This window comes from Anomaloglossus baeobatrachus, chromosome 8 (assembly GCF_048569485.1).
Source record: "Anomaloglossus baeobatrachus isolate aAnoBae1 chromosome 8, aAnoBae1.hap1, whole genome shotgun sequence".
Taxonomy (NCBI): Eukaryota; Metazoa; Chordata; class Amphibia; order Anura; family Aromobatidae; genus Anomaloglossus; species Anomaloglossus baeobatrachus.
In genome coordinates this window covers 183083046-183328101 of record NC_134360.1, presented here as the reverse complement: position 1 = coordinate 183328101, position 245056 = coordinate 183083046, and the positions used below count along the sequence as shown (strand labels likewise).

Below are 245056 nucleotides of genomic sequence, written 5' to 3'. Positions count from 1 at the left end.
AATGGGGGTAAGAGCAGGACAATTGCCCTGCACACAAACGAGGATAGGAAAATGCCTTAAAGGGCTTCTGTCACCATAGTAATTATGGTTGCATAGCAAGAAAATGAAGAAACTAAAGGCCCCGTCACACGCAACGACATATCTAACGATATATCGCCGGGGTGACGGATTCCGTGACGCACATCCGGCATCGTTAGCGACGTCGTTGCGTGTGACACCAACGAGCGACCGTTAACGATGGAAAATACTCAATAAATCGTCCATCGTTGACACGTTCACTTTCAAAAAATCGTTGATTGTTGAGGACGCAGGTTGTTCGTCGTTCCCGAGGCAGCACACATCGCTATTTGTGACACCTCAGGAACGACGAACTACAGCTTATCTGCGGCCGCCGGCAATCAGGAAGGAAGGAGGTGGGCGGGATGTTACGTCCCGCTCATCTCCACCCCTCCGCTTCTATTGGGCGGCCGCTTAGTGATGCCGCACGAACCGCCCCCTTAGAAAGGAGGTGGTTCGCCGGCAACAGCGACGTCGCTCGGCAGGTAAGTGTGACGGGTGTAAGCGATGTTGTGCGCCACGGGCAGCGATATCGCCTGTGACGCACAAACGATGGGGGCGGGTACGCTCGCTAGCGATATTGCTGCGTGTAACGCCCCCTTAACATTTTGCAGTTACTCCACAGAGATGGAGTTACCACAGGCTTCGGTGGCGAGCCTGTGATAATCCCCACAAATCTCTTTTGATCTGATCATCAGACATGTGGCTATCAGGCACAGGTGGATCAGAGATCCACTCGCACCTGGTAACCCTTTAGATCACCTGTCAAAGACTTACAGCCCAATTTAAATCCCCGTGGCTGGCACCGTGACGCGATCACGGGGTGTCAATGTGTTTCCATGGTAGTGCGGAGTCAGCAGATGATCCCTGATGAACTTCCTGTCAGCCGACAGAACGCCAGCACTCATAGGAAAGCAGCATTTCTGCACATCAGAGCGATGCTGCTCTGATTAGCAGAAGTGAACAAGCCGATTGGACTCGGATAATGTCGTCTAGGCAGACTAATAAAATAAAAAATGTAAAAAAAAGTCTTAAAAAACAAAAGTTCAAATAAACCCCCATTCTTCGCCCCATTGAAAATAACACTTAAAAAAATATACACATATTTGGTATCGACGTGTTCAGAAATACCTGATCTATCAAAATATAAAAGCAATTAATCTGATTGGTACACGGCGTGGAGAGAAAAGAAATCCAAATGCAAAAAGTCCGTATATTTGGTCTCTGCAAATTGTTTTAAAAATGCAATAACAAGTGATCAAAACGTATCATCTGCACAAAAATAGTATCATTAAAAACGTCAGCTCGAGACACAAAAAATAAGCAGTCACTGAGCCCCAGATCCCAAACAATGAGAACGCTACGGGTCTCAGAAAATGGCGGCAAAAGTTTATTATTTTTTTGGCCGAAATTTTGTTTTCACCCCTTGGATAAAAGTAAAAGTATACATGTTTGGTATCTACGAACTCGTACCAACGTGCGGCGTCACACCGACACATCAGATTTACCATATAATGAAGACGATGAATAAAAAAAAAATAAAAAAATAGTGCAATTGCAATTTTTTGGTAATTTCCCATTTTCCTGTACACTATATGTAACAGTAACACTAATGGTTTAATTCAAAACTACAACTCATCCCGCTAAAATAAGCCCTCAAATGGCAAGTTTGATGGAAAAATAAAAATGTTATGGCGCTCAGAAGAAGGGTAGGGAAAAATGAAAATCGCCCGGGGTGAAGGGGTTAACCAAGGAGGGTAAATTTCAAATCTAGGCCACAAAGGAGCCTCTTTAGGCCTTGTGCGCACTAGGCGTTTTTGCCGCGTTTTTAGCGGCGTTTTTTACCGCGTTTTTGTGCTGAAAACGCAGTGACATTGCTTCCCCAGCAATGTCAATGGGTTTTCATAAGTGCTGTCCGCACACAGCGTTTTTTTTAGCTGCGTTTTTGTGGTGACCACAAAAACGCAGCATGTCAATTATTTCTGCGTTTTCCACTGCGTTTTTCACTCATTGAATTCAATGAGATGTTAAAAACGCAATGAAAAACGCATATAGCCGCGTTTCTATGACTAAAAACGCAGCTATAAACGCAAGGGGTGGGCACTACAGTGACGTGTACAGGAAGAGGATTCCTTCTGTTGGTAAACACAGAAGCATGAATCCTCCCGGTACCGTCACCGCTGCCTCCACCTCCCGTCCGGTGCCATGTCAGCTCCGTGCGGCGCCATGTCTGGGCGGGAGGTGGAGGCAGCGGCGAAAACCAAAGTGAACAGTAGAAAAAAAAAAAATGTCATATATACTCACCTGTCCGCAGGGTCCCGGTGCCATGCCTGCTCCCAGCTCCTCCCGGTACCGCCGCTCTGGCTGTGTGCAGTCTCCCCGGGGCAGGACCTTGCTTGCAGGACCTGGCGGTGGATCACCTGATGCAGTCACCTGACGCATCAGCTGATCGCGGTGTCGCCGGCTTTTTCGCGCCCGGCCGGCTATCAGCTGATCCTGCCGTCAGGGGACTTCATCAGCTGATTACCGGCAGCTCCGGCAGCGATCGTATAGGATCAGACTCCTGTCCAATCGATCGCTCCAGGAGCTGCCGGTAATCAGCACATAAGTGAGTATTATTTTTTTTTTTTTCTACTGATGCATCAGCTGATTGTATAAACGGCTTTTATACAATCAGCTGATGTGTGATGGGATTCAGGCACTTGATCCTGACACATCATCTGATCGCTTTGCCTTCCAGCAAACCGATCAGATGATATTGGATCCGGATTGGACGGCGCGGGACCCTGACCCAGGATTACTGCGGAGGGGGGTTTATTTCAATAAAGATGGAGTCACTAATTGTGTTGTGTTTTATTTCTAATAAAAATATTTTTCTGTGTTGTGTTTTTTTTTTATCATTACTAGAAATTCATGGTGGCCATGTCTAATATTGGCGTGACACCATGAATTTCGGGCTTAGGGCTAGCTGATAATATACAGCTAGCCCTAACTCCATTATTACCCGGCTAGCCACCCGGCTTCAGGGCAGCTGGAAGAGTTGGATACAGCGCCAGAAGATGGCGCTTCTATGAAAGCGCCATTTTCTGGGGTGGCTGCGGACTGCAATTCGCAGTGGGGGTGCCCAGAAAGCATGGGCACCCTGCACTGTGGATTCCAATCCCCAGCTACCTAGTTGTACCCGGCTGGACTCAAAAATTAGGCGAAGCTCACGTCAATTTTTTTTTTATTATTTCATGAAATAATTAAAAAAAAGGGCTTCTCTATATTTTTGGTTCCCAGCCGGGTACAAATAGGCAGCTGGGGGTTGGGGGCAGCCCGTACCTGCCTGCTGTACCCGGCTAGCATACAAAAATATGGCGAAGCCCATGTCATTTTTTTTTCTTTTTGGGCAAAAAACTGCATACAGTCCTGGATGGAGGATGCTGAGCCTTGTAGTTCTGCAGCTGCTGTCTGCTCTCCTGCATACACTAGTGAATGGCGGATGCTGAGACTTGTAGTTCTGCAGCTGCTGTCTGCTCTCCTGCATACACTAGTGAATGGAGGATGCTGAGCCTTGTAGTTCTGCAGCTGCTGTCTGCTCTCCTGCATACACTAGTGAATGGAGGATGCTGAGACTTGTAGTTCTGAGCTGCTGTCTGCTCTCCTGCATACAGTCCTGGATGGAGGATGCTGAGCCTTGTAGTTCTGCAGCTGCTGTCTGCTCTCCTGCATACACTAGTGAATGGAGGATGCCGAGACTTGTAGTTCTGCAGCTGCTGTCTGCTCTCCTGCATACACTAGTGAATGGAGGATGCTGAGCCTTGTAGTTCTGCAGCTGCTGTCTGCTCTCCTGCATACACTAGTGAATGGAGGATGCTGAGACTTGTAGTTCTTCAGCTGCTGTCTGCTCTCCTGCATACACTAGTGAATGGAGGATGCGGAGACTTGTAGTTCTGCAGCTGCTGTCTGCTCTCCTGCATACACTAGTGAATGGAGGATGCCGAGACTTGTAGTTCTGCAGCTGCTGTCTGCTCTCCTGCATACACTAGTGAATGGAGGATGCCGAGACTTGTAGTTCTGCAGCTGCTGTCTGCTCTCCTGCATACACTAGTGAATGGAGGATGCCGAGACTTGTAGTTCTGCAGCTGCTGTCTGCTCTCCTGCATACACTAGTGAATGGAGGATGCTGAGACTTGTAGTTCTGCAGCTGCTGTCTGCTCTCCTGCATACACTAGTGAATGGAGGATGCTGAGACTTGTAGTTCTGCAGCTGCTGTCTGCTCTCCTGCATACACTAGTTCTGCAGCTGACTGCTCTCCTGCATACAATGAACATTTTGAAGAAGGAAATGACATCAGACCTTTTTTTTTTTTTTCATCAACAATCTTTAATGGCATTGTGCACTAATTAAAAACGCAGTGAGTAAAAACGCAGCAAAAAACGCACCAAATCGCGGCAAAAACGCATGCGTTTTTGCCGCGTGTTTTTAGCCGCGGGTGCGTTTTTTTAGACAAAAACGCACATAAAAACGCAGCGTGAAAAAAACGCCTAGTGCGCACATACCCTTAAGCAGTTGCCTTCCAAAGTTTGACATAGTTCCACCACAGACCACCACATTGTAAAAAAAAAAATTGAGAAAGGCCCCTAACCAGCCTCTTTAACAGGTTAACTCTCACAGCTAAGATTGCCCAAGATCCACCCTACTCAATGTTTGCAAAGGACCCTAAACAGCATGTTTACCTGGTTGACCCTCACAGACTTCATTGCCCAAGATACACCACACAGCACCCAATTAAAACAGAGATAGGCCACATAACCCCATTCAACAGAGCGCTCAAAAACCATAAGTGACAGGTGCCCGACTTATTGAAGTTCATACTGCTTTGCGTGGTCACACTGACGAAACATGGCCATGCTCCTCAGGAGCCAACTCTGTACTTGCAATAGGGTACCGATTCTTTGACTGTTTTAACACTTCACCTGTGTGGGTGCCAATTTTCTATGAGAGCCTCCATTACTAATCTGTAAGTGAAAAGAAATAAACACAAACACTGAAAAAAATCTTTTATTTGACATAAAATACTAAAAAAAATCCACTTTCACCCCTTTATTAACCCGAAAACACGCAGGTGTGGCGCCCCAGGACCTGGTCGCCACAACAGCATTGCCCCTCCAAAGGGTTAATGCTGAGCCTGGAGGTAATTGGGGAAATCATTGGCCAGTAGGTATCAACATCCAACGCAGTTTCTCCCTCAGGCCAGCAGAGGGAGCTCTGAACCTGGAGTTCCAGGGAGCATTCCTCAAGCCTGACCTGAGGGAAGAGTTAGTGTGGAGTTTGTTAGAGAAGTCTGGAGAGTGAAGACGCAGAGTAGTGCTGTCCTGTGGACTGGAGCTGGAATAGCTTGGCCCAGTGAAGCAGGATTGGCAGAGAGGCACAGAAGAGACTTAGACATCGGAGTCTGTGGTTGCCAGGGTGTAAAACCCTTCCTTGGTAGCCGAATCCGAAGGGCAGGAGGACTGCAGGTCTCCTGGCCCCCCAAAGCAACCTGAAGGTACAGCTGCATTGCCAGGGCCCGGTGTGGACTCCAGCAGAGAAGCATCAGAGAGGGCCTGCGCAGCCTACCACACAGGGAGAGGGACGTACCACCGGTCCCAGCAGCAAGAGGACCATTGCTAACTCAGAGTGCAGGGTCCTATGAAAGCAAAGAAAGAACAGGGAGTGGCCTCATACTCAGCAGGCCAAAAAGATTCCTCAGTTACTTCCAGGCCGGCCGGAGCCCTCTACCACCTTTAACTGTCTCCCAGGACTAACCGTTTACAGTAAAAGAGGAGAAGGTAAAGAGACTTTTGTTTGTGTCCGGTCCTTTCACCGCCCTGTCGGCCCTGCATTTCACCGCAACTACATCGACACTTACAAGCACCAACTGTTGCCCCGGGGCACCGCTCCACCTGTGAGGAGCAGGACCATCCAAGCTGCCATTCCACCAGCCTCGGAGGCTCCATACAGCAGCAGCGGCTCTATAGCCGCAAACCACAGGTGGCGTCACGAATAATACAAACTTTAATCACCCCCAAGTCACCAGCCATATGAATTGACCCCACCAGGGTACGGAGTCGGGCCCAGCCACCACTGACGTCCCCCGGACTAGTCCGGCCCGGCACCGGGTGTCCCATAGCCCTGGGGTGGGCGAGTCACAGGTCCGATGTAATCCACATTAGGAACCATGACGTTCTGCTACATCCTACAGTCACAATAGAAAGAAGTTTATACAGTGACCATATATACATAAATATCACTAAATAGTGTACTTTATTAAACCAATTAATGGAAGCAAGGACTATATAAGGGCAAAATCGCATGAACACATTTAGAGAGGAAGAGAGAAAGCGATCAAAAAAGCCCAATTATTCAAAGACCGGTTATATTAATCAAAATTGATTTTTATTGGAAATAGATATTAATATAAAAGTACTTGTTGGGACAACTCTACATGCATCAGTATTGTACAAATAACGGAACCGTGTCATAGAAAAAATACATATATAAAAATATAGATGTAGATACATACATATATAAATTCAGATGTCATATGTGGGCCAAAAAAAGATATAGTCAATAGAACTACAAAGTGTGAATTGTAGCAAATATGCTTTACAGACCACCAAGGGGGTCGCTCTTAGAGCAGCAAAAGGTACTGCAACTAGGGTACTTACAATTAAACAAAATGTTTATCGCTGATTATAGTAGAGACAAATCTATATGGAACCTATTATGGTAAAGCACAAATCAAATATATTCAATAGAACTACAAAGTGGGAATTGTAGCAAATATGCTTTACAGACCACCAGGGGTCGCTCTTGGAGCAGCAAAAGGTACTGCAACTATAGTACTTACAACTAAACAAAATGTTTATCGCTGATTATAGTAGAGACAAATCTGTATAGAACCTATTATGATAAAGCACAAATCAAATATAAAAGTATAACCATAACAACAATATATGACCCATAAGACCGGTTACCGTTGGTAGCATGTGACACCTGACACGTGTTTCGGTTTCTTCATCAGGGGGCGTGTAGGCAGATACTGACTGGGCTGCAACTGTGAGTGGTGACGTCACTGAGTTTGTATGCGGTCACAGCTGGAAATTAGCACGGTACCCAACCTATGACCGCAGGAAAACTCACGTTAGGTGGTGAACTGCTTGATCTCCTTAACAATGCTCGTCCCGATTGTCCTGGTGCGATGGCAGTTGGGGAAATATAAAGGGGATAATGACAGCTCACAGCTGCCACTAAGCCCTAGATTAGTAATGGGAAGCATCTAGGAGAGCCCCCCTATTACAAATCTAAGTAAAAAGAAATAAACACGAAAAAAATCCTTTATTTGAAATAAAATACAAAAGTATCCACCCTTTTTTTTTCAATGTATTAACCCCAAACATCCAGTTCCAACAAAATCCACACGCGGTCCTACGACGATTCCAGCTCTGCTAGATACTGAATTCACAGCATGCGGGCACTGAACATGTCCACACGAGACTGTCTGAGCCACAGCTGTGAGTGGTGATGTCACCAAGTTTATTTGCGGTCACGGCTGGAGGTTCCCATGGTAGCGAACCTGTGACCGCAGATAAACTGACCTCATTGAACTCAGTGACCTCACTTCAGGTGAACTGAGTTCAATCAGACCTGTATCTCCTGGCAGAAAACCACTTTATTTTTTTTTGCCAAGAGATGCAGATTTGATGCAGGAATATGGTGCATAAATTTCAGCACCAAATCTGCATCTCTTGGCAAAAAAATGCACAAAAACTGTTTTGACACCGTTTGGTGCGGCTTCCTGCCAGGAGATGCAAATTTGGTGCAAAAACGTCTGCACCAGATGTCTTTGTGATGCAGATCCAGCAGGGTCGCCACCCCGTAATCACCAGTGGTCAGAATCCTTGCAACTCGAGAGTCGTTGCGTGGGCACAACAGTATGTATTGGCTCATGTATGCCAAGCTTGCCAGAGTCAACGACGAGCTGTCCTCAGTCGCAGGTGTGTGGACTGGCTCCTCTGTATCCCCAGGGTAGAGATGGCACACCTGGAAAAATAGTGGTGCTTGGGAACAACATACTGCGGTACAGCCACAGACATCATTTGTTGGAAACTGTCTGTCTCCACCAGTCTGAATGGCAGCATTTCAAAGGCAAGCATTTTGGAAATGCTGTTATTCAGGACCAGGGCTTGTGGGTGGTTAGGGGGGTAATTCCTCTTTCTGTCAAAGGTTTTGGAGATGGAGAGCTGCAGACTTCCTTGGGACAGTGGGGATATAGTAGGTGATGCTGGTGGTGGAGATAGGGCTGTTGCTGCCACATCATGTTTTTGTGGGGAGGAAGGTGGCCCTGGTGATTATGGGCAAAATGCAAGATACCGACACCGCAGCTGAAGAGGCCAATACCGCAGCAGCAAAAGGAGCAGGAGTTATTTTCTGATTTCTCAGGAAACTACTCCACTGCAACTTGTGCTTGGAAGTCATATGACGCATCCTGCAGGTGGTGCTCAGGTTGAGAAGATTTTTCCCTCACTTCAGGCTCTGACGGCACATCTTGCAAACCACCACTCTCTTCTCATCAGCACATTCCTGAAATAAATGCCATGCCTGGGAGGTTTTTTGAGTTACCTTTGCTGGAAGTTACCTTTGCTTTTTCACTGGTGCGATGGGTAGTAGCAACCAACTTACTGGCTCTGGGCCGTCCACAGGGCATTTGCCCCATACTACCTTTTTTGCTGTGTTGCAGTTCGTCTGAAGGAACACCTCCTCTTTATTGGAACTGAGCTCGTCACTGTCAGGCCTTCACTCCAGGTAAGATCAAGCACCTCAACGTCATCCCCCGCATGGTCTTATAACCACTCCTCAGTGCTGCCCTCCTTCTCAGTCTGCACAATGACGAAAGCTGCAGCAGTTGGCACCTGTGTTTCATCATCCTCTGAGCTGTGCTGCGGTGATCCACAAACTGTGTCCACCAGCCCTCCCACGGACTCATCCTCTAACACATATGGTTGGCTTGCAAAACACTGTGGAAAAGGAGCGCAATAGGGTCTTACCCGACAAACAAATGGGGTATGATTCGCAGAGGTTACTCACCAAGTGTAGTTGTGAAAGTCACAACCACTATGCAGGCATATGGATTGGGTCAAAGGCAGCAGTCATCCCAGTAATGAATAGTATAGATGAAGAGATGGATGTTTAAAAACCGCGCCAAAGACCACTGGTGCAGGAGATGGATTTAACGTGACTTTATTCCATATTCAGGTCTACGCGTTTCAGGAGCGTCCGCTCCCTTCCTCAGGACAATACAGGCACAAGCAACATCAAAATCAGCAGTCAAAGAATGAACCGAAAACTTTATACCTTCCGGTGTGACGTCATTAGTACGCCCACTTGACCCAGAAAAGAAAAAAATCGGCGGGAATTACATACATTCATTGAATAAAACAGTAACATGATTTCAATGCAAAAACCGCTTTTCCTTGTCATAAACATATCTATTAAAATTGTCATTAAAAAACCAGATGAAATAAAAGAAAGGAAAAAGAAAGGAAATTGGAGTCCCGTGTGTTTGTGACAGTGAAAAAATAATATATAATTATATACTTGTGTATGGAGAACAGACCAAGCAATGAATCAGAATAGAACCTGCAAGACATCAGATTCATATGTGTGAAGAATGTGACAAGGGATTAGACCATTAAACCATACCGAACAGGTAGCGGTATATATAAAAAAACCCGCTCCTGCGACACCAAACATCAAAAATGAGTGCTATATACATCCTTCATAGAATACAAGAAGTAGAGAACTGTACTTCTCAGAGCAGGTGAGGTCGTGAAAGTTCAGACCGTGGGAAAAAATACTTATACGCATGCGGGAAAAAGGTAAGAAGCAAGATAGAATTGTGAGGTCGAGAAAGTTCAAAGCGTGGGAAAAACACAGCTGCGCATGCGGAAAGGAATGAAAAGATTTACCAGTGATAGATATACACAGGGAAATATTACTGAATAAGAAAAAATGTGCGAAAAAATCAGGAAAACAGTAAATATATATCAGAAACCAAAACTCACATTGAATTATAGAGAATAAAAAATGATGCTTACAAAGATATATAATATTAATATCTAATAAATAATTCTTGTGATCATTAAAATTACACAATCTACATAAAAATTACCAAACAATAAACAATAGTAATTTAATACAATGCTAAAATATGAGGTGAGACCTGAAGATGAACTATAAAAATGCAACAACCAGTATTTAAAACCAACAATTAAAACTGCACGTTAATCAATTTTCATAATACCCTAATGTATAAGCCTAACCAATAACGGATATATAAAAAAATTATAATAAATAAATAATTATTAATACGTATAAGGATATCTATGTATATATGATGTGTAGCACAATTTAAAAGGGATATAAACATATATATATATATATATATATATATAGATATGCACTTCCACCTCTGCGGCAGGGACATATGGAAGAGCCACGGGACCCCAGCCAGCAGAGTTATCAAAAATCATAAGTGTCTGCTGCATGACTTTTGGCTCACACTACTTGGCTGATTTTGAATGGGTTGAGTTGGAAGGAAGATAACCATGGAACTAAGGAGACGACTCTAAGCTTTCAGGTGTGGACTTGGTGGAAATGCAAAGGAATTGGAGGCACTAGTAGCCATATAAATCTAAAACCGCCTCAATATGTTCTGGCCTCACCATTCGTGCAGTGGTACTCAAGCCTAAAGGCCACTTAACACTCTGCGATATCGGTACCGATATCACTAGCGTGGGCACCCGCCCCCATCGGTTGTACGATATGGACAAATCGCTGCCCATGGCGCACAACTTCGCCCAGACCCGTCACACTACTTACCTGCCCTGTGACGTCGCTGTGACCGGCGAAACGCCTCCTTTCTAAGGTGGCGGTTCGTTCATCATCACAGCGATGTCACAGCTGCGTCACTGAACCGCCGCCCAATAGAAGCAGAGGGGCGGAGATGAGCGGGACGAACATCCCGCCCACCTCCTTCCTGCCGCATTGCGGGCGGGAGGCAGGTAAGGAGAGGTTCCTCGTTCCTGCGGTGTCACACGGAGCGATGTGTGCTGCCGCAGGAACAAGGAACAACTTCGTTACTGCTGCAGCAGCGATATTTGAGACTGGACCCCCATGTCACCGATGAGTGATTTTGCACGTTTTTGCAACGATGCAAAATCGCTCATAGGTGTCACACGCAACGGCATCGCTAAAGCGACCGGATGTGCGTCACAAATTCCGTGACCCCAACGAGATCGCTTGAGCGATGTCGCAGAGTGTAAAGCCTGCTTAAGAAATGATGAAGACCAGTCTATGGTCTGCGTGCAGAGGGGGATGGTGTATCAGTTTGGAGCGTAGCAGCCACACATCTGCCACATCCTCGCCCTGAAGCAGCTCCATCACCAGTATCATCACCATGGCCACGTACTTTATTAACGGTTCTTTCATTCATTGTCACACAAACAAGTTCAGATTAATACACGGCCTGTATACAGAGAACGATTATAACAAAACTGTTTTGTACCGCTACGCAAAGCTGCAGTATAAGGTTGCGCAGCTATTGCCACTGCAAGGCGCACTGTGAAAAACTCTGTTTTTGGCTAGATTGAGCTAATAGATTACATAGCCTGTGCACTGTTTGGTAACGCATACATGAATCTACATGATGCAACGCACTATGAGGTTGTAGAGCTATTGGCACAGCAAGGCACGCTGAAAAAAAGTTGTTTTTGCTAGATTGAGCTAATAGATTACACTGACTGTACACTGCCGTTTTGTTCTGCTACACAAAGCTGCGGGATGCAACGCTGTATTTGATTTACAATTAAATGCACTTATCACTTTCCCTTACTCCTACAGTGTAGTATCCCAACAATGTATTTTTTTTCCTAATTGTAATTATCACTGTCCCTTATTCTAACAGCGTACTCTTCCTATTCTAGTGATGGCAAAATGGTGCCATGACCCGTGATCCGGCCTTTATACAGGCTGAAATAATAATGAAGACTATAGCACACTTAAAAAAAGAAAAAAAGTATTGTGTTTTTTTTAATGCTTTAATAGTGCAACACAGAAAAAAAATCCAAAAAGTATCAATCCTATCGTTAACGTTTCGACCTATAAAAGGTGTTCGTCAAAGGATTTTATCTAATACAAAAACCAAAGGTTTTGTTCTCACCTGGTATTTACTGAGTAATGGAGTGGTTCTCCTATGGAGACCCATGAGTCTCCCAATCAACCACTGCAAGTCCTGGATTGGGAGACTCACCAGTCACCATAGGAGAACCACTCCATTACTCAGTAAATACCAATGTATATCACAAATAGGATTATAGGGACTCATGCATATGACCTCATAATTAGCATAGAGTGGTGGCTTTATAGCCATTTATACTATCTACATTTGGTAAGAAGGATTTGCTTGCTATCCATACATCCTGAGGGCGATATAAACAATTCACGTATAAGCCAAGATTTACAAATTCCCCATATGAATCTATCTATCAGCAACAATCACAGACTTTTTTCTGACGTATTAGCTTGATCAAATCTTCTTACATGAACACTTAAAGGGAACCAGTCACCACTTTTTTTTGCCCTATATGCTGCGGCCACCACCACCGGGCTCTTATATACAGCATTCTAACATGCTGTATATAAGAGCCCAGGCCACTGTGAGAACATAAAAATCACTTTATAATACTTACCTAACGGTCGCGCGGTTGGCCATATGGGCGTCTCTGTTGTCCGGTGTCGGCGCCGCCTCTTTTGGCTATTTTCATCCTCCTTCTTGTGTAGCCGTGGTGCATGACGCGTACTACGTCATCCACACTCGCCGGCATTCAGATCCTGAGCAGGCGCACTTTGATCTGCCCTGAGCAGGGCAGATCAAAGTATTGTAGTGCGCCTGCGCAGGACCGGCGAGTGTGTATGACGTTGATTCATTTGCATTGATGACCATGTGGCCCCAGCCTAACAGATCCACTTTCAATTAGCGTTAGGTCAAGAGAAGAGGGAAGAGAGGCTGCAGAGCTGCAGATGCACTGTCCACCCACTGCATTGGTGGCTCATCTTCTTATTATTCAATAGTACATTAATCTAAAACAGATTTCCCCAACTCCTGTCCTCATGGGCCACCAACAGTGCATGTTTTTAGGATTTCCTTAGCATTGCATGGGTGTTGGAATGATCACCTGTGCAGGTGATTAAATTATCACCTGTGCAATACTAAGGAAACCCTGAAAACATGCACTGTTGGTGGCCCTTGAGGACTGGAGTTTTGGACCCCTGATCTAAAACATGAACCAAGTTTGGAAGTTGAGGATGTAATCAGCATTGCAGTATCCACAGACAGAAAACGTTAGTTTCAAGTAGAAAACCTGATGACAAGTTTCCTTTAAATCCTTCTCCCCCAGACAATTTTTGGTTTAGTTTTTTCACCCCAATAGCCATAATATTTTTATGTCAATATGAGGGCTTTTTTTTGCTTGTCGAGTTGTATTTTTTAATACCTCGACTTACGAGTTTAGGGCCTGTCAAACCTTGGTTTGAGTAGTCTTATCACATGTCTCTTTATGACTACCCAATTTCCAGGGACGAGTGTATGGGTACCTTCTAAGGAGTTAAGGCCACGTCTCACTAAGCGACATCGCTAGCGACATCGCTGCTGAGTCACGGTTTTTGTGACGTAACAGCGATCTTGCTAGCGACGTTGCAGTGTGTGACATCCGACAACGACCTGGCCCCTGCTGTGAGGTCGCCGGTCGTTGCTGAATGTCCTGGACCATTTTTTGGCCGTTTCTCTCCCGCTGTGAAGCACACATCGCTGTGTTTGACAGCGGGAGCCAACGATCTGAATGTGCAGGGAGCAGGGAGCCAGCTTCTGGCAGCCTGCGGTAAGCTGGTAACCAAGGTACATATCGGGTATCCAAGCAAGGCGCTTTGCTTAGTAACCCAATGTGTACCATGCTTACGTGTGCAGGGAGCCGGCTTCTGGCAGCTGCGGATGCTGGTAACCAAGGTACTTATCGGGTATCCAAGCAAAGCGTTTGCTTAGTAACCCGATGTGTACCATGGTTACGAAGCACAGCGTCGTTACACAAGTCGCTGGTGGCTGATAGCTGATCTCTGATTGCTGTGGAGATCTGCCTGATTGACAGCTCACCAGCCACCATGTAGCGACGCACCAACGATCCCTGCCAGGTCAGATTGCTGGTGGGATCGCTGGTTGCTTCGCTTAGTGTGACGGTACCCTAAGGGTAAGTTCACAGAGTGCGTTTTTCGTGGCGTTTTTGCACGTTTTTCGGGTGCGTTTTTGGCCTCAAAACTGCATGACTTTGCTTCCCCAGCAAAGTCTATGAGTTTTCATTTTTGCTGTCCGCACACAACTTTTTTTTTTAAGCTGCGTTTTTGAGCTTAAAAAAAAAATGGATATGTCAATTCTTTCCTACGTTTTTCTGCGTTTTCCCCCCATGCAATGCATTGTAAAAACGCAGAAAAACGCAGAGATAAAAAAACGCAGCCAAAAATTTACCAAATCGCGGTAAAAACGCATGCGGTTTTTGCCGCTTTTTTTGCCGCGGGTGCGTTTTTGTGCGTTTTAGCGGCCAAAAATGCACAAAAACGCAGCGTCAAAAAAACACAGTGTGTGCAGATAGCCTTAGAGTCTGGTATGAAAGAAAACAAATGTGAGTGCAGTTTTACGGCTACAAATACAGTGGAACCTTGCTTAATCCGTTCTGGGAGTGTGCCTGTTAATCAAGTTACTCGTTCAGCAGAGCAAGATTTCCCATAGGAAATCATTGCAATGCAGACAATTCGTTCCACAATGTGTTAAATGTCCCATCCTGGTCCCCTATTCTATCATTCCACACATGCACAAACGCACACAAACATATACAAACACACACGAACACACACAAACACACAAGCACACATGCACACGCACATATTATATGCTCACCTTACCTTCCCCGTTCCATCGCCGGTCTCCTGGGACTGGTCTCCGGTGCGGGCCGTGTATCGGGTAACCATAACGACGAGGGCGGAACTTCCTGCCAGAGCGCTGACGTCAAAGGCAGAGCCGCTTGCCTCTGATTGGCCAGCGCGCTACCTTTGAGTAGCGGTGACAGGAACCAGGAAGTTCCTGCTTCGTCGCTATGGAAGCTGATGCCTGGATGCCTGGAGTGGAGTGGAGCGGCGCACTACAGGACCCAGGAGACCGGCGATGAAACGGAAGGTACACATATTATATGCTCACCTTACCCTCCGTTCCACCGCCGGCCTCATGGTACTTGTAGTTCGCCGCAATGTACCCGGGAACTACAAGAACCATGAGGCCAGCGGTGGAACGGAAGGTAAGGTGAGCATAATACTGTATGTGTGTGCGTGCGTGTGTGTTTGTGTGTGTTTGTGTGTACATGTGTGTGTTTGTGCAGACTGCAAGTGCGGGTTAGAGCGCGGTGGATGTATGGAACCGGAAGTGTGTGCGGTGAGGATTTCGCTCGTAAGCAAAGCTTTCTCGTAAAGCGGGTTACAAATTTACAGAAAGCTTTGCTTGTTAAGCGAAATTCTCGTTACTGGATTGGGTTACTCGTTAAGCGAGGTTCCACTGTACCAACAAACAAAACAATACCAGTTGTATACATGTGTTTGTTATCACTGAAGGACACCCACTAAATCCTTAAACTAGTTGGCTGGTTCAGGAAAGAGAATGTTTCTCCCATCATGAGTTTTTGTTTGCATCATGTTCTTGTAACCATCATGCCCTTATTTTGGCTATTTCCTATATATCATCCCCAACCAGGAGATCTCTCATATCTTGGCTCACAGCTTTTTCTTGCTTTTCTTTTTTAGATCTCGCATGGAGTTTTGCACAAGTTTCGCCAACTGTCATGGTGGCATTGGGCTCTGTTCAGATTGCAGATTCTGATACTCCGCCTGGTGGTTTCTCTGGTGTCTGGGAGCTACTAAAGGTACCTTCACACATAACGACTTACCTGCGATCCCGAAAACGATGCAACCTGATAGGGATCGCAGGTAAGTCGCTGGGAGATCGCAGGTGAGATGTCACACAGTGAGATCTTACCAGCGATGCAGAACAATACAGATCGCAGTAGCGACCTGTATAACGATCTCAGCAGTCACTGTGATCCTGTTACACAGTGTCAAACACAGCGATGTGTCCTGCCCAGCAGGACATCGCCTTTGAAGAAAATGGCCTGGACCATTCTGCAACGACCGGCGACCTCACAGCAGGGGCCTGATCGCTGGTAGGTGTCACACATAACGAGATCGCTAACGGGATCGCTACTGCGTCACCAAACGGTGACTCAGCTGCGATCTCGTTATGTGTGACGGTACCTTAAGGCAGACTCGGGCATCGACCTACTGTGTGCTGATTCATAGTCAGGCTAAGAAGGATGTTGTTGTGGGGAGGTCTATCACATCTGTTCCCCATCTATTTATGCTATGCTGGTTGTATCCTTCCATCCATGCCAGCTATAGTTTGTTCTATGTTGGTCTGTGAGGTGTGGTATCCCAGACTCTCTGATGAAAGCTGTGCTCATTGATTGGTGTGGGTGCAGAATTTACTCCTGTTCTTTTGTAGTTTCCTTCCCGCTCTTGTTTTTCCTCCTAAATCTCTTATTGTCTTTTCCTTTGTGTGTGCATGCGGTGTGACAGAGTTTTGGTTTTGTCTTGTCTGTCTTTATCTGTGAGTTTCATCACACTCCTGTCCCAGCCCTGCCTGGGAGGAGGGGGAGGGAGGATAGGATCAGGCTGGTCAGGAGCAGGGCCAAGAAGGAGAATCAGGCCTCTCCACCAGCAGGAGTATCTCTGAGATTAGGGATAGCATAGCTTGAGGGACAGCTTAGAAACCCCGGTTCCTCGCTATCCCATAGCCATCGCATTACATTAGGATCTGGAATTGAAGAATACACCTGTTTAACACACTATTTAGTGAATCCTATAAGGCTTGTACATCGCAACGGGGAGTCCTATTGCATCCTGCACTTTATTCGCACTGGCACTTTTATTGGTAAAGCTTCTCCTTACTATTTCCCTGCTTTAATGCTTTAATTATTTGATTGAGCCACTGCTGCACTCAGGGTTGAGGATTCTGTCAATTTGACAATAGTTTGGTGTTTATGTTTTTCCAGTGCTAATCTAGTGCTTACCCACTGGTTTCCTATTATGTCATGTAAATTACCTCATTCTCACTTTGTTATGGTTAACCTCTTGTCGGCTATTATACCTTCTATGACATGTCACTTGTTTACATGTTTATTTTTTTTAATTGACTTTTATTTCTTTTGTACCTACCTCACTCCGCTTCCTTTGTGTTTTCAAGGCTTGTACATCGCCTGTTAGGCTATCATGTTGTATCTGAAGTATCTGTGGGAAATATAATCCTGTTTTAAGTGCTAAGCCAAAAAATATCTTATGTGAAGACCTATATTTAAGAAAACAGCCTTCTGGATTTTTAACTTGAAAGTTCCATTTAGCCTTTCCACATTTTCACTGCTCTGTGGATGGTTAGGAAAGCCTGCTAATTCCAATATACTCTAAAATCTCCCAAATGATCTTTCCTATAAAATATGTACCTTTACCACTTCAGGAACCCTATTTTTACCAACCATCTCCATCACGAGTTTGTCAGCAGTAACATAGTTTTTGGTATTGAATATGCCTCAGATCAATTCTAGAAAGAAGTTAACACAACTAGCACAAACTCATATAAACCTACTCATGGTAGAACTATATAATATATCTGCAATCTTTGGAACCGGTAGCATGGAGGAGGGGTGTGTTTACACAGTGTCATTACAGTTTTTCCTACATTGCATTAGGGACACATCATACATTACTGGATGTGCCTGGCCACCTGGCTTCTGAACCCTCGTGTCATCCATACCTTGTTAACCAAAGTACACACATTTAACGGTCTTTGACAAATGTGTTAGTCCATGGGTTACTTGGGTCATCATTGAGTAAAGAGCTTGTGACAGAGAAACCTTACCTTCCTCAGTCAGTTGTCATTTTGAACTCTTTTTCCTGTTCAACCACTTGTTTCTGTTGAGATTTAAAAACATCAGAAATGAAAGGTTTCACTGAGATCCTGGTCTGCATTGGCAAACGATTCTCAACTCTAAAGGGTACTTTACACGCTGCGATATCGGTACCGATATCGCTAGCGAGCGTACCTGCCCCGTCGGTTGTTTTTCACGGACAAATCGCTGCCCGTGGCGCACAACATTGCTAACACCCGTCAGACGAACTTACCTTCCCTGCGACATCACTCTGGCCGGCGATCCGCCTCCTTTCTAAGGACGTCACATGGCAGCTGTCCAATAGCAGAGGAGGGGCGGAGATGAGTGGCCGGAACATGCCGCCCACCTCCTTCCTTCCTCATTGCCAGTGGACGCAGGTAAGGAGATGTTTGTCGTTCCTGTGGTGTCACACATAGCGATGTGTGCTGCCGCAGGAACGACAAACAATATCGTACCTGCAGCAGCAATGATATTTGGAAAAGGAGCGACGTGTTAACGAGCAATGATTTTTCACGTTTTTGTGCTTGTTGATCGTCGCTCCTTGGTGTCACACACTGCGGTGTCGCTAACGGCGCCAGATGTGCGTCACTAACGACGCGACCCCGACGATATATCGTTAGCAATGTCGCAGCGTATAAACCACCCTTAAGCCTCTTTGCTGCTTCCTTGTCAGCTGCATCTGTGCAAGCATTTCCTGTGGCCTATTTGATAGTAGGGAAGCCTCCATCTGGGCTTGTACACTTTTTGTGGTCTTTATAGGTTCTTGTATGTCATTAGGAAAGATACGTTTCCTATATACACATTTGGCAAAATTATACTTTGCTGCTCTACACTCTTCAGTGATTGAATGCCTTCATCTCTGCCTCATGTGCCAATAGGAAAGGAGGGAGTGGTTTGGCTTTTATTGCCTCATGTTGTGAACCACAGCATATTCAGTGTTGAATTGACTTTCATCTTAGTATCTTGTTCCATCTATTAAAAAGCTCTCAAAATCTGCGTTAGCAATGGGCTCATCAAGATATGTTAAAACCATGACATTTCTTGTTGCATTAGAGCAATGCAATCATGAGGTGTATGTATGTCTGCTGTCTCTTTCACTGTTAGAAAGTATCTTCCCCCCTTTTTGAATCCAGTACCTGAAGCATAGATGGATTCAAAACTGTGTCACTTGAGTTCCACATTTCTGGCATAAGAAAGGCACATTGTTTCTAGATTGTACCTAACTGAGAACACCATAAATATCATGGTAATTGTAACTTTGTAATCAAGAACCATTTCTGTGGCCTTTTCAACCAAGGGTTGACCCACAAGAATGGCTCCGATACAAGAGGTCACTACACAATTTAAACAATAATATCCATCAATGATTCTGTACCATAGATACTGTACATGTCCTTCATCCTGGTCCATTATAAGGAGAAGGTACTAATGATTCTGTCTGTCTGCGCAGTCCATTCTCAAAACATTCATACAACATGTGGTTTCTCCACACCTCCTCCTCCTAAGTCACATTTTTTCAGTGTCCTTTGTCTTCCTGCTCCCACTCTCTTAAGCAATAAGTTGCTACTTTTAGTGGTAGAACTTCCCTTCATGCTTCCCACAATGTTTAGGGTGGTGACCATGGTTTATGGTCATTCCCAGAAGACCCTTTGCTATGTTTAGCACAGAAATCTAATAGGCAGATAGACACCTGTCCAGCTATATAAACGCCGTTATTTGTATGTAATGGGGGGGTCAGTATTCCTATACTGGAGACCGATGGGTATACACCTGTACCCATATTGCACTGCAAGACAGACTCAAAGCTACTTGTTTCTCTTCAGGAGATTTCTTTGCTGGAAACCTCTGAACTCTTCTATGTTCTTTCTTTTGCAAAGGAAGCAACAGAAAATTGCCAGTACCACACAAATGGCTATGATAAACAGCCAATCATGGCCTATATCCAATGCTGAAGTCATGGGAGCACTTAATGTTGGACCTTCAGTACTTTCTCAAACTTGGTATGAGGCTACAACAACTGCTCACGCACAAACACACAACCTTCCATATCAATTATGTGACACAAGTACGTGTGAAGAACTGCAAAGGTCCCAAGACTCATTCAGAATGGCTTTACACACCGTCATTTCAGTGTTCTTGGAGTCTGGTAAACCCATCACTGCACCGCTACCAGGGGTGCCTTCATGAGTTGACTTAACAGCAGAATGATAACGCACTGTGCGCACATAGCCATAGAGTGAACCAGGTATCTCTGCGTTCCCTTATCTCAGCCTCTCACACAGCCACTCACAGAATCAGATGCCTAGGTAGACAGTAAAGCACATATAGCAGCAAAAGTAAAACAAATTTTAGATTCACTGAGACACTGTGCAGGCACCACGTCACGTGACCAGACTACAGAGTTATGGACTGAGCTACAAGAGGTAGACAGTAATACAATGGATTACTAACTGTGGTTGTTCCTGGGTCTTGGTCCGGTCAAGGGTCTGTAGTTTGGTGATGCTATTGTAGTGGCCGCATTCTCCACCAAAGAAAATATCACGGCAACTATGGGGACAAGTACCATACAGGGATCTGCTTCATGTCATAGATGAATGCCGTCGACAGACGGAATAAGGTCACACACACCAGCATAGTTCTAAGTATGTCAAGATTCCTTCCCCATTTGGTTAAAGAATGTACTACATATACAATTATCTTTTTTGGGCGTAGCAAAGAGATAAGAATACAAATCGTAAGCATCTTATTGGTTGCACTAGCATCTTACTAGTGCTTGGTTGTATTTAAATCTACATAATTGAATATTTTATTTTTAAACTAGTGTGTTGATAGGTTACATCTCACGCGTTTGATTAACATAGTGTGGGCATACTGCCATGATGTGGGAAGGGGTGTGTGCCTCCAACCTTATCTTTTAGAACTGGACATGGCATTCCTTGTCAGCAGGAGGGTTCAAAGCCATAGACACATTGTTCCTGTAGAGATATCTTGAAGGTCAGAGTGTGTGGAAACTGTATCTTCTTTAGAAACCCACTGTGTGTTTAGCACTATACCAAAGCCAAGATACCATTGTTACGATTCCAAAATGGATGCCACCGTTACAAATAATTAAAAACAATTGTATATTTGTTATTCAGTTCTGCACTAAAATTACATTTGTTATCTTGTTTGGTGAATGCAGTTAAAAAACATATAAAAACTATGCCATAATCTACCATGCATTCAAGTCAGGTGATACAAGATTACTATCTATAGCGAACTGATTGGTCAAACAAACACGTGTTCTTCCCTTTAGAGTTGGGGACTTGAGGGACATTCTCTCTTAATTTCCCTTTTTGGTGCTTTAGGATCTGTGCACACGCTGAGTATTTGATGCAGAAAGTTTTGCACCATCATTTGGCAGGAAAAATGCAGCATAAAATACGTCAATTTTTTGCCCCTTTTTTGATGCGTTTTTCACATGCATTTTTAGTGCAAATATTTCTGACTCATTAGTATGGGTGAAATCTGCAGCAAAATCCCTAAAGAATTAACATGCCCTTCAGGTTTTATGACAAATCTGCAAAGCAAAACCGCATGAAAAATGCAACATGTGCACACAGCCTAAGGCCCCCTTCACACTCACGTGCCTCCGGTACGTGCTAGGTCCGTTCCCGCATGTACCAGAGACACGGGCACACGTATACCCATTAAAATCAATGGGTATATGTGCACGCACGTGTTCAGCCATTGGCCCGTGCCTCAGTGTGGAGCAGACGTGAGCCCGTGTGCTCCATACGGTGGCATGTCTGTTTTTTTCCGGCAGCACGGGTGTCACGCGGCCCGCACACGTACCACACGGATGTAGTGTGGATGCGGTCCCATGTGACACGCGCCGGAGAAACACACCTGTCATTGTAAAAATAAAGAAAAACCACAAACTCACCTCAACCAGCCCTGCAGTCTCTGCCGCGGCTGTCACCTGCATCCGGCCCCCAGTGAATTTGAACAACGTATCTTCTTCACTGGTGGCCGGAAGCAGCGTCAGCGGGGCGTAGCCTGTGCCGGACACTGTCATTCAGCACCACAGAGAGCTCCAGAAGAATCAGGTAAGGCAGGACTTTCCGTTCTCCGTGTGTTATTATGTATAACACACAGAGAACACGCATGTGCTACAAACACGGCACTCGGGGAGCAAACCACCCCTTTAATACGTCCGTGAAAAAACGGTTCGTTTTTTTCATGTGCGTGTGAAGGGGGCCTTAGCATTTTCTTCTTGTTTCTTCCTTTCACTGTCTCTATCCTGTTATTTTTATATTAGTGTTTTTGGTGACTTCCTATGTTCCAAGTTGAGTAAGATTAGTGGGGTATAGGAGGCACTTGTGGTACGTAAGCATTTGTTGGTTGGGTCTTGGAGTTGTTGGACTCCCCCTATCATGCACTATAGTTACCTTCATATTTAAGTCGACAAAGTCCCAATTCAGAGCCAAAGACTTCTTTTTTCCTGCTGTTATATTATTTCCATTACTATGATCTGATATATATTTTCTTTTTTATTCAACACTCATTGTCACTGTCTAATTTATTGTTTTTTATGCTTTGAGTTCTTAACTCCTCATTTCATTTGTTTGTCTAAATCTTTAGTAGTTTACTCGTTCAATACTTTGAAATATAAAACTATGCCATAATTGCTGTTTTTGTTCATTTTGGCTTAGAAAATATAGATGTAAAGTGATTATGTTTTATATTTTACATAATGTTATCAGAGAAAACTACAACTCGTTATGGAAGAAAACAAGCCATCATACAGTTATGTAAAATAGAAAAATGTAAAACTTAGAGCTCCTACAATATGACAAATGTTTGTCTTTTAATTAAAATAATTTATTTTTTTGACAAAGTATTCAAGCATAAACAAAAGATATAAATCGTGTATCACTATAATTGTATCGACGTACAAAATAAAGTTAGCATGTCAATCATTCTGCACAGTGAATTATGTAAAAAACAAAAAATCTAATTTTAAATCAATTCCGGATTAAATAATTTTTTTTCATGCCTAATAAAAGTAAATAAAAAGTGAACAAAAAAGGTAAATGTTCCTGAAAATATTACCAGTAAAAGTTTAAGCTTGTCCTGCAAAAAACATGTCCTCAATACTGTTTAATCTACTACTACTACTACTACTACTACTACTACTACTACTACTACTACTGCTACTACTACTACTAATAATAATAATAATAATAATGTTATTGCTATAAGTATAGGGTGACCCAAAAAAAACCCATTATGCTGTGTGGGGGCCATCATACTATGTAAGGAAATATAGGAGAATCCTACTGCAACTGGAAAGGCTATCATACTGTGTGTGAGACTGTGGAGGCCATCATACTGTGTGGGGGACTGTGGACATCCCCATACTGTGTGGGAGATGTAGAAGCATCATACAATGTGAAGCACTCTGGGGGGGGCGTCATATTGTGTTGGGGAATATAAGAGCATAATACTGTGTGATTGACTATGCAGGTCATCATACTGTGTTGGGGATTTAGAAGCATCATACAATGTGTAGCACTCTGGGGGCCATCATATTGCGCAGGGGAATATAGGAGCATCATACCATTTGGGGGGGATATAGAAGCATCATACAATGTGGAGGACTGTGGGGGCCTCATACTTTGTAAAGGACTGTAGGGTCTATCATACTGTATGGAGGGATGTAGGCACAACATACATATGTGGAGCCCATCATACTATGTGTAGGGGTATTTTTGGGGGCATAATACTATATGGGGTCCATGCAAATAGTATTGTAGTGCGTAATAGCAGCAACACAAGGGCTTCAGTAGACTTAGAAATATTTTGTACGTGCCACAATACACGCCCCTCTCTCTGTTTTTACATTTTGAGAGGTATGAGCCAACTTTCTCCACCAAATTTTTTTTTTTTGCTGTATAAGAACAGGTGATGGCCCAATTAAGACTTTTGTTATGGGGCCCTGTGATTTCTATGTATGGCCATGGGACAGGCACAAATAAAGCTTTTGCTTGCCTACCCATTTAGTGTAATATGAGGCCAATACGGAATGTTGCCAGAAGAGGATAGTATAGTACCATAAAATATAGAACAATTCACTGTATAATAAAATAAATACTGGTCACATAAAGAAGGAGCAACATGAACCTAGACAATTTGCCCTAAGTATACAATGTGGGAATTTGTATAGAATAAATAATGAAGTAAAAGATACTGATGACATGAAAATGAATTCCCTCTTGAATGACACAAACTCCAATGTGAATTTCGGCAAACCTTTGTCAGGGGGTGGTATCAGCAACATGGAAAACCAGTATTTAAGTTAAATCAGACCAATGGACACAGTTTTTCAACTAAAATTAATTTAAGAAGTGTCTGGTCATGTAGGCAAATGTGTTCCTTATCAGCAAATCATCACACTGCATCCAGTGTCAAATTGCCTATCACGTGACTGAGGACATTAGCACACAATGTACCACTACAATGTGGCCAAAATTCAAGACAGAAAAGGCCCGGAAGACACTGGTAGACAGACAGGTTTGGATTGGCCTGCCATTTAACCGGGTGGTACCACAAAGATGCGACCGGGCCCAGAGAGGAGTTGGGCCCACTGATTCCAGGGCTATTTTTGGCTGGAGGTGTATCCCTGTTCTACATCCAGTTGAAAAGTTTTTTGCAGAGCACTGAGTCACTAGCTCCCTTCTCCACAATGCCTATACACTCCAGCGGCCTACCAATGGCCAGCAGTTGATCTCTGATGAAGAAGGGCAGTCCCTTCGAAATGCGCTGGAATTGAGCCTGATGGGCACCCTTAGCACCCCAGTGACGTCACGCGGCGGCTTCATCGCTTACACAGTTGGTAGCGCTTGTGCTCGATTGAGGCAACGCTTCCGGTTAGAACGTCCTCAACCCCTGCAGCATTCAGTAAGAGACCGGACGCTGGATCCCCATTCCCCACTGCAGCCCACCGGAACCCAGCAAGCACCATCACAGGACACCTTCACCGTGCAGGACCAGGCACTGGCAAGTACAAAACACCCTTTACTTCCCAAAGTGACTTTGGGAACACTAACCATCATCTGCAACCCAGTGTATAAGGCTAAGTTCACATTTCCGTTGTTTTGCATCAGTCACATGCGTTGCTTGAAGCATGTGACTGATGCGTTGTACAACGGATGACAACGGTGACAAAGAAAAGAATTTCTTTGTCGGACTCCGTTGTGTGCGGGGGGCGGAGTTCGGGGGCGGAGCTGAGGACATCAGTGCCGTGGTCTGCATGGCTGGGGACAGTGTGTGTGTGTGTGTCTACATGCGTGTGTACAAGCGGAGTGCGGGAGGGGGCGGAGCGCGAGGGGGCGGAGCCGAGCGGGGCCGTGGAGCTGAGGACGTCAGTGCCGCGGGGACTGCAGGGCTGGGGACAAGTGAGTGTGTGTGTGTGTGAGTGTGTGTCTGAGTGTACACATGCGGAGTGCGGGAGGGGGCGGAGCCAAGTGGTGAAGTGTCGGCCTCCTTGCACACTGTATCCAGGGTAAATATCGGGTATGAGCAAAGCACTTTTTGCTTGGTTACCCGATATTTATCTTGGATACCAGCTTAGCGCGGGCTCCCTGCACCCGTAACCACTGTAAATATCGGGTAACTAACCAAAGCGCATTGCTTGGTTACCCGATGTTTATCCTGGTTACGGGGGCGGGGAGCCAGAGAGCGCATGCGCCGCAAAATCCTATGGATCGCGCTGCTCAAAAAACGTTACATGCTGCGTTGCTCCCGCCCGGCGGTCAGTTAAAAAACGACTGACCGCGACGCAGTGGATGCAACGCAGCATCATCAGTCACAATCCGTCACTAATAGAAGCCTATGGGGAAAAACAGGATTCCTGCAAAATATTTTGCAGGATACCGTAATTCCTCAAGGCTACGGATTGTGACTGATACAAAACAACGGAAGTGTGAACTTAGCCTAAGATTTTTTTTTTTTTTTTTTTTAAGAGTACTCACATTCTTCTTTACAGAACTTGTTTATGTTACAGGTTTTTGTTTATTTTTTTATATTTATATGTATATTGTTTACAGGTTTTATTTTGCACTTCAATAACAATTTTATTCTTAGATTAAATTTGCAATTTCAATTTCACTTGCATGTATAGTTTTTGTTAAAATGCCAAAAAGTTTAAGGCACATCCTCTGTGAAGCTAAACTCCTTACTAGTGATGAGCGAGTACTAAAAAGCTCGGGTGCTCGAGGCTCGGGCCGAGCAGCCCAAGATACTCATGTACTCGGCCCGAGCACCGAGCCCAATGTTATCCTATGGGAGACCCGAGTATTTTTATGAAATGACCCCCGGCAGCATGTAGAAACCCTAAAAATGTCACAAAAGTCTCAGAAGAGTGCTCAAATGACATGGCAACAGCATGGGGAAGACCCCTTGAAGCATTTATCACTCAAAAGTCACAGCTGTGAACAATTTTGTCCGCATTTTACGCCATTTTTACGGACTCACCAGAAAACCTTCCAAAATGACACCAAAATGAATTTTCATGGCGGAAATGTTAAGGGCACATACCCAATAGTGAGATAGAGCTTTGTGTATGTTACTTTTGGAGATTACATGAAAGATTTTACATGAAAACATTCTGTGGCACTCCGATGTCCCTGAGAAGAGACGTACATGAAGGCCTCTTGAGTCTAATGTGCCCATTTTGAGGAAGTGAGTCTTTGTAGTATTTTCCTTTGCCAGGGCAGTCCAAAATTGTGAGGTTCACCAATGCCCCTGCATACAGACGTGCATGAGGGCCTGTAAACCTGAAGTGCCCATTGTAAGAAAGTGGGTCTATTGTAGTATAGCCCTTTGGCAGGGCAGCCAAAAATTGGGAGGCTCCACATTGTCCCTGGATAGAGACGTGCATGAGAGCCTGTAAACCTGAAGTGCCCATTGTAAGAAAGTGGGTCTATTGTAGTATAGCCCTTTGGCAGGGCAGCCAAAAATTGGGAGGCTCCACATTGTCCCTGGATAGAGACGTGCATGAGGGCCTGTAAACCTGAAGTGCCCATTGTAAGAAAGTGGGTCTTTTGTAGTATAGCCCTTTGGCAGGGCAGCCAAAAATTGGGAGGCTCCACATTGTCCCTGGATAGAGACGTGCATCATGGCCTGTAAACCTGAAGTGCCCATTGTAAGAAAGTGGGTCTTTTGTAGTATAGCCCTTTGGCAGGGCAGCCAAAAATTGGGAGGCTCCACATTGTCCCTGGATAGAGACGTGCATGAGGGCCTGTAAACCTGAAGTGCCCATTGTAAGAATGTGGGTCTATTGTAGTATAGCCCTTAGGCAGGGCAGCCAAAAATTGGGAGGCTCCACATTGTCCCTGGATAGAGACGTGCATGAGGGCCTCAAAACATTGTTCCCATTGCAAAGGAGTGGGTCTTCTATCGTTGTAATGTCCATTCTGAAAGAATGGGCGAAAAAATTTACCACTGGGGGTATACCTGAAACAACGGCCTAACTATTGTAACGGTCATCATGGTGGCGCATGAGGAGAAGGAGGAGCAGTCCAGCGATTATCCAAAGTCTAGAAGTGTGTACCCATGGGTGAGTGTAGGTACATGGCAAATTCCCGTTACAAACGTTAAATTCCGCTCTCATTTGCTGGTGGTGTGGTGAAGTCTGGCCCAATCCAACCCTTGTTCATCTTGATCAGAGTCAGCCTGTCAGCATTTTCAGTTGACAGGCGGTTTCGTTTATCTGTAATGATTCCACCTGCGGCACTAAAAACACGCTCTGACAAAACGCTAGCGGCAGGGCAGGCCAGGACTTCCAAGGCGTAGAGAGCCAATTCATGCCACGTGTCCAGCTTGGATACCCAATAATTGTAAGGCACAGAGGAATGTCGGAGTACAGTTGTTCGATCTGCAAGGTATTCCTTGAGCATCTGGGCAAACTTAGGATTTCTTGTGGCACTACCCCGCACCTCAGGGGCTGTGGTACGTGAGGGGCTGAGAAAACTGTCCCACATCTTAAAGACTGTTCCCCTACCTCTGGCGGATTGGACTTGTGCCCCTCTCGGCTGTACGCCTTGGTTGTCCACTGATTCCTGACCTATGCCACTAGCGTTTTGTGAGGGGAATGCTTTGCCTACTTCCGTGACTATGGCCTTCCGGAACTGCTGCATTTTGGCTGACCTCTCCGCCTCGGGAATAAGAGACATAAAGTTCTCCTTGTAGCGTGGGTCTAACAGTGTTACCAACCAGTAATGATTGTCGGCCAAGATGTTCTTAACGCGAGGGTCACGAGACAGGCAGCTTACCATAAAGTCAGCCATGTGCGCCAGACTCTTAACAGCCAGTACTTCAGTATCCTGACCAACACGATGACTGAACATGCTGTCCTCCTCCTCCTCCTCCTCCTCATCTACCCTGTCCTCTGGCCAGCCACGCTGAACCGAGGATATGACTGGTGTGCATGTCATATCCTCAATTTGGCCGGAGAGTTGCTCCATGTCTTCATCCTCCTCCTCGTCATAGTCCTCCACTGCACGTTGTGATGAGACGAGGCTCGGCTGTGTGTTATCACCCACACCCACTACTGTTTCTTGCTCCAACTCATCGCGCTCCGCCTGCAATGCATCATGTTTGTTTTTGAGCAGAGACCGTTTTAGAAGGCAGAGAAGCGGTATGGTGACGCTAATAATGGCGTCATCCCCACTCACCATCTTGGTGGAGTCCTCAAAGTTTAGGAGAATGGTACATAGGTCGGACATCCATCTCCACTCCTCAGGTGTTATGTGTGGAGTTTGACCCATTTCCCGATGGCTTAGGTGATGCAGGTACTCAACAACTGCCCTCTTCTGCTCACATATCCTGACCAACATGTGCAGAGTTGAATTCCAACGCGTGGGGACATCACACACCAGTCTGTGAGCCGGAAGATGCAAACGGCGCTGAAAGCCAGCAAGGCCTGCTGAAGCAGTAGGTGACTTTCGAAAATGTGCAGACAGGCGGCGAACTTTTACCAGAAGAATAGACAGCTCTGGGTATGACTTTAGAAACCGCTGAACCACGAGGTTGAGCACATGGGCCACGCATGGAACATGTGTCAGCTGGCCTCGCCTCAAAGCCGCCACCAGTTTCCGGCCATTGTCACACACGACCTTTCCTGGCTTTAGGTTCAGAGGTGTGAGCCAGTGATCTGCCTGCTGTTTCAGAGCTGTCCACACCTCTTCTGCATTGTGGGGTTTGTCACCTATGCAGATTAGCTTCAGCACAGCCTGTTGCCGCTTCGCCGAGGCAGTGCTGCAGTGCTTCCAGCTTGGGACTGGTGTGGAGGGTAAAGTGGATGAGGATGCATAGGAGGAGGATGAGGCTGAGGAGCATGACATTCCGGAGCTGTAGAGTGTGGGTGAAACCCTGACTGAGGTAGGGCCTGGAAACCTTGGTGTGGGAAGGAAGTGTTCCGTCCCTTGCTCAGACTGGGTCCCAGCTTCCACAATATTAACCCAGTGTGCCGTCAACGAGATGTAGCGGCCTTGCCCACAAGCACTTGTCCACGTGTCTGTGGTTAGGTGGACTTTGGCTGAAACAGCGTTGTTCAGGGCACGTGTGATGTTTTGTGACACATGGTTATGCAATGCGGGGACGGAACACCGGGAGAAATAGTGGCGGCTGGGGACCGAGTAACGTGGGACAGCTGCCGCCATTAGGTCGCGGAATGCTTCTGTCTCCACCAACCTAAAAGGCAACATTTCCAGCGCAAGCAGTCGCGAAATGTTAGCATTTAGAACTGTGGCATGTGGGGCATTGGCAGTGTATTTGCGCCTGCGTTCAAAGGTTTGCTGAATGGATAACTGAACGCTACGCTGGGACAAGGACGTGCTTGATGATGGTGTTATTTCTGCGTAGGCAACTGCAGGTGCAGGGCCGGAGGAGGCTTGTTCGCAGGCAGCATGGACAGGGGATTGGCTCGCATGCACAACAAGCGAAGACGTAGCAGTGACATCAGCAAGCACTGCTCCTCGACTCTGTTGTACCTCCCACAAAGTCGGGTGCTTGGCTGACATGTGCCTGATCATGCTGGTGGTGGTCAGGCTGCTAGTTTTGGTACCCCTGCTGATGCTGGCACGGCAGGTGTTGCAAATGGCCTTTTTAGAATCATCTGGAGCCAACTTAAAAAACTGCCAGACTCGGGAAGACCTAACATTTGTACAGGCACCTTGTGTCGTGTTGTTGTTCCGGGGAACGGTTGCCTGACTTCTGCCTGGGGCCACCACCCTGCTTCTTACTGCCTGTTGAGATGCTACACCTCCCTCCCCCTGTGCACTGCTGTCCTCGCTCTGCATATCCTCCTGCCAGGTTGGGTCAGTTACTGGATCATCCACCACGTCGTCTTCCTCTTCCGCACCCTGCTCCTCCTCCTGACTTCCTGACAATTGTGTCTCATCATCGTCCACCCCTTGTTGAGACACATTGCCAACTTCGTGAGAACGTGGCTGCTCAAATATTTGGGCATCTGTACATACGATCTCCTCATGACCCACTTCAACAGGAGCTGGCGAGAGGCCAGAATGTGCGAATGGAAACGTGAACAGCTCTTCCGAGTGTCCAAGTGTGGGATCAGTAATGTCCGTGGACGTGTACTCAGCCTTGTGGTAGGAAAGAGGATCAGGTTCTGAAATGTGCGGTGCAGTATCACGGCTACTGACACTTGACCGTGTGGAAGACAGAGTGTTTGTGGTGGTGCCAATTTGACTGGAAGCATTATCCGCTATCCAACTAACAACCTGTTGACACTGGTCTTGGTTCAAGAGCGGTGTACTGCTGCGGTCCCCAAGAATTTGGGACAGGACGTGCGAGCGAGTAGATGTGGCCCTTTGTTGTGGCGAAATTAGAGCTTGCCCATGACCTCGGCCTCTGCCTGCACCACCATCACGTCCACTTCCTTGTTCGTTGCCAACGCCCTTGCGCATTTTGCAATGCTGTGCTGATGTGTATTCACTAGACTTGTGCGTTATATCCAAGTTTGTGCAAAACGCACACAAGTGCACCTGTACGCTGCCACCGACAGGCACACACGTGCGGTTTTTAAATGCAAGCACGGACGCACTAAGAACCTAACAGGTTTTTAGGAGCGACAATTACTGAGAAGTTTGACACTATCAGGACTGTTTTAGACTGTGTACACCAGCCCCAGATATGATGAAGGCTGGTATACGGTCACCACTAGGAATGGCTATATACCCTGCCTGCCTGTATACAGCTACAATAGTCCTGAGAAGGACTCTTCTGGTCACTAGCCTGTATTCCGACCTGGCTATACCCTACCTGCCCTGCCTGTATACATCAACAATAGTCCTGAGAAGGACTCTGCTCCTGTACTCCGACCTGGCTATACCCTGCCTGCCTGTATACAACTACAATAGTCCTGAGAAGGACTTCTGGTCACACTGTTTACAGCCCTGCTACGGAAATAACTATAAAGGGCCGCAAACCTTTCCCTGAAGCAGCAACACTCTCCCTGCACTGACTGTCTGGATGGCTGTGAGCAGAGCACAGCGCGCCCGCCGGTATAAAGGCTCGGTCACGCTGTGCAGGCCGGCCAATCACTGCAATTCCACAACTAACAGGGCTGTGGCATTGCAGTGGTCTGCCAGCCAATCCCTGCATGAGGGCTGGCTCTCAAAAGAGCGCCAACATGCAGGGATGAAGACCACGAGTACAGCACGAGTATCGCGAGATTACTCGGTCCCCGCCGAGTAGCCCGAGTACAGTGATACTCGTGCGAGTACAGAGTAGTGACAAGCATACTCGCTCAACACTACTCCTTACACCAGCAGCTCAAAAACACCACTAGGTGTCGTGGTATACTTCTATCCAAAGTTTTCCATTTTGGATCAGTGCAACTGCTACAAAAACAATTGTTTAAAAGAACTGAGAGTCCTCAGTGGTTCATACCTAAGGACTCGCAGTTCTTTTAAACAATTTTTTTATCTGTAATGGCTAACACGGTACAAAGATATATTTTACCTGCTACAAAAACAAGACACTGAAATGTTTGGGCAGCAAACTGCAGAAAGAAATCATGGCCAGAAGAAGTCGTTATATGTTTTAGAGAAGGTGGAGATGAAAAGAACTAATGACACAAGAACAAATGTCACAGTATCATAATTAGTTGTATTTAATTGTGTTATTGAATCAGTACTGTAGTCACTTACAAAGTAATGAAACATAATAACATTTTGTTTGTAAAGTGACTCCCAGCATATCCTTAGGATTGTTAAAGCTATACTGGAAAGTGCAGTTTCAGTCATAGTACAATATGTCTATTACCTATGACTATTTTTTTTTATTTCTCGCATATTATACAATTTTGTAATCACTACGAAGACAGATCTGTCATCTGATTTCACAATACATACTGATTCAAATTAGACCTCATGCAGACGTCTGTGTTGCATCAGTTTTTTTTTTTTGACGGATGCAACACGTATTCATTATAATTTATGGTGCTGTTCACATGTCCGTGTTTTTTCAAAGACCATGTGTCCAATCAAAACTCACTCAGACATATTTATTTTTTTTCCATCACTATGGATGACAAGGGCCAATACAAGTCTAAAGCAGGCTTTACATGCAATGATATCGCTAAAGAGATGTCGTTGGGGTCACGGAATTCGTGACGCACATCTGACGTCATTGCGTGTGAAACGCAGGAACGACCGTTAACGATCAAAATTATTCACCTAATCATTGATCGTTGACACGTCGTTCTAATCCCAAATATCGTTGCTGTTGCAGGACGCAGGTTGTTCGTCATTCCTGCAGCAGCACACATCGCTTTGTGTGACACCGCAGGAACAAGAAACAACATCTTACCTGCAGCCGCCGGCAATGAGGAAGGAAGGAGGTGGGTGGGATGGTATGGCTGCTTATCTCCGCCCCTACGCTTCTACTGGGCGGCCGCTTAGTGACGCGCTGTGACGCCGCACGAACTGCCCCCTTAGAAAGGAGGCGGTTCGCCAGCCACAGCGACGTCGCTAGGAACGCAAGTATGTGTGAGGGGTGTTAGAGATATTGTGCGCCACGGGCAGTGATTTGCCCGTGACGCACAACCGACGGGGGCGGGTGCTTTCACCAGCGACATCACTAGCGATGTCGCTGTGTGTAAAGTGGCTATGGCTCTGGGAAAATTCTGTAGTTTTCCTACAGTTTAGTATCTGTTTATTTGTTTAACTCTATTAGCACAGTGGTATGTCTTTTTCAATACAGGTAATAGGTATGGGCAATATGAAAATCACACCTGAAACTAGATAAAAAGGGAAGAAGTTGACTCAATCTTTGAATTGAATGTCTCTGTGTGCCACACTAAGCATGGAGAAGAGAAAGAAGGGAAGAGAACTGTCTGAGAATCAAAATTATTGAAAAATATCAACAATCTCAAGGTTACCAGTCCATCTCCAGAGATATTGATGTCCCTTTGCCCACAGTGCACAACATAATCAAAAAGTTTACAACCCTTGGCACTTGTAGCTTATCTCTCTGGACGTGGACAGCAGAGAAAAATTGATGAAAGGCTGCAACGGAGGATAGTCCAGATGGTGGAAAGCAGCCCCAATCAACTTCCAAATAAATTCAAGCTGTCCTGAAGGCTCAGGGTGCATCAGTGTCAGCATGAACTATCCATTGACATTTGAATGAAATTAAGCGCTATGGCAGAAGACCCAGGAGGACTGCACTGCTCACACAGAGACATAAAAAAGCAAGACTGCAGTTTGCCAAGATGTACTTGTTGAGTAAGCCAAACTACTTCTGGGAAAGAGTCTTGCAGACAAAGACCAAGATAGCACTTTTTGGTAAAGCACATCTGTTGTGAACACATTTGGACTGGGTTCTGGGTTGGGGCTCCCTCTTGTGGCCCGTGCTGGTAGTAGAGTTGGTCTGTTTAAGAGAAGCCAGACAGCAGCTGATGATTGGAAATCAGGCTGCTCAGACTGGGCCTATATAGCTGAGTAGTGTTCTCTTGGTCTGGGCCGGTGATCAATGTTGTCTCCTGTGGTGCTGTGGACATTATGGAGCCTGCCCTATCTTCTGTTTCTACCTGAACTCCTTACAGTTACGTTTGGTCTTTGTACCTTTTGCTAGTTTATTTCAATTTTCTTGTTGTTTATTTTTGTGGTACTAAGGCTTGTCTCCTGGTTTTGCTTGTGTGGAGTTCTGGGTGGAGTTGGATCATTCCATGCTGGGAATGTCTGTGTACCCAGCCCCATATTCTGCAATGTATTTTTGTTTTGTCATGCTTAGTATTAATTTCAGTCCTTCCTCTATATTAGTGTTTTGCTTGGATTCCAGAAACACCAGAGTACTGATATAGTGGGGGAGAGGCCGTGTGGTCTCAGCTTTTTTCCTATCAGGTGTGTTGTTTTTTTTAGGGTATTGTGCGGCTGCAGACAGTGCTCTTTTCTGTCCTTTCCTATATAGATAGTTTGGGCCTCATCTTTGCTGAATCTGTTTTCTACCTGTGTACAGAGTTTATTCTTGTCTCCCCGGCTTTATATGTTTGGGGGCTATCTATAATCTTTGGGGGACTGCTCTGAGGCAGATCAGTTTTCTTTGTTTTTCTCTCTTTATTTATAATTAGCTCTCCAGCTGTGTCGAGGCGACTAGGTCATCGTAGGCACGTCCCACGGCTACTTCTAGTTGTGTTGTCAGTTACAGGTCTGCAGTCAGCTGAGTTTCCAACCACTCTGGTGATTCTCTGGGTTTTCCTAGTTTTGTGATAATTATTCTAATTTTCTGAGATAATGTAAGCCATAATCATCAACATTAACAGAAATAAACACTTCAAATAGATCACGCTGTGTGTAATGACTCTATATAATATACAGGAATAAATCACTGTGTGTAATGACTATATAATTTATGTGTTTCCCTTTTTGTATTGAATTACTGAAATAAATTACATTTTTGATGATATTCTAATCTATTGAGATGCACTTGTATCTTACAACCTTAGGCTATGTGTGCACGTTGCGTACTGTCCCTGCAGAAGTTTCTGCAGCGATTTGAACAGCACACGTGCGCTTCAAATCGCTGCAGAAACAGTCCATAATGAAAAAAAAGCCGATTCCATGCGCTCTGACTGCAGCCCCTCCCATAGACAGGGCGGGGGATGCAGGCAAAGCGCAGGAAAGTAGTGACATGTCACTTCTTAGAACGCGCGCTTCGGGCAGCAGCCGAAGCGCTGCGCTCTAAGACGCCACGTGCGCATGGCTCCTGCACAATCTCCATAGATTGTGCAGGGGACGCAGGACGCATGCAGTTACGCTGCGGTGCAGATCGCAGCATAACTGCATGCAATTACGCAACGTGCGCACATAGCTTTATAGTGAGTATAGTTGACATTAAAAGACAGATGCAAACACTTTGTATAATGTAAAAAAAGTTTGACAACAAAAATGTTACAAAATAGAAATTCATCTTTATTAGATTACACATTGTAAAATTGGAAAAAAAAAGTAAAGGCATAGTCATGAAGCAGCATGGTGTTATCGGGTATGTAGATATAAGAATGGTAAAGCTGATACCTATCCTAATCAATATGTATATAGACCCGAACAAAAAGAACGCGTGTTTTGCCATTTTTTAGCCTTCTTTTCCTTTTCTTCTTTACTGTAGTCGGATGTTTCATGATGGAGAGGGAGAAACTGACATGGCATCTGTGCCCGATGTCTTATTACAGATGTCATCAAAAATTCAAGAAACCTTTACATGGTCTAATTAGCCAAGTCAGGACTCAAACAAAAATGTGTTCCCCATCTGTGTAAAGAGAGTAGTGATCCACTGACGAAAGATTTGGAATTTTATGAGCCTAAAAACCTTCTTTATTGCAGTAGTTCTCCTCATGGGGATGTGCTACTGACAATATACAGTACATAAAGTTTTCATCTGTTCATGTAAAAGGGCCTTAAACAAGCAGTGATCAACTATTTATAGGAAGCAATTTAGCAACAACCTTTAAACTACTCCTTTTCTTACATTATCGGGATAGCCTAGGGGTTGTCCTTTTTTGGTGCTTTGTCTACATATGATGCTGCACGACCATCATGTTCATATACAGTATTTTCTATGTTCTCTTGATTCTCTGATCCATAATTATTTTTTAAAAAAAATAAACAAACAAACAATAACCACTGGTTAAACGTAAGAGAGACGTCTTTGGTAAGTTGTAATCCGATTCTCCATTTTGCAAATTTATTATTGGAACAGAACTTTGACGTTTTTGTTGAATGTTAAATTAGAACAGTTTAGTCTATGCAATTTGTAGGTGACTGATTAAATAAAAAATGAAAAGGTGTCACCACCCTGAAAAGTGTCACCATCTTTCTTCTTCTTTATGGCGCTGAAGCCGTAACATATAATGGTTATAAAATGTGTACTCCGCTGCTATGACTGTGCAATTCCCACCAGCAGTGCAATCAGAAATGTCAGGTTCCCACATAGGTAGATAAGTAGCAGGTAAAGTTCTGACTTCACCTGAAATAACAAAAAATAAATTAAAAAAAGATAAAAATATCCTTTAATGCATAGATATTTTTCAGACCCTCATGTTCCATGAGTTGTGTACACCTTTGCTTACCATGGATTTTAAAGGAGTTATCCTAACTAGGTCATCTGTTTTCAAATGAAAGTCCCCTGCCTGCAGCAGAGGAACTGCAATATACAGTACCTGTTTAAAGGGCAACCATGTTATAATTAAAGGGAACCTGTCAGCAGATTTGGGGCCTATAAACTGGGGCCACCACCAGTGGGTTCTTATATACAGCATTCCGCTGTGTAGAATGTAAAAATCACTTTATAATACTTACCTAAACGGTCGGTGCGGTGGAGTTATGTCATATGGGTGTCTCTGTTCTCCAGTGCCGGCGCTTCCTCTTTCGACTGTTTAGATAACTATTATAAAGTGATCTTTACTTTCTACACAGCGGCCTGGGCTCTTATATACAGCATGTTAGAATGCTGTATATAAGGGCCCACTGGTGGTGGCTGCAGTTTATAAGCCCCAAATCTGGTGACAGGTTCCCTTTAAATTATACAAAGTCAACCAGAGTGGAGTATTGCAAGGCCAATGATAAAGACAGATTATTTAATTCTAAAATACTTTAAGCCTTGCTTAACTTTTAAATTTAAATTTTCTTTACCCACCTACAGTGCCTTGGAAAAAAATTCATATCCTGTGAACTATTCCACATTTTTTCTTGTTACACCCATAAACTTAAATGTATATTCTTGGGATTTTGTGTGATATACTAACAAAAGTAGTATTTTTGAAGTGTACAGAAAATGATATCTGGTTTTCTAAATATTAAAAAAATATATAAATTTGAAAATTATGATGCATTTCTATTCAGCCCCCTGTGATCTGATACCCCTAAAGAGAATCCTGAGTGACCAATTGCCCCCAGAAGTCACCTAATCAGTATAATGTGTCCATCTGTGTGTACTTTGTTCCAATTTTAACTACAGCTGTTCTGTGAAGGCTTCAGAGGTTTGTTTGAGACGGATCAAACAGGGATCAAACAGAGGAAAAGCACGGGATCAAACAAAGTACGTGGGACGACGGCCGTTTCGTGCCTTACCGGTGGACCTGTCGAAGTGTCGGTAAGGCACGAAACGGCCGTCGTCCCACATGCTTTGTGCACCCCACTCCCTCACAGCCATCACCATCACCTGTAACCCAATATTGGATTAAAGGTTTTTTTACACAGCAAGCCCGGTGAGTGCCTTTCGTTTCTACAATTTTTTTTCATGAGGTCAGGTTAGTTGTGATCACAGGTGGAGGACCGTGGGAACCTCCAGCTGAGACCGCAAATCTCCTGAGGGATGTCATCGCTGAGACTCAGTCTCTGTCTGAAGTTCACAGCGGGCGGTCGTGTTCCATGATCGCGCACTCTGTCTTCAGATGTAGTAGAACTGGAAATCATCGTGGGAGCTCAGACTTGGAGGGGTGTGTTTGGGGTTAATAGTGGTGAAAGAGGGTGTTTTTTGTATTTTATTTCACATAAAGTATTTTTTCAGTGTTTGTATTTATTTACTTTCACTTACAGATGAGAAATGGGGGGGTCTCATAGACACCTGCCATTACTAATCTAGGGTTTAGTGCCAGCTGGGATTTGTGATTAACCCCTTATTACCCCTATTGGCATTGATCCACAGCAGTCAGGAAGAGCCAAGTAAAGTGCTGGGATTGTTGCATCTAATGGATGCAACAATTCTGGGCGGCTGCAGGCTGCTATTTTTAGGCTGGGGGGCCAGTAACTATGGTTCTTCCCAGCCTGAGAATACCAGCCTCCAACTGTTGAGCATCAAAATGGGGGGAGGGGGGAGCTGCACGTCATTTTATAAAATTATTTATTTAAATAATTAAAAAAAAAGCCACATGCAATTCCTTTTATTTTGATACACAGCCAAGATAAGCACACAGCTGGGAGCTGCAGCCTGTAGCCATGTTGCTTTATCTGTACTTGGTATCATAATATGAGGGGACCCTAAGCCAAATAATTTATTTATTTGATTGGAAGCAGTCAGCTGAAATGCTGCCACTCAGGATGGGGGTGCATCTGGCTGCAACCAATCACAGACACCGGTGGGCGGAGAAAGCAGTGCATATGCAATGAAGGTAATGAGCGGCCTCGGAAGTGAATGAACAGCCAGGAAGCAGTTACAACTGCGCCGGAGCCTCAGGAAGTAATGCCCGCTTGTGGTTTGCAGAACAGTATAACAATTTTATTCCGAAAGATACGTCTTTTTAAATGTATAGAGCTGAAAGATGATTATGTTAAATAAAATAGTATCACTTTTAAAGCATATTTTTTTCTAGGCTAAGCCAACTATATAATCAATACCCCTTCTTATTGAGGGGACAAACGTGGTCTCCTGTTGACCCACATAGCACAACGATGTTAGCTGTAGGAGCCATCTAAGAAAAACTCTTATCTTGCTGTATTTTTTCATCATTTTATCATCGTATTTCAGCTCATAGGAGAGCAGACCTGTCTCCACACTATACTGTACCCCCCTTTTCTATTAAAGCAGATCTGTTATCAAACTATGCTGTAACTAGAATTTGATCATTATTACCGAGACTCTTTTCTCCACGTCTGCTAATTTTTTCATTTCTACAGATAAAGAAAAGAGAAAAATATTTAAAAATTATAGTTAGTAGTAATCTAACTGTTGATATGCAGAAAAAAAGGTTAAGTGTGATGTTAATTGTTACAGTTGAAAATAGTAGTTACTTTGGAAAAAATTTGATTACCTTTTCTTGCCATGTAAGCATTGATCTCCAAGCAAATTATAGTCAAAGCCTCCCAGCCAACGAAACCACCCATGACTTTTACCATCCAACCGAGTCTATGATCTATGAACTGAAAGCCCAGGAAAAGATTTGCCACTGTAAGAGATGAGTAATATTAATAAATATTCCAGGCTGCTTCACAATCTTTTTTTGGTGTTAAGAAAATTTCAATGGTCATCCTTAAAGGGAACCCTGTCAGCAGATTCGGGACCTATAAGCTGCGGCCACCACCAGTGGGCTCTTATATACAGGATTCTAACATGCTGTATATAAGTTCCCGCTCGAGCGTCTTCTCGAGTAGCAGAGGCGCGAAGGCCAAAACCCCGCCCCGATAGAGGAGGGGCTGGAAAGAAGCTAAGGGGGACGGAAACAAGATGTCTGCGCCCGACGGAGCCGCTGGAGGAGCGGCAGTCGCAGCCGCAGTGGCACCCGTGGATGGAAATGGGCCTGCCCAGGTCTCGGCCGTGCTGGCGGGAGGTGCCGCGGCCCCCGCGCTCGCTCAGGTGATGTCGTTCTCCTTGCCCTATGCGCCCGGAGCTACCTGGCTACCGCAGTATGACGGGAAACCTGATGCTTTACAGGTCTTCCGGAAAAAGCTTAACCCGTTGCTAGAGCTGTACCCCCTGACCGATAAGCAACGTGCAGCGGTAGTGCTAGGCCAGTTAACCGGTGCGGCTGAGCAGCAGGCGGAGACCTGGGCCGAGGGGGACCGGCTCTCTGTAGCCACCATCTTTGAGAAGCTACAGATTGCCTTTGAGACCCGGACTGAAGCTGAGCTGAGGATACAGTTTTACCAGTGCCGGCAACGGGCTGTGGATAGCATTCGGGACTATGCTTTACGTCTGCAAACCGCCCTCCGCACGCTAAAGCGGGTGAATCCTATCAATGAGGCGGACAGCAACAAGATGTTAGTAGAGCAATTTGTGCAGGGGATGAGATCCCCTGAGGATCGCAAGCAACTCCGGCTGTGGGCCCTGGAACACCCTGATGTGGACTTTGCTGTGTTAAAGGAACGGGCCATTAAAGCACTACAGCCCCCAGCTTCCGAAGTCCTGGAGCCAGCCCCGTGGCCCATTGAGACAGCCCCCGTTGTGGTGGCCCCTGCCCTACCAACCTCTCCAACGCCTGCAGCCCCAAGCAGCACTATGGAGGAACTGGCAGCCCAGGTCCGTCGCATGGACGGAGACCTCGCCAAGATTCTTGCTGCACTCCAACCTTTGGCCAGATCTCAGCCTTCAGCACAGATACAGTTTGCCTACAGCCCTGAGGATGTCCCCTGGATGCAGCGGAGAAGTAATAGCAACCCGCGGAGCAGACCTCCAACCTGCTACAAGTGCCGTAAGCCTGGGCATTACATCTGGCAGTGACCGTTAAACGAGCAACCCCTGGGGCCCCGGGCCAATCCTCAGGAGTAGAACCCCGTGGCCTCCCGGACTGGCGGGACCGATATATCGGGGCCCGGCCCATCATCCCCGTGGCTGTGGACGGCGTCCCGGTGATGGCTCTCTTGGACACTGGATCACAGGTAACCACCATACCATACACATTGTACCAGCGGTATTGGGGAATGGACGAGCTGGCACCCCCAGATACTAGTATAACACTAATTGCTGCCAATGGACTCCCATTGACCCAAGTGGGGTATAAACAGGTGGCTATGACAGTAGGGCAAGCTGAAGTGCAACACCAGGGTATGATTGTGATCATGAATGAACCCAGTGATCATAACCCGAAGATAGTGCTAGGAACCAATGTGATGGAGCACTGTATGGGTGATGTGTTGGCCCTACTGCAACAGCTGGCCGCCACGGCGGCGGGGAGCCGACAGAGAGCTGTGCAGCGTGAGATCCGAGCCTTGATGTACCGCCAGCATGTAAACTCAACAGGAGGAGAAATTGGTGGAGTGAGAGTGATGGATGTTGCTCCGTTGATTGTGCCCCCTAGGAGTGAGATGATGATTTGGTGTAGGGCAGCAGTAGGGCCTCAGGGGCGTGACTACCCTGCCATGATGGAGCCCATACCCTCCGAGCACTGGCCCACTGTAATGGCCGCCCGAGGGGTGGTAGATGTGAAGAAGGGGAGAGTGCCCGTGAGGGTGCTGAACTGTGGGGAGGAAGAAGTCAGGCTTCCCCGGTATGCCACCATTGCCAAGCTGCTCACCCTGGATCCCCACACCATCCACGAAGCCAGTCCCTCAGTCTCTCCACCTACTACCAGCACTTCCCCACCTCCAGGGGAGGTAAATGAGTGGCACCAACAGCTACACGTGGGCACTGATGATACCCCTACACATCATAAAGCAGGAGTATACAGGGTGGTGCGGGAGTATGAACAGGTGTTCAGTAAACATCCACTAGACTTTGGGCAGATCAAAGGGGTCCAACACCATATCCCCACCGGTGAACATCCCCCTATCAAAGAGAGGTACAGGCCTATTCCCCCTGCACATTACCAGTGTGCCAAAGATATGTTGAGGAATATGAAGGAGGCAGGGGTTATTCGGGACAGCTGTAGTCCCTGGGCTGCTCCGTTGGTACTGGTCAAGAAGAAGGATGGTACCATGCGGATGTGTGTGGATTACCGGAAGATTAATCAGATAACCCATAAAGATGCCTACCCACTGCCCCGTATTGAAGAGTCTTTGGCCGCACTCACTGAGAACTGCAAATTACTTCTCTACCCTTGACCTTACCAGTGGGTACTGGCAAGTGGCCGTGGCCCCGGAAGACCGGGAGAAAACCGCCTTCACCACCCCGATGGGGCTATGCGAATTCAATAGTATGCCGTTCGGGCTGTGCAATGCCCCAGGAACCTTCCAACGGCTGATGGAGTGCTGTCTGGGACACCTAAACTTCGAGACCGTCCTATTGTACTCGGATGATGTGATTGTTTACTCCCAGATGTATGAAGCCCATCTGGAGCACCTGGCCGAGGTATTCGCATCCCTTGCCAAATACGGGATGAAGTTGAAGCCCTCTAAGTGTCACCTGCTGAAGCCCAGAGTGCAGTACCTGGGGCATGTGGTAAGTGCAGAAGGTGTCGCCCCCGACCCTGAGAAGATCACTGCTATCCAGGGTTGGCCGAGACCAACCACCGTGAGGGAAGTAAGGCAGTTTCTGGGTCTGGTGGGGTACTACCGGCGCTTTATCAAAGGGTACACGAAGATGGCTGCCCCCATGCAAGATCTCCTCGTGGGACAGACCAAAGGTGGTAGACCCATCGGAGCCCCACTGGTGTGGGAAGAAAAGCATGAGGAATCCTTCTGCCAGCTGAAAGCGGCCTTGACCGGAGAAGAGGTCCTAGCGTATCCTGACTATGGCTGCCCGTTCATCCTCTACACAGACGCCAGCAATGTGGGACTAGGAGCCGTCCTGTCCCAGGTCCAGGATGGGAAGGAGAAAGTGATTGCTTATGCTAGCCGGAAGCTTCGGCCAACTGAAAGGAACCCTGAGAACTACAGCTCCTTCAAGCTCGAGCTCCTGGCATTGGTATGGGCTATCACAGAGAGGTTCCGCCACTACTTGGCTGCAGCAAAATTCACCGCTTTCACGGACAACAATCCGCTGACTCACCTGGACACGGCCAAGTTGGGCGCGTTGGAGCAGCGGTGGGTGGCCCGGCTAGCCAACTATGACTTCACCATCAAGTACCGTGCTGGTCGTGTCAACATTAATGCTGATGCACTCTCCCGAATGCCCCATTTGTCAGAGGAAGGGTGCGAGGATGACGACCTCGAGGAGATCGAGTTGCCTGCATTTCACCAGCCACCAACTGAGAAAGTACAGGTACACCAACAACGGGTGGATCTGGACCCACGGCCCAGTCAAGAGTGGCAGGAAGCTCAAAACCAGGCGCCGGCTGTCCGCCTCGTCAAGACCCTGGTGGAACAAGGTGCTGTCGGAATGGACCCTGCCGCCCCAGCTGAAGCCCAGCGCTTGTGGAAGGAATGGAAACGGCTGTATCTACATCAAGGGAAGCTGTACCGTGAGCTGATCAACCCGAAGACTCATGAGAAGATCTGCAAGTTGGTTATTCCCCAAGCTGATGTGGCTACCGTTTTGCGGGCATACCATGATGGTGCTGGACACTTCGGGTGGAAAAAGCTGGAGATGCTGTTGAGAGAGCGGTTCTACTGGAGTGGGATGCGGGAGTCGGTAGAAGCCTGGTGCCGAGAGTGTGGTCCTTGCACGCTGAGGAGGAAGGACGAGACCAGCCAGAGGGCGCCCCTACACTCAATCATCACACATCAGCCGCTGGAACTGGTCGCCCTAGACCATGTCAAGCTCACCCCCAGCCGAAGTGGGTACGCCTACGCGTTGACCATCGTCGACCACTATTCAAGATTCATGGTGGTTGTCCCCGTCAAGGACCTAACTGGTCGAACTGCCGCTCGAGCGTTCCAGGCTTATTTCTGCCGACCACATGGATATCCAGAAAAGGTGCTTACTGACCAAGGCCCGGCTTTTGAAGCGGAGGTGTTCCATGAGTTCTGCCAGTTGTACGGCTGTAAGAAGATCCGGACCACCCCTTACCATGCCCAGACCAATGGCATGTGTGAGAAGATGAACCACTTGGTCCTGGGACTCCTCAAGACGTTACGCTGGAAGAGCGGAACCTGTGGCCGGAAAAGCTACCCGACTTGGTCGATATGTACAACAATATCCCGTCCAGTTCAACAAAGTGCACCCCAGCATATCTGATGAGGGCTCGCCCCGGCCGCCTGCCGGTGGACCTGGAAATGGGGTTGGAGGCCCCAGAAGCACTCCCTTCGACAGCTGAATGGGACACTCGGCGGAGAGCACAATACCAGCAGATTCAAGAATATGTCGAGAAGAACTTGAGTCGGAGTCGGGAACTGCAGGAGCAGCGCTTTAATCAAAAGGTGTCTGCTGGCCCTTTTCAGTCCGGAGATGTCGTACTGAAGCGGAAGAGGAGAACCCACAAGCTGGATGATCAATGGGAACAGAACCCGTACGTCATACAGCCCACAGGATGGGAAGATGGGAAGGCCTACCAAATCAGTCGTGACCAAGGAGGCACTTTGGCCACAGTTTCCAAGGACCATCTGAAAAGGTGCCCACCAGCCTTAAGAGCGGCGGCAGAAGTACCGGCTCCCCTACCAGCGGATAAGGTGAAAGAGGTGATCCACACTGCGATGGGAGACTTCCCAGCAGACTGGCCTACACAGAACGGCGCGGTGATTCTTCCAGTGATACTGTTCCCACAACCTGTGGATGAAGAAGTGGTGGAAGCGGTCAACCATGAGCCAGAACCATTGCCAGTGCCCAGGGATGAATCTGTGCCCAGCTCCCCTATGCCTCCGCCTGCCCCACACGATAGCCGGGAGGAGGAACCGATTGTTCCCTCTGCCCCACTGCCTAGCCACACTGACACCGGACCCCGGAGGTCCACCCGTCCCAACCTAGGTAGGCCCCCACTTAGGTACAGGGAAACCGTTCTTTAAAGGGGGAGGAGAAAAGAAAACAGGTGTGTTAAGCATGTTTGAGTTTGAAAAAGTTGCAAATGATAAAAGAAGATAAAACCGAGAAGTAACCTGATTGTCTAACTGTGATTGAGAAAACCGGCCATTGCCGGCACCGTTGTCCCCGTGGGAACCGTTTAAAAAGTTATGCATGGAGGACGTTCCATGGACAAGCCCGTGAACTTGCAGGGCAACCACAGACGCTAGTGGCTTGTAAATAAGTTGTTTTACCGTTACCGTTTCCGCAGTTACCGCCTCCGGAGAGGCAGGTTGGAGGGAGGACCCTCAGTAGAGCAGGCTGGGGCCCAGCCACCACAGGAACCGGTGGCTACCCTCTGGAGGGGAAGGACAGATCACGCTCGGGTGACTTGTGCTGGACTTGGGTCAAGGGGTGCTGCCTGGGTTTTAGGGGCAGCATCAGGGCCAGGTTGCTTGGGTGGGAGAGAGCGGAAACCGTAGCCGTAAACCGTTTTGCAACGTTTAAGAAATGTGCCTCCCGTTGTGGGATGATGTTATGATTTATATGTTGCCGTTTACCTTTTTATATTTTTTACAGAAAATAAAACCGGTGTTGGACGGGCAGCCCGCGGACGGTCTGCATTTTGCTAAGGGGGAATGTGACGCCCTGGGCAAGCCAGGGGTCACAGGTCATCACACCACCACACCCTACACCCCCAGTTAGGAACATCTAAGCTACCAAAATCCTTGTTGCCTTCCTCCAGGGGCTGATGTTCACACCAGGGGGTGGGCCAGGCGGTTGGCTCCGCCCACCGAGGAGTTCACAGCCCTGGAGGCGGGAAGAACCAGGCAGCTAGAGAAAGGAGGAGGAAGTGGAAAGAGGTGGAAGTTGAAGCCAGACTAGAGTCTGAGGAGGAGTTCAGTTAGTGAAGTGAAGTGGAAGAAAGTAGTAGTAAAGCTAAAGAGAAGAGCTGAAGTGACAGTAGTAAAAGCCTGAAGTTGGTCCGGCTGTGTGCCCGGACAGTGACAGCAAGGTCAGCAGACGGCAGTGATAGTCCGCAGGGGTGACTGCTCGGAGGTTGCTGGAAGGACCGCGGACGGGTAGTGGCCCGGCGGTCTGGAGCAGTATACGAAGAACAGTCAGCACCACGGCAGGGGCCTCTCGGACCCCGGCAAGGCTAGGAGTCGCCATAATTTGCCAAATCCGTCAGTGAAGGGGACGTCTGTCTCCAAACAACCAAGTCCCGATTGAAGGCAACAGTCCGACCGTTACAGAGAGACACCGCCACCGCCAGGGCACCAGTTTCTCAGGGCCAGCGTCTGCGGGCAAAGTAGGGCTCCTCCGGCCCATATCCAAGCCGGGGAGCGGGTTACCGGTGGGAACCCATCGCTACCAACACAGAAACATTAGTTGCAGGAAAAGGGACATCACCGTCACCTACTGGGGAAAGCAAGTGCAGCCGTCCGTGGGAACCGTCTTTCCAGCCATGTGTTTGACCGAGAACTGTGTCATCGTCTCAGGCTGAGTGAGTACCACAGTGCCGCAAGGCACAGCGCTGCCCCCGCGTCCCTGCGCCCACCAAGCCCTGCATCTCCCACCTCATCACTGGGCCCCGGGATCACCAACCCCTACCCACGGAGGGGCAACACAACAACTAGCTGCTCCATACCACCACTCCCGGGATCCCCATACAGAGCAGCGGTGGTGTCAACAAATCACCACAACCGTGGGTGGCATCACGGACAATAACCAATCCCCACACCCAACAACCCCCTTTCACTCACGGGCGAAGAGCGCCGCTCGAGTCCCCGGGATCCGGCCCATCGCTCGAGCCACCGAGCAGCAGCAGGCCGCAGAAGCCGCGGCAGCCAGACCCGAGCAGCAGTGGGAGAGCGCGGCGTCCCCTCCTCCGCCCGCGACACAGGCACACTACAGTACTTTGAGCTGCCCTGAGCAGGGCAGATCAAAATGCGCCTGCGCAGGACCTCAATGCCAGCAAGTGTGGATGACGTAGGATGCGTAATGCACCCCGGCTTCAGAAGAAGGAAGACAAAGATGGCTGAAATAGGAGGCGCCGGCACTGGAGAACAGATACGTCCATATGACCCAACTCCACCGCAGCAACTATTTAGGTAAGTATTAAAAAGTGTTTTTTATGTTCTATACAGCGGCTTGGGCTCTTATATAGAGCATGTTAGAATGCTGTATATAAGAGCCCACTGGTGGTGGCCGCAGCTTATAGGCCCCAAAATTAGTGACAGGTTCCCTCTAATTATTTGCTAAATGAAAAGATTGGACACATACCTGCCAGGACCTTCATCACCAGGGCATTGATACGATGAAACCAATTAAAAAAGAATCTCCTAAAAAAAATAAATAAAATATATATATATATATATATATATAATCTATATATATCTATATAGATATATATAGATATATATATATATATATATATATATATACACACACACATACATAGATACATGCATATATATTGTAAGTATTCTATGAGAAAAAGAAAAATATATATATATATATTGAACTCCCAGTGATGAATACTTACTGGCTGCTGTCTGGTGACGGTCGAAAAAAGGCAATTAGGGGTTGGAAAAAGGCCAAGATCATCACAATGCACCCAATAATAGCATGTATGCTGACATCCTGAGACACAAGAGAGAAAATTATTGGAACTAGAGACACAGTTCTACAAATGTTAAATCTATTGTTTAATCAATACTGCTGTGTGTTTGTATGCCGTAAACTGGTTTCTGCTTTTTGCTTTTGAATTGTGTTGTACTCTTAATTTGATATTCATTATTCGCTCATCTACATTAAAAAAAAGTTCAGTAACCTTTAAAACATACTATGGATTACTAATCTCTCACTGATTCAACGAAAATAGTGCAAAGATTAAAAGAAGTTTTTCACTACTAATGTGACCCCCTTTCATTTGTCCTAACAATTCCTAACTAACACTGTCTTAAAATACTTCTACTACCTAATCTGCTCCTGTAAACTGATCTCTCTGTGGCACGTTAATTCCTATGTTGAGGGTTTATTTTTAATTCTTCCAGTCTGGAGATCGGAATCGGAGAAACTGAGCAGGGCACGTCACTGGTGGAGATGCGGCTGCCTCTCTGAGTGACAGCAGTCTGGGCACGCATGCCCAGATCACACTTCACTCTCTCAGCCTGTTTTACAGTGCAGTGCTATCATGTGACAAGTGCTACAATGTGCTGATCATTAGATAGTATGTCACATGGCATGATCTGCACATTGCAGCGCTTGTCAGATGAAAGCACCGCAGTGTAAAGTAAGCTGTGAGGAGAGTGAAGTGTGTTCTGGGCATGTGTGCTAGACTGCTGTCACTCACAAAAAAGCAACCTTACCCCCACCTGTGATGTGCCCTGCCCAGTTTATCTGATTCACGTCTCCAAACCAAAAGGATCAAAGCCAAAACATCAACATAGGAGTATAGGAAACACAGAGAGATCAGCTTACAGGAACAGGGTAGGTAGCACAAGTATATTAAGAAAGTGTTAGTTAGGAATAGAGATGAGAGAACCCGAGGTTCGGTGCTCATACCAAACACAGACTTTACAAAAAAACCTGAGTTCGGATGCTTTACGTATGAACACCAGTCGCATGAGCATCGATGTGCTCGGGTACGCTCGGTGCAAACCCCTTGCAGTGTTTGAACGGCTCACACTGGGGGTAACAACAGCATCATTGGATGTAGTCTGCAGCAAAAATAAATAAATAAAATAAATTAAAAAAAAATGGAAAAACCCTGCCCACCTGTCCCCCGGAAGTAATCTGTGTATGCCTGCTGTATGTGGACGGAGACCCAAACTGCCCAATTAGTGACTTCCATTGGGTTTCTGGTCAAGTCCAGGTCCCACACCAAACTTTATCTAAAGACTGGATCAAGCCGCTGAATGAAAACTCTACAGGTCCACACATCTATAATTAGGAAGAATTAGGACAAATGAAAGGTGGTCACATTAGTAGTGGAAATCCTCTATAATTAACAGTTCAGCCATCAGGAAACCTGTCTTACAGAATCTTTAAGTGACAGCAACACACTACAAGGCATTACATCGGGCGTCACGGTGGCTCAGTGGTTAGCACTGCAGTCTTGCAGCACTGGGGTCCTGGGTTCAAATCCCACCAAGGACAACATCTGCAAGGAGTTTGTATGTTCTCCCAGTGTTTGTGTGGGTTTCCTCCGGGTTCTCCGGTTTCCTCCCACACTTCAAAGACATACAGATAGGGACTCTAGATTGTGAGCCCCAATGGGGACAGTATTGCCAATGTATGTAAAGCGCTGTGGAATTAATAGCGTTATATAAATGAATAAAATGATTATTATTAAATTATTATTATCATTTTAATACTTTATGATTAAAGTCTATGAGTGCTTTTGTATTCAAGCATATTGGCAGGCAATCAGCCCAAGTTAATGTCTTCATCTAATAGGCATAAAGGCCTGTATTACACTGCAATTTCTTGGCACTGCAAAATGGCATAAAAAAAAAAAAAAAGAAAAAAAAAGTTCTTCTTACCTCACCAGTCTCATTCCAAAGTGACCCGGAGCAGCAACGACATCCCAACACAGTGACTTGTGACCACTTGCAGCCAATCACTAGCTGAGACGAGTGACCTCTGCAGACAGTGAGTGGCTGAATGGTCACTTTCTGTGTGTTGGGAGCTATTAAGAATTAGAGATGATAAAGACTAGGAAAAAGAAGCGCTGATAGGGTCTTACTAGATATACAAAAGGGCAATGTGTAATGATATGCACTCACCTTATGTGGTTGTGAGGTTCACAACCACCTGAGATAACATACAGATAATGGTGGCTGCCGCAGCCCCACATGGACAAGTCTTCAAAGTAGGAGAGGAGAAGGGGTTAATGCCACACAGTCACCAAAAGGATTAAAAATTATTGATTAACTAATAATTAATTTATTCCATAAATCTACATGTTTTGAGGTATAGAACCTCTTCCTCAGGACCAAAAAAATCAACAGTTATTTTTTTGGTCCTGAGGAAGAAGTTCTATACCTCAAAACGCGTAGATTTATGGAATAAATTAATTATTAATCAATAATTTTTCTATACCTCTAAACGCGTAGGCCTATGGAATAAAATAATTATTAATCAACAATTTTACATCCTTTTGGTGACTGCGCGGTGTTAACCCCTTCTACTCTCCTGCTTTGAAGAATTAGAAATGAGCAGAGGATTGGGCAGTGGCATGAAATAGGTCAAAATGACATTTAAAAAAGGATTCTTAACGCACAATTTTGTTTTTATTATTATTATTATTATTATTATTATAAATTCCAAGGACTGAACAAAAACTCAAATTTTCTGTAATGAAAACAATGTTGCTACTTACGTGTGCCCATCCTTTAGCCTGTACAAATGATAATACAAATGACACTATTGTTGCGGCCACAGTCAAAACCATCAAAATCAGATGACTCTGCAATTTAACAATAAGGATATAAACAATTAGAAAAATTCTCACTATGAGGCATTGACGGTAATTTCAGCAGGAGACAATCATTCCTTGATATCAATAATAGCAAATACTGAAGACTAAAAACACACACCAGAAATATTGTTCACAATCCCTGTCCAAAATAGCGTAAGTGACATAGGTCGGACTTAAATCGCTTCCTACCCCTGCAATATCAGGGATCCCTGCATCAGCTGCTGCACAAATGTCCCTCTTCTGCCTGTAACTGATTATTATAAACCAAGCTAATTGGCTGGGTTTTCAGCTTTATCATGCCTTAATCATATTGATCGCAGAATATTTAAAGTGGTGGTCCGAAACTAAAATTTAGTTTAATCCTAAATATTTATCTATTTAAGGCCCGTTTCACATGTCAGTGAAAAACACTGACGTTTTTCACTGGCGTGTAAAACACGCACATGTCCCTCCGTGTGCCGTGAATCACGGCACACGTGGGTTGTCTAAGTGCAATCCGGGCTCCGTTCTCCGTGGCCCGTGATTGCACTTAGAGATTAACTCACCTGTGCCCGCTCTCGCTCTCCATGGTGCTGATCGCTCCCACGGTGCAGCATCCGGCCGGCGCTGACCCCTGCAGAAGCTGCTTCTAGGTCGGCTGTGTCGTGCATCATGAATATCTGCGACAGTAATGAGCCGGCTCAGAAGCAGCAAGCTGCACGGGCTGCAGAGGACATCGCTGGACGCCGGGTGAGTTAAAATGATTTTTATTTTAGAAGCACGTTTTTTTCTGGCACGTGTTTCACGGACCACACCACTGCGTGGTCCGTAGGACATCAGTGATGCCAGAAACAAATGGACATGTCTCCGTGCGGCAATCACGGACACGCGGGTACGCCGCACGGAGACACGTTCAGTGACAAATCACTGATGTGTGAGCAGACCCATTCATTATAATGGGTCTGCGTATGTCAGTGATTCTGGTACGTTTAAAAAAACGTACCAGAATCACTGACGTGTGAAAGGGGCCTTACTTTTAGTTTGTGGCGCCAAAATAGTTACACCATTAGTCACATGGGGTCCAAGGAACCCATTTATTCATAATGAAAAATCAATACCATATTCTAAAGAACAACATATATTAAATAAGAATTTTTACTTTATTCAGGAACTTACGATACAACATCTTAGGCCGGTGTCCACTTGCGATTGCCTCGTGTGTATCTTGCGTGACTCGTTTCGCGGTGCATCACCTGTCACAGACTCACACTCTGCTCACAGGAGCGGGTTGGCTGTATAGAGATGCATGCAACCGACCGGCGTGAGCAGAGTGTGAGTCCGTGACGGGTGATGCACCGCGAGACTCGCGCGAGATACGCGCGAGGCAATCGCAAGTGGGACACCGGCCTTAGCTAAATTTTGGACTGTGAAGAATATTGCAGAGTGACAAGATCCTAATGAGCATCTGTTAGAATTGACAGCAGACACATGGTCAGTAGAATAAGGATTAGCCCTCCCTGAACCCGACGTCAAGAATGACGCTTTGTTTCATGGTGGAGTCAAAGGCTGTGACAGTGACCGGAACCTCTGCGTCCTGACTATGAATCATTTGAGTAGCCCTTGCATGCGCTGGAATTCTCAAAAGAATCATCATCACACAGGAAGTAGTAAAAAAAACTAGCAAAAAAACCCAAACAAACAGTAATGAGGAAACTGTAGGAAATTTTTAATACAAGTATATTGGGAAAAAAAGATTATTTTATGACATTAAATGAGATAGAGATTTCTATTAAAATACATTTTACTTTTTGATGACCCCTTTAAGCAAATCAAACCGATCCCTTCCCTTGTTCCACTCTTGCTTTCCGACACAATGATAAGTTTAGGTAGAGTTGGAAATAAACTGAACTCCCTCTCCTGTGCTCGTCCTAAAATTGAGTAAAGAACTTAGCTCCCTTTTGATAGACGGGATAATGGCCTCTTCAGTAAGTAGGAGTTTGTCTTTCTCCTCCCTACACACCCTATGGCAGCAACTTTCTACTTGCTCTCCAAAATACACAAGAGGACTAATCCACTAAAAGGCAGCCATTGTGTCTGGGATAGGCAATCTAGGCCATAATTTGGGGCTCTTTCTAGACAAAATATCAAGATCCTTTGTCCCTGCACTTCCACCTTAAGGGTGCTTTACACGCTGCGACATCGCTAATGATATATCGTCAGGCTCACGGTGTTTGTGACGCACATCCGGCGCTGTTAGCGACATCAAAGCATGTACAGTTAGGTCCAGAAATATTTGGACAGTGACACAATTTTCGCGAGTTGGGCTCTGCATGCCACCACATTGGATTTGAAATGAAATCTCTACAACAGAATTCAAGTGCAGATTGTAACGTTTAATTTGAAGATTTGAACAAAAATATCTGATAGAAATTGTAGGATTTGTACACATTTCTTTACAAACACTCCACATTTTAGGAGGTCAAAAGTAATTGGACAAATAAACCAAACCCAAACAAAATATTTTTATTTTCAATATTTTGTTGCGAATCCTTTGGAGGCAATCACTGCCTTAAGTCTGGAACCCATGGACATCACCAAACGCTGGGTTTCCTCCTTCTTAATGCTTTGCCAGGCCTTTACAGCCGCAGCCTTCAGGTCTTGCTTGTTTGTGGGTCTTTCCGTCTTAAGTCTGGATTTGAGCAAGTGAAATGCATGCTCAATTGGGTTAAGATCTGGTGATTGACTTGGCCATTGCAGAATGTTCCACTTTTTTGCACTCATGAACTCCTGGGTAGCTTTGGCTGTATGCTTGAGGTCATTGTCCATCTGTACTATGAAGCGCCGTCCGATCAACTTTGCGGCATTTGGCTGAATCTGGGCTGAAAGTATATCCCGGTACACTTCAGAATTCATCCGGCTACTCTTGTCTGCTGTTATGTCATCAATAAACACAAGTGACCCAGTGCCATTGAAAGTCATGCATGCCCATGCCATCATGTTGCCTCCACCATGTTTTACAGAGGATGTGGTGTGCCTTGGATCATGTGCCGTTCCCTTTCTTCTCCAAACTTTTTTCTTCCCATCATTCTGGTACAGGTTGATCTTTGTCTCATCTGTCCATAGAATACTTTTCCAGAACTGAGCTGGCTTCATGAGGTTTTTCAGCAAATTTAACTCTGGCCTGTCTATTTTTGGAATTGATGAATGGTTTGCATCTAGATGTGAACCCTTTGTATTTACTTTCATGGAGTCTTCTCTTTACTGTTGACTTAGAGACAGATACACCTACTTCACTGAGAGTGTTCTGGACTTCAGTTGATGTTGTGAACGGGTTCTTCTTCACCAAAGAAAGTATGCGGCGATCATCCACCACTGTTGTCATCCGTGGACGCCCAGGCCTTTTTGAGTTCCCAAGCTCACCAGTCAATTCCGTTTTTCTCAGAATGTAGCCGACTGTTGATTTTGCTACTCCAAGCATGTCTGCTATCTCTCTGATGGATTTTTTTCTTTTTTTTCAGCCTCAGGATGTTCTGCTTCACCTCAATTGAGAGTTCCTTAGACCGCATGTTGTCTGGTCACAGCAACAGCTTCCAAATGCAAAACCACACACCTGTAATCAACCCCAGACCTTTTAACTACTTCATTGATTACAGGTTAACGAGGGAGACGCCTTCAGAGTTAATTGCAGCCCTTAGAGTCCCTTGTCCAATTACTTTTGGTCCCTTGAAAAAGAGGAGGCTATGCATTACAGAGCTATGATTCCTAAACCCTTTCTCCGATTTGGATGTGAAAACTCTCATATTGCAGCTGGGAGTGTGCACTTTCAGCCCATATTATATATATAATTGTATTTCTGAACATGTTTTTGTAAACAGCTAAAATAGCAAAACTTGTGTCACTGTCCAAATATTTCTGGACCTAACTGTAACACCTCTGAGCGACCTAAAACGATCGCAAAAGAGGTTAAAATCGTTGGTACTGGAGAGGTCACTCCAACACCAAAAATTGTTGACAGGTGAGTAGCGAGGTTGTTTATCGTTCTTGCGGCAGCACACATCGCTATGTGTGACACCGCAGGAACAAGGAAACTCACCACACCTGCGTCCACCAGCAATGAGGAAGGAAGGAGGTAGGCGGGATGATACGTCCCGCTCATCTCCGCCCCTCCACTTCTATTGGGCGGCCGCTTAATGACGTCGCTATGATGCCAAACGAACCACCCCCTTAGAAAGGAGGCGGTTTGCCGGTCACAGCGACGTCGTTAGGCAGGTAAGTACAGTAGTGTGACGGGTGTTAGCAATGTTGTGCGCCACGGGCAGCGATTTGCCCGTGACGCACAACCGACGGGTGGGTACGCTCGCTAGTGATATCAGTACAGATATCGCAGCATGTAAAGTTTAAATTTGGAGCCCATAACAAGTTCATCCTTAAATTACAGGAGTTCACCTTTACCAATAATGTCTTCCTATCCGAAACTTTACCACTAGCTTGGAGACACTGCTTTGGGAAATTCTTGCCTGCCAAACGTACGCAAATTTGCTCCTGGGCTAGTGGGAGGAGACTAGTACACTAAGCAGCCCAGTAAGTGACACCGCTGGAATCAGGATCTCTTACCCTACATTATGCTGCTTTTAGATTAGGTGCAAAAACCTGGTGGTAGATTCCCTTTAACCTAATAAATAAATAAATAAATAATGTAATATAATATAATAAAATAAAATAAATAAATAAATCGGCAGCTCCATCAACTGTGAATAACAGTAAAGTACAGCAATTCACAGGCGCCAGGTAGTGACGACATAGCACCGCCACAGAGTCCAAAGTGATTCTGTCTGCCCCATTATAGTGAATATCCTGTCAGGAGTTCCATCTGATTCATGTGCTTCAGGGATTTACATGGAAGCCCCAATGCAAGTTCTAAGCGTAGAGCGCAGGATAAATGTGAACCAAAACTTACTGCAAACTTTGGGAGGCAGAATAACAAATAACCTGCAGTTCAAAATTGCTGGAAATTTTTTTATGTCCTTGACTGCGGCATAAAGGATAAGACAATTTTATTTTATGTTTCAGTTTGGTCACAGCGATACCAGATTTATATTGTTTTTTATTTTTGGCAACAACCACACAACTAAAAGTGTTATTTTTATTTAAGAAAAAACAAAGGGGGTTTAAACGAATTTTGCATCATCACATTTTGAGAGCTAGAATTTTTCCATTTCTCTGTTGATAAATTAACGTGAGGACCTTTTTTTCGGTATGGGATGGCGCTTCTATTGGTACCATTTTTGGGCACAATTTTTTTTCTCTTTGCATTCCAATTTTTGGAAGCGAGAATGAATATAAAACAGCAATTCAGGAATTAATTTTGGGGGGATTCTTTTATGAATTTTACCAAACAATGAACGGTGTAAGACAGCTTTATTCTTCAGATCAGTACAGTAGTACCATAATTATGTTGTTTTTCTTTTGCTGCTTTTACACTATGAAAACAATTTCAGAAAATGTTTTATTGTTTTTGCATAGCAATATTCTGAAAGCTTTAGCATTTTTTTTTTAACTGCTAACTGTTCAGCTGTGTAGGGGCTTGGTTTTTTTTTTGCGGGACAAGATGACATTTTCAGAGATATCATTTTTATTTATGTATGACTTTGGTCTTGTTTTATTACGCTTTTTGTTTGGTGATGTGATGTTTTTTGTTTTTTTCTTTACAGTTTTCAATGTAGGGGTTAATAGTGTGACAATTTTTATATATCAGGTTGTTCTGGATTTGGCTATACGAAATATGTGTACTTTTTTGTTTATTTTTTTTCTATAAGTATAGGTATTTATTGCCAAAAGTTTTTTTCACAATTTTTTAAATTGTTTAAATTTGTATTTTTTTAAAAACATATATTTTTTTTACCTTTTTTTCACTTAAGCACTCAAAAGGAACTTTATCTTTTATTTCTCTGATAGCTGTTCAAATGCATTAGACCTATCAGTGTTACACTGACAAAACGCATTTTAGGTCCTGCTCTTGGCATAAGGGTACTTCACACACAGCGAGATCGCTACTAAGATCGCTGCTGAGTCACGTTTTTTGTGACCTCATTAGCGATCTCGCTGTGTGTGACACTGAGCAGCGATCTGGCCCCTGCTGTGAGATCGCTGCACGTTACACACAGCCCTGGTTCGTTTTTTTATTGTTGCTCTCCCGCTGATAAGCACACATCGCTGTGTGTGACAGCGAGAGAGCAACAATCCTGAATGTGCAGGGAGCAGGAGCCGGCATCTGACAGCCTGCGGTAAGCTGTAACCAAGGTAAACATCGGGTAACCAAGGTGGTTACCCGATATTTACCTTTGTTACCAGCCTCTGCAGCTCTCACGCTGCCAGTGCCGGCTCCTGCTCCCTGCACACGCTAAGCTAAGCGGTGTGCGCTGGTAACTAAGGTAAACATCGGGTAACCATACCCGATGTTTACCTTAGTTACCAGTGTCCGCAGCTTCCAGACGCCGGCTCCGTGCAAGCGCAGTGTCGCTTGCACGTCGCTGCTGGCTGGGGGCTGGTCACTGGTCGATGGTGAGATCTGTCTGTTTGACAGCTCACCAGCGACCATGTAGCGACGCAGCAGCAATCCTGACCAGGTCAGATCGCTGGTGGGATCGCTGCTGCATCGCTAAAGTGTGACGGTACCCATAGTCTAACAGGCCAATCTATATGACAGACCAGGAGGTCATTATTTAATCTCTTACTATCATGTCAAATATTAGTAGCCTGTGATCCCATCATGGGAGTGCCAATACAGTGAGAGAGGGAACACCCTTCCTCTCTTAACCTTCTAAATGCCGATAATGATAGGAGCATTTAGAAAGGTAAATAGTCAAGGTCAGAGTGGGTACCAGTCTGGCTGTTACAGCTGTCATTTAAAGGGAACCTGTCACCAGATTTGGTGACTATAAGCTGTGGCCACCACCACTGGGCTCCTACATACAGCCCTGAACAGGGCAGATTAAAGCATTGTAGTGCACCTGAGCAGAACCTCAATGCCGGCTAGTGTGGATGATGTAAGATGCGTCATCCACCTAAGCTTCAGAAGAAGGAGGACAAAGATGGCTGAAAGAGGAGGCGCCGGTACCGGAGAACTGAGCCACCCATCCAACCAGTCTACACAGTACCGACCATTTAGGTGAGTATTATAAACTGATTTTTATGTTCTACACAGCGTCCTGGGCTCTTATATACAGCATGTTAGAATGCGGTATACAAGAGCCCACTGGTGGTGGCCGCAGCTTATAGTCACCAAATCTGGTGACAGGTTCCCTTTAAGTTGAGCTTCCGGTGGCAATAATGTGGGCACAACTCTTGTGCCTGCATAAATCGCCATGACGTTACTGTTACATCCATTTGCGGGAAAATTCTGCAAAATAGGACTTTCCGATATGTCACATATGTCGGGTAAGCGGGTAATACTGTACATTTCTTCAGTTGTTTACGTTTTTTTATGACACATTCCCTTCAAGGGATTAAAATGTATCTTTAAACTATTATAGGGAATGTCTAAGAATTGTAAAGAATAGGAGGAACAAATTTTAGTACAACAGAAAAGTTAAAAAAAAAAGAAGTAGTCAGCTGGTGCAGCTCATGGCTGTCGAAGCCTAGGACTAGTAGTTGGCTTCTGAGGTCACAAACCAGTATGGCACAACATTATTCCCAGCATATACTGTAAAGGTAGACTGGCAGGAGACCACAGGAGCATCAGCTCTGGAGTGGCAGGATATTTAAGAGGTCAATGCTGTATGTCTACTTTTTTAAAACTTTTGGACAACAACTTTAATTGTCTGCTGCCAGATGACTATACAATTATGCAGAACAGAAGAGAATTACAAAAATAAACTTATAGTAAATTCTATTTGTGGCTTTTTATTACCTGGAACCAAAGTGCTTTTCCCAAAATAGGCGTCTTTGCAGCAGTCTTAATATATCGAGCAATAATCATCCCTAAACTTCCTGTAGTCATCCAAGCAATAAGCATAAGAGCCCCTGCAGAAGCAAAAGGATAGAATATCTCACAAAGAGTTCTTGTTCTCATATATGCACAATTCTTTCACACCAAAGTTCACCTACATATTGAAATTTTAATATCTGCCCAGTAGCCATGTCAAGGCATATATCATTACTGGGAACCAACACTAAACTGAAGCCTCTCTGTGAGTTACAAACCTCCATGTGTATGGGCATGTAGGAACCTGCTTATGAAGAATAAAATTACATGTGGCTAATAGGGGATGGGTGCACAGTCAGAGGGCATGACTCCATAGTCTAGACAAAAAGACTGACAGCGCTCCCAAAATGCAGTCTGAACAGGTGCAAACTGAACATGACATATAATAACAAAAAAGAAATTTGCATTCTGAAATGCTAAAGCATGCAAACATTGAATGCAAGTATATAGCTATGCATTACTGCTTAAGGAAATCTAGGAAAAATGAGATATTTAGCATACAAAAATGGCCATTTCAATATGTGCCCAGTAGCCATGTCAAGTAGTCATATGCTGTTACTGGAAACCTACACTAAACTGAAGCCTCTCTGTGGGTTACAAACCTCAATGTGTATGGGCATGTAGGAACCTGCTATAAAAAATAAAATCACCTGTGGCTAATGGGAATGTTACCCCCTTACAGCACAAAACACATTCTCCCAAAGCTCCAGACAAAAACCTCAGAGCAGAAATTAATACTACTGCAACATCATTAAATACCACAGGGCAGCTCTAAATACCTCCCCAGGAGAACCAACTATGGAACAAAGCAAATACCACAATTCAACTGCATTGTCTCCCGACCTTAGTAGCACTGTTGTACCCTTTACACCCTCCTCTATTGTCCTCCTTCTCTAGCCGCACCATTATCACCCTTCTCCCATTGATAGAATCATTGTCCCTTTCCTACTTTCTTCTTCCTACTTCCTTTCCAGTTTACATACTTGACTGCTGCAGCCAATCACTAGCATCAGCAGTCTGCCCTTCTTATGTAATAGAGTATTCAGACGTCATAGGCCGGGTAGAACCGTAACTTCTACAAATACAGTAGAGTAGCTTACATGCAGTTCAGAAAGATTGAGGCAGGGTTGTATTTGGCCTTTGTGCTGCCCTAGGCACTTTAAGTGGCCGCGCCCCTTACTGATAACGTAAAACTATGATTTTGTGCACACTACATCTGTGTAAGGCCGATCTACTCTTTAACACACTTGAAAAACTGCTAAACCCTATAAGAATGAAGATCAGCACTTGCTGCACACACCTTCAGTTTTATTTAGCTTCTTTTAAAGGGAAGGTGTCGTCAAAAAAAAAAAATTCCAATAACTGAAAAAATGTAAAGTAATAATGTTTTAATGTTTAGTTTAAATATAATTTTTTTTTAATTGAGCAAAATAAAAAAAAAATGAAAAAGTTTGATATTTTCCACTGTTAAACACTAGGGGGAGCAGCTACTGAAATCCTAGTGAATTTCCACTGTATAAAAAGCTCAGATTACAGCCTGCCGTAAAGTGGGCGGAGTCTGCTCTCCTGTGTGTGATGTCGCCTCCCTCTCCTAATCTGAGTGTTTACAACAGATAACAGAGAATGACATGTTAAGCTGGGTTTACACACTGCAACATCGCAAAGGACATCGCTGTAACGTCACCGGTTTTGTGACGTAACAGCGACCTCCCTAAGTGTCAGGTTTCCAGGTTTTCCAGTTCTCTTTTGAATGAGCTTGCCCTCAGTTAACATGGAGTTTTAAGGTTCTGTTGCCCTACTTCCTGTCCAGCTGCTTAAAAGGCCGCCTCTCAGCCCAGTCCAGTGCCTGAGTATACTGCTTGCTGTGTGCTCCTGCTTTGCTGCTGCTAATCCTGATTGCTTTTGGATCCTCCTAAAGACTACCGACCGACCGACTCTGGACCTTACCCGGTTTCTCAAGCTGTGCCCGGATTCCGTCTGCCATCTTTGGTCAGCACGTCTGCCCGGTTCTCTCTGGTTCGTAACCACTCTGGACAATCATTCCGTACGGACACTCCTGGACTTTTACCGCTTGCCCCTTGTGTCCCGGCTGCTGCGCATTTAGGCCTTCCGGGGTGATTGCCGGACAGTCCCTGTATAGGGGTTCGCTCTGGTGGTCTCCCTGGGGGAGTCCGGTGCGTGGCCCCGGGAATTCCCTCCGCTCCGTTTCGGGAAGGTATTGTGTGTATTTGTATTGCTGTGTTTGTTCCGTTGTTATCTACCGTGGTTACAGATTATAAAACATCTTGTATCAAAAACTCGTCTCTGCTGATCATTGCCCTACGCTATCGAAATCCTCAGAACATATAATAAGTATTACATTATACTCAGGCCCAAAAAAGAGGATTTCGCTGGGGCAATGACTGAGACACGAGGAGTAGATCAGCTCTTTTCTATGATTAACTCCCTGCAGCAGGAGATGGAGGTGGTGCAGACTAAACTTAGAGATATGGAGGCACAGCTGGGTCATGATCACCAGGTACTGGGTCCGGCTATACAGGACTTGCAAGTCAGAGTGGAGGCTCAGGAAGCCGGCCCCACTACGTCCGTATCAGCTGCCGGTATGCCTAGGTTACCCCCATTCCGTTTCAATGGTGACCGTGGTCAGTTTCGTGGATTTGTGAACCAATGTATACTGTTTTTTGATGTACATGCTGATTTTTACCGTTCTGACCGGTCCAAAGTGTTATGTATAATTATGTTATTAACCTCACGAGCACTGGCTTGGGCTAATCCTATGATAGAGAACCGAGACATCCGTTTAAATCACCTAGATGATTTTCTGACCGCAATGGCGCAAATGTTTGATGATCCGAATCGCCGTGCTACCGCTGAATCGGCTCTCCTTTCCTTACGTCAGGGAAAGCGTTCTGTCGTTGAATACGCCACTGAATTTAAGAGGTTAGTGGTAGACACCGACTGGGGAAACAATGCATTATTGTCTGTTTTCAGAAAGGGGTTGTCCGGTACCATCAAGGACGAGTTAGCTCGTTCCGAATCTCCAGGGGATTTTGAACTGTTTCTCCAGCACTGTGTGCGTATTGATACCCGCTTGACGGAACGTAGACAGGAAAAATGGGCGGCTGTAAACCGTGTAAACAACTTTACATTTCCTTCCAGAGAACCCGCTCTCAGGACGCCACGGGAGGCCGAGGACGTTCCTATGCAAGTGGACTCTCTGCAAAAACGAGAGACCAACGAACGTCGTGAACACCGGCTCCGTGAGCGTTTGTGTTTCTATTGCGGTCAATCGGACCATTTCTTGATCGACTGCCCGAAACGTCCGAATCGCCCAAATAAGGTATTGGCAGCCATGGCAGAGTGTGACAACACGGACGCAGAGTCCGATATCTCTGAGGCAAGTGGACACTTGGATGCGGTATTTCCCTTGACTGTAATGTCAACCTCACCGAAGGACTCGGAAGGGAAATATACCCATTGCTCGCTCCCCATTCAGATCCGGTGGGAGGGACAGCTAATACCTACCTCTGCAATGATAGACTCTGGGGCAGGGGGAAATTTCATGGACTCTTCTTTTGCCAGGAAACACGGTATCCGGACTCAGCAAAGATCCTCACCGGTTACCATGGAGACGGTAGACGGATCTCCGTTAATCTCTGGACCAGTCGATCGGGAAACCGTACCGCTAGAATGCGTCATGAAGCCAGGTCAGCAGGAGACCCTTGTTTTCATGCTAATTTCATCTCCTCATTTTCCGATTATTTTAGGTATTCCGTGGCTACGGTCTACAAATCCGGTCATCGATTGGGAAACTAAGGAAATATCCTTCCCACCGCAGAATATTCCGACCATTAGTCCAGCTGTTCCGGTTCCAGTACCACCAAATACGGAGAGCACTGTACAGGTACCTGTTTTACCCCCGGTTTACCGTGACTTCGCTGATATATGCGACAAAAGAAAAGCCGACCGACTTCCCCCGCATAGACCGTATGATTGCCCCATAGACTTACTCCCAGGGGCGGAGATTCCGTTTGGTCATGTCTACCCGTTGGCGGCACCTGAGCTAGCAGCACTAAAAGAGTATATTGATGAAAGCCTAGCCAAGGGATTTATTCGTCCGTCTACCTCCCCCGCAGGGGCACCCATCTTTTTCGTGAAAAAGAAGGAGGGGACTCTGAGACCCTGTATTGACTACCGGGAACTGAATAAAATAACCATCCGGAACCGGTATCCGTTACCGTTGATTCCTGAGCTATTGGAGAGGGTCCAACAGGCAAAAATATTCACCAAATTGGACCTCCGTGGGGCATATAATCTGCTTCGTATACGTCCCGGAGACGAGTGGAAGACCGCGTTCCGATGTCGGTACGGACATTTTGAGTACCTAGTGATGCCTTTTGGACTTTGTAACGCTCCCGCGGCATTTCAACATCTAGTTAACGATATTTTTAGGGATATCATGGACCAATTCATGGTGATCTATCTGGACGATATCCTAATCTTTTCTGATTCTCTACAGGAACACCAGGAGCACGTCAAGACCGTACTTACCCGTCTGAGGGAAAACCACCTGTACATTAAGCTGGAGAAATGCGAGTTCCACTGCTCACAAATACAATTCTTAGGTTATGTCATCTCTCCTCAGGGACTAAACATGGAATCTAGCAAGATACAAGCCATTCTGGACTGGCCGGAACCGGGAAACATCAAGGAGGTACAACGCTTTGTCGGTTTTGCCAACTTTTACCGACGCTTTATCCGTAACTTTTCTGAGATTGTCCGTCCCATCACTCTGTTAACCAAGAAAGGACAGAAGTTTGTGTGGTCCGCCCAGGCCCAGGAAGCATTCCATCGTCTCAAGGTATGTTTTACCTCAGCGCCAATATTAGTCCATCCGAATCCCGCACTTCCCTTTATCGTGGAGGTCGACGCTTCCGACTATGCATTAGGGGCCATTCTTTCTCAAAGGACCGGGGACAAGAGTCTCTTGCATCCGTGTGCCTTCTTTTCCCGCCGGTTGTCCCCTGCAGAAAGGAACTACGACATTGCGGACAAGGAATTATTGGCGATTATTTCCGCTTTCAAGGAATGGAGACACCACTTACAGGGAGCCGCGCAGCAAGTGATAGTACTCACGGATCATCGTAATCTGGAATTTCTTAAGTCTGCCAGGTGCCTGTCTCCACGGCAAGCCCGTTGGAGCCTATTTCTTAACCAATTCAATTTTGTCGTTACATACCGTCCAGGTTCACGTAATGGGAAAGCCGATGCCTTGTCCCGAATCCACGCCGTGGACTCCGTGCCTGGAACCCCGTCTCAGACCGTGTTATCGGATGCCAATTTCGTTGGAGTAATCCAGGACCAGGACTTGTGGAAGGACATCAAGCTGGCCTATGATGGTGATGTATTTCTTGCTGCCCCCCCGAATGATGTAACGCTTGTTCTTCGGAATGGTGTGTGGTTGAGAGAGCGACGCATTTATGTCCCAGAGGCCGTAAGACTTCGGGTTCTCAAGTTGGTCCATGACTCCGTGTTGGCTGGTCATAGGGGGGTACAGAAGACGCAAGAATTTCTGAGCCGTTTTTTCTGGTGGCCTACTTGCTTAAAGGATGTGAAGGACTATGTCCACTCATGTGTGGTTTGTGCCCGGTGCAAGGTCCCTCGTGTGGCTCCTACGGGACTCCTCCAACCATTACCCGTGCCATCTCGCCCTTGGGGGTCTATCTCCATGGATTTTATTGTGGAGTTGCCAGTCTCATGCGGACACAATACCATTTTAGTGGTGGTAGATCGATTGACTAAAGCTGCTCACTTCATTCCGTGTACCGGTCTTCCCTCAGCCGCAGAGACAGTGGATTTGGTTATCCAGAATGTATTCCGATTGCATGGGGTACCAGACGAGATCATCTCTGACCGGGGCGTGCAGTTCACGTCTAGATTCTGGAAGGGGTTTTGTACGGCACTCCAGATTGATGTCTGTTTGTCTTCTGCATACCATCCTCAGACAAATGGGCAAACCGAACGGACGAATCAAACCCTGGAACAATACCTTCGATGTTATGTCAGCCATCTCCAAGACGATTGGTTGAAGATGCTTCCGTTGGCGGAGTTCTCATATAACAACACTCAGAGCAGCTCCACTAAGGTAACGCCCTTTTTCGCTAACTTAGGTTACCATCCGAATGTTTTGCCTAGGTCACCGGTTGCGGTTTCGGTGCCAGCGGTGGAGGACAGATTGACAGAGCTACGACAAAATCTGGAGGTTCTGAAGGACACTGTGGCTACGGCCCAGGAGCGTTACAAGAGGTCGGCCGACACTCACCGGAAACCGGCACCCATGTACAAGGTAGGGGACTCTGTATGGTTGTCCACCAAAAACCTGAGATTGGGTGTTCCTTCGCAGAAGCTGGGACAAAAATTCATCGGTCCATTTAAGATCACCGGGATCGTGAGCCCTGTGGCCTGTCGGCTACGGTTGCCGCACCATCTAAAGGTACACCCGGTCTTTCATGTGTCTCTCCTCAAACCTGTCTCCCCTAATACGTTTCGTGGTCGTGTTGTGCCTCCTCCTCCGCCTGTGATGGTCGACGGCGAGGAGCAGTTCGTGGTTGAGGACATTATTGACTCCCGGCTCCATCGTCGTCGGCTTCAATATCTGGTACGTTGGCAGGGGTACGCCCCCGAGGACGATTCCTGGGAACCGGTGGGTAACATTCGGGCACCCCGGAAGATCGCTCAGTTTCATCGACGGTTCCCGGACAAGCCGGGCCCTGATCCGTCCTGAGGCCGTCTCTGGGGGGGGGGAGTAATGTCAGGTTTCCAGGTTTTCCAGTTCTCTTTTGAATGAGCTTGCCCTCAGTTAACATGGAGTTTTAAGGTTCTGTTGCCCTACTTCCTGTCCAGCTGCTTAAAAGGCCGCCTCTCAGCCCAGTCCAGTGCCTGAGTATACTGCTTGCTGTGTGCTCCTGCTTTGCTGCTGCTAATCCTGATTGCTTTTGGATCCTCCTAAGGGTATGTGCGCACGTTGCTTTTTACCTGCTTTTTTGCTGCTTTTTCTTCTGCGCTGTTTAATGCCAAAATGGATGTGTTCTTCTATTCAAGCAAAGTCTATGGGAATTTGGGTTTCTTGTTCACACTATGTTCAAAATGCTGCCTTTTTGTTGCAGAACTTTGGTCAAAAACTCAGATTTGCAGTGCAAAACCCAAATGGCAAAAACAATTGACATGTTGCTTCTTTGAAAAGCTGAATTTTTGACCAAAGTTCTGCCACAAAAAGGCAGCATTTTGAACAGCATAGTGTGAACAAGAAACCCAAATTCCCATAGACTTTGCTTGAATAGAAGAACACATCCATTTTGGCATTAAACAGCGCAGAAGAAAAAGCAGCAAAAAAGCAGGTAAAAAGCAGGTAAAAAGCAACGTGCGCACATACCCTAAAGACTACCGACCGACTCTGGACCTTACCCGGTTTCTCAAGCTGTGCCCGGATTCCGTCTGCCATCTTCGGTCAGCACTCTGCCCGGTTCTCTCTGGTTCGTAACCACTCTGGACAATCATTCCGTACGGACACTCCTGGACTTTTACCGCTTGCCCCTTGTGTCCCGGCTGCTGCGCATTTAGGCCTTCCGGGGTGATTGCCGGACAGTCCCTGTATAGGGGTTCGCTCTGGTGGTCTCCCTGGGGGAGTCCGGTGCGTGGCCCCGGGAATTCCCTCCGCTCCGTTTCGGGAAGGTATTGTGTGTATTTGTATTGCTGTGTTTGTTCCGTTGTTATCTACCGTGGTTACAGATTATAAAACATCTTGTATCAAAAACTCGTCTCTGCTGATCATTGCCCTACGCTATCGAAATCCTCAGAACATATAATAAGTATTACACTAAGTCTCTGAGTCGCTGGTGAGCTGTCAAACAGGCAAACCTGGCCAACAACGCAACAGCGATCCGGACCTGCAGAGCGACCTAGCTGGTTGTTGGGGACGTTGATAAGCAGCCTTTTGAAAGGGAAGTTGCTAACAAAGTCGCTGCAAAGTCTTTCACACACTGAAACTTTCTAGCGATCATGCTGCACAGCGGGAAACAAAGGACCTAGGAATGGTCCTGAACGATTTGTAGCGATCACAACTTCACAGCAGGGGCCGGGTCGCTGATGTGTTTCACACACTGCAATGTCGCTGGGGAGGTCGCTGTAACGTCACAAAACCGGTGACGTTACAGCGATGTCGTTTGAGATGTTGCAGTGTGTAAACCCAGCATAAGGCTATGTGCGCACAGTGCGTTTTTCGCGGCGTTTTTGCGCGTTTTTCGGGTGCGTTTTTGGCCTCAAAACTGCAGGACTTTGCTTCCCCAGCAAAGTCTATGAGTTTTCATTTTTGCTGTCCGCACACATCTGTTTTTTTTTACCTGCGTTTTTGAGTTAAAAAAAAAAAATGGACATGTCAGTTCTTTCCTGCGTTTTTCTGCGTTTTCCCCCATGCAATGCATTGGAAAAACGCAGCAAAACGCAGAGATCAAAAACGCAGCAAAACGCACCAAATCGCGTCAAACGCACCCGCGTTTTTTCGACGCAGATGCGTTTTTAGCGGCCAAAAACGCACAAAAACGCAGCGTCAAAAAGACGCAGTGTGCGAACCTAGCCTAAGGACACAATACACAGCCATTTTGTTGGTGACCAGAAATGTCTAAAGTGTCACCAAGGACAGCAGGAGTATCACACAGGACAGGATTAGATACATGGCCCTGCAGACAGTATCACACAGGATAGGATTAGATACACGGCTCTGCAGGAGTATCACACAGGACAGGATTAGATACATGGCCCTGCAGACAGTATCATACAGGATAGGATTAGATACACAGCTCAGCAGACCATAACACAGGCTAAGATTAGATACACAGCTCAGCACACAGTATCAAACAGGAGAGGATTAGATACACAGCAGTGCAGACCATATTACACAGCGGAGGATTAGATACATAGCTCAGCAGACAGTACCACACAGGAGAGGATTAGATACACAGCAGTGCAGACCATATCACAAAGCAGAGGATTAGATACAGCTCAGCAGACAGTATCACACGAGAGGATTAGATACACAGCTCAGCAGACAGTATCACACAGGAGAGGATTAGATACACAGCAGTGCAGACCATATTACACAGCGGAGGATTAGATACACAGCTCAGCAGACCATAACACAGGCTAAGATTAGATACACAGCTCAGCACACAGTATCACACAGGAGAGGATTAGATACACAGCAGTGCAGACCATATCACAAAGCAGAGGATTAGATACAGCTCAGCAGACAGTATCACACAGGAGAGGATTAGATACACAGCTCAGCAGACAGTATCACACAGCAGAGGATTAGATACACAGCAGTCAAGACCATATCACACAGCAGAGGATTAGATACACAGCTCAGCAGACAGTATCACACAGGAGAGGATTAGATACACAGCTGTGCAGACCATATTACACAGCGGAGGATTAGATACACAGCTCAGCAGACAGTATCACACGATAGGATTAGATACACAGCCCTGCAGACAGTATCACACAGGAGAGGATTAGATACACAGCTCAGCAGACCATAACACAGGCTAAGATTAGATACACAGCTCAGCACACAGTATCACACAGGAGAGGATTAGATACACAGCAGTGCAGACCATATCACACAGCGGAGGATTAGATACACAGCTCAGCAGACAGTATCACACAGGAGAAGATTAGATACACAGCTCAGCAGACAGTATCACACAGGAGAGGATTAGATACACAGCAGTGCAGACCATATCACAAAGCAGAGGATTAGATACAGCTCAGCAGACAGTATCACACAGGAGAGGATTAGATACACAGCTCAGCAGACAGTATCACACAGCAGAGGATTAGATACACAGCAGTGCAGACCATATCACACAGCAGAGGATTAGATACACAGCTCAGCAGACAGTATCACACAGCAGAGGATTAGATACACAGCAGTGCAGACCATATCACACAGCAGAGGATTAGATACACAGCTCAGCAGACAGTATCACACAGGAGAGGATTAGATACACAGCAGTGCAGACCATATCACAAAGCAGAGGATTAGATACAGCTCAGCAGACAGTATCACACGATAGGATTAGATACACAGCCCTGCAGACAGTATCACACAGGAGAGGATTAGATACACAGCTCAGCAGACCATAACACAGGCTAAGATTAGATACACAGCTCAGCACACAGTATCACACAGGAGAGGATTAGATACACAGCAGTGCAGACCATATCACAAAGCAGAGCATTAGATACAGCTCAGCAGACAGTATCACACAGGCTAAGATTAGATACACAGCTCAGCAGACAGTATCACACAGCAGAGGATTAGATACACAGCAGTCCAGACCATATCACACAGCGGAGGATTAGATACACAGCTCAGCAGACAGTATCACACAGGAGAAGATTAGATACACAGCTCAGCAGACAGTATCACACAGCAGAGGATTAGATACACAGCAGTCCAGACCATATCACACAGCAGAGGATTAGATACACAGCTCAGCAGACAGTATCACACAGGAGGTTTAGATACACAGCTCAGCAGACAGTATCACACAGCAGAGGATTAGATACACAGCAGTGCAGACCATATCACACAGCAGAGGATTAGATACACAGCTCAGCAGACAGTATCACACAGGAGATTAGATACACAGCTATGCAAACAGCATCACACAGGATAGGATTAGATACACAACCCTGCAGACAGTATCACCGGTACACACAGGTACTCACATGCAGTGGCGCGCACACACACACCCCACCCCTGATGGGGACCTTGTGCGCCACACACACACACACACACACACATCACCCCCTGATGGGGACCTTGTGCCACACACACATACACACACATCACCCCTGATGGGGACATTGTGCCACACACACACACACACATACGCATCACCCCTGATGGGGACCTTGTGCCACACACACACACACACACACACACACACACACACACACACACACACACACACATCACCCCTGATGGGGACCTTGTGACACACACACACACACATCACCCCTGATGGGGACCTTGTGACACACACACACACACACACACAGCAGAGCGCAGAGCCGGGTGAGCTGCGGCGGCGGCCAGAGCCAGGTGGGCTGCGGCGGCGGCCAGAGACGGGTGAGCTGCGGCGGCCAGAGCCGGGTGAGCGGCGGCCAGAGCCGGGTGAGCTGCGGCGGCGGACAGAGAGGGGGCTTGGGAGAACGGAGGGAGGTGTCATTGGAGACGGTAACAGCGGGGGGGGGGGAGGGGCGGCGTTGTGACGCCCTGGGCAAGCCAGGGGTCACAGGTCATCACACCACCACACCCTACACCCCAGTTAGGCACATCTAAGCTACCAAAATCCTTGTTGCCTTCCTCCAGAGGCTGATGTTCACACCAGGGGGTGGGCCAGGCGGTTGGCTCCGCCCACCGAGGAGTTCACAGCTCTGGAGGCGGGAAGAACCAGGCAGTTCAGTTCAGGAGGTGAAGGAATAAACATGGAGAACAGTTAAGGAAGTGAAAGTAGAAGGAAGTGAAGTGGTAGAGGAGCAAAGGAGAAAACTGGAGTAAAGGAGTAAAAGTGACAGTAAGAAAGCCTGAAGCTGGTCCGGGTGTGTGCCCCGGACTGAGACAGCAAGGTCAGCAGACGGCGGTGACTGTCTGGAGGGGTGATTGCTCGGAGGTTCCTGGAAGGACCGCGGACGTTTGGTGACCCGGCGGTCTGGAGCAGTGTACAAAGAACAGTCAGCACCAGGGCAGGGGCCTCTCGGACCCCGGCAAGGCTAGGAGTCGCCATAATTTGCCAAATCCGTCAGTGAAGGGGACGACTGTCTCCCAACAACCAAGTCCCGATTGAAGGCAACAGCTCAACCATTAAAGCAGAGACACCGCCACCGCCAGGGCACCAGTTTCTGAGGGCCAGCGCCTGCGGGCAAGGAGTAGAGCTCCTCCGGTCCAGCTTGAAGCCGGGGAGCGGGTTACCGGTGAGAACCCATCGCAACCATCAACAACTTAGGTGCAGGACAGAGGGACCGTCACCGTCACCTTCTGGGGAAAGCAAGTGCAGCCGTCCGTGAGAACCGTCTTTCCAGCCGTGTGTTTTACCGAGAACTGTGTCATCGTCTCAAGCTGAGTGAGTACCACAGTGCCGCAAGGCACAGCGCTGCCCCTGCGTCCCTGCGCCCACCAAGCCCTGCATCTCCCACCTCATCACTGGGCCCCGGGATCACCAACCCCTACCTACGGAGGGGCAATACAACAACTTGCTGCTTCACACCATCACTCACGGGGTCCCCACACCGAGCAGCGGTGGTGCTAACAAATCACCACAACCGTGGGTGGCGTCACGGACAATAGACTATATCCCAAAACCCAATCCCCTTTCACTCACGGGCGAGGAGCACCGCTCGAGAACCCCCGGGATCCGGCCCACCGCTCGAGCCACCACTGAGCAGCAGCAGCCGGACCCGAGCAGAGGGGTGAGCGCAGTGCTGACACCCTCCTCCCCGCCCGCGACAACTTGGCGTCACGAACAGGATCTTACCGCTCTGCCGTCTGGTAGAGGTGCGCCTTGTTACCGCTGGAGGTGTCCGGCAGAAAAATTTCAGAAGCCGCCATCTTTGGCGCGAAAAGTCCCCACTCGAGCGTCTTCTCGAGTAGCAGAGGCGCGAAGACCAAAACCCCGCCCCGATAGAGGAGTGGCTGAAGAGAAGCTAAGGGGGACGCGATGGCGGCTGGCTGCATGTGAGCGCAGCTATAAAAGCAGGGATGCTTTTTTCCAGGACTCTGCAGCAATACTGGGTTCCTGGAAGGCACGATTGCCAAGATGTACAACCCAACTGCCAACGAGGAAACCCCCGCGCCCGGCACGGCGACGTGGTTGAGGGACCGGACCGTCCCGCTGAGTAACCGTCTGCAGGCCCATATGCAACTCCTCCTGGAGGAGTGGGAGACCGACATGGCGGACGTGGTGGCTGCTATGTGGAGACGCGAGGTGGAAGAGGATTTGGAGGAGCGGGTAAGCGACCCACGCCCCTGTATTCCTGAGGGATCGGCCATTGGAGCTGGGGGGCCCGGCCGGCTCCCGCTCACCCTGCCTCTCTCCCCGCTACCCGTGATAGCTGCTGCCACTCCGCCATTAGGCCCGCTACCTGCCCAACCGGTAGCGATACCCTGCCCAGCCGCTCCGGCGGACCAGCTGGCTGCAGACGTCTGGGACGTCCCTGAAGAACACCAGGGGGAACCGCTAGAACCGCGGCCCCTTAACGGCATGGTGTCAGAAGTCCCAGTAGAGACTGTGCCAGACCCTGAGCCCGAGACCATGGCCTGGATGAAGGCCCGGGTGATGCAATTCCACCAGCGTCAGCAGGATCAGATCTTCCGGATGATGGAGCAGTGGACCAACGAGGTGGAGGAGCTGCTTACAACTGCCCCGATGTACAGAGGGGAAATGGATGTAGCAGAGTCGACTGGTGACCCACGTCCCTATGTCCTACCAGGACCGGCCGCTGCGGCTGAGGGGCCCGGCCTAGTCTCGGCCTATGCATCACCCTTGCCGTTACTTATGGGGCGCCTCAGTGTAAGCTCACCTGATTTGCTGCTCCGTGCTACCGCGGAAGGGGCTGAAGTGCTGGATGCTGGAGGCCAGGAGGCTGCGGCAGCTGACGGTGACCCGCCTGACGCAGGAACAAGGAATGATGACTCCGGCCCCAGCCCCGGGCCCCCTGCTGAGCTTGAGGAGGCAAGTGAGCGTGCCCGCTATGTAGGAGGTCCAGTGGTCTTCCATACCCCGCGTACCGGTGGAAATGGGTACCGGGTACCCCTGTCACAGCAGGCATGTCAGTGCTTGTTTGATATGCTGGTGGAGGAGGATGGATCCGCCGTAGCTGAGGACTCTGAGTAAGGGCAGCGGAGCACCGTTGTCCAGTCCCCGTTGGGACCACCACTGAGTTGTGTTTGTTTGAAAGTTTGAAAAATGATAAGTATAAGTGATCAACTGATGGAGTAACCTGATTGACCGTGATTTGGAAAACCGTCCGTTGCCGGCACCGTTGTCCCCGTGGGGACCGTTTAAAAAGTTTGCATGAGGAACTGCTCATGGACAAGCCCGTGAACTTGCAGGGCAACCACAAACGTTAGTGGCTTGTAAATAAGTTGTTTACCGTTACCGTTTCCGCATTGCCGCCTCCGGAGAGGCAGGTTGGAGGGAGGGCCCGCAGTAGAGCCGGCTGGGGCCCAGCCACCACAGGGACCGGTGGCTACCCTCTGGAGGGGAAGGACAGATCCCGCTCGGGTAACGTGTGCTGGACTTGGGGACAAGGGGTGCTGCCTGGGTTTTAGGGGCAGCATCAGGGCCAGGTTGCTTGGGTGGGAGAGAGCGGAAACCGTAACCGTGAACCGTTTTGCAACGTTTAAGTAAAGTGCCTCCCATTATGGGAAGAAGTAATAAAAATGTATATATGTTACCGTTATACTTTTATATATTTTTCAGAAAAATAAAACCGGTGTTGGACGGGCAGCCCGCGGACGGTCTGCATTTTGCTAAGGGGGAATGTGACGCCCTGGGCAAGCCAGGGGTCACAGGTCATCACACCACCACACCCTACACCCCAGTTAGGCACATCTAAGCTACCAAAATCCTTGTTGCCTTCTTCCAGAGGCTGATGTTCACACCAGGGGGTGGGCCAGGCGGTTGGCTCCGCCCACCGAGGAGTTCACAGCTCTGGAGGCGGGAAGAACCAGGCAGTTCAGTTCAGGAGGTGAAGGAGTAAACATGGAGAACAGTTAAGGAAGTGAAAGTAGAAGGAAGTGAAGTGGTAGAGGAGCAAAGGAGAAAACTGGAGTAAAGGAGTAAAAGTTGACAGTAAGAAAGCCTGAAGCTGGTCTGGGTGTGTGCCCCGGACTGAGACAGCAAGGTCAGCAGATGGCGGTGACTGTCTGGAGGGGTGATTGCTCGGAGGTTCCTGGAAGGACCGCGGACGGGTGGTGACCCGGCGGTCTGGAGCAGTGTACAAAGAACAGTCAGCACCAGGGCAGGGGCCTCTCGGACCCCGGCAAGGCTAGGAGTCGCCATAATTTGCCAAATCCGTCAGTGAAGGGGACGACTGTCTCCCAACAACCAAGTCCCGATTGAAGGCAACAGCTCAACCATTAAAGCAGAGACACCGCCACCGCCAGGGCACCAGTTTCTGAGGGCCAGCGCCTGTGGGCAAGGAGTAGAGCTCCTCCGGTCTAGCTTGAAGCCGGGGAGCGGGTTACCGGTGGGAACCCATCGCAACCATCAACAACTTAGGTGCAGGACAGAGGGACCGTCACCTTCTGGGGAAAGCAAGTGCAGCCGTCCGTGGGAACCGTCTTTCCAGCCATGTGTTTTACCGAGAACTGTGTCATCGTCTCAGGCTGAGTGAGTACCACAGTACCGCAAGGCACAGCGCTGCCCCCGCGTCCCTGCGCCCACCAAGCCTTGCATCTCCCACCTCATTACTGGGCCCCGGGATCACCAACCCCTACCCACGGAGGGGCAACACAACAACTTGCTGCTTCACACCATCACTCCCGGGGTCCACACACCGAGCAGCGGTGGTGCTAACAAATCACCACAACCGTGGGTGGCGTCACGGACAATAGACTATATCCCAAAAAGAACCCCCGGGATCTGGCCCACCGCTCGAGCCACCACTGAGCAGCAGCAGCCGGACCCGAGCAGAGGGGTGAGCGCAGTGCTGACACCCTCCTCCCCGCCCGCGACAGCGTCAGTACCTGGGGCAGAGCAGGGGCTGGGGAGAACGGAGGAATGGGGTGTCATCGGAGACTGTAACAAGGGGAGGGGAGGGGAGGGGCGGGGCGGCGGCCCGTACTCACACATTTCGGCGGGTGACAGGGGTAAAGTGGAGCAAACAGCACACACTGTGAGCTCCACAATAATGGCGCTGAACTCCTCCCTCTTGTGTTCTGGACAGCCCAGGGGGCGCGTCCACGTCACAGCAGACGCCCACTGTAACGTATGGCAAGGGGTCGGAGCCCGACTATCAGAGTCTATGCACAGGGGCTGCCATAAAGGAAGGAGTTACTGTCGTTACACACATGGCAAATCCAGCATGGCAGCCCCCAGTGCCTCCAGTAAAATAAGAATTACATAAAAACTAAATAAGCTGCGATTTTCATTTTGTATTAGAAATACTTGATTTCATAATCACTATTTTTAATACAAAAATAAAAAACCGCGACACCTTCCCTTTTAACAGCTTCAGGTTTTCAAAGACACTAAGTGGTTAAAACAGGTAACTGAACCATTTTTCGGGCTGCTGCCACCAAGAAGTTGCTGACTAGCACTTAATACAATTTCAATTTAAAAAAGATGCCAGTGTTTCCTAACCTGTCCTCCGCCTAAAAAACTCAAAAGATTCACAGATGTGTAAAAGCCGTGGTGTGCACATACCCTAACCGTTCACATGCCCAGTGCTTGTACACAGATTACAGTTGGCAGAACGCGGAGGTAGACAGGCTCGAACTATAGTCTGATTGTCAGAGAAATGATAACCCAGCAGGTCTAACTTTGGATTGTGGATCCTTTTTTCTCTAAGAGACGAGCGACTGCCAGAGATGTGCAGTAGCGTCTGTCTCATAGAAAACACGAGCACTCAACAAAGTAAGCGCTCAGGGAGACAGCTGCCAGTTGAGTGATGGGACACCTGTCTATAGTGTATGGGAGAGTCAGGGAGACAGCTGTCAGCCAAAATGAGGGGACACCTGTCTATAGTGTATGGGAGAGTCAGGGAGATAGCTACCAGCCGAATGATGGGACATCTGTTTACAGTGTATGGGAGATTCAGGGAGATAGCTGCCAGCTGAGTGATGGGACACCTGTCTATAGTGTATGGGGGAGTCAGGAAAGATAACTACCAGCCGAATGATGGGACAGCTGTCTATAGCGTATGGGGGCTTTGGTCAAATACTTGTTTGGCAGACGTATGGCCTCATTAAGAAAGATATTTATTTAGCCTGGCACAATGACCCTATAATGATCTACTATCAAATCTAATAAATTAAATATTGCTACATCTACACGAATACATCACCAGAACCAACCTCAATTCACGATTACATCATCAGTACCAACCTCAAATCACAATAACATTACCAGAACCAACCTCAAATCATAACATTACCAGAACCACCAGCTGTACATGACAACATCTCCAGAACCAATCTCAAATCACTACTACATCACCAAAACCACCATCTGCACACTGCTACATCACCAAAACCACCATTGGTACGAGACTGCATCACCAGAACCAAGCTTAAATCTCATCACCAGAACTAAAGCCAGCCCAACATAAAATTGTCTGGCATGAAACGGCAGCTCCTAGTATGTCTGTAACAATGGTGAGGAGATACAGGAGTTGTTACCGACCATCATCATACTCCAGACCATACAGGAACCACAGCACTGATGGTGCAGGCAGTAGCACTATTAAACATTTAAAAAATACCTTAATTTTTGGGAGATATCTTCTATGTTTTAGGTTCATTAATTCTGAGCACATTGATGTGGGTCTGGGTCTGGAGACCCCCATAAATTGCTCAAAAGACCTCTTAGAAGTGCACACCTCAGGAGACGGGACTATGACTTTCTACAGCATCCGCGCTATGCTGTGTGTCCTCTTCTAAAAGAGCTTTTCAGTTGTAGTTAGGAGTCTCCGGACCAGATACCCCACCAATCTGCTCAGAATTATTGGGATAAAACAAAAAATTCTCCCAAAAGTTTAGTTAAGGGGGCTTTACACGGTAGCGATATCGCTAGCAATTTGTAGCGATAGCGCATGCGATTGTTTGTGATCGCTGCCGTAGCGAAAAATATCGCTACGGCAGCGTCACACATACTTGCCTGGTCAGCGGCGTCGCTGTGACTGCCGAACAATCCCTCCTTCAAGGGGGAGGGACGTTCGGCAACACAGCGACGTCACCGCAACGTCACACAGCGGCCGGCCAATCAAAGCGGAGGGGCGGAGCTGAGCGTGATGTAAACATCCCGCCCACCTCTTCCTTCCGCATTGGGGTCGGCGGCAGGTAAGGAGACTTTCCTCGCTCATGCGGTGTCACACATAGCGATGTGTGCTGCCGCATGAGCGATGAATCACAACGCTAAACAACCCTTACCGATTTTTGAGTTTGGGACAACCTCTCCATGGTGAACGATTTTCACCATTTTTGAGGTCGCCTAAGGTCGCTGGTAAGTATCACACGCTGCGACATTGTTAATGACGCCGGATGTGCGTCACTAACAATGTGACCCCGACGATCAAACATTAACGATATCGTAGCGTGTAAAGCCCCCTTTACTCTTTGGAGGTGCATTTACAAGGCTGCCAATAATCGGAAACAGATTGATCTATCTAAACCGGCTGTCAGATCACCCGACGTACAAGCAAAATGTTTGTTTGTTGGGTGAAATGATTTTTCCATTTACATAAACAAACATTTATATAAGGGACGATTACGCTACAAAAATCACACACAGTTTAGCTTAAAAGGGGTTGTCTGGTCTGGAATGACAAGTCTGCAGTCCGTCTATGTGTCACTCTATGACTGCAGACCTGTGAATCCTTCCAGCACTCACGATGGTGAAGAATGCGATATGCAGACTCCCGGTCAGAAATCGTCTAGTGGGTACAGCCTCGCTTAATGCACTTGTATTGAGCGAGGTGGCATCCCCTAGACGGGTTCTAGCTTGGACTCTGCATATCGCATACTTGACCACCATTCCCGGCACAGACACCAGAGAATCCTTGTAGCGCATAGTGAGTGCACTGGGAGAATTCACAAATCTGCAGTCACAGAGTGACACACAGAGGGACTGCAGACTTGTCATTCTAGACTGGACAACCCCTTTAATATTTGCTTCTACATCTATTTTTTAAAATGCAAATGAGTGGGCTTTGGTGCACCCTTGGTGTGACCTATGCCTTGGTGCACTCTTATATTTGCATATGAAAGCCAGTCCCTTGTGTTGCTTGACAGCGCTCACTTAGTAAGAGTGGTAAAATCAGGCAGACATACAAGCTGATATTAGGCAGCACACACTTTTACTATTGGAGCGCTATCAATAAAAACAAAAGACAAATATGAGGGTGTAACGGTGCACTGAAGCAAAAACCACCCCAACGGTGCACCAGAGCAAAGACCACAACAACCGTGCACAGAAGCAAAGACCACACTAATGGTGCACCAAAGCACAGACCACACCAACTGTGCACCGACACAAAGACCACCCCAACGGTGCACCAAAGCAAAGACCACACCAACTGTGCACCGAAGCAAAAACCACACCAATGGTGCACCGACACAAAAAACACACCAATGGTGCACCAAAGCAAAGACCACACCAACTGTGCACCGAAGCAAAGACCACACTAATGGTACACCAAAGCAAAGACCACACCATCTGTGCACAGAAGCAAAGACCACACTAATAGTGCACCAAAGCAAAGACCACACCAATACTGCACCAAAATGCCCTCATTTGCATACTAAATAAATGTAGATTTTTCTGCTAATATTAAAGGGAACCTGTCAGCTGACATTGTGGTCCTGCGCAGGTGCACTTTGATCTGCCCTGAGCAGGGCAGATCAAAGTATTGTACTGCGCAGAACCTCTCAAACCACTGAGAAAATATTTATAGAGGTAGTAATTTTACTAAGAACACCACTGTTAAATCTACTCTCATAAAATCGTTTTATTAAATTTCATAAATGTTAAAAGAGAACAAATGTATTGTTCTTTTCATTAAGCATATTTAAGATCACAAAAGATATGAACATAAAGTGCAGGTGTCAGACAAACAGTACCCTCGCCCGAGGAAAGTCTCAGACAATGTTTCTGAAAGAAGATAACGTGAGAGCGTTGGTAAGTCACTGTCAGGGTAATGCTGATAGATATACACTGTGACTCTCTCCCTTGGTTATGGTTAGATCTCTTCACTAGTCAGTGAGCCTATATTTCTGCTGGAGGTGTATGTCAGCCTCACCGTCCTAGCTACCCTCTGCGGGGGCAACCACCACCAAAAATAAAGTGATTTAGAGTGAAGTACATACAAATAGAACCATAGACAACAAAGACACAACGCGTTAGATGTCCAGGGTTCTTCTGTTTGGTAGGATTTCCCTATTTAAGAAGTACTGGATAAGTTAGGTTAAAGCTCAGAGATCCACTTAGCTTGTGGACCCCCCCAGCTCTCCCGACGCGTTTCACCCCCCCTAACGCAGTACAGGGGATCATCAGGGGATATGGAATCACTCCTTGGAAAGAAGGACACAAGGTAGTTGATCCTTGTAGTTAGGTGCTTGTATCCTTTTTAATGATAATTGTTATAGTTAGATGACTATATCGTGTCTGGATAGTATTTACGGCTTTCCTTTAGTTAGTTCCTGGATTAACTGCAGTTACAGGTTGTGAACTGGTCTGTTGTAGACAGGGTGTTCGTGTCCACTCTTATTATTCAGGTCAGAAAAATAATAATAATATGTGTCCGGGTCATGTTGAGGTCCTGTTGATGGCCAGAATAAGTATTTACTATTCTAGAGGGTTAAAGGAAAAAACAGCTCCTCAGGATATGCCTGACCGCTGGTATTACCTGTATGGAATGAAAACCATATATGGAAAAGAAACCAGGTGAGGGGAACCCTTGCTGCCTGACTTCAGGGTGTATAGAGTCGTTTAGTTCTGGATGTATCCAGATATATATATCTTCCTCCTGTAAGGAGGCAAAGGGAGGGCAAGCAGAGGCTTATCATGGGACTGTAGGGATGTACAGGTTCCAGATATGTGTTTCCTAAAGGTGAGCACAACCAGCAAGGACTGTCAGTCCCGAGTGGCTACCACTCTAAATACGCTGGGAGCCCACGGTCTGAGGGATACCAAGGAAGCCGCCACGTCCGCTAGTCACTTTCCTGTCCGAACCACTGTGGTTGCCCTCCCTTTGCCTCCTTACAGGAGGAAGATATATATATCTGGATACATCCAGAGCTAAACGACTCTATACACCCTGAAGTCAGGCAGCAAGGGTTCCCCTCACCTGGTTTCTTTTCCATATATGGTTTTCATTCCATACAGGTAATACCAGCGGTAAGGCATATCCTGAGGAGCTGTTTTTCCTTTAACCCTCTAGAATAGTAAACACTTATTCCGGCCATCAACAGGACCTCAACATGACCCGGACACATATTATTATTATTTTTCTGACCTGAATAATAAGAGTGGACACGAACACCCTGTCTACAACAGACCAGCTCACAACCTGTAACTGCAGTTAATCCAGGAACTAACTAAAGGAAAGCCGTAAATACTATCCGGACACGATATAGTCATCTAACTATAACAATTATCATTAAAAAGGATACAAGCACCTAACTACAAGGATCAACTACCTTGTGTCCTTCTTTCCAAGGAGTGATTCCATATCCCCTGATGATCCCCTGTACTGTGTTAGGGGGGGTGAAACGCGTCGGGAGAGCTGGGGGGGTCCACAAGCTAAGTGGATCTCTGAGCTTTAACCTAACTTATCCAGTACTTCTTAAATAGGGAAATCCTATCAAACGGAAGAACCCTGGACATCTAACGCATTGTGTCTTTGTTGTCTATGGTTCTATTTGTATGTACTTCACTCTAAATCACTTTATTTTTGGTGGTGGTTGCCCCCGCAGAGGGTAGCTAGGACGGTGAGGCTGACATACACCTCCAGCAGAAATATAGGCTCACTGACTAGTGAAGAGATCTAACCATAACCAAGGGAGAGAGTCACAGTGTATATCTATCAGCATTACCCTGACAGTGACTTACCAACGCTCTCACGTTATCTTCTTTCAGAAACATTGTCTGAGACTTTCCTCGGGCGAGGGTACTGTTTGTCTGACACCTGCAGTTTATGTTCATATCTTTTGTGATCTTAAATATGCTTAATGAAAAGAACAATACATTTGTTCTGTTTTAACATTTATGAAATTTAATAAAACGATTTTATGAGAGTAGATTTAACAGTGGTGTTCTTACTGAGCAGAACCTCAATGCAGGCTAGTGTTGATTACGTAGGACGCGTCATGCACCCAGGCTTTTGAAGAAGGAGGACAAAGATGGCCGAAAGAGGAGGCACCGCACCCGGAGAACGGAGACACCCATCCGACCAGTCTGCACAGCACCGACCATTTAGGTGAGTATTATAAAGTGCTTTTTACAATCTACACAGCGACCTGGGCTCTTATATACAGCATGTTATGTTAGAATCCTGTATATAAGAGCCCACTGGTGGTGGCTGCAGCTTATAGGCCCCAAATCTGCAGACAGGTTCCCTTTAAAGAACCAATCCGGGCACTTTTTCCCCTAAAACCTGTGAAAATGTTAGTGTAGTGTAAGGTCTGTGATAATTCACTCACCGATCGCTATTCTCATGTCCCCGACTCCATAATGACTTTACATACATAGCTCGTCTCTGCAGACTTCCATCTTCTCTGGTCTTTTGCAGCACATCTCACCATGGTGCCCTGAAAAATAACAGTGTCATTATAATGTTCCCGAATAACAATAACCACAAATGCTGTGATATAAATAAGCCCTATGCTGTGGACTGAAAAAAATAACTGTTCCTCACTGCGCTCCCCGCAAAAGAATATTACTCCACACAATCGCTCTTAACGTACATTGCCTCCATGCTATCCTCTCCTATAAAATATTCCCACCACACCGTCCCCACTTATATACTATGACCGCCACACTGCCCCCTAATAAAATGCCACACTGCCCTCCCTTATAAACTATACCCACCACACCTTCCTCAATTATGAAATATGCACACTGTCCTCACATCATGCTGCCCCCTTCTCACAATGTCCCTCTATATATGGAGCTCACACTGCCCTTCTCCATACTGAGCCTCCCATGCTGCCACTTTTTAATGTGCTCCAAATGCTGCCCGCCCCTTTTCCGTAATGAGACCATCATGCTGCCCCACTCATCATACAGAGACCACCATGCCACCCCACTCATCATACAGAGACCTCCATGCTGCCCCACTCATCATACAGAGACCACCATGCTGTCCCACTCATCATACAGAGACCACCATGCTGTCCCACTCATCATACAGACCACCATGCTGCTCCATTCATCATACAGAGACCACCATGAAGCCCCACTCATCATACAGAGACCACCATGCCGCCCCACTCATCATAAAGAGACCTCCATGCTGTCCCACTCATCATACAGAGACCACCATGCCGCCCCACTCATCATACAGAAACCCCCATGCTGCCCCACACATCATACAGACACCACCATGCTTCCCCACTCATCATACAGAGACCACCATGCTGCCTCACTCATCATACAGAGACCACCATGCTGCCCCACTCATCATATAGAGACAAGAATGCTGCCCCACTCATCATACAGAGACCATCATGCTGCCCCACTCATCATACAGAGACCACCATGCTGCCCCACTCATCATACAGAGACCACCATGCTGCCCCACTCATCATACAGAGACCACCATGCTGCCCCACTCATCATACAGAGACCACCATGCTGCCCCACTCATCATACAGAGACCACCATGCTGCCCCACTCATCATACAGAGACCACCGTGCTGCCTCATTCCTAAAGCTGAGCCCCCCCCACACACACACACTATCTCACGTTTCACACCGAGTCCCCTACATTGCTCCACTCCATACTGAGCCCACCCATGCTGCCCTCTTTCCATACTGAGCCCATCCATGCTGCCCCCTTTCCATACTGAGCCCACCCATGCTGCCCCCTTTCCATACTGAGCCCACCCATGCTGCCCCCTTTCCATACTGAGCCCACCAATGCTGCCTCCTTTCCATACTGAGCCCACCCATGCTGCCCCCTTTCCATACTGAGCCCACCCATGCTGCCCCCTTTCCATACTGAGCCCTCACACTGCCCCTGTTCATAATGAGCTCCCAATGCTTCCCCCTCTCCATACTTAGTGAGTTGATAAACACGGCACTTCTGGGGGGGGCACAAGTAGGGTCCAAAACTGTCTCAAGTAGATGTAGAAACTGGGCACTCGATCAATACGAATAGTGTTTTTTATTGTGAAGAACTTGTAGGAGCAGCATAAGCAGATCATTGCCACATAGACAGCGGTGGACACCACGTCATACCCAGCTACGCCGCTCGCCACGCTACTATACTGTCTGAGGACCCTCTGCACGCACACTGATGAAGGTCTTTTGAACAAAACACCTGTGCTTGTGCTGGTCTTACAAGTTCTTCACAATAAAACCACTATTCACATTGATCTTGAGGGCCAAATTTACCCCTCTCCATATTGAGACCCCCAACATACTGAATCCTTACACTTTTCCCCATCGATTTTGTCCCTTGCACTATCCCTCACTCTGTAATCCCCCTCTACAGCAATAAGCTCCCTAAACCCCCCATCTACAGCAATAGGCCTCCTAATCCCCAGACTATATCCTCTGCCCGCCCCTCCCGCACAAACATCATGTTATGGCCTCTACCTGCCCCTCCCCCACACACATCACTATAGCCTCTGCCTGCCCGTCCCCCACACACCACTATAGCCTCTGCCTGCCCCTCCCCCACACACATCACTATAGCCTCTGCCTGCCCCTCCCCCACACACATCACTATGGCCTCTGCCTGCCCCTCCGCCACACACATCACTATGGCCTCTGCCTGAACCTCCCCCACACACATCACATTATAGCCTCTGCCTGCCCCTCCCCACAAACATCACGTTATGGCCTCTGCCTGCCCCTCCCCACAAACATCACTATAGACTCTGCCTGCCTCTCCCCCAAAAACATCACGTTATGGCCTCTGCCTGCCCCTCCCCCACACACATCACTATAGCCTCTGCCTGCCCCTCCCCCACACACATCACTATAGCCTCTGCCTGCCCCTCCACCACAATCCTCATTAGGAAGACCAGCACCTTCCCTATGAATCTTCTGCGAGTGATTACCTGCTCCTGCTGTCCTCCTCCTCCTCTTCCTCCTCCTCCGGTGTCCGTCCTTCTCTCGGCTGCAGTGAGTGTCCTCTCCTCCTCCGCAACATCTGAAGCATTGGACGCCACAGCATGGAGCTGATTGGCATGCGCTTCTTACCCCGGAAGTGCAGGTGACAGCACTTCCGGGGTCAATCAGCTCTCTGTGTCCGGCGCCCGGAGTTTATCTGTATTGTGTCTTAAAGGCGCAGATACAGATAATGAAGGTGCGACTCTCCCGCCCGCCCCTCTCCAAAAACACAGCGGATTTAATCGACTGTCTAACGGAGGGGGAGAGAATATGTAAAAAAAAAAAAAATTGCCAGAAGGTGCCGCTCCTCACTTTGCGCCGCCCCAGGCACCGAGCCACGGGTACCTAGTGGTAAATACGGCCCTGGATGGAGGCAGTTTTCACACTTACCATGAGTCTTTACCATTATGTGCTTGCTGTTCTCTTTGTGAGTCACATTGGAAGTGGCCAAGAGGTTAACTTTGGCGTCACTGTAGAATACACCAGGTCCATGAAATCTGATCCTTCCTGAAGAATAGATCGCAGTTAAAACAAGTTTCTCTGATGGCCAACATTTTATAAAAATGGTGCTCTATATTAGGCAAAATAAAATGTTCTAGATACACCTGCATCTGAATGTCTACATCGATATCAACATACATACATACATAGTCAGGAGTCATTAGCACAGGTTGAGAGCAAAGAGCTAGTTTTAAGTTATGGAAGGCTTCTTCGGCTGCCGTGGTCTATTTGATCATGACAGAGTCTTTCCCTTTGGTAAGGTCCGTCAGGGGAACAGCGGTAGCCGCAAAATTGGGAATGAACCGTCGGTAGTAGCCGGCTATTCCCAAAAACGCTCTCACCTGCTTCTTGTTGACTGGTTGCGGCCATTTCTGAATGGCTTGTATCTTGTCAATCTGGGGTTTAACAATTCCCCTCCCAATTACGTATCCCAAATACCGGGCTTCTTCCAGCCCGATATGACATTTCTTGGGGTTTGCTGTTAGACCCGCCTCCCGCAGGTCCTCAATTACAGCCTCTAGTTTCTGGAGGTGCGTTTCCCAGTCCAGGCTGTAAATAACTATGTCATCCAAATACGCAGAAGCATACTGCCTATGGGGCCTCAGGACTCGGTCCATCAACCTTTGAAAGGTTGCCGGTGCCCCGTGTAGTCCAAACGGCATATACACATACTGGTATAAACCTTCCGGTGTAGAAAACGCGGTTTTCTCTTTAGCGGCCTCCGTTAGCGGGATCTGCCAATAGCCCTTCGTTAAGTCTAGGGTCGTGATATACCGGGCTTTTCCAAGCCGATCTATTAATTCGTCGACCCGTGGCATAGGGTATGCATCAAATTTGGAGACCGCATTTAATCTCCTGAAGTCATTGCAGAATCTAATGGAGCCGTCTGGTTTCGGTATTAACACAATCGGACTCGACCAGGCGCTATGCGATTCCTCGATTACACCTAACTCTAACATGGTCTTCACTTCTCGGGAGACAGCTTCCCGCCGAGCCTCCGGTATTCGGTAGGGCTTTACCTGAACTGTTGCCCCAGGCTCTGTTATGATGTCATGTTTAATGAGAGTGGTCTGCCCGGGCTTTTCCGAGAAAAACTCGTGATTGTTGATTACAAACTGCTTGACGTCGGTCTTTTGCCGCTCCGACAGAGTCTCCGCCGTCCCGACATCCGGTATGGTCTGCTTGCAGACCGGAAGGGCCAGACCTGCTGACAGAGCTGGACGGTCCTTCCAGGGTTTTATCAGATTCACGTGATAAATCTGTTCAGGCTTCCTTTTACCAGCCTGGTACACTTTGTAGTTTACCTCACCCACCCGTTCCTTAATTTCAAAGGGGCCTTGCCACTTTGCCAGAAATTTGCTTTCTGCCGTGGGGACCAGGATCAACACCCTATCTCCGGGTGCAAAAGTACGGATCTTGGCTCCCCTATCATAAATCCTTTTCTGTGCTCCTTGAGCCTGTATCATATGCTCTTTAACGATGGGCATCACCGCCGCAATGCGGTCCTGCATTTGGGTTACATGGTCTATTACGCTTTTGAACGGGGTGACCTGTCCCTCCCAGGTTTCTTTAGCGACATCTAACAGTCCACGGGGACGTCGGGCGTACAGAAGCTCGAAAGGAGAGAACCCGGTGGAAGACTGGGGCACCTCCCGGATGGCAAAAAGCAAATACGGGAGTAAGTAGTCCCAGTTCTTCCCGTCCTTGTCTATCGCCTTACGGAGCATCTGTTTCAAAGTTTTGTTAAACCGTTCGACCAGTCCGTCCGTTTGAGGGTGATACACGGAGGTGCGTAACTGTGCTATTTGTAACAGCCTGCAGAGTTCTTTCATTACTTTAGACATAAAGGGGGTTCCTTGGTCTGTGAGTATTTGTTTTGGGACACCAACCCGACTAAACACATGGACCAGCTCCTTGGCAATGGTCTTGGTGGCCGTGTTACGCAAAGGGATGGCCTCGGGGTAACGAGTGGCATAATCCAAGATGACAAGGATGTGCTGGTGTCCTCGTGCAGACTTGGGGAGGGGTCCAACTAAATCCATCCCAATTCTCTCAAATGGGATCTGGATGATAGGCAGAGGTACTAAGGGGCTACAGAAACGGGGCCTAGGCGCAGAGATTTGGCAGTCGGGACAAGACTCGCAATAGGTGCGAATATCGTGATGCATGCCGGGCCAAACAAAACAGTGTAATATCCTTTCGGTAGTTTTCTGGACCCCCAGGTGTCCCCCCATCATGTGTCCGTGTGCCAGGTCCAGCACTCTCCGCCTGTAGGCTCTCGGCACAACCAATCGTTGTACTGTGTCATCCCCCTTCTTCTCTATCTGATAGAGAAAGTCATTCTCCAGTGCCATGTAGGGGTAAGACAGCCTAGTACCTGCATCCACCTGCACCCCGTTTATCATTTTAACATTTTTTATAGCCTGAGAAAGGGTAGGATCTCTCATTTGCTCACTTTGGAAGTCATCTTTCTGGACTTCCAAATTCAGCCAAGAGGAAGGGGGACAGCCACCCGTGTCCGCCTCTGCCCCGGGTTCATCGGAATCACCCGCCAGAACTGAAAAGGGGAACTGGGGGTTGTTTTCAGCGGATTCCTCCTCTGAACCCTCTTGTGGGGCATCCTCTGGTGGCTCCGGGCCCACACAAGGTGTGGGAGAAGGATCATCCGTGCGGCTACCCTGGGGTACTAATTGGTTCTCCCACAACTGCCAGAAGTGGGGAAAATCCCTGCCCAAAATAATATCATGCAATAGTGCTGGTACTAGTCCCACCTTATGATGCACAGACCCATAGGGCGTAGTAATGCAGGAGACCGTTGTGAGGTACGAGCAGGTGTCTCCATGCACACATGTCACAGAAAATGTATCTGACGGTCCCATCGGGACTGCTACCAGACTGGCCTTTACCAGAGTCACCACACTTCCCGAGTCTAATAGTGCAACAACAGTATTGCCATCAATGGACACTTCACACAGGTGTTTTTTCATATCGCCTTGACATGCAGCAACACACACTACCCGTGCAACCATAGCCCTGCGTTTTTCAAAGTCCGTGACATCAAACTGCATCGGTTCTGCAGTTACTGGACAGTTTGCAGCAATGTGGCCCACCTCCCTGCAGCGGAAACACCTCACGGGCCCCTTGCTAAGACCATAGTTTGGCACCTTAGCCCTCACAGGGCCAGCAGTCCTGTTTTCCTCCTCCACTGCCTTAGGATATTTTCCTCCTCCCCATGACCCTGGAACAGTCTTACCAGATCCTCGTCGAGAAGGGGAAGAGCGAGGATGTGTAGCATCGTCCATAAGTCCTTCTGCCAAGGAATAACGCTCCACTAGATCCACTAGCTGATCCGCTGTCGTGGGGTTTCCATGGCTTACCCACCTCTTCAGAGATGGCGGTAGAGCTCTTAGGTATTTATCAAGAACGATTCTTTGTACCATCTCTGGCGCCATCAAAACCTCGGGCTGTAGCCATTTCTTGGTCAAGTGAATGAGGTCAAACATCTGTGACCGCGGTGGTTTATCGGGCAGATAAGTCCATTGATGAACTCTCTGTGCTCGCACGGCCGTCGTCACTCCCAGCCGGGCAAGGATCTCGGCTTTTAGTTTATCAAAGTCATGCGCTGCTTCAGGCTCAAGATCAAAGTAGGCTTTTTGGGCCTCACCTGCCAGAAACGGTGCAAGCAAGTCGGCCCAACGCTCCTTTGGCCACTTTTCCCGCTCCGCCGTCCGTTCAAACGTGGTCAGGTAAGCTTCCACATCGTCCTCTGTGGTTAATTTCTGCCAGCACCGACTCACATGAATCACCCTCTGGTCAGCCTCCGCATTACTCTCCGGTACGGTCGCCAGACGCTGCGCCACCTGCTGCAAAAGTTGGCGGTCTTTAACCGTCGATTCCACCAGTTCCTTCAACTGTGCCGACATCAAGCGATTAGCCTCCTGCTGCACAGCTGCGGATTGTACCAGCGCTTTCACCACGTCATCCATTATGATGCGCTGTAACGTGCTGCCCGCATTCTCCACCACAATGTGATAACACGCTCCGGGATCGCCTTTGCTGGGTTCAAAGGGCACGTATTCACCTCAGGCAGACAGCCGAATTCAAGGTGTAACTGACGCTTGGTCAGGTTTATTGCAGTGAAGCATAAACAAAAAGAAAAAAAACACCAACAAAATAAATCCTTGCCTGTCCGGCGCTAACTATACACGGTGTTATCCTAACTACCAACTGGAGGGCTTCTCCCTTCCAGCTAAACCATACAAACATCAGGCACTGCTCCTCACAAGTGTCTCCTACACAGACAGGCTTACTGTGTTCCCAGATGGAGACCCTCCCCCAACTTCCCAGATTCCTTTTACCTCCGTCCTTCACCTCCCATTAATCCATTAGTAGCCAGGTGATCCTGGCCAGGCTAAGTCACATAGGACCGATACCGGGGTGAGATATACCTGCCCTCATCCACTAATCCCACATGAGTCTCACAATATATATATATATATATATATATATATATATATATATATATATATATATATATATATATATATATATATATATATATAAATGGTTTGCTCGCACCACCGTATGTTTGGTTTTTGTTCCAAGTGTGATACAATGTTTTTTCAATAGGTACTGTATTATTTTATGGGGCCGTAACACATGTCTGATTTTTTTTCTTTACTATATTGAGAGAAGGGCTGCACACCAGTGACAGTGCAAGGGGAATAACTGTAAAGCAGAAACTGCTGTATGAATACTAGCATGAAAAATACAATAGCTATATGTGAAAATGAAAATATGACAAGGGAATCTGCATAACTGCCATGAACTTAAGAATAAAGAGAAAATTAGCTATTGAATTGATCAATACAAAAGAGCCCCAACACCTCGTCATGGTATTCTCTTACATTGGGGTCCCTAGCTAATGTGTGTCCTCTTGCAGATAAAAGGTTTTTTTAGGGTTTTTGCACCCAGTTCAGACTTAGGCGGGCTTTACACGTTGCGACATCGCTAGCATCGGCTAGCGGTGCCGAGTGCGATAGTACCCACCCCCGTTGCACATGCGATATGTGGTGATTGCTGCCGTAATGAACATTATCTGCTGCTCGGCGACGTCGCTGTGACTGCCAAACAATCCCTCCTTCAAGGGGGAGGTACATTCGGCATCACAGCGACATCATCGCGACGTAAGTAATCGGCTGGCCAAAGACACGGTGGTTGGATCCAAAGATCTCAAATTTGGACTCATCAGACCAAAGCACAGAATTCCACTGGTCTAATGTCCATTCCTTGTGTTCTTTAGCACAAACAAGTCTCTTCTTGTTGTTGCCTGTCCTTAGCAGTGGTTTCCTAGCACTATTTTACCATGAAGGCCTGCTGCACAAAGTCTCCTCTTAACAGTTGTTCTAGAGATGAGAAGGTGTGTCCAAACTTTTGGTCTGTACTGTACACACACGTAAGAGGTTGCCGGATCACCCTACTCCTATGATGTACATAGAATGTATATTAAAGCTGATATTTTATTGCTGCTGCTAATGTGTATGGCTGGAGATGTAGCAAAGCCGGAGCAGTGCAGCGATCGGTGTCCTCTAGTGACTGACAGTTTTAAGTGTTTTATTGCATTTTACTGTATTTTAGTGTATAATGTGGATCTCCATGTAATTTGTCATGTGTGACTAATGCATAGCTATTATGTATAATATAAAGCCTAGGAATGTTAACAGATAGCATGCTTATCTTACTCAAATATCTAAGTAGGATATAATATAGATAGAGTTTAAGTAAGGCTGCTTTCACACTACGTTTTTTTAACATGCGTCATGAACGCTTTTTTGCTGTAAAAGCGAATCCTGCTTTTACAGCAAAAAAACGCATGCAAGCACATGTGTTATTTTTCAGGATCCTGTCACTTTAAGGGCGGCTTTGCACGTTGCGACATTGCACGTGCGATGTCGATGGGGTCAAATCGAAAGTGACGCTCATCCGGCGTCGCAGTCGATATCGCAATGTGCAAATCCTTTTTGATACGATGAACGAGCGCAAAAGCGTCGTTATCGTATCATCGCTGCAGCCTCCAACATTTCCATAATGCCGGTGGAGCGACAGGTGCGATGTTGTTCCTCGCTCCTGCGGCAGCACACATCGCTGTGTGTAAAGCCGCAGGAGCGAGGAACTTCACCTTACCTGCCGCCGGCTGCAATGAGAAGGACGGAGGTGGGCGGGATGTTTACATCCTGCTCATCTCCGCCCCTCCACTTCAATTGGCCGCCTGCCGTGTGACATCGCTGTGACGCCGCACGACCCGCCCCCTTAGGAAGGAGGCGGGTCGCCGGCCAGAGGGACGTCGCACGGCAGGTATGTGCGTGTGAAACTGCCGTAGCGATAATAATCGCTACGACAGCTTTCACTAGATATTGCACGTGCGACGGGGGCGGGACTATCGCTGCAGCATCGCAGCGTGCAAAGCCCGCCTAAGTTTATGGGTGGGCATTGGAGTCATGTGATCGGGAGTCAGTGGAACTGAACGTGATAGACTGGGAGCCGGCATCTGACAGCTGCGGAGGCTCGTAACCAACGTAAACATTGGGTAACTTGCATGGATACCCGATATTTACCTTGGTTACAAGCATCCGCAGCTGCTAGGAGCCGGGCTGCCTGCTCCCTGCACACGTAACCAACGTAAACATAGGGTAACTAAGAGAAGCGCTTTGCTTGGTTACCCAATATTTACCTTGGTTACGAGTGTCCGCAGCTCTCAGGCGGGGGAGAGAGGGAGGGAGAGAGAGACAGAGAGGGAGGGGGCGACAGGGAGGGGGAGAGAGACAGAGAGGGAGGGGGAGAGAGGGAGGGGGAGAGAGACAGAGGGAGGGGGAGAGAGGGAGAGGGAGGGGGAGAGAGGGGGGTAGAGGGAGGGGGAGAGGGAGACTGATCACGCAAGGCTGGTTTCTGTGTATGCTCAGTAGAGCAAGCAGGATCCTGTCTATCAGCATGTCAGCGTTTGCATACAGTATAGTCAGGATCCAGCAATTTGCAGTATTTGGACGCAGCTCAAAAACGCTACAAGTAGCGTTTTTGAAAAATGTTGAAAAACTGCAAGCCGCTGGATCCTCACTATAACGCACACAAACGCATGTGAACGCATGTTGACGCGAGTCCATTGCAAATGCATTGAAATGAAAACGCATTTGCACTGGATCCATTTTTGCGTTAAAAAAAACCGTTCAGGACGCATGTGTGACGCCCTGGACAAGCCAGGGGTCACAGGTAATGACATCACCACACCCTACACCCCGGTTAGGCACATCAAAGCTAGACCCAGAAATCCTTGTTGCCTTCCTCCAGGGGCTGATGTTCACACCAGGGGGTGGGCCAGGCAGTTGGCCCCGCCCACCGAGGAGATCACAGTCCTGGAGGCGGGAAAAGAGAGCAGATTAGTGTTGGATGTGAGAGTGTGAAGAGTAAAGTGGTAGTAGAGCAACGATCTGAGAGCGTCCGGGTGTGTGCCCCGGACAGAGACAGCAAGGTTAGCAGATGGCGGTGACCGTCTGCAGGAGTGGCCTATCGGAGTTGCCGTAAGGGCCGTGGACGGGTGGTGGCCCGTCGGTACCGGACCGGTACACAAGGAGAAGCCAGCACCATTGGCAGGGGCCTTTCGGATCCCGGCAAGGCTAGGAGTCGCCGTGAATTTGCCAAATCCGTCAGTGAAGGGGACCTCCGGGTTTCCAAACAACTAAGTCCCGATTGAAGGCAACAGTCCAACCGTATGAGAGAGACACCGCCACCGCCATGGCACCAGTTTCTCAGGGCCAGCGCCTGCGGGCAAAGAGGGGCTCCTCTGGCCCATATCCAAGCCGGCGAGCGGGTTACCAGTGGGAACCCATTGGAACCAACAGAAGTACTAGGTGCAGGAAAAGAGACAGTCACCGTTAACTACCGGGGAAAAGCAACAGCAGCCGTCTGTGGGAACCGTCCCTCCAGCCGTATGTTTTACCGAGAACTGTGTCATCATCTCAGGCTGAGTGAGTACCACCGTGCCGTGTGGCACAGCGCTGCCCCCGCGACCCTGCACCTCACCAGGCCCCGCACCCGGCCTGCCATCACCCATCCTCCACCCCATCACTGGGCCCCGGGACAACCAACCCCTACCCACGGAGGGGAGAACTAACAACTCAGCTGCTCCCTGTCACCGCTCCCGGGATCCCCATACAGAGCAGCGGTGGTGTTACCAAAAATCACCACAACCGTGGGTGGCATCACGGACAATATTCCCCAAAACCAAACCACCCCTTTTCACTCACGGGCGAGGAGCTCCGCTCGAGTCCCCGGGATCCGGCCCACCGCTCGAGCCACCACCGAGCAGCAGCTGCCGCAGCAGCAACGGCGGCCGAACCCGAGCAGTGGGAGAGCACAGCGTCCCCTCCTCCTCCCGCGACACATGTTAAAAAAACGTAGTGTGAAAGCAGCCTAACAGGAAGAGTGTTATGTGCAGGAGCAACAGGCCCAGAGATAGATACTTTAGTAACCCTGGAAACTTAGAGCACAGAGGGAGAAGCGACAGAGAGGGATATAGTCAGACAGTCAAGGAAGGAAGTTCTACAGAGACGTTCTTGAGGTGTGTCAAAAATAGCAGTTGCACTCAAGTAAAGGGAAGGAGAAAAAACAAGAATGTTGATGGTGAACATTGGAATATGAATATGTGCTGCCCCAGCAGCAGATCGAACCGCTCGGATCCGTGGGCAATGTCCGTTCGTGTCTCAAGGGTCTCCGGACCTGGGGGCTTGGGGCCACACTCTAAAGTAAGAGGGAGTATTTGCAGGGGAGTTATAGTTCGTGACACCACCCGTGGTGTGCGGTAATTGGGAGTACCACCGCTGCCGCTGTTAGGAGTACCCGGGGTGATGGAATAGGGCAGCAAGGTGTCGGTACCCTCCACGGGTAGGGGTATGCCCCGGGGCTCTGGAAGATGATGCTGGGTGTCGTGACGCGGAGATTACTCATGTACTCACTCAGCCAATAAGCAGACGCTGACAACTGGGTACACCAAGTCTCTAGGTGCCGCTGCCTCTCATGGGAAGCTCGTCCGGGTCCCGTCCCCTGCAGTGCTGCCTGGTGATCCGTGACCTGCCTCCTGGTACAAAGTTTAGATTTACTGTAGTGGCCCGGTAGTCTGGAACTTGACGTCCCCGCTCCCCACTGTGGCTAAGTGTGGGAGCCTGCTCTCAGGGCTCACACTTGGGATTTCAGTGGGCTGTGTATGTGGAAGGCCCTATCCCCCTCATTGCGCTAGTGCCCAGATTCTGGAGCTCGTGGGAACAGTCAATAAAGGCTCCGCTCTCCTCAGGTTAATTGCCGGGTTGCCTGAAGCTTCTCCCCGACCTAGAGTCCGTGTACCCCGCCGTGCCTTCTGTCCCGGACCGGTGATATTACCATGCTGCCGACCATTCACTCAACAGGTCCAGGCACTTTGCCTCAATGCCCTGTGACCGGGGGTCCGACTCCTCTAGGTCCAGACCACCGCTTGCAACCTAGACAGCTACTATGGGGAGCTACCGCTCCCTGCTTCCTCCACTTCACTCCCTTCTCACTTCACTTCCTTCACTTCACTTTACTGACACTCTCCTGACCCTCCCTTCGTGACCCCTAGGTGGGTGACCCTATTCTGCTCAAGCCACCCACTGGTGTGTCTGGTGGGTGTGGTGTAGGGTGTTCCTAGGATTTGATTTGCTGTTGGAGGCAGCACTGTAAGATGGGGACTCAGAACCATGAGGGATTTGAATACTGCACTAAGGGAAAAGAGCGTGCAGTACCCTGTGATGATCTGATAGTCCAGGGGCGTCACAAATACGCATTACTGCCAAGAAAACATGAAAACATATTTTTAACAAATATAAGTTACTTAGCAAATAAAGGTGGCCAAATTTACTTGTGCCTAGTCACCCCGTCAAGGTGTAACTCATCTGGGTCCTACTCTAATTGCTATGCCTCTCTTGTCCAAACAGACATGAGAGTTACACCTTGACGTGGTATCTTAGCACAGGTAAATTTGGCCACCTTTATTTGCTAAGTAACTCATATTTTTTTTAAAAAAAAGGTTTTCAAGTTTTCTTGGCAGTAATACAGATTCCTATTCTAATATTCACCATCTACATTCTTGTTTTTTCTCCTTTCCTGTACTTGAGTGCAACTGCTATTTTGGATATTGTAGGTCATGTTCAGTATGCACCAGTTCAGATTATGAGATTAGGAAGTGCTGGCAATTTTTCTAGTTCCTAAGATGTGGACGTGTCCTGGTGTGGGGTCCGTCAGGGAAGGTCTTCTCCATTGTGTCCTAAGGCTCACCTTAGGCTGGGCAACATAGACACCATCCAAGGTGGTGAATGATACGGGAAGCCGAAAAAGATAAGAAACAGGAAAAAAAGTTAAAGTTTGGACTCAGTTGCTGAAATGCTAATTGTCATGGCCGTCTCTCTGCATATAGAAACTTGTGACAGGATCTAGGCCACAGTCTCACACCGTCATCTGAGACTCCTTATATCAAATGCATTTCCTTTTCATTTGATGCTTCTAGGGTTAATGTCGATTTTCCTTTCCAGCAGCTTCTGATTCCTGGCCTCAGGTGGTTCCGGTTGGTGACCACTCCCTTCCCATATATATGGTCACATCTCGCAGTTGAGGGCGCCAGTTATTATGATTCATTCTGAAGTTAGGCCTCGAGGTGGAAGAAGCTGTTGGAGCCCTTGTGTAAAGCGGTGTAGGCTGCAGTCCTGGTGTCTGACTGCTGCCATGAAGCAGGGCTTCCTAGGGTTTCAGGTTTCCTGCTTGATGACAGGTGCAGAACCTGTATATAACTTGCTAGGAGTGCAGGATGCAGCTGCAAGGGAGTGCAGGAGGTGTCCCATCATCCGCCTCTCTAGTACCAGGGCTCACTGTTATATTGTCCCCGGTGTACCCCTTGTTAGTTGTGGTGAACCCTTTGTTTGTTGTGTGTCTCTCCGTGTGCCAGACCTTCCACAAGCACACAAAAGGACAAAAGTAATTTGGATGCAATAGTGTTTTAATGACAGACTATCTGCAAAAAAGAAACACAAATACCTCAACCAGAAATAGTGCAAAAGCCAACATTTCGGCCAAGATTGGCCTTTATCAAGGTTTTGAGTATCCTATACTGATGAGTAAGAAGAATTGGGAGTCTACAAGAAAGTATCTGAAAGGAGGCGTCGGTTTTTATAGGTATATTGCAATACCCAAGGAGGCACGTAGGATAGGTAGAGGGAAAGATGAGATGCCTTAGCAGCAGGAGGAAAAGGGACTGGGTCCCAGGGGTCAGTGGTGGCAGCAGGATAAGGCAGCGGGTCCCTCTACCTATCCTACGTGCCTCCTTGGGTATTGCAATACACCTATAAAAACCGCCGCCTCTTTCAAGATACGCTCTTGTAGACGTCCAATTCGTCTTACTCACCAGGATAGGATACGCAAAACCTTGATAAAGGCCAATTTTGGCCGAAACGTTGGCTTTTGCACTATTGCTGGTTGAGGCGTTTGTGTTTCTTTTTTCAATAAAACACTATTGCATCCACTTTTGTCCTTTTGTGTGATTGGGATTTACCTAACTATAGTCTCTTTTCCCTGAAGCACCTCCTACTTCATAGCAGTAGAGCCCGGCCTTATCCCTATATTTTAACAGACCTTCCAGAATTCTGAGTGGGACACTAATACCCACCCGAGGGCTAGATAGGAAAAGTACCCAAGCAGAACAGCTACAGCAGAACAGGATTGTGTGACCATGTCTGTCCAGAAGATTGCAAGTCAAATAAAGTGTCTGTTGTTGTGTTGCCAAGAATTTCTCAGTGTGATGTGTTAACCTGCTATGTCTCCAACAGTGACCAGCAGTGGGGTGGCTGACGTACCCCAAAAGACTCAAGTGTTACACCCTCCCAGCACATGTTCAAACTAATGTAGGGGAGTGGAGCCCTGTCCGCCATCACCTGGCTCACTCCTACACAGAACTGTTGTAAGAGAACACAGTATTGATCGGTAGAGCGAGTGCTCCTTTGTATAGATAAGTAGTGTTATATATTTGCCGGCTGAATTATGGTTTGGCAAATTGTTTGGCTGGCATCATGTGATCTAGTTTGTCTTAAAAAAAAAATCTTCCTTAATATAAGATCATTAAAAGACATATTAAAAAGAAATAATCAACAACAGCATAGTAGTGGTGGGAACTATACCTACGTGATTTGCATAAATGTTCTAAATAATGTTTTAATTACATTTAAACAACGATTAAGGTGTTATCAATAATAAAAGTATTAACAAGGACTTGATGATCATATGATCATCATCTGTCTTCATATTACTCCTTATATACCTGATAAAATATACTCTCTGAATTATGAAGTTACAGACAGTAATAATTAGTCTACACGCCAACCACATTTGATAGGTTTATCAGCATGGAAGAGGAAAACATTATCACACATAAGGAACTAGCATATACTGCAGCCTCAGATTTACTCACCGTTATCAGAGGATCCATAAGCCATTAATATAAAGTACATATCAGAACTGTTACTGGAACGGGACTGTTGGATTGGAGGTTGTGTTGAGATTTGATTTCTTGACGTAAAAGAACACTGTATCACACCATTGTTGAATGAGCTCATCCTGACATCTACATTGCTCTGTCAAATAGGAAAAAGAAAATTTTACTAGGATGTATGCAATATGAAGAAAAAATGTGGATAAAACATTGGGAACAACAACTGAAGAGAATTATTATCTCTGAAAGACACCATACAAATTAGACTAATTTGTACCGAACCCATCAATAACAAAAGGCTAATGCCGGCGTCACACGGGACGATCTATCGTGCGATCGCACAAGCGATCGTACCCGCCCCCGTCGTTTGTGCGTCACGGGCAATTAGTTGCCCGTGACGCACAAAGACGTTAAACCCCCGTCACACGCACTTACCTCCCGGGCGACGTCGCTGTGGGCGGCGAACATCCTTTGCCTGTAGGGGGAGGGACGTTCGGCGTCACATCGTCATCACACGGCAGCCGGCCAATAGAAGCGGAGGGGAGGAGATGAGCGGGACGTAACATCCCGCCCACCTCCTTCCTTCCGCATTGCTGGCGTGACGCAGGTAAGCTGTGTTCGTTGTTCCCGAGGTGTCACACGGAGCGACGTGTGCTGCCACGGGATCAATGAACAACCGGAGCACAGAAGTAGGAACGACATTTTGAAAATGAACGACGTGTCAACGAGCAACGATAAGGTGAGTATTTTTGCTCGTTACAGTCATTCGGAGGTATCACACAGTACGATCTCTCTGACGATGCCAGATGTGCGTCACTAACGACGTGACCCCGACGACATATCGCCCGATATATCGTACCGTGTGATTCCGGCATTAACTAGTTTCACACATCCGTCTTTTCGCCGGATTGGCGGTTACGGCGCACTCCAGTACAGTGTATGCAGTACAATGACAGCGCGACAAGCTCGCGTCACATGCTGTCATGTGACCCGGAATTTGCAGCGCTGCCATTGTACTGTATCACACAGTGCGCCGGAACCGCCAATCCGGCGAAAAGACGGGTGTGTGAAACTAGCCTTAGCTGACAGTCTAATGTACTGTATATGATTGCAGGGAGAGAAAAGGATCAGGTATGTAATTTTTTGGAGTGCACATCCCTTTGTTCTCTAAGAGATACTGCACCAGAGAGTTCTGGTAGAGAACCGCTCAAAGAGAACACAGTATTGATCGATATAGTGCATTTTATTTGTATAGGACAGTAGAGTTAGATAACTGCCGGCTGAATGATGGTTTGGCTGTTTGTTTGGCTGGCAGCTATAAGTGCATCTCAACTAATTAGAATGTCATCAAAAAGTTAATTTATTTCAGTAGTTCAATACAAAAAAGGGAAACGCATATATTATAGAGTCATTACAGACAGAGTGATCTATTTCAAGTGTTTATTTCTGTTAATGTTGATGATTATGGCTTACAGCCAATGAAAACCCAAGCCATTATCTCAGAAAATTAGAATAATTACCACAAAACACCTGCAAAGGCTTCCTAAGTGTTTAAAAGGCTACACAATCATGGGGAAGACTGCTGACTTGACAGATGTCCAGAAGGCAGTCATTGACACACTCCACAAAGAGGGTAAGCCACAAAAGGTCATTGCTAAAGAAGCTGGCTGTTCACAGAGTGCTGTATCCAAGCATAATAATGGAAAGTTTAGTGGAAGGACAAAGTGTGGTAGAAAAAGGTGCACAATCAATCGGTGTCACAAACCACCGGGGGGGTCACTCAGAAATCCCCCGCGCTGGCTACCAGTACGTCACAATCGGGGGGTAACAAGTGGGGGTCACCCCTCCTTTATACCTCCCGACCGACAGACAGAGCACGTGACGCGCTCTCTAGCGCCCCTCTTATAGTCAGGCCAATTATGGAATTGCCCGACAATAAGCAAGGAGGCGCTATACTACTTATGCCGATTATTGAAGGGTCCCCGGTGAGAGTAGGGTATATATTCCCCCGACCTCCGCGGGCGGAATATATAAAACCTCCCCGAATCTCACTGGCCTCCCCACAATAATCCTTGGCACAACTCGCTGCCACCAACCGCTTCACGGTAACTATTAGCCGAACACACAGACGTGGGATTCAAGATCGAGATAACAGAACAGCCCAAGATTAATTATATAATTTAATCAGCCTAAAGCACACTAGAAACTACAATATATACAATAGGGAATCTACAGAATATACATAGGTCAGAGTACAGTTACAGATAAAGCATGGTTTACAAACAGGTATGCAATTCAATCAGTTACCTTGTGCGTCTGGCCACAGGGGGGCGCTGTAGACCAGGTTTCTAGGAACTCCCACAGATGTTTCCTTGCACGTTGACCCCCAGCGAAAGAACACTGGAAAATGGCCGAAGTAGGGTTATCAACCTGGGCAAATCCAGGTCCCCTCCTACCTTCGTGACCTCAGAGGGAGCACTGCTCCACCCCTGGCTGGAGTTATGGACAAAATCCACAACATGGAATATGGCCATAACTTTGCCTGGGAGCGTCGTAGGCGGACGCCGACGCTCTCATTGTGACAGCTATGAATTTAGCTACAGAATGAGAGGACTCATGACTTGTCTACTAGTTCCCCATTGGCTGATATCACGCCTGGGGTATTTCCCAAGCTCCCGCTCCCATAAAAAGGGTGTGCCAGCATCGTCCGCATGCGGAGACACCATTTTTATGGTTGCCATATTTATCGGAAATATGGCTTGCGAGATATGAACCATTTTTTACTGGAGTCGTTCTGTCTGGATACTTCCAAGCTTGCTAATTAGATAGCAGCTCCTACCACAGGGTCACGGCAGGGAGTCCTCCTGTGTCCATTGTTCCCACATCATCTCATCTCCATATCACAGGAGATGGCCATGGAGGTGTAACACCTTCACAGATGCTGGACATTGAGAACAAGAAGGGAGGGGGGGCACTGCCAGGGAGTGATGAGCGATTATGACTGGAAGTCATAATTCATCTTCATATCCCGGGATTTGCCTCACACCTCCCCCCTTTTGAGGGCGCTAGGGGGCAGCACACTCCGGTGTTCCCCCCGTGCGCCCGTCCGCGACCTCTCCTTGTCGGGACAGCCCGTCTGCGTTACCGTGGTCACGGCCCCTTTTGTGGCGAATGGTGAAGTTGTATTGCTGGAGCGCAAGGCTCCATCGCAACAATCGCCCATTCGTCCCAGAGACGGTGTGCAACCAGCTGAGGGGATTGTGGTCCGTCTCCACGATGAAGTGGCGCCCGTATAGATAGGGTTGCAGACGCTGCAGGGCCCACACTATGGCCAGGCACTCCTTCTCCATCGTGGAATAGGCCACTTCCCTTGGTAACAGCTTCCTGCTCAGGTACAAGACTGGGTGCTCTTGGCTCGCAGAGTCCACCTGGCTGAGCACCGCACCGAGGCCGAAGTCACTGGCGTCGGTCTGTACTACAAACGGCCGCGTGAAGTCGGCTGCCTGTAGCACGGGCGGGCTGGACAGGGCGTCCTTTAGGGCCTGGAAGGCTGTCTCGCAGTCCATTGTCCAATCGACTGCAGAGGGCAGCTTCTTCTTGGTGAGGTCCGTCAAGGGCTTTGCCAGGCTACTATAGCGTGGAACAAACCTCCTATAGTACCCAGCGGTCCCCAAGAAGGACATCACCTGCTTCTTGGTCCTGGGGGTGGGCCAGGATGCGATGGCCTCCACTTTCTCAGGCTCGGGCTTCAGTGTTCTCCCGCCTACCCGGTGACCGAGGTACTGGACCTCGCTCATGGCCAGCTGACACTTTCCCGGCTTGATGGTCAAACCTGCCCGGTGGATCCGCCTGAGCACCTGTGCTAGATGCTCTAGGTGGTCCTCCCAGGTGGGACTGAAGACGGCAATGTCATCTAGGTACGCGGCCGCGTACCCTTCAAGTCCCTTGAGCAGGGTGTTGACCATCCGCTGGAAAGTGGCAGGGGCATTCCTCATCCCGAATGGCATCACCGTGGACTCGTATAGTCCAAATGGGGTAATAAAGGCAGAGCGTTCCCTGGCCTTGCGAGTCAGGGGGATCTGCCAATATCCCCGGCTCAGGTCCATGATGGTCAGGTACTGAGCCCCGGCCAACTGATCGAGCAGGTCATCGATGCGTGGCATTGGGTACGCATCGGCGACCGTGACAGCATTGAGCCCCCTGTAGTCCACGCAGAACCGAGTGGTTCGGTCCTTCTTAGGGACGAGGACTACAGGCGAGGCCCAAGCGCTGTTGGATGCCTGGATCACCCCCAGCTTCAGCATCTCGTCAATCTCCTGGCGCATGTGTTGCTGCACCTCCAGGGAGACCCGATATGCTGAACGCCGGATCGGGGGATGATCCCCAGTGTCCACGTGATGGACAGCCAAGTCAGTCCTTCCGGGCTGGTTGGTAAACAACCCCCGGAAGGGGAGGAGGGTGGCCCACAGCTGTGACCGTTGGTCCTCCAAGAGCTGGTGGCCAACCTCCACATCCTCAATGGATCCGCCGGCCCTAACCTGGGCTAGCATATCCAAGAGGGTTTCCGCTTCTCCCTCCTCGGGCAGGTTGCACACGGGGAGCGCACACGCCTCCCGCTCATGATGTGCCTTCATCATGTTCACATGGAAGGGCTTCCGCCTTCCACGGGCAGGGTCCAGGGTGACCAGGTACGTCACAGGGTTGAGCTGCTGGTACACGAGGTATGGGCCTTCCCAGGCTGCCTGAAGCTTGTCCTGTGGTACGGGGACCAGTACCCACACCTTTTGACCCACTTGGTAGGTCCTCTCACAAGCGTTCTGGTCGTACCAACGCTTCTGATCGGCCTGGGCTTGAGCCATATTGTCGTGTACCAGTTGCGTCAAGGCCTGCATTTTGTCCCGGAAGCGCATGACATACTCGATAACCGACACTCCAGGGGTGGCCAAATCCCCTTCCCAAGCCTCTTTCACCAGAGCCAGGGGGCCCCGCACACGTCGCCCGTACAGGAGCTCAAACGGTGAGAATCCTGTTGAGGCCTGTGGAACCTCCCGGTAAGCAAATAACAGGTGTGGGAGATACCGCTCCCAGTCACGCCCATGGGAGTCGACCAACATCTTAAGCATCTGCTTTAAGGTGCCATTGAACCGCTCGCACAGGCCATTAGTCTGTGGATGGTACGGGCTGGCCACCAGATGTCGCACCTGGACTTGCTTACAGAGGGCCTCCATCAGCTGGGACATGAATTGAGTCCCCCGGTCAGTGAGCATTTCCTGGGGAAAACCCACTCGGGAGAAAATCTCCAGCAATGCGGTGGCCACCTTGTCAGCCCGAATGGACGACAAGGCCACTGCTTCTGGGTACCGGGTGGCATAGTCCACTACCGTCAGTATGAAGCGTTTCCCGGAGCTGCTGGGGATGGCCAGCGGGCCGACCAGATCCACAGCCACCCTCCTGAAAGGCTCATCGATGATGGGCAGAGATACCAGTGGGGCTTTGGGGCGTGGCCCCGCCTTCCCCACTCTCTGACAGGTTTCACACGAACGGCAGTAGGCAGCCACATCGGCCCCCATTTTTGGCCAGTAGAAATGCTGGTTTAACCTGGCCTTGGTCTTAGCGATCCCTAGGTGTCCGGCCATCGGAATCTCATGTGCGATCTGCAACAACTCCGTCCGGAACGGATAGGGTACCACCAACTGTCGGTCCCTGGGCCACGCCTCCGGTGAACCCTGCTGGACCGTGGCCCGGTACAGCCGTCCTTGGTCCCAGACCACTCGCTCCGGGTCCGAGTCCGAGGGAGGCTGTGCCGCCTGCTCCTTTAGAGCTTTCAGGCTGTCGTCAGCTTCTAACGCTGCCTGAAACCCCTGACTAGATGTGGCCAGAATCGACGAGACTGTCACATCTTCGGTCAGTACCCCGGGACCTGTGTCCTGGCCTCCACCTGACTCGGCTGCCACTTGGTCAGAAGGGGAAGAGCTATCGGACCTCCGGGAGGCCCCTTGGCTTCCAGCACTCCCACTGCGGGTGACAGCGGCCACAGCCGCTGCGACCGTGGGTCGTGCCTGCTCCTCCTCCGTTCCTGACCAAGTCGCCGGTTCAGGCAGACCTACCTGGCTTCCTGACACCCCGGTTGTGGGGGAACCATGCACCGAGATCTTACCTGGGAGCACTTCCGCTCCTGGACCGGCCCCAATCTCACCTGCCTGTTCCCCTCCTGCAGCAACAGAACCCCGCTGTGAAATCTCTGGGGACCCCACATTTGCTGTGGTAGCCCCCACCCCACACACTGGTCCTCCCCCTGCAGCACCCTGCTCTCTGCTTATCCCTGCAGAGGGCAGCAGATCCCAGCTCACAGGCTGATTAGTTGTAGAGGCATTGTCACACCTTTCTCTGACCCCCTCCCCTGTCACAGCTGCAGCTGTGTGTGTGTCTATGGTGTCTGTGCAAGCAGAAATATCAGAGTTCACTCCCTCCTCCCTTACATCATTCATAGATAACACATTAACATTGTTAGGAGTCATGTCAGTACGGGCTGAAGGTTCAGCCCTTGGGGGGGGCCCAAACTGGGAGGTTATCTGCCCCAAATCTGTCCCAAGTAGCACGTTTGCAGGGATCCGATCAGTTACCCCCACCTCTCTCACCCCTCGCCCTGCGCCCCAGTCCACATAAATGTCAGCAACAGGCAGCGCCGGGTCAATGCCTCCAATCCCGGAGACAGCGAGGGTTTTTCCAGGGATCAAGTCTTGGGGGGACACCATCTCAGGCCGCACCAGAGTCACCTCCGAGGCGCTGTCTCGCAGTCCTATGGTCACAGACCGGCCGACGGTGACAGGTTGGAAGCTGTCCAGGGACCTACCACCACCCCCACCCACACAATACACCTTGGGCGGCCCTTGGGACGGGGACGGAGCCGGGGCCTTGGGACGCTGAGGGCACATGGCCTTGAAGTGTCCAGGTAAGTTGCACTGGTGGCACCGTCTTGGTTCTGCCACGGGCCTGGAGAGGGGAGTTGAGGGGGACACCCCCTGCAGTCTAGGGGCAGGTGGGGCAGTCGCAGAGTTCATCTTACCCCCTCTCCAGGTGCTGCTGGTGGCTGCTCTCCTGGCCTCAGGAGCCCGATTGTTGGTGTAGTCATCGGCCAGGGCAGCTGTAGCCGTGGACCCCTTTGGCTTCTGGTCTCGGATGAACTGGCGGAGATCCTCAGGGCAGTTCCACAAGAGTTGCTCCGTGATGAACAAGTCCAGGATCTCCGGTCCGGTGGAAAGCTGCAGGCCTTGGGTCCAGTGGTCGGCAGCTCGGGCAAGTGCCCGCCGGTGGTCAGCCCAGGAGTCCTTTGGTCCCTTTTGCAGGGTCCGGAACTTCTTGCGGTAGGACTCTGGAGTGAGGTTGTACTGTTGGATCAGGGCCCGCTTGATGGTGTCGTAGCCCTGATCTGCCTCAGCAGGCAAGTCCCCAAGGATATCCAGGGCCTTACCCCTTAGACGGGGGGTCAGGTATTTGGCCCACTGATCCTTGTCCAGATGGTGCTGCAAGCAAGTCCGTTCAAAAGCAGTCAGGAAAGAGTCCAAGTCTCCATCCTTCTCCAGCACTGGGAAGTCCTCAACACAGACCTTTGGAAGTTTGGTGTTTTGAAGGTCACATGTGGCTGATGAGGGCCGGAGCTGAGCTAGCTGCAGCTGGTAGTCACGGTCTGCCTGTCGCTCTCGCTCTTCACGCGCTGCCTGCCGCTCCGCAGCCTCACGCGCTGCTTGCCGTTCCGCAGCCTCAGCGTCACGCGCTGCTTGCCGCTCCGCAGCCTCAGCGTCACGCGCTGCCTGTCGCCCACGCTCGGCCATGAGTATCTCGTAGGTATCCCGGTCTCCAGCCATCTGGCTCGTTGAGGACCCTTGGGTGAGCTGCTCCTCATCTTGTCCATCAGTGCCAGGTTGTGCAATGTCCTCTGCAGAGCTGTTCTCTGGCGTCGGGCTCTTGGAGGGCTCGTGGACAACCTCCTCATTACTGTCCACAGCACCGTCCTCCCTCTCTTCGGCTCCTGCTTTAGCATTGGCCAGTTGCATAGCTCTGCTCCTGGTGCCATCAGCCATTCTTGCAGACTTTTGGTCACTGACACAGAACTGACACCTGATGCCTCCACACACCTTACAGTATCTGCACTCTGACACTCTAGTGTTGAGCTAGTCTGAAGACCCCAGCAGCCACAGCTGCTGCAGGCAGTCTTTAGTGTCTGGGAGTATGGGTCTCACACTCACACACACTATTATCTCGATCCCACCGCTATGCCACCAATATGTCACAAACCACCGGGGGGTCACTCAGAAATCCCCCGCGCTGGCTACCAGTACGTCACAATCGGGGGGTAACAAGTGGGGGTCACCCCTCCTTTATACCTCCCGACCGACAGACAGAGCACGTGACGCGCTCTCTAGCGCCCCTCTTATAGTCAGGCCAATTATGGAATTGCCCGACAATAAGCAAGGAGGCCGCTATACTACTTATGCCGATTATTGAAGGGTCCCCGGTGAGAGTAGGGTATATATTCCCGCGACCTCCGCGGGCGGAATATATAAAACCTCCCCGAATCTCACTGGCCTCCCCACAATAATCCTTGGCACAACTCGCTGCCACCAACCGCTTCACGGTAACTATTAGCCGAACACACAGACGTGGGATTCAAGATCGAGATAACAGAACAGCCCAAGATTAATTATATAATTTAATCAGCCTAAAGCACACTAGAAACTACAATATATACAATAGGGAATCTACAGAATATACATAGGTCAGAGTACAGTTACAGATAAAGCATGGTTTACAAACAGGTATGCAATTCAATCAGTTACCTTGTGCGTCTGGCCACAGGGGGGCGCTGTAGACCAGGTTTCTAGGAACTCCCACAGATGTTTCCTGCACGTGACCCCCAGCGAAAGAACACTGGAAAATGGCCGAAGTAGGGTTATCAACCTGGGCAAATCCAGGTCCCCTCCTACCTTCGTGACCTCAGAGGGAGCACTGCTCCACCCCTGGCTGGAGTTATGGACAAAATCCACAACATGGAATATGGCCATAACTTTGCCTGGGAGCGTCGTAGGCGGACGCCGACGCTCTCATTGTGACAGCTATGAATTTAGCTACAGAATGAGAGGACTCATGACTTGTCTACTAGTTCCCCATTGGCTGATATCACGCCTGGGGTATTTCCCAAGCTCCCGCTCCCATAAAAAGGGTGTGCCAGCATCGTCCGCATGCGGAGACACCATTTTTATGGTTGCCATATTTATCGGAAATATGGCTTGCGAGATATGAACCATTTTTTACTGGAGTCGTTCTGTCTGGATACTTCCAAGCTTGCTAATTAGATAGCAGCTCCTACCACAGGGTCACGGCAGGGAGTCCTCCTGTGTCCATTGTTCCCACATCATCTCATCTCCATATCACAGGAGATGGCCATGGAGGTGTAACACCTTCACAGATGCTGGACATTGAGAACAAGAAGGGAGGGGGGCACTGCCAGGGAGTGATGAGCGATTATGACTGGAAGTCATAATTCATCTTCATATCCCGGGATTTGCCTCACAATCGGAATAACTGCAGCCTTGATAGGATTGTTAAGAAAAAGCCATTCAAAAATTTGGGGGAGATTCACAAGGAGTGGACTGCTGCAGGAGTCAGTGCTTCAACAGCCACCACACACAGAAGTATCCAGGACATGGGCTAGAACTGTCGCATTTCTTGTGTCAAGCCACTCATGAACAATAGACAACTCCAAAAGCGTCTGGACTGTTCTCAGTGGTCCAAGGTGTTGATTTCAAATGAAAGTAAATTTTGTATTTCATTTGGAAATCAAGGTACCAGAGTCTGGAGGAAAAGTGGAGAGGCCATAATCCAAGCTGCTTGAGGTCTAGTGTGAAGTTTCCACAACCAGTGATAGTTTGGGAAGCCATGTCATCTGCTGGTGTAGGTCCCCTGTGTTTCATCAAGACCAAAGTCAGCGCAGCCGTCTACCAGGAAATTTTAGAGCACTTCATGTTTCCCTCTGCCAACAAGCTTTTAGGATATGGAAATTTCCTTTTCCAGCAGGACTTGGCACCTGTCCACACTGCCAAAAGTGCCAATACCTGGTTTAATAATCACATTATCACTGAGTTTGATTGGCCAGTAAACTCACCTGACCTAAACCCCATAGAGAATCTATGGGGTATTGTCAACAGGAAGATGAGAGACACCAGACACAACAATGCAGACGAGCTGAAGGATGCTATCAAAGCAACCTTTGCTTCCATAAAACCTCAGCAGTGCCACAGGCTGATCACCTCCATGTAGTCCAGTCAAAATACGGTTAGACCCAGAACAAATTCCAAGAAAGCGTTTTAGGATTTTTTTTTTATTACTATTATATGTGGGGAACAACATATTAAAAGTTTTCCAAAAATTGATCACCACAAAGGTTCTAACTATGACGTCATAAGACGATGACAGCCATCGCACTAAAAATAACGAATATTTCCCTATTTCAAAGCTGTAGCTGTAGGTTACAAAAGAGTTTGCATTTTTTATACTATATATTTTCATATAACAATAACAATCTTTATACAAAGTTTTATACTAACTACATGGACAGGCGAGGTCATGACGTCATCAATGACGTCATGACGTACATGTATATTTCTAGAAATTATAGAATTAATATACAGTGCATTTTAAGACCTACTTCATCACTGAATAACCATGTCAGGTCAATAGTCACTATTTTCATCATCAGACACTGCTTCCTCACTCATATTGTCACAATGCTCTTCTTGATATGGTCCGCATACCCGTGAACAGGTAAGTCCGTGTCTTTTGCAAGTGCACCGAAGTGTACTACAACCACGAGAACAATTGCAGTAAATTATTTTCAGAAGTGTTTCTGGCGTTTTTGTTGGATGACATTGACACTGCTGCCTTAACAATCTCCACATCTGCATCCCCCTCTGATTGTATTACGTGGCAACCTCTGTCATTCATGCGCTGTGAAACGAGATTGATAAGAGACTGTTTGTTCTCCACATTCGAAAGGAAGTCCTCCTTTTTCCTGACAAATTTCGTTCCTTCAGCAATGTTCACTTTGTTACTTGTTCGATTTTTTTCACCGTCCCTGATGGGTAATGTCCTTAGTGTTTGGTCATCCAATGTAACCATCAAATACAATCGTAGCCTTACCATAGTGCTTTACTGTGAAAGATGCATAGTCTTCAGCGATTGAACAATATGTCTTTCCTTCTGACCACTTCAGTCGATGGAGAAGAGAACCTCCGTCAAGCACATAATGTTCCACTTCTGGTACATCCTTGAGTACTGCGTCATCTGAACTCTGTTTTTTTTATAGCAGCCATCAGTTGTGCTTTGTTTGGTTTGCGTAAGAGATGTTTTGCCTCGAAGAGGGATGGTGGGTATGGTGACAGTTCATAGGCCATCATCTCATCAAGGGAAAGATCAGCAGTTTGAGACACCACAAGAAACCTTTGGAGCAAAATAGCGGGGTCTATTGTTTTGTCCTTAGCAACATCAATTGCCTCACTGGATGCCAGGGTCTTGGCTTTCATTGACCGCTTGTACTTAACTGAAAACAGTGATTGACCCTCCATTGTTGCCACTATTTCTCTGCCAATGGTGAACAGGTTATGGACATTCACATCCTTATTTGCATTGACACCGGTGATAATGTTGCGAAGAGACACTTCATAAGAGAAAGGTGAAAAGGTCTCAAGTTTATCTGCAATTTTCTCTAGGTCTTCACGATCTCTTCTTGTTCTTGACGTTCTTGCCTCCTTGTGTTGTTCACTGGAGACAAAGCTCTGGCGAGTGAAACCCTGCATTGCATCACTGTAGGAAGAGGACACTGGCACCCACAAGGCCCTCTAATGCTCGGACATTCCACTTCCTCTGGTGACTCCTCCTGCAGTTTTTAGGGAGTGCAGCAGAGCTTGCTCGATGACTAGGTCGCAACCCAAGCCTGCCCAGTACTGATCAGTACACCTTACAACATGCAAGCCGTTCATAAATCTATGGAAGACTGATGGCATATCATCTTCCAGAGTGGTCATAGACTGGAGGTAAAGGTAGGCGGCCTTCACATAGATCCCATGCCCAGCAGCTGCAAGAATGGGCAAACATTCGGCTACAGCATGAAGGTGCATCAGCCAGGATCCTGTACAATCGGCCTCGATAAGCTCCCTTGCAATTCCTATCATCTGTTGGTAATTCAGCCAAAGCTTACTGGTGCGAGAGTGAGCGGATAATCCGTTTCTTTTGGTGGACAAGAGGTGGACAATTTCACTAAGGCAGGTAGAAGTGATGACCGAATTCAAGTCAATCTCCCCTGTCAGTGTCCGAGCATACAACTGCTCAAGTTCTTGCAACAGGTCTGCAAAACCGGGATGGTGGCAAAGCACTTTGTCTGCAACTTGCTTTAACATTTTACAGCTTTGGCGGCCATATTCTTTGATATCACATTTGGACCCTTTGTGGTAACCCTATCTTGGTAAACGTTTAGTATGTTTTTCCCTACATGTAATACTACCAAAAAAACAATAAAACGCTTTCTTGGAATTTGTTCAGGGTAAAGGTTTTTTTTTTTGTATTTTGACGCATTGATGCAGTAATTCATGCAAAAGGAGACCTGACCAAGTATTGAGGCATTTACTGTACAGACTTTTCAGTAGGCGCCAACATTTCTGAGTGTAAAATCATTTTTTCAATTGGTCTTATAGAATATTATAATTTTCTGAGATAATGACTTCAGTTTTCATTGGCTGTAAGCCATAATCATCAACATTAACAGAAATAAACACTTGAAATAGATCACTCTGTGTGTAATGACTCTAAATATATGGTTTCCCTTTTTGTATCAAATTACTGAAATAAATTAACTTTGAGGATATTCTAATTTATTGAGATGCACTTGTATCTAAAGTGTATGGCAGGCTTTCTTCCTTTCCTTTCACATTTCCCAGGATTTGGTCTTCTGGAATCAATTAATCACTCCTGTGTGGTGTGAACAGGGGCGGACTGGCCCACCAGGAGGTCGGGAGAACCCCCGGTGGGCCCCTGCTATTGATGGCCACGCCCCCTAGGCCCCGCCCCCCTACCCCCCCTGGGCCCCTATGGATATGTGTGAGAGGGCCCCCCCTGGCCGGTAATTTCACTAATCATATCGGCACATTGCCGATATGATTAGTGACAATCCCATTCGATCTCTCTGCTCTGTCTGCTGTCACTGTCAGTGCCGCGTGGCTCTGACTCATCTGCGCAGCGACACTGCAGGAGGAGGCTGTCTCAGAGTGATGACTGCTTCCTTCCTGTGCAGGTGCTGGAAGCATCGCGCTGCGGAGGACGGACCGGCGTCACCCCACTGGCTGCAGCAGCACGTGAGTATAGAAGGCGGGGGCCCCGGGGGAGGGTGCGGGGGCCCGGGGAGCGAGCAGGGGCCCCGGGGAGTGCGGGGGCCCGGGGAGCGAGCAGGGGTCCGGGGGGGGGGTGGTGCGGGGGCCCGGAGAGCGAGCAGGGGCTCCGAGGGGGGGGGGAGTGCAGGGGCCCAGGAAGGGTGTACGGGGGCCCCGGAGGGGGGGGGTGTGGGGTCCCGGGGAATGAGCAGGGGCCCCTCATACTCATCTGTCTGCAGCCTCCCGGTGCCATGTCCGCTCCCGGTACTGCGGCTCCGGCTGTGTGCAGACGGTGGGACACCTCAGATAGCTGCAGGACCTGGCGCTGATCACCTAATGCGGTCACCTGATGGAATCAGCTGACAGTGATAGTGACAGCGGTGACGCCGGCTTTTTACTACCCGGCCGGCTAAACTATCAGCTGATGCCATCAGGAGACTTTATCAGCTGATTACCGCCGGGTCCTGCATTGATTGGTCTGACAGGAGTCTGCACTGAAGTGTGTGGGGTTTTTTTCTTTTTTTTTTTCACTGATGCATCAGCTGATTGTATAAACGGCTTTTATACAATCAGCTGCTGTGTCATGGAATTCACATCCTTGATCCTGACACATCATCTGATCGCTCTGCCTTCCAGCAAACGATCAGATGATATTGGATCTGGATTTGACGGTGCGGGACAGGATTACTGCGGAGGGGGGTTATTTATTTCAATAAAGATGGAGTCACTAATTGTGTTGTGTTTTATTTCTAATAAAAATATTTTTCTGTGTGTTTTATTTTTTTTATTTTTACTAGAAATTCATGGTGGCCATGTCTAATATTGGCGTGACACCATGAATTTCGGGCTTAGGGCCAGCTGATAATATACAGCTAGCTCTAACCCCATTATTACCCAGCGAGCCACCTGACATCAGGGCAGCTGGAAGAGTTGGATACAGCGCCAGAAGATGGCGCTTCTATGAAAGCGCCATTTTCTGGGGTGGCTGCGGACTGCAATTCGCAGAGGGGGTGCCCAGAAAGCTTGGGCACCCTGCACTGCGGATTCCAATCCCCAGCTGCCTAGTTGTACCTGGCTGGACTCAAAAATATGGCGAAGCCCACGTCATTTTTTTTTAATTATTTAATGAAATTCATGAAATAAAAAAAAAAAGGGCTTCCCTATATTTTTGGTTTACAGTCGGGTACAAATAGGCAGCTGGGGGTTGGGGGCAGCCCATAGCTGCCTGCTGTACCTGGCTAGCATACAAAAATATGGCGAAGCCCACGTCATTTTTTTGGAGGGCAAAAATCTCCTGCATACAGTCCTGGATGGAGCATGCTGAGCCTTGTAGTTCTGCAGCTGTCTGCTCTCCTGCATACACTAGTGGAGAATGAAGAACATATTGAAGAAGGAAATGACATCAGATCTTTTTTTTCAACAATCTTTAATGGCATTGTTCACTGATAAAAAACGCATAAAAAAGCAGTGAGCAAAAACGCAGCCAAAAACGTGGTAAAAACGCATCGCGTTTTTACCGCGGGTGCATTTTTGTGCGTTTTTCTGCGGCCAAAAATGCACAAAAAACACCTAGTGCGCACATACCCTTAGTGTGCAGAGAGCCGCGGAGGATGGAAGACAGAGGAGAGGCCACTGGTGCTTGGAGCAGGTAAGCGCTCAGTGAGCCGAAGATGCAGGGAGAGGGGCCACATAAGATGGCAGCTATATGTGGCTATATGGGGAGAGGGGCCACATTAAGATGGCAGCTATATGTGACTATGGGGAGAGGCCACATAAGATGGGAGCTATATGTGGCTATATGGGGAGAGGGGCCACATTAAGATGGCAGCTATAGTGGCTATATGGGGAGAGGGGCCACATAAGATGGCAGCTATATGTAACTATATGGGGAGAGGAGCCGCATTAAGATGGCAGCTATATGTGGCTATATGGGAAGAGGAGCCGCATTAAGATGGCAGCTATATGGGAAAAGGAGCACATGGGATGTGATCTGCTGGGGAAAGAGGCCATAATGGGATGGGATCTGCTGGGGAAAGAGGACATAATGGGATGGGATCTGCAGGGGAAAGAGGACATAATGGGATGGGATCTGCAGGGGAAAGAGGCGATAATGGGATGGGATCTGCAGGGGAAAGAGGCGATAATGGGATGGGATCTGCAAGGGAAAGAGGCCATAATGGGATGAGATCTGCAGGGGAAAAGAGGCCATAATGGGATGGGATCTGCAGGGGAAAGAGGCCATAATGAGATGAGATCTGTATGGGGGAAGGTCGTCCATTCCTATTTTAGCAGGGCTCCTTTAGTAATAATTTTTAAAAACTGTAGAAAAATCATTTAATACAATAAGAGTGACAGTGACTGGAACAACTGGTGCTGGACAAGAGAGTGCAGGTATTGGAGGGGAAGGAGATTTTACTTTAAATTACTTGTATTTTTTGGTTGAGGAAATTGCGTGAAAATGGGTGTGGCTAACAGAATGGGTGTGGTTTTCAAATGGGCAGGGTTTACAGAGAACTTGTTAAAAATTTGAATCCCACCCCTGCTATATACAGTATGGTAACTGCATGGTGCTGGTGGACCCCAAGATTGATTTTTCCTGGTGGGCCCCAGGTACTCCAGTCCGCCGCTGGGTGTGAACAATATCATTTGTTAGAGTAATAGTGTGATGAATAATTTCTTGACACAATCTGGGTATTCTGATACTTGTGGATGAATATTTGTACAATAGGTCTTATGACACAAAAATAGGCTTAAAAGAGAACATGACAGCTGATACATGCTGCCCAGTCCACAAGCAGCGTGTATCAGACACTGGCTGGCTGTGTGACTTCAACCATATATTAAACACGCTGAAACACTGCAGCGCCAGGAACCGAGCTGCCCATGAGAGTAGTCGTATAAGAAGGTCCCCGGTGGCTTCTCCCTGCTTGTTACCCTAGATTAACAGGTCTCTCCCTGTAGGGCTGGGCACAAAAGGCAAACATATTTTCTTTTAATAAAATTCATGTCTTTCCAGTGCTACCATTATCCTTACTTTCATCAACAGTTTCAGTGAAAATTTGTTTTGTGGAAATCAACTGGCGTGAATACTACCTATACAATACTGCATAGGATTGAGCCCCAGTCCAGACCTGGGAACATAACACCACTATGGCATGAATTTTCCTTCGTAACTGATATGCTAAAGGACGCTTTACACGTGGCGATTTATCGTGCGATCGCATGTGCGATCGCACCCGCCCCCATAGTTTGTGCGTTATGGGCAATTTGTTGCCCGTAGCGCACAAAGTCGGTAACCCCCGTCACACGTACTTACCTCCTGAACTACGCCGCGGTGGGCGGCGAACATCCTCTTCCTGAAGGGGGAGGGACGTTCGGCGTCACAGCGACGTCACACAGCGGCCGCCCAATAGAAGTAGAGGGGCGGAGATGAGCGGGACACAACGTCCCGTCCACCTCCTTCCTTCCGCATTGCCGGCGGCCACAGGTAAGCTGCAGTTCATTGTTCCCGAGGTGTCACACGGAGCGATGTGTACTGCCTCGGGAACAATGAACAACCGGCGCGACGCGCAGAAGGACGATCGATTTTTTTGAAAATGAGTGACGTGTCATCGAGCAACGATAAGACGAGTATTTTTGCTTGTTCACAGTTGCTCGTAGCTGTCACACACTACGATATGTCAAACGATGCCGGATGTGCGTCACTAACGACATGACCCCGACGACATATCGTTAGACATATCGTAGCGTGTAATGGGCCCTTAAGGAAGGGTAATTGAACAAGAAATTGTACACGGACGCCACATTTTCTGTGGTCAGGACATCATGGTTGACACAGAAAGCTGGATTTTACAGGAAATTATGTTGGAAACATACTGTACATGTCATACAGGAAAGAATCACAAAAGTGAGTGCAATCTTAATTTTTGTAAATATTTTCTTTTCATCAGACAACACTGAAGATATGACACTGATATAATATAAAGTAGTCAGTGTGCGGCTTGTATAACAGTGTAAATTTGGTGCCCTCTATATAATTCTACACACAGCCATTAATGTTTAAACACTTGGCAACAAAAGTGAATACACCCTTAAGTGAAAAGGGTCAAATTGTAACCAAAGTATTAATACTTTGTGTGGCCACCATTATTCTCAAGCACTGCCTTAACTCTTTTGGGCATGGAGTTCTCTAGAGCTTCACAGGAGCTGTTGGATCCTCTTCCATTCTCCATGACGACATCAAAGAGCTGGTGAGTGTGAGGGTATGTGCGCACGTTGCTTTTTACCTGCTTTTTACCTGCTTTTTTGCTGCTTTTTCTTCTGCGCTGTTTAATGCCAAAATGGATGTGTTCTTCTATTCAAGCAAAGTCTATGGGAATTTGGGTTTCTTGTTCACACTATGTTGTTCAAAATGCTGCCTTTTTGTGGCAGAACTTTGGTCAAAAACTCAGCTTTGCAGTGCAAAACCCAAATGGCAAAAACAATTGACATGTTGCTTCTTTGAAAAGCTGAGTTTTTGACCAAAGTTCTGCCTCAAAAAGGCAGCATTTTGAACAACATAGTGTGAACAAGAAACCCAAATTCCCATAGACTTTGCTTGAATAGAAGAACACATCCATTTTGGCATTAAACAGCGCAGAAGAAAAAGCAGCAAAAAAGCAACGTGCGCACATACCCTTAGAGACCTTTCGCTCCTCCACCTTCTGTTTGAGGATGCCCCACAGATAATTAATTTAATAATTTTATTCATTTTATATAGCGCTGTTAATTCCACAGCGCTTTACATACATTGGCAACACTGTCGCCATTGGGGCTCACAATCTAGAGTCCCTATCTGTATGTCTTTGCAGTGTGGGAGGAAACCGGATTACCCGGAGGAAACCCACGCAAACACGGGGAGAACATACAAACTCTTTGCAGACAGTGTCCTTGGTGAGATTTGAACCCAGGACCCCAGCGCTGCAAGACTGCAGTGCTAACCACTGAGCCACCGTGCAGCAGATGCTCAATAACATTAATGTCTAGAGGACGACTCTACCACTCCTGCTTTTCATGCCATCCATGCTGAACAGACGAGATGAAGCTGGTGTGGGTAGTAAACTCTGTATAACAGGCTACTATCTCCTGTTCCTCCTTCTTAGCCTAATCCCCATTATCACCTAATTGGTGCTGACAAGATGATATGAGGCTGGGTTGGGTAGTATCATCCTGTGTACTTTCTCCATCTTCACCTGATGCACATGCAAAGCTTCCCCTTTAATTGTGAGCAGCGAGTATTTGAGTAGACGCAGAAGCGGGATGGTTACTCTGATTATGGCACTATTGCCGCTCAACATCTTGGTTGAGTCCTCAAAGTTTTGCAGAACATCATGTGGAGTTCAAGCACATGGGTACGTTTTCACAGCAGTCGGTGAGCTGGCACTTGCAAGCACTGCTGAACTGGCGGCAGTTGTAGCTGACTTGAGAAAACGGGCGCACAAGCAGCGTACCTTCACAGGTTGCTCAGGCGAATTCTGGTAGGTTTTCAGAAACTGCTGAACCACTAAGATGGGCACTTGAGCCAGGCATGGAACATGTGCGAGCTTGCCAAGCTTCAGAGTTGCCACCAAGTTATGGCTGTTATCACACATGACCATGCCTGGTTGTAGGTTCAGCAGTGACAACCATAGATCTGTCTGGACTGTTAAGGCCCCATTACACGCTATGATTTATCTGACGATATGTCGTCGGGGTCACAGTTTTCGTGATACACTTTCGTCGTCGTTAGCGACGTCGTTGCGTGTGACACCTACGAGCGACTCCAAACGATCGTAAAAATAGCGAAAATTGTTGATCGTTGACACGACGTTCATTTTCAAAATATTGTTAGTCGTTTAGAATGCAGCAGACATATTGCTACGTTTGACACCCCGCCAACGACGAACAACATCATTAGTGCGTCCGTCATAAGCGACACGGGCGTGTCGTTACAAGCAATGCTCCATGCCTCCTCCGCTCTGATTGGTGTCACGCCAGGGTGTATGCTATGGACAAATATAAGCCTCTGTCGTTGCCGGAATAGTTGGGAGGAATGCTGTGTGACGCTGTCCACACGACCGCCTTTGTCAAACAATATATCGCTGAACGATGTAGCGTCGTTTGTGAGATGGGTACGTGTGACCGCTACAAAACGACCTATGAGCGATCTCGGCAAATTGTATCAACGATCTGGGCATGTCACATCTCTAACGAGATCGCTAGCGATGTCGTTGTGTGTAAAGTGGCCTTTAGACCTTTCAACAACTCTGCGGAGATGTACTGCTTGTCACCTAAATAAATTAGTTTCAGCAGAGCCTGTTACTGCTTCACTTAAGGCCCCGTCACACTAAGCAACATCGCTAGCAACATCGCTGCTAACGAACAACTTTTGTGACGTTGCTAGCGATGTTGCTGTGTGTGACATCCAGCAACAACCCGTCCCCTGCTGTGAGGTCGTTGGTTGTTGCTGAATGTCCTGGGCCATTTTTTAGTTGTTGCTGTCCCGCTGTGAAGCACAGATCGCTGTGTGTGACAGCGAGACAGCAACAACTAAATGTGCAGGCAGCAGGAGCCGGCTTCTGCGGAGGCTGGTAACCACAGTAAACATCGGGTAACCAAGAAGCCCTGTCCTTGGTTACCCGATATTTACCTTTGTTACCAGCCTCCGACGCTCTCACTGTCAGTGCCGGCTCCTGCTCTGTGCACATGTAGCTGCAGGACACATCGGGTTAATTAACCCGATGTGTGCTGTAGCTAGGAGAGCAGGGAGCCAGCGCTAAGCATTGTGCGCTGCTCCCTGCTCTGTGCACATGTAGCTGCAGGACACATCGGGTTAATTAACCCGATGTGTGCTGTAGCTAGGAGAGCAGGGAGCCAGCGCTAAGCATTGTGTGCTGCTCCCTGCTCTGTGCACATTTAGCTGCAGGACACATCAGGTTAATTAACCCGATGTGTGCTGTAACTAGGAGAGCAGGGAGCCAGCGCTCAGTGTGCGCTGCTCCCTGTTCTCTGCACGTGTAGCTCCGTGCGCTGGTAACCAAGGTAAATATCGGGTTGGTTACCCGATATTTACCTTAGTTACCAAGCGCAGCATCGCTTCCACGCGGCGCTGGGGGCTGGTCACTGGTTGCTGGTGAGCTCACCAGCAACTTGTGTAGCGACGCTCCAGCGATCCCTGCCAGGTCAGGTTGCTGGTGGGATCGCTGGAGCGTCGCAGTGTGACATCTCACCAGCAACCTCCTAGCAACTTACCAGCGATCCCTATCGTTGTTGGGATCGCTGCTAAGTTGCTTAGTGTGACTGGACCTTTAGTCAGTGCTTCCAGCTTCCACTGATATGGGCGACAAGTTGGAGATAAGGGATGCGGAGAAGAAGGGGGTACAGGAAATGGTGTAGGAGGTAGGGGAAGCCATGATGCAACTAGGACCAACTATTCAAGGTTTTGGTAGCATATGTGTCGTTCCAGGGTCCGACTTGGTCCAGGTCTCCACAAGATTCACCCAGTGTGCTCTCAGGCAAATGCAGTATCCCTCGCTACAAGCACTTGTCAACGTGTCTATGTGTACCTTCCAAGTAACTGTGTTGGTCAAGGTATCGGGGATCTTATGGGACACGTGCTTTCTGTAAATGTGCCTTTTTAGTTTAAGGGCCTGTGGTTTGCTGGCTTTGTATTTTTGCTTGTGTTCCAAGGCCTGGGGTAGGGACAGCTGAACGCTCCGCTGGAACGAGGAAGTGGATATGGTTGGTGATGATGGTTTTGAATGTTCAAGTGATATGTCCAGGGGTGGGCAACACCTAACCGTTAGCAGGGGAACGTACTATGTGTGGCTGCTCTGGAGAACAGTATACCTCCTTCTCCCTCAGACGAACCACTGCCTCTTTCTTTTCTGTCTGTTGCAGTGCTGTGGATGCTACCCCCTCTGCGTTGCTGTGCTCACTCTGCATGCCACCTTCCCATGTTGGGTTAGTGACTTCATCATCCATTACCTCATCTTACACTTCTGCACTCTGGTCCTCCTCCAGACTTATTAACTTAACATGACTTGTTGGCAACTGTGTCTCATCATCATCCACCTCTTGAGACAGTAATTTCCATTCCTCACCATCGTTTTCTTCTTACCGTGGTTGCTCAAATATTACTGGACATCGCCTCATGTCCCTCTTGAAATGTGCAGGGTGAGAGGCCAGAATCAATACATGTAAAGAGCTCTTTGGAGAATCCCAGTGCTGGATCACGTGTCTCCTGGGACTCGCCATGGTGGTAGGAAGGCGGATCAGGGTAAGGATTATGTGGTCCAAACTCCTAGCTAGTGAGACTGGAGCGTGTGGAAGATAGGGTGGTGCTGGGACATAGACTGGAAACATTATCTGCCATTCAACTCACCACCTGTTTGCACTGTTATTGCTTCAACAGTGATGTCCCGTGTGCCCCCCACCTCCTGCAAAGTGGGACAGGAAGATAGGTCTAGATCAGGGTGCACCACCATCAGCATGATGTCCACTTCTCTTACCCACAGCACATTTTAAATTAGGTGTGCAGCTAAGAGCAGAATTAAAAGGTACTAGAATAAAATAGATGTAGGCCTGAAAACGACTTTTGTTTTTTCATTGCAGCAGCAAGGACTGTAAGTTTATAAATTATTTCAAAGATAACAATAGAAAAACTTGCATCAGCCCACTATTCCTGGTCTGTCATGTTGAAATACGGTGCATGGATTATAGTCCGACTAGCTGGATCGCACAAGTCCAAGTAGAAAAAATATGACCATGAATAAGAGCCTGAGAGCTTGAAACATGTAGATTTGGTCTACCATCTATGTTCTTTCAATCTTATTTTTTTTTTTATTTTAATCATCTAAAATGAATGTGATGCTTTAATTAATACATTTATGGCTTTCTGTAATAAAGGTGCTGGAATTACTATTTTTTCTATATAAATTAGAATCCCTGCCTAGATGCCTGTAATGCACTATTCCTTTTCTAGCAGCTCTCCCTATACTAAATGCAGCTCACAGTGGTATTATTAGAGATTATATTTATTTTTTTACATTGTAACAGCAACGAGTGTAAGGCAATAATCACTCTAATATCCCTTCTTCGGCAGCTCTCCCGACACTGTTTCTGGAGTAGAGTGAGCCAAGCGTACAGTCACCAGATCGTATATAGACCTGATGATGCACTGCGGCTTGCCAATCACTGCATGTTTAGTTCGTTAAAAACAGCCACGCTGCATGTGTCGCAGGTGGCGGAGCGCTGCGCTCGCTAACGCTCGGGTCCGGCGCTGCTGCTGCTCGGTGGCTCGAGCGGTGGGCCGGATCCGGGGACTCGAGCGGCGCTCCTCACCCGTGAGTGAAAGGGGTGGTTTGGTTTGGGGATTTGGTCCGTGACGCCACCCACGGGTTGTGGTGAAGGTGGGCACCACCACTGCTGATGACGGGGATCCCGGAAGCGATGGTAGGGAGCAGCTGGGATGTTGTTTTCACCCTCCGTGGGTAGGGGTTGGTGGTCCCGGGGCCCGGTGTTGTGACGGGGAGGCAGGGCTGGCGAGGTGCAGGGTCGCAGGGACAGCGCAGCGCGGTGCCGGATGGCACTGGTGTACTCACTCAGCAACAGATGCACGCAAAGTCTCTGGTAAACCAAACGGCTGGATGGACGGGTCTCGCAGCCGGCTGCTGTGGCTTCTCCCGGACAGTTGGCGGTGGCTGCCTTTCCCTGCACCTTTGTGTATGTTCGGCTCCAATGCCTTCCCACCGGTAACCCGCTCCCCAGCGTATATGTGCCAGAGGAGCCCTTTTGCCCGCAGGCTCTGGCCCTAGGAATTCTAGCTTTGGCGGTAGCTGTATTTCCTTTTGCTGGTCGGACGGTTGCCTTTTATTGGGTCTTAGCTGCTAGGAAACCCCCGGGGTTCTGGTCACTAACGGATTTGACCTTTGACGGCGGCTCCAAGCCTGGTCGGGGTCCGCAGGCCCTGCCTGTGTGTGCTGGCTTCACTTCGCTCCCCGGTTTGGTACCGGTGGGCCACCGCCCAACCCCGGTCCTACGGTTCCGCGTTGATTCGCCTCTCCTGCAGACGGCCACCACCGTCTGCCAACCTTGCTGTCGGTGCCTGGGCCACACACCCAGACACAGCCAGTGCAGCTCCTCCACTTCCACTTCATCCCTCTCTCTTTCACTTCCCTAACTGCTCTGACTTCTTTTTTCCGCCTCCAGGCCTGTGAACTCCTCAGTGGGCGGGGCCAACCGCCTGGCTCCGCCCCACCTGGAGTGGACATCAGACCCTGGAGGGAGGCAACAAGGATTTTGTGTTTGGCTGTTGTGCCTGTCTCGGGGTAGGGGTGTGTGTGTTGTAGTACCTGTGATGACCTGGCTAGTCCAGGGCGCCACATTCCCCCTTGGTTAAATGCAGACCATCCGCGGGCTGCCCGTCCACCACTGGTTTTATTTTGCAAACTGTAAAAAGAATAAATAACATGTAACGGTAAACATTAAGCATACTTCAGGTCATTTTGAACGTTGTAAACAAACATTAAAACATTTTTTATAATAACGGACGGACGGCTTCCGCTCTCCCACCCAAGGAACCTAGCCCTGATGCTGCCCCTAAGAAGTGGGCAGCACCCCTTTACCCCAGTCCAGGTTTAGGCTGCCCGAGCGGGAACGGGTACGGTAACTCGCACCCGGCTGTCACTTCAGGGGACCCCACGTACAAGGGGGACCTCTGACCCCCGGCGGATCGCCACCGGTTACGAAAGTGGCGGGCCTGGGCCATCCCTTTCCTCCAGGCCCATCCTCCAAATCTGCCTCTCCGGAGGCGGCAATGGAAAACATTGCCCAACATTATTTACAAACCCACAAGTGCGTGGGTGCCCTGCGAGTTCTCGGGCTTGTCCATGAGCAGTTCCTCATGCAGTGTGGGTTAAACGGCATAACGGGGGACAACAACTCCAGTCCCAACGGGGGCGGCTCTCTTCTTCAGACAATCAGGTTATTTGTATGGTTTGATTAGTGGTCATTCATTCACAACTGGAACAATCAACATACTGCACAGGGTCCCAACGGGGACCGACAGCAAGGTAGCCAGGAACCGCGACCGATTCAACTTTCTTCAGAATGAACGCGGGCATGCACATCCGCTCTCCTGCCCAGGAGCCAGGACCCCTTGGGTGCCCACCGTGGCGGCTACGACCGGACTCTCATACTGCCGTGGGCCCCACCGATCAGTGGCCTGCTCTGGATCAGCCTGTGTGGGGGACGGGCCCAGCTGGAGTCGCTCCGTGCCGGCTACGACCGGCACCTTCAGTAATGAGGGACCCTGCTGTGACGTGGCCTGCTCTGCCACTTGGCAGCTGCGTCCCCGCCGTGCTTCAGCCGAGGCCGGGTGTCTGGACTTCTGGGCGAGGGTCGCCTCCGTTGCGGCCGGGCGGACTGCCGGAGCCATCGTCATCTCCGTCGCAGCCGAGATGTAAGCCGGGACAGGTGAAAGGGCGGTGACAAAGGTAAGGCCCGGGGGCCCCAGGTCTGGGCCCTCTCCCACAGACGCTGCGGGCTCCGCTACCGGTGACAGGGGTAACGGGTCGGTCGGGGCATTGGCCGCGGGCATGGGCAGTGAGGGAGGTGGCGTGGTGGACGGCAGCAGGCCGGGCACCTCAGCCGTATCGACCAATCCCTAGGGGACATAGGGGCGTGAGTCGCTTACCCGCTCCTCTGGAACCACCTCCACTTCGCATGCCCGAATGGTTGCGGCCAGACCCTTCTTCTCCGACGTCCACTCCGCCAGCATGGAGTGGACCTTGGCCTGGAGCTCCTGGCAAATCTTGCTGCTGGGTCCAGGAACGTGTTTCGGCAGAGTCCTGGCGTCCCTGCACTCCGCAGCGCTAGTTACATGCCGCCATTCTTCACCCGTCGCCCCTTGGTCTTTTCTTAGCACCTGCTCTTCAGGGGCGGGGATTTGACTTTTGTGCCTCCACTGCTCGGGAAGATGCTTGAGCGGGAAAATCTTCGCGCCCAAGATGGCGGAATCTGGAATTTTTCGGCTGGATGCCGCAGGCGGGGAACACAAGGCGCACTTCTACCAGCTGGTAGAACGGTAAGATCCTGTTCGTGATGCCAAGTTGTCGCAGGCAGCGGGGCGCTGCGCTCGCTAACGCTCGGGTCCGGCGCTGCTGCTGCTCGGTGGCTCAAGCGGTGGGCTGGATCCGGGGACTCGAGCGGCGCTTCTCGCCCGTGAGTGAAAGGGGTGGTTTGGTTTGGGGATTTGGTTCGTGATGCCACCCACGGGTTGTGGTGAAGGTGGGCACCACCGCTGCTGATAACGGGGATCCCAGGATCGATGGTAGGGAGCAGCTGGGATGTTGTTTTCCCTCTCCGTGGGTAGGGGTTGGTGGTCCCGGGGCCCGGTGTTGTGATGGGGAGGCAGGACTGGCGAGGTGCAGGGTCGCAGGGAGAGCGCAGCGCGGTGCCGGATGGCACTGGTGTACTCACTCAGCAACAGATGCACGCAAAGTCTCTGGTAAACCAAACGGCTGGATGGACGGGTCCTTCAGCCGGCTGCTGTGGCTTCTCCCGGACAGTTGGCGGTGGCTGCCTTTCCCTGCACCTTTGTGTATGTTCGGCTCCAATGGCTTCCCACCGGTAACTTGCTCCCCAGCGTATATGTGCCGGAGGAGCCCTTTTGCCCGCAGGCTCTGGTCTTAGGAATTCTAGCTTTGGCGGTAGCTGTATTTGACTCGCCCACCCTAGGGCTATGGGACACCCGGTGCCGGGCCGGACTAGTCCGGGGGTCGTCAGTGGTGGCGGGGACCAGCTCCGTGGCCCTGGTGGGTGTCAATTAATATGACTGGTGACTTGGGGTGAATAAAGTTTGTGTTCGTGACGCCACCTGTGGTATGCGGCTATTAAGCCGCCGCCGCTGCTGTATGAGGCCTCCGGGGTGATGGAATGGCAGCAATGATGGTACTGCTCCCCACAGGTGGAGCGGTGCCCCGGGGCACAGTTGGTGCTTGTAAATGTCTATGCAGAGAAATAACTGAGGCAGCACCAGGGGTGCAGTTTCAAGGTCTTTACTCACAGTTCTTGTCAAGGCCGGCAGGAGCCTTTGGACTGCTGGGACCACCGTCAGGGACCTCCGCCGATCCCGGGTAGATCTGGGAGTAAATGCCAGTGCACCCCTCTAATTGTGTCCCTTTCTCAGCTGACTTCTTAAACCTTGCCTTTGTAGGATGGACCTGGCTCGGCCTCCACAACAGCCTCCGGGCTGGGAGCTCGCCTGTCGGTTATTTGCCCCCTTTCTAGAGGTTCTGATGTGGGCTGTGGCCCGGGGAGTTTGCAACTTTCCCTGGGCCTCGGTTTTTACTGTTGGAGATGATTTTTCACTCCTCCGGTTTCTAGTGACCGTCCCCTGTTGCAGCTTGATCCCTCCACCGATGTTCTTGTGGAACAGGCCACCACAGCTCACAAGCTATCCGTGGCCCTGGAATACTTTCTCTTCCTCTGCTTGGTGTCACCTGGACCCTCTGAGTCCCAGGTTCTTCACCAGGAAGCGTCACTTTCTTCTTCTTAGCTCCTGACTGACTAGAGCTTCCTTACTCTCTCTCCTTCTCCTCTGCCTCCCGCAGACCTCCTCCTCCTTCTCTCCTCACTCTCAGACTACTCAAACTTGACCTTTTTTTCTCTGTCTGCTCTCTGGTGGCTCCTCCCACCTCTCAGTTGCTAAGCTGTACCCTATAGGAGCAGGGATGGGTCTTACGGCCCCTCCCAGCATGCAGCATGGGAGGGTTGCTGCCACTCTCCCTGGTCCCAGTGTGTACCTAACAATGGGTGTAGTGTAGATTTGCCTGGGGACCCGGCATGTACCCCTTTCCTTACCCAGGATGGGACATCACACCTCTGGATGGGGTGCAATGTCTCTGTGGCGACGGAAGCCTCAGGGGCGCCACATATTTCCTTTTGCTGGTCGGACGGTTGCCTTTTATCGGGTTTTGGCTGCTAGGAAACCCCTGGGGTTCCGGTCACTAACGTATTTGACCTTTGACGGCGGCTCCAAGCCTGGTCGGGGTCCGCAGGCCCTGCCTGTGTGTGCTGGCTTCACTTCGCTCCCCGGTTTGGTACCGGCGGGCCACCGCCCGAACCCAGTCCTACGGTTCCGCGTTGATTCACCTCTCCTGCAGACGGCCACCACCGTCTGCCAACCTTGCTGTCGGTGCCTGGGCCACACACCCAGACACAGCCAGTGCAGCTCCTCCACTTCCACTTCACTCCTCTCTCTTTCACTTCCCTAACTGATCTGACTTCCTTTTCCCGCCTCCAGGCCTGTGAACTCCTCAGTGGGCGGGGCCCAACCACCTGGCTCCGCCCCACCTGGTGTGGACATCAGACCCTGGAGGGAGGCAACAAGGATTTTGTGTTTGGCTGTTGTGCCTGTCTCGGGGTAGGGGTGTGTGTGTTGTAGTACCTGTGACGACCTGGCTAGTCCAGGGCGCCACACATGCGAGGTAGGGACTCGAGCTTGGCGCTGGAGCACCAGGGATACTAGATCAAGTTTGAAATGTACTCAAGCACACCGATGATTGATCAAGTATCGAGCACACTTATCCATCATTTAATACTATTTTACCTTCCTATTGCTCAGTTTTTAGGTACAGGAAACACACAAATTCTATCCTTCTCTTCTGTTCCTATGCCCAGTATGGTGTGTACCTCACTTCTAGTACCCAGATATGTGACATGGCCGGCTTACATGTACCGGTACCTTAGTTTTTTCAGTTATCTCCTCTGCCCTTTTCTCTTATTTTTTCTAACTCTCATGAACAGAGAAATTGTCTTCAGGATTTTGTATTCAAACTAATGGCATGTATGTAAAGATAGTTTAATACTGAGCAAACCTGTCAAGCTTCCACTAGGGGGCGCAGGGACTCAGTGGAGATTGAACTCCAAAGTGCAATAATACAAAAGCCCAACAAAGGTCGCTAGCACAAGGGTAAGAGTAGTCAGACAAGCCAAAGTCAAATCGGAATGTCACATCAATACAGGTGTGTGAGCAAGCCGAAGTCAAATGGAAGCAAGGGGGTCAGAAGCTGAGAAGTCACGTAAGGAGCGGAAGAGGAGCAGGGGCATAATCAGGGGACGTTACCGAGGTCAGAGGCTGGGTGCGCATGCAAGTACAAAGGTGGGAGTGGATGCAGAGACACGGGATGGGACCAGGGTCACGTAGACAGGGCAAACGGACAGTACAGGGGGAACGGAGGTCAGGGAGAGGTAAGCTGGGTTGTGGGACAGATCAGAGCTATCTCACAGGAACTAGTGCGCACACTGCAGGGCAGGAACTATTACTGGCGCCGTCCCGGAGGAGTCCACACCATAATAGAGCAGTGAGAAACCCGGAACGAGGCACGACCGAACAGACCCCCTCGTACCTGACTTAACCCAGTCAGAGCCAAGCAATAGTTATGACAAAACCCTTGTAGAATCCATTTTGAAAAATCTATAGTTGAATTTGTGTGCTAATGAGTTGCAGGTTGGGTTTTTTGGTTGCTCCAAACCCTCCTCTTCTGGTGTATCAGTGTTCTCTAGGAATACTCAACCTTTTATTTTTTATGTATAATTGTGTGCTTTATGAATCTTCTGTTGCTAATAAATAAGTTATGTTTATTTTCCACGTGCATTATCTTTCTATTGTTATTACTCCCCATGCCATTTTCCCGATTCATACTAAATACAGTTTGTCTGTTTCTTTGCATAAACTCTTTGACACTGATTGTTCTTTATCAAAACCAGACAGGTAATATTTCACATTCCAATGTTTCAATCTATTATATCAGTGCCGGAAAAGCAAAAGACACTTATGCATCATAATTTAATCTCCGTTTACTTGATTGTGCTTGGATTCTTGGTACGAAAGGAGAGATAAGACGGACACAATATACCTTCATACTGTGCAGCTGCATTTTTGTACATACAGATGACTATATGTAAAGATCCCATACTCAGACTAATATCGACTGAATCTGCCAATATTGACGAGTTCAGACTTTACTGGTGTGAACGATTGAACTAATAGGCTGAAAAGAATTCTTCATTAAGTATGCTGACACCCCTTATAAACACTGTATGAGCCCCCATATATACACAGTATGATCCAACACATAGCCCCTATATACAATATAAACCCCCACAGTCCTCATATAGAGTATGATTGCCCACACAGTCCCCCTATATACAGTATAAGTCTCCACATAGCACCCCCTATATACAATTTGAGCCCACAAAAAGCCCCCCATGTCCAACATGAGCATACACACCTCCCCATATACAGTACAAGTCCACACATAGCCCCCTATATATAGTATGAACCCTCATATAAGCTCCCTGTATTCAGTATGAGCACCACATAGCCTCCTATATACAGGATGAGCCCTCACATAGGCCATTATATGCAGTCACATTTAAGAAAACACAAACACATACTCACCTCTCTCGAATTCCCCCGGTACTATGCTCCAATCTCTGGTGTACTGACTCTCTGCACAGTAGATGTGATGTAGTGATGTCACTATGTCCACTGTGTGAGTCGCACAAGCTAATTGGTGGAAGAATGAACCCATAAACCCGCCCTTCACCAAGCCACTAACCAATATATCAGTAGGTGCCTTTCTCAGAGGACAAAGGAACTCTTGGCCAAATGAGTTCTCCTGTCTAAGGCAGTGTCGGCTAAATGATTGTCAGAAGCTTTGTTCAGGCGACAGCTTTTCAAATGTGTATGGCCAACCTAACAGTCCATTTACATGGACTGATCAGCAGCACTAAATGACTGCTGATTGGTATAAAGCTATACAAATCGGTAGCTGTTTAAATAAAAGAGATTGTCCACTACTTTTACATTGATGACCTATTGTAAGGAGAGGCCATCAAAGTCTGATCGGCCGGGATCAGACACCCGGCACCCCTACCGATCAGCTGTTCTCTGTGGTAGGGCGGTAGCAGACAGCCAGAAAAGCTCAGTTCCGGAGCTGACAACTCTTCTGATAGTGGCTGCGGATGGATACTACACATCTATCTCTATTGATTTGAATGGGAGGCAGATGTGCAGTAGCCACTGTGGCCACTATCAGTTGATGGGGCAACTCCAGAACTGAGCATTTCTGCCTCCCTGCTGCTGCCAGCACTGAGAACAGTTGATTGGTGGAACTGCCAGATGTCGAACCCCGGACGATCAAACATTGATGACCTATCCTAAGGATAGGCAATCAATGTAAAAATAGTGGAAGACCTCTTTAATGTCTTTTTGCACATACAGGCCATGGCAAATGAGGTGCATTGAACAATCTGTTATAGTTTAGTGCAGCGGGAGTCCTGTTTATACAGGATGATGACAATCAAAGAACTTATTTCATTTTTAAGTTTCCATAACAGTAATTTCACCCGATTAATGAGCATTTTGCATGTTTATCATGTGAGTGGCAGCCTGTTTGTACTGCACGATTATTGTGAAAAGAGTGTTCCGAGAAACATTCGTTCTTGGTAATCTTTCAGTGGAAATAAAAAACTATCAGTGGAACGTTTAGTCATCTTGAGTGACTGTATGTGTACTAGATGTCTAATACTTTTACTTGGAAATGCATGTCAATTTTAAGGTTTAGTACAGTGGTACCTTGCTTAACGAGAACAATCCGTTCTGGGACTGTGCTTGTTAATCAAGGTACTCGTTCAGCAGAGAAAGATTTCCCATAGGAAATCATTGCAATGCTGACGATCCGTTCCACAACTTCTAAAATGTCCCATCCTGGTCCCCTATTCTATCATTCCACACATACACAAACACACACAAACACACACAAACTCACACAGACACACATGCACGCACGCACACACACACACATATTATATGCTCACCTTACCTTCCGTTCCATCGCCGGTCTGCTGGGACTTGCTGTTCTCTGGTACGGGGCCGGGCTGTGTAACGCGTTACCATAACGACGAGGCAGGAACTTCCCGGCCAGAGCGGACCCTAGGCCAGGAAGTAGCTTCACGCGCCCCGGTAATTTACCCGACAGGGGTGAAGACTTCAAGATTCATCCCCGACCCGCTCCAAAATCAGCGTACTAGCGCACCGATGGGATAGGACTTTCCCAAATTACAGTCCAAAGAAATCCTACACATGAACCCTGAGAGCAAGCTCACTCCTTTAGCCATATGGGTGAGCGGGACCCGAAAAGTTTCAAGCTTGAGGGTCCAATTAGTGAGAAGCTGCCACAGGCTAACAGCAACACCAAGGGCACGGATCCACACGTGCTCCCTCCATGTTGCAGCGGTGCTCAGAATTCTGGTTTACAAGCTGTCGGAGTTGTTATTCTTGGACTGAGTGAGTACGCTGAAAAGCCCCTTTTCCTCTACCTAACCGCACCCCAGTCAACAACACCCAACGGGCCCTGGGGCACAAACCCCCTACCCACGGAGGGGTTAAACATCCTGCTGCTACACCATTGCCACCGGGCTCCCCAACAGCAGCGATGGTTTCCTACATTACCACGCACCGTGGGTGGTATCACGAACTTACACATCCCCCTGTACATACCTATCCCCTCGCTTTTGAATTCGAGTGTTCGCGCAGACCCCCGGGTCCGGAGACCACTCGAGCCACTGCGGCTCCGGATCCGAGCGGCTCGGCTGCCGGCACAGGGGGCGGTACATTTACCCTATGGCAGGAGGACACTTTCAGCAGGACAATGCGCCATGGCACAGGTGTTTTATAGTCATAGTTCAGTTCAAGAAACATGACAGCAAGTCTTCTTTGCTAATGTTTTGCACAGTTCTAAGATTTTAATCTTTAAGAAAATCTCTGGGATAAGGGGAAATTACTTATATGAGCCACACATAAGATAGAATACAGCCATGCTCCGAAGAGACACTATCTTGTCTGCATTGACCAATATTTCTCACAATTATGCCATGACAAGTTGATGAGGTCAATGGTGGTCCCATATACTATAAAATAGGTGTCTAGTAGAGATGAGCAAACCAAGGTTCGGTGTTCATTCTGAATACAGACTTTCCCCAAAAAAACAGATTTCGAGTGCTGTACGTATGCAAACCACTTTCACAAGCATCACTCTGCTTGGGTATGCTTGGTGCTCAGCCCAGTGTGAGCCACTTGGAGCATTTGTTTGGCTCGCCTTGAGGATGACCACAGAATGATCGAATGATGTGCGCACCAAAAAAAAAAATTTTATATATATATATAGCGCTGACCCTTATTCTATATATATATATATATATATATATATATATATATATATATATATATTATAAACCCCGCCAACCCTCCCCCGTAAGTACTGTGTTTATGGCTGGGTGTATGTGAGTGGGGACCCGAACTGCCCGATTAGTGACTTCCTGTGGGTTTCAAGTCAAGTCCTTGTCCCAAACTGAAATTCCATGCTTCCGCTCATCACTAGTGTCTATAGTAAAGTGGTCTTTCCGTGTATCTTATAGTTGCATGTCCAAAATGACACATGCCAGCTTTAGATGCAGGATAGTAACACCTTATATTTATCTTCACAGGAAGAACTTACCAAAGGCAGAATGAGAGGTGACATCCGTCCTTCAGAGTAGGCATGTTGGATTTCTACCTGTCCATTTGAATTTATTACGCATATATATATGTCATCCGATCCCTGGAACACAAGAGGATGAATGTTTGCATATTTTTGACAATAAGAAATCACATATGTTTGAATGTAGGACGTTTTTGTTTTCTCACCATGAGCTGGTCATCAGAAAATCCAATGGACACATATCCACCAGAAGGACCACTCATCTCAAAATGATATGCACCATTGTCAGACTTAACAGAGGACATGAAGAAACAGTTAGTTGTTTTGGAGGGGTCACATCCAGAAGGATTGCTAAGGCAAATTTTCTGTGTGCCACAAGTTTCACTTGAGATATAAGTAGGAGGAGGGTTGGAGGAAGCAGAAGTAGTGGTTTCCATGCTAATGGTAATTGAACTTGGTTGACTTGAAATGTTTGATGCAGCAGTAGAAGACACAGTTGGGCTACTTGTTGCGCTGGAGTTAATTAAAACCTATGGAAAAAAACAAGTACTTGATTTTCACATTAATTCAGGATGATATCTCAATATTAAACCTATATTTCAGAATTAAATAGTATTGAAATATAGTACCAAAATCTATGATTAATAAACCATATAAGTTTTATGTCTGTAACCAAAGAAAAAAAACTAAACAAAGCAAAAGGTTGGTACTAGCAACACCAACAATTTATTAGTACTGGAGAACATAGATGTATATTTTTTTACATTTCTGTAGGTCTTTTTAGATTTACAGGAGTCTGGTAGTTCTTTTGCTGGCTGGAAGCATTGTGCTGCCATGATCTTTTTCCTTTGTTGTGTTAACGTATTGAACTACATAATATATAAAAAATGCATGAATAGGTAATAGGGCAGTTCCCTGCACAAAGGCCAATTTAAGCATTAATTTGTGGGGAAGAATATTTAAAGAGAATCTGTTACCATGAGATTTCCACCTAATCTGAGAGCAGCCTGCTATAGAGAAAGATCCTGAGTCGAGAGATGTTTCTTGTACTGAGCTGATTACTATAATTTTGATAAAATCATTGTTTTATCAGCTTGAGATCATAAGAGGACTAGTAAACCTGCTACATTTAGTCCTCCATATCTATGAGCTCTCTATAACCCCACCCCCACCACTGATTGGAATCTTTCTGCCTATGCTTAGTGTACACAGGCATGGGGTTATACAGAGCTCAGCATTCAGAGAACTGGTAGATTTGCATCAGATATGTAGAATGGCGCTGGGCGGCAGTCTAGGGTGAGGGATTGACTCCGGACACCTCGGCATGCTATATGAAATACCGGGTTCTGACTGGGTGTCTGGACCTTTGTTGTGTGGGCTGGCAACCCATGTAAGCCTCATACTGCCACTGACATTGGCTGGCCAGGACTGTTTGAAGACTCACACTCACAAGGAGACCAACGGATCATTTTAAATCACAATTCTTTACTGTTTGGTTTATTCTGTTTCACAACTTTAACTTTCCAGAGAGCGTCAACCTATCTTCCAATACATTACAGTTTTACTCAACATTAACAGACACAGTTTGACCTCCCTCTAGGACTTCCCTAACTTCGCCAATGAGTCCTAGCGAAACCCAGTCCAGTGTCACAGCATACACCGTGAAGGTCATCTTACTTTCTTGCAGTCCCACATACAGTCATTTTTGAGGTCCTATAATGATTAGAGTAAAGATTTCAAACCCGGGACGTGTAGCAGGAAAGTGCTGGGCTGGTTGACTACATTCACACGCCAGTTGAGGTTAGGCCTGCTATCTTGACGGCTATGGGGCCTGGTCACTAGAGTCCTACACCAGTAGAAGTCACCTAGTACCTTGACGGATGTGAGGCCTGGATATAAGGGTTCATAATGTTACAATTAAGAATTTGTCATGTCAAAATGCATCAGAGGACCCGATCCTGTCATGATGAATTTTAATAATATAAAATAAAGAAAGAAGAAACCTTTATTGTTTATATCAATTGCATTTCCTACTATTGGACTTTGTCCTACTGACGGGTGGACTGAATCTCTGGATATATTTGTGGAGGTGACCAACATTCTATGGTGAGCAGACAATATATACCTATTGTTAATGAGTTAATAACAGTTAAATAATAGGACGCATGTACTCCAAAACTAACAAATACAGCAAAAAAACAAAAAAACAAAACAAACAAGTCATCAAAATTATAAAGCTTTTATCAGCAACGTTTGGACGGTGCATCATCAGGCTTGTAGAGGCTGATGTTTGCTAGTAATTTTTTTACTTTTTATTGTTTGCTGATTATATATTTAAATGTCAGCAAAAAATTCAAAACCTATGGGATTGTGTGTCGCCCTGGGCAAGCCAGGGGACACAGGTCACACACCACCACACCCTACATCCCAGGTAGGCACATCTAAGCTAACCAAAAATCCTTGTTGCCTTCCTCCAGAGGCTGATGATTCACACCAGGGGGTGGGCCAGGCGGTTGGCTCCGCCCACCGAGGAGTTCACAGCTCTTTGAGGCGGGAGAAACCAGGCAGTTGAGTCAGGGAGGAGGAAGTGGAAGGAGTGGAAGATTAGCCCAGGCAGGGCAAGAGTGCAGTCAGCTCAGGGACGAGCTTGAGTAAACAACAGAGTCTAGTTAAGGAAGTGAAAGTAGAAGGAAAGAAAAGTAGTAAAGGAGGAAAGCAAGAGTGGTGACAGAACAGAAGGAGTGTGCAAAAGCCTGAAGACTCCAGCTAAGTGCAGGGCAGGTCAGCAAGGTCAGCAACGGCGGTGACTGTCTGAAGGGGGACCGTTTGGAAGTTCCTGGAAGGACCCCGTAGGCTGTGTGCCCGGTGGTCTGGAGCAGTGTTCCGAAGGACAGTCTGCACCAGGGCAGGGGCCTCTCGGACCCCGGCAAGGCTTGGAGTCGCCACAATTTGCCGAATCCGTCAGTGAAGGGGACGTAGATCCCCCAACAACCAAGTCCCGATTGAAGGCAACAGCCCAGCCAGTGTAAGAGAGACACCGCCACCGCCAAGGCACCAGTTTCTTAGGGCCAGCGCCTGCGGGCAAAGAGCAGAGCTCCCCCGGTCCAGCTTGAAGCCGGGGAGCGGGTTACCGGTGGGGACCCATCGCAACCAACAAGTACACCAAGGTGCTAGGAAAAGGGACATCACCGTCACCGACCGGGAGAGCAAGTGCAGCCGTCCGTGGGACCGTCTTACCAGCCGTCTGGTTTACCGTAAAAACTGTGTCAACGTCTCAGGCTGAGTGAGTACCACAGTGCCGCAAGGCACAGCGCTGCCCCCGCGTCCCTGCGCCCACCAGGCCCTGCACCTCCCAAGCCATCATCGGGCCCCGGGATCACCAACCCCTACCCACGGAGGGGCAACACAACACCTGGATGCTCCGCATCACCATCCCCGGGATCCCCGTATTGAGCAGCGGTGGTGAAATCACCACAACCGTGGGTGGCGTCACGGACAATAAACAATCCCCACACCCAACAAACCCCTTTCACTCACGGGCGAGGAGTGCCGCTCGAGAAACCCCCGGGATCCGGCCTACAGCTCGAGCCACCACTGAGCAGCGGCCGCCGGACCCGAGCAGAAGGGGTGAGCGTGGTGTGCTGACACCCTCCTCCCCGCCCGCGACAATTGTCCAAAGCAAAGTAGGTCAGAACATCAAGAACAGATGCTGCTTTTCACGTAATGCTCTTTTTCACGTCATTGTTCGGTATATATATTTTTTTATTCGATACACTCCCAAAAGATAAGCAATTAATATTGATAAATCAAACAGTAGATAACACCTTGGATATGAAACTGAGTCATACAAAATACTGTACACCAATATTAATAATAATATTTAGGACAAATGTCATAATAATATAAAGGAATAGTGAATAATTAAAAAACAAAACAGGACAACATTTGCATAAAATATACAAGGGTGCATAGGTGGCAAATTCACCAGAGCCTTTGAGCTTGATGGGGCCAAAATGATCCCAATTCCTTATACTAAAGGCCCCGTTACACGCTACGATTTATCTGACGATTTCAGTAGCAATGTGACACGCCCAGATTGTAGTTGCGATTTGCTGAGATCTCACATAGGTCGTTTATTAGCGGTCACACGTAACGATCTCACTAGCGACGCAAAATCGTTCAACGATATATTGTTTGACCAAGGCGGTCGTGTGGATGTTGTTCGTCGTTGGCAGGGTGTCAAACGTAGCAATATGTCTGCTGCATTCCAAACGACGAACAATATTTTGAAACTGAACGACGTGTCAACGATCAACGATTTTTACCCTATTTGCGATCGTTCAGAGTCGCACGTAGGTGTCACATGCAACAACGTCGCTAACGATGGACGGAAGTGCTTCACAGAAACAGTGACCGCGACGTATCGTCAGATAAATCGTAGCGCGTAACGGGGCCTTAAGATCAGTATTAGCACATGGGCCTGAAGTTTTGAATACATTAGTTTATTGATATATTAATATGAAACTATGTTATTTATATAAAATATAAATCCAGCGCAATCACATAGAATATTAAAAAGTTGTCTTCTTTATTGATATTTTTTCATAAAATCCAAAAGGTACATGCAGCATAAAAATAAAGGATGCCCAGGTCAGAACGACGCGTTTCAACAAACTGTCTTAATCATGGTCTACCATAGTAATGGTAGCCCTTACGTCAGGATTAGATTTCAACTAAAGGTGGCTTTACACGCTACGACATTGCTAAAGCGATGTTTTTGGGGTCACGGATTTTGTGACATATCCAGCCGAATTAGCGATGTCGTTGCGTGTGACACCAATTAGCTATTTTGAATCGTTGCAAAAACGTTCAAAATCGCTAATCGGTGACATCCCCCCCTAATCTCAATTATCGTTGCTGCTGCAGTAACGATGTTGTTCCTTGTTTCTGCGGCAGCACACATCGCTACGTGTGACACCGCAGGAACGAGGAACCTCACCTTACCTGCGTCCCGTCAGCAATGAGGAAGGAAGGAGGTGGGCGGGATGTTCGTCCCGCTCATCTCCGCCCCTCCGCTTTGATTGGGCGGCCGCTTAGTGACGTCGCTGTGATGCCGAACGCACCTCCCCCTTGAGGGAGGGATTGTTCTGCAGTCACAGCGACGTCGCAGAGCAGGTATGTGTGTGTGATGCTGCCGTAGCGATAATGTTAGCTATGGCAGCGATCACCACATATCGTTACAATGACGGGGGTGGGTGCTATCGCGCTTGACATCGCTAGCAATTGCTAGCGATGTCGTAGCGTGTAAAGTGTCCCTTAGTTTAAAAGGGGTTGTCCACTATCAGGACAACCCCCTTCTAAAATGAAATGGGGCCCCATTGAAAATAAAAAACACTTATATTCACTTCCCTCTTCGGCACCATTCTGCATCTGTAGGCACTCACTGGACATTCTGTCATGTAAGCGCTGATTCACTCACACTTTAATCAGATGGGGAGGAGGAGGTTTAAAAAGGGTACTCTAGGAAAAAAAAATTAAAAATAAAAAAATAAAAAGAAGAGCACAGTACTCTTCCTGTACATTTAATTCAATGCGAAGCAGGAACTGCTCCTTGCTGCTCCCCCTCCCTTCTGGAACATCACACCACTCATCAGGGGACATGGCCTGCTCCATGCTGTTGGTATAAGCCAGCCCCCTGAGAATAGCTGCTTCCCTGCAGTCTGAACAGGGGCATGGTCAAGCATGCCTCAGCATGTCCCCTGTTCTTGGACCGAACAGTAGCAGATAGATATTATCAGTGGGGGAGCACCAGGGAGCAGCTCCAATGTCACATGGAAATACAGGTAATGTGAGGATATGCAACAGAACTATGGACCTCATCTTTATAGTTTATGACTGCAGGGCCAGTAGAAGAATCTATTATCTCCCTTAAGTACCTCTTTAAGCACCGTAGGTCATTAACTGGACAATGATTGTGATATCATGTAGACACTGCAGTCAACATCACATGATTGCCGGGATAGATTAAGGGGCACTTTGCACACTACGACATCGCAGCTGCGATGTTGGTGGGGTCAAATCGAAAGTGACGCACACCCGGCGTCGCAGTCGATATCGTAGTGTGTAAATCCTTTTTGATACGATTAAGGAGCGCAAAAACGTCAAAATCGTATGATTGGTGTAGCGTCGGTCATTTCCATAATTTCGGAAGGACCAATGTTACGATGTTGTTCCTCGTTCCTGCGGCAGCACACATCGCTGTGTGTGAAGCTGCAGGAGCGAGGAACATCACCTTACCTGCGTCCTGCGGCTCATGCTGGCTATGCGGAAGGACGGAGGTGGGCGGGATGTTTACGTCCTGCTCAGCTCCGCCCTTCTGCTTCTATTGGCTGCCTGCCGTGTGACGTCGCTATGACGCCGAACAACCCGCCCCCTTAATAAGGAGGCGGTTCGCCGGCCAGAGCGACGTCGCAGGGCAGGTGAGTGCATGTGAAGCTGCCGTAGCGATAATGTTCGCTACGGCAGCTATCACCATGATATCGCAGCTGCGACGGGGGCGGGGACTATCGTGCTCGGCATCGCGAGCATCGGCTTGCAATGTCGTAGTGTGCAAAGTGCTCTTTAGGGTCAACATCGCTGTAATGGTGTCGGAGAGGAGTATAAGCTGTTTTTATTTTCAATGAGGCCCTGTTTCATTCAAGAAGTAGTGGCAACCCGTTTAATGGAAATTGACCCTGTAAGAAAAAAGTCTCCACTAGTAGTCTTAGCTGAAAAATACTCTTGGTTTGCAAGTTGATAAAGACAAAAAAAAACCAAACAAATAAACACAGGCTTGATGGAGTAGACCTCCAAGTCAGTCATTACATCTACTATATAATCACTTACAGTGAGCTCAGGACTTTCAATTCCCACCCAGTATACAGGCTTTGATTGAAGAATCGTTGCTCTAAATAAATAAAAATATGTAAGTTATTGGAAAAATATATAACATGCACACGCATCTTGCATAGGTTTCAAAGAGAAAGTTAATTACACAATGAATAGAAATCCCATCTATGTATTGTTAGGGCATGTTCACATGTTGCACTTTTGCATGCTCTGCAATCACTCCGCCGGCACATTGACTGACAACCTGCCCTGCATGTACATGCTGCAGAGCAGGTTGTCAAAGTGTGTGAAATGATAACAGTCACCTCACACGACACAGTGTGGGAGCAAATACAACCCTGTGCAGCTCCCAGTTGACTTAAAGCGAGTGGCTCAAGGGAGAATAAAACTTAATTTTCTTACTAGCCATTGCTCCAGTAGGCCTGACAGTCACTGCTTAAAGGGGTTGCTTGTTCTAAAGCCAAAAGTATATAGTCACTCTGTGTCACTATGACTGCAGACTTGTGAATCCTAACATTGTACATATTATGCTCTGTGAGAAATTTTCCAATATCAGCGCCGTGAGCAGCATTCCCGTAACTGCAAGTATGTGATCTGCATACTCCTGGCCACACTCCGACTAGACTGTTTCCAGCCTCACACAAACTTGCTTTGAACACACCAGAAACAGTCAAGTGAGGTTCTGGATGGGAGTATGCATATCACATACTTCTGTTCATGTGACCAAAGTCCTGGTGATGATGTGGCGGCCCTGAGGCTTCAGTTGTGGCGCCCCTGACCTGGTCAGGCACCACTGAGTACTGCACCCATGCTGGGGACAGTACAATACAGGTAATCCAGAAGGCTGACCGAGGTGTGACTACACAGGCGCATAGTGATCAGGTCTCACACATGTACCTTTGGGAGGACCCCTGGGGATCCCAGGAGGGGGCAAAGCCTTCACCTCCACTGGAATAGTGGAGGGGGTAAAAAGCCTCCATCTCCACTCAAGGGGTGTGGTGGAGAGCCTGGTTGCTAGGTGGCGTAGGCAAGAACAGGAGAGGAGGAGCAGTGAGCCGGTTCAGTGTGCAGTTCAGGGGGAGCAGACGTCAGGAGCAGACCCCTGGGGCTGTTGCAGTCTGACAGCGTCCGCGCAGTGGCTACCGACGGGGGAGAACGGTCACCTAGTAGTGCTACCCAAAATCCATCTTCAGCTAAAGAGAGAGCAACGGAGTGGGAAGTAAGGAGACTGCTAGGGAGTTACCAGGCCCAAACGGGTAGTAGGTCCCAGTGCAAGGATAGATCCACCTTTCCTTGCCAAACCTGCTTGAGGGGGCACTTCACACCCCCAAGAACAAACTAAAAAGTCCGCAGCCACGTCGCCACAGTTAGGGCCCATAGTTCACAGGAGGCAAGCAGCCGGAGTGTCCTGGTCCAGGCTACAAGCAAACGGACAAAACGAAGGGGAGAGAGGCTTCAGCAACTTCCCTGGGTGACCCCCATAGGGACTAAAAGTCGGGGTTACCCCAAAACGCAAAGGGCTAAGGAAGGCGAGTCGGTAGTCACCCTCATCAGTCAGCCTGAAGGATACCCGGTTCCAGCCTGGTTCATCCCAGCTACGCCCGGGTTACTCACTCTGCCACCTTCTGTGAGTAAAACCCCTGAAAGACATTCTGCTTGTGTGGAGTTATTCTGCGCCTTGTGGTTCTACACACCTACACAGGGCCCTGGGGCTTGCCTCACTCTCAGGAGGCTACTACAACCGACTGCACCCACCATCAGCCCCAGGCATCCCTTAACCTGCAGTGGCGGTCCCCACTGACCGCAATTCTGAGAGTGGCGTCACGACAATCCTAAAAGAAGATCTCCTACCTGTGACAAGATCCAGCCGAGTGGAGTCCCTGAAGGTAATGCACCGACACTGCACTTGTGGGGCTTCACATCTGGCGTCACGAACAGGATAAGGACTAGACCTGTTCAGACAGGTGACCATGTGCCTGGACGGTCCGCTTGAAAAATTGGAAGCGCCGCCATATTGCCACCATGAAAAGCGCGCTGAAAAACAACAGCAGCCCGCGCTGGGAGAAGTTACCGCCCACGAAGAGGTGTGGCTACCCAGAGATCCCCTGCAGAGTCCTGACCTCGCAAGTAAAGAGAGCGGAAGCGTTCAGAGACGTCGGGACAGAAAGGGAGCCAGAAGCCTGCTGCTAGAGGAAATGGCGTCTGAACACAGAGACCCAGAGCCAGGCTCCACTGCCTGGTGGTGTCGGGAGCTTGCCGAGTTCTGCGATCAACTGGAGGCCAGGGTCGGAAGGCAGATCAGAGAGGGACGTACGGAGTTTCTGGAAATGGCCGCGGCGGTTCAGGCCTATGAGGGGAGAGCCGCGCGCCGAGTGCCAGACCGGGCGGTGACGACTCAGACCCCGATGCTGCCAACGATGGGTGAGTCCAGTGTTGCCCCTGCCAGCGCGAGTGCCCCGATCCCTGCTGCCATGCCCGCGGTCCCTGAAGAGGCGTCCGGCGCGGCGACGCTGAAGCAGGCCGCAGCCACGCCAGGTGCAGCCCGCCAAGCCCAGGCCGCCGCAGCGATGCCCTGCTCGGCCCACCGAGACCCGGTCCCTGCAGCAACGCCCAGTCCGGCCCGCAAAGATCCGGCTGCCGCCGCGACCCTTATCCACGCCGCAGGTGTGACGCTGACCCAGGCCGCCGCCATGCTAGGCCCGGCCCGCCAAGCCCAGACCACGGCAGCAACGCCCAGCCCAGCCCGCCAAGAACCGGCCATAGTAGCGAAGCCCGCTAAGACGCCAGCTGCAACAGCGACGCTGATCCAGGCCGCCGCCATGCAAGGCGCGGCCCGCCAAGACCAGGCCGCCGCCATGCCAGGCGCGGCCCGCCAAGACCAGGCCGCCGCCATGCAGGGCGCGGCCCGCCAAGACCAGGCCGCCGCCATGCAGGGCGCGGCCCGCCAAGAAAAGACAGACGTACCATTGTTTACCCCGGCCTGCAAGGCCAGAGCAGACACCGCTCCCCAGTCTAAGGAAGTCCCTGCTAGGAAGTCCCTGATAGGTGCGGACCCCGAATACTGGAGACTGAAGGCTGACCTGGAGGCCAAGTTCCCACAGGAGATGGTGGACCGGTATCTGCTCCCTCCGCATACCCCCAAGGCGACTCCTGCAGCGACCACGCCAAAGGGTCCCCCGCCCGGGCCTGCTGATGAAAGTCCATCCCCAGCACTGCCACGACAGGAGTGTTCAGAAGAACTAAGGGGGAGGGGAGGCCAGAAGGCTGAGGAGCTGACTCCGGAGCCATCAGCAGTGGATTCATACCCCGAGCCAGAGATGTTGCCATACTCCCGCTGGGACGAGGAAGACCCGATACCCTCCGCTGAAGAAGATCTGCCCAAAAGCCTCACCTGGGAGCTTGTGAGCTGTACCTCGCAGAATCCAGTCCGCAAGACACGGCGCCGTAGCAGATCCAAGTTCGCCCCTGCACCACAGTCTCCAGAGCAGAAAGATGAAATAACGGCCAGAGACTTAGAGGAGAAACGGTTCCTGAGAAGGGCCAAAGCCCAGGTCAGAGGACCCCTTTGTCGAGGAGTAGTAGAAGATTTCAGCCTAAAATCAGGATACGGCTTTATAGTTGCACCTGGTATGAAGGTCGGCATCTTTGTCAATAGAAGAGACGTGAGAGCCCATTTGCCCAGAGGACATCCTGGAAGAAACCTACGGATGGGAGACACAGTGGAGTTTACAATGCATCAGGGAGAAAGAGGCTGGTATGCACTAGATGTTACACCATGTCCTAAAGAAAAAGAAACAGACAAAGAACCCACTGATGAGACCACCACGGACGATGAAAGAGATCGAGAAACCAACAGGTGCCGCAGCCCTACAGGCCCAAGCCCTGGTGAGGAGGAATCCAAGTAAAGCAAGAAAAGTAAAGATAGAAGTTACCAGTTGATAAGTTTTGAAAAGTTTTTGCAACGTTCACAAGTTTAAGCAATGTGCCCACATAAACTAATGTGAGAAATGAACCTTAAGGCTATGAACTGGCTATAGCCACAAACTCTCGCAGTGTAAATAGTTACACCAGAGGGTACCACCACCAGGGCCAGCCTGTTTAGGGGCTTGGCTCGCCTGCAACCAGGGAGCACGTCCATTATGGGGCCTTGGCTTACCTGCAACCAGAGAGCATGCCTGTTTATGGGGCCTGGCTCTCCACCACAAAGAGGGTACCTGGTCAGCACCAACTGTGGAGGCCGCCTCTACATCCTGCCAGAAGAGGCTGAAGGCGCGGATCCACCAGGCCAGGTATACCCTGAAACCACCAGACCACGAAAGCCGCCTCTACATCCTGCCAGAAGTGGCTGAAGGCGCGGCCAACGGGAGAGGCAGATTGGAGGAAAGGTCTGGGGAAGTAGATGGCCCAGATCTGGTTACCAAAAGGACCGGTGACCTGCCTCCTGAAAGGGTTTGGGTGGGTTAACGGACTTGTGGGTGGAGGGTGGTGATGTATGGTACCTGGTGGTTTTGAAAGTTTTACCATGTTTTACTGTTTTATGCATTTTAAAATGTTGTCTTGCAGCCCGAGGACGTGCTGGTGATAACTAAGGGGGAATGTGGCGCCCCTGACCTGGTCAGGCACCACTGAGTACTGCACCCATGCTGGGGACAGTACAATACAGGTAATCCAGAAGGCTGACCGAGGTGTGACTACACAGGCGCATAGTGATCAGGTCTCACACATGTACCTTTGGGAGGACCCCTGGGGATCCCAGGAGGGGGCAAAGCCTTCACCTCCACTGGAATAGTGGAGGGGGTAAAAAGCCTCCATCTCCACTCAAGGGGTGTGGTGGAGAGCCTGGTTGCTAGGTGGCGTAGGCAAGAACAGGAGAGGAGGAGCAGTGAGCCGGTTCAGTGTGCAGTTCAGGGGGAGCAGACGTCAGGAGCAGACCCCTGGGGCTGTTGCAGTCTGACAGCGTCCGCGCAGTGGCTACCGACGGGGGAGAACGGTCACCTAGTAGTGCTACCCAAAATCCATCTTCAGCTAAAGAGAGAGCAACGGAGTGGGAAGTAAGGAGACTGCTAGGGAGTTACCAGGCCCAAACGGGTAGTAGGTCCCAGTGCAAGGATAGATCCACCTTTCCTTGCCAAACCTGCTTGAGGGGGCACTTCACACCCCCAAGAACAAACTAAAAAGTCCGCAGCCACGTCGCCACAGTTAGGGCCCATAGTTCACAGGAGGCAAGCAGCCGGAGTGTCCTGGTCCAGGCTACAAGCAAACGGACAAAACGAAGGGGAGAGAGGCTTCAGCAACTTCCCTGGGTGACCCCCATAGGGACTAAAAGTCGGGGTTACCCCAAAACGCAAAGGGCTAAGGAAGGCGAGTCGGTAGTCACCCTCATCAGTCAGCCTGAAGGATACCCGGTTCCAGCCTGGTTCATCCCAGCTACGCCCGGGTTACTCACTCTGCCACCTTCTGTGAGTAAAACCCCTGAAAGACATTCTGCTTGTGTGGAGTTATTCTGCGCCTTGTGGTTCTACACACCTACACAGGGCCCTGGGGCTTGCCTCACTCTCAGGAGGCTACTACAACCGACTGCACCCACCATCAGCCCCAGGCATCCCTTAACCTGCAGTGGCGGTCCCCACTGACCGCAATTCTGAGAGTGGCGTCACGACAATCCTAAAAGAAGATCTCCTACCTGTGACAAGATCCAGCCGAGTGGAGTCCCTGAAGGTAATGCACCGACACTGCACTTGTGGGGCTTCACATCTGGCGTCACGAACAGGATAAGGACTAGACCTGTTCAGACAGGTGACCATGTGCCTGGACGGTCCGCTTGAAAAATTGGAAGCGCCGCCATATTGCCACCATGAAAAGCGCGCTGAAAAACAACAGCAGCCCGCGCTGGGAGAAGTTACCGCCCACGAAGAGGTGTGGCTACCCAGAGATCCCCTGCAGAGTCCTGACCTCGCAAGTAAAGAGAGCGGAAGCGTTCAGAGACGTCGGGACAGAAAGGGAGCCAGAAGCCTGCTGCTAGAGGAAATGGCGTCTGAACACAGAGACCCAGAGCCAGGCTCCACTGCCTGGTGGTGTCGGGAGCTTGCCGAGTTCTGCGATCAACTGGAGGCCAGGGTCGGAAGGCAGATCAGAGAGGGACGTACGGAGTTTCTGGAAATGGCCGCGGCGGTTCAGGCCTATGAGGGGAGAGCCGCGCGCCGAGTGCCAGACCGGGCGGTGACGACTCAGACCCCGATGCTGCCAACGATGGGTGAGTCCAGTGTTGCCCCTGCCAGCGCGAGTGCCCCGATCCCTGCTGCCATGCCCGCGGTCCCTGAAGAGGCGTCCGGCGCGGCGACGCTGAAGCAGGCCGCAGCCACGCCAGGTGCAGCCCGCCAAGCCCAGGCCGCCGCAGCGATGCCCTGCTCGGCCCACCGAGACCCGGTCCCTGCAGCAACGCCCAGTCCGGCCCGCAAAGATCCGGCTGCCGCCGCGACCCTTGTCCACGCCGCAGGTGTGACGCTGACCCAGGCCGCCGCCATGCTAGGCCCGGCCCGCCAAGCCCAGACCACGGCAGCAACGCCCAGCCCAGCCCGCCAAGAACCGGCCATAGTAGCGAAGCCCGCTAAGACGCCAGCTGCAACAGCGACGCTGATCCAGGCCGCCGCCATGCAAGGCGCGGCCCGCCAAGACCAGGCCGCCGCCATGCCAGGCGCGGCCCGCCAAGACCAGGCCGCCGCCATGCAGGGCGCGGCCCGCCAAGACCAGGCCGCCGCCATGCAGGGCGCGGCCCGCCAAGAAAAGACAGACGTACCATTGTTTACCCCGGCCTGCAAGGCCAGAGCAGACACCGCTCCCCAGTCTAAGGAAGTCCCTGCTAGGAAGTCCCTGATAGGTGCGGACCCCGAATACTGGAGACTGAAGGCTGACCTGGAGGCCAAGTTCCCACAGGAGATGGTGGACCGGCATCTGCTCCCTCCGCATACCCCCAAGGCGACTCCTGCAGCGACCACGCCAAAGGGTCCCCCGCCCGGGCCTGCTGATGAAAGTCCATCCCCAGCACTGCCACGACAGGAGTGTTCAGAAGAACTAAGGGGGAGGGGAGGCCAGAAGGCTGAGGAGCTGACTCCGGAGCCATCAGCAGTGGATTCATACCCCGAGCCAGAGATGTTGCCATACTCCCGCTGGGACGAGGAAGACCCGATACCCTCCGCTGAAGAAGATCTGCCCAAAAGCCTCACCTGGGAGCTTGTGAGCTGTACCTCGCAGAATCCAGTCCGCAAGACACGGCGCCGTAGCAGATCCAAGTTCGCCCCTGCACCACAGTCTCCAGAGCAGAAAGATGAAATAACGGCCAGAGACTTAGAGGAGAAACGGTTCCTGAGAAGGGCCAAAGCCCAGGTCAGAGGACCCCTTTGTCGAGGAGTAGTAGAAGATTTCAGCCTAAAATCAGGATACGGCTTTATAGTTGCACCTGGTATGAAGGTCGGCATCTTTGTCAATAGAAGAGACGTGAGAGCCCATTTGCCCAGAGGACATCCTGGAAGAAACCTACGGATGGGAGACACAGTGGAGTTTACAATGCATCAGGGAGAAAGAGGCTGGTATGCACTAGATGTTACACCATGTCCTAAAGAAAAAGAAACAGACAAAGAACCCACTGATGAGACCACCACGGACGATGAAAGAGATCGAGAAACCAACAGGTGCCGCAGCCCTACAGGCCCAAGCCCTGGTGAGGAGGAATCCAAGTAAAGCAAGAAAAGTAAAGATAGAAGTTACCAGTTGATAAGTTTTGAAAAGTTTTTGCAACGTTCACAAGTTTAAGCAATGTGCCCACATAAACTAATGTGAGAAATGAACCTTAAGGCTATGAACTGGCTATAGCCACAAACTCTCGCAGTGTAAATAGTTACACCAGAGGGTACCACCACCAGGGCCAGCCTGTTTAGGGGCTTGGCTCGCCTGCAACCAGGGAGCACGTCCATTATGGGGCCTTGGCTTACCTGCAACCAGAGAGCATGCCTGTTTATGGGGCCTGGCTCTCCACCACAAAGAGGGTACCTGGTCAGCACCAACTGTGGAGGCCGCCTCTACATCCTGCCAGAAGAGGCTGAAGGCGCGGATCCACCAGGCCAGGTATACCCTGAAACCACCAGACCACGAAAGCCGCCTCTACATCCTGCCAGAAGTGGCTGAAGGCGCGGCCAACGGGAGAGGCAGATTGGAGGAAAGGTCTGGGGAAGTAGATGGCCCAGATCTGGTTACCAAAAGGACCGGTGACCTGCCTCCTGAAAGGGTTTGGGTGGGTTAACGGACTTGTGGGTGGAGGGTGGTGATGTATGGTACCTGGTGGTTTTGAAAGTTTTACCATGTTTTACTGTTTTATGCATTTTAAAATGTTGTCTTGCAGCCCGAGGACGTGCTGGTGATAACTAAGGGGGAATGTGGCGCCCCTGACCTGGTCAGGCACCACTGAGTACTGCACCCATGCTGGGGACAGTACAATACAGGTAATCCAGAAGGCTGACCGAGGTGTGACTACACAGGCGCATAGTGATCAGGTCTCACACATGTACCTTTGGGAGGACCCCTGGGGATCCCAGGAGGGGGCAAAGCCTTCACCTCCACTGGAATAGTGGAGGGGGTAAAAAGCCTCCATCTCCACTCAAGGGGTGTGGTGGAGAGCCTGGTTGCTAGGTGGCGTAGGCAAGAACAGGAGAGGAGGAGCAGTGAGCCGGTTCAGTGTGCAGTTCAGGGGGAGCAGACGTCAGGAGCAGACCCCTGGGGCTGTTGCAGTCTGACAGCGTCCGCGCAGTGGCTACCGACGGGGGAGAACGGTCACCTAGTAGTGCTACCCGAAATCCATCTTCAGCTAAAGAGAGAGCAACGGAGTGGGAAGTAAGGAGACTGCTAGGGAGTTACCAGGCCCAAACGGGTAGTAGGTCCCAGTGCAAGGATAGATCCACCTTTCCTTGCCAAACCTGCTTGAGGGGGCACTTCACACCCCCAAGAACAAACTAAAAAGTCCGCAGCCACGTCGCCACAGTTAGGGCCCATAGTTCACAGGAGGCAAGCAGCCGGAGTGTCCTGGTCCAGGCTACAAGCAAACGGACAAAACGAAGGGGAGAGAGGCTTCAGCAACTTCCCTGGGTGACCCCCATAGGGACTAAAAGTCGGGGTTACCCCAAAACGCAAAGGGCTAAGGAAGGCGAGTCGGTAGTCACCCTCATCAGTCAGCCTGAAGGATACCTGGTTCCAGCCTGGTTCATCCCAGCTACGCCCGGGTTACTCACTCTGCCACCTTCTGTGAGTAAAACCCCTGAAAGACATTCTGCTTGTGTGGAGTTATTCTGCGCCTTGTGGTTCTACACACCTATACAGGGCCCTGGGGCTTGCCTCACTCTCAGGAGGCTACTACAACCGACTGCACCCACCATCAGCCCCAGGCATCCCTTAACCTGCAGTGGCGGTCCCCACTGACCGCAATTCTGAGAGTGGCGTCACGACAATCCTAAAAGAAGATCTCCTACCTGTGACAAGATCCAGCCGAGTGGAGTCCCTGAAGGTAATGCACCGACACTGCACTTGTGGGGCTTCACACAGTCACCACAGGATACTGTATCTCCAATAAGATGTAGTACTCATCCTGGGTAAGGAGGTTAATCGCTGGTGGTTCTCACATTCACAAACCACAAACAGTTAGGTGCTTTCCCACCAGGGGGATGGCCTGGAATAGATAGGGGGGAGGCCATCATGAAGCATGGGACTTTCTTGGTCACTGGGACAGCCACCTGGGGGGCGGGAACCACTTGGGGAAAAGGGAAGGAGCATCTCACACTTAGCCAGTCAACCCCGGGCACAGCTTGGGGTGAGAGACACACCTGGGACCTCCGTCCAATCTTCTTTTACCTCACACTTCTCAGAGTGCCATAGGACCCACGGCTTGGAGCAGCTAAGCCCAGGTTCTCCACAGCTACACGGGATTCCAGGGTCTGCAGAGAGTGCAGAATAGACCCGCAGCCTGTTCCGTATTCTACATACACCGGGATTGGAGGGACCCCGACCAGAAAGGACTCACAGTGGGAATACCGAAGGTTACCTTGAATTGCTCAGGATCGGCTGGGGCCATCACGGCAGTGACCAGCATCTTTCGGCTAAACCAGGACTGTGAGTAAAGAGATCTTGAACCTACAGAGACTGTGTCTGCCTATCCTTACCGGTGCCCCGCGTTTCAGCACCCACCATCACTACTCCCCTCATCATCCTCCCTGGGGCCCGCTCCACCTGTGGGGAGCAGAACCACCTTTGCTGCTACAAACATCAGCCCTGGAGGACAGCGACAGCAGCGGCGGCTATTCCCTGGCCGCAAACCACAGGTGGCGCGACGAGAAAAACCACCATCATCCCTTCCCCCTTTCTTTATTGTACACCTCGGGGCCACAAAAACTGGGCAAGGGCCACTCGTGACATCCCCAGACCCGACATCACCAAGACCAGCAACAAGTAACAAGTTAACCCCTTACCACATTGGTGCAACAATGACATCAGAGGATCCTCACAGTGCGTAGTGCATGCAATGTAAGGATTCACAAGTTTGCAGTCACAGTAACTGCGGATTTGTAATTTTAGTCTGGACAACCACTTTAAAAAGCACCCAGTGGGTTTTAGAACACAAATTTTGCTTAAAAAAAAGGTTTGCAGCCCCATTCCACGCCTGGAGAGGTATTTACCTGTCAGAAGAATAGAAAGCCCAAAGACATGTATAGATTATGAATGACGATTTTTAAAGCCATTCTGGGTATTACATTTTAAAGCAATCTGCAAGGCACAGACGGGGCAAGTGTGCTTCCCGATACCTTTTTTTGGTACAGAGTGCACTTTCTTTAGTGCAAGGAAGTGGAAGTGCTGTCCACACCCACCTTAAAGAAAATGTGATGTTGTGTAATGTAATGCACTGTTTCAAATGTGGTTTTGTGTGTTTGGAAAATTCCATGTATTGGTTCCGCACCTGTATGGTTTATAGTTAACATTGATCCAGAGTGGGAGGAGTTGTATGGGCAGACAAGGGAGTAGTTTTCCTGGAGCAGTCAGAACCTAAAGTTCAGTGGTGCAAGACCTAAGGTCTGATAGCAGACTGCTATGCAACAGTGTGTGTGTGTGTGTGTGTGTGTGTGTGTGAGTGTGAGTAGTAGGAAGAAGGAAGAAAGACTTAAGATAATATATTCTGAAGACCGAGGAATCAAGACAAGCCATGTGATAGACTGCTACATGTTATAGACCAGAACACAGGCCAGGGAGGACGATTAAATGATATGGAGAGACACCCAAGGAAAGTAGAAGCACCATGTAAATGGGAACAGAAAGAGAAGGAATTGTATCAAAAGAACTCTAGTGAAAAGCTGACTACGGTGAATAGGAACCAAATTACACTGACAAGCAAAAGGGTAACAATGTTTTCAACTTTTGACTTTTAGGTTCCCTATCTCACCATCCACTACAGCTTTGAGAGTGTGACGACCTTCATTTTATACACAATCATCTTGGCTATCTCATACATAAATTTGATTTGCAACTATTTAGCATATAATTAGTTATGCAGATTCTTGTCAGGTCACTGCATTGTTACGGTTTGGCTCCTAAAAATCTAAATTTTAAAATTTTGTTAGTATTTTATAAATCCATGTTTGAGAACATGCCCAGAAGGATTCAGGCAGTTGAAAGTCTGATTCCAGCATGTCTCGACCGAAAACTGATCCCAGGTCCACTGTCCACTTTTTGTATTTTTTTGCAAACTTGAGCCAACGCTTCTTATGACTATATTGAAGTCAAGGCTTCTTCACCTTTTTTCCAGTCATCATTCCAGACATGTGCAATATGTGTTGCATGGTGCTTGCATGGACATCTGTGATCTCACCATTACGAGCAACCTCCACTGCCAGATTTGTCACGTCAGAACTAATAGATAAGATGAGCCGACTTGACTCTGATATTTTGCCCGGACGTTCATCTCTTTGCTTTTGAAAGGATGGATGAACTTCATTTCTTATTCTTATAACTGTCATGGCCTCACATGATGCAGTTTAGCAATATTTTTGGGCGAGAGATGGCTATGAATGAGTTGGATGATGCCGTTTCTCTTTGGAAATCTTTCTCCTGGGAATCATCCTAATAATACATTGAGCTATTAGGGAATGTGAGAACATGTAAGTTGTAGTTTTACAGGAAGAAAAAGATTTTTTTAAACACCAGAAGCAAAACAGTAATAATGCAGTAACGAGACAAGAATCTGCATAACAAATCATATGCTATATAGCTGTAAGTCAAATTTATGTATGAAATAGCCAAGAAGGTTGTTTATAAAATGAAGGTAGTCTCACGCTCAAAGCTGTAGTGGAAGGTGAGATATGGAGCCTGAAATTCAAAAATTCAAAATATTATTACCCTTTTGCTCATCAGTGTATCACAAGGAAGTTTTGGTCACCATATTTGGACACAAGTTACCCTGTGGGGAGCTGAGTGTGCATTACAGCAAGTAGTCTATGTCCTTCCAAGAATGGACATTGAGGAGTCATATCGACGTGACCTGTCTACAGGGAAGACTCACAGGTCAATTAGGAACTGAGAGTAGCTGTGAGCCGCAGTAGCGTTACCTCTTGTCCCGTGTGGCCCTCACAGGATAAGATGAGGTCTCCCAGTAATGTTATAATATACAAGAATACAGAGTGTATAGAGAATGGTGTGTCATTATAGGTAACTGAAAAAAAGTTCTCATGCCTGTTTAAAGCAAGTGAGATGTCTATGAAGCATTGTGCCTAATATGTAATATACATAGTTTCTATCAAGTTGAAATTGAGTAAAAAAAACAAAAAACAAAACAACTATTTTTGGCATTTGGTCTCCCTCAATTAATTGAAAATCATCTGGTCTGGGCCAACATGCAGTCTGCAGAAGTGTATCGCTCAGGTAACAACCATGATAAAAGGCATACACACCCAGCACCCCCATTTTCAGGTGGCATGGAAGACGAGAACCTTACCCACGGCTATCTCCCCTGACCAGGTTACATTAGTGCTGCAAATCTTTGTGATATGCGAACTTCCGGTTACATTCTTACTAGATGGGCGCGGCCTTGCTCAATACATTTGCATTGATTGAGGACGCACCCATCTAGTCAAATTATGGCAAAGAGTATACATAACACATACTCGTGGCGAAACCCTGGACTGATATCTTCACGAGTCCATTGCAACTAAAATACATCTAGAATGATTGTTCTCTTTTGTCAGGTAATTAAGCATGGGAAAAATATTTAGTAAAACTTAGTAAATTGTTTTAAAATACTTACTGTCCTCCCGCCTTTTTTTCCCCCCCAAAATCTTTCCCAGGTTTTCCCAATAAAGTTAACTTTCCTAAACCTTCCTCCCCCCTTAAATGTTGGTTCATAAACTTTGAAAATCAGATAAAAACACTTTATACACACATACTCGTGGCCATGTGACCGCCGTTCACGGCTCAGACACCAGGGAATCCTCAAAGCACGCGCAATGTGAGGATTAAGACTTATAAATTTAGACTGGACAACCCCATTTAAAATGCTGCTTACCAGCAGATTACCCCAATATCTGCAGATAAATAGCATGCTTTGTTGTTTAGGTTACAAGTTACCTTTATAAAAATATACATTGCCCGGATTTTAAACGCTCGACTGATTTTTGAATACTAGAAAAGTCAATTTACAATACGATACATTTACAAAGAAGTGGAACAGATTTTCATAGAATAGCAGATATTACTTTATCAATGTCAATGAGGTTATTGACACTAATGTCAATTATCTGTTGGTTAAAGCGTCCAGTATTAACGTAGTATGACTTGCAGAAAAAAAAAGGTTAATTTGTTTAGGATGTCATATACTAATCTGGTTATCTCAAAACTAATGTAATATTGTAAATATATGGCTTAAAGCAATCAATATTGCGATAGCGATAGATATGCGGACACATATAGAAGGTTCCAATGTTGTCATCTTACAAGGACAGAAATATAAAACTCTTTAAAATTTTTAAAGAATGTAAACAGTATTTTACTGGGAATGATTCGTGTGTGTGTGTCGGTGTGTATGTATGTCTGTGTGTTTGTGTCTGTGTGTATGTCTGCGTGCTTGTGTGTGTGTGTCTCTGTTTGTACGTATGCCTGCGTGTGTGTATCTCTGTTTGTATGTATGCGTGCGTGCGTTCGTGTGTGAGAATTTAGGGAATCAGCATCTGGAGGGGGTATTAAGTGACCGCTGCAGATAGGCGTAGGCCTCCAATCGGCTGCTGCCTTTATACATCATCCAAAAAGGAAACCAGCACATTTATTTGTCAAGCATTAGCTGTTAACCACAGGGTGCCAGCATGAGTATGTGTCGCCCTGGGCAAGCCAGGGGACACAGGTCACACACCACCACACCCCACATCCCAGGTAGGCACATCTAAGCTGAACCAAAAATCCTTGTTGCCTTCCTCCAGAGGCTGATGATTCACACCAGGGGGTGGGCCAGGCGGTTGGCTCCGCCCACCAAGGAGATCACAGTTCTGGAGGCGGGAGAAACCAGGCAGATTAGCCCAGGCAGGGCAAGAGTGAAGTCGAGCTGAGGGCTAGCAAGGAGTAAACAACTAAGTGAAAGTGAGGAAAGTAAAGGAGAAACGGAGGAAAGCAAGAGTGGTGACAGAGAGAGAGAAAAGCCTGAAGGTCCAGCTGTGTGCAGGACAGGTCAGCAAGGTCAGCAACGGCGGTGACTGTCTAGAGGGGGACCGTTTGGAAGTTCCTGGAAGGACCCCGTAGGCTGTGTGCCCGGTGGTCTGGAGCAGTGTTCCGAAGGACAGTCAGCACCAGGGCAGGGGCCTCTCGGACCCCGGCAAGGCTTGGAGTCGCCGTAAATTGCCGAATCCGTCAGTGAAGGGGACGTAGATCCCCCAACAACCAAGACCCGAGTGAAGGCAACAGCCCAACCTGTACAACAGAGACACCGCCACCGCCAGGGCACCAGTTTCTGAGGGCCAGCGCCTGCGGGCAAAGAGTAGAGCTCCCCCGGTCCAGCTTGAAGCCGGGGAGCGGGTTACCGGTGGGGACCCATCGCAACCAACTAGTACACAAGGTGCAAGGAAGAGGGACATCACCGTCACCTACTGGGAGAGCAATTGCAGCCGTCCGTGGGACCGTCTTACCAGCCGTTTGGTTTACCGTACAAACTGTGTCATCGTCTCAGGCTGAGTGAGTACCACAGTGCCGCAAGGCACAGCGCTGCCCCCGCGTCCCTGCGCCCACCAGGCCCTGCACCTCCCAAACCGTCACCGGGCCCCGGGATCACCAACCCCTACCCACGGAGGGGCAACACAACACCTGGCTGCTCCGCATCACCATCCCCGGGATCCCCGTATTGAGCAGCGGTGGTGAAATCACCACAACCGTGGGTGGCGTCACGGACTATAAACAATCCCCACACCCAACCAATCCCTTTCACTCACGTGCGAGGAGTGCCGCTCGAGAACCCCCGGGATCCGGCATACAGCTCGAGCCACCACTGAGCAGCGGCTGCCGGACCCGAGCAGAAGGGGTGAGCGCGGTGTGCTGACACCCTCCTCCCCGCCCGCGACAACTTGGCGTCACGAACAGGATCTTACCGCTCTGCCGTCTGGTAGAGGTGCGCCTTGTTACCGCCGGAGGTATCCGGCAGAAAAATTTCAGAAGCCGCCATCTTTGGCGCGAAAAGTTCCCGCTCGAGCATCTTCTCGAGCAGTAGAGGCACGAAGGCCAGAACCCCGCCCCGAGAGAGGAGGGGCCGGAAAGAGCTAAGGGGGACGCGATGGCGGCTGGCCGCATGTAGCTGCGGCTATAAAAGCAGGGACGCCAGGACTCTGCAGACTGACTGGGTTCCTGGAAAGCACAACTGCCGAGATGTCCGCCCCACCTAGTTCTGCAGAGACTACCGAGCCGGTGTCTGGAACAGCAGCATGGTTGAGAGCCCGGGCGGCGGGGATCTGCCGTCGCTACCAGAGTCAGATCGGCGGGCTGATGGAGCAGTGGGCCGCGGAGGTAGAGGCCCTAGTTGCTGTGGCGCAAGTGTATGGAGTGGAGGCCGTGATGGAGGAGCTGGAGAATGACCCACGCCCCTGTGTCCCCGAGGGACCGGTCGCTGCGGCTGAGGGACCCGGTGTACCCCTGGCTCCTGTGTTACCTCCGTCCTGCTCGCTCGCGCGCTGCACCGCACCTGGCCCATCGGATGTACACCCTTCTGTAACTGCGGCGGGGGCAGAAGATAGCGACTCCGGGCCTGACACCGAGCCTGTGTCAGAAGAAGAGGAGGGGGTCGTTGCCCTGTCTGGCATGGAGGCCACTTATGTTCCCCGAGCCGGGGGCAATGGGTACCGAGCGGCCCTTCCACGCCGTGCTTGCTACGCACTGGAGGGGCTGGTGCCCGTGTCCTTCCACCCCGAACCGGGTGAGGAGGACGAAGACATCGAGTAGGGCAGCGGATGCCCGCAGCACCGTCCCCGTTGGGACCATCTGTTTGTTTGTTTAAAAGTTTAACGAATGATAAGAAGTGAAATGATCCGAAGTTCACCTGATTCACCGTGTGATTTGCAACCGGCTGGAGCCGGCACCGTTGTCCCCGTGGGGACCGTTAAAGTTATTTTGCATGGGAACTATCCATGGACAAGCCCATGAACTTGCAGGGCACCCACAAACGTAAGTGGCTTGTAAATATGTTGGTTACCGTTACCGTTTTCCGCAGTGCCGTCCCCGGAGAGGCAGGTTGGAGGGAGGGCCCTCAGCAGAGCAGGCTGGGGCCCAGCCACCAAAGGAACCGGTGGCTACCCTCTGGAGGGAAGGACAGATCCCGCTCGGGTACCGTGTGCTGGACTGTGGGTCAAGGGGTGCTGCCTGGGCTTTAGGGGCAGCATCAGGGCCAGGTTGCTTGGGTGGGAGAGAGCGGAAACCGTAACCGTAAACCGTTGCAACGTTAAAGAAAATGTGCCTCCCGTTTTGGGAAGAGTTATTAAAAATGTGAATATGTTATGTTTAACCCTGTTATCCCCTTTTTACAGAAAAATAAAACCGGTGTAGGACGGCAGCCCGCGGACGGTCTGCATTTTGCTAAGGGGGAATGTGTCGCCCTGGGCAAGCCAGGGGACACAGGTCACACACCACCACACCCCACATCCCAGGTAGGCACATCTAAGCTGAACCAAAAATCCTTGTTGCCTTCCTCCAGAGGCTGATGATTCACACCAGGGGGTGGGCCAGGCGGTTGGCTCCGCCCACCAAGGAGATCACAGTTCTGGAGGCGGGAGAAACCAGGCAGATTAGCCCAGGCAGGGCAAGAGTGAAGTCGAGCTGAGGGCTAGCAAGGAGTAAACAACTAAGTGAAAGTGAGGAAAGTAAAGGAGAAACGGAGGAAAGCAAGAGTGGTGACAGAGAGAGAGAAAAGCCTGAAGGTCCAGCTGTGTGCAGGACAGGTCAGCAAGGTCAGCAACGGCGGTGACTGTCTAGAGGGGGACCGTTTGGAAGTTCCTGGAAGGACCCCGTAGGCTGTGTGCCCGGTGGTCTGGAGCAGTGTTCCGAAGGACAGTCAGCACCAGGGCAGGGGCCTCTCGGACCCCGGCAAGGCTTGGAGTCGCCATAAATTGCCGAATCCGTCAGTGAAGGGGACGTAGATCCCCCAACAACCAAGACCCGAGTGAAGGCAACAGCCCAACCTGTACAACAGAGACACCGCCACAGCCAGAGCACCAGTTTCTGAGGGCCAGCGCCTGCGGGCAAAGAGTAGAGCACCCCCGGTCCAGCTTGAAGCCGGGGAGCGGGTTACCGGTGGGGACCCATCGCAACCAACTAGTACACAAGGTGCAAGGAAGAGGGACATCACCGTCACCTACTGGGAGAGCAATTGCAGCCATCCGTGGGACCGTCTTACCAGCCGTTTTGTTTACCGTACAAACTGTGTCATCGTCTCAGGCTGAGTGAGTACCACAGTGCCGCAAGGCACAGCGCTGCCCCCGCGTCCCTGCGCCCACCAGGCCCTGCACCTCCCAAACCGTCACCAGGCCCCGGGATCACCAACCCCTACCCACGGAGGGGCAACACAACACCTGGCTGCTCCGCATCACCATCCCCGGGATCCCCGTATTGAGCAGCGGTGGTGAAATCACCACAACCGTGGGTGGCGTCACGGACTATAAACAATCCCCACACCCAACCAATCCCTTTCACTCACGGGCGAGGAGTGCCGCTCGAGAACCCCCGGGATCCGGCATACAGCTCGAGCCACCACTGAGCAGCGGCCGCCGGACCCGAGCAGAAGGGGTGAGCGCGGTGTGCTGACACCCTCCTCCCCGCCCGCGACAACTATTCTTACCACCCCAGACTAAGGGTGGTGTCACACACAGCGACGACGACCATGACGTTGCTGCTACGTCACCATTTTCTGTGACGTTGCAGCGACGTCCCGTCGCTGTCGCGGTGTGTGACATCCAGCAACAAGCTGGCCCCTGTTGTGAGGTTGCCGGTCATTGCTGAATGTCCAGCTTCATTTTTTGGTCGTCGCTTTCCCGCTGTGACGCACACATCGGTGTGTGTGACAGCGAGAGAGCGACGAAATGAAGCGAGCAGGGAGCAGGAGCCGGCATCTGGTAGCTGCGGTAAGCTGTAACCAGGGTAAACATCGGGTAACCAAGGGAAGACCTTTCCCTGGTTACCCGATATTTACCTTTGTTACCAGCATCCGCCCTCGCGGCCAGTGCCGGCTCCCTGCTCTCTGCACATGTAGCTGCAGTACACATCGGGTAATTAACCCGATATGTACTGTAGCTAGGAGTGCAGGGAGCCAGCGCTAAGCAGTGCGCGCGGCTCCCTGCTTTCTGCACATGTAGCACAGCGACGCTTGTCGTTATGATCGCTGCTGCTTCTGCTGTGTTTGACAGCTAAGCAGCGATCATAACAGCGACTTACAAGGTCGCTGTTGTGTCACAGAAAATGGTGACGTAACAGCGACGTCGTTGTCGCTGTCGCTATGTGTAAATCCAGCTTTACTGCCAGGAAAACCAATCCCAATTAAATCATCATCCAAAACCTAGCTTGCATGACACAAGTAGTTGCCCATTTCCTTTTTCATTGAAAGGTCTCTCTTTATATAGTCCCAAGAGCCTGCCTGAAACCAACTGTGTAGTGGACTAAAAGAGTGCACAACAGGACCAAATTAATCAGCCACTTCACAGGCCAACTGCATTATTTGCTGGTCTTTATCTTAGGCCTCTTTCACACGTACGTGCCTCCGGTACGTGTTTGGCAGTTCTCTCACGTACCGGAGACACGTATACACGTAGACCTATGTATTCCTATGGTTTTGGACACACGTAAGTATTTTCGCATGGAACGTGTGTCCGTTCCATACTGTGTCCGTGTGTTTCTCACGGCAACATGTCGGTTTTCTCTCTGGCATCACGGGTGTCACACGGAACGCAAACGTGTCACACGTAATGCAAATCGACCGCACGGATGTGTTCCGTGTGACACGCACCGGAGAAAAGACATGTGTCTGTGAGAAAAAAAACCCCAAACCTTTACTCACCTTCTCCTGCCCTGCAGTCTCTGCCGCTGCTGTCACTTGCTGCCGACCGCCACTCATTATGCTAATTGAATACTCACTTCACTGCGGCCGGAAGCTGCAGCAGCGGGGAGTCAGCAGGACCGGAGACCGAAGATCAGCACCATGGACAGCGACGCCAGGGACAGATGAGTGGAAAGTTCCCTTTCTCCGTGTGTTATCACAGATAACACACGGAAAACACACGTGTGCCATAAACACGGCACACCGAGGGCAATACGCACCTTTGACATGTCCGTGAAAAATGTGTGTGATTTTCACGGACGTGTGAAAGAGGCCTTAAACTGACTGCTCATTCAAATATATCCTAGACCCAACTATAGTCCGCCAAGGGTGGAAACCTTTTCAAATCCAACCTGTTTCGGCTCTCCTTCAAGCTCTTGTAGCTAATTTTGTTTCACAAATTTATCAAAGCTAACAGCTCCCAGAACATCACCACCATAGCCACAGCCTGTGCCGATCTACCCAAGGTTGATCTTCAACAGTATGAACTGTGGAAGAGACGTGCAATAGGGTCTTATCCAACAAAAACGTAGGGTAATAAAAAAGGTAAAAAAAACCTCACCTATAGTGGTAGTGCCAGTCACAACCACTATACTCGTATGTAGCCAACGGTGGAAAAGCTGCAGCCCCGGGTGTAGTGATTCAAGGTTTGAGAAAGGAAACGGGTTGTAGTGCCGCGCTATTCACCACTCCAGAATTTCTGATTGATTAATGTCTTTTTATTTTCATGCACAGGCCAAAGCGTTTCAGGAGTACTCAGCTCCCTTCATCAGGACATCAGGCAAAAGAATATCAAGTCTCAGAGATTTGATGTTCTTTTGCCTGATGTCCTGATGAAGGGAGCTGAGTATTCCTGAAATGCATTGACCTGTGCATGAAAATAAAAAGACATTAATCAATCAGAAACTCTGGAGTGGTGAATAGCGCGGCACTACAACCCGTTTCCTTTCTCAAACCTTGAATCAAGGTTGATCTGTCAGTTTTAAAGACTTAAGGGTGCTTACACGCTGCGACATTGCTAACGATATATCGTCGGGGTCATGTCGTTAGTGACGCACATCCGGCGCCGTTAGCGACATCGCAGCGTGTGACACCAAGGAGCGACAATCAACGAGCGCAAAAACGTGAAAAATCGTTGCTCGTTGACACGTCGCTCCTTCTCCAAATATCGTTGCAGCTGCAGGTACGATATTGTTCGTCGTTCCTGCGGGAGCACACATCGCTATGTGTGACACCACAGAAATGACGAACATCTCCTTACCTGCGTCCACCAGCAATGAGGAAGGAAGGAGGTGGGCGGCATGTTCCGGCCGCTCATCTCCGCCCCTCCACTGCTATTGGACGGCTGCCGTGTGACATCTCTGTGACGCCATACGAACCACCCCCTTAGAAAGGAGGCGGATCGCCGTCCAGAGCGACGTCACAGGGAAGGTAAGTCCGTGTGACGGGTATAAGCGATGTTGTGCGACACGGGCAGCGATTTGCCCATAACGCACAACCGACGGGGGCGGGTACGCTCGCTAGCGATATCTGTACCAATATCGCAGCGTGTAAAGTACCCTTTAGCCCACTTTTTAAAGCAACAATAATTTCTAATCAAAACTTTGTTGGCATCTTGACTTTGGAATCCCAACAATACTGTAGGTAATGCTACAGGTGCCTTCTCACATTTTTCCCGGCCTCTAGCCCACCAACATTTCCACAAATAACAAGCCCCTCCGACTTAGCAAAATTCATGAGGACCAGGCAAAAGACTACCATTACAATTTACCTATCAAAGGTTCCCCAAGCACTAAATGTGGACCATTAGTGCCAAACCACTCCCTTTTATCTGAATATTTCTGCCCCTCCTATGAATGCTGTAGTGCAAACAATGCACTCACCTTCATCCATACCAGGCTCTTATGGGTGTATGATGGCAAAGGCATCTCCTCCTCCTGACATTCTTGCTGCCAGCTACTCTGATCGAGTTTGGCAACACCACCATACATAGCGACCCACCTGTCTATGCAACTCAGGACTTAAATGGAACCCCACAACTGATTAATTTCCCAAACCTCAGGCAGCATGTATTAGACACACACTATTACTTCAGACACACTTTTAAAGCCATTCAGGACCATACTGCTGTAAAGGGCACTAGTTCAAGTGGCCATCCACAGTGCTTTCTCCCCACCCCATACCACTTCAGTGACAGGTTTCTCCCCTACCCATCAACGATCTGCCACTTGGACTAGTCACATGGGTTGCATAGTCCTAGACTGAGGTAAATGCATGTTTTCTGTGAAACATCGCAGCATTACAGAGTAAAAACACGCCTGGCTGTAGTGACAGAGCCAGTTTTTGATATATCCGGCCCGAACCTACCAGTTTTCAGGTTCCCTTTGAGGGGGGAAAGTCTATGCAAAGATCTCTATCCTTAGCCATAGCACATTACATTTACAATTTATATATAAAGCGGCACTAAAACAGGCTAAAGGCCACTTCATACGCGGCGATTTATCATGCGATCGCATGTGCGATCGCACCCGCCCCATCGTTTGTGCGTAACGGGCAATTAGTTGCCCGTGGCGCACAAAGTCGTTAACCCCCTGTCACACGTACTTCCCTCCCGAATGACCTCGCTGTGGACGGCGAACATCCTCTTCCTGAAGGGGGAGGGACGTTCGGCGTCACAACGACGCCACACAGCGGCCGCCCAATAGAAGCGAAGGGGCGGAGATGAGCGGGACATAAACATCCCGCCCACCTCCTTCCTTCCGCATTTTACCGGCGGCCGCAGGTAAGCTGCAGTTCATTGTTCCCGAGGTGTCACACGGAGCGACGTGTGCTGCCTCAGGAACAATTGGCATGCAGAAGGCCGATCGATATTTTGAAAATGAGCGACGTGTCAACGAGCAACGATAAGTTGAGTATTTTTGCTTGTTCACAGTCGCTCGTAGCTGTCACACGCTACGATATGTCAAACGATGCCGCATGTGCGTCACTAACGACGTGACCCTGACGACATATCGTTAGATATATCGTAGCGTGTAACAGGCCCTTTAATTTCAAAGAAAGTCGTTTCTTCACATCTTAACGGGGGGGTCTACTACTCAAACAACCCCCTTCTCAATCACTATATTTTCCCTTGTAAAAAAAAAAGAATTCTTCGCTTATCTCTAGTGCCTGCACGGTTTCAGTGATGTTGGCTCCAGAACGGCGCATGTCAGCTGCAGGCCTCATGTTACATAATTAGCAACTGCTTATGGCCATCTTCACTCTCACTGACATCCAGAAGCAGCGAGAGCTGCTGTTGCGCTCTGAACTCCTCCAGATATCAGCTACGTCCATGGTGACAGTGTAGCTGCCCAAGAGCAACCCGAGCCCCGAGAGACCCAGAGCTGACGTCACTGGAACAGCGTTGAGTATTTTTTAATTAATTTCTTTTTTTTACTGGGAAATCTAACAATTGTGAAAGGGTTGAACAAGCAGTAAACAACACGTTTAATGTACAAATCTCAGCCAAATTGAACTCGCATTTTAATATGTTCAGTTGACCCCAGCTAAAAGAATACTCACTTAAATATTACTCTGCTGACTGATGCTGGTGCCACCCACAGCGCTGAGAGACTGGATTTAGAGCTGGAATCTTTATGGGTAACAGTGGAATTCTGCGAAAGACAAAAGATAACCAATAATAGGTACTAGCTATAGTGGAAAGAACTAGGATTCACAATCACAAGTAGATTACTTGCAGTGAATCTATACTTTCATCCCTTAATGACAGATCCAGGGCAGTATCTGTTTCAGAGTGTAACTGGATAAAAAAAAAAATCCATAATATCTATTGTTATTATAATTTTCTGTAAAAGCAAATGCTTCAAAAAGAAAAAAACGTCCATGTAAACCCCAATTTCTGGGATTGGCAAAAAATGCCAGGAAATTAGAGTTTCTCACAATCCTGCAGTCTTTAGATCCTCACACTTGAATATGGAATTCTAACTATAAGGCCACGGTTCCACTTGCGCATAGCTTCTGATGAGAGAGCATCGGAAGCGATATGCTAATGACCCTCTGCTGCGAGCGTCAGCCGAGGGTCATGCGACTTTGATCTGATCTTGCAATTGTATCACAGCTACGGAAAAGCCATATTTTTTCCCATCTCCTTTGTGACCTCTCTCTCTGGACATCGCACTGCAGTTGGATGACATGCGAGTGCAGTGCGATGTTTCACATGCATTCATAGACTTATATGGGTGTGTGTGAGCCGAGACTCGCTGCCAAATGTATTATGCTGCGATTCATTCTGCCCACAGTTTTGCACTAGAGTGAGTGCAGTCCGATGTTTTATTGGATTGCGCTAGTCCGTGCGAAACGCAAGTGGAACAGAGCTCTAAGACTGATAGTCAGCGGCTATTATTTCAGTGTTTAAAAGTGCCTATGAACATTATAGAAGATGGACCGCCACTCGGGACCCTCTCTACCAACCACAGGGAAGAAATTTGACTCTGCTCACTCTAAAAGTAATGCATGAATTTAAATTAGTTGATTAGAAGGGAAGATAATAATACAGTAGTTTATCACACAATGCCTGTCTGCTATTTAATCTTTCTTCTCATGCGCGATTTCTAAAGCTTATCATGGACAAAACAGAATTCATTGTCTTTCCTCCTCCTCACTCAACCCAACCAACAAGCCTATCGATCAAAGTTGCCTCAGAGTAACCATCGACTCTGCTCTATCCTTCAAGCCACACATCCAAGTCCTTTTCACCGCATGTGTGCCGCCCCTGCAGTGTATCGAACTGCTCGGATCCGTGTGCTTGCTTGTGGCTCGAGGTTCTCCGGACCCGGGGGGGGGGGGGGTTTGGGCCACTCTAAATGTAAAGGGGGAGTTATTTTCAGGGGAGTTATAGTTCGTGACGCTACCCGTGGTGTACGGTAATGAGGGGATACCGCCACTGCCGTTGGGAGTACCCGGGGTGATTGAGTGGGGCAGCAAGGTGTCATTGGCCTCCACGGGTAGGGGAAGGCCCTGGGACTCGGTGGGGATGCCGAGGGATGCAGGGATCACTCAAGTACTCACTCAGTCAATAAGCAGACGCTGACAACCGGGTAAACTAAATCTCGGGGTATCGCTGCCGCTTGAGGAGAGCTCGTCCGGGTCCCGTCCCCTGCAGTGTTGCCTGGTGATCCGTGACCTGCCTCCTGGCACTAAGTTTAACTTCAACGTAGTGGCCCAGTAGTCTGAAACTTGCCGGGCCATGCTCCCCACTATGGCTAAGTGTGGGAGCCTGCTCTAAGGGCTGACACTTGGGATTTTCTTGGACCGCTTGTTTGGAAGGCCCTATCCACCTCGTTGCACTAGTGCCCCAATTCTGGAGCGGGTGGGAACAGATCATAAAGGCTCCGTTCTCCTCAGGTTAATTGCCGGGTTGCCTGAATCTTCTCCCCGACCTAGGGTCTGTGTACCCCGCCGTGCCATCGGTCCCAGACCGGTGATAGTGCCAAGCTGCTGACCATCCTCCTTGACAGGTCCAGGCGCCTAGCTGTAATCCCCTGCGACCGGGGGTCTGACTCATCTAGGTCTAGACCACCGTCTGTAATCTAGACAACTTCTCTTGGGAGCCACCACTCCCAACCTCCTCTGAGCTCCTCACAGCTCGAGGGCTACTTCACTCCTCTCCTTCCTCTCACTGACTCACTACTTGACTGACTACACTCCTGACCCCCCTCCCTGACCCCCAAGGTGGGCGACTCTATTCTGCTCAAGCCGTCCACTGGTGTGCCTGGTGGGTGTGGTGCACTGTGTACCTAGCATTTGATTTTCTGTTGGGGGCAACACTGTAAGATAGGAACCTAGAACCATGAGGGACTTGGAATACTGCATGGAAGGGCAGTTTGTGCAGTACCCTGTGACGACCTGATAGTCCAGGGGCGTCAAACATGCTGACTAAATCTGAAAAATATCTCTTGGAGTCATGCTTTCCTTAACCAAGAATCAGCAAATACATTGGTGCATGCCCTCATCATCTCCCGCCTCGACTACTGCAACCTCCTGCTCTCTGGCCTCCCTTCCAACATTCTTGCACCTCTCCAATCTATCCTAAACTCTGCAGCCCGATTAATCCAACTGTCCCCTCGCTATTCCCTGGCCTCGCCAATCTGCCAATCCCTTCACTGGCTTCCCATTGCCCCAAGACTCCAGTTCAAAACACTAATCATGACATACAAATCCATCCACAATCTTTCTCCTCCTTACATGTGACCTAGTCTCCCGGTACCTCCCTGCACACAACCTCAGATCCTCATAAGATCTCCTTTTCTCCTCTCTTAACTCCTCTTCCCACAATCGCATACAAGATTTCTCCCGTGCCTCCCCCATACTCTGGAATGCTTTAGCCCAGCATATCAGTTTCTCGCCTACTGTGGAAAGTTTCAAAAGGAACCTGAAGACCCATTTCTTCCAAAAAGCCTACAACCTACAATAATCCTCAGTCCAGTACACCACTGTGCAACCAGCTATACCCTTGTACCGCCCCGGGGCTCGGCCGGCTGCCGAGCCGCTCGGATCCATGCTCGTCGGTGGGTGGCTCGAGCTCTCCACGGACCCGGGGGTCACGTCACTCTGAAAGGGGGTTGGCGCTACACGTAGGGACTTCGGTGGGGAGGTCCACGGCCGGAGCCGCGGTTGTTTGCAGGGGATTTAAGTTTGTGACGCCACCCACAGGTTGTGGTGAATGGATGGACACCACCGCTGCCGTTGACTAGGCTCCCGGGGACGGTGTTGCGCAGCTTGGTGTTGACCCCCTCCGTGGGTAGGGGGATGATGGCCCCGGGGGCCCGAGGGAGGTGCTGAGGCGAGGGGATGAGTGCGTGCTGGGGTGTTGGTGTGGTGCGGCGCGGTGGGTGGTCCGAAGGCACTAGTGTACTCACTATGATAAACACGCTGGAGTCTCTGGTAAACCAAACAAGATGGTGAACAGTGCCCGCAGCCGGCTGCAGTTTTCCACCTTAACAGGTTTGTGGTTTCCGCCTTTCTCCTGCACCTCTCTTGTGTAAAAGTCACGACTCCTATGCCTGAGCAACGGTAGTCCACTCCCCGGCTTGCTATGTGTCGGGAGAGCACTCTTTGCCCGCAGACGCTGGCCTCTCAGGTCTCTATGCCTGGGCGGTGGCTTTACCCCTATGGTTGGGCTGTTGTCTTCAGTCGGATCCTATGTGGGAAAGGTCCTAATGTCCAGTCCTCAATCATTTGATTTGACTCGGCCCGGTTGTTTCTGGGCCTCGTACTGGGTCTGAGTACCCCTCCTGGTGCTCCGGTTTCCAATCGGTTCCCCGGTTTGGTACCAGCGGGCCACCGCCCGTCCCCGGTCCCTACGGTTCCACCAGCTGTAATCCCAGCTCCTGCAGGTGGCCACCACTGTCTGCCTCCTTGCCAGAGGTGACTGGGCTCCAACCTAGACACCTGGTGTAGACTTTTGGCACCCCTGAGTACAGGTCTGCCCTTCAACTTGACTCCACTCCACTCCATTGTCAAGACTAGACTACTGTTTTTCCCGCCTCGGGCCCTGTGAACTCCTTGGTGGGCGGAGCCAACCGCCTGGCTCCACCCCCCTGGTGTGAACATCAAACCCAGAGGGAGGTGACAAAGGTTTTGTAGTTTGGCTGCTGTCACCTTTCTAAGGGGGGGCTGTGTGTGTGGGACTACCTGGGACGACCTGACTAGTCCAGGGTGTCACAACCCTCACCTACTGTATCCTCACCTATCCCTTGTAGACTGTGAGCCCTCACGGGCAGGGACCTCTATCCTCCTGTACCAGTCTGTTTTTGTAATATACATAATTGTTGTACTTATTTTTTTATGTATACCCTTTTCACTTGTAAAGCGCCATGGAATAAATGGCGCTATAATAATAAATAGTAATAATAATAATAATAATAATAGTTTAGATTAATTGATACTTTATGCAACACTATAAATTCATGAGTATTTCAATGGATTACAGTGACCATCACAGCTATATGAGCACTTGGCCACTTATGGTTTCTCACCAATTTATTCATTTTAGTGCATCTCTAGTCTCAGACGCTGATATGACATAATCCTGATTACTTACATCTAGTTAGACAAAGCCATATATACTTACAACATTGCCACAATTGAGATTTTGTGAATTTGGAGCTGTCACAATGAAATGGCCCACAATTTCATTTCCAGGAATAGTGCGAGCTTGCAGGAGAAACCCTTGAAAATACGTTCCAGGATTTGCCTGTAGAGTGACTTCAAGGAGATGGAAGATTAATTACTTTTATGTCATATAGTTATATATACATTTACACACACACACACACACACACACACACACACACACAAAATTAATTCTTGCCCCGTTTCCTTTTGTCTTCAAATATATTAGTATACATTTTTGGCTACAATAAAGATTTTTCTTCAACCATCTCGCTTGTACGTAATCCACATGCGTTTTGTGCAAAATCCATACTTGATGGTTACAAATAGAAGTGTTTTTTGATTTTTTTTAATCAGGGCATAAAAAAACCCAAAATATATGAATCAGTCATTGAATTTGATTTTTTTTCTATAAACCCAAATTTTGCATACCTGTGTAATTAAATGTTAGCAAATTATGGAATTCTATGTCTTCCACCCTACACATTCTTTTAATCACTGCATCTTGCTTTAAAGAGTGGTCCGATGGCCAAAGAATTTTAAGTCTAAATCTCTTTATTTAGTGATGTAATGTAAACTATTTTCTGATATAGAGGCATTCAAAAAAATACCCCAACTACACTATCAAACTGGTTTTCTATTTTTTCTTTATTTGCGAGTCCCAGTGCATACTGTAATACTCAAACAAAGCATCATCAGTGATGCTCATTTCAGGGGCTGTTCTAGTTCCTGCATGCTGTGCAGTGTGATGTGCACAAGGACAGTGTGCTCTGTGTTACCAGCTCAGTTCATGTTAATGAGCTGGTAAAAGGGCAGAAAGCGGTGTCAAGATACACTGGGTTCTGAGGCTTGCGCCACCTTCACGGCATTGGTTTCTGAATACTAGGTATCCTGACAGCGCACACTGAAAGTGCACGCTGCTCAGTTACTAGCTTGTTACTACTGATCTGAGCCAGCAACTGAGAGTGCGTTGTCATTCTGAACATTACACAATAACAGCATGCAGGGACAGAGCAGGGATTAGCACACCCACTAAAATAAGTGTCACTGATGGCGCTTCATCTCAGAGAGGGGACAGAGGCTGCCCCTGATGATGCTTCGTTATAGTATCCCAGGATGGACAGAGATTCTCAATCAAAGCATCATTGCACAGGAAGTAGTTAAAGAAAAGGAAGTAGAGAAAAAAAAAAGTACAACAATAACAGTAGTTAGGGAATTTTTAATGCAAGCATATTATAGATTAATTTAAAAATGACGGCACTAAATAGACAGATATTTACATTAAAATTTATTTTGCCTTCGGACCACCTTTATATTAAAAAGGCTGTGCATACTCAGACAACCCCTTCTAAAATTCCACATCCCCCAATGTAAAATAAAAACAATTCACGGCCTATACTGACACGGTTCTAGCAATGTTGGCGCTGGGTTCCCAAAGGCTGGCGTGATATTATACGATGTGAACCCTGCAGCCAATCAGCTTTGTGCTCTCACTTAGTTTGGATGAACCTAGTGCAGTGATGGCGAACCTATGGCACGCGTGCCAGACAGGGCACGCAGAGCCGTTTGTGCTGGCACCCGCGCTGTCGCCACACTGCGCCACTTTGAATTGCCGGTGTGGTCGCGCCAGCAGCTCAAACTGGTGTTTAGCAGAGGAGACATTTCTCCTCGCTCTGACACGCCTCCTCTCCTGGGCTGCCGGCCTGTTGCCTAGGAGACGGAGGAGCGTCAGTAGGCGGCGCCGGTGTCTTGTGGCCGCGCGGGAACTGAAGTGACTGAGGACGCAGCAGTGGAGGAGTGGGGGCCACAAGGTGAGATTTTTTTTTTTATTTTAGCCTCTGTGCGGCTGTGCCAAGATGTGGGGGAGGACAGAGCCTGCACGGGGGAAACATGCAGCGCACGGGGGATACATGCAGAGCACGGGGGAAACATGCAGCGCACGGGGGAAACATGGGGAGAACGGGGGACACATGGAGAGCACGGGGGAAACATGCAGCGCACGGGGGAAACATGCAGCGCACGGGGGACACATGGAGCGCACGGGGGAAACATGCAGCGCACGGGGGAAACATGCAGCGCACGGGGGAAACATGGGGAGCACGGGGGAAACATGGGGAGCACGGGGGAAACATGGGGAGCACGGGGGAAACATGGGGAGCATGGGGGAAACATGGGGAGCACGGGGGACAGAGCCAGCACGGGGAAAACATGCAGCGCACAGGGGAAACATGGAGCGCACGGGGACAGAGCCAGCACAGGGGACACATGGAGCGCACGGGGACAGAGCCAGCACGGGGGAAACATGCAGCGCACGGGAGACACATGCAGCGCACGGGGGAAACATGCAGCGCACGGGGGAAACATGGAGCACACGGGGACAACGCCAGCACGGGGAAACATGGGGAGCACGGGGGAACATGGGGAGCACGGGGGAAACATGGAGCGCACGGGGGAAACATGGAGCGCACGGGGGACAGAGCCAGCACGGGGGAAACATGGAGCACACGGGGACAGAGCCAGCACGGGGGAAACATGGAACGCACAGGGGACAGAGCCAGCACGGGGGAAACATGGAGCGCACGGGGGACAGAGCCAGCACGGGGGAAACATGGAGCACACGGGGACAGAGCCAGCACGGGGAAACATGGGGAGCACGGGGGAACATGGGGAGCACGGGGGAAACATGGAGCGCACGGGGGACAGAGCCAGCACGGGGGAAACATGGAGCGCACGGGGACAGAGCCAGCACGGGGAAACATGGGGAGCACGGGGGACAGAGCCAGCACGGGGGAAACATGGGGAGCACGGGGCAAACATGGGTGCACGGGGGACAGAGCTAGCACGGGGCAAACATGGGAGCATGGGGGACAGAGCTAGCACGGGGGGAACATGGGAACATGGGGCATATACAAACAGAGCACGGGGCAAACTGAGCACGGGGAAAACATGGAGAGCACAGGGAAAACATGGCTGCAAAGATGGAGAGAAACATGCAAAGATGGGGGAAACATGGCTGCAAAGATGGGGGAAACATGGCTGCAAAGATGGGGTAAACATGACTGTAAGCATGGGTGGAAACATGACTGCAAGGATGGGGGAAATCATGCCAGGATGGGGTACATTTAGCAGGAAGGGAAACATGCCAGGAAGGGGTACATTTACCAGTATGGGGGGTACATTTACCAGTATGGGGGATACATTTACCAGAATGGGGGGAAACATGCCAGGATGGGGGTACATGAACATGCCAGGATGAGGAAAAATGCCCGGATGGGGAACATTTATCAGGAAGGGTGACATTTATCAGGATGGGGAACATTTACCAGGATGGGGTCAATTAACAGCATGTGGGAACATGCCAGGATGGGATACATTTACAATGATGGGGTACATTTACCAGGATGGGGTACATTTATCAGGATGGGGTACATTTACCAGGATGGGGTACATTTACCAGGATGGGGCCATGATGTGGACAAATATACCAGAATGTAGGAAATATATATCAGGATGAGGGACATGTTTACCGGGAAGTGGCCAGGAAGGGGACATAACTACACAATAAAAGGGAGGGGAGCAACTCGTACGTCTTTATGGGATTTCGAGATGTTCAGACTTTGAAATGTAGATGTGGATTACAGGGTGACATCTGATTGCATTCCAGGCTAAAATCTCTGTCTAATATGCTGCAATTTATTCCAGAAAGATCAATCCAACTGCTGTGACTGGAAAGGGCTCAGCTGCAATGTGTGGTAAGCACGAATGAGCGTGATGCCCCCTGCTGAAGAGAAGGGAAGACGGCAAAGGAAAGGTTAAAATCAATTATTTGCATAATAGGATTGGTTGGCACTTCGGAAAAAAAAAAATGGGTTTAGAACTACAGTTTGGGCACTCGGCCTGTAAAAGGTTCGCCATGACTGACCTAGTGCGTCTAAAGGAAGGGAAACCACAGCAACCAGTTAGTGACTGCATGGTTCATGCGGCATAACAATGTCACGCAAGCCTCCATAGACCAACCTTCAACATTTCTAGAACAGCGCCAGTACAGGAGCGGAGTAAAAGGTGTTTTTTTTGTTTTATTTTATTTTATTTTACAATGTGGATTGCATAGAAGTTGTCGGAGTAGTGCACAGCCCCTTTATTATTATTCTGAGGATCACTGATTATAATTATAGGACACTATTCCCCTATAGCACAGGTAGCAATTTCATATAAATATAAGTTATATAAGACAATTGATCAGGTTTAATTCCATCAATCCTATTCTTTGGATGCATATCTATCTTGCATGCTTTGGAAAGGTAATAACTTAATTGGAAATCTATGGAGGGGAGTCTTAATTCAAAAGGTATGTTTTTTTGCCTGTTTTTTCTTCGGCTACTTCCAACTGCCGTCCTACTAAAGTATTGAATTATAAGAAATAAAGTTGTAGGTGAATATTTTGTAACTTCAGTAATAAAAATTTCTTATAAACCATTAAAGTATTTGGTTGATCTGGAGATTTGGAACAAAAAGACGACTCCATTGGAAAACTTATCTGGATATAGATTAAACCATGAACACCATACTGTATATTGATGTACCTGTGATTTCATCTGCAGGTCTGTACGAGTACTTGGAAGCAGAGATATTGTATGGTGGCTTTGTTGACTGTGCTACTGTTGTGCCATGTTCTGGCTTCATTGTGTCACATGCTTTATAGACCAATCCATTGCTGAATGTGGACACGAGTGAAGACAAACATCCAAGAATCAGGAATATAGACACGCAAATTTTCATCTGAAAAGAAAGAAGAACCATAAAATGTTTAGTACCACCTTTGTCAGTGCAAAAATACAATACATTGATCATGATATTATTAAATGTGGTTTAGTGTGGCAATGCGTTTCCCTGGGTCCAGTGCGGGCTCCACACCGCTGCTCCGGTATCTTTGTTTGGACCACAGCGGTGAGGTCATGTTGACATTGCTCTGCTAATGAAGACGGCACAAGCTGCAGAGCTCATGGGTTGACTGCAGTGGAGAAGTGCAATATTGATGTGACATCATTGCCGTAGGGAAACCAAGAAGCATAATATTTTATAGGATTGCATTACAGAGTAATGTGGCATAGAAATTCCAAAGGGTTTAAAGGTCAAAGACATCACTATACAGTGGAATCCTGGATTACAAGTAGAGTTGAGCGCGGTTCGCGGTTCGAGGTTCTCCAGTTCACGGCTGGAGTGATTTTGGGGGCTGTTCTAGATCGAACTAGAACTCGAGCTTTTTGCTAAAGCTCGATAGTTCTAGATACGTTCGAGAACGGTTCTAGCAGCAAAAAGACCAGCTAATTCCTAGCTGGCTTTCCGCTGTAATAGTGTAAGTCACTCTGTGACTCACACTATTATGACATTTCAGTGTATAGTGTGCGGGAACAGCGCATTCAGATCACTGCTGTATGGATAATGGCGATCGCCATTTTTTTTTTTTCCTTGTCTTCCTTCCCTAAACGCGCGCGTGTAGTGGGGCGGGCCAGCATGTCAGCCAATCCCAGACACACACACAGCTAAGTGGACTTTTAGCCAGAGAAGCAACGGCATGTGTGATAGGATGTCCATGTCACATGTCCCTGCATTATAAAAACGGACATTTTCCTCCAGCACGCCATTATCTGCCTTCTGCGTCCTTGGTGTCAGTCATCACTGGCGCAGCTCCTATCGCCGATACTGCTGTGTACGCTCTATACACAGCGCTGTACAGCATAGGGATAGCACTTTCTATCAGTCTTTTTAAGGGCTCATACCGGCAGGGTCAGAGCCATAGGTGACAGGTCCATGAAAACAGAGTTTAACAGCTACACAAGATGACAGCGTCTGTGTAGCTAAGGTCAGGGATTTCCTCGCTGCATTATCCTATTAGGAGGGATAGAAAGGCAGGCTTCCTTTCCTCTACCCAGAGACCCACAACCCTGCCACTGTACCCTCCTGCCCTTTGCACACTCAAACTCATTGTTACTAAGCCATTATACTAGCAAACACTGAGTGAACTTCGTGGCATCCTAAACGTGGCTGTTGGACTTCTGTATTGTCCCACTAGTGCAAAGATATTTGCAGCACGTCTGCCTGCACTGCACACTCAAACTCATTGTAACTAAGCCATTATACTAGCAAACACTGAGTGAACTTCGTGGCATCCTAAACGTGGCTGTTGGACTTCTGTATTGTCCCACTAGTGCAAAGATATTTGCAGCACGTCTGCCTGCATTACACACTCAAACTCATTGTTACTAAGACATTATAATACCAAAAATTGAGTAAACTTAGTGGCATACAAGAAGTGGCTGTTGTACTCCATTTGTGCCCCACAGGTGCCAAGCTATTTACAGCACCTCTGCATGACACCCTCATGCACATTTTGCTATGCTAATTTTATAGCAAACTCAGGGAATTCATTGCTGCATTTGATAATTCGGAGGGATAGAAAGTGATGCTTCCTTTAGCTTTTCCTTCTGTTCATAGACAGCATCTCCAAGTGCTCACCCGAAGAGCAATTTCTCCTCCACGTCTAAGTGTGGAGAGGCAGCTAGTGCGTATGCGTGTGCCGATTTACCCCAGCTGCAGCCTAACTACAATGTTTCGCCTAGTGAGTATGCTCAGCCTGACTGTGCCATTCCTGAGGCTAAGTCTTCATTTCGGGATACAGCGCATGCTCCCACACTTAGTGCGAAAAGCCTCTTTGCACAGGTACTTGCACTCCGTGCCGGGTCTAAGTCCTGTGTTGTGCCTAGACACCATGCTAAAGCTGATACTTTTTTCAGAGACTGTATTTCATGCTACTGAGCATGCTCAGGCACTTACTACATCAGAGACTAGGTCCGGTAATGAAATATTTGGCCCTGCCCCTGATGTGGGGGGCCCATATAGACCACAGGGCATCAGGTGTCCTGACGATGTGGCTAGGCCACTCACAAATGGCTTGCAGAGGCCCGCCCCTATGACTTGTCACCGCATTATTGATGGTCAGACGATGACTGGTGAGGTGTTTGTGTCGTGGCAGCCATGAGGTCATTATTGAAGTTTCGGTTCCAAATAGGACGCTAGTTATGCCACTCATGACGTGTCACTCTGCTTTTGTCTCCAGGAGGTGCATTGTGGTCCACCCTGGTTTGGGGCGGACCAAGGTTATAAAACGGGCTGGAGCCAACAAGGAGGTGCGCAGTCTTCTATTATGCTCCGAAAGAGAACACCTCCATGTGTTGAACCCATTGCGGCTTTAGGCCAGAGGTAGGCAGGGATAGGGCGTCGATGCAGGCCGCCACCACAGTTGGTAACGCAGAACGGTTAAGACCAGCTCCTGTCCTACCAGTACTGCTTGTGCAGCCCAGTGGCATTAATAGGCCTGCTTCTGCTGATGCGCCTGCTGTCCACAGGTGTGGCCCCAATGCACACGGTCAGCGTACTGAATGGCCCCTGTGATGTTAACAGGGAGTTCCTGGGCTGGGTGGGCGTGTGGACCCTGTGACGCTAACAGGGCTCCCAGTCTCCAGATCCGAGTGGCGTCTAACTCGGTTCAGGCAACTATTAGTTTCATAGCCACACAGATCTGTATCCTCCACCTAACCTTCCATTTGCCAACCTCTCCTTTTCCATCTGGGAGCACGGTGGACATTGACTGCTGATGGGGATATATACCTTTCTCTTTCTTTTCTTATTAATTTTCGTTATATAGCGGTAACATAGTATATACCACCTTATCCAAATCTGCCAGTCCCACCGTAACAGATGGTGTTTCTTCATCAAATGTTACTTTGCTTAACCAACAAACCCACGGACAAAAACTTTTTTCCCCTTTCCAACACACCTGTTCCCCTTTTCACCCGCATCTGTCCTTTTTCAACTCATTTGGTATATGACCAAAAGTGCAACTCTGCAGGGACACCGTACTCAACGCCATCTCAGCACAGCAGCCAGCCCTCGGTCCCTCAGATGTGGACAAGTAAAAGCCCATTTGCTCCTATCCATGACAAAGCGTTGAGATTCACTCTGTGCAGCACTGGTGTTTACTGGAAAAGCAGATCTAAGAATCCGTACCACCTTCTGCAGATACTCCTGTGTACGTGCGTCCCTTTCTATGGCAGGAATTATTTCGCCAAATTTTGTCTTGTACCGGGGATCTAACAGTGTGGCAACCCAGTAGTTAGCATTACTTCAAATTCGTACAATCCGAGGGTCATGTTGTAGGTAGTGCAGCAAGAAGGCGCTCATGTGTCTTGTGCATCCAGGAGAACCAAGTTCTTGGTGTGTTGGTGGCAGAGAGGTGAGAATCGTGCCTCCTTCCTCTGCCCTCTCCCCCCAACCTCGCACAACCGAAATGTGAGCAAGCTCTCACTCATCTGCTGAGTCTTCCATGCCCATCGCCAGTTCGTTCTCCATTTCTTCATGGGCTCCTGCACCTTCATCAACAATTTTTGCAGATACTATTTGCCCTTGTTAATCCCTCTCCCCCACCGTTCCTTGACTTCCGCCTAGGTGCCGCTCACCGTCTGGACCTTGTAGATCTTATTATCCCTTCTGCATATGACTCCTCCTGTACTTCCTCCCCTTCCTCTTGGACCAACACCTGACTCCGAATAATGCATACAGTGTGCTCCATCTTGTAGATGACCAGAATTGTCACGCTGAGAATGGCATCGCCAGTGCTAAAGATCTTCGTCGACATTTGTAAACTGTGTAGAAGGGTGCATAGGTCCTTGATCTGACACCACTCCAGCAGCGTGATCTGCACCACCTCTGGATCAAGTTAGCCCAGGGTATACATTATACCGTATTTCAACAGGGCTTGGCGGTGCTGCCACAGATGCTGCAACATGTGCAGATTCAAATTCCTGCGTGTCGGAACATCGCATTTCAGGCGTTTAACCGCCTGACCCTAAGACTTCAGGAGTGATGAAAGTTGTTGAGCTGCTGGGTGCGAAGGATGAAAGTGAACTTATAGCAGCGTGCCCGCTGCACAAGGCCATGTAGGCCGGGATGGTATTTTAAAAATTGCTGAATAATCAGATTCAACACGTGAGCCATACAAGGCACGTGTGTCACATTGCCCTGACGAAGGGCCGCAGACAGGTTTGCATCATTGCCGCACACGGCTGTTAAGTCACCAACGTAGTCCACTCAATCAATTTGTACTCCGGTCGCCAGGTGACAACGTGTTCCTTTCGTGCATAGTGCTGATGATGGGAAAGGAGTCGATGCCAGCGGCGCAGGTGGACGCAGGGTATGCTCACCCACTGGGCTGCGTTACCTTGACAGATGCAGAACCACAGGCTGAATGTAGGTGGTGGGTATCTCACAGATGAAGTACCATCATTCAGCTACAACCAATGGGAATACACTGCACCCTTTTTTAGGCCCCTCCTGTCTGCAGACCACCGCCAGACAAAGCTATGAACCTCTTGTTACTGTTACCCCCAGTTCAGTTTTATGATTTTGTGTGCTTGTTACCTGTGACTACTTTTCCTGCTTGCTGTTTATGTACCTCGTTGGCTGATCCGCATTTCACCTCTGCTTGTTTTCTGATTAAGTCCTGGCCATCCCATTCTGTTCCTCTTCCTCAATTAATGTTTTGACCCTGCATGACTACTATTCTCTGGAACTGCAGCCTTCCACAGGTATTGATCAACTTGGGCCCTGTGTAATTCCAAATCACTGTATAGGGGTTAAAGGGTTTCAGGGTTCTGGGTGTCCAGCTTGGTGAGTGGCTTCCCTCTAACCTATCCTTTACATCCCATCTGAGTGTGTCGATCCAGGCAGGCGTTACACCGTGCCCTGGTCTGAAGGCCATGTAGGCCGGGATAGTGTTTTAAAAATTGCTGGACAACCAGGTTCAACACGTGAGCCATACAAGGCACGTGTGCCACATTGCCCTGAAGAAGGGTCGCAGACTGGTTTGCATCATTGTCGCACCTGACCTTCCCTGGCTGCTGGTTGAGTGGAGACAACCATTGATGAAACTCGGTCTCACTCTCCAGAGCTAACCGTCCACAATTCCTCAGCGGTGTCTCACATTTCCCCTACATTTCAAAGTAAACATTTGACCGCATGATGGCCTTGAGCTCTGCTGCCAGCATAGTAAGGAGGTGTGTGGGATTCCTTGGGCGCAGTTACAAGGAAGGGTGGACTGACCACAAAGGGTTTGGGCCGAGGTGGAGGACCCACACGAGGTTGAGGAGGCAGAAGCAGTGGAGGAACTTGTACATGCAGAGGAAGGATTGACACACAAGTCGTGGGGACGGCAAGACTTGTACAGCAAACCCTTCTCCATCTCTCACTATAGTTACCCAGTGACCAGTCAGCAACATGTAACTTCCCTGTCCATGCTTACTGGTCCAAGTATCTGTGGTGAAATGCACCCTGTAACACACAGAGTTTCTCAAGGAATTGGTGAGGTTGTGTGCAACCTGCTATGGTAGCACGGGCACGCCTTTCTTGGAGAAGGAGTGACGACTGGCCATCGGCTCTTGGGGCACTGCAATGGGCATAAGGTCTCGAAAATCCTGGGTCTCAAAAGGGTGTAAAGCCAGCCTTTCTGTTGCCAACAAGTTGCAGATGATGAAACTCAACCTCTTAGTCATGTCATGCCCTTCGAAAATCATGTAAAACACAGCGAGGGGACTCAAACCACAGTCTCCTTCGTTTCCACTAATTGGGCCACACACACCCCACTTGACTGGCATCACTTGATCCCCCTTTTCAAAATGAAAAAGATGCTTTGCATGAAGCACTCTCAAAAATACGCATGCCTTTCACGTCCCCTGGATGACCCAGGGGAAGAAAAATCCTCTGAGAGCCATGACTTGTTCATCTTGGTTCTTTTTTCAAAAGCGAGGGGACTCCAACCACAGTCTCCCTCATTTCCACTAATTGGGCCACACACACCCCACTTGACTGGCATCACTTGATCCCCCTTTTCAAAATGAAAAAGATGCTTTGCATGAAGCACTCTCAAAAATACGCGTGCCTTTCGCCTCCCCTGGCTGACCCAGGGGAAGAAAAGTCCTCTGAGAGCCATGTCCACATTGTCAGTGGACAGACATGTGTGCTTATCTGCCAGCAGACCCCCAGCAGCACTGAAGACAGGTTCCGAGAGAACGCTGGCTGCAGGACATGACAAGATCCCCAAGGCGTACGTGGCAAGCTCAGGCAATTTATCCAGATTGGAAGCCTAAAATGAGTAGGGCTCAAGTTGCACAGTAATGGCATCGACGTTTCCTTGCATATACTCATATATCTGTGTGTCCTCCTCTTTTTCCTTGTCCAGCTCTTTTGTTTTCGCATGAGTATATGTCCTTGTCACTTTCCCATGTGTTTGTGTTGTGAGTTGTTTGTCACCTTTTGGACACCTTTGAGGGTGTTTTCTAGGTGTTTTTATGTGTTTGTGAATGCCTGCCATTGTTTCCTATGCAGTTCGAGTTCGGTTCGTCGAACGTTCGACGAACTGAACTCGAACGGGACCTCCGTTCGGCGAACCGAACTCGAGCCAAACCACGACCGGTTCGCTCATCTCTAATTACGAGTATAATTTGTTCCGTGACTAGTCGTAATCCAAGTTAATCTTATAGCAAAGCAAATTTTCCCATAGGAAATAATTGAAATGCAGACAGTTCGTTCCACAACCCAAAAATATTTACTGTATTTATACCCCATCCTTGTCTGCTTTACTAATGTGCCCATGCAGGTCCTCTTCTTGTAGTAATGCCTCATCCTGTTCCCCTATTGTGCCATTCTTAGCATATACACACAAGAACCAAACACATTGTTCTCACCTGTCCTCCGTTCCTTAGGAGTCCTCTTCCCTGCTTCTTGCAGTCTGCAGACATATGGACCCGGTATCAATCGTGGCTGATGCAGGGGCTGCTGCTGTCAGCACTTCAGCAGCTGACGTCATACGATTTAACTATTTGCCGCTGATTGGCTGCGTTTGGGAATACAGTAGTTGTGCAGCGAGAGCTTGACTCTGCACAGCACTGGAAAGACGTTTATCTGAAATAAAGCAAGGATGGCAGTAGCCCCTGCACCACTTGCGATCGTTACCGGGTTCATGTGCCTGCGAGCCACAAGAAGCAGCCAGAGCGCGGTGAAAGTACAGAACAGGAAGTGTGCACGGTGAGTATTTGCTCATATTGCAAATTATTGCTCGTAAACCAAGTTACAAATTTGTAAAAAGCTTTGCTGGTCTTACAAAATGCTCGCAAACTAGGTTACTCGTAAGCCAAGGTTCCACTGTATAAGAGGCTAATGATAAAGAATAAAATGATAAAGAATAAAAAGAACAGGAATTGCAGAGCCATTTACAAACATTTTTCATCACTTTTCTATCTAGATGAAGCCTGGTCCGGCTAACTTGCTAAATCATATTTCACTCAATATCTTGGGGATTGTAACATTAGCTATTCTGGTGAAATGTCGTATTTATCAATAAGGGATCTCATATAACTCAATGGGATCTGTTGCATACTGGTGGTATTTGTTTGTGCTACAGACCATGTAGTGCATTGACTTTCCAATATAAATGGCAACCAAAATACAAGTGTGATGTGAGCCTTAGATAGTCAAAGGCCTGGGCTACACCGAATTTTTGTATTCATAATTATAGTTCTGATTGATTTTAGATAGTGATGGGCAAATAGTAGCTATTAGTATTCAGATAATGCTTATCAAATACTATTCGTCACCACAAGAAAAATGCTCGGGCTCCCCATTGACTTGCATTAGGTTCATTATTCATGATGAATACCAGAATAGTACTTTGGGATTCGTTACGAATAATCCGAACTCGAATAGTTACTATTCGCCCATCACTAATTATAACTAATCAGTCAAACTGTTGCAGTGTAGTTCAAGCTTAAAGAGGAGGTTGCCCACTAACTAAAGTTCATTGTAATCAGTAGATCTTGGAATAATAATAAACAATTTCCAAATAACAAGCCACCATCCACCCGTCATTGAAAAATTACCCACCTCCCCCTCCCATATACATACATACATACATATATATAGCTCTCAGAATACTGCAATCCAAAAACAAATTGTTTTTTTCCCACCTCTGTAAAATAGTTTGTGTAAAAGGGGAAAAAAAAAATAAAACGATACACATAAACCTCAACACATCATGAATGTGGTATTGCTGTATTTGTACTTACTGGAAGAATAAAGCTGTCTTAATCACTTTTGTCACTGTGTTTCAAATATTATATATTTTTGAATTAACAAAAAATGAAAATGGTCTGATGCAAAAATTTGGACACCCTGCATGGTTAGTTAATAATGGTACACCCTTTGGCAAGTCTCACAGCTTGTAAAATGCTTTTTGCAGCAGCCAAGAGTCTTTCAACTCTTTGAGAGATTTTCATCCAATCTTCCTTGGAGACATTTTCCAGTTCTGTGAGATTCCTGGCTCGTCTTGCATACACTGCTCTTTTGAGGTCTAGCCACAGATTTTCAATGATGTTCAGATCAGGGGATTGTGAGGGCCATTGTAAAACCTTCAGCTTGCGCAATTTGAGTCTATTGTGGATTTTAACGTGTGTTTAGGATCATTATGCATTTGTAGAAGACATCCTTTTTTCAAACTTCAAGTTTTTGACAGATTGTGTTATGTTTCCATCCAGAATATGTTGAAATTTCATTGAATCCATTCTTCCCTCTACTTGTCAAATGTTTTCCATGCCAATGGCTGCATTCTTTCCTCTACTTGTGAAATGTTTCCCGTGCCATTGGCTGCAACACAACCCCAAAGCATGATTGATCCACCGCCATGCTTAATGGTTGGAGAGATGTTCTTTTCCTGAAATTCTCTGCCCTTTTTTCTCCACACATACCTTTGGTCATTGTGGGCAACGAGTTCTATTTTAACCTCAGCAGTCCACAGGACTTGTTTCCAAAATGCATCAAGCTTGTTTGGATACTTATTTGAATACTTCTGATGATGAAATTTATGGTCAGGATGCAAGAGACGTTTTCATGATATGACTACCATGTAGGCCATATTTTTGCAGGTGTTTCTAAACAGTAGAAGGTATCACAACTCCAGAGTCAGAATCAGAATCAGGTCTTTCGCAGTCAATCCTACGAGTAGCTCTCACAGACGTTTTGCTTGGTCTTGATCTTATCTTGACCTCCACTGTTCTCGTTAACTGTCATTTCTTAATGACATCTCAAACTGAGGAAAGGGCAAGTGGAAAATCCTTTACTATTTTACAGCCTTCTTCTGCTTTGTTGGCCTCCATTATTTTCAGAGTGCTAGGCAGCTGCTTAGAAGTACCCATGACTGCTGTTTTTGGCACAGGGTTAGAAGAGGTTGGGTTTTTCTGTACAGTAGCTGTGAAATTTGCATTACCTGGCAAAGCCTAACAGGATAATTAAGGTCTGAAACCTTGGTCAAAGTTATCTGAGCACACAAATCTCCAAGGGTGTTCAAACTTTTTCATCAGCCCAGTTTCCTTTTTGCAATTTTTAAAATGTAAAATTTGAATATATAATGTATTTTTGACTAAAATACAAAGGAAATGTGTCATCTTTTACTTCATGCCTTTTAGAGATCATTTCAGCTTCAACTTACTTAACTGTTTACAATAACAGTAATTTTGAGCAGGGGTGCCCAAACGTTTGCATGCCTCTGTACACACAGTCCATCATACTGAGAAAAACACGTTGGCAAAAAAGAAATCTGAAATTTGGACTAGGCATACTACAGATCAGGGGTCTGAAAGTAAATGAAGATTAGGCTTAAAAACTTAGGCTACATGCGCACACTGTTTTTTGTTGCGTTTTTTTGGTTCAGTTTTGTTGTCAGTAAGTTCTGACTTTTGACTTCCCAGAAAAGTCTATGAGAATTCAGATTTGCTGTGCGCACTTGAGAGTTTTTTTCTCTGCAGCTTATTTGTCAAAACTTTCTGACAAAAAAAAGCAGCATGTTCATTCGTCTTGCGTTTTTTGTCACGTTTTGTCACCCAATCAATGAGGGGATGAAAAACGAAAGGAAAAATGCATGCTATCAAATTTGTGCGTTTTGCATGTGTTTTACTTGTATTTTTGTCACAAAAAAAAAAAAATACAGGTCACCCACATTGTTCCAGTATAAATTCATTCTCTTTCGCTCTCTCTCCCCCCCAAGTGCTTCATACTCACTGATCACCAGTGTGGTGCAGCTGTCACACTGTTCCCACAGCCTCTCATTCTTCTTTCGGGGTCGCTCATTAGGCTCATACATATTTACTGCTTCGCCCAACCATCCGCGTCTGTGATGGTTGTGTCGCGGGCGGGGAGGAGGGTGTCAGCACACTACGCTCACCCCTTCTGCTCGGGTCCAGCGGCTGCTGCTCAGTGGTGGCTCGAGCTGTGGGCCGGATCCCGGGGGTTCTCGAGCGGCACTCCTCGCCCGTGAGTGAAAGGGGGGTTTGTTGGGTGAGGGGATGATTATTGTCCGTGACGCCACCCACGGTTGTGGTGATTGCACCACCGCTGCTCAGTATGGGGATCCCGGGGATGGCGATGCGGAGCAGCCAGGTGTTGTGTTGCCCCTCCGTGGGTAGGGGTTGGTGATCCCGGGGCCCGGTGATGAGATGTGAGGTGCAGGGCCTGGTGGGCGCAGGGACGCGGGGGCAGCGCTGTGCCTTGCGGCACTGTGGTACTCACTCAGCCTGAGACGTTGACACAGTTTTTACAGTAAACCAAACGGCTGGTAAGACGGTCCCACGGACGGCTGCACTTGCTCTCCCAGTAGGTGACGGTGATGTCCCTCTTCCTTGCACCTTTGTTTACTTGTTGGTTGCGATGGGTTCCCACCGGTAACCCGCTCCCCGGCTTCAAGCTGGGCCGGAGGAGCTCTACTCTTTGCCCGCAGGCGCTGGCCCTGAGAGACTGGTGCCCTGGCGGTGGCGGTGTCTCTCCTACTCTGGTTGGGCTGTTGCCTTCAATCAGGACTTGGTTGTTGGGGGATCTACGTCCCCTTCACTGACGGATTTGGCAAATTATGGCGACTCCTAGCCTTGCCAGGGTCCGAGAGGCCCCTGCCCTGGTGCTGACTGTCCTTCGGTACACTGCTCCAGACCGCCGGGCCACTACCCGTCCGCGGTCCTTCCAGGAACTTCCACACGGTCCCCCTCCAGACAGTCACCGCCGTTGCTGACCCTGCTGACCTGTCCTGCACACAGCTGGACTACTTCAGGCTTTCTTTCTGTCACCACTTTACTTCCTTCAACTTTCACTTTCTTAACTCCTCTAAACTGAACTCCTCACTCAAGCTCTTCCCTGAGCTGACTGCCTGGTTTCTCCCGCCTCCAGAGCTGTGAACTCCTCGGTGGGCGGAGCCAACCGCCTGGCCCACCCCCTGGTGTGAATCATCAGCCTCTGGAGGAAGGCAACAAGGATTTTTGGTTAGCTTTGGTGTTCCTAACTGGGATGTAGGGTGTGGTGGTGTGATGACCTGTGTCCCCTGGCTTGCCCAGGGTGACACAGTTGCAGTGAGACGCGCCCCCACGCTGAGTGACAGCTGTTTGACTGCAACCAATCACAGATGCCGATGGTCTACATCAAACAGTAAAATAAATAATTAAAAGAACAGCTGTGTGGTTCCTCTGGATACCCAGCCAAGATAAAGCCCCACATCTGGGCGCTGGTATTCTCAGACTGGGGAGGCTTATGTTTAGTAGGCTCTCCCAAGCCTAAAAGTATCAGCCAGCAGTCGTCCGGAATTGCCACACCATTAGATGTAACAGTCCCAGCACTTTACCCAGCTCTTCCCGATTGGCCTAGTGCGGTAGCTCACAGCTGGAGTCCTCCACCTGTGACTGCAAATCAAGCCATGACTGAAGTGAGCCACAGGTGGAGGACACACCTGAGTGACGTCACTGCTGATAGCGTGGCTCACTTCAATAGTCGCCTAAACCTCGCAGTGGTGAACCTGTGACGTCACTGCCGTGACAAACACCATACTGCAGGGCCCGCAGCTGTGACGTCAGGGGTTCACCCTAGTTAATTCTGATTGAGTGGCTCTGTCTGCACTCACAGTGGGCAGTCATGCTCTATGAAGCTCGCTGTAACAGAACAGGGATGTAGCAGAGCTGAATTGCCGTGGGACCTAGTGTGGATTACTTTAGACCTGAAGGGGTGTTTGGGGGTTAATAAAGTGGTGAAAATGTGACACCCTGGCAAAACCAGGTAGTCACAGTTAGGCCCCCGTATAACACCTTCCCTCACTTAGAAAACACACAGCCGACCTGAAACCCTAGTCACCCCCCCTTAGGGAAAGATAGACACACCAGTGGGCAGGACCAGGCGGTTGGACACGTCCACCCAGGGGTCTAGACAGCCCGGGGCGGGAAAACAAGCAGATAAGTTTGTAGTTCAAGTTGAGAGGACTGTGGGCTAGAGCTAGTTGTAGCTCCAGTAGAGGAAGTTAAAGTTGAACGGTACCAGGGTTGGAGCCCTGGTGCCTTGGCTAGGAGGCAAACGGTGGTCTCCATCAGCAGGAGACGGGAAGACGGCTCAGCAGAACCGAGGTGGACCGGGACAGGGTTGTAGCCCGCTGCTACTGACACGGGAAACTGACCTGGAAACCGGAGCACAAAGGGGGGTACTCGGACCCTGAAGCCAGGACCAGAAACCAGCAGCCTGGTTAATTAACTGATTGAGGCCAGGACTAGAGGTCCTGTCCCACCCAAAGTCCCTCATAGAAGACAACAGCCCACCGATAGGGATAGGAGGTCACCGCCAAGGCCCATAGATCCCACGGGCCAGCGTCTGCGGGCACAGCTCCATAGGCCACATCCAGCCGGGAGCGGACTCCTGAGTTTCAGACTTGGAAGTCCACCTTACACAAAGTCAGTGCAGAGGAAAAGGACAGTGACCACCAGCCTGGGTGGGGGACCTGAATGCAACCGGCCGTGGAGGCCGGCCACCAGCACCTTTGGTTTACCGAAACACTCATGTGATTCATTTACTGTGAGTAACCAAACATCCCCCTGCCTGCTCAGGCATGCCGGCCCTTGCCATCGCCATACCCTGCACAAAGACACCGGGTCTCGGGGCAACCACCCCCACCCACGTAGGGGTTAACATCCAGCTGCCACTACATCTCCCTTGGGTGCCCCACAACAGCAGTGGTGGTGTCCCACCTCACCACACACCGTGGGTGGCGTCACGAACTTAATACGGCCTAGCCCGTACATCTACGTTTTTATTCGGCGTGTTCGCGAGACCCCCTGGGTCCGGAGACCATCGAGCCACCATCTTAGAAGGTCCGGATCTGAGCAGCAGCGGCTGCTGGTACGGGGGCGGCACAAAAGGGGTGGTGATTTTTGTATTTTATTTCAAATAAAGGATTTTTGGGGGGTTTGTGTTTATGTACTTTTACTTACAGATTAATGAGGAGTGCATGGTCTCAGAGACAACTGCCATCACTAATCTAGGACTTAGTTACAGCTGTGGGCTGCCATTAACTCCTTATTACCCCGATTGCCACCACACCAGGGCAACGGGAAGAGCTGGGTCCAGCACCACAACTGGCGCATCTTATGGATGCGCCACTTCTGGGGTGGCTGTGGGCTGCTATTGTTAGGCTGGAAAGGGACAAATAATGATGGCCCTTCCCCCAGTTGTCTGCTGTACCTTGGCTAGTTCACTAAAAAAAAAAAAATAAAAAAAAAATATTTTTTTTTATTTTTTTTATTAAATAAATCAAATAATTAAAAAAAAAAGTGTGAGATCCCCTCTATTTGTCATAACTAGCCAAGGTACAGCAGACAGCTTGGCATTGCAGTCTGCAGCTGCTGCTGTTTCTGTGCTGGATATAAGAAGGGGATACCCCCCAAAAATAAAAAAAAAGACAAAAACAGCTGGCCAAGCTAGCTATCCCTCTATCAAGCTATTCTGTTATTTCTTTCTTTATATATGTTCTTTCTACCTATTCTATATGCTCTACCTATTTATCTATATTTCTCTCTATTTATTTATCTATCTATCTATTGTAGCTATTTATTGATTTTCCTATCATATTTTGTTTCTCCTATTTTGTTTTTTTGACATTTCCAGGCTCTCTCTGTGAGGCCTAAAACACACTTCCGCATAAAAAACGTACGTGTGACACGGTCCGTTTTTCGGGTCCATGTTCCGTTTTTTTATGGGCGTTTCTCCGGTACGTATGACATCCGTGTGATGGCGTATGCTTGCCGTATGTGCGTGTCTGATGTCCGTGTTGATGTAAAATACGTACGTGAGGTGTCCGTGTGTTATCCGTTTCTAATGATGCACGTAGACAAAGCATCATCATCAGATACTGGTGTGTTCAATTGGAACTTGTTGAACTGCAGGATTGGTAACATGTGTTGGTGTTTTTTTGATTAAAAACGCACACGGATGATACGTGTAGCACACGGACATGCTACGTGTGCCGTCCGTGCAGGCATTGACCCATAGACTTTAGCGGGTCTGTGTCTGCGTGCTGACCGCCAAAAACGGACATGTTGTCCGTGCAGGAAAACTTAAACACATACTTATCACACGGACATGTGGCACCCCAGGGTTCAGTTGCTACAAATATACCTGTACCTGGGCAGGGAAGCATCTCCACATCAGGTAATCCCACATACAACATTTCCACTCCAAGCCTGGAGGGGGAGCTCTACAAGTCGAGTTCAGGTGAGGTCCCCTTTAAATCCAGGTTTGGAGGCGGAGTCAGAGAGACAGTTGACAGTTGGAGAAAAGGAGACTGTGCGAGCAGAGAGTGAGGGAAGACATCAAAATGGAGAGGGCAGTGCTTAGCCCACACAAGTAACTGTGTGACCGCCTGAGGGATCAAGAGTGAGGCAAAAGAGGAGTGACCGGGGAGGTAGAGCCAGACCGGTTCATCCCCAAGGAACAGCGCTGATTATCAGACACCGGCGTCCGAGATTGTGAGGGATCTAATCTGCCCAGCAATAAAGACCGGGGGCCAGGGAGACTGCAGATCTCCTGGCCGCAGCAGCACCTGAAGGCAAAGCCGCTACACAGAGCTTAGGGACCGCAGTGAGTACAGCAGTGGCCCTCAGAGAAGCTCCCGCCGCCTGCCATACAGGTGAAGACAGTGTGAGAGGGACAAGGTATAGCTTACAGGCAGCCTAGTACCCAGGAGAGACACAGCGCAGCAGGGAGGCCTCACAACTAGCCTGGTGCAGAGATCCTGAACTGTTCCCAGATTACCCAAAAACTGTAACATCAGAAACTGAACCCATTTTTAATAACACCTGCAAGTAAAACCTGATCAGAGTTAATGAATTGGTGTGACGCACTTTATTTCTTTCATCTGAAGAGCCATAGGCTGCTGCACTAAAGTGACAGTTGAAAAGGCTGTGAAGAAAAACCTCCATATCTGTGTACTACTAAAACTGCCCTGGGGACCCCGCTTCACCTACGGGAAGCGTAAACAACTGGCTGCCTAACCATCACCCCAGAGGTCTGACCTGCAGCCCCAGTAACCATACTGGAACCGTAGGTGGCATCACGAAATACTTTTATTTATTTATTTTATTTTTTTTCTTTATTATTTTTTTTTTTTTTTTAATTTTTATTATTCATTGACTTTCAGCGACCACCAGGGCCACAGGCCCCCGTGACATAATCCCATTAACCAACACCCGGAACCGAGTACCCCACGGCCCTGGGGCGGGTCAGACACACATTCCGTGTGATATTACGCGTGTGTGCCATCACCCATAGAATAACATGGGTCTCCGTGTCTCTGTGCCTCCGGTACGTGCAAAAACGTACCAAACACGTACCGGAGGCACAGATGTGTGTTGCGGGCCTGACAAGGTGCTGTTTTGGTTGCAGTTTGTGTGCAGAAAAAACTGCAGCGTGCACACAAAGCCTTAGTGCAAGTTTATTAACTATAAATTTAATCATCTTATAACTTTGTATTGCAATGTACAGTATATGTGATCACTTTGCATGGCAGCAAACAATGACTTAGAAATTGGATTAATGTCAGGTTATTTTAGAAAATACAGACATGCCATAAAGTACATGTGTTTTTAATCTATATATATAATTGCCTTATTCTGTCTGTCTGTCTGTCTGTCTGTCTTGCTCCAAAATTGTGTCCTTACGGTGACACAAAGCTGATTGGCCGCTGGGCTCGCCATGGTCCCGCCCCCCGCACGGATTGGCCGCTCGCCTCGCCTCCGCTTCCCCCCACGGATTGGTCGCTCGCCTCGGCCTGGCCCCGCCCTCCGCATGGATTGGCCACTCGCCCCGGCCCTCCGCACGCATCGCCAGACATAACCTTGCGCTGCTGGGATCGTGACGGAGCCGGTGAACGCTGGAAACCATTCTACACATCGGGTAACTAAGGTCCCTTAGTTACCCGATGTGTATCATAGTTACCAGCGTACACCGGCTCCCGGTACACATGTGCAGGGAGCCGGCATTATACTCCTCTCCCCCCCAGGACTACTCCTCCTATTATAGTCCTCCTATTATATTCCTCTCTGAGTATAATAGGAGAACTATTATAGCATGGGGGATGGAGCACGATGGGGTGCGCAGCATGGGGGATGTAGCACAATGGGGGGTGCGCAGCATGGAGGATGGAGCACGATGGGGAGTGCGCAGCATGGAGGATGGAGCACGATAGGGAATGCGCAACATCGGGGATGGAGCACGATGGGGAATGCGCAGCATAGGGGATGGAGCACGATGGGGGGTGGGCAGCATGGGAGATGGAGCACGATGGGGGGTACGCAGCATGGGGGATGGAGCACGATGGGAGGTGCACACCTCCCCCCAACACACACACACACACACACCGGGAACCACAAACACCGCCATACACAGACACCCACACACACAGACAACGCCGCACACACACACAACACCCAAACACCGCGGCATACATAAATATACACACATACCGCACAACACACACATTGCACAAAACATACCTCCCCCCAAAACACACCACACCCACACAAACCGCGCAACACACACACAACGCTACAGACACACTGCGCTCCACAAACAACGCAACACACATACAACACCGCTCTCACCCCCCGCCACACCCAGACAACACCCAGAACATGTACAGCGCCCTACACAAACACTTGGTAACTACACACAACAACATTTATATTATATATATATATATATATATATATATATATATATATATATATATATATATATATATATATATATATATATATATATATATAGAACAAAAATCATACATGAACTACACAATACGTAAATTCTAGAATACCCGATGCGTAGAATCGGGCCACCTTCTAGTCTATAATAAAGGAGTCATAAAATTACACTGTTAAATGAGCCATTTCCGTAGTGTGAAGCATACTGACCAGATTCGTTTTATTATACTGTTACCTTTCCTAGTAATAACTTCAAACACAGCCTGTTATTATTACCACATCACCATATCCAACAGCTTTGTGCAGTCATGATTATATATATATATATTAACCTTGATATACTCATAGTAAGCACAACTATGTTCTGTCACAAAAGACAAGGACCGGCGAATGTAAACCAAGAGAGAACACAAAGAGCGAGAACACGAGGAGAACAAATCTAATCCAAAACAAAAAACCTTTTGTCAATACCTATGTCATCAAGAAGTACAACAAGAGGATCTAAATATATATGTACAAAAGGCATTAAAAGTAAGGAACACATACAAGAGATGGAAACACCATCGTAAAGTAGTTCTCCTAAGGCCTGCGACACACATCCGTGCCGCCGGTACGTGTTTGCCATTTTTTGCACGTACCGGCAGCACGGAGACACGTTCAGCAATGCTACCCTATTGTAGCAGGCACACACATGTAAAACCACACGGAACGTGTGTCCGTGTGCGTTTGTACGTGTGTGCGTTTTTTCTACACGCTGACATGTCAGTGTTTTCTCCGGCAGCACGGGTGTCCCACGGCCCGCACCGTACCACACGGGTGTAGTGTGGATGTGGTCCTGTGTGACACGCGCCGGAGAAAACACACGTGTCAGAGAAAAAAAAAACAAAAAAAACCTTAACTCACCTTCTCCAGCCCTCCTGTCTCTGCGCAGCGGGGTGTCGGCAGGGCTGGAGACCGAAGATCAGCACCACGGACAGCAGCGCGGACCACGGGAGTATGTAAATAACCTGTTCTCCGTATGTTATCACGGATAGCATGCGGAGAACACACGTGGCCCGCACGTACCAGAGACACGTACTTACCTGCACGCAACACGCAGGGGAAATACGTGTTTCTCGGCACGTGCGTGATTTTCACGTGAGTGTGTCGGAGGCCTAAGGCTGTGTCCGCACTTTGTGTCGTCCTAGTTGCAGTTCAAAACGCATGTTTTGGCACAAATTGCTTTTGCCAAAGTTGCATTTGACCATCAAAACGTGTTTTTAGCGCTTTTTACATGCTTTTCCATTGCTTAAACTAAGATGCGTTTTGATTACAAAGACACTACTAAATAAGGTTTTAACATACAAACACTATGAAAAAAGGGGAAAAAAAGAAAACAAATATAATTTATTAAATCATAACGAAAAGAGCGATATTTAATATAATTAAAGCGGTTTTATACTAAATATGGATAAAATATCAATACATTTATATTTTTCATTAATTTAATTGTTGGACTATGTGTGTGTGTAAAGGGACATAGAAAAGCATGCGTTTATGTAGTTCAAAACGCATAGTTTCTGCAGCTAAAAAGCATGTAAAACGCTGGAATTTTTAAGTTTCTTGCTTTTTGCTACTTCTCATTGACTCTATTGTTAGCAAAACCCAGCCCAAATAGCAAAAACAATTCACATGCTGCTTCTTTGAACGCAGAGTTTTTGCCCAAAATTATGCAAATTAAACGCTGTGTTTGGAAACACAAAGTGCGGACAAGAAATCCCCTTTTCCCATAGACTTTGCTGGAAAATCAAAACGCATGCATTTTAGCATGAAAACGCTGCAGTTCAAAACGGACCTAAAAAGCAGCTGAAACGCAGGTGGAAACAGAAAGTGTGGACACAGAGAAATACTTATTGCAGATAGCAAAGTGCTCCAAAAATGACAAACACGCTGAAAACAGCTACAAATAGCCCCTAATTAAAAATGTAACAAATGTGTATTAAATATAGAAGAAATATTGCAAAAGCAGTGTTATGTAAAAAGTGGACATTCACTTTAGCAGCATATTTTATGTGCTTTTTTTTGTTAAAAAGGTACTATATATTATATTTAAACTGTACATAAAACAGCATAGTATTAAAATGTAGACAATGCTCTGTTTTAGTGATACACAGTTGCAATCTCCTAAAGTCATGGCTGTCTGCATATGCCAGTACAAGAAGGTTTAAGGCTATGTGCGCACGTGTGCGTTTTGCATGCCTTTATGCTGCATATTGCACTGCAGCGTAAACGCATGCGTCCTGCGTCCCCAGCACAAACTATGAAGATTGTGCAAATTCCATTTTAGAACGCTGTGATTTGAATGCTGAATTTTTTTGCCGAAACACTGCGTTCTAAAAAGCAACATGTCACTTCTTTTGTGCATTTTGGATGCTTTTCCCACTCTATCTATGGCAGAGCAAGCATCCAGATCGCATGAATTCTGCATTCACAATGCATTCAAAACGCAGCTTTTCGGCTGCGTTTTGAAATGCACATGCAGTGCCAAAACGCTGCAGACTTTTTGACAACCAGAACGCAGATGTGCGCACATAGCCTAAAGTGAACCTGTCAGGTGCAATATGCATCCAGAGCCACGAGCAGTTCTGGGTGTATATTGCTAATCCCTGCCTAACCGTCCCTGTATACACTAGCATAGATAAAAAGATCTTTAGAAAAAGTATTTTTAAAGATCTTATATCATATTCTAATGAGCTCGAAGACTAGTCCCAAGGGCGTTGCTTCCCATGCTTGACCGAAAGTCCGGGGTCATGCGCACGGAGCTAAAATCCAGCGTCGGTTGGCGTTGGCAGCAGAGAGGCGAGTCAGATCATCCTCTGACGCTGCACATTCATTAGCATGATAGCACACCCACAGGGGCATACTAACATATTAATGGGGCCGACTAACAAGGGAACTAACACCCTTGGGACTAGTCCCCGCGCTCATTAGCATACGACAAAAGATCTTTAGAAATACTTTTTCTGAAGATCTCTTTATGTATGCTAGTGTATACAGGGACGGTTAGGCAGAGATTAGCAATATACACCCAGAACTGCTTGTGTTTCTGGGTGCATATTGGACCTGACAAGTCTATCACTAGGTTTTTGCCTACTCATCTGAGAGCTGCATAATGTAGGAAAAGGAGACCCTGATTCCAATGATATGTCATTTAGCTTACTGAGTGCAGCAGTTGTGATACAGAGTCCTTAGATTTCAGTATAAAAGCAAAGCTCAGAAAGCTAACCCCGGCCACACCAAGCTCTCCATATATATTGTCTATTGACAATGAGCTGCGAGGAGGGGGTGTAGTTGGACATCTTGGTAGGAGGAGGCTAGTCCCATTATTGATAATGTCCTAGTGATAAAACCTTGATTATAAGTAAACAACATCACACAGCCTAATTAATAACACTTCACTGAAAACTGTGTTTCAGACTCTATCTCCTACTGTCTTCTGATTGCTTTTAACCCCTTTACCCCCGGACGATTTTCTGGGGTTTTTTTTTTTTTTTTTTTTTGTTGCTATCTTTGTTCAAATCAAAGTTTATTAGAATAGAAGAAGATAATCAAACAATTGCACAGCGCGCAGGCTGAGGGTATATATCCAAGCTAGCTGCTAAAAACACAACAGTTCTTTGACTACACCTGCGCCACTGGCGACCAAAAATAACAAGTACAATTCGTATTTGTTCGAAATAGGAAGAACAAGTTGAAAAAAAGAGATAAAGAAGAGGAGGTGGAAGAAGAATTTAGAGACAGTAAAGACAACAGAAATGTGGGAAAGTAAGATGAAAGGGGAAGGGTACAAAGAGTTCCCACCCGAGTGGACGCGCCCTCCTACATCAAAACCACATTTTCAAGGCTAACCTTCTAGGTACAGAAATAAGAGAATGGAAAATTACCTACATACCTGCCCCCCCGTGAATCCATAGACCCATATCCGGTGAGTCCCTGAACATGATCCACGGGGCCCACGTAGCATCAACTTTGTCCTTGTTGCCGAGTGTCTGACCTATCAAGGTCTCCATCCTGAAGATCTCGTTGCACTCTGCTATGAATTCATCCCGTGATGGGATTCTAGTTTGCTTCCAATATCTTGGAATTAGGTTTCTGGCAGCTGTTAAAAAATGTCTTAATAAACCTTTCCTAAACCCTGAAGCAGAAACATTCCCGAGGGACAGGAGAGCTAACTCTTTTGTGGGCCGGATCTGCCTCAAGGAGAGTTTATTGAGTAACTGGAAAATGCTCTCCCAGAATGATCTCACCGGGGGACATGACCACCAGATATGAGTGAGGGTTCCCCTCTCCTTTTGGCATCTCCAGCACACATCAGAGGCTGATGGAAAGGCAGCATGGATACTCACAGGACACCTATACCACCTAGATAGGATCTTGTAGCACCTCTCCTGTGATATCACATTCAGCGAAGTTTTACCAATAAAGAGAAGGATTTTGGTCCGCTCCTCAGCCGAGAATGACCTCCCCCACTCTCTCTCCCATTTCCCAAAGTACCCAGGCAAGCCGTCCCTCGCACTGCTTGTGTTTCTGGGTGCATATTGGACCTGACAAGTCTATCACTAGGTTTTTGCCTACTCATCTGAGAGCTGCATAATGTAGGAAAAGGAGACCCTGATTCCAATGATATGTCATTTAGCTTACTGAGTGCAGCAGTTGTGATACAGAGTCCTTAGATTTCAGTATAAAAGCAAAGCTCAGAAAGCTAACCCCGGCCACACCAAGCTCTCCATATATATTGTCTATTGACAATGAGCTGCGAGGAGGGGGTGTAGTTGGACATCTTGGTAGGAGGAGGCTAGTCCCATTATTGATAATGTCCTAGTGATAAAACCTTGATTATAAGTAAACAACATCACACAGCCTAATTAATAACACTTCACTGAAAACTGTGTTTCAGACTCTATCTCCTACTGTCTTCTGATTGCTTTTAACCCCTTTACCCCCGGACGATTTTCTGGGGTTTTTTTTTTTTTTTTTTTTTTTGTTGCTATCTTTATTCTGAGAGCTGTAACTTTTTTATTTTTCCGGCAATCTTGCCATACGAGGGCTTGTTTTTGGCGGGACGAGTAAGAATTTTAAATTAAACCAGAACTTTTTACTAAATAGTGTACTGGAATAATGAAAACAAATTCCAGGTGCGGAAAAATTGAAAAAAAAAAAAAAAAAAAAAGGAAAAAAGGTGCGATTGAATGATTGTTTTGGGATACTTTTTTCACTGTGTTCACTAGATGGTAAAACTGATGTGTTGATATGATTCCTTTGGTATCTATGCACTCGTACCGACCTAACATGTATAAGTTTACTTTTACCCAAGCATTTAAAAAAAAAAAAAATCAGAGGTTTGTCCAGAAAAATGGCGCACTTTTTCCTCCATTTTCCGTGACCCGAATAGTTCTCATTTTTTGGGATCTATAGCTCAGTCATGGCTTATTTTTTGCATCTCAAGCTGACCTTTTTAATGGTACCATTTTTGCGCACATGCTACGTTTTTATCGCCTGTAATTACAATTTGTGAAAATTTTGCGATGACCAAAAAACGTAATTTTGGCGTTTGGAATAATATTGCCACTATGCCGTTTACCGATCAGATGAACTGATTTTATATTTTGATAGATCGGGCATTTCTGAACCCGGCGATACTCAGTGGTTAGCACTGCAGTCTTGCAGCGCTGGGGTCCTGGGTTCTAGTCCCACTAAGGACACCATCTGCAAGGAGTTTGTAGGTTCTCCCCGTGTTTGCGTGGGTTTCCTCCGGGTACTCCGGTTTCCTCCCACACTCCAAAGACATACAGATAGGGAACCTAGATTGTGAGCCCCATTGGGGACAGTGTTGCCAATGCATGTAAAGCACTGTGGAATTAATAGCGCTATATAAATGAATAAAATTATTATTATTATTATTATTATTATTATTATTTTTTATCCCTTTAATTTTCAATGGAGTGATTTGAATTTTTAGGTTTTTATATTTTTTTATTTTTTAAAACTTTTTATTTAACTTTTTTTTATTTTACTAGTACCCCTTAGGGGACTATAAGGATCAGCAGTCTGATCGCTACACAACTGTGATCACCAGAAATACTCACCTTATGTTACTGGCAGCACTTGGCGAGGTGAAACAGGACGGGAGTCATGTGAGCTACAGGAGTCATCACAGGACCCTGTGCTACCATGACAACCATCGGCTCACCATGGTCACGTCCCATTACCACCAATGGGGCTGGGTAAGTGAAGATTTACCATGGCGGGGATATAAATCGCGATGTCATCATTTTGACATCGCGATTTAAGGGGTTGATGATTGCGAATCCACTCGTGCCTCCAAGGCACACGTCAGATGTTCAAATCAGCTGACATGTGCACGGATCACCGCCGGCTGTCGGCAGCAGCCACCGGTGATTACACATGTATAGGTTACATGTATAGGATGTACCATTACGGCCTGCGGTCATTAAGGGGTTAAGAGCTTCCAGTATAGGTGATGGGTGGCCTGGTGGCTCAGTGGTTAGCACTGCAGTCTTGCAGCACTGGGGTCCTGAGTTAAAATCCCACCAAAGACATTTGCAAGGTGTTTGTATGTTCTCCTTGTGTTTGCGTGGGTTTCCTCTGATTTCTATGATTTCCTCTCACACTCCAAAGACATACTGATAGGAACTTTAGATTGTGAGCCCCAATGGGGACAGTGTTGCCAATGTATGTAAAGCGCTATGGAATTAATGGTGCTATATAAGTGAATATTAGTATTATTATTATTATGTCTAAATAGTATGCAGCAGCCTACGAAGACACCCCTACTGGTGGCTCCGGGCATCTAAATTCTTTTATGTCTATTTAGGAGTTACTCTTACCTGGCTGTTTTGTCCCTTTGGTTTGTGTGATTACAAGTGCATCTCAATAAATTAGAATATCATCAAAAAGTTAATTTATTTCAGTAATGCAATATAAAAAGTGAAACGCATATATTATATAGTCATTACACACAGAGGGATCTATTTCAAGTGTTTATTTCTGTTAATGTTGATGATTATGGCTTACAGCCAATGAAAACCCAAAAGTCAATATCTCAGAAAATTAGAATAATTACCACAAAACACCTGGAAATTCTTCCTAAGGCTTACCCTCCTTGTGGAGTGTGTCAATGACTGCCTTCTGGACATCTGTCACTTCAGCAGTTTTCCCCACGATCATGCAACCTACTGAACCAGACTAAGGGACCATTTTAAATGCTTAGGAAGAATTTCCAGGTGTTTTGTGGTAATTATTCTAATTTTCTGAGATATTGACTTTTGGGTTTTCATTGGCTGTAAGCCATAATCATCAACATTAACAGAAATAAACACTTGAAATAGATCCCTCTGTGTATAATGACTATATAATATATGCGTTTCACTTTTTATATTGCATTCCTGAAATAAATTAACTTTTTGATGATATTCTAATTTAGGATTGTTTAGAAAAGGCCATTCAAAAATGTGGGGGGAGATTCACAAGGAATGGACGGCTGTTGGAGTCAGTGCTTCATGAGCCGCCACACACAGACGTATCCAGGACATGGGCAACAAGTGTTGCATTTCTTGTGTCAAGCCGCTCATGACCAATAGACAACGCCAGAAGCGTCTTACCTGGGCCGAGGAGAAAAAGAACTGGACTGTTCTCAGTGGTCCAAGGTGTTGTTTTCAGATGAAAGTAAGTTTTGCATTTCATTTGGAAATCAAGATCCCAGAGTCTGGAGGAAGACTGGAGAGGCCACAATCCAAGCTGCTTGAGGTCTCGTGTGAAGTGTCCACAATCAGTGATGGTTTGCGGAGCCATGTCATCTGCTGGTGTAGGTCTACTGTGTTGTATTGAGACCAAAAAGTCAGCGCAGCCATCTGCCAGGAAATTTTAGAGCACTTCATGGTTCCCTCTGCTGACTAGCTTTTTGGAAGAGATGGAAATTTAATTTTCCTGCAGGACTTGGCACCTGTCCACACTGCCAAAAGTACCAATACCTGGTTTAATAACCACAGTATCACTGTGCTTGATTCGCTAGCAAACTCACCTGACCTAAAACCCATAGAGAATCTATAGGTATTGTCAACAGGAATATGAGAGACACCAGACCCAATAATGCAGACGAGCTGAAGGCCACTATCAAAGCAACCTGGGCTTCCATAACACCTCAGCAGTGCCACAGGCTGATCGCCTCAATGCGACGCCGCATTGATGCAGTAATTCATGCAAAAGGAGCCTTGACCAAGTATTGGGGCATTTACTGTACAAAATTTTCAGTAGGACAACATTTCTGAGTTTAAAATCATTTTTTCAGTTGGTCTTATATAATATTCTAATTTTCTGAGATAACGATTTTCGGGTTTTCATTGGCTGTAAGCCATAATCATCAACATTAACGGAAATAAACACTTGAAATAGATCCCTCTGTGTGTAATGACTATATAATATATAGGAATAGATCCCTCTGTGTGTAATGACTCTATATAATATAAGTTTCCCTTTTTGCATTAAATTACTGAAATAAATTAACTTTTTGATGATATTCTAATTTATTGAGATGCACTTGTAAGTGAGGGTTTTTTAACTTTATCAGGACTTAGCATGTTGAATTTACAAACTAAATAGTCCTGAAACAGCGCATGTAGTTTCTGCTTTCATCTTGAAATGTATTGTGCAGAACTCTATGTGCCAACGGTGGGAAACTCAGTTCAATGAGCACAGAAGAGTAGAAAAGAATATAAGTACTCTTGTTTTGAGCTGTAGAATTTTCCTGCACAGACGTAGAAAAGTCCAGAACATTTTATCACCACAATTACCAAATACGATTCTAAAGTGAAATCTATCTATGAGGTTTACATTATATAATGCCACAGACTTTACAGAATACGTCATACAAGGTATTCATTTGGATGTAGCTGTGGATTCTAATTGAAAGGTGGATTTTAGATGATTCTTGAGGCCACATGCACATGTTCAGTATTTGGTGAGTTTTTTACCTCAGTATGGGTCAGTCAAAACCATAATAAAAAAAAATTAAAAAAATAAAAATTAAAAGAAAATCAGAGAAAAAAGTGTAATGGATACACTAGCGCTACCACTTCTGTATTTTTTTTTATCCACTCCTAGTTTTGGCTTACAAATACTAAGGTAAAAAAAACTCACCAAAAACGCAACGTGTCCTAAAGTCACGTTCCCACAATGAGTATTTGATGTTGCAGATTTTCTAGGTGATTTAAGTTGCATACAGGTTTTTTTTTTTTAATTTTTCATCTCTTTTTAGTATGTTATGTTTTAAATTAAGCTGCTTAGTTTTAGAATTACGGTAGATACATTCTGTTATTTGCTTTGTGATAAATTTGTATTGATAGTCATATGTGGATTACATGTGGTTTTTTTTTGTACCTGTGGATTTTATTTTCTGCATTTAATTAAATTCTATCGGGAAAATCCACACAGAAAGTTCAGCTTTTCCACTAGAGCAATTGACATATTGTGGACTTCAAAAACCGCACATTACAAGCCAGAAAAAGCACAAAAAAACGTTATACAAATATAAACACACATATAAACGTTATACACTTTTTTTTAAATTGTAAGTAACTCTTCACATGAACTTAAACAGTTTAATCTTAGTCTTTAGACATTGTAAAGATGCCATGCACTCACCTTATTTATGAGAAGATATCAGTCTTGATGAAATCAAACTATTAGAAACACAAGGCTCCAGCTGCTGAACATAAGGAGCAGATGAGCTTGAGTAGTTGCAGTAGGTGGATGATTTTATGTGCGCTGTCAGCCTTTTATTCATGTCATCCAACGACAGTCATGATGATGAAGAGCATCTAGAAAGTAAGGTGAGCCTTTACCACACCCAAAATCTCAGCAGCCAATCACTGCACTGGGAATCCGAGGAGGGTAATGAAGCAGCTAACTGCTGTACCAACAAATGTCCCATCTACTGGACTGAAAGTGACGGCATGGAAAGCAACAGGGAATAGGCTGAGGATCTTGATAAAAAAAACAATTAAAATTATTATTATTATTAATTATAATAAATTATTATGCTGTTAATAATACTAATAATAATAACAACAGAATAATATTAATTGCATATAGTAGTAAAGCATTTTCACAAAAATTGCATTTTACTACATCCCTTCTACTGCTGCGTTAAGGGTATGTTCACATAGTGTCTTTTTTAGGCATTTTTGCTGCGTTTTTTCATGTGTTTTGGAGAAATCCTTATTCCAGCAAAGTGAATGAAAATTCTGAAGTGTAGTGCACATGTTGTGTTTTTTCCAGTAAAATATATCTTTAACAACCTCATGTCCTAATAGTTGACTACTGGCACTCCAAATGACATAATTTATACACATTTATTGGGCATCACTAGATGACCAAATTAGAGGAGTGACGCCATTTTCCAATAAAAACAATCTTTATTTAGACATATATTTTAAAATGTTTTAGCATAAAGGTACCGTATAAAAGAGAGACACAGGCAGGAGAAGTAATTAAATCCCTATAATGGTAACTGGGATATTCACACCAAACCAGGTGAGTATCTGTATTGTTACAGCCAAATATCATATATTAAATGGGCCAAATATAGACCTAGTGATCCCAACTGCGTTATTATCAATAATACAAAGATTCTTCAATGCAAGGTTCCCCCATACATGATTTTTACACCAAAATATCATATATTAAATGGACCAAATGCAGACTCTGCGGTTCCACCTGCGTTCTTCATCAGTAATGCACAGATTCTTCAATGCAGGGTTCCCCCATAAATAATTTATACTCATGAGAATAAATAAATAAATGAATAAAAGAGTATACAGGGTCCCCAAAGCATAGAGGTAATTCCAAAAAATGCAGTGTAGATTACCAATGAACACACATAGCAGTAACCACAGAGCCCACATACGTCCATGAACACATGGGATCCATTACAGTTCAAAAGTGCAGTATACGTTTACAAATGGACACCCGCAGTAATAACCACAAAGTCCACATAAGTCCATAATCAAATACAAACTACTATAGATAGGCTAACATCAAGCATATTAGTATCGCAAAATTACATCACCTGGATAGGAAGTATCCTGCCGTGACCCTCACACTCCGACACGTGTTTCGCAAATGGCTTTCTCGAAGTGTAGTGCACATGTTGTGTTTTTTTCCAGTAAAATATATCTTTGTACCGTGTTAGCCAGTAGAGATAAAGAAATGTTTAAAAGAACTGAAGTCCTCAGTGGTTGATACCTTTTAATGGATAACTGAAAAGATGGTAATAATAGCAAGCTTTCAAGACTACTCAGGTCTACTGAGCCTGATGAAGAGACCTGAGTAGTCTTGAAAGCTTGCTATTATTACCATCTTTTCAGTTATCCATTAAAAGGTATCAACCAGTGAGGACTTCAGTTCTTTTAAACATTTTTTTTCCTTTCTTTCAGCATTTTCCACCCCAAGTTCATGAAAAACGCATGCAAAAAAATGCATATAAAACACAGTTTTGTTCTGCCAAGAGATGCAGATTTGGTGCAGAAATTTCTGCAACCAAATACTCATTGTGCGCACATAGCCTTAGGGTATGTGCACACAGTGCGGTGTTTTTATTAATACGCTTTTTGTGTCACAAAACTGCATGCAAATCCTTATGCCAGTGAAGTCGATGAGAATCCTGATGTTTTGTGCACGTTGCTTTTTTTTCTATTGCAGATTTGGTGCAGAAATAAATCTGCCACATGTCAATTCTATTAGCATTTTTGCACCCCAGAATGCATAGAAAAAGCAGGAAAAAAACATATAAAAAAAGTGCCAAAAATTAGGCAAAAAAATTGGGGTTCAGATTATGCTATCCGAATACCGAGTACTAATCCAGTATTCGTGACAAATAACTAACCTAATGCAAGTCAATGGGGAACCCGATTATTTTTCTTGAAGATTTCCCGCAAAAATGCTAAGGTTCCCCATTGACTAGCATTAGGGTCATTATTCGTGATGAATACTGGAATAGTACTTGGAATTCGGATAGCATAATCCAAATCCGACTATTTCACTATTTGCCTATCTCTAGGAGGCCTTGCTGAATGTATGGTTAGGGTTTTAAATGTTTTTTAGCCACTTTAGGTTTCTAAAAACCCCCAAGCCTATAAGGGGTGACCTAACCATTCTTTTGGGGTTTTCAACCCAGAATATGCTCTGTTCTTTACTTCAATGGGAAAATCAAAAGATGCCTGAAAGATACCCGGACATTTGTTGGAGCGTTTTGCTATCCTTTTTGCATAAAAAACCTCCAGAGTTTCTTTATGATTTAACATATTAAAAAACAAAAAAATACTGTAAAATGTCAGAAAAAAAAAGTCACAGAATCCATGGAAAACTCCTTAAAAACACCAGTGGCCAAAATACTCAGGAGACAACCAAAAAAATGCCAATAAAGATGCTACAAGAAAAAAAAAAAACACCAGAGAGTCCAAAAGTGTCTACTGCTTGAAAAACTCATCACATTTAAATTTTCATTTTTTTAAAATAAATTTGTTATTGTAACAAACATTTCTCATCCAACATACCCCAGTCCCCACCACCCAAAAAAGCTTTTAAAAAATTACAGAACACAAAGATCCAAAATTGCAATGAAAAATATATGGGTAAGGGCTTATTCCAATGACCATGTTTTTGATGCTTGAAAAAGCCCATTTGTAAGGCGAAATGTCACATTTCTTCTGATGAATTAAATCACATTGAAAATACCCCCTGAGATACTGTCTGCTATTTTGGTATGATTTGGACAAGTGGATCCCTGATGAAAAGGATTTTCTACCTGTGGTGCTGTGGACACACCTGTATGCTGTACGTATGTTTGGTGCGAATGCTATTCGTGAAAAAAAATCAGACAGCACAAGGACTAATGTTATTCAAAGGGGCAGTGCAGATGCTCAAGGGTTTTTTTTTCCACTGATACTATCTGGATGTGAAAAAAAATCACACCATGCTGAAATTTTACGCTGAGATCAGATGAAACTCACATTTAAAGGGAACTTGTCAGGTCCAATATGTACCCAGAACCACAAGAAGTTCTGGGTGCAAATCTCTAATCCCTGTCTACACTAGCATAGATAAAGAGATCTTTAGAAAAAGTATTTCTAAAGATCTTTTATCTTATGCCAATGATTGACGGGACTAGTCCCCTGGGCGTTGCTTCCCTTGCTTCTCGGCCCCATTAGCATGTTAGTACGCCCCTGTGGGTGTGCTAACATGCTTTGAATGTGCAGCGTCAGAGGATGATCTCACTCACCTCTCCGCTGCCATCGCGTCCAACGCTGGATTTTGGCTCAGTGCGCATGACCCCAGAGTTTCGGTGATGTGCACTATGAAGCCGGGTGTACGCGTCCTGGCTTCAAACTGAAGTAGTGCGCATCACCGAAAGTCTGGGATTATGCGCACTGGGCTGAAATCTGACGTCAGGCGCGATGGCAGTGGAGAGGTGAGTGAGATGATCCTCTGACACTGTGCATTCATTAGCATTTTAGCAAGCCCACAGGGGCGTACTAACATGTTAATGCAAGGGAAGCAACGCCCAGGGGACTAGTCCCCTCACTCATTAGCATATCATAAAGGATCTTTAGAAATACTCTTTCTAAAGATCTCTTATCTATGCTAGTGTATATAGGGACGGTTAGGCAGGAATTAGCAATATACACCCAGAACTGCTCGTGGTTCTGGGTGCATATTGCACCTGACAGGTTCCCTTTAAGTCTATGGGTGCAAGAACAAAATTGGTTGCCACAGTATAGCATACAATGTTTACAGTTTGCAATTCTGTAACATAGGAAACTGTAAATGGTCCTGTAAATGATTAATAGCTGCTGCTATAAAGAATGGATTGCACATGGATGACAAGTAAGAAAAAAAAAATTGTCTAACTTTTCTGGATGAAATTGTGAACAATGCTTATGCTGTGGTGTGTACTTCCTCTTAATCTTTAACATATAAAACATGAAAGATAATGTCTCTGATCAAGTGGGGTCAGGGGGGGCACATCATTTAATTATAAGGCAAAATGGATGAGGATGTCTAATACCTGGAAGCATCTGATACGTCTGACTTTCTATGAACATTCCCTTTTTCCTATAAGGTACGGAACCAGTATACCAGTCCCAAACTGGAGCCTACTGGTAACACTTGTCACCTACAACTTTAGCCTAATTAAACAAAATGTGAGATTTAAAGGAATATTCATATGGAAACAAGATAATAAAAAAAAACTTACAGTTTAGTGCATGAATATCCGACTCGTTCTGCAATAAAATAATGGGGAAGGATAAGAAAAGAATATTAATACAAGATTATTACGTGCCCGTTGATAACGGAGGACTCTGTGGACTCCATGACCTCTGTAATGTGGTTTATGTAGGCTTAGGGAGGGGCCAGTGTGCAGAACATAATCTACCAGTATTAGCGACAAGACAAAATTATGTGCAAAGAGGTGCAGCAAATGACAGCAATTAACCGTCTAAGGTTAATATTAAAGTCATCCGCTTTCTGTAAGGTAATCATTGAGAACGGCTTCATAGTAAAATACATTTCTGCTTTATGAATTGGAAGACAAGACCCTCAGAATCTATGGTTACCAATATACACAATAGTAAAGGGTCTCCAATATGAATTTACAAGTCTGTGATAATCACACTGAGATAGTGACCTGATAACATTGGTGCTACTTGATTTTCAGGTTAGGCTATAATGAAAATGGCCTCGATAACAAAAAATGGGCAAAAGGACACTCCCAGAGTACTTAAAAATCAAGAACAGAGGTACTATTATGGTTCTTACCTGCGGCGCTCTACTCTACTGCAGAGCCGATTCTCTGTTTTCTTTTGCGCCTGTGGACAGGTATTTCAGGTCTCGGGGTCTGTGGCGGTGTTGGGAGGAGACAGTTTCCAGATGCCTTGTTCTGTGTGATCGCTCTACTTCATTAAGAAGCAATCTTGCCCGGAACGCCACCAGTAGTAGTTTTTGCTCTGCAATGAGTGCTCTGGTTCCTGTTAGTGTTTGTTACTATCTTGTCTCTCTACCCCGGACCCTAGTATCCTTTTCCTCCCATTCCCCCTGACTTTGACATTATCCCCAGGCTCCTGATCCCCAGCTTGTATCCCGACCTCGGCTCTGCTTAAGCCCTGATTACTTGGCATGACCTCCTGGCTCCTGATCTCTGGCTAGTTCCATGACCTCAGCTCTGCTTAACCCCTGATTACCTGACATGACCTCCTGGCTCCTGATCCCCGGCTAGTTCCCTGACCTTGGCCCTGCTCACTCCCTGATTACCTGACGTGACTTCCTAGCTCCTGACCTCTGGCTTGTTTGACTACCAATTCCACTAGTGTCGGCTGGTGATATCTAGTGGTTTATCATCACAGGAACACTGATGAGCCTGTTTAAGGCTATGTGCCCACGTAGCGTCGAGGTCCTTGCATTTCTAAACTCACCCTCTGGCAGTAATTGATTTTGCTAAAGTTGCTTTTGACCACAAAATAGCACTAAAAACGCATGCGTATTTACCGCATTTTTGGTGCATTTTTAGCGCTTTTTGCATGCTTTTCCACCTGTGTTTTGACAGATGCGTTTTGAACATCAGGACACTGCTAAATAAAGTTTAATCTGTCAAACACAGTGAAAAAAGAGGAAAAAAACCCCAAACATATTAATATAAAGAATTAATCAAGAAAATAGACATATTTCATTAAATTATAGTGGTAATATACTATTTATTGAAAAAATAGCATTAACTTCTTATTTTTCATTAATTTAATTGTCGGATTATGTGTGTGTGTAAAGGGACATATGAAATCATTATTTTGATGTCCAAAAGCATGCGTTTTGGTAGTCCAAAACGCATGTTTTCTGCACCTAAAAAGCAGGTAAAACGCTTGAATTTTGATGTTATCTAAACACACCTCAAATGGCAAAAACAATTGACATGCTGGTTTTTTAAACGCATGGTTTTTGCCACAAAAAATGCAAATTAAACGCAGCGTTTTGAACTGCATGGTGGGCACAAGAAATCCCTATTTCTCATAGACTTTGCTGGGGAAATCAAAACGCATGCATTTTGGCATTAAAAATGTGCAGTTGAAAACGCTGCAGAAAAGCATGTAAAAACGCATCGTGGGCACATAGCCTTAAATCCGTTAGGTCACATGGGAGAAAGATCCACCCAATGACCTTACTGTTACTATAAAAAGGTTCAACCCAGCAAGTGAATCTCCTGAGCACACATTGCAACCAAAAATGGAGCTTTGCTGATCTGATTCAAATCTACATGGAGATTGATATCAATTTTTTCCTCACAACAATTCCCTTTAAAACAAAAGAAGGGATCCACATAATGAATAACCATGATTCAATATGGATCCCCCTTAGGCCATATACATGTGTTTCGATCTCTCTGTATTTTTTGCACGGCTGAACAAAATCTCAATAAATTAGCTGTTTTTACCTTTTATTTGGAAAGTGTCATCAAGACCTTATATAATTTGGGATCCTGTATTATTCCAACGGATAATATGAAGGATCATACAAACAATTTTGTGGTGTTGGGGCAGTCATCATGAACTGTGGATTCAGTGTCCAGGATTAAAACTGTAATAAAATGTGTCCTTGGTGCCCATAACAACTAGAATTAAAATAAAACCAAAAACACAACCTCCCCACTAGAGATGAGCGAACCGGTCGCGGTTCGGCTCGAGGTCGGTTCGCCGAACGGAGGTCCCGTTCGAGACGAACCGAACTCGAACTGCATAGGAAACAATGGCAGGCATTCACAAACACATCAAAACACCTAGAAAACACCCTCAAAGGTGTCCAAAAGGTGACAAACAACTCACAACACAACACAAACACATGGGAAAGTGACAAGGACATATACTCATGCGAAAACAAAACAGCTGGACAAGGAAAAAGAGGACGAGACACAGATATAGGCATGGCATGCCCTTCTAAAATCATGTAAAACACCGCAAGGTGACTCCAAGCGGAGTCTCCCTTTTTTCCAAAAATTGGGCCACACAGACACCTTATCAGTGGCAGCACTTGTGCCCTAGTTGCAAACAGGATGTTTTGATTTGCATCAAGCACATTCAAAAATACGCCATACTTAACCGTCCCCAGGATGACACCGGGGTAGGTAGCAAAGTCTTTCCTGATCCCAGCTCTGTTCATCTTGGATCATTTTTAAAAAACACAGCAAGCAAGGGTTACTCCAAGCGGAGTCTCCCTTTTTTTTTTCCAAAAATTGTGCCCCACACACACCCACCCATTCAGTGGCAGCAGTTGTGCCCTAGTTGTACACTTCACAGCTAGATTTGCATCAAGCACATTCAAAAATACGCCATACTTAACCGTCCCCAGGATGACACCGGGGTAGGTAGCAAAGTCTTTCCTTATCCCAGCTCTGTTCATCTTGGATCATTTTTAAAAAACACAGCAAGCAAGGGTTACTCCAAGCGGAGTCTCCCTTTTTTCCAAAAATTGGGCCACACAGACACCTTATCAGTGGCAGCACTTGTGCCCTAGTCGCAAACAGGATGTTTTGATTTGCATCAAGCACATTCCAAATCCACAAGCATTTACTCTCCCCAGGATGACACAGGGGTAGTAAATTCCTGGTGGATCCATGACTTGTTCATTTTGATGAACGTTAGTCTGTCCACATTGTCACTGGACAGACGCGTGCGCTTATCTGTCAGCACACACCCAGCAGCACTGAAGACACGTTCAGAGACAACGTTGGCAGCTGGACACGACAAAATCTCCAAGGCGTAACTGGAAAGCTCTGGCCATTTTTCTAGATTTGAAGCCCAAAATGAGCAAGGCTCCATTTGCAAAGTCATGGCATCGATGTTCATTTGGAGATACTCCTGTATCATCCTCTCCAGCCGTTGACTATGTGTCAGATTTGTTGTCTCTGGTGGCCTTGCAAAGGAGGGTCTAAAAAAATTATGAAAAGATTCCATAAAATTGCTGTTACCAGCACTAGATACAGTCCTACTGGTACGGGTAGACTGTTGAAGATGACGAGACCGTCCCATGTTTGTCAAGTTACAACTGGGAGATTCACTCCCTGCACCTGCACGGTTGTTTGGTGGAAAAGCCGAGCTAAGATCGAGTAACAGCTTCTGCTGATACTCCTGCATACGTGCGTCCCTTTCTATGGCTGGAATTATGTCACAAAATTTGGACTTGTACCGGGGATCTAATAGTGTGGCAATCCAGTAGTCATCATCACTTCTAATTTTGACAATACGAGGGTCATGTTGGAGGTAGTGCAACAAGAAGGCACTCATGTGTCTTGCGCAGCCATGCGGACCAAGTCCACGCTGTGTTTGTGGCATAGAGGTGCTACCCGTTCTTTCTTCCTCTGACATCTCCCGCCAACCTCTTTCAACTGAAATTTGACCAAGGTCTCCCTCATCTGCTGAGTCTTCCACGTCCATGGACAGTTCGTCCTCCATTTCTTCATGTTCTCCTGCACCTTCCTCAACATTTCGCCTGCTACTATGCGCCCTTGTTGATCCCTGTTCCCCATGGTCCCATGCCTGCTGCGTTGGTGATGATGAACGTCTGGACCTTGGTGATGTTGTTGTCCCTTGCGCATATGAATCCTCCTGTAGTTCCTCCCCTTCCTGTTGTCCCACCCCCTGACTCCGAATAGTGTTTAGCGTGTGCTCCAGCATGTAAATGACTGGAATTGTCATGCTGATAATGGCATTGTCAGCGCTAAACATATTCGTCGCCATGTCGAAACTGTGCAGAAGGGTGCATAGGTCCCTGATCTGAGACCACTCCATCAGGGTGATCTGCCCCACCTCTGCATCTCGTTGGCCCAGGCTATACATCATGACGTATTGCACCAGGGCTCGGCGGTGCTGCCACAGTTGCTGTAACATGTGGAGAGTCGAATTCCAGCGTGTCGCCACATCGCATTTCAGGCGATGAACCGGCAGGCCGAAAGACTTCTGGAGAGATGCAAGTCGCTCAGCTGCGGCGGTTGAACGGCAGAAGTGAGCAGACAGTTTTCGTGCCCTGGTCAGAAGGCCATCTAGGCCGGGATAGTGTGTTAAGAATTGCTGGACAACAAGGTTCAACACGTGAGCCATACAAGGCACGTGTGTCACCTTGCCCAGGCGAAGGGCCGCACCCAGGTTTGCAGCATTGTCGCACACGGCCTTACCAGGCTGCAGGTTGAGTGGAGACAACCATTTACCAAACTCAGTCTCCAGAGCTGCCCACAACTCAGCTGCTGTGTGACTCTTATTCCCAAGACATGTCAAGCTAAAGACCGCCTGATGCCGTTGCGCTCTGCTGCCAGCATAGTAATGAGGGGTGCGTGATTCCTTCTGCGCAGTGAGAACGCTGGTGGCCTGACCAGGCAGGCTTGGGGCGGAGGTGGAGGACCCAGATGAGGTGGAGGAGGCAGAAGCAGTGGCGGAACTTGGACAGACAGAGGATTGACACACAAGTCGTGGGGACGGCAAGACTTGTGCTGCAGACCCTTCACCATCTATCACCATAGTTACCCAGTGCCCAGTCAGCGACATGTAACGTCCCTGTCCATGCTTACTGGTCCAAGTATCGGTGGTGAAATGCACCCGTTCACACACAGAGTTTCTCAAGGAAGCGGTGATGTTGTGTGCGACATGCTGGTGTAGCGCGGGCACACCTTTCTTAGAGAAGTAGTGGCGACTAGGCATCTGATACTGGGGCACAGCGACAGACATAAGGTCTCTAAAATCCTGTGTGTCCACTAGGCGGAAAGGCAGCATTTCGGTAGCCAAGAGCTTACAGAGGGATAGAGTCAACCTCTTAGCTTTGTCATGGGTCGCAGGAAATGGCCTTTTATTTGACCATATCTGAGGGACAGAGATCTGGCTGCTGTGTGTAGACGGTGTTGAGTAGGGTGTCCCTGTAAAAATGCACGTTTGTGAGGAAAGTGCAGGCGGAGACATGATGTTGCCTTCATCCAACGTTGGTGCTATCGATGTCTGAGAGAGCTGTACACACTCACTTGTTTCCCCTTCCAAACCAACTGACGACCTACCAAGCAAACTGCCTGTTGCGGTTACAGTGGTGGAAGTTGTGCGTGGAAAACCAGGTGTAACAGCTGTCCCCACAGTCCTAGAAGATGAAGAGCGCACGGATGCACTGGAAGGGGCAGGCCGTGGATGGTTCGCTCCGCTAGGCCGCATTGCAGCACGGTGAGCTTCCCACCGGGCCATATGATATTTATTCATGTGACGATTCATGGAAGAAGTTGTCAAACTGCTGAGGTTTTGACCTCTACTAACAGAATCACGACAAATTTTACACATCACATAATTTGGGCGATCTTTTTCTATGTCAAAAAAGGACCAGGCTAGGCAAGGCTTAGAGGGCATGCGACCTGCTGAGCCCACCCGACTAGTGCTCAGAGGCAGAGTGGTGGCTGATGATGCAGTTGTAGATGTGCTACCAGTGCTCCGACTCTGTCCAGGAAGGCGCAAGGTAACTTCGTCGTCGGTTGCATCCTCCTCCACCGCCTCTGTTGACCTCCTCGAGTGCCTGACTGGGGGTTGACAGTAGGTGGGATCTAGAGCTTCATCATCAATAGTTGTGTTTGCACTCCCCTCCCCCTCAGACCGAGCCTCTTCTTGCCCTGACCGAATATTTAAGTTGTCATCCCAATCTGGTATCTGGGTCTCATCGTCATCAGTATGTTCCTCATTGTCTATAACCACAGGTGTTACAGTTTGTGACAAAGGGTCAACATTATGCTCAGAAACTTGGTCCTCACGGCCTGAATCAGAGTCACAAAGGTTCTGGGCATCACTGAAGACCATTTCCTGGTCTGTACTCACTGTAGCTTGGGAGCTGACCTCTGATTCCCAGGCTATAGTGTGACTGAACAGCTCTGCAGACTCAGCCATCTCAGTTCCACCATACTGTGCAGGGCTGATGGAGACTTCAGAGCTGGGAGAAAGCAAGTTTGATTGGGATGACAACTCAGAGGACTGGTGTTTTTTGGATGCGGTACTTGAAGTGGCTGAGAGGGCACTTGTTGGACCACTTGAGATCCATTCAAGCATTTTCCTTTTTTGGCAATCATCTACCTTTGTTCCTGTTGTTCGTGTCCGTAAAAAAAGGGAGCACATCGGATTGTCCACGGTAAGTAGTAAACATCTTACTTTTGCTGGTAGATGGTCTATCTTTAGCAGATGATAATGGAGCTTTGCCACCTTCCCCACGGACAAACCCTTTTTTTCCTTTTCCACCACGCCTCTTCCCCTTTCCACCAGCATCTGTCATTTTGCCACTCATGTTGATTGCGACAAGATTGTGCACTGAAAATGTGGTAGTAAAAATTGAGAGGTGGTGTAGATTGCAGCGGTGGTCTAGCTTTATTAACAGCAGAATAATAAAGAATAAATATCCCTGACAATGCAACTACGGCCCTTAAACTGGCAGCATAAATTGCTAGTATAATGGCTTAGTTATAATGAGTTGGAGTGTGCAATGCAGGCAGACGTGCTGCAAATATCTTTGCACTAGTGGGACTATACAGAAGTCCAATAGCCACGTTTAGGATGCCACTAGGTACACTCAGTGTTTGCTAGTATAATGGCTTAGTTATAATGAGTTGGAGTGTGCAATGCAGGCAGACGTGCTGCAAATATCTTTGCACTAGTGGGACTATACAGAAGTCCAATAGCCACGTTTAGGATGACACTAGGTACACTCAGTGTTTGCTAGTATAATGGCTTAGTTATAATGAGTTGGAGTGTGCAATGCAGGCAGACGTGCTGCAAATATCTGTGCACTACTGGGACTATACAGAAGTCCAACAGCCACGTTTAGGATGCCACTAGGTACACTCAGTGTTTGCTAGTATAATGGCTTAGTAACTATCAGTTTGAGTGTGCAATGCAGGCAGACGTGCTGCAAATATCTGTGCACTACTGGGACTATACAGAAGTCCAACAGCCACGTTTAGGATGCCACTAGGTACACTCAGTGTTTGCTAGTATAATGGCTTAGTAACTATCAGTTTGAGTGTGCAATGCAGGCATACGAAGGAGTTGGAGTGTGCAGAGGACAGGAGGGTACAGTGCCAGGATTGTGGGGCTCTGGGTAGAGGAAAGGAAGCCTGCCTTTCTATTACCTCCTAATGGGTAAATGCAGCGAGGAAATCCCTGACCTTAGCTACACAGACGCTGTCTCTGTTTTCAGGACCTGTTACCTATGGCTCTGACCCTGCCGGTACGAGCCCTTAAAAGGACTGATAGAAAGTGCTCTCCCTAAGCTGTCCAGCGCTGTGTATGGAGCGCATACAGCAGTATCGGCGATAGGACTCAGGACGGAGCTGCGCCAGTGATGTCTGACACCAAGGACGCAGAAGAGATAATGGCGTCCGGACGGGCAGATACTCGTTTTTATAATGCAGGGACATGTGACATGGACATCCTATCACACATGCCGTTGCTTCTCTGGCTAAAAGTCCACTTAGCTGTGTGTGTGTCTGGGATTGGCTGACATAATGGCCCTCCCCACTACACGCGCGCGCTTAGGGAAGGAAGACAAGGAAAAAAAAAATGGCGATCGCCATTATCCATACAGCAGTGATCTGAAGGCGCTGTTCACGCACACTATACACTGAAATTTCATAATAGTGTGAGTCACAGAGTGACTTACACTATTACAGCGGAAAGCCAGCTAGGAATTAGCTGTTTTTTTTTGCTGCTAGAACCGTTCTCGAACGTATCTAGAACTATCGAGCTTTTGCAAAAAAGCTCGAGTTCTAGTTCGATCTAGAACAGGCCCCAAAATCACTCGAGCCACGAACTGGAGAACCGCGAACCTAGAACCGCGCTCAACTCTACTCCCCACTCACCCAAAAAAAAAAAAATAACTTTGCAAATCACTTAAAACCAGACCTGGACAGGTGAAAGTTTTATTGCTCTAAATACAAGAAACATCATACTAATATAATAATCTTGTAGATATGATACATTTTAGTGGCTAATATACAAGAAATTATGTAAAAATATTGTTTCTTAGATCCCTTCATCAGACATGGAATAGAAAGCTCATTCCAAAAAGTGGCCCCGGAGCTCCTGTCCTCTTACTCTCTGTAGAGGCTATTCACATACTTAGATTCCCAGAGGAGCATTGCATAGTCTATAAATCTCCTTACACCATCTTGGGGCTCCCAGGAGGAAAGTTTACCCATTTTACCCACTGCCTTTAACCAAGCTACACCAGTTCTCCTACTTTGCACTGATAAGTGACACTAGTTCATGGAATGCCCTGGAGCGTGGAGGATGTTAGTTAACTTACTCCTTTCAAATGGGAAAAAAATTCAGAAATCTCATGCACACTTTTCGATTGAATTAAGTTCAGGTGTTTGGCTTGGTCATTCCAGCAGCTTTTTTTGCTTTCTCTGAAACCTATTGAGAGTTTCCTTGGCTGTATGTTTGGGATCATTGTCTAGCTGAAATGTCCTCCCTCGTTTCATCATCATCCTGTTGTGTGGCAGCTTAAGTTTTAGCCAATAATCATGGACCTACACAGCCTGAGAAAACCAGCCCTCAGCTGTCTGCTTTATCATGGCTAGATATCAAAAATTGAGGGGGGATCCCACACCATTTTTTAATATTATTTAAATAATTACAAAAAAGCCGCATAGGGTCACTCTTATTTTGATACACAGCCAAGATAAGCACACGGCTGAGGGCTGCAGCCTGCTTTATTTGCGCTAGGTATAATAATATTGGGGGACCCTAGCCATTTTTAAAATGTATTTATTTTTACACCACTGGAGGGACGCAGACAGCGTGTGTGATTCCAAGCAATCACAGACGCACTCACACAGGGTGTGCCGGTGGGGTGCAGTCTGACTGCAACCAATCACAAAAAGGAGACAGTTGCACTCTGTAGTGCTAAGATATGTGAACCAATAAATATAGACATGCATTACTGCTATGAAAAACATGTAAAAATTGAGATACTAAGCACACAAAAATGGCCAGTTTTATGTGAGCCCAAAGTTGCCAAGGCCTTGATACAGCTCACTAGTTCTACCCATCTTGAGATATTTGTTTCTTGTGTAGCACCATGGTAATAAGACAGCCTTTTATAAGCCATCACTTCAACCAGCTGATATAATTTTTCACTAAGTGGCAGAATTGCCTTAGAATTCCTCATAAATTTAACCTAGTGTCATGACTTTCAATGTTTTTTTGCACCTCTCTTTTTTTATCTGTTCAATACTTTTTCTCTGGAGCATTTCTCATTATCACACATCACTAAATATATGGACATCTATGGTTTGATTTCTTTCCCTGTGTGGATTGCATAGGTTGTTACTGACATCTGGTTAGAAATTCAAGTCAACAAAACTCTTAGAAATATATTTACTTACAAAATTGGTGACATGTTAAATACTTATTTCACCCACTGTATATATGAATCATCGTGGGACCTTGTGTGGATTACATTAGACCTTGGTGTTTTGGGGGTAAATAAAGAGGTGAAAGAGGGTGTTTTTTGTATTTTATTTGAAATAAAGGATTTTTTGGGTGTTTGTGTTTATTTCTGTTCACTTACAGATTAGTCATGAGGGGGTCTCATAGACTCCTCCCATTACTAATCTAGGGCTTACTGGCAGCTGTGGGCTGCCATTAACCCCTTATTACCCCGAATGCCTTAGCACCAAGGCAATCGGGATGAGCCTGGTAAAGTGTTGGGACTGTCGCATCTAGTGGATGCGGCAATTCCGAGTGGCTGCAGGCTGCTATTTTTAGGCTGGGGGGGAGGGCCCGAACAGCATGGGTTTCCCTAGCTTGAGAATACAAGCCCCCAGCTGTTGGGTTTTATCATAGCTGGGTATCAAAATTAGGGGGTCGCAACTCTTTTTTCAAGCTATTTATGCACACGGTTACTCTTATTGTGATACACTGCCAACATAAGCGCACGGCTGGGGGCTGTAGCCTATAGCCATGGGTTTTATCTGTGTTGGGTATCATAATATGGGGGGACCGCACGCTGTTTTTTTTATTTTTACTCTAATCTACAGTGATCCGAAGATCGTACCTGACCCCGTCGTTTGTGCGTCACGGGCAATTAGTTGCCCGTGGAGCACAAAGTCGTTAATCCCCTGTCACACGTACTTACATTCCGGACGACCTTGCTGTGGGCGGCGAACATCCTCTTCCTGAAGGGGGAGGGACGTTTGGCGTCACAGCGACGTCACACAGCGGCCGCCCAATAGAAGTGGAGGGGCGGAGATGAGTGGGACGTAACATCCCGCCCACCTCCTTTCTTCCGCATTGCTGGCGGGACGCAGGTAAGCTGTGTTCGTCGTTCCCGGGGTGTCACACGGAGCGATGTGTGCTGCCACGGGAACGATGAACAACCGGAGCACAGAAGGAGGACTGACTTTTTGAAATGAACGACGTGTCAACGAGCAACGATAAGGTGATTATTTTTGCTCATTCACAGTCGTTCCTAGGTGTCACACGGTACGATATGTCTAACGATGCCGGATGTGCGTCACTAACGACGTGACCCCGCCGACATATCGCCCGATATATCGTACCGTGTGACGTCGGCATAAGTCTGTGATTGTTTGCAGACGCTGTCACACAGCCTGGGGCACATCTGACTACAACCCATCACAGACACTAGGACTGTCGGTGGGTGTGGGAAGCAGTGAATAAACATAGTTACATAGTTACTTAGGTTGAAAAAAGACAGAGGTCCATCTAGTTCAACCTTCCTCCACCCGTTCTACATTTGGTCACTAAGTCATTTATAACCAACAATGTTTTGTGTACTGAGGAAATCTTCCAGCCCTTTTTTTAAAAGCTGTTATAGTATCTGCCATTACTACCTCTTGTGGTCGGCATTCCACAGTCTGACTGCTCTAATTGTAAAGAACCCTTTCCTATTTAGCTGTCGGAATCTCTTTTCTTCCATTCACAGGGAATGCCCCCGGGTCCTTAGCATTGTCTTTGGAAGAAAGACCACAAATATTGACCACACATGTATTTATACATATAAATGAGATCTCCTCTGAGACGTCTTTTGTCTAAGCTAAACATATCTATCTTTTTCAACCTGTCATCATATGGGAGGCCTTCCATTCCTTGTAGTAGTCTAGTTGCTCGCCTTTGAACTGACTCTAACTTCAGAATGTCCTTTTTAAAATGTGGAGCCTAAAACTGGATCCCATATTCCAGATGTGGCCTTACAAGTGATTTAAAGAGGGGTAACAATACGTTAGGATCACAGGATCTAATCTCTCTCTTTTTATACACCCTAAAATCTTGTTTGCTTTAGCAGCTGCTGCTTGACATTGAGTGCTGCTGCTCAGCTTATTTGTAATGAGAATACCCAAGTCCTTCTCCTGTTCTGTAGTCCCGAGTTTACTTCCATTTAATGTATATGCATTTATAGTATTACTCCGTCCTAGGTGTATTACTTTACATTTATCAACATTAAATCTCATTTGCCAAGTATCTGCCCATTCTGACATCTTATCCAGATCTTTTTGTAATATTGTACTATCAAGGTCAGTTTTTAATATCCTACATAGTTTGGTGTCATCAGCAAAGACTGACACTTTACTATCAATCTCATCCACAAGGTCATTAATAAATAAATAAATATTGTTGAGCAATAATGAGCAGCCCTGAAAGAAGAATGCGGGAGCAGTTATAGCTGCGCCGGAGACTTGGTAAGTATGACGTATTGCTCCAATTCCTCTATCCCTTCTACCATGATTTTTATGTGCCGGATACTGGTCCCCATAGACTTATATAGGAACCTGTCACTGACCAGTTATCTGGCATCAGTCCCGGGCGGAACTGGATTTTTTTTTTTTTAATCCGGTTAGATCCGCTGGTCCTGGTTATCTGTGAGTCTGCCTATTACCAGTAAGAATACAATAAGAGCAAAAACTGCTATTTTTTTGTACAAGTGACAGGTCCTCTTTAATATAATGAGGCTGATGCACAGCAACTCAGTCTGACTGAAAGGCCGGTGTCGAATGACCGTTGATCCTATCATGCAAGAAAATAGGTTTGATTATGTTAATGACACGCCAAATAAAACTCAGATCCGAGTTTGATCAGAGTGTCAGCTTAGTGAGAGCACTCTGTCCTGAGAAGACAGAGAACAAATATGCAGTCCTGTGATTTCCAGGTACCCATAGACCAGAATAGATGCACGCCATCCGATTTACCCTACAAATCACAGCATGCTGCACTTTTTTCTCATGTTAAATCTCTCTACCGCATAGTGTAACATTGGACTGAGTGCTATCTGATAAAACATTGGTTAGCAATAGTCCGAGTTATATGGTGATGTGAGAGAGCCGAAAACTCCTAAATCTGATCATTGGAGGTGAGACCTTCCAAATCAAATATTGAAGGAAAGTAATTTTTGAATTTCAATAAAGTCTGATTATGATCAAGTTATTTTATAATATTTTAAAGTACCACTTCATTTTTATTTTATTGCAACATTGGAGTGGTGCTTCTAATCTAAGGTCTTTGACCTGAGTATTATACTCACCAGCTGCCGTCTTTATCTTCTATCACCACTGCTCTGTTGGTCTTCAGCAGTTCATGACCTGCCGGATGGCTCCAGCGTTTGCTGGAGTGAGCCGGAGGTCATTTTTCAATGCAAGTCTATGAGAGCCTCGTTCTCACTCTCATAGATTTACATTGAGTGCTTGTGACCGTTATTTCTGACTTCCAGCCAGTCAGAAGTTGACATCACAACTGGAGCGGTTCTGATAAAAGGTGAAGACGGCAGCAGGTGAGTATAATACTCTAATTGGGGACCTTAGATTAGAAGAACCAATCCAGTGCTAAAAAAAACCACTGGAGTGGTGCTTTAATACTATATAATATAAACATATTTATAATATATCTACTACAGTTCAAAACTGTTTATACACATTATATTGGGCATTAATGGATGACCAAATCAAAGGAGTGACGCCATTTTCCAATAAAAAACAATCTTTATTTAAACATGTATTAAAAATATTTTAGCATAAGGATACCAAGTGTGAGGGTCACAGCAGGGCACTACTACTCAGGTGATGTACTTTTGTGATATCCTTGTGATACCATTATGTTGGGCGTCAGCCTACTTCTAATGAGTCTCAGTGTTTATGGATGCATGCAGGCTCGGCGGTAACCACTGTGTATGTTCACTTGAAAGTTATACTGCATTTTTGAATTATTTTCTTGCTCAAGGGACCCCATATACTCTTTTATTTATTTATTCTTATGAGTATAAATTATCTATGGGGGAATTGTGCATTAGAGAATATTTGCAATATTGATAAAAACGCAGTTAGAATCGTAGAGTCTGCTTTTGGTCCACTAAACATGTGATATTTGGCTGTAAAATATATCTAAATTCACCTGTTTTTTGATGTAATATATCCCACCTATTGAGGTTTGATTAACATAGTGATTTAATCATTGTTCCTGCCTGTGTCTCTCTTTCATTCGGTATCCTTATGCTAAAATATTTTTAATACATGTTTAAATAAAGATTGTTTTTTATTGGAAAATGGCGTCACTCCTTTGATTTGGTCATCCATTGATGCCCAATATAATGTGTATAAATTATACCTTTTTGGAGTGCCATAAGCTAATTATCAGGACATGAGGTTGTTAGTTCAAAACTGTCATAGATTTTATAGAATACACGAAAACATCAATTAAAATGTAATAATAGAAATATTCAAAGATAATCATGCCCAAAGCAAATAGTAATTCTGAGCATTCTGTTGAGCACGTTCCATAAAGTAGCACCAAGATGAACTTTGGTCCACTTCTTGGTAATGAACGTGCATCAGATTACAGCATTATTTACATATGACGCCTGTACTTTTTCAAGTTAAATTGACCTGTTAATTATATATATTCAGTAAGAGGATGCTGATTGGTTCTGCATTGATTTTCTATTTATAGCTAGTGGTTGGCTCATTTTGCTTTTGCTTTTTCTTTATTTTGCATTAACAGTGGCTTGTCCTATAATTTATTATTGCAGTTTTGTTAATTATACCTAAAAATTTTGGAGCACAAATGAATATATGACAAAGGCAACTTTACATTCTTAAATGATTATTCATTAAAGGAATAAAGTCAATGGAAGTAAACAGGCTGCCAGTGTGGGGGGGATGGGTGACGGAGAAGATGAAAATAGAGAAGTCTTGGTAGCTGTAGTGCCTAGAGGTCCGCATTCTGCAGAGGCACCATTGAGAACTTTGCTGTGACATGGAAATGTCGCGGGCGGGGAGGAGGGTGTCAGCACACCGCGCTCACCCCTTCTGCTCGGGTCCGGCAGCTGCTCCTGGTGGCTCGAGCTGTGGGGCCGGATCCCGGGGTTTCTCGAGCGACACTCCTCGCCCGTGAGTGAAAGGGGGTGTTTGGGTGTGGGGATTGTTATAGTTCGTGACGCCACCCACGGTTGTGGTGATTGCACCACCGCTGCTCAGTGTGGGGGTCCCGGGGATGGTGATGCGGAGCAGCCAGGTGTTGTGTTGCCCCTCCGTGGGTAGGGGTTGGTGATCCCGGGGCCCGGTGATGAGATGTGAAGTGTAGGGCCTGGAGGGCGCAGGGACGCGGGGGCAGCGCTGTGCCTTGCGGCACTATGGTACTCACTCAGCCTGACACACGGACACAGTCTGTACGGTAAACCAACGGCTGGTAGGACGGTCCCACAGACGGCTGCACCTGCACTCCCAGTAGGTGACGGTGATGTCCCTCTTCCTTGCACCTGTGTTGTCTGATGGTAGCGGTGGATTCCCTCCGGTTACCCGCTCCCCGACTGCAATCTGGGCCGGAGGAGCTCTACACTTTGCCCGCAGGCGCTGGCCCTGGGGAAACTTGTGCCCTGGCGGTGGCGGTGTCTCCCCGGTAATGGTCGGGCTGTTGCCGTCAATCGGGACTTGGTTGTTGGGGGATCTGCGTCCCCGTCACTGACGGATTTGGCAAATTTGGCGACTCCTAGCCTTGCCGGGGTCCGAGAGGCCCCTGCCCTGGTGCTGACTGTCCTTCGGAACACTGCTCCAGACCACCGGGCACACAGCCAACGGGGTCCTTCCAGGAACTTCCAAACGGTCCCCCTCCAGACAGTCACCGCCGTTGCTGACCTTGCTGTTCTGGCCCTCACAAAGCTGGACCCTTCAGGCTGTCTTTCTCTTCTGTTACTTTACTTGCTTTTTCCTCCTTTTCTACTTTCTTTCCTTAACTCCTCCACTTCCTCCTCCTGGACTCCTCTCTCAAGCTCTCCCTGAGCTCTTCTCTGTTGTTTACTCTTGCCCTGACTGGGCTAATCTGCTGTTCACTCTTTCATGTCCCTAGCTGGACTGCCTGGTTACTTCCTGCCTCCAGTGTTGTGAGCTCCTTGGTGGGCGGAGCCAACCGCCTGGCCCACCCCCTGGTGTGCATCATCAACCTCTGGAGGAAGGCAACAAGGATTTGTGGTTAGCTGTGATGTGCCTACCTGGAGTGTGGGGTGTGGTGGTGTTGTGACCTGTGTCCCCTGGCTTGCCCAGGGCGACACATTCCCCCTTAGCAAAATGCAGACCGTCCGCGGGCTGCCGTCCTACACCGGTTTTATTTTTCTGTAAAAAGGGGATAACAGGGTTAAGCAAAACATAAATAACATTTTTAATCAAAACTCTTCCCAAGACGGGAGGCACATTTACTTAAACGTTGCAACGGTATACGGTCACGGTTTCCGCTCTCTCCCACCCAAGCAACCTGGCCCTGATGCTGCCCCTAAAACCCAGGCAGCACCCCTTGACCCACAGTCCAGCACAAGTTACCCGAGCGGGATCTGTCCTTCCCCTCCAGAGGGTGGCCACCGGTTCCTTTGGTGGCTGGGCCCTGGCCTGCTCTGCTCAGGGCCCTCCCTCCAACCTGCCTCTCCGGAGACGGTATTGCGGAAACGGTAACGGTAACCAACATATTTACAAGCCACTCAACGTTTGTGGTGCCCTGCAAGTTCACGGGCTTGTCCATGGATAGTTCCCATGCATAACTTAAACGGTCCCCACGGGGACAACGGTGCCAGCTCCTGCCGGTTCTAATCACTGCAGACAATCAGGTGAACTTCGGATCATTTTCACTTATCATTTGCAGAACTTTTTCAAACAACAACTTCAATGATGGTCCCAACGGGGACGGTGCTGCGGGCATCCATTGCCCTACTCCGGTCTGTCAAGCGCTGGGGCTGCTGGCAAGGGGTAGAGGTCTGCGCTCGCTCGGGCCTCCGGGCCCCTCCTAAGGTTAACGTCCAGCGCAAACCACCCTCGCTCCCCAAAGTGCCGGGTATAGTGCACAATATCTCCCGGCATCAGGTTACGGCCGGGATGTTCTTCGGGCAGGTGAGCATGCACATCCCGCCGGGCTACAAACACCTCGGCCTCCAGGCCTGGCTCGTAGATGAACCCGTAGCCCCGGCGGACATCAAACCGCCTCACCTGTCCCTCGTGCAGCGGTCCCCGGTCACGGAATGTCGCTTGCCGGAGATTCTCCTTCTCCCGGATCGCTCTGGCCACCAGCTCGGCCTTCTTCCTTTCCCTCTCGGCGATCTCCAGGCCCAGCGGTACCTGCTCCCTATCCCAGTACGGCGCTGCTGCCAGCGCCGGCGCACGGGTTGAGCCCCGCGGGACATCCAGCACGTTACCCACTGTCAGGAAGGTGGGCAGCGTATCCCGCGGTGTCATGGCCTTGGGCGCTGCCTTGCAGCAGCAACCCGGCGCTACCTCAGCCGAGGTGTGGGGGATGGGCATAGGGGCTTTCCGCTGCCGGGCCTTCGGCTCGGAACGGGTCTTCGGCTCCGGCTCGGGGAGTTTCTCAGGGGATGCCTCCGGTTCGGTCTTCGGAGTCTTCCACGGCAACACCGCTGACTGGCTGCGGGCTCCGGCTACAGGTTGGCCCGCTTGGGCGGGGACGCTGGGTACTGCTACCGGTTGCGGTGGTAGCAGGCCTAGTGGCGGGGTCACGGCCTCCGGGACGGGTGGCGAGGGAGGCAGCGAAGGGAGAGGGCTTGGACCGGGCCCCACAGCCGCGATGACCGGCCCCTCAAGGGCATCGGGACGTGGGTCACTCACCCTCCCTTTCTCCGCTTCCTCCTCGCGTCTCCGCACGGTGGCTACAACGTCCGCCATGTCGGCCTCTCACTCCTCCATGAGGAGCTGCATCTTCACCTGCAGCCGTTGGTAGAGCTGCGCGGTCCGGATCTCCACCCACGCCGCGGTTCCAGGCGCGGGGGGTACGGTGTCGCGGGACGGCATCCACATGATGGCTGGTTCGTTTGCTTCCAGGAACGGGATGTTTGCAGAGTCCTGGCGTCCCTGCTTTTATAGCCGCAGCTACATGCGGCCGTCCGCCATCGCGTCCCCCTTAGCTCTTTTCGGCCCCTCCTCTCTCGGGGCGGGGTTTTGGCCTTCGCGCCTCTACTGCTCGAGAAGACGCTCGAGCGGGAACTTTTCGCGCCAAAGATGGCGGCTTCTGAAATTTTTCTGCCGGATGCCTCCGGCGGTAACAAGGCGCACCTCTACCTGACGGCAGAGCGGTAAGATCCTGTTCGTGACGCCAAGTTGTCGCGGGCGGGGAGGAGGGTGTCAGCACACTGCGCTCACCCCTTCTGCTCGGGTCCGGCAGCTGCTCCTGGTGGCTCGAGCTGTGGGGCCGGATACCGGGGTTTCTCGAGCGACACTCCTCGCCCGTGAGTGAAAGGGGGTGTTTGGGTGTGGGGATTGTTATAGTTCGTGACGCTACCCACGGTTGTGGTGATTGCACCACCGCTGCTCAGTGTGGGGGTCCCGGGGATGGTGATTCGGAGCAGCCAGGTGTTGTGTTGCCCCTCCGTGGGTAGGGGTTGGTGATCCCGGGGCCCGGTGATGAGATGTGAAGTGTAGGGCCTGGAGGGCGCAGGGACGCGGGGGCAGCGCTGTGCCTTGCGGCACTATGGTACTCACTCAGCCTGACACACGGACACAGTCTGTACGGTAAACCAACGGCTGGTAGGACGGTCCCACAGACGGCTGCACCTGCACTCCCGGTAGGTGACGGTGATGTCCCTCTTCCTTGCACCTGTGTTGTCTGATGGTAGCGGTGGATTCCCTCCGGTTACCCGCTCCCCGACTGCAATCTGGGCCGGAGGAGCTCTACACTTTGCCCGCAGGCGCTGGCCCTGGGGAAACTTGTGCCCTGGCGGTGGCGATGTCTCCCCGGTAATGGTCGGGCTGTTGCCGTCAATCGGGACTTGGTTGTTGGGGGATCTGCGTCCCCGTCACTGACGGATTTGGCAAATTTGGCGACTCCTAGCCTTGCCGGGGTCCGAGAGGCCCCTGCCCTGGTGCTGACTGTCCTTCGGAACACTGCTCCAGACCACCGGGCACACAGCCAACGGGGTCCTTCCAGGAACTTCCAAACGGTCACCCTCCAGACAGTCACCGCCGTTGCTGACCTTGCTGTTCTGGCCCTCACAAAGCTGGACCCTTCAGGCTGTCTTTCTCTTCTGTTACTTTACTTGCTTTTTCCTCCTTTTCTACTTTCTTTCCTTAACTCCTCCACTTCCTCCTCCTGGACTCCTCTCTCAAGCTCTCCCTGAGCTCTTCTCTGTTGTTTACTCTTGCCCTGACTGGGCTAATCTGCTGTTCACTCTTTCATGTCCCTAGCTGGACTGCCTGGTTACTTCCTGCCTCCAGTGTTGTGAGCTCCTTGGTGGGCGGAGCCAACCGCCTGGCCCACCCCCTGGTGTGCATCATCAACCTCTGGAGGAAGGCAACAAGGATTTGTGGTTAGCTGTGATGTGCCTACCTGGAGTGTGGGGTGTGGTGGTGTTGTGACCTGTGTCCCCTGGCTTGCCCAGGGCGACACAGAAACTTTACTGTTGCGTCACCTACATGCCCAATTGGACAGTGACAAGACCCACTGACTGTGGGAGAAGTTTGGTCTATTGGGGTCCACCAACCTTCAGCTTTGAAAACACTGACACCACAAGACCGTAGGATGGCCAATATGGTACTGATAATCCAGAAGGGTAAGAAGGTTAATCTGTGTTAGTAGCATCTGGTAAGTTTGATAACGGTTCTGTGCAAAATATTTGACGTCATAAGTTATGACCTATAAAAATATTTTGCAGAGAACAATAAGAAAAAACAAGTCACGTCTAACCCACATACTGGGTTTCTATGAGAAGTTAAGTTCAAATTTGGATATTTGTCATGAGCTGATGTGATGTATCTAGACTTTGCACAGACATTTGATACTGTACCACACAACAGCCTTCTACTGAAATTTCAGAAGTAGGGTCTGTATATTGGGGATTGAAAGGAGAGACATACTAGAGGATGGAGCTGTATATAGAGGGGGCATAAGAAAAGATATACTGCATTATAGGGCTATGTATAGAGGGGATGAAAGGATATACTGCAGGTGTGGTTGTGTATAGGGCTGTATATATTAGGCACTGGCTGTATGATTTCAGCCATGTATCTTTGCCTCTTAAGCTTTTTTCACATGTCTGTAGAAAACATGTTTTCATGGACGTGTTGAAGGTGCAAATGGCACACGTGTTCTTCGTGTGCTATCTGAGATAGCACACGGAGATCAGGAACTTTTTTACTCACCTGTCCCTGGTGTTGCTGTCCATGGTGCTGTTGTCTTTAGTGCTGCTGCTTTCGGGTCTGCAGTGCAGTGAATATTCATGAGCATAATGCGCAGCCCTGAAGCAAGTGACAGCAGCGCCAAAGACAGCAACACTGGAGACAGTTGAGCATAGAAATTAATTTTAGTTCAAAGACTCATGTTTTCTTCGGTACGTGTTACACTGATCACATCACTGTTTGGTCTGTGTGACATCAGTGCTGCTGGAAAAAAGCAAACTTGTCTCTGTGTGGACTACATGGACACATGTGTGCTCCATATGGACACACGGTCTTTGGAAAATCACTGATGTGTGCAGACCCATTGATTTTAATGGGTCTGCGTATGTCCGCGATTCTGGCATGTGTGAAAACAGCGTCATGCGTACCGGAATCACTGACATTGATGGGGGCCTAACATAGCAATGTTTCAGAGAAAAGCATACATTAAAAGCCACCCAGGACAGAACCGCAAGGGTGACTAAATGATAAAGTGAGTCCCCTGTGGCTTCTCTCAGCCTACTGCCAATGATTGACAGGTCTCTTCCTGTACACTTCATACAGAGAGACTTGTTAATCCAGAACAGAGGGTGAGGAGAAGCCGCAAGGATCAGCCATTTCGACTTGTCTCCGAGGAAAACCTGTTACTGGCCAACAAAATGTTCTCCTTTAGCCTTGCTGTATTTCTAGGAAACACCAAATAAATACTCATATCTTATTGGTTATATTATCCTTGAAATGACCTCATTTTGATGGTTTTTCTTCTTGGATGAATTCATATAAGTTTTATCTCTTTATGGATCTTGCCCCATGCTAATGGCACTTGTTGATGTTTGTACATGGGGCTGCACACACACCTGTTTAATCAAGGACTAACCTTTCTTTCCATGATTGCAATCAGTGCCAATCTACAAGTTGTCCAGACTTATGATACCCAGGTTACTATTTATAGAAAGGAACATGCAAGGAGTGGTTGTTCTGATTGTACTATGACAATCATATTTAGTTTATCAGCAACGCTCGCTGCTATAGTTGTGTCTATTTCCATTACGTACATGATGGTGTGGAAGAAGTCCCGGCTGCACCTCCATTGTACACCTTTTGGTATGAACTAGAGCGGAGCTTGCCATCCAAACCCTCTCATCGACTATCACTGTCTGGCCTCACAAATGATCTTCTGGATGAATGGGCAAAAATGTCCCAATTCATGTTCACATGACCATATTGTCGTTGTGAGTGCTGTCCGTATAAAAAATGTCAGCATTTGGACCATTATTATTCAATTGGATTTTTCAGCTGCGCATTTTTTTCATGGACTGAATCTGTGAGTAAAAACATAGCAGCATTCACTAATTTCTTCTGGATGTTGGATGAGACTGACCTATTGAAGTCTATGGGTGCGGAAAAAAATAAAAATGGGATCTCATACAGGTCAACAGTACAACATCTGATTTTTATCGGTACATTGCAGTTCTTTAATATAGGAAATTTTCATTGTTCTTGTAAGTTTTACTAACTACTGACTTATTTTCTGGATTAATCTCGGACAGTTTGTATTATTATTATTATTATTATTATTATTATTATATGCTCATGTGAACTGAGCCACACTCTCCAAAACCTTTGGAATAGCCTTCCTAGAAGAGTGGAATCTGTTTTCTTGCATATTTGGGACCAGCTTTATATTAATTCCTATGGATTTAGAATGGGAAGCTCTTGTAGTGCAATGTGTAGGTGTCTGAATACTTTTCTCAATGTAGTGTATCTCATTTAAATTGAACCTGATACATGCTGTCCAATCCATGGGCAGCGTGTACCAGGCACCGGTTGTCCAATCTCAGGCAAGTATTTTTGTATGTGAAACACTGCGGCATTTCAGAGAAAAACATAATAGCGGTGTCGCGGGCGGGGAGGAGGATGTCAGCACCGCGCTCACCCCTCTGCTCGGGTCCGGCTGCTGCTGCTCAGTGGTGGCTCGAGTGGTGGGCCAGATTCCGGGGGTTCTCGAGCGGCACTCCTCGCCCGTGAGTGAAAGGGGATTGGGTGTTGGGATATTGTCTATTGTCCGTGACGCCACCCACGGTTGTGGTGATTTCACCACCGCTGCTCTATATGGGGATCCCGGGAGTGATGGCGTGTAGCAGCGAGTTGTTGTGTTGCCCCTCCGTGGGTAGGGGTTGGTGGTCCCGGGGCCCAGTGATGGGGTGGGAGATGCAGGGCTTGGTGGGCACAGGGACGCGGGGGCAGCGCTGTGCCTTGCGGCACTGTGGTACTCACTCAGCCTGAGACGTTGACACAGTTCTCGGTAAAACACACGGCTGGAAAGACGGTTCCCACGGACGGCTGCACTTGCTTTCCCCAGTAGGTGACGGTGATGTCCCTTTTTCCTGCACCTTTGTTGTGGATGGTTTCGATGGGTTCCCACCGGTAACCCGCTCCCCGGCTTCAAGCTGGACCAGAGGAGCTCTACTCTTTGCCCGCAGGCGCTGGCCCTTAGAAACTGGTGCCCTGTCGGTGGCGGTGTCTCTACTGTAATGGTTGGGCTGTTGCCTTCAATCGGGACTTGGTTGTTGGGGGATCTATGTCCCCTTCACTGACGGATTTGGCAAATTATGGCGACTCCTAGCCTTGCCGGGGTCCGAGAGGCCCCTGCCCTGGTGCTGACTGTCCTTTGTACACTGCTCCAGACCGCCGGGCCACTACCCGTCCACGGTCCTTCCAGGAACTTCCAAACGGTCACCCCTTCGGACAATCACTGCCGTTGCTGACCTTGCTGACTCTGTCCTGCACACAGCTGGACCCACTTCAGGCTTTCTTTACTGTCACCGCTCTTACTTTCCTCCTTTACCACTTTACTTCCTTTCACTTTCACCTCCTCAACTAATCTGCCTGGTTTTCCCGCCTCCAGAGCTGTGAACTCCTCGGTGGGCGGAGCCAACCACCTGGCCCACCCCCTGGTGTGAACATCAGTCTCTGGAGGAAGGCAACAAGGATTTTGGGTTAGCTTTGGTGTTCCTATCTGGGGTGTAGGGTGTGGTGGTGTGATGACCTGTGACCCCTGGCTTGCCCAGGGCGTCACAGCAGCTTCAGACTGCGCCACTCGGCAGACTAGATGGACAAATCAGTCCCTGGCTGCTCCTCCCACCCGCTGACAGTGATGGACAGGTCTCTGCCTATACGTGCACATAAGCAGAGACTTGAAAAATCCAGGGCAGTGGGTGGGGAGAAGCCGCTGGGGACCCACCTGTCCGACTAGTCTGCTGTGGCATTTCAGAGTCAAAGATACCTAGCAAAGATTGCACAACCAGTATCTGATACACGCTGCCCATGGATTGGGTATCATATATCAGATGTCAAGTTTTCCTTAGAATATATGCCAAAATTTAAATTTCTCAAAATTGTCTAGCAAATTTGATTCACATGGAATGTATTTGTTACAAATCGAAATAGACTTGATTGCTGTTAAATAAGTTGTTTATTATGCTCTGAGGTCTACTGATCCCAAAACGTAGCAAACCAATGGGTCAGGAAGGGGTTAAAAAAATGATAAAATCATTTTCACCTAGTCCTTATTGCTGCACCTCCCACTGATCCTCCCGTTTAATGTGCGCTCACATTAGCGTTTAAATGTACAATTGCACTTGGACCAATGTTATTCAATGAAGCAGAGCAGATCTGCGATTTTTTTTTTTTTTCCCATGCCTGCTGGGTCTCCAAAAACTGAGTGAGTGCTGACTGCTGACCCTCTAAAAATTATGAGTGAGGACCAGTTGTTTGCCCTCTAAAAATTATAATTGAGAGCCAGCTGTTGTGTGTCGCCCCCGTGCGAACACCCGGGCTGCTTGGATCCGGATCCATGGTGGCTCGAGAGGACTCCGGACTCGGGGGTCACACAGCTCCCCAAACCAAGGGGGGTTATGTACAGGGGATGGTGTGGAAAGTTCATCATGCCACCCGTGGTGCATGGTAATATGGAGTAACACCGCTGCGATTGGGAGTACCCAGTGGCGATGGTGTGGGTAGCTAGGTGTTTAACCCTTCCATGGGTAGGGGGAATGCCCCGGGGACTCAGTGATGGTGACAGGGACGTGCCGTTGGGGCGGTATGGGTCACTTGCGTACTCACTCAGTCCAATAACGCTGACACTGTCAACTGTGGTAAACCAAAGTTCTGGACACCGCTGCCGCTGAGAGGGAGCACATCTGGGTCCTGTGCCCGTTGGTGTTGCCTGTTAGTCTGTGACCTTTTCCCGTGGCACCTTGTCTTCTAGTTGGTTCCTTTAGCCTGAAACTAATCGGGTCCCGGTCCCCAGTATGGTTAACTGGGTGACCTTGCTCTGAGGGATTACGCTTGGGATTTTCTGGACCGTGTAGTGGAAAGTCCTATCCCTCTCGTTGCGCTAGTACCCCGATTTTGGAGTGGGTGGAGAACGGATCTTGAAGGCTCCGTCCTCGTTGGGTAAATTGTCAGGACGCCTGAAGCTTCTTCCTGACCTAGGGTCCATGTACCCTGTCGTGCCCTGGCCTTTGCCAGGTGATGGCAAAAGGCCACCAGCTGTCCTCCTCGACAGTCCGTGCCCCTTGTCACGATCCCCTGCGACTGGGGTCCAGCTCCTACCAGGCCCAGACCAACGTCTGCCACCTAGTAGTTCACGGAGCCCAGCTCCTGACCTCTCCTCTTGAGAGTCACTGCTCAACTGACTGTCTCCTAACACTCCTGACCCCCCCCTTTAACCAAAGGCAAAAAGCCAAAGCCAGGGCGTCACAGTTGGCCCTTTAAAAATTACGAGTACATGCCGGCTGCTGACCCACTAAAAATTATGAGTGAGGGTGGGCTGCTGGTATTCTAAAAATTGAGTGACTGCCACATGACTCTGTGGATATGATGGAGGAAGAGGAGGACAAGAAAAATAAAAAAACATGAATCGTAAACCCTTTTTGGGTTGGGTAGGGATGCATAGGAAAACAAACACAAAAAAGAACATTTGAATTGGCTTTATGTTCCACTGCCATATTCGGCTGGGGTTGAGAAGTTGGGGCCAATCCGGATATGAGTAAGGATCTGTTGGATCCGAAACGTGTCATCTGTTTCCCTTTTAATGGAGTCCTAACCATGAAATTTTAAAATGTGAAATAAACTTTTGGAATTTTTTATTGTTTGGAATTGCTGGATTTTTCTTGGATTTTTTTGGATTGCTTCTTCTGGTGACCAGTTGGATTCTGATTCGTGCATCCCTTTCTCTACAGTGTGTCCACCCATATCCTGTCCACTGCCATTAATTTGAGAACGGCGGCAGCTATAGAAATAGAAGTGGTGTCTAGGTATAGTAAAGTAGCCATGTGCTACGCAAAGAAACCAACTATATCGCCAACTGGTGGAAAACAACGGAGTTAGCATTTTTATCTCGAAAACGGAGCGAGATAGAGAAAAAAAGTGAATTACAAAGTTGCATGGCATCATCAATTCAATACGAATCGACACCTTGCATACAGAAATGCTATGATATAAAACCCATGACCCCCCAAAACATCGAATGCTGGTCACGCATATGACGCTCATTTAACTTTGATGCAGCTGCAATGCACATCTGGACTCTGGACAGCATACTGTATCTTGCTGCACATTGTGCAATATGGTAGGTGACACGTTTGCACAAGCATCTGTGATACGTAGTCGTAGGTCCTGCAATATTGGTGGAGGGGTCGCACACACCTGCTGTTTGATGTGACCTCACAGAAAGAAGTCCAATGGGGTCAGGTCAGGTGAGCGTGGAAGGCACTCCACACAGCCACCATACCCAATGACTTGTAGGAATGTCTCCATGAGGTATCGCTTCACGTCTGCAGCCTTGTGAGTTTTATACGTTCTAATCATAGCATTTCGATATGCAAGGTGTCGATTCGTATTGAATTGATGATGCCCTACAACTTTGTAATTCACTTTTTTTCTCTATCTCGTTCCGTTTTGAGATAAAAATGCTAAATCCGTTGTTTTCCACCAGGTGGCGCTATAGGTGCTTTCATTGTGTAGCGCATGGCTACTTTACTATACCAAGACACCACTTCTATGCCTATAGCTGCTGCCGTTCTCAAGTTAATGGTGGTAGACAGGATATGGGTGGACATACTGTATACGAGGAATTGCAGATGGTGGTGGAGTGGCTGATAAGTATTTTTTGTTTTTTGTTGGGCCAATCCACGCCTAGTTCATTTTGAGAACAGTCAGCCTGTCAGCATTTTCATTTAACTGGAGGATGTGCCTATTAGTTGTTATGCTCCGGGTGGCACTAAAAACTCACTGAAACAATTTAAGCAGGCAGGGAGCAGTGACTGTGGCCAATGAGCCTCAGATGTGCCTCATCTCCATGTCAAAAAAATAAATAAATAAAGATGCATTTATACAATGAAAAAAAGGCCCAAATGCACCTTTTATGTGAATAAATGAACAAAGAACTTGTGGTGTTCTTTCCTCTAGAATAGGTTGGAGAAGTTCCCCAACATGGTTCATGGATAATCATTAACAAAGGTCTCCAAGGAGATAAAAAAAAGTTTGGAAACCCCTGCTTCAATCTACTTGAAGCCTCGGGGCTACCTGATACCCTGAGCCGGCATAGGAGTAATTGCTGCTCATCTTACCTAAAATTGATCAGCTGTCTGAAAGTTCTTGTGCCACTTGTCATCTGAGTAGTGGCTTAAATATAAACATTTTCTGAGGCCCTAACTCACTCTCTGTATGTTCCAAGGTATATTGGAGTGTGTTCTTCTAATCTTTGTTAGCCTCCTCACATAGTGTATATGCTTTACCAGTGTAAGAATCAAACTCCTTCCTAATCTGGAAAAAAAAAATTCTGTGGCCATTCACTATGTGTATTCCAGGGTGTATTGCAATCCCACCTTTCAATTTTTGATTGGCCTTGCACTTCGTGCCTAGGCTTCACCAGTCTAGAAGTCCTACCCTTTACAAATGGGAAATAAATTGAGAAATCTCATGAACAAAATTCCTTTTTTTTCCTGACTGAAATGGAAAAATGCTGCATTTTTGAAAAAAGGAGCATGTCCATGCGTTCAGTATTTTTTCACCATTGAAAGGAATGAGAGTGCAAAAACGCAGTAGAAATGCTAAGTGTGAACATATGGTGGAGGATGGCGTTTTTTTTCTCTGTAGTTAAATTTGCCTTATATATAACAGTTTTTCCTGTTAAAACCATGCTATCTTTGGTTTGGAATGTTTCATTGTCAGTCCAAAATTTGATATAATACTCTTACAACATTGTTCCCAGCAGCGACCTGGGAGTCAGAGATGAAAATGAAATGAAAAATGTGGGGCTAAAACAATATTTTAATAGAAAATCGACCCCAGAGTATAATAAACATTGGATTTAAAAAAACTATAACAGTAATAATAATACCTTGCCGCTCACCTGTCTTGCCATCCCGGTAGGCTGCTGTCTCTGTCTGGTTCTCTGCACTTTTTATCTTTTTTTTTCCCCGTTGTGCACTTTCATCTCAGCCACATTGTTCCAAGATCTGACTTCCAGTGTGTCTAGGCCTCAGCCATCACTGCTCACCATGCCATTACTTAAGCGCTGTATGTCATAACTTCGTGGTATAACATCGTGAGGCATGGCCTGGTGTGAAAAGACTGAAGAAGATGCGTGTGATTGGGGGTGAAAAGAAAAGGCAATGAAGACCAGACACCAAGCTGTAGGGAGTGGCGGGGAGTTGACTAATATTATTTTTTTCTAACCGTTTACATGGCCCTCTATGGTTTGGCAAAATATTCTTGTTAATGGACTGGATTGTAGTACCATATACTTTACACCAATCACTTTTGCTACAACAATGGCATTTACTGAATTGCCTGTCAAAGGGAAGCTGTCTCCAGATTTTTGCTACCCCATCTGTCAGCAGTATGATGCAAAGAGACTCTGATTCCAGTGTTGTATCACTTCCAGAATGCTGATCTCTGTATAACCGCTGTATAACTGAACATGACATGCAATAATAAAAAAGGAAAGTTGCACTCTGTAATGCTAAAGCTTGCAAACCATGACTGTAAGAATATAGACATGCATTACTGCTAAAGGAAATCTAAGAAAAAATATTTTTTTTGTCATTGTCTGTCATGTTCAGTTATGCACCTGTTCACACTGCATGTTTGGGAGTGCCGTCAGTCTTTTTGTGTAGATAATGGAGTCATGCTTTTGACTATGTGTGGCGCCCTGGACAAGCCAGGTCGTCACAGGAACTACACCAACACACCCCACACCCCGGTCAGGCACACCAAAGCCAAAACACAAAATCCTTGTTGCCTTCCTCCAGGGGCTGATGTCCACACCAGGGGGTGGGCCAGGCGGTTGGTCCCGCCCACCGAGGAGTACACAGTCCTTGAGGCAGGAAAAGGAGAGAGTTAGTGAGGAGATAGAGTTTCAAGTTTGAGGAGTGAGGAGAGTGAAGTGGTGAAGGAGCAGACAGAAAGCGGTCCGGGTGTGTGGCCCGGACGATACAGCAAGGTTGGCAGACGGTGGTGACCGTCTGCAGGAGAGGCCGATTGAAGTGAGCCGTAAGGACCATGGACGGGCGGTGACCCGGCGGTACCGGACCGGTGAACAAAGAGAAGCCAGCACCATTCGGCAGGGCTTATGGACCCCGACAAGGCTAGGAGTCGCCGTTGAAATTGTCAAATCCGTTAGCGAAGGGAACCTCCGGGGTTTCCCAGCAGCCAAGTCCCGATAGAAGGCGACAGCTCAAACCGTGAAGGGAAACACAGTCACCGCCAAGGCTAAAGTTCCCAGTGCCAGAGCCTGCGGGCAAAAGGGGCTCCTTCAGCACCCATCCAAGCTGAGGAGCGGGTTACTGGTGGGAACCCATTGGAACCGTACACACTACATAGGTGCAGGGAAAGGCAGTCACCATCAACCTGCCGGGAGGAGAAACACTGCAGCCGTCTGTGGGACCCGTCCATCCAGCCGTTTGTTTTACCGGAGACTGTGTATTCGTTACTGGCTGAGTGAGTACCACCGTGCCGTGCGGCACAGCGCTGCTCCTGCGACCCTGCACCTCACCAGGCCCCGTAGCCCGCCTGCCAACCATCCCTACCCCATCACCGGGCCCCGGGACAACCAACCCCCTACCCACGGAGGGGAGAACCAACATCCAAGCTGCTCCCTGTCATCGCTCCCGGGATCCGCGTCCAGAGCAGCGGTGGTGTCACCAATCTCACCACAACCGTGGGTGGCGTCACTGACAATAAATCCCCAAAACCAAACCCCTTTTCACTCATGGGCGAGGAATGCCGCTCGAGTCCCCGGGATCCGGCTCACCGCTCGAGCCACCACCGAGCAGCAGCAGCAGCAGCTGGACCCGAGCAGTGGGTGAGCGCAGCGTCCCCTCCTCCGCCCGCGACATATGCACCCCCCTATTAGCCACAGGTGATTTTATTGTCTTACCAGGTTCCTATTCGCTCATACACATGGAGGTTTTTAAACTCAGATAGAGGCTTCAGTTCATAGTATGTATCCAATATAACGAGGTATGCCTTGATGTGGTTACTGGGCAGATATAGAAATGGCCATTTTTGTATGCTATATATCTGATCTAATATCTACATATTTTTTCTTAGATTTTCATTAGGAATAATGCATGTCTATATTCTTACATTCATGGTTTGCATTCTTTAGCATTTCAGAGCGCAACTGTCTTTTTTGTCGATTTAGGCCTACAGTCTACAGAATTGCAGGGAGACTCATTGAGAAGGCAGGAACATGGAGTGACGTGATGATGGAATCACACTGTGACTCTGCATACACTCGGCGAGAAAACATCACTATGACATTCTTGTCTACTGGCGGACTCCTCAGGATCCATAGGTAGGTGAGTATAAGATTTTTTTTTTTGCTCGTGGGGGATATGTGAAGCCCCTGGACTAATCAGGGCGTCACAGGGTACTGCACGTTCTGCTCTTTAGTGCAGGACTCAACCCCCCATGGTTCTGGGTTCCCAACTTATGGTACTGCCTCCATCAGCATCCAAATCCCAACCACACCTCACACCACACCCTGTCAGACACACCAGTGGGCTGCCTAGCTGGAATAGGGCCGCCCACCTAGGGGTCAGGCAGCCTGGTGGGAAGGAGGTAGAACAGTGCAATGTTAGCCCTCAAGAAGTGAGGAGCTGAGGTAGTGGTGGCTCCCTGTATGTTACAGGTTGGGTCGCAGACGGTGGTCTGGGCCCGGAGGAGTTGGAGACCCGGTCACAGGGTATTGAGGCTGGGTGCCTAGACCTGGTCTTAGTGGATGGCCAGCAGCTCGAGCCTAATAACCGGTCTGGGACCGAAAGCACAGCGGGGTACAGGACCCTAGGTCGGGGAGTAGCTTCAGGCAACCCGGCAATTAACCTGCGGAGGATAGTGACTTTATGGACTGTCCCCAAGAAGCTCAGAGATCAGGAGCACTAGCGCAACGAGGTGGATAGGGCTTTCCAACCCACGCAGGCCAGAGAAATCCCAAGCGCGAGCCCTTGAGAGCGCAGCTCCACTACCAATAAGTAGGGAGCGGGGCCCGGACAGCTTTAAGCCAACGGGCCACCAGAACACTTCTAATTTGTGCACGGAGGCAGGCTCCGGATCACCCGGCAGTACCAGAGGGGACGGAAAACCGGACGAGCTCCCCCAAGAAGGCAGCAGCACCCAGAGACTTGGTTTACCTTGTTGTCAGAGTCTGCTTTGCTGTCGCATCATCACCAACACTACCTGACTGAGTATGTGGTCCTCCCCTGCTCCCAACCAGCACTGCGCTCCCTATACCTCCACCATCCAGAGTCCCGGGGCCTACCCTACCCGTGGAGGGAACGTCTTCTAGCTGCCCCACTCCATCATCCCCGGGTAGTCCCATCGGCAGCGGCGGTACTCCCCTATCCGCGAACCATGGGTGGCGTCACGAACATTTATCCCCTGTAAATAGTCCCATTTACATTTGAGTGGCCGAAAGCCCCCGGGTCCGGAGACCCTCGAGCCACAGCAACCCCGGATCCGAGCGGTTCGACCGCTGCAAGGGCGGCACAGATACTTGGAGCCATCCATACAGTGTGGGGAAAATACTCTGAGCCATATTAGGGTGCGTCCACACGATTAGTGTTTGCAGCGTTTTGGTGCTCCTGAAGAAGTGTAATCACTTGGAAATACGTTGAGCCCTTCATCTGCACGAAGTATATTGGTCTCTGTCACTTCCCAGCAGCACAGTTATCTCTGCTCCATTTTATGGTTCTCCTGCATCGCTTTGTTCTAATCTCTACAGACAAGCAATGGCTGGAGAAGTTGTGTCAGTCTGGGCCAGATGGACAAGATGGAAAGAGTGAACAACTCCACTAGAAAGAACGCTTGCTGTATGTCACTATCTAAAACTGTACATTATGACTGATAAAATCAGCCGTCATCTGCTGAGAAAAATGAGGGCTTGGTGTGCGAGACAGCATCAAAGGCAGGGACATGATGTATGACGAACTCTCATTGTTGCATGTTATCAATCAAGATAAGGGTATAAAACGTTTTACAAGGCATGAGGTATACCATGGCACACTCTGAAACTGTTATCACGAGGTGGCTTAAATTACGCACCACAGTGACATTACATAGAAATGTATGTTCTTCAAAAATTCTTAGAAAGAAAACAAGACAATTGATTCGGAAAGCCGCCAAGAGGTCTGCAGTAACATTAAGGAGCTACAGGAATTTCTGGTAGTATTGGTTGTTGTGTACTCCTTGTGAAAACTATCTCCCGTATTCTTTATATGTTGGACCTGTGGAGTAGGATGGAAGCCTTTTCTTACAAACAAAAACATCCAAAGCCCAACTATGTTTTGCTAAAACCTACAGATATGGTCAAAATTGTTGGTACTCCTCGTTTAATGAAAGAAAAACGTACAATGGTCACAAAATAACTTGAATCTGAAAAAAGTAATTTAGAAATTAATAATAAAGAAAATTGATGACAAATCAAAGAGATGGATAATACGAATGGTAACAAAAGAGCCCCAAAAAAGTTCTAAAGAGATTAAAGGTGAACTTCAAGCTCAATGAACATCAGTGTTAGATCGCACCATCCATCATTGTTTGAGCCAAAGTGGACTTCATGGGAAATGACCAAGGAGGACTCCATTGTTAAAAAAAAAATAAAAAAGCCAGACTGGAATTTTTCAAACTACATGTTGACAAGCCACAAAGCTTCTGTGAGAATGTCCAATGGACAGATGAGGCAAAAATTGAACTTTTTGGCAAAGCACATCAGCTTTAGATTCACAGACGGAAAAATGAAGCATATGAAGAAAAGAACCCTGTCCCCACTGTGAAACATGGAGGAGGCTCTGTTATATTCTGGGGCTGCTTTACTGCATCTGGGACAGGGTGTATTGAATCTGTGCAGGTTACAATGATATCTCACCATTATCAATGGATTCTATTTAGAAATGTGCTGCCCAGTGTCAGAAAGCTTGTTCTCAGTCGCAGGTCATGGGTCTTGCAAGAGAATAATGACTAGAGTTGAGCGATGTTCGATTCAAACGGTTTGCCAATTTCACATTCGAGTGATTTTGGGTGGCGTTCGAGTCATTCGACGAACTCGAACGATTTGCTTCAAGTTCGGCAGTTCGAGTTACCGTTTGATAATGGTTCAATCACCAAAAGCGTGGCTTTTCACAGTAAGGCTATGTGCGCACGTTGTGTATCTGCATGCGTCCTGTGTCCCCAGCACAATCCCTCTCTCTTTCCTACTCACCGATCACGGGCGCGGCGCTGCACGGCTGTCACAAAGCTCCGGCGGCTTTTCATCTTTTGAAAATGGCTGCCGCTCATCATTCAATCTGGTATTCCCTGTGTCGCGGGCGGAGGAGGGGACGCTGCGCTCTCCCACTGCTTGGGTCCGGCTGCTGCTGCTGCTCGGTGGTGGCTCGAGCGGTGGGCCGGATCCCGGGGACTCGAGCGGCGTTCCTCGCCCGTGAGTGAAAGGGGGGAATTGATTGTGGGGATTTGATATTGTCCGTGACGCCACCCACGGTTGTGGTGAGATTGGTGACACCACCGCTGCTCTGGACGGGGATCCCGGGAGCGATGACAGGGAGCAGCCTGGATGTTGGTTCTCCCCTCCATGGGTAGGGGGTTGGTTGTCCCGGGGCCCGGTGATGAGGTAGGGATGGATGGCAGGCGGGTTACGGGGCCTGGCGAGGTGCAGGGTCGCGGGGGCAGCGCTGTGCCGCATGGCACGGTGGTACTCACTCAGCCAATGATGTCCACAAAGTCTCCGGTAAAACAAACGGCTGGATGGACGGGTCCCACAGACGGCTGCGGTGTTTCTCCTCCCGGCAGGTTGATGGTGACTGCCTTTCCCTGCACCTGTGTAGTGTAAACGGTTCCAATGGGTTCCCACTGGTAACCCGCTCCCCAGCTTGAAGGTTGGTGAAGGAGCCCCTTTTGCCCGCAGGCTCTGGCCCTGGGAACTTTAGCCTTGGCGGTGACTTTGTTTCCCTCTAACGGTTGGACTGTTGCCTTCTGTCGGGACTTGGCTGCTGGGAAACCCAGGAGGTTCCCTTCGCTAACGGATTTGACAAATTGCACGGCGACTCCTAGCCTTGTCGGGGTCCGTAAGCCCCTGCCGGATGGTGCTGGCTTCTCTTTGGGTACCGGTCCGGTACCGCCGGGCCACCGCCCATCCACGGTCCTTACGGCTAGCTCCAATAGGCCTCTCCTGCAGACGGTCACCACCGTCTGCCAACCTTGCTGTTCTGCCCGGGCCACACACCCGGACCACTTTGTCTGCTCCTTTACCACTTCACTCTCCTCTCACTTCCAAACTCAACTCCACTACTCACTATCTGCTTTCTTTTTCCCGCCTCCAGGACTGTGAACTCCTCGGTGGGCGGGACCAACCGCCTGGCCCACCCCCTGGTGTGGACATCAGCCCCTGGAGGGAGGCAACAAGGGTTTTTGTCTGACTTTGGTGTGCCTGACCGGGAGTGTGGGGTGTGTTGGTGTAGTACTTGTGACGTCCTGGCTTGTCCAGGGCGCCACATTCCCCCTTAGTAAAATGCAGACCGTCCGTGGGCTGCCCGTCCATCACCGGTTTTATTTTCACAACTGAAAAAGATAAACGGTAAAACATATAAAAACATTTTTCAATCTTCCCACATCGGGAGGCACATACTTAAACGTTGCTAACGGTAATGGCTTCCGCTCTCTCCCACACAAGCAACCTGGCCCTGATGCTGCCCCTAAGCAAATGGGCAGCACCCCTTGACTCCCAGTCCAGCACAAGTTACCCGAGCGGGTTCTGTCCTTTTCAGGGGACCCACGTCCATGGGGAACCCCTGAAACCCACAGAGGAACGCCACCGGTTGCGGTAGTGGCGGGCCTGGGCCATCACTTCCCTCCAGGCCCATCCTCCAAATCAGCCTCTCCGAGGCGGTAATGGTTTAGCCATAAAACATTTTTATTTACATACCACAAGTTCGTGGTTGCCCTGCCAGTTCTCAGGCTTGTCCGTAGCAGTTTCTACGCATAATTTGCAAACAGTCTCCACGGGGACAAGAGTTGCCGGCAACGACCGGTTCAAATCAGGGTTGAAAATCAGGTAACTTCTTCGGTAATCATTCACTTATCATTCACAATCTTTTAAAACGGTACTTTGGTGGTCCCAATGGGGACAACTTGCAGCGGGACTCCGCTGCCATCACTCAGACTCTTCGGTGTCGGCTGGGGGAGGGGACGTGGTGGACACCCGGGCCTCTTGGCTGCCCCTCAACTTTGCATCCAACGCGAACCACCCTCTCTCCCCGCAGTGTCGGGTGTACTGCACCAGGTCTCCCGGCATCAAGTTGCGGCCTGGGTGCTCCTCCGGCAGGTGGGCGTTGACATCCTGCCGGGCTACAAAGACTTCGGCCTCCAGGCCCGGCTCGTAAATAAAGACATAGCCCCGGCGGACATCAAACCGCCTCACCTGCCCTTCATACAGGGGGCCCCGGACACGGAAGGCCGCTTGCCGGAGGCTTTCTTTTTCCTGGATCGTGCGGGCCACGAACTCTGGTTTCTTCCTCTCCCTTTCCGTGATCTCCGGGCCCAGCGGTGTCGGCTCCCTGTCCCAATACGGGGCTGCTGCGAGCTCCGGCGCACGGGTCGGGCCCCGCGAGACCTTCTGGACACTGCCCACCACTGGCAATCTGGGTGGAAGGTCCCGCGGTGACTTGGCTTGGGGTGCTGCCCTACAGCGGCAACCCGAAGCAACCTCAGCCGAGGTGTGGGGGATGGGTGCAGGGGTCCTCTTCCGCCTGGCCTCCTGCACAGAGCGGCCTGTCGGCTCTGGCTCGCGGAAAGTCTCCGCAGATACCTCCGGTTCAGGCTTCGGCACCTTCCACGGTAGCTGTTCTGGTCGATCACGGGCTCTGGCTGCAGGCCGATCTGCCTGAGTGGACATGCAGGGTACCGCTACCGGTTGTGGTGGTAGCGGGCCTAGTGGTGGGGGCGCGGCAGCTAATACGGGTAGCGGGGGAGGTAGGTGGGCGAGCGGGTATGGACCGGGTCCCTCGGCCGCGATGACCGACCCACTAGGGGCACAGGGGCGTGGGTCACTCAACCTCCCTTCCGAAACTCCCTCTTCCTCGCGTCTCCGCACGGTCGCCACAACCTCCGCCATGTCGGCCTCCCACTCCTCCAGGAGGAGCTGCATTTTGACTTGCAGCCGTTGTTGGAGCAGAGCGGTCCGGACCTCCACCAACGCCGTGGTTCCAGGCGCGGGGGCTACAGTGCTGCGGGATGGCATAAACATGGCTCTGGCGGCCTCTTCCAGGAACCAGCAACAAGATGGCCGCAGGGTCCTGGCGTCCCTGCTTTTATAGCCGCGGGCTACATGCGGCCAGACGCCATCAGTCCCCCTTAGTCTCTTTCTGGCTCCTCCTCTACAGGGGCGGGTTTTGGCCTTCGCGCCTCCACTGCTCGAGGAAACGCTCGAGCGGGAATTTTTTGCGCCCAAGATGGCGGCTTCTCAAATTTTTCAGCCGGACACCTCCGGCGGTCACAAGGCGCACCTCTACCAGACGGCAGAGCAGTAAGATCCTATTCGTGACGCCAAGTTGTTGGGGGCGGAGGAGGGGACGCTGCGCTCTCCCACTGCTCGGGTCCGGCTGCTGCTGCTGCTGCTCGGTGGTGGCTCGAGCGGTGGGCCGGATCCCGGGGACTCGAGCGGCGTTCCTCGCCCGTGACTGAAAGGGGGAATTGATTGTGGGGATTTGATATTGTCCGTGACGCCACCCACGGTTGTGGTGAGATTGGTGACACCACCGCTGCTCTGGACGGGGATCCCGGGAGCGATGACAGGGAGCAGCCTGGATGTTGGTTCTCCCCTCCATGGGTAGCGGGGTTGGTTGTCCTGGGGCCCGGTGATGGGGTAGGGATGGATGGCAGGCGGGTTACAGGGCCTGGCGAGGTGCAGGGTCGCGGGGGCAGCGCTGTGCCGCACGGCACGGTGGTACTCACTCAGCCAATGATGTACACAAAGTCTCCAGTAAAACAAACGGCTGGATGGACGGGTCCCACAGATGGCTGCAGTGTTTCTCCTCCCGGCAGGTTGATGGTGACTGACTTTCCCTGCACCTGTGTAGTGTAAACGGTTCCAATGGGTTCCCACCGGTAACCCGCTCCCCAGCTTGAAGGTTGGTGAAGGAGCCCCTTTTGCCCGCAGGCTCTGGCCCTGGGAACTTTAGCCTTGGCGGTGACTGTGTTTCCCTCTAACAGTTGGACTATTGCCTTCTGTTGGGACTTGGCTGCTGGGAAACCCAGGAGGTTCCCTTCGCTAACGGATTTGACAAATTGCACGGCGACTCCTAGCCTTGTCGGGGTCCGTAAGCCCCTGCCGGATGGTGCTGGCTTCTCTTTGGGTACCGGTTCGGTACCGCCGGGCCACCGCCCGTCCACGGTCCTTACGGCTAGCTCCAATAGGCCTCTCCTGCAGACGGTCACCACTGTCTGCCAACCTTGCTGTTCTGCCCGGGCCACACACCCGGACCACTTTCTGTCTGCTCCTTTACCACTTCACTCTCCTCTCACTTCCAAACTCAACTCCACTACTCACTATCTGCTTTTTTTTTCCCGCCTCCAGGACTGTGAACTCCTCGGTGGGCGGGACCAACCGCCTGGCCCACCGCCTGGTGTGGACATCAGCCCCTGGAGGGAGGCAACAAGGGTTTTTGTCTGACTTTGGTGTGCCTGACCGGGAGTGTGGGGTGTGTTGGTGTAGTACTTGTGACGTCCTGGCTTGTCCAGGGCGCCACACCTGCTTTCCCCACCCACCGGCGCCAATGATTGGTTGCAGTCAGACACGCCCCCACGATGAGTGACAGCTGTCTCACTGCAACCAATCACAGCCGCCGGCGGGCGGATCTATATCGTGCAGTAAAATAAATAAATAAGTAATAAAAAAAACAAAAAAAACTGCGGTTCCCCCCAATTTTGATACCAGCCAGGATAAAGCCACACGGCTGGAGGCTGCTATTGTCAGCATGGGGAGTGCCACGTTATGGGTAGCCCACCACCCTAACAATATCACCCAGCAGCTGCCCGGAATTCCCGCATCCATTAGATGCGGCAGTCCTGGGACTCTATCCGGCTCATCCCGAATTGCCCTGGTGCGGTGGCAATCGGGGTAATAAGGAGTTCATCATGGCAGGCGTCTCCCCGAGATACATTCCATGATGAACCTGTAAGTGAAAGTAAATAAACACAAACAACGAAAAATCCTTTATTTGGAATAAAAGACAAAAAAAACACCCTTTTTCACCATTTTATTAAAATCCCCAAATACCCCTCCAGGTCCGACGTAATCCAAAGAGGTCCCATCACACATCCAGCTCTGCTACATGAAGCTGACAGGGAGCGCCGTAGAACAGGAGCGCTCTGTGTCATATCCACGCAGCAACTGAAGTGAGCCTGCGTGTGCGGTGATGATGGGGGTTGTAGTGCATGCGTGTGTGCAGTGATGAGTGCGGTAGTGCCGGCATTTGCCCTCCCATCCATACATCCATCCATCCCTCCATCCTTCCCTCCATCCATTCATCCCTCCCTCCATCTCTCCATCCATTCATCCCTCCCTTCATCTCTCCCTCCATCTCTCCATCCGTCCCTCTATCTCTCCCTCCATCCCTCCATCCCTCCATCCATCCATACATCCCTCCCTCCATCTCTCCATCCATTCGTCCCTCCCTTCATCCCTCCCTCCATCCCTCTATTCCTCCACCCATCCCTCTATCCATCCCTCCATCCATCCCTCCATCCATCCATTCATCAATCCCTCCATCCATCCCTCCATCCATCCATCATCCATCCATTCATCCCTCCCTCCATCTCTCCATCCATTCATCTCTCCCTTCATCCCTCCCTCCATCCCTCCATCCATCCCTCTATCCATCCCTCCATCCATCCCTCTCTCCATCCATCCATCCATCCCTCCATCCATCCTTTTGAATAATAGCTGAATAATCTACTTCTGGATTCTCTACTACTAATCTAAAGACCCCGTCACACTAAGCAACATCGCTAGCAACATCGCTGCTAACGAACAACTTTTGTGACGTTGCTAGCGATGTTGCTGTGTGTGACATCCAGCAACAACCTGGCCCCTGCTGTGAGGTCGTTGGTTGTTGCTGAATGTCCTGGGCCATTTTTTAGTTGTTGCTGTCCCGCTGTGAAGCACAGATCGCTGTGTGTGACAGCGAGACAGCGAGACAGCAACAACTAAATGTGCAGGCAGCAGGAGCCGGCTTCTGCGGAGGCTGGTATCCAATGTAAACATCGGGTAACCAAGAATCCCTGTCCCTGGTTACCCGATATTTACCTTTGTTACCAGCCTCCGCCGATCTCAGTCAGTGCCGGCTCCTGCTCTGTGCACATGTAGCTGCAGCACACATCGGGTTAATTAACCCGATGTGTGCTGTAACTAGGAGAGCAAGGAGCCAGCGCTCAGTGTGCGCTGCTCCCTGCTCTGTGCACATTTAGCTGCAGCACACATCGGGTAATTAACCCGATGTGTGCTGTAGGAGAGCAGGGAGCCAGCGCTCAGTGTGCGCTGCTCCTTGCACGTGTAGCTCCGTGCGGTGGTAACCAAGGTAAATATCGGGTTGGTTACCCGATATTTACCTTAGTTACCAAGCGCAGCATCTTCCACGCGGCGCTGGGGGCTTGTCACTGGTTGCTGGTGAGCTCACCAGCAACTTGTGTAGCGACGCTCCAGCGATCCCTGCCAGGTCAGGTTGCTGGTGGGATCGCTGGAGCGTCGCAGTGTGACATCTCACCAGCAACCTCCTAGCAACTTACCAGCGATCCCTATCGTTGTTGGGATCGCTGGTAAGTTGCTTAGTGTGACTGGACCTTAACCAAATCTTCCTATGCTTCTCATTACAGACAGTGGCTCAATGGGTAAAGCTACTGCCTAAGAAGAATTAGTTCATGAGTTCGAGTCCCGGCCGTCCCGGTAAAGAATTTAATTTATTTTTAATTTTTTAAATTATAATTATTATATATTTAGAATTATAATTTAATTTAATTATGCACTGAGGGGAGGAGCTGGACATCAGCTGTGAGCCGCGGGACACACCTCTAAAATCAGAGCAGTTCACAGAATGAGGCTGAATTGCTCTCTCCTCTCTCTCTTTTCTCTCTCTCTCCTCTCTCTCTTTCTTTCTCTCTCTTTTTCTCTCTTTCTCTCTCTTTCTTTCTCTCTCTTTTTCTCTCTTTCTCTCTCTCTCTTTTTCTTTCTCTCTCTCTCTTTCTCGCTCTCTTTCTTTCTCTCTCTCTCTCTCTCTTTCTTTCTCTCTCTCTTTCTTGTTCTCTTTCTTTCTCTTTCTCTCTCTCTTTTTCTCCCTCTCTTTATCTCCCTCTCTTTATCTCTCTTTTCTCTCTCTCTTCTCTCTCTTCTCTCTCTCTTCTCACTCTCTTTTCTCTCTTCTCTCTCTCTTCTCTCTGTTTTCTCTCTCTTCTATCCCTCTTTTCTCTCTCTCTTCTTTCTCTCTCTCTCTTCTTTCTCTCTCTCTTCTTTCTCTCTCTCTTCTTTCACTCTCTCAGACCTGGCGATGATCAGCTTATGCGGTCACCTGACGAAATCAGCTGACACTATAAGTCTGCTGTCTGACAGGAGTCTGCACAGAAGTGTGTAGGTGTGTTTTTTTTTTTGCACTGATGCATCAGCTTATTGTATAAAAGCCATTTATACAATCAGCTGCTGTGTCATGTGATTCAGGCCCTTGAACCTGACACATCATCTGATCGCTTTGCCTTCCAGCAAACCGATCAGATGATACTGGATCCAGATTGGCTGGCGCGGGACCATTGACCCAGGATTACTACGGAAGGGGGTTCTTTATTTCAATAAAGATGGAGTCAGTAATTGTGTTGTGTTTTATTTCTAATAAAAATATTTTTCTCTGTGTTGTGTTTTTTTTATCTGTACTAGAAATTCATGGTGGCCATGTCTAATATTGGCGTGACACCATGAATTTCAGGCTGAGGGCCAGTTGATAATATACAGCTAGCCCTAACCCCATTATTACCCAGCGAACCACCCGTCACCAGGGCAGCTGGAAAAGTTGGATACAGTGCCAGAAGATGGCGCTTCTATGAAAGCGCCATTTTCTGGGGTGGCTGCGGACTACAATTCGCAGCAGGGGTGCCCAGAAAACTTGGGCACACTACGCTGCAGATTCCAATCCCAATAATTTTTTTTTTAATTATTTCATGAAATTCATGAAATAATTTTAAAAAAAGGGCTTCCCTATATTTTTGGTTCCCAGCCAGGTACAAATAGGCAGCTGGGGGTTGGGGGCAGCCCGTAGCTGCCTGCTGTACCTGGCTAGCATGCAAAAACATGGCGAAGCCCACGTAATTTTTTTGGGGGGGGCAAAAAACTTCTGCATACAGTCCTGGATTGAGTATGCTGAGCCTTGTAGTTCTGCAGCTGCTGTCTGCTGTCTGTCTATATGGAGGAGAGCAGACAGCAGCTGCAGAATTACAAGGCTCAGCATCCTCCATCCAGGACTGTATACTGGAGGGAGAGGCAGGGGGAGCAGAACTGCAAGGCTCAGCATACTTCATCCACTAGTGTATGCAGCTGAGCAAATAGCAGCTGGAGAACTACAAGACTCAGCATACTCCATCCAGGACTGTATGCAGGAGTTTTTTGCCCACCAAAAAAATGATGTGGGCTTCGCCATATTTTTGTATGCTAGCCAGGTCAGTAAAGCAAGGACTTAAAATTTAACTTTTAATATCAAAAATCTAAAATCATACTAGAATAAAGTGCAGTGCAGTGCAAAACAATGTGAAAAAATATATATATATATTGGATAGATCTCACCTAGTTCTTCTCCTGAGGAGATCCAACACCACCGGAGCATAAATCATCCAAGGCAGAAGCAGATCAGATAGGACATAAGGGGAAACCGGGCCAATGACACAATTCCTGACCCCTGTCGTGCCCCTGTAAAAATGCTTCCGCCCTTACAAGGGCAGCACCCAAGTCTGGAATGCTAACCCGATGAGCATATACACCCTCCCAACGCGTTTCCCTCGCCGTTTAAACAGGGAGTTCATAAGGGGAGAAAAGCCTGCAATAGCAGAACAATAAAGACAAGGAAAGCCTGCAGTGGCAGGACAATACTACACATGGGCAGTTGATAGTGCCAACGTGTATACTAATGGCCAGTGGGACTCTGTGTGCTGTTAGACCATCACCCTAAATACCCCTCATACCTCCTACATCACCTGTAATCAGTGGCGCCACATGTTCGTGCAGTCGTTGTAGTCAAGCACCGAATCGCGCAGGTAGTACACATTGCGCATGTCTACAGGCCGTACAGTGCATCCTCAGCAACTAAGATTGCCTTAATGTCCACCGCGCCTGCGCGTCAGTGATATCGGCCTCCAAACATCACTTCCGCGTTCCAAGTGTGGAACGCATGCAAACCGCGCATGCGCAGCACGTAATACGTTGCTGCTACCGCGCTCTACCATCTGGAACGCAAATAGCGCGCATGCGCGAACTGTTCACATCATTTGCACGATCAAACAGCAGACTAGCTCAGCACAATTGGCAGTAAAAAGCTAAGCATAAGTGCCAATCATTATATTCAATTTACACAAAGGGGCCGAATCGGTACATGGGCTAAGAATATGCAGAAGGGGAGTACTCAATACTGTCAAATAATAATTAATGGGAAAATAAGGTCAAACAAATTTAAATAAGCACTGCAACAATAAAGAGGGGGAGGGGAAAAGGAACATATATAGGAAAAAGGGGGGGGAAAAACCCACCCATCTTGTCATATCCAATATCCATGAAAAGTAGATACAAGACAGTTTTAACGCATAGATCTACAAAACTCCCCCAGGCCCAACAATAATGCACCCCAAGAATCTGGTGTGGGCTCATTTATTACAAAGGGGCTAAAGGACCTGATCACTGGTCTAGAAAAATAAACACCTGCCACCGTCATTCCCCACACCACCCACCCCTAACCAGAGAGAATCCCAATCTAGATAAAGCATCCAAAATTAATCTAGTCATTCAGACCCTCTGGACGACATGTCCGTAGTTTGAAGATCAGCCTCGCCTCCTTTTGAAGGAGCAACCTGTCCAGATTACCCCCTCTCAGGGATGGCTTGACCTTCAAAATCCCCATAAAGACAATGGCTTCCCCGTTTCCAAAATGTTGTGAATTCATGTGTCTAGAAATCGGGGTATCACAGTCATTACTGATATCGCCTAAATGTTCACCTACCCGTCGGCGAAATTCCCTGATCGTTTTTCCAACATATTGTTTACCGCAATGACAAGTAGCCAGGTAAACAATGCCTTTAGTTCTGCAGTTGATGAAGTCTCTGATCATTAAACATTCACCAGTGACTGTACCTCTGAAGGTTTTACCCGTCTGGATATGATCACATGCTACACAAGTCCCACATCTGAAACACCCGGTTGGTTTACCCGGGATCCAGGTAGTTGGTTTTGGGGGGGCCACAAAGTGGCTATGTGTAAGCCAGTCACGTAATGAACGGTTTTTGCCGAACATCATAGATGGCTGCGTGCCAACCAAATCAGCAATATCCGCATCCATCTTGAGGATCCCCCAGTGTTGTTCCAGTATCTGTCGGATCTTACTGGCACCTTTTGTGTAAGTTGTGATGAATCTAATTGTTTCATCACATTCATCCCTTTTTTGTTTGGGAACAAGGAGTTGATTCCGATCCTGTTTGAGCGAATGATGGTAGGCATCCTTCAGAATATAGTTAGGAAGGCTTGTCCAAAAAACGTTCCCTAAGATCCTTGGCTTTCTCGACAAACTCCTCCCCACTGGAACAATTCCGTCTCAGGCGAAGATACTGACCCTAAGGGATTCCACGCCTGAGAGGGAATTGATGGTGACTCTTCCAGTCAAGGAGGGAGTTTGTCGCAGTAGGTTTCCTAAAAATAGTCGTCTGTAGTCCCCCTTGGGGATCTATCGAAACCAAAAGATCCGAAAAGGATAACTGTTTAGGATGGATGACATACGTGAACTTCAAACCAACCGAGTTACAGTTTAGATCTTGTACAAAATTCACAAACTCTTCCTGGGGGCCCTTCCACAAAACAAAAACGCCATCAATAAAATGCGACCATATTTCGATCATGCATGTACATTTAGACCGCTCTTCAGAAAATACCCAGGTGTCCTCCCACCAGCCCAGGAACAGGTTAGCATAACAGGGAGCACAAGGGCTCCCCATCGCTGTGCCCCTGAGCTGGTGGTACACTGACCCATCAAACGTGAGAAAATTATTATACAGAACAAAATGC

At 48.0% G+C, this 245056-nt stretch overlaps 1 protein-coding gene across 1 annotated transcript; it reads right to left on the bottom strand.

The window, feature by feature from the left end:
- Positions 1–35633: 35633 nt before the first annotated feature.
- LOC142249374 (putative ferric-chelate reductase 1) lies at positions 35634–196242 on the bottom strand. The gene is made up of 16 exons (XM_075321010.1): positions 196137–196242; positions 168864–169059; positions 164240–164373; positions 159670–159761; positions 136473–136533; positions 129794–130117; positions 129606–129707; positions 96584–96746; positions 83956–84072; positions 58367–58479; positions 50380–50466; positions 47539–47636; positions 47277–47335; positions 39493–39627; positions 39315–39352; positions 35634–36710 (listed from the first exon to the last, which is right to left on the bottom strand). Exons 2-16 carry the CDS (start codon positions 169057–169059, stop codon positions 36621–36623), a joined length of 1809 nt encoding a protein of 602 aa, XP_075177125.1. The 5' UTR covers positions 196137–196242; the 3' UTR covers positions 35634–36620.
- Between the last annotated feature and the right edge of the window lie 48814 nt (positions 196243–245056).

What these genes read in the sequence shown, in the direction of transcription:
- LOC142249374 (XM_075321010.1), bottom strand. Translation starts at nt 169,059, where the DNA reads ATGAAAATTTGCGTGTCTATATTCCTGATTCTTGGATGTTTGTCTTCA. An exon ending in CATAATGGTAAAGACTCATG is followed by an intron (nt 58,480 to 83,955) that starts GTAAGTGTGAAA and finishes TTGCTTCTGCAG; the next exon opens with GGGCTCTTATGCTTATTGCT. An exon ending in GAAAAGCACTTTGGTTCCAG is followed by an intron (nt 50,467 to 58,366) that starts GTAATAAAAAGC and finishes GTTAAATTGCAG; the next exon opens with AGTCATCTGATTTTGATGGT.